This window comes from Dermacentor andersoni, chromosome 10 (genome assembly GCF_023375885.2).
Source record: "Dermacentor andersoni chromosome 10, qqDerAnde1_hic_scaffold, whole genome shotgun sequence".
Taxonomy (NCBI): domain Eukaryota; kingdom Metazoa; phylum Arthropoda; class Arachnida; order Ixodida; family Ixodidae; genus Dermacentor; species Dermacentor andersoni.
In genome coordinates, this window is record NC_092823.1 from 103183300 (window position 1) to 103471657 (window position 288358).

Consider the following 288358-nt stretch of genomic DNA (forward strand, 5'->3'; position numbering starts at 1 on the left):
GCTACAACGGTTGCAACCGCGCGCACACACACACACACACACACACACACCCGAACGCACGGAGGAAGGAAACTAAGGAGAGGCCCTGACGTCACTCTTTGTGAAGCAAAAGTGAAGCCGGAATTTGGCGTTGCTCATGGCGATGCTCCGCCTTTTGGGCCACCCTCCTCTCTTGTTTACATCTTTCGCGAAACCACGCCGCGCTGCGCGTGGTGTCGCGCGCGCTCGCGCAACATCTGGCAGAGCACGGTGCAGGTAACACAGCGCAACAAGACACAGTGACTAACGCAAACCCGCCCACTCAGCGCCTTTGCCACGGCCCGAAACCTACCAGAGCAACACGTGTGAGCGCTCAAAACCATAACAACGCCGCCATTGTGGCCCAAAAGGCGTGGCCATACATCAAAAAAGTAAATAAAAAAGCAGCAAAAAAATGAGAACCTACTACGTCATTTCCGCCACACTTTTCTCCTAGCGCGCGGAGGGGGTAGGGCCTCTCCTTAGTTTCCTTCCTCCGTGCCCGAACGCTACCTTGACGTTGGTAGCGCCACCTAGAAGAAAAATTACTACTAATTTTATTATCTTTACAAAAGTAATGCTACTAGAATAGTTTATTGCACCTTTGCAGATGACAAGGTGACAAGTAAGGTATGATAAGAGTCCGCTACCTGTATTTCTTTCATTTCCCTTTGGTGTTCTTCTATTTAACCGAACATACGGGACCTGTCCTGCGGACACCGTGTGCGGAGAACAGTTCGGCGAGGTTCAAATAATTCGCATGCTTCTTGCAAGGCGAGAGTCGGGAGCAGCCGCAGATACAGCGATTAGCTGCGATACTGTTGCGGCTGTTTCTGAATCAGAAGCTCTTTGAAGTCAATGGTTATAGCGGCTGCGCGCTGCGATCTCAAAGCGTGTTCGTTGTTTGATCTCTAGTACCACGGCCGTTGGATAAAAAAAGCTATATTTACTTTCCGGACGGAGGGTGCGTCGCAGGAAATTCGAAGATCTCTCACGTGTATGTTTGCAGCATGTGCGCCGCTTGGATCCTACGGTTCCCACAGCACGTCGGATGCTCAAAGGTACAAGCGTCGTCGCGTGTCGGCGCCTGTCTTATCGCCGGCCGCGCTGCCGCCGTGTCTACTTTTGGGGAACTCCACATGCGCGTAGTCGCCGTGTTTACGAGTGAACTTCGCATTCTTCTGCTCCCCGAAACGTGCTCATTTTGGATCGTACCAATTGCTATGTCATCTAGTGTATGTTAAAACGACGATGGCGTTTATGCACCGGCGAAGAAATAAATCGTTATGAACTTGGGCGGTCATGAAACTAGTCTAACGCTGCAGTTTTTACAGAGAGAAAACGGCTACGAAAGTGGGGCAGTCCCGGAGATAGGCGCTTGAAAGCGCCAGCGTTAGCGACAGCACGAGGAAGTGGCACGCTGCGCACGCGCCAAGCCTTTCAGAACTTACTGGCTTTCGAACGAGAGGAGCTTGCGCGCGTTCATGGCCTAATGGTTAGAGCACCGGGCTTGACGGCCGACGTTCAATGCCACCCCATCGGTCACACATTATTTTCTTTTTATGAAAACGAGGCGAAAGAAGAACCTACCTGCCGCAAAGTGACAGCAATGAGGTTGGAACGCTTCGCATTTTAATTTTTGGTATGTCTTCATATGCGAGTCCTAATTATTGATACTGGACTCAACTGTTGCACAACAAAAAAACAACTACAAAAATCAACACAAATTACCCAATAAATTGTTTATTGAGAACACTCAACGGTAATATTGTTGTGCAAGTGTTGAGCGAACTCAATTGCTTTTGAAAATTTGTTGAAGTCCGTTGTTTCAACAATTCCCCGATAATATATCAATGGTTAATCAACAGTCATTTTTGTACGGGCGTGTGCTTTCGCGGACAATTCCGAATACATTTATTTTTTATGGGACTAGTGCGTGTCAAATATGTGTTTACGCCTTATTGCGAGTCCCTGTGCTCTCTTACGTGGCTTCCGCTACTTCGTACGTGTTCCTGCTTTTTGACTGTATTCAAGGATCTTCGGCGATTTTAGGATTTCCTTTCATCCACCACGCAAAGCAGCCGGCGCCACCGAAACACGCCAAGATCTTCTATATTATTGTGACGTTATAGTGGCGGCGAACCACTATAGTGACACCATGCAAGTCCCGAAACTAACTGTTTATGATTATATTGCTCTTAGTGTTACACAGACAAACGATAGGGATAGCACGTGGACGTACGTCCGCGTGCTATCCCTATCGTTCGTCTGTGTAACACTAATCGCAATATAATCGTGAACATCCACCAACTACCCCCATTGATAGCCTTACTAACTGTTTATTGGATGAACATGTGCCCTGCTAAACAATTACTGCAGCTACAGCGGCGGGCACACCCGTGTGTCGTGGAAATGTCTTCCAGTCAAGCTGCAAGAACCTTTGGTTAAGTGGTTCCCGATAGGTCTGCCTTATATTGATGGGTGCTGCTACCATATTACCGAGACTTGTGCGCGCAGGAGCCGAACTTTGAAGACGGGGTGGTTGAGAACCAAAACACATCCCGATCCCAGAGGCACCGCAACTAATGTTGAAAAGCGCCCGTAAAAAAACGCGTCGACAACAGCAGGTGCTGCGACACGCCCTGCGGTACACTTTAGCGCATCGCGAGAGCAGACGATGCTACGACACAATGAGCCAAACAAGGGCGCCGTGCAGACAAGACTTGCACTTTTCTTATTAAGTTGCGAAATAAATGTGCAGCGCTAGTTGCAGGCACTGCACTTGAACTGTCTCAATGGACAGCGCACTGTGCTGCACTCGGACTGCACCGCAACGAAACTAGTGCTGAAAGTGCAGTCAAATGAAAGAGACCTCATCTTCAGACGTTCTTGGGCGCATGCTCAGAAAAAAAATCTCCTTAAGCTAGGAGTTAATTAATTATGGGGTTTTACGTGCCAAAACCACTTTCTGATTGTGAGGCACGCCGTAGTGGAGGACTCCGGAAATTTTGACCACCTGGGGTTCTTTAACGTGCACCTAAATCTAAGTACACGGGTGTTTTCGGATTTCGCCCCCATCGAAATGCGGCCGCCGCGGCCGGGATTCGATCCCGCGACCTCGTGCTCAGCAGCCTAACACCATAGCCACTGAGCAACCACGGCGGGTTTAAGCTAGGAGTAAGGCGATGAATTGAACTAGTTGCTGTTGTTTTATTCTAAACTTCATATGAACTTTTCATCGGCAATAAAAGAGTAGGTAGTTTGTGCTCGCTCATCCCGTGAAGTGCGTGTGTTAGTGCCATTTACCACTGTTGGTGTGACCCAGAACAGTATAAAGACGAATTTTCGAGCTATAGCTCTTCCTGCGATCACACACCAGCCAATTATAATATTTGACGTATCATTAGAGAACAGCGAACGGGACCGGCCAATGGCAAGCAAGATATTTTGGAAAAAGCTCTGAGAATTCGGCCCTGATTTACATAGAGAATTGCGCCCTGGAGATGTCCGGCACAAACGCAGTGTTCAGTCGTCCAGAGTACTGATATTACTGCAGCCAGTTGCGATGTTTGACATATCATTAGAGAATAGCGAACGGGACTGGCCAAGAGCAAGCGACACTTTCCGACAAGAAGCGTTGAGAATTCGGTGCGGAATTTGCATAGAGAATTCGGCCCCGGAGACCTCCGGCAGAAGCGCAGTTTTGAGACGTCCGGATTTTACTGCAAGGTCTGGGCTCGTATTCAAAAGCACCTTCGCTAAAGCTATTCTTTAGGTGGAACCTTACAGCCAGTTATAATGGTGCACGTGGGTGAAGGCGGTCGACTTCCGCTATTCAGCTGAAGTTGACGATTCAGCTGCTACCAATTGGCTAAAAGATCAGCCGCGACCACACCAGCTCATCTAACACTTTTAGAAAAGTTTTCAGCGGCGTCCCATCGAACGTAAGTTAAAGAATGTCGAAAGTTGCACCTACACGCAAAACGAGGACCATTTCGCCGATGTCCCACGTGCCTTCCGTAAACGCATCCTACGCAGATATGAGTGAGTAAGCGGTTCAACGCTCCTCTTTAGCTCAATATTGAACGGGCATTGGATCGTGTTTACACCGGCGTTATCTTCGTGTTCGAAGTGCGCACTTCACTGCATGAGTTGCGCCTTAATAATTCACTAGGCTGCAGAGGAAGCCGCAGTAAACACGTAAATGGGATTATTCACCTGTGGAAAGTCTTTTTTTCTTGCTCACGCGCAGCTGTCTCGCCACGAGGGTAAAAACGGTAAGTTAGAAATCTGCGCCTTTAATGCACTCCCGCTGTCACTTATAAAACGCTTATTTCGGGTATTTCTATTTCTGCTTCATGGGTCATTCCCCAATAATGACTTCCTGTGCGCCGATCGATGCGCCCGCACACAACCATAAGTCCTTTAGACGCACTGATTTTGGAACAGCCTCTTTCAACTTATGCTGGAGGCGTCTTTTGCAGTCACTTTTGGGTCAGGGTCCTTTTGTTATGACCCACTCGCGAACATTCATTAAACGACTCACAAACGAGATAATGGATGGATTGATGCAAAACTTTAGCGAAGGTCTTGAGGTACGCGACTCAGCGCTCTGCGGGCCACTCCCACGTTGGGACAGTCAGGCCATGCCCGACCGCCGCATCATGGGCCCTCTGGACCACCCGTGGTGCGCCCCGGCATCGGGGCTCTTGATAGCGGAGAGCCACTTGTCCTCATTGATTTGCTCGGTGCCTCGTAACGAGGAGCAATGCCAGAGCATATGGTATAGGCTAGCGAAGCCATTGCAGTGCCTGCAAGAACTAGTGGCATAAGTGTCGGGATAAAGCTTCTGGAATAAAGCCGGGCTGGGATACAAGCCTGTTTGCAATAATCTGAGGGTGAATGCCTGCGCTCTATTTAACTTCTTGTGAGGAAGGGGAAAGTCTCTTCTGCCGAGATAACAGCAAGTTATAAATTTAAAGTAGAAATCCCCGCCCAAGCACTCCGTACAGATGGTTAACTAGCGAAGCTGAAACGTGAGGGCCCGGTCTTTATCACCGTCTTAATCTCAATGGTCCATTTTAAACGACGGTTTGGTAGGCTGCGGGATCCAGTGCTTGTTCGGGGGCTGCTGCATCGGCACGGCGTAGACGAACTCGTTCCCGGTTGTGCTCTCGGCGTTGCCGATCGAAAGCTGCCTGCTCCTCAGGAGTACGAATGACACGTGGCCTATCCATTTCGGAGCTGGAGAGAAACTGCTGCGCGTGGGCTCGGCTGCGACAGGGAGCAACGATGTCACTACTGGCGCGGCCCAATCGCGTGTCTCCTCGAATATTTTTTTTTTTTCGCGCGTATGCATGGGGTTGCGCCGGAGGAGTATTTAGCGTACTAGAGACAGACGGACGGACGGGGAATCGGCTGTCCATACACAACTTTGCTGTAAAATTTATACGTGCAATGTCACGTGAAATATATATTTAGAATGAAACAAAGACAGAGATATAGGTAAAACTGAAGAAAATTCAAGGATGTTAGTAGCGGAAAATTTTGGAAAGTTGGTGTACATCCACACTTGCCAAAAATGAAAACACCAGATGGACCGGTGCGCAAGGGAAATTACGTGAGCCTTATTTATTGTAAATGAAGGCGTCAAATTTATCAGCAGGTCGTCTGTTGCTTTTAGCGGGAAAGATAGGCGGTCCTTAAAAGGGAGCATCTTCCATTAGATTCATTAGATTTTATGGCGCCTCAGGCAAATGTTACGGTATATTCATGTGACCTTTTTTGTTTGTGTTCCATTTTGATGCACGTGGTTTCTTTCTTGTTGTACTTACATGGTTCTGCTGCGCATGCTAAGCTTGGTATTTTTCTTGATAGTCGATCAGTGCTCATATGTTACCTTACCTTGCTATGTCGTCCATGCCCTTGCAACAGTTGGTTTCGTTATGTTATTTTTATTTTTTATATATTGAAGTTAACCAGAGGATACCTGGGTGTCGCTGTCCTTTGCTGATGAAGCAGAAAAGGGGTGCGAAAGGTAAGAAAGAAGAAATAATTAACAATATAAAACTGTCTGTGTGGGAGCAGTCGGCACATTCTGTGAAGGCGCCCAGAGTCATCATGCGCATTGCCGATGTCCCACTGAGTCATACGTTTCGCATAATGCCCTTCACAATTTGCCACGCGATCCAGTATCTACTAGACGACACATCAATGCTTTTATAGCGGCTCGCGCTGGGGCCCGTGTATGCCAGTGTACAATAACCTTGCTCTTTGTGAGAGCGCGCCTGTGTCGCAAGTCTAGCGTGGGTGAGAGCACTGGCCTCTTCTGTAAAAAAAAATTACTTTCCGGCTAGAACGAGAAACTCGTAAGGAAGTTGTGTGATTGCGCGGCTGGGCACCGCGAAAATGTCAGAAAGTGTAGTGTAGGCTCAAGATTCACTGTTTCTAGTCTGTATACTAATAATACCAAGGTAGTTCTTAGGTAAAGGTGATTGGTCCAGCTATTCCGGCTTGCGTAGCACCAGTCACTAAACATTGAACGTGCGGAAAACGGGGTGAGTCGGTGCTTGTTCGCGATTAGGGGCAGCTCCAAACCACAAGGACAAATGAGTGTAATTCAAAGCGCTCGTGTTGTCTGAATTTTTTCTTTCTGTCCGTTTGAATTGGTGCTGATTGAAACCACAAAAGCCTGTCTGTTGAATCTCGTAAATGAGTGTGCTGCTGAGCAGTGCAAACCCTGCTTCGCTGCTAAGTATCCGTCATTGCCATGGTTTCCATCCCAGGGAACATTTGGCAGACACCCACCCTGCTGAATTCGTGAAGGTTCTAAAACACTACCGGCGTCTCGAAGAAGTAAATGATGACGCGGATGGTCGTCATTAATGACCACGGTGTGCTATACAATCCCCATAAGCCAAAAAAAACGTGCCCTTCAGGGTGATGTTTTGTCCCATTTTCAGCACCCGTATACCATTGAAACTGTAATCATTGTTTTACGGTTAGCGATCGCTAGCGCAGTATACACATGCGATTAGAGAAGCGATAGTTCAAAACTGTGTAGTAATTCTGTCCACATGGCGCGCACCGAAATCTCGGAGACAAGATTTTGAAAGGCATAGCCATGAAAACTCACTTCATCTATATTTCTTTATGTCGTCTGTTTTCGCGTCTTCGTGCTTACTTGCCCCACGAAGTGCGGATAAAAAATTATTTGTTCTCACCAACGATTTCATCTTACCAAGTAAAAGTTACCCGTGTACAATGTTACCCGTGAGACAAAGCAGGGGTCCTATAACGTAAAACTATTCCAATATGTTTTTATTCCAATCTCCGGACGTCAAATTTGCGTGAGCGCCGACGCAAGCATAGGGCGGTGACCCGCAGGGTTGTTTAAAGAGGCCAATCAAATGCTTTCCTCGTTTATAGGAGGTCACTTTTGTTTTCTTTAAAAACGAATAACGTTGCCTACACTGAGCGGCTTGTCTTATCTAATTGGCTGATAAGAGGTGAGGAGCATGTCTCAAGTGGAGAGGGATTCGATGGGGCCGAGCCAGTGCACTGAAAATCGATAACCGGGTGAAGGGGGTGGTGTGGTGTCTGCGATTGTTCCGCTTTCCCTTACCTAGCTTGGGGTGGCTCGTCAAAAATCGCGGCGGCATGCAACGGAAGGCTAAGAGTGCCGCTGAAAAGGATCAACAGCTAACAAAAGTTGACTGAGCTAGGTAGTTAACGTGCCGAAGGTGCCCGAAAACGTTACACGGCCGCTCAAAAAGTTTTATTATACGCAAATAAACCCATGCTCTCCGGCAGGTGCGAGCAGCCAGTTCCTGAGCGATCGGCGGCAGCCATCTTTTATTCCTTTCGGAGCGGGACAGCCTGCAGCTATTCAGAGAAAAATTCAGTTTTGTTCGGCATATTATTGCATCTTTAACGCGTACACGTCACTTTGGCGCGGCGAGTTTTCGCGGTTTTGTGACGTCGCGTGACCGGCAGGTGAATTGGGTGCAGCCCGAAAACTTTTGACCAATGGCCGAGGTCTAATGCGAAAAGGCGTCGAATCGTAAATAACTATTTTTCTTTTGTTCATTGCAGTCATGCATATTCAGTGTGTTCACATCATATCAGATGGGGAGTTAGCGCTGTTTTCGGGACGTCGCGTGACGGACAGGCGAAGTGGGGGTGGGTAAAAGAAGCTGTTGGCCAATGGCTTAGGGATGATTGCAGAATTGGAATAGAAAAGTTTGCAATAGCTTTACGTTACAGCGCCCCAGCACCCTTAAAGGCATAGCAGTGCTCACTGTGCATTAAGCGGCCAGAATTCACCCCCCCCCCCTGACACGCGAGATGGTCTACAATCTTCCGCCACAGACAATGCCTGTCAGTCTAGGGGTCAGTGCGACGGCAGCGCTAAAGAAACGCGCTGTGGTCGGCGCCTTCCATTGACGAGCGAACGAGCTGGGCGTGGCCAGCGCCGACCTAATTTATGCAAATGCGGTTGTATGTATGCAGATAAGCTCGGAGCTTCTCGTTTCTTTGTCTCCGGAAATAATGGGCCCTGGCACGCGGCATGTTAATGGTACACGCGAATCGCGCCATTGCCTTTACCAAAAGTGCAGGAGAGTTTCACGCGAGGCCGAGCGCGCATTGATTGGGCTCCAATTTCGAACGATTCCTGTCACGCCATCAAGCGTTTATTTCGTCACGGTCGATTTTACATTGAGGCGCACGCTAGTAGGTGCTCTACAGTTGTCACAGCAAGGTTCCCGCTCTGAGTTTACAAAGAATCGATCGTTGCTCATTTCGATGGGGGACCCGCCTACCCTCTTAACATCACTCCCCATAACCTCCACTCAGTAGTCAGAACATTTTTGCCAGTACGTGTATGTTTCACTTAGTAGGAGCTATATATAGTGAGATTAAGAGTGCACACACAACTCTGATGGGAGCGAACAGATCATAGAACCCTTTTCGGTGCCGTTTTTCTGCTTGTAACGCCCAGGGCCACCCTCTCCGGGCGACGTTAAATAGGCTGCACTCAAGACTGTTTTCAGATACGAAGATACTTAGACAATGGCCTTGCGCCACCCTACCACATAAAGCATCGAGAGCCTTACTACAGTTCCGGAAGTCGACAGGTCGCTACGACTGTCTACATAACCGATGACCATTTTGAAGTCTACGCGCAACTAGTCTCTCTTTCGCCTTCTTTCGCTTTACTCGACACTTTATCTCCTACTTGCAGGGGAAGGTAACAAACCGAGCTTGAGACTGGTTGACTTTCCTGCCTGCTATTTCTTCGGAGGGGTGACGTCTACGAATTTTTACTGAATCATGATGAGAGTTGCCAACACTGCCGCGTGCATTTTTTTTTTTTTTTTGCAGCTGTGAGTAGGTAATAGAGCACCGTGTGTGACACTGCACCCCTTCGACGCTCGACGATGTGATCTGCCAAATAGATTCAGCCGCTTGTACTGCAGACCGGTGTTCAAAAAATGATTCTAGGACCAACAATGGCGGAAGCGCGATTTCATGCAGAAGACCCCCAAATGCCCTATTGCGCGTCGTATTTGAAGGCGACTGCGCTGTGTACTAACTATTGTGACTGTCAACGGACATTCTTCTGCGCGTGTATTCACATTGACTGTCGTTTTAATGTGTCCTTCTTTCCTTTTTCTTATCTTTCTCACTTTTTTTCTCTTCCCTAAATGTTGGGAATTGGAACGCTGTGTTCTTCTTGATGTGCTGTGCGAGCAGCGTTATCGGCAGAATCATTGCCACTGATGCCACAATGACCAGGTACCCATTGAAAAACGACCTCGTGACCTTTTTGTTGGACATCATGGTAAAGTTTCACGACTTCGTATGTCAATTGGTCATGACATCCGTGTCGGAGAACTGACTGCGTGCACTGTAATGCCGGTTTCGAATCCCAGAACACAGCCCATTTTCTAGGTCTTTCAGAATCAATGAATTCCAGTGCTCGACGCAGGGCCGTTAGTTCTGCCGCCGTTGAGGTCGTGACATGCGATGTCTTGCTTTCGAGGACTGACGCTGCAAGGCAGCTTAGACACCTGGCACGCAGTCTCACACTGACCGATTGGAACTCGCCAAACTTACGACTTACGCGACTGCATCGACTAAACCCCTCCCTGCAACTCCGACCTCCACTCGGACTTCCTCGACGTGAAGCTACGCTTCTCTGTCGCCTTTGGTTAGGAGTTGCCTTCACAAAGGCATACTCTACATTAATTGGAGTGACTGACAGTGGAGCATGCGAGGTCTGTGGCACGGAAGAAAACATCGACCACCTGCTGTGCCATTGTCCACGATACACCCCTGAGAGACAAGAACTTGCGAAAGCTTTTCAAAAACTGGACAATCGGCCGCTTTCTGTGCAGGTGCTGCTGGAACACCGCCCCCATCGCCCGTCGGCCCATAAAGCGGTGAAGGCGCTTTTGTGTTTCTTAAGGACGACGGGTTTGTGCGACCATCTGTGACTTTTAATGCATTTTTCTGTAAGACCACACGCGTCAGCGAACTCGCCGCAATTTCCTTCTTTCCTTCCCGCCTCTCTCTCCCTGTGATCTTTGTTTTCCCCTTTCCCATTCCCCCGGTGTAGGGTAGCCAACCGGACGTTATTCTGGTTAACCTCCCTGCCTTCTACTTTTCTCTTCCCTCCTCCTCCCCTAAATGTTGGGCAGCTATGTGCGTGCGTCTGCACAGTGTTCTTCCTTTTCTTCTTCGTCGGTTCTCTGTCTCTCGCCAAAATTCATGCAGTGGTTGTGACAGCAGATCATGGAGTATGCAGAAGCAGTATTGCGGCATTTTAATTATGACTGACAACGCTAAATTATTTTCAAATGTAACTGTGATGGTAGGTAGAGGTAAAATAAGCAAAACAGCATAAGAAGGGATATACAGAACACACGCGGTAGTAAGGTTTAAAATTTTAACAGATAAGTAAAGCTTATTTAGTTACAGAATGCGCCGGCGTAATTCCACTATAAAGCGAGCGCGACTGCTTATTTCGCGAACACTTCAGCGTAACGCGTTTCAGTGCACAGAAGCCTTGTAGTATAACCGAAGCGCTTTCTACCGTTGAAGCTTGGTATCTTTCGCAAGTTATCTGATGACGTATACTACTGACAATGCGCGTGAATCTTTCACTGCTCGATTTGGGCAACCGTTGCAAGCTGGTCAGAATATGTCGTCGGGAGTTGCGTATGCACTGCACTGAAACACGTGCTTCACAAATGAAATATAAAGATGGAATGGGAGACCCTATTGTTGGCCCTTTTCCTTCAGCCGTCTTCCTTGTGAAACTTGTGCCGGTGTTCTAGTACACAACGCGAGCTCTAATTAATTTGTGGCTTCCAGCTGCTCGATGATCAGTCACCTGGCTGTCACTGTGCTATTGTTGAACGATGGCCACAGAAGGGCTGTCTTTGGAGGCAACGTTTTAACAAAGGGAATTTTTTTTATTTCATTTTGATTTCCTTTACTTCATGAGACTACAAGTGCTGACACGTTTCCTCACATGCTGTTTTCCAGAGTTTGATTATCACGTGAGTACGCAGTAATGACATGGAGAAATGAGCAAATAAGAACATACGCACATACTAACAGACAGATGATGATTTAGGGTCAGCGATATTAAAGCGCTTGTTTTTGTGTTCATATATACGCAATTTCGAGTGCCTACAATTTGTATTTGCTCATCATTTCTGCTGTCATTGTGCAAGTGTCCTTACATTGGGACTCTTTCTTGCTTTGTATGTTCCGCTTTGTTCATCTCGTTCTTGTTTTCTGTGCCTGAACACTTATGTGCACATAGTGCCAAATGTATAGTCAGGCCCGCAAGTAACCATATGACATCCTGAAGACAACACTGTTGGACAATTCAGGGGTACAATAACGTAAAGCTATTCCAAACTTTTCTATTGCGATTTTGCAATCAGCCCTCCATGATTGGTCAACAAGTTTTCGAGCCATCCCCCCCCCCCCCACCCGTATCGCCTGTCTCTCTCGCGACGTCACGAAAACCGCGAAAACGCCCTGTCTGATAAGATGTGTGCACACTGATTATGTATGATTAGACAGAACGAAGGAAAAATAATTATTTCTCATTCCGTGCCTTTTTTCGGCATAATACCTTGCCATTGATAAAACGTTTTCGGACTCCGCCCACTTCGCCTATTTGTCACGCGACGTCACAAACCCGCGAAAACTCATATAGCGTCAAAGTGACGTGTACACTTTAAAGACGCATTAATATGCCGAATAAAACTGACTTTGTTTACTTAATAGCAGGAGGCTGTCCCGTTCCAAAAGGAATAGAAGATGGCGGTCCAGAATTGCTCTGGCACTAGCTACTTGGAGCGGCAGTGGAGCATTTATTTATTTGCGTATAATAAACATTTTTCCGTGGCACTATAACGTTATCGAGCCTTTTCGGCACGCATGCTACATCAGTTTGCGAACTATTCTTTGCAGAGGATCGGTTCTGGCGGTATTTTTAACGTTGCGTTGCACGCCACCGCGATTTTCGACCATCCACCTCAAGCTAATTAAGGGGAAGAGGATCAATCACACACGCCGGCACCGCCCTCTTCAGTTGGTTATCTACTTTCACTGTTCTGCCTCGGCCCCACAGAATCCCTGTCAACTTGAGCGTACTCTTCGCCTCTTGTCAGCCAGTTCGATAGAAAAATCTGCTCAATGTAGGGAATGCTATTCGCTTTGAAAGCAAAAAAAATAGTCGCATACTACAAACTAGGAGCGCGTTTCATAGGGCTTATCAAACAATGCTACGGGTTACCGCCCGATGCTTGCGTCGGTGGCTACGTAAGTTTGACGTCAGCAGATTGGAATAAAAACAGATTAGAATAGTTTTACGTTATAGGGCCCTAGGTCTCCATTTTGCCGTTTGTGCTTTCCTTGATTGGATCCTTCTAGTCACACAGGATGCATTGTTTCAGACTCCTTGTCAGAGGTTAAGAAGTCCGATGCGGCTGTAAGCAAAACCATAGAGCCCCTTGCCTTAAGGTATTCGACTTCGTGCGTCACATTTGCATTCAAAACTTAATACAATGTATAACGCATATTCTCAGTTCTGTCACGAATGAGCTTCGCTACTGGTAAACAACACAATGTGATGCAAGAAAGTAACAGTAAATTTTTATGCACAAAGAAAAATTTGCATATGAAAATTTGAGGCTGGTAACCTGCCGCTCGACGTCCTCGAAGAAACTAGATGAAATGTAAAATTATGGTGATCAGTTGGCATCAAAATTTTCTGCCTCCTTTTCTATATGTTTTTTTTCGGCCTAGTCGAGAAATCGAAAGTGGCTAAAACCTATTCTTTTTTTTTTTTTGTGGGCTGACGATGGCGAACTTTTTTACCGCACTGGGACCTTAGGCGCGAAATAACCAGGTTTTCAGTAATATGGCTAGAAAAGTGGTGCCAACCATTTTAGTCGGCATATCTTGTGCGAGTGTTTTCTTTTCTATTTTCTTGCAGCAATACCACAATATTGAAATAAGTAAGGCCGCTGTGGAATGAATGAGGGTACAAATTACTCATTTCCCTCAGCTTTATTTTTATTTCAGGCAACTGCCTTTCGAGAGACGCTATTAAAGCATATTTGGATTACTGACTTTCCGTCAACATTTTTCCCAAAGGCATTGATAAAATTTACTGTTCTTTAATACTATATTGCTGAAAGGTAACTGCCTTTGTTTGACCCTTTGTCAAAAGTCAACAGAAACCCGACATCCGTGTCTATAAATACAGCTGCTCCCGCATTCTGTGTCCGCAACTTACTTTTGTATCTCTTCTGATTTATGAACTCTTATCTAGTGCTTTTCGCCTAAAGCACTCTTCAAAAGTTCAAGTGCGCTAAAACACGCGAACCAAAGAACCTATAAGACAGCGTTGGTGCCATTTTCTTACACAGTTTTGCTCAGAAGATCGAATTTTTTCGATTACAGCCAACAGTTACTTAATCGTGGTGAGCACATGTCCTTCAAAAAACAAGCAGCTAAACATGCCCTCTTAACAGAGCACAATACAGCTCTAGCAAAAATGCTGTTTTAACTAACACGCTTTGTATCATAGCCCATTTCACATGCGCACTTTGTTGAGCCTTTTAGTAAATGTTTTAACTACGCTGTGTTAGCACAATATACTGCAAAACGCACGAGCATAAAACAGGGAAAACTTGGTGTGTTCTCTAGCATTTTGCGCCAATACGCTGTAGTTTGAATGGAAGACCAACTTGCTCGACAGTCACTTCTAAAGTGACGTCTAAAATGACTTCTGCAGTGACAATCGGCTATATTTAGCGCCGATTCGTGGATATGAAAAAAATTTTCAAGTTGGTGTTCGTGTTGCCCTGTTTATTTTCGGTCTGTATCTGTTAGGCGCAATCCGATACCTCAAGTGGGAGTTACAAACTAACTGGTACAAGTAGTAGACGTTAGGAGCAGTTGCAGTGGCACCGCTTATTAATGTTACAATCGCGGCAACGCACTTGCCCCAAGCCTTGAAAACACGCCTGTTCCCTTCATTTGAATATGAATTAGCCGATGGCGAAACTAGGCTCTTAATGTTGTTAAGCGTATATCCTACTAAGTAGATGGAACATTATCGGAAAATTATTTCCCGTAGTGGAACTGTGCGGAACGAATATTCTTGAGCATCCCCTCTCCTTTCGGTTGAGCTTCTTGCCACTGTTGCTGTCGTCATAATCATCGTTATCATCATCATCATCATTGTAATAAGGCTATGTATAGAAATGTCCACTGCAGGTCGAAGGCCTCTCCCAGCGATCTCCACTTAGCAGTGTCTTGCGCTAGGTGATTCCAACTGGCGCCTGCAAGCTTCCTCATTTTGTCACCTCACCTGATTTTCTGCCGTCCTCGACTGCGCTTCCCATCTCTTGGCACCAATTATGTAACTCTAATGGTTCCATGGCCAGAACTAGCCCTTGCGCCATTAAAATCCACTAATCAATTAATGGTCCACCGGTTATCTACCGTAATCATTACAAGACCCACCCATGTCCATTTTCTTATCTTCTAATCTTAGGTAGAATACTGGGTGTTCCTGTTTGCTCGTTAATCCGCGTCCCTGTCTTCCTGTCGATTAACGTTACTATTGCTTAAATGTTACTGTCCTTTCCCATAAGCCCCACTGTTAAAGTGGAATATCTTTATCTCGTTGCCCATAGGTTTAACTAAATGGACGATATTTGCAGAAATGATTGAGTTACAAAGTAGAACTTGTGGGTAATTAAAATAGGAGTGTAATCTGATCCTCTAATCATATGTAAGATATGAAAAAATCGTCATTCCCTGGTTTCTTCAATATCCAATCATGATGATCAGAACTTTCCTGTCGATAGGCAGTATCAAGACGCAAATTTTTATCTGAGAAAATTGTGGTTTTCCAAGAGATCATGAACATAAATTGATCCCACATTAGCCAGAACTTCCATCCTCCTAAGATTACATCAGCTTTTTCTGGACTCACTTATATTCATACTTAAAGTGAAGCTCAGAAATCACCGCCCTCCCAGTCCGTGAAGATAGACGAAAAGCGAAGTTGTGTTAGTTGCACCTCAATGTTCTCAGTGAAGATTGCTGCAATGAAGTCTGTTGCCCCGATCACGTGAGTACCCTGGTACCGATAATTACTTCGTGGATTTGTCTAAACTTGGCGCTTGCGGCTTTAAATGTACTAGTGAGGTTATTTAATAGCCATTACATTACTAAAACTCGAAGTCTGTAGAGCTTTTAAAGCACAGCAAGGCAACCTTGCCGTGTACTCGGTGTGCACGGCAATCATACAGAATTGTTGCATTTATACCGCAATATATTCTTAAAAAGATAAATAGTTTAAAAAGAAAACTACTTGCGCACTATGGTAGTCCCTATCAAGCGCCGGTCATTGTCACCCTTTGGAGACTCTCGGAGACTCTCAACCTTGTTGCATATAGGTCTCGCTCAGTTACTGCAACGTACGTGCAAACTTCCTAAGTGGAGCCCAAGTGAAACGAATATGCTTCAGCGTCTATTTTCTTTCTGTTGAACTTGTACTGTCTGTTGCATTGTTCTCTGTATTGTTCAACCTAACCTTCGTTGAGTAAGTGGAACGTATTTACTGACATGTTCGTCTGGTAGGGCCAAGTGAAGGGTCAGTTCTGGCAGCTTTCCACGACACGCTCGTAATATAACCTACCAGCACCCCACGTGGCTGACTGCCATGCTATTGAGTTCTTTTTGAAACCGTACTACGGCCACCTCTATTTTAGATGGCGTGATGAGTCTCCTCTTCAACATCCGAAACCGCGCTGTCGTTGGTGCGCAATTCGAACGGGCGATATAACAGTTTGTGTAAATAAATAGTTGCGACACTCTCGCAAAAATAAGGCTTCCTACCCCAATTAAGTGGTCTACAGTTGCCTAAAAACGCAAGCAAAAATAAATAATTGTAACGGGACACAAGAAAGCTTTATGTCAGTGTTCTTTAAAGCCCCCGCAATTGGCGTCGGACAATTTCGTAGCGAAGTTTCGTAGTTCGTAGTTTTTCGTAGTTCGTAGTTCAATAATTGAGCTCAGGCGTTCTGTCGGACCCAGGGAAAACTAACCCGATAAATGAAGCGGTCGCAGGTGGTCTCTTCCCGAACGATGTCAACTGAAGTGGGGATGTGTTCACCACGCAATCAATATCTGCGCCTCTGGAGCACCTAGTCGAGTGCGAGGCATGTGCGATGTGCGATGTGCGATGCCCTCTGCGCCAAATAAACTGCGGGAAGCTGAACGAGGGTTCATCTGCTTACTTAGGGTCGTTTGGAAACCGAACGTTTGCGGCTTCGAATGACCAACATTCATTTCGAAATTATACATGACAGTGGGATAATTCTGCCAAGCAGTTTACTTAGCCGCAGCGATTTAATGTGCTGCAGCTGAGAAGCGCGATCAAAATGCGCAAGGTTACGTTCACAGCATGTTTAGTGCCTCGTTTCTGGTTGTAATTGATTCTAACCATATTCAGTGGATGTTTCGTATCTTTAACCAAGGACTAAGCTACCGTATTCACTGCTCGTACTCTGAGTGCTATGCGACGTTTTGTTTTGGGCCTTCCACTTTCCCTCTCTTCTTCACCTCCTTCTTCACTCTTTCTTTTTCTACTTTTGCTTTTGAAGAGACGACTGATAATCGTCTTTTTTTCTTTGGGTGCTGTATTTACCTATTATTTTGCGTTATAAGTAATAACAATAACATGAAGCAAGTTCAAGCTATCAATGGCTAACACTGCGATGCAGGTTGTCTAATATTGTGCTTTAGTAGCAGGTAAATAGATTTTAAGTTCTTCAGTACTTGGTCATGAAAAACACGAGTGTGAGGCCAGTCTTTATGTCCATGTTGAGTCATGTGATGCTGCAAAAAGTCTGTCGCGACAGAACCGTAACAGGAAAGTATCGAGCGAGCACATTACACGGCTTTCAGGGAATCAGAAAACTTGAACATACCATTATTTACCAATAAATAAGCCCATATAAGGTCATCGCACTTGAATGAACCATGAACGTAACGATCAAACTCCCGCGTGCCCTGTCCAGAAGTGATGGGTCTGTCGTGTGCTACCAGCTTGAAATACGGGTTAGGGCACAGCGCCCAAAACTATGAACCTAATAGCTGCTACTTTTTTCGGAGCTTCTTGTCACAGGAATAACGTCATCGACATATCTGCCATGTAGAAGAGGACAAAAGTCATGAAACTGATACAAAATTCAGGCAGGCCTCGAGCTTCTCTTATTACGAATTTACGGTCGCGATCACGACATAAATTTTCAATTAAGTTGAAACGCCACAGTCTTGCACGAAAGGGCTAAGGTGGTTAGGGAGAGTGAACCTATCATTAGCGAATGCGGCCTGCAATGGCTAGCACTATTATAGCGACAGCAATTATATATAGACACTCCAGGAGCATTTCTTTCTGCTAGCGTCGCCGTCGCCATCGCCGTGATGTTCTGTATAATGTCCAAGGGGGGATCAAATCGTAGTCGCACGCTGTACGCTGTATGTGCGAGTGAAAGCGTACGAGGGTAAGCCGGCGAATGTGGATCACTGCCGTGGGTGCGGGCCAGGAACTCTGGCCTGAAGCGTGCCCTCTCCTATCGCGCGCGAGGCAGGGGGGTCAGGCGAGGGAGGGGGGGGGGACGTTCTTTTCCGGCGGCTTCTAGGGTGCCTCTAAGTCCTCCTGGCCCGCTACTCCGTGCAGAATAGGGACATCCGCAGCGTCAACAATGGCGTTGGGCACGCGAATGGCGGACACCGTTGTAGACGCCTTTCGTGGACGCCGTAGGGATGCGTTTCCGGTGATCATGTGCCATGAAAGCGATCTGCGAGGCGGCCAAAGTGCGCTCCCGCGCGGGCCTCATCTTCAAAGCGATCTGTGACGTTTTCACAGCGCGCGTAGTGTCGGTAGCCTCGTATGGCTGTGCTTTCGACATTTCGCTCACGTTGAAGCGTGAGATACACGAAGGTCGATTCGCCTTGCTGCTACCGCGATTCCTGAATCCAACATTTTGACAGCGAGTTTCCGCGCTCATCCAGCGAGATGTGTTTATGTTTACATGTACGAGCGTATCCTCATGCCTGTTAACTTAGTTAAGACACATTGGTGGGCTAGCTGGTTCGAATGCACGATAGAATGTAAAAGTGCGACGCAACAAGAACGTAGAAAGACGCAGACGCACAAAGACAGCGTTGTCTCTGTGTGTCTGTTTCTTTTTACGTCCTCGTTGAGTCGCGCTTGCACATTCCATCATTGTTAATTTAGTTAGTAAGCGAATGTTTACAAGTTTATGCCACCAATAAAACTGCTATCCTTACTTCGTACAGCTACCTACTAATTTGCTATCTCAATCGGTGCTTGGCCTTTCGAGCGGAACTGTGAATCTTTATCATAGTAATCACGACGTTATTTGGACCACTTGCCTTTCTATTTGACTAGGCTGCATATTTCAGGGCACAAAAATACCACACCTTTCAAAATATTTCAGACAGTTCACAGAACGTTTTAAACATTTACCTGTAAAGACAGTTCACTTTATATAAGCAATTCGTTGAACTAAATCCTGTAGACATTCTATAGACTTTTCGCAAAATTGTTTTGTAAATAATTGTTGAAAAATCTCTATTTCAAAGCTCTTTATAGATACTCTTTAGACTTACAGCTTGGCATTTTTAGAGGCCCTTTTTTATAACATTTCGCTCCACAAATATCTTCGGAATGTCTATAGGCTTATCACCTCAAAGTTTCTTTATATTGTGATCTAAAGACTCTCAATGGCATTTCTTATGATCTCTCCATGGACAGTCCTCAGAATGCTGATCTTGAACGTTTTGTTGAGATCACTTGCATCGATTAGCCTCTTTTAACCTGAATTACGTAAATGATGGAACTATTTAGCGGGCCTAATCCAATACACCGTCATGTTTGAAGTACAAAGAAGTCAATAAGCAAGCCAATCAACACCTTATGAGACACTTTATTTCCGTAAATTTACCCGGTCATCACGTTTTTGAAGTCAAAGAAATGTTTGATGACATTGTTCTCGTAAACAAAAATACACAAGCATGTATACTGCTACATACTACTACATACTCCTGCCCACACCACGCGATACCACAGAAATTTCTTTCAGCGTTCGAGCATGCTACTTAAACGGCGCAGGTTGCGTTTGATTATCCGTCGATTTCTTTAACGCGGCAAGAACACTACAGAGCACATGATGTTTTGACAAAAATACACAATTGCATCAAGTAGCACACCGTGAACAGATCCACGATCACACTGAAAATAGCCGGGGTTACCACGAATACAGGTAACTTGCAATGTTTTCATTCTGACAGTTGACGCCTGATTCGGAGTAACATTACAGCAAATTTTGCTAATAAGAGGTAAGGATATCTTTATTTATTTGTGAATGCACTCTCAATGCACAAGAAAACAGAAATTTTCAAATGTATGTGTTTGTCAACTATACATTTTCAGCCAAACCTAAATTCATGAACTAGTTAGAAACAATTGCGTTCGAGTACCAAAAGGAGGACCAATGCCTGGCTGGCGTTGATTGGCAATTTATCTTGTTGTAATGACCCCTCAGAAAAGCTATTGGCACAACGCAAATGTTGCACATTTGACCGCAGTATGAGTGGTGGCAACTATATTATGTTTGTAAGTAAACAAAATCTACGTTCACTTGTTTACGCTGTTTTGAGCGTGTAATGTTTTAGATGTCACGAACAATGACTATTAAAGTACACGCTAAAGAAGCACAATAATGGCATTTACTGAGGGAGAGTATACAAATATAAGGAAACAGCAATTACTGTCTCTATTATCACTGGGCAGCCCATGCCATTATTCAAACAAGGTCATGATCTATATCTAACCATCTCGTTTGATCTTCAAGGTTAACGATTCGTTTTTCTTAGTTCTACTTGAAATACATTGAGAATTTGGAATTATGGTAGCTACGTTCAGGGTGCTCTGGTCTAGCGGCAAAGCCAACGCAATGTAACACAGTCTATTTACAGACGACAGAGAACTGCAACCGGAATGAACAGCTATCTGCAAAGTACACATTTAGCAGTTACAGATGGCCAATCTCAACGCCACCGACAAAACGGCTTCCTCCAATTCCTTTTTTTTTTTTGCAACATGTACTGGAAATGTACTTCCGCAGGCGGTGACGTCATATCCGGAAGCATGGGGGAATGGGAACAGCAGACGAAACCAAAAACGACACCACACACAGAGTACACACACACACACGAACACCAAAGGGGTTGGCGTCGCCATTTTCGTGCGTTCGCATAGCGACGCCATTTTCGTCCCCTCCTGATTGGGCGAGAGTGATTGTCCGCGACAGTGGCGTAGTGAGGCGGCGAGGCCAGCAATACAGAGTAGGTTAGCAGCGTAGACCAAGAGGGCTAAACTACACTTGTTACTACTAGGAGTGCAATAATTAAGGGTGCGTCGCATGCCGCATCCTTGAAATCAAAGTGATAGCGTGGCTCTGACAAACTCTAACTGCTTTGTAGACGGCAAATAACAAGTCTTGGAGACCTAGTTGGTTTCTAAGGGTACAGCATAGAGGCGACTAAGTTAAAAAAAAGAACGCTTCTTTTCTTTGTCTATTACATTTCAGAAACAGATTTCACCTGAAGAGAGAATTTCGTAAACGAGCCGGATATACTAAGCCCTAGGTTGCCGGTGCTTTAAATGTGAAAAAAAGTAACTGTTCGTCATGTGAGCTTTAGTCTCTCTTTTTGTTGCCCCTGCATGCTTAAACCACTTATCATATGACATTCTCTTGTTTTATTCCACTCGGCACTTTCTCACTAGGTATTCCTGTCCTATATTTCAATGTATTCGTAACAAAAGCATCGATAAATATATTTGATATAAAACAGAATATGTGTCACAAACTGGCTCTGGCTCTTCGCTTTTCCAGCGCGAATATGCACTGTTCATCAAGTTAACCGGTCTCCATCATATGGCTCTGTACAAGACACGCTCTACAAACTGCTACGCAAATCTGACCCTAAACGTGCTATATGTCTTTACTACTGAGCTTTAGAAATTCAAAGTTAGCACATTTGCTTGAATGAAAGCGGTTGCCATGATAACGGCAACGAATATACTCTGAAAGAAAGTCTACATTGTTTCTATAGTGTAATAATTATACTCGAAAATAGCAGATTGACGTCGTGTTTTCGGTTTGCTAGTCGTTGCTCATTGAGCGCCAAGCGTTGTTACTTTTGCTCGCTCCCAGCGCAAGCAACACTGCTAACTCATTGCTAAATTCACTGACAATGCCCACTGCTAATTAAGAAAGCTACACCATGATTTGCCTCTGCATCGGTTTTTCTTACGCTGAATGTGAGATAGCAAGTTGTTCGAAAAGGGCGTATAAGCACACCGAACGTATTCATAATGTTCAATGCTCGAGTATTTTTTATCATAAAATAAACCAGATTTCTGAAAGACTACGCGGATCTTGAAAGTGTTGTTGGGTTGATTGTCCTTCTTTTCAGGAGAAATATCTGAAAGGGAATCTGGTGAGATGGCTACGTCTTGTAAGATCGCAGCGCAGGGATTCGGCAAACAAAAATACTGGGATACAATGTGAAAGCAATAATTTTGGCATTTTTGTAGTAATATGTCTTAGTTAACAATATGTGTTGAAATGGTAAAGAACGTAAATGTCCATGCCTCCGGATACAACGTCAGATACACTTAATGCACATTTTTGTGGCACAAAATGACTATATGTAATGACCAAACGAAGGAGCATATTGAAATAAGAACCTTTCTATACAAAGCAATCAGCAGAAACCAGTTCTAGAAGATATATTGTGGGTTGTTTCGCGAAACAATTACATTCAGAAATAGAGTAGGACTGAAGGGACATTCTTTCAAGCGCATACTAGCGGTAAATTTTACTCAAAGATTGGTTTACTCAACATCGCTTTGTAGATACGTATCTGTCCATTTACCGTCGCTATACCGTCATAAGCGCACTGGTGTTCAGCTAACAAGGAATATTTAGGAAAATATGCGTTGGAATACGTCCACACATCTTTCATTTATCACCCGATGCTTGACAAGCTTCTTAGTCCTCTAAACATTAACAAGTGCTGATAAATAACCTCTCTGATAGAACTGTACTTGCACCATACACAGTATCACATAGCAGCAGAATGCAACGTTTCGATGAATAACGTTTATAGGTGGATTTGTCATTTGCTGTACAAAAATATACAGACTTAGCGCCAGCTGAGAACCCTGAAGCACTTGATTAAGGTTATCGCAGCTGATCAGTAATTAGTAATTTATGTAGTGAATACGCTCTGTTTTCCCACGCAATTCCTTATGTTAACGTTGGAAAAATAATTGCATTTAACCTGTACGTTTATTGATTTGAGTTCTTGAGCACGTAATCTCACGTACGTAAAAACACATTAGCATTTTACTTCTGCAATCTGATAAATTTAGACGGCGTTGTATTTGATTGTGTAATACAGAAAGTAGAATAGCGTTCACCGGACATCGGAAGAGAAATGTGTAAAGATATGTCATGATTTCATGGATTAGGAAGGACAAATTTTGTTTTTTCAAACGTTTGAAAATTTATTGCAATAATCCAATGAGCCATTCCTGCTATTTTCTAAAGCACTGAATCGGCACTGTATAGCCTTATATATTTCTCTTCCACGACATATACAAATATACGTTCAAATGTGATTAGTTTGTATCCTATCGAAGTTCTTATTCCCTTATTGTTCCAGCGCGTAAGGTATTTCCCCTAGGGCTAAAATTTCATCTTTCGCAGTTTTTTTTTCAGTTGCTTTGTGGCGTACGATTTGTAGTTTTACTACAACTGTAGTGTATACTAATTGTAGTGTATGCTAAGTGGGGTTAGATTGCAGAAAAGCAACGATTTCTGGATGCACGTCTCGTAAACTTTATCCGACTGCTCTGAAAAAATTCGAGGGGTTAACAACAGTAGAAAATCACGATTCTGTATTTGGCGCATAGTGTTTCTTTCCAGTGGACACAAATATATGAATTACAAAACAAGTTACTGCCTTTCTAGCAAACGTTTTTACCTTCCTCTTAACCAAACATTCTGTAATAAAGACATGTCACCTCATCTTCTGAATATAGCAAAATATTCCTCGCTGCAGAATAAATGGCAATTGCCGGCAAAATTTTGATCGGCTTTGCACATTTTAAAAGATTTTAAAAATTTCTTAAGCGGCGTCTCTGGGATTTCTCGCAGGACTGTGTTAAACTTCCTGAAAAAATTGTTGTCTTTCTTATCAAAACGGAGACTGCAGGGTGTTCAAGTGTCCAACAATAGTGTACATTATGATCACAATCATTACAGCTTGAAACTATGGATGTAAGGCTAAAGCTGTGACCCTTATTTTCATAGCCTGAACATAATTTACCGATATCAACCAAATATTTTATTGTTTTTCTCAGGGTCTTCTATATACCGTTGTACTGACGGGTTCGCGCTGTTAAGTTATTATTTGAGCGACATGCTTCAAACTCAACAGTACCATTCGTCAAAGAAATGCAGATAATTGCAGTTAGGTGATGAGTTAGCATCCTATTAAGCCCTTATAAGAGACGGCCAAACTTAAAGCAACTAGCAACTGTTTCACTAAATAAAAGTAGCAACAGCACATATCCTGGCTCTATAATTTAGCTGAAATTGTGCCCAGATACATTTTTCTGCTTAACTGAGCTGACGAGGTCAGGATAAAAGTATCAGGCGACATGTTCTGTTAAGGACATAGTGATCACACCATCGCCTTTAAGCTAAGCATCTTGGCTTCAGGCCATAAGTTGGAATATGCAACGGAAAGCGTTATGCAACGACAGAAAGTTTTCTTTTCATTTCTTTGCGATAGATTTATGCCGGCACATCAAAAATTCTTGTCATCCTTTCAGAAATACCTGCAGTACGACATGACGTCCTCTATTCACGAAAAAGGGGCCTGTGATGAGTGGCCAAAATTTATGCCGTAAGCTTGGCAGTGCGTTAAGAGGACAGTGATTGTATACTGATGACTCAAGGCTATTTCCTCATGTCAAAACACCAAGGTTATAGGGACAACGAATTTTTGATCTTTTCCACCGTTTCCTGTTGTCTTTCACGACCCAAAAGCAACGTTTGAAGCAGCATGGAAGGCAGCCTCACATAGTCGCATTGCACCCAGTACTAGAAAATGACTGTGTCAGAATAAAGCATTACAATCACAATTGCTTTTGAAAATCAAGAGCTTTGAGAACAGTTCTTTTCTGCTTAGTCACACACGTTTCAGGTTTCTATCCGCATCGCCATTTCCCGTAAATGAATCGAAGAGGAGCAAGTATATGAAAGAGACCAGTATATGTATACGTAAGCAGTTTAGCATTTATTTTGTGCATGTAAAGCAGCTACTTCTTTTGTGTTACTAATAAGTGGTCACCTGTCCTCACGGGTCATGGTGTCGGCGAACCTTCAGCAACCTTTTCGCCCCCACTTTACAAGCTTCCTTTGGATGGCCAACAAATCAAAAACTTTTGAACAGCCTTGCACATTCTCTGGTTGTCCTTTAGTTCCTGCTTTAGGTGTCTCACTCCAAAAAATAACGAAAGAAAGCTAATGACAGTGTTGACAGATCGACGAGTTCCTGAGTGTCCATGATGTTAGGAACAGCTAGGAAAAAACTGAACACGAGAGAGTAAGTCTATGTAGCTAGCAGGCTGGGGTTTGGAAGGCGTCAACTCAACGTGTTCGCTTCTTCAACTTTTGCTGACAATATGATCACTGCACAGCGATTTCGGGTTGTCATACCGGACGCTATTCACCACTTGCCTTTATACCCAGCTACGCACATCACACAATTTTTCATCAGAAACACAGCCAACAATGCCATTTTGTTCACCCATTGGAATGGGGACGACCGAGCAAGAGAGAGAGAGAAGCATCGTGCGCAGACCTCTCTCTCTGGATGCACTGCCGCAGCAGCATGGCATCAGCATAACGTAACAGACCCGCAAACTTATAAACCGAAGCAATAGGAAGGATGGAAGGGTGAAGTGGAGGGTTCAGAGAAGGGGGCGGGGAGCTCGATTTGCCGCGCAGGATCAGACAGGTAATTTGGGCAGAATGGTAAGTTGCGTCAGAGGGTTGTCACTAATCCATGAATCCCGTGGCGACCAGCTTGTCGAGGAAAAACTTGACGTCTGCCAGCTCCGAGTCACGGATGCCGAGCGAACGCAACAGGCTGATGTCCCCGCTCTCGACGGCCATGAAGACGCTGCGAAGGTGCTCCAGGTCGGAGCGCATGAGGTGTAACGCCTTGCCGAAGTCTTCCAGCGTCTCGCCCTCTGCGCACGAGTTGAGAAGAAAAGTGGCAGTTTCGCCGTAAGCGGACAAGCTCTGACACAGTTTATGGCATGGTTTATCGTTATACGCCTGGAACTCCTTAGCTGGTGGTCTACTAGACGCAGTTGCGACCATACGAGGTTTGCTGCTAAGACCTTTTTTGTCCACGCTGTGGCAGCAGTGCATTCATGACCCCAGAAAACTTCCGGTCACGCATTTCTGACAGTCAAGTTAGCCAAGAACACGGAAGTATGTTGCGCATAGTTTACTGTAGGCACATATGCTTGATGTGTTCAGATATAAAGAAAGTGCGGCATGTGTCGATCTCATGTATGTGCTTTCTTTGTTGCACTGAGCCATAAAATACACTTGTGGAACATTCTAACTTCACAGCAAACCTGATGCCAGTTGGAGGGTCCTGTAAATAGATAGGCCATTGTAACTTGCGTTGTTCCAGAGGGCTTAACCGGAAGTCTTCTGGGAAGCCTGTTTGTAAGCATTAAAATGGTCTTACGCGGATGCGACATGCGAGGGTGGGCCGAAATCTGTGGCAGATTTAAAAGTTCTGTAGGGCCTGTAATGAAATTACACAGATGCCAAAGCGACGCCTGTGAAATATACCACTCAGACTGTGACCATTGTTATTTATTTGCACTTTTAAATAGTCTTAGAAGATTTCGGATAAAAGGCGTGCCCTCTGAACAAAATGTATCGCGGCTTTTGTTTGTGCACTATATTTCCTAAGATTTTGAAGAATCGTTCATTCAAGAACATATTTCCTGTTTGCGAAACATTGGCGGTTGAATACCATAGCATCTACTTTCCATATACGGCCGAGGTAAACATACATAAGAATACACCTGGCATATACACCTGGCATATTACATGTTATCGTACCGGTGGAATTGTGCCGTGATTGTGACTCGGTGTTCGTATCGTCTCTTGTCGAAATAAACTTTTTCTAAACACATACATATACACCTGGCAAGTGCATGTAATTCCTGTCGCACTAAAACGGAAAGGAACATCAAATATTGCCATATGGCGAAGAGTCGTATAGGCTTCGAAGAGCGTAGAAAAGGATTTAATGAAAGAGGTTGCATGAATACAAATCAATTTTGGTAAAGGCCCCACACAAAAACAGATGCTCAGCCAACTCACAGGTTGGAATCTATGTGAAGCAATGCATTCGCAAAGCGATTGACTAATTGGAAAGCAACAAAGTGGGATGCGTACATCTTCTTTAATGCCTTTATTTGCAGCCTCTCCAATGCGTAATATAACACAACGCGAGTGTTTACACACCACACAAGTTGGAATTTTTGTCTTATGTTTTATGTTGTGCCATGTTTATGCTTACGGACTGCAATATTCACAAGCTATACCGAAATGCATGCAGCAGTCCCTGTGGATGCGTTCATCTGTCGCCAACTGTGGGACACTGAAGCAGCATTGTCACGAGTGCGTCTGATGTCATGATGATTTCTGATTTCTGTAGACGGAAGAAGGCTGAGAAGAAGCCTGCTCAGGGAGAAGTGTGCCAGAGATGTAAATACATTTAAGGCTTCTTGTATACAACTAGTGTCACAGTGGCGCTTTAATCCTTATATTCCCTTGATGTCACAGTCATGCATGAGTCACAGACAAAAACAAAAAGAAAAAATAAGAGCATGCTATCAAGCTGAATAGATCGCAGGCGTAATGCAAAAACTGTAAAGACGCGTGTGTGTTAAAAGCGTGATATAAAATATGCGTAATCATTGGCACACGCATTTCTTCGAAGAAAGAGAACTGTGTTCTGCGCTGACAGCAATGGAAATGCTTATCGGGAAACTGCTTTCTTCGTTTGATGCACGAAGAAAGAAAGAAAAACATGATAATTTTACGTACGAGCTCAAATTTTGAAAACACAACCTGTGCCGGGTTCTGTGTCACTAAAACAGTTAAGCTTTCTGCAGGATTTCAAGTTCGTTGGCTAGTCAGGCGTCGAATGCGCGATGTCGTTCGTATGTGCGAAAATATTGTTGGTGAACAACTACTGGAGTGGCAGCTTCAACATTCGGTAATGCGATTCAACCCTATATGTACTTCCCAGACAATCAGACTTCAGCGCTGCTGATCTGTTTGCCTAATCAATGCAACATTTTTTTTTCTGTTTTCTTGAATGTTCATAACTAAACAGTGCCATTCATTACGTAGTCTGCATCAGCGTGTTAGAAATTGCATGAAAAAATATGAATACAGAAGACGTGCAACTGTCGGGCTGCTTAAGAAAACAATTTAATATGCGTAGTTCAATTTTGCGACCAGCAGCATAACATCTTAGTCCAGTTTAACACGCTAAAGTAATTGATGAGCTAGTGAACATCTCTCTCTTTCTTTTAAACTCTCTCTTACTTTCTAATAGATATTCCGTGGAAACTGAGCGTGATTTCACTATTCAATAATGTGGGACACCTTTTGAATTTCTGAACAAGGCTAGCTAATTCAGTGTTCCAGTATGTGTATTTTACCTGCAAGTTTTTGTTCATGCCTCAATGGCACCAGGTAAGTTCACTCCAAGCAGTTATTAAATATAACAGCAACAGAACAATATACTCGGCGTTTCTGAGGCGCTTAACGGCACAAATGATAAAAGCAACTTAACGATCATCCAATAAATATCTCATGGCAACAAAATGAGAAGGAAGGATAAAAACAGAGCTTCTTAGCTGCTCAAAATATGTTTCTGCGTCGTCTGTATAATGCGCACGTACGCTTCATCATACACGAAGTCTTGCGACTCCGCCAGCATTAAGATTAATGAGATTTCGGTAACGTCCACTTGGGAGAACGTCGTCGTGGCACATATCTTTTTTTTTTCGCTTCATTCCTCTCGCTTATGTGGGAACAGCCGTTGCGGTTTAGCCTGCTTCAAAACCTTCTGCGTGGACTTTCTTTCTCTCTCTTTACTTCTGCTTTATAAACAGTTTAACGGTTTCAGGGAACCAACCTGTATATATATATATATATATATATATATATATATATATATATATATATATATATATATATATGAAAATTAGTTCCGGTATATATTGTTCTATTGAGCAACACTGCGGACGAGTTACAACAAATGATTGAGGACCTTAACAGGGACAATGTAAGAGTGGGGCTGAAGATTAATATACAGAAGACAAAGATAATGATAAATACCCGGGCAAGGGGACAAGAGTTTTGTCCTTTGTTTTAATATGGTTAATAAGTTGTCGTGCTAGGAAACTGTGTTTTAAAGGAAATGCATGCAAAAGGCTTCTCTTTCACTGAACCCCCTGTAGGTTCACTTACTTTTGCGTAAACTGTAGGCCAAATGTTCTTTCCGACACGCTTTTTCTGAGATCTTTCTTTTTTAGCTTCGTTATGTTTTAGGCCACGAGGCCTAAATCAAAAACCGGTCTCAAGACGACAATCAGGCTATGCAAATCAACGCTCTAAATCCAATGCAACACCGTTAACCCGAATCAGTTCATCAGGGGGCAAAAGGGAACCATTCAGTCGTTCTCGTGAATCTTAATATGGAAGCCTAACGTTAGGCTCGAGGACATTTCCGATGCCGCCTTTTCAAACACATGTAAAACACATAAATTATTTTTAGTTGGCAAACCTCACGAGTGATGTCAATGAAATTTCCATGCATTTGAAAGGGAGGGTGACATTTTAGTGACTGCAAGTGCAGAACTTTGATTAAAGTTACGAATATCTTAATGAAAATTGAGAGAAATGGGTAAGCTATAAAAAATAAAAGCACGAAGTTTACAAATCCGTAGCTTTGCACTAGACGCAGATATTGCAGTTTTGTCAAATTGTATCCGTGCAAGTATCTAAAGCAGAAAATTTTTATTTATATTGGATTTATGCTTGATTTGTACATTTGATGAATATCTTACAGGAATACGTTACAATAGCTACGAGGGTTTTACAGAAGCCTACTCTTACATCCGTGGTGCAATTGAGAGCCATGTATTCCACATTAATTTTCATAACTTTAGGCTTTAGATGTATTATCAGGTACAATAAAAGAAATTAAAATAACATTTTTTTTTCGTTGCGGATTGATACAGCTGCAAACTTGATAGCGTCGTTCCGCGAAAATTTGCAATCTTCAACAACTGTTAGTTAAAATTGCTACAATTAAATCGAAATTCACTTTTGAGTGCCACTAGGTATTGCCTTTCTCTTCTATATACGAGAAACTTCATCCAATTTAGGGGAGTGCTTACTGAGAAAGCGATTTCTACGTTCCCGTATGTTTAGATAGAAGCACCCGAGCTTCCTCTTAAAAGGCCTCTCACCAGGTCCCAGAAAATTTCGGTTACACGCTGTAAATTGTTACGTGCCTCCTATGGAGCGTTCTCCCGCAATAATTTTTTTTCTAAGTGGTTCATTAATAGTCGAGACAGAGACATTATACTACTGCGAACCCACGATTTCAGGAGGCGTTGGCCACTGCCATGAGAGACACTCTCTCCACTTGTCCCGTCTAGCCTCCACAAGCGAAATTCCTTCCCTGCGTTCTCCCATACCCGAGTTCGGAGACCACGTGACGCATACGTCACGGGCCTCGCCTTCATTGTCTTTCGCGCGCTTTTTTGCTGCGCGGCGCACTTTCGCTGACGGCGTCCCACACGAGTTGTTGCCGCCTGTCTCGTTCCAATCACCGCACGATCTCGCGCACCGTGCACGAGAACACGTGACTCGCCGTACAAGTCTCTGCTGCGCGAATACTGAGGCAGACAGAAGCGGTTCATCGAGCACGATCGCGTGCTAGAACAAAGTAGAAAATGAACTTTCGTCGTCTGCGCGCGCCATGCACGTAGTGGGGAGGAGCAGACGAAACGGAAGCACATCTCTCTTGCTGCGGTGCGAAGTAGAACAAGAACATCCAGACTTTCATTTCGTGTTTGTTTTTATATTTCTCTAAACTTTATTTCGTGCACTGAACTAACAGGTTACACAAATAGCAGACGTTGCCTTGAATAACTATCGAAGCCACGTATCACTAGGAGCGACGTCACAGCAGAGCCATCTACGTAGACGAACCTGTGCGGTATAGATGGACTCTCCGGCTGGAAGCGAGGCGGCCGCGAGTAGAAGGGCGAATGGCGTTCACTTTGACATTTCAGCTCTTTCGGCGGCACGTAGCCACGTGATACTTAGCAGGCGCCTGGTGTGGTACTACTTTTCAGATTCGCTAATTATCGAGCAGTATATAAGTTGTACTAGTCGTTTATTCGCCATTTTGCCATCGCTAATGAAACATGACATGCGTTACGTGATGCCTCGCTCGTATATTGCATTATGTTTTATTTGCGGCGCTGCATGTGTTCTTCTAAAATAGACAGTTATTTTGCCGCCCTGTTATATTGAAGATGCCGTAATTTTTGGTGTTGCAATATGACACAGTACGGTGTACGATTCGTGGGGCCTTAGTCAGCCGCACCCTGTCTGACAAACAGTAAATGCCTAAAGGAACCGGAGAGTCGTTCAGAATCTACGTGAAGGTGGTAGTCAAAATCAAGCAATAGTTTGCCCGTGTATGGAGCTGCTCAGCTAAAGAATGGGTGTTGGGGACAGTTAACCGATGACTCTGTCGGTTACTGATATAATGCGTGGGGCGTATGCCACGAGGTTGTACTGTTGTTAGGATTGGTCATCGCTACAAACCGCATTCGAATCTTACCAACTAGCCCTCATCAAGATCTTAGTAACATAAGTTTCGTTCGTGTATCGACGCAGGTTTAATTACGCTTTCGTCGGGATTGGTCAACACTGACATCCACGCAAAGTAGAATGAAGTAGCCAAGCAACCGCTCACTCTAAAGAAGACCACTAACGAGAAACCATAAATACGTTTAGGCTGGCGCAGCATCCTTTCAAAAGTCTATTTTTGTTATTTCGGGATGATAGTTTTAACTATCGCAACAACAAAAAATATGCAAGTCACAGTTCCAGTCATTGAATTTCGCGCCAAGAACTGCAGCCTGTAAGTCCGTGTAACGCCATCAGTCTCAAGGTATTATTATTATTGTTTTTCTTTTTTCATATCTCTGCCGTTTTGGTTGCGTAGAATCTCTTTAAACATGCTATGTCCCTTATTTCGCTATTTTTGAATACATGTAATTCATATTTGCTTACAAGAAAATAACTGTCCAAGCAAACGCCGTCAATATACGTGACGTCATGGCCTGCTAGTGTGGGAACTTCACCGCTACCTCACCACCCGTCTTTCTTTTCTCCATGTCTTTTTTTTTTTCTTTTGCTTACGAAGCCTCATGTTACAGTGTTACACTGAAGGTAGATATTTTCGTATTGTAGTCAGTAAAGAGGTAATTTAGTGATGCAGCTCAATATGTTTTTTTTTTGTTTAGTGCCTTCTTAAAGAAAACAAATAAACAAAAACAACGCGGGCACTCACCGGACAGTGCGACGGCTACTTTCTGCACGCCGCCTAGAGGTGCGAGAGCGTCTCGAGCCTTGGGTCCGAAGAGCTTCTCCAAGTAGTTGGGCCCGTGGTTGCTCAGCAACGTGTGCAAGAAGTTAGCAGTCTCCTCTACTGGGGGTCGCTTCGCTGCAAGTCGAAATAACAATCGTTACCATCACCATCTCCGCCTTGTCCACTTCCTGCGCTACGCCTATTGTCTGTACTTATTGACGACACCACCGTTTCACCATTGTCCTTAACTTTTGCAATTATATCGCCAAGCGCTGCTGTGACGAGGTGGAGGTTCACCCTAAGTAACACTCGTACCAAGTGCAAGCTTCCTCGTTGTCAACTGCAATTCTTCTGAAGAAGCTTCTAAGGTTTAATGTGCTGCTGCAAAGATTCATTAACCGAACGAATGAGGGGGATAAATACAACGCTTTGTCTTTTACTTATTTTTGGGCTTAACAGGTAGAGTACTTGTGGCCAACTCCAGAATTATGTGTTTTAATTTCATTCACATTATTACTATTATTATTATTATTATTATTATTATTATTATTATTATTATTATTATTATTATTATTATTATTATTATTATTATTATTAAAAGAAAGCAAATTACTTGAATTGAATAGAAGGTACAGGATGCAATATTTTTACGAAAGACGTTCCAATTCCGGTTAATCAGAAGCCGCATGAATAGCCTAATTCTTCTAATAATTGCGGAATGTACTAATGCAACGCTGACTATAGTAAGTGTAATTGTACCGCTACATCAAGGGTATTCTTCAAAGCTTTAAGCCACTAATATTTACATCGATTGTAAATGCATCTGGTATAAGTGTCAGCTGGCATCTTTGAACGAAGAGCGTATGTTAATATTTCGTGTAAGCGAAAATATTCCGTAGTTCACCAAATAAGTATTTTCATAGTAAAGAAGGTGTAAGTTATGTCCTTACTAAAGTCACATTTTTTTCAATGCAGGGTAACATATTTTACGTAAACCACACAGTGTGTCGTTTTCGATACGATGTCTATTTCCTTTGCTCTGAAATGGACTACGCGTTATTTGTACCAATCTACGCGTAAATATTTACCAAAATGAACTAGTTATTTATCTTACGTGGTTTAATAAACGCACATGATTTGGAAGTTCAAGTCACGTGAAATGTTGGCTAGAATAATTACATTCATATTGCTTAGTTCAAGACGCCTGCGAGCTTTAGATAACTAACTTCAGCCGACAGATGTCTTCCGCCCTTATGAAACTAATCATAGCGTCGTATGTACCTCGTTCTTGTGTAACTAGAACGAACCAGTGGGCTTTCCCGATTACATATGAAGCAAAAGCCACATATTGACGTGCAATTTACAAAAATATGGAGTCATTTACGTAAGGTAGAAGAATCTTTTGCGTAGTTTTGTTCCGAGCAGAAACTTTCCAGACATCTCAAAATAGGCACCTTTACTTGTCAGACCCTATGACGCATGGCTGTGCATTTTTAAATACCAGAGAGTTAATATTGCTTCAATTAGCAACAAGCGCTCTTGCGCTATCATTCGTTCCAAGAATCCTTCAAATATATGTCTTCGCGTTCGAGCAACGTACGTTTTCTCATTTGCTACTTCACAGCGGTTATATTTTGCGGGCATGCGGATTTGTTTAATGCATTAACTCATCTTCTGTACAAAGTTAGTAAAACAAAAGAAATGTGACCAGTATTGACGTGTACTTCCCCTTCTTACAACGATTAAAAGAAAGAAAAAAACCTATTTGTCAAAGCGCACGGCATTACCTTGCGGCATGGAAGACAAATTAATAAGTCAGCCTTGGGCAATCACGAAGCAATCAGGCAATCTTCTTCATCGAAACATTATTAACGCTTTGCGCCGCAGTAACTGCTGGGTACGCACGGGTTCCCGAAACATTAATCTAAGGTGCGGTTGGATGATAATTTTTTGCTTCCGGGTTTGAACTTCCTTAAACAACCTCGTATGTCCTTCTTTTTTGCTTACTCATCTTTTTTGTCGTCACTAGAAACTAAGTACTGGCCTAAATAGAAGCAAAGAAATGAAAAATCAAAGCATATCCAGGTGCTCCAGATAAAGAACTGTTTCTGACGCTGGCCATTTCGTAAACTCGGAAAGAGCCCTAAGGCATTGAAAGGCCTGTGCACACGGCCTGTGCGTACAAGGCCTGTGCACACGCAAAATTATACAAGTGCAAGGCCACTTTTTTGACTGCCATTAAGACACGCAAAAGCTGCAGAGCAGCATTCTATGGTCAAAAAAGAAGGTCGTGGCGTGGAAAAACACTCTAAAATACTTCATGAGAACTAAACAATTACTATAACAGTGCTTTAAAATCAGAATAGATGTTGGTGCGAATGCGTATGATGCTTTCTGCGTGTGTATGCTAAGTCACAAAACAAAAAGATATTATTGCATCGCATTTTTTTTCCCTCCAGGACTTGTGTCTAACTTACAAACCAGTCTATCTTATTCATGAAGGTGTCGGTCATTTCGTTAGATGTCTTACGTGATGATAGTGATTATCTAGTACCGCAAAAAATTATACTGTGGTATTTCTTGCGCCAAAACAAAGATACGATCACGAGGCGGGTCGTTGTGGGGGACACCGGATTAATTCTGACCACCTGGAATTCTTTAACGTACACCAAATGTACGGTAGACGGGCGTTTTCGCCATTCGCCCCCATCTAAATGCGGACGCCGCGGCCGGCATTTGATAGCGCGACTTCTTCCTTAGCAGCGCTACGGGAAAGCCACTAAGCAATGATGGCGGCTTCTATTCGAAATCAATAACGAAATTTCAGCCCGTATCTTACTCTGCCTATGATGCTAACGGCTAGTTAAACGAAAACACTCGCCTTCCAGTAACCTGCGTATTCAGCCTTAAACACTTTAAAAAGATAGTTTTGGTTTACCCTTGCTTCCTTCCTGTTTGCAGAAAGATAAAACTTTTATGTTGGCAGTTTTATGCAAAATTGTTCACTGCAACGCTTGGCACTGTTTCTCTCCCGGTATGGTGAGCAAAATATGCTAATTTGCCTTTGGCTGGCCGACTATGTGTGCACGTCGAAGACTATATGAGACTGGCAATCACCATGGCATACTAGGCCAGGCAAGATGGATATCATCGAAAAAAAAAACGCAGGAAAAGAAGAAGCTTGTTGTGTGCACCTGCACGCACAAACACGCACGCATGTACGCTCGCACACACGGGAGAGCGAATTGCACTCAAACAAACTTTAATTACAGAGTGTGGTTGGAGGCCTGTATCCGGCAGTAAGGCTATGAGCGCTTAGTGGGGGCGTAGTTAAGATCGCAGGGTATTTCGACGACGAAGGCGCGCATGGTGACGGTTATTTAAAAGCGTTCCTCAAATGAGGTTGTAAAATGTCTACAAATACAACTTGTCTATATCCTCGTCAGTATCGCAGGTCGGACTCAATGGGATGTTGCAAGAATGAATATTAGGCGGAAGTTTTTTTTTTTTTTTTGAGAGAAGCACGCAGGTTACGGTTCTCAATGGAATACGTATTTACATTGTTGACGCCACCCCCAGAGGCGACGAACAAACGACATTGATCACTCCTCCCGCCTTACCCTGGGATTTCCCTTTTTAAATACATTGTGTAAGCAGCGTAATCCACGTAACAACAAAATTATGTGTGCGATAAAGTATTTTGAATTTACGAATTAACCCTCTCATAGAAATAGAGAGATGGAGAGAGAAAAAAACTTTTAATGATGTGCGGCAGATGTTATCCTGGCTGATCGCTTGACATGGTACTCCGGCTGCTCGGCCTTAATTATAATATACACAGTCATAAACATTTAAGCAGCACATACGGTCACACACGCACACACGTACAGACGACAGGGATATTAAGAAGCTCTGTTACAGCTTGTTGCCTTGTTTTAGGGCTGTTTGACTTAAGTAACGGAAAAGAAGATAATGTTTCACAGCTCCACACACGTGTGGTGAAGCAAGTGAACGCCCTGCTGTGCGCATGTTATGAGGTTGTTTTGAGTCATGAGTTTATAACATTCAAGCACTCTGCACGTGAAGACAGACGTTTTCGTGTGCACATCCAAAATGCTCGCGCGACGAGCAATAACCCTGACACACACGTTAGAGTAAATTTATACGTCCGTGAGCAATCTATCTGTGTACATGGCAATAGTTTGCCAAAACGCATTGTAATGGACTTGTTTGTGCTCGCCTAATTCTTTCATCGCACCAAGCGTGGATTCTCCTTAGCTTTCACGGTTATGTTTAGGTCGCTCTTGAGAGGGCAGTCTCACAAAAAACGTTACAGAGCTATATTCCAAGCAAAAATCACCGTTTTAAGTGTGCCCCTCAAAAGTTTTCAGAAAGAATACTTGAAAGCATTTATGCATGTATCTTTTTTCTTTCTTATTGCTGTTTTGGCGGGTGTAAGTTGTAACTTTCTCTTAAATCTTGCCGTACAAAATATGTATATTCATTCACCTTCCCAACAAATTGCCAACATACATAGGACATAATTAAGCAAACACCGGCAATGGTCATTACTACATTATTTACCCGTTGGCACTTTGCTATGAATACGGATGTATGCGAATTATTCCAAGTTTCAATTCTTTCAGTGATTTCGTTCGTCTACGCCTCCGTAGATTGTTTTAAGTAAATAATTTTCTTGCCAGTAGTGATATTTTCTCCATCGTAAAGCTTACTGTGATTCGCGTACAATGTTACATTATTAGGGCAATCTCGCAGCCACTTTTTCTATTTCTCGAGAGTTCACTTAATCTGCATCGTTGGAGTTACACTCCCCCTTCTGTGTTACTGCAAGCGCTTCGTTTATCACAGTTTAATAGTCATTGGGTGCACGAAATTAGCATTACTTACGTTAACCCAGCAGTAGACCGTTTTAACTAGTGGTAGTGGTTCTAAGATCTAGATTCCCAAGTTATCCTTGAGCAAAAGAATACGTCATTCGGAAGACGTATGCAACCACGATTTTTCCTTGCTTGTCTGTTTCATCGTAAGCGTTCCCACTTCCTGGATTAGTGTTAGGAATAGTTCACGATATTGGATGTTCTAAGCGTTTGCGTGGCTTTGGTAACGAGCTCCACGAATTGCGTCGTCAAGCAAGCTGCTCTTACGGACTCCTAAGAGTACCTCGCGTGAGAACGAACCCATCTGTTTGCCGTAACGAGAACTGCCTGATCCCTACCCTGTCCCATTTCGACTAGTTTGCGTAGGGTGGTCAGGCAAGCGTATTCGTTTGTATTCAGTAGTGCTGGGAACATACCAGACTTATTAGTACGCATTAGGTCTTGGAAGAAACGCGCTTAACTAATGAGCTTAAAGTGGAGGCAATGTCGCTTAGGCAAGGAATTTTGATCGCGGAAACTTACTCCGCAAAACAAGTGTTCTGCAAGGGCGGGTATCGGTGGTCCGAATGTTATCATCCGCGCAAATAAACATGTGAAGTTCTCTTGATGGCACTCTATGAATCTCATGCTGTGAGAAGTCATATTATCGAAGCAACTGCGTAGGCACCTTAACAGTAAACGAAATTTCTTTTGCCTAACTTTGTAAGGGCTCATCGTTCACTGAATATATTACATATGAAATCACGTATTTTTAGATTTAACTTCTACTTTCGAAGTTTTGCCTACTTATAAAGCTGTCATCGCTACGTTTTTGGACATGATGGCATGGTCAATGTATTTCTTCTACAGTAATGATATTTATCGGTTTTGTGAGGCCTTATTCCTCATTTTACGTTCACCACTTCTTGTTATTCTTTGCTAGGAGGTCTCAGCTGCAATAATAAAGGTATCCACGGGTGTAGAGAACAAAAATATCATAGTGAATGATATAGTGCCACGTTCAATTGGGACCTGAAGTATGCCAACGAGAATGTTGCCTGTCGCAGTTGGTTACTTTCACATTTAAAGATCTTGCGAATAGATAAAATAATATTTCTGGATAGACACCGCAAGAAGTTAACGCGAGCTATAAGGTCGTCATCATCATCACCATCATTGCCCTAAATCTATAATCTCGCAACCAACTATCCCGTCCAACAGCATTACTTATATAACTTGTAATTTCGTAGATGAGTTCATCTGCAAGCGGCCAGCCCAGAAAAATCTCTCCTATGCTCCCTCTAGCTTTCACGGATGTTATGCTCTCCTTCTTTCACGCCACTTTCTTGCTCTCGTAAAGGCTGAAGTGTTTATCAATCATCAACTGCAAAAAACGCCATTTTGGTCAGTGAAGAAAAGTGCCTTTTAATGAAGATTTGGAAAGCGATATATCGAGCACATACATGGACTTGGCTCAGTAGTGTTACTACACCACTACTTCAGAGCGTGAATGGTTCGCCATTTTGTTAAGCACCTCCCCTCTCAGCGTAAGTCGGGCAAATAATCACAGCTTTTGTTTAAGTAACGTGACAGTTAGGTGAATATGTATTTACGTAACAATATCCTTGCACGGAGATATGAGAGATTCGAACCTTCTACATTTCTGCTACAGGAACAAAAGTTGCTGGCAAGCCGATGCCTGTGCCGTATCAGAAACCAATAGAAGTAGAACGAACTAGCAACGCCAATACGAGAAATCACCAGTATAGACGTATATTGAACATAAAATAAATGTTATGTGAATCATATGTTGATGCATTGTAGTTACTTAAGGATATTTTTACTGCAATTATCTTGTGTGTCTATAATATGTTTATTTTACATTCTGGTTTGTTCTCTGATGCACCGCCTTATGTAGTAATCTATTCTCACTGTAGTGTACTTCTTTATTCTGTAACTGTAATGAAGTAGTTTGTGTGAATACCTTGTGTATATGTAAAAGATTAATTTTTTTAATTGCGGGTTATGCTGTGAAGTATTGCTTCAGTGAGTAATGAGCTCCAGTCTCGCGAAACAGCGATGAGAATGCCTACAGCGGTGCATCCATCTTCTCCAATATACGCAAGGCAATGTTGCAATGTTCATGTAGTTTTGTATTGATCAGTCCCGTTTTCGTTGCCGTCATAAACATTATGAACGTTCGGCTTCTGACCCACCCTTTAAGGCCACTAGACCAGAAGTACGAGTAAGTAAAGAAACGCAACCAAATAACAAATTGTCGTTTAGTTTAGGCAACCGACGCAACAAGGGACTTGCCAGAGGTGCCAAAATAGCTGTGAAGCACAAAGAAAAAAAAACAAGACCAGACATATCCATTAAACAAAATAAAGAAGAGCATCCTTGCAGCGCGATCACGATCTCGGTACCAAGACGCTAAAAGCAACACCTGCGCATCATCGATTAAACGTAGGTGGGGCGTCTGGAGACGACATCGGATTCCCTCCTATGCGTGCAACACTTTTTCGAAGGCAAAACAGCAGCCAAGCTACGCCTTCGCAAGGTGCTTTTAGAAAGTGCTGGAAACATCTCCCGCTTCTTTCTTTTCTTCTCATTCTTTCCCACTTGTCGAAAGGAGAGTATTATCCAAGCCAAGCTCGTTCTGTACTCAGCCAAGCCAAGCGGTGTTCAGTGGAGTGCGCAATATACCTATGCTTACCGCAATACCTACAGGACACACGCCCCTGACGCGAGTGCATCTTTAAGTAGGTGTGTGTATTTGGGCATGCTAGGAGGCTTTTGCAATGTAGGTGGCGCTTAATGCTGCTTAGACGCAAGCAAAGAAACGAGATAAAGAGAGAAAAAGAACATTGCGAGCGTAAGCTTCTGGGCATGTCATCGCGGCTGATAACGGGATTAGCACGTTCTCGACTCCCACTTGTTTGCCGCCCACGGCCTGCTCGACGGTGCGGGACCTGCATTGCGAAGAAGGCGGCCATGCTTGGCGTGCGCCGCAAATGAGTCCTAACCTGTTTTTCCCACTAACTTTGTCGTGCGGGATCGGTGGATCACGTGGGGAGGAGAAGTGACTCGTTCGGTTCCGCGTCCTTCCACACGTACTTCTTTGACATGTACTCCGAGTTGTGATAAACAGAATCATACGAAAGTTTGTCTTTGTCGCCGTCTTTGTCGGTGAGTTCGGACGCCTCGAGTCTTTTCAGACAGTCTTATGGTTTTTCTTTAAGGCGAAGGACTTAGATGTCTCATGGGTCGAACAGTGCGATGTCCGGCGTCATGGCACCAGAATTCAGAGGGAGAAGGACCCTCGACCTTTTGGCGCGAGTCGAACTGACGAAGTTTGGTGTTATTTAGGTGAATTAGGCCATAAAGTTAATTATGAGAAAGTGGGAAGCCGAGGCACACAATTAAGAAGCGTGTGCACGACCTGTTGTTTAATTACGGCGAGGTTAATTAGGGTAAAGTTAATTTCGACACAATTCATTAAGCAACTCGAACACGTACCAGCCGCGTTTGCTTAGTTGGGCTGCTAAGCACGAGGTCGTGAGATCGAATCCCGGTGACGGTGGCCGCATCTCGATGGGGAAGAAATGCGAAAACACCCGTGTACTTAGATTTAGGTGCACGTTAAAGAACTCCAGGTGGTCCAGATTTCCGGAGTCCCCCACTACGGCGCGCCTCATAATCATTAAAGTGTCTTTTGCACCTAAAACCCCATAATTTAACTTTTTTTACTCTAACACACGACTTTACGTGGTAAGGGAACCGGCGACCTTGGAGCGTTAATTAGGGCGAAGTTAATTGACGCACATTCAAGTAAGATATATTTACTTAAGGCAATAGAACCCACGACGTTAGGTGGGAGAAAAGTAATAGGAAGCAACAACGCATGCAAATGAAAATGTCAAGGGATGTAAGGAATGCCTGGTGGGCGTGCATGATTTCGCATTTATCCTTTTTAGCGTACGCTAACATAACTGCTAACTCTATTTTGACATCCGCATACATTGCTGGTGCAGAAAAGTGATTCCAGTTCTGTTTTTAGAGTGCACAGAGTAAAGGTTGTTGGACGAAGCGTATGTGCAGATGTTGCGTACATTGCAACTGCCCGTCGAAATTACCTGAAATACTACCGGCACTGGCACGAACAGTAGTAGTTTGTCTATTTTATTCTCGTGTCCTCTGTAAGACATGTGTTTAATGATAAAAAAGTACTCGTTATTATTATTTTTCCACAAAATATTGTCCTATGTGTATTAAGTTCGACGGCACTTCGAAATTATTTCAAGGTAACTTACAGTAACGCTTCCCCTGTCCTACGTTCTTTTTTTCAGCTCACACAGTGTGAGTGTTGCGAATCGTGAATACATTTATATGCCGCGAGATGTCCTACTTTCTCTAAATTGTAGATATTTGTTGAATAATCATATATAATTATTTTTTACTCCAAAATATTATGCATACATGCTGTTTACGGCCGTGCACATATTCGAAACTTTTCAATAACCTTTCGAATATTTCAATTCAATTGTCACTATTTGTAAATACTGATATTTCGATCGTTCCAGCACGCTTCAATATGATTTCAATAGGTATTCGTATATAGAAACCATTGGGCGCCTCTGAAAAGTCTTGGGCACACGAGCAGACAGCCGATTTGTTCCTACTACTTCCTTTTATCAAACAGCGCGTTTTAACTTACGGTGTAGCGACAAACTAGTTAATCTTACGAAAATACTAGGACCAGAACATAAACATTGTAAAGGCTTGTTCGGTATTCGGAAAAAAGTATGCGAAAAGTATTCGTCCTTTCTTTCGACTCGGTTCTAGCATTATTTTATTCGTACTGCATTTGGTCTAAAAACATTGGTGTGACTCTACAGACTGTAAAGGTTGCAGGGATCCCGTGAAACTGTCGACTGAGAAAGGTTTTTTTTTTTTTCCTCCGTTCCCTGCATTTCTGAAGTACGAAGTGCAGAGAATAATTGAAAATGAGACCGGAGCTCAACGTACCTGCCGTGCAGAGCCTGGGGTCCTCGTCGTAACCATCGGGGCAGTCGGGCGCGCCGTCGCACAGATACTGAATGGAGATGCACACGGTGGTGGAGGCTGGACACCGGAACGGCTGCGTAGGGTGGCACCGGTCGGTGTCCACTGCGCATGCGCAGAGAGGAGGCAATTCAGCACTGGCCACGCAAGACCCCCGAGTGCTTCATTTCATTTTCAGAGTTCCTTAACTTAGAGGCTACGCAGAGGCAGCATTGAGAAGCAGTTTGAAAACAAGAGTACAATACAGGAACTATATATATATATAAACGAGAAGAAAGGGGGTTAACCGAGGGGCCCAATTTTTATTAGTCATATCATAAGAAGCCAACAAACACTGACACCAAGGACAACATAGGGAAAATTACTTGTGCTTAATAAATGAAATGAAGAAACGATAAATTACTGCTATATATATATATATATTTATATATATATGTATATATATATATATATATAACAAAATAATAAACACGACATACGTGAAGACACGTTTTTTTTTTACTTTCAGACGTTTCGCCTGGTAGGCGCACCTTCGTCAGGTCGCTGACGTTTTTATTCTTTTGTGCTATTGCTATGGAGCCAGTGTACTTTTCTCGTCACGACAAATATATATATATATATATATATATATATATATATATATATATATATATACATACATACATATATATGTTGACACTGTGGTCCTGATTTCACAGCGTGTTTGGGAAAAGAAAAACACTTTCGACAAATGAAAGGATATAAATACATATCTGAGCTCATCACGACGATGATGATAATAAACCAGGAATATGAAAAGTTATTGACGATATTGATTAAGAAGCAGAATACAAAGAAGATTATGATGAAGCAACAGAAGCACAAGAATATAGGACGTTGATTAGTGGTGATGATGTTACCGACAACACTGAGTTCTATGATGATCAAAAAGAGGAAAAGTAACCGAGCCCGCTGTGTACCTTGTGGTGCGTGCGTTGTGCGTAGGAGCGTTATAACCATTCTTGTTTTTGCTAAATTTTAAGGTTTCGTGATTTCATATCCTATAGTGAAAGCAGGTGTACTCTATGTGGTGATTATATTTGTCATCATTTGATTTCTGTAAATAGGAGAACAAAAAGAAAATTATCACGATGATTTTTGAGGTCTATTACATTCAATGATAAATTAATACACGACACCTGCCGCTCATGTTAGCGGGTGTTGCCTTTGTAAATTATAACAACATGTAAACATATACCTATAAGCATAACGAGGCATGTCCATTATATCCAAGCAAGCGCTGCATATCGCGAAGTCTATGGCAAAGGCCGCCGCTTACGAGTAAAAATGAGAAAACGTGAAACTATTTTGAAATGTTACCAGGCTCAGAGGACACAGCGGTGATTTCTGGATTCCCATAGGTCTGGGCGAGAACCCGGGCTCTCGCCGCATAGAACACTGCAACGTCATCACGAAATGGACGTCGCCCACACGTGCGTCCTTTACGAGGCGTCCCGCCTTCTTTCTTATTAATTACTCTCCATTAAGTGTTTTCCCCGCACTCACAGAAGTTCCGCGGGGTTAATGATGTCACGCATCGGTTCACGACGGCTCTGGCCAGCTTTGGTTGACAAAACGGCCGGGCGTGCGCGCATGCGTAAGAGCCTGTTTTTTGATTGCGTAAGCGTCCAGGAGCAGGTTTACCATGTTATTAGGGAAATGTGCCCCTCCCCCTCGCAACATGTATGTTGCAAGAAAAAATCGAGTACTGAAGCAGGCGCGCACAATGTAAGATGAGCTTGCAGTGAACCAATCGCTGTATGTTAGCACATATAGTGTTGCTCTCCTCCGATCGAGGTTGCAGGTTCGACCCGTGGCAGCATTTCGATGGGAGCAAAACGCAAGATTGCTCGCGCAATTAGATTTAGGTGCCCGTCAAGGGAATGCCAAGTGGTCCAAGTTCGTTCGGATTCCACTCCGTCTACCCGTACTACGACGTGCCTTATATTCGGGTCGTGGTGTGACACGTAAAGCGATATGATTAGTTAATTGGATTAGCTTGGAGATTTTGTCAACCTACGTGGCTTGCGAGCTCGTGGATATCGTTCAAATAAACCGGTTTCTTTAGGTTCATCGGCGGTTCTGTCACATTCTGCAGCAGGGTACGTAGCATTTTTGTGCTGCTTTCCTTTTTTTAAAGCATATATTCTAGCTACCATACGGCACACTGACATGCAGCCCCTGCGACCAGCAGTCCTAAAGGGGTGCCATAACGTGAGTACTTATTTAAGATATTTTGCTAAATTGCGCTCCTAGCAGTAGAAATTCGCTCGTATTGATATATTTATGTGCAGGTTAACGCACACCAAGAGGTCAAACCTAAAGGTGATTTCTCTACTGCAGCGTATGTCAGCTCGTATGCGTTCACTTGAAACGTCAAATCCCACTTATGAGTAAAAACTATCGATTACGTGAAAAAAAAGAAGGTCGTTGGCGAAGAGATAATGGTGAAACGAGTCTGTTGGTCCACTATGAAGCATACGCACTGACATCGTCAAGGGCTCCATATAGTTTTCTACAGTTAGGCATGGGTGACAATTGCGGGTTATCTCGATTCTTTTATCTCCAATAGTTCCGTAGAAGCTTTCATTAGAAGGACAATATGGAGTCCGCGACGTCACGCCAAACCTTCTCATGACGTTACTGCTCGTCTTCTTCGAAGGGCCACGCATAGGCGGAAAACGAATAATCCGGGCACCTAACAACGTTGGCTGTAGGCAGAGCACGCGTTCTCATTACTCGCTGGACCTATGGCTCTCTGAAAGGCACCACGAGCATATCGCAGTCCCCCCATGGCGTTCTGTACCGCGAAAGAAAGAAGTATCCAAATTTGGCACACAAAAAAAGGAAACTGTATGACGACGCCTACATTTCTGAGCTTGTGTATGCGGGGTGAGCCTACGTCTGAATGTGTGATAATGTGCGCAAGGCCATCGGGGCTTTGCAATCCGTGTTTGCACGTTTTCGAGGCATAAGTACCCCCGTGTTAAGCTCGTGGCACGGAAAACAACGCGTACCACGTGAATCACTAAATAGCGGCCGCTGGCTTCACGCAAGATATACCCCGGAGTGGTGGTCAGAGGTCAGTGCGACTCGTACGGAGCGTGCTTACTGGGCTGGATGCACACGTGCATGGATCGGTTCGCATGAAAGCGCACCACGTGCAAGGCTTCTTCGAAGCATGCTGCAGTTGTCGGGGTAAACGAAAACGCGGGTGCTCTCTTTTCCTTCTTTCTTTCTTTCTTTTTTTCTTTCTTTCTTTTCTTTTTTTTTTTTTTTGCTCTCGACGCCTGTTTTAAATTTGAATGCATAGAAACAACTAAAGGGGACATTGATCGTGTTTCGCTGTTTGGTGTCGAAACAAAAAGCGGTGAATCGTGATGCAAGTGCGCTGCTGCTGCGAGGAAGTTTAGACCAGCAGCGAAGCAGAACATGCTTGGTTACTGCAATATTAGCTCTGTGTTTGTCTGGCTGGGCTTCGCACCACCAGGTGGCGTCACCACTCCGGCCGCTCACGTTCACGCCCCCCACTCATGTTCACGGCCCCGTTCACGCCCGCGCTCGCCGCAATGCAACAATGAAAAAAAAAAAAAAACGACGCGAGAGTGGTAGCTTTTACTTCAAGCTGGGCCACTTGCTTATTAGCATTTCGAGACATGATCGTAGCGATAAGGAAGACGGAGGCATGAACGCTATATGCACAATACCGGCGCCTGTCCTGTGAATATCCGCGTTTACAATCAAAGCTTTCATAAGCTAGGAATGCGCATCCTACCCGAGAGTACCTTTGTTATATCCACTATTCACCATAACAAGTATTTGGTGCATGCTTACATCTTACTGTTACATGCTTATAGCCTGTTGGCGACAAACATTTTAGACTTACGAAGTAATATCCGATAATTCGTTATTTCAATTTTCGTTACATCGAGGTTCGACCCCATGTGTTCTTTTTTCCTGAGCTCTGTAACCGTGGTTCATAACGTTGTAAAATTGGTTTTTCATAAACGGAGGTTTAATTGTACAAGGAATTAGGTGGATCAATATTTCACCTAATTGCGGCGAAGATTGTCCTTCTCGTTATCTGCAATCTTTACCACCGCCCAGAGCCTGAAGGACGCGTGAAAGTAGGGCAACCAATCCGTCTTCGACGGCAAGCAGAAAATGGCTACATTGGTGAATTAGGTGTCGAGGCCTTACAAGCGAGCCCACTTTCGCACAACGCGAAGTGCTCCTTAGCGGACGGCGTGATTACGAATCAATTATTCAGGCTCGGGTTGCCTCCCTTGTCGTTAAGCTTTCCTTTATGTACCTTCTCGAAGACATACGGTGCTTCAGGGGGCCACGAAATTGTCGACACCTCGCGGAAAGCATGCCCTTGTTTTTCAACTGGACGCCCTAATCTTCTTAATCTTCTTACGCGCAACCGTAATTTGACACCACACTTCGTTTCAGTTCTGCCGCTGCGGAGATCATCGGCCTTTTTCAATCGTCCATGGCTTTCAGAGGAAGGTTTTCACACCAGCTGCGGTAAGCGAGTGACTGAGGTGTTGCTGCTCTGGGCTCCGGGTCGAGCGTTCGATACTGGCCGCAGCGGCCGCATTTCAACGCGGGCGAAATGCAAAAGCCGTTGTTCGATTTAATGTATAGGCTCCCGTGTGGAGAGTCAGAGTTGCCCCACAAGTACGCCATCTTGGGTTGCACAGTTATGCGGGAAAGCCACTACACGTAGGCCTATACGCGTGGCAATTCAAGCATCGCTTTTTTTTCGCTTTCTTTTAATTCTTCATCATTTTGCGAGTGCAAGGCGATCCACTCACCTTATGGTTACGAGCCTGGTTTTACACTTGCGTGCCTCATTACCTAATGATTAGTGATAATGCATCGTGTCAGGAACACATACACCTTCACATGGTGGCAGCATCTGTGCGCCTTTCCAATTTATATGCAGTGTTTAAATTATGTAGTTTTACGTGCCAAAACCACCTTCTCATAATGAGGCACGCCGTAGTGGAGGACTTAGGAAATTTCAACCACCCAGGGTTCTTTAACGTGCACCTAAATCTAAGTACCACGGGTGTTTTTGCATTTCCCCCCATCAAAGCGCGGCCGCCGTGGCCGGGATTCGATCCCGCAACCTTGTGCTCAGCAGCCCAACACCATAGCCACAGAGTAACCACGGCGGGTTCTGTGTAAAGTGTCAAATATAATGGCAAGTTTTCATATATTGTCTGGAATTCTCATTAGGCATGCATGTGATCGCGGCTCGCGACAGCTGAAAAGCGTGAATGCACGCGTTCAAGAAACAGCGCTGCCACGTCCGACATTCCTTGTTTGTAAAAGTGTGAAAACTAAATACAATCTGGGTGAATGACACGAGGAATCGCATGCACTGATGCATAGTTCGCTCCCCCCCTCCACTCATCCACTCCATCCCTTGCACAACTATGCTGATTCTAACGACTGCAGTACAACCTTGGCGCGTTCTATGCGTCACGGACTTGCGAAAGTTCCGCTGCACCGCGCTCAGAAGAAAATTTTGCTCCCCCCCCCCTTTTTTTTTACCATCCCGTCGTATTGCGAAAGCTGTCAGTACATCGCATGACATTGATTCCTCAAATCAACCAAGAAAGAGAAAAATAAGACAACTACAAACACATATATTTCTGTCAGCAGCGTCGGGGCCAACTACATTTAGCCGGCGACGCTAACACTCCGCAGGAACGGGCGAAATGTTGACTTCTCCGCAACGCAGCGGAGCCCGTTTAGACCACGTGATGGCGCTCAGCGAATAGCGACGCTAGAATCGCTGGCAGTGTAGCGAGCGGCGCATGGAAATCGGTGGCGTAATCCTTGCTCCCCGAAGGAAGCTCAAGTAGTATAACTCTAGTGCTGGCGTACCTGATTTACGTGAGCGCTAAAGAAAAAAAACATCCCAGGTGGGCAAAAGTAATCCAGAGAACCCCACGACAGCGTGCGTCATGCTCATATCGTGTTTCCGGCACCTAAAAGCGCAGAAGTTATTTTTTTAATTGAGAAACCGTAATAATCGGTCTCTTCTATAGCCACTCATGTCCTGCAGATGAAGGTGTCCTTCAGACGCTCCTTGGTCCGAAATGGCAACACTGTAAGACACACACTATCCCTAGCTGAATAAAAATTTCTTAGCTTGTGAAGCACGCAAAGTATTGAATGAACACTATAGTGATATTGCTGGTTGCTCAGTATATCTGATAGCTGCCGCAGTGGCTCGGTGCCTATGTGGTGCTCTGCTACTAAGAACGAAGTCGCAGATTGCACTCATGGCAGAGGTGGTCGGATTTCAATGCGGCCGAAATGCCGGAAACGCTCGTGCGCTTAGATTTACCAGCGCGTTAAGGAACTGCGGTTGTTGAAAATCAATCTGTAGCCTTCCAGCAGGCGGCGTCTCTCCCGAGTGGGCCCAGTGTTGCGCCCAGAACGTTCAATATTACAAAGCAATCAATCTAGCAAGATATTTACAATTTGAAAAGCAATTTCCTGTTGGCACTTCAGATATTGATGGTTTTGTGTGGTAACCACCCGACTTATTCATGAGTTCGACGATCAGTGTAATAAGAGTAAAAGCGCTAAAGAAGGCACCGCGACATGAAATATGGACAAGAACTTGCTTTCAGCTGAGTTTAGTGCAGAAAAAAAAAACGATTATACAGGTGTTGCTAAACAGCAGTATCACAAGAAAAGGGAGATGAAACCGTGAGATGTACAAACAACACCTTAGCCAAATAAGGGACGTGAGAAAATTAACCCGGAAGCAGGAACTCAGGTAACCGATTAAAAAAATGGCCACGAACGCCTATCGCTCGAGCCAACGCCTTCAAGAAAATCAGTTACTTTCGAGATAGCGACCCAAGAACTTTACTGAGACATGCACCCTCCTTGTGCTTAAACTCTACCACGGCCTGTTTCAACACTGGGCTGACTGAAGAAATTACAAACGTAAAAGCGTGTCATGTGTTTGTGATCTTTCTATGTTTCATATGCTTATATTTGGAGCCAAGTACAACAATGTACCAGTCTACCTTAGACACCGCCTTCCGGACGGAAAAAGTTATGTGTGCCTTCGCGTGTGCGCGCGCTTACATCAGTGTCTGGTAGCACGCCGTATCAAGCTCAGAAATTATCAATTTCGCTTCTTAGCGAAAGCAGAATAAGAGCGCATTCGGCTTTAATGAACCGGAAACTAGATGAGCGTGCACTTTATCCTAGCGAACAAGCTTATTATGGCATAAACGTTCGCCTCTTACTGTGATATCACGCTTCGGTAATTACTTTCTTTTTTGCAGACGCCGAGTTTGAGATTAACAGCATTGCCCTAACTATTACTACAAACTAGCAACCTCGTTCCGCTTCTCTGCACTTGCTAGCCCCCTATATTCATCCCTGGACAACAGTGAGCAAAAAGAAGACAATTTAAATAACTGCTTTTCAGACATGTTTCCAATGTTCTCCCCTCTCTTTGATCAGGCGCTGTCTCTCGCATATAGCTATCGTGGTAATGACGAAACACCGAGATCCGCTCTATAAAACAGAAAACAAATTATAAACTAATAGCTACTACTGCAAACTTGTCTCGTTCCGCTTCTCTTACATTGCCAGAAGCTTTTATCTGAGCTATAAAAATGAAGGGAAACTAACTCAGGAAATTGCAGTGAATGTTCTCCCATACTTGTTTCTAAAACTCTGTATTCTCGTCGACCACGCGCTTCCGCTTGCCAAATAGCGTTTGTGGTAATGGCAGAAGACAGAACTCCAATGCAGGCAGCACACAAAAAAAAATTCCTCGCTATTTCAGAAAGTGGCCGTCTTCACTCAATGCGATACCGAGAACATTTACTTCTTTTTTTTCCGGCGTTTTCTCGACTTTCTTTCTTCATTGAGTGTTTCATTTCTTGTTTTAGTTCATGTTCAAATTTTAGTGAACTTGAGCTTCTTTAGCAAAGCCCAGACGTCAACAGCTCTGTGAGAAGACCATCAGAATTTCTAGTGGGGATTAAAATACCTACATCCGCTCCATCACTTCACGAGGAGCATATTTTACTTTCGGCTCGTATTTGGCTTCTTCTAGGCTGAATTTAACGTTTTCTTTCCCCACGTCAGTTCGGAAGTCATTACGCCCCTAGCGAAATGAACTCATTATTTTAATTAAAGACCAACATATGCCTACGCAAAGCAACTCAGCGCTTCGAGTGAGAGCATCGAGCGGTACTCCAATGCAGCGTAGGCAGCTAGGCGAATGAGCCTATCTCTGCGAGAGCATTTTTTTTTTTATGTGACGAACGTTCCGCACTAATCTTTCTAATCCCAAGACCTCCCAAGCGACGAACATTTCTTTTTTCGGTGTTTCAGTTCTCCTCTCTGGTTTGTTAGGTGTAGCGCGGCATAGCTGTGTATTTAATGCTAAACTTCTCACTTTGTTCAGGCCAATCAAGTTGCTCGACCCATTGAAAGCAGCCCATGAAGCATTACGCCGAAACCTATTAGCATGCAGAATGAGTTGCAGCCTAATACAATGGCTGCTGACGGTCCCAACATGCGGCGGCTGAAAAGTGCGTCACGCAATTTGGGAAGAGTGTAGGTGTGAGTATTGGGATGCCAATCTCGGAAAAGCTGAACGGAGGGCTTCTGAACAAAGTCAAAACACGTAAATTTTTTCCACAAAACGAATTTAGGTAACCAAGCACGACTGGCGCGTGGTGTCGAATAATGTTTTATTTTTGTTTTACTTTTCTTGAAGAACTCGTAGGGCTGCGCAGTGAGCAGGGATGGCGCACGTAATACAGCAACGTTTCATGAAACTTGTGAAGATTGAACATTGGGTAATTGAGCTTGATGTAAACTACATCGGCTAACTCCTTGAAGTCGCTGTCACAGAAGGGCCGATCTGATACAAATAGCTCAAATATGTCAATGAGAAGCAAAATCTCCTTCGGTTTCATTTTTCTCAAGTGCTTTAAGCCTGTTCTAAGCTTGCACAATTCTTTCCTAAATCAGGTCATGCACTGTATTGTGGAACGGGCGAATTGACGCTGTGGTCTCTTAAAGGCGATCGAAGCGCATGTCATGAATTTTGATTCTGGCATATATTATTTATGAACCTCAGCCTGGGCTTTTGGTGGTGACATATAAATTGCCACGAGAACGGATTGCTGACAATAAACAAAGACGCAATGTCAAAAATGCTAATTTAGTTTGTGTCAGGCTCAGTCGAAATCATCGTGCCGTGGCATGCTTCAGCATGGCACGTTCATAATACTAAAAAAAAACTAGCTTCTTCAAAGCAAAACATTATGCTCTACAGCGCGCTACAGTCAGTTTTCTCGGCCAAGCCTGCAAACACGGAAGTAGAGCACAGCGGAAGCATTTTTACAGCAGGGACATCCTGCACACCTACATGTCGGATTTCAATTGCAAAGTAGGTGCGGTGGGAATGCATAGCTCATATTTCAGCATAAAAAGAATAATATTTCCTTGCACGGCACTCCTTGCATATAAATGTTATATAAATGCGCGTCATTAGTATGCGACAACACTTCATCTTGCTCAGTAAAAAAAAAAAAAAAAAGAACGAGCCCGTGTTTTATACACGTCATGGGCTCGTAGCGGGACTTCTACCGTAAACATTACTCGTAGCATTAAAATGACACACTTCCCGATATTTCGATACCTTATTTGCCCCTCCACAAACAATAAATTAAAAAGGCAGTTAACCTATATTTAGAAACAAACTTCGATAAAGAGTAAACTGAAGCTGTATCCAGACATTTACAACTTCATCAAAACGGCAAGTTCGGCCTGTTGGTTGGGATTCATAGTGGTTCGTTACAGTGCAGTACAAGACAAGGACACAAGAAGGTATAAAAGTGGCCCCGTGTCGTTGTTTTTCTTCTTCTTGTGTCCTTGTCTTGTGTTGCGCTGTAACGAACCACTATGAATTTACAACTTCCTTTCACTATTACCGATGCAAAACCTGTATTTCAACTAAGCTTTGTCGTACGGTAAGGCAACTGAGGCACCCATTCGTATTAACTATCTGAACATTTGTCACCAAAGTTTTGATGCGCAAACAACATTAGCTGTCCTCCTAGTTGAGATAACTTTCACCCTGAAGTCTTGTAAGCCGTGACGCTTTATTCCAGTCGTACAACTTTATATTTAATTTGTTTGTGGACTGCCCCTTACAATATATGTAACACAGAAAAACTATATAGTTCGGGCACTGAAAAAGAACGAATGAACGTGCGAAAGCACTTATTTTTCTGAATTTTGCCCAGCTGGGTCCGGCCGTCGTGAGCCAATTCCGATCCCTAACGAAGGCCAGACCCAGGCCGTAACGTCGGGGGAAAAAACGTGTCCACGCGGTCGTTCGTTCCATTTGTGTGCCTTAAAACAAATGCATCCCAGGATAGATTAACCTAATATATATCACTATACAAGGTTGTTGTCCTACAACGCCTGCATCTTAGCCACAGGATTGTTATGAACTAATGCACTTGTATTAGGAAAAATTCAAGGCCATTCCGCGCTGCGAAGGTGCATGTCCAGTGGACCTGTAGGCATCACGGTCTACGCTCCTGGTAAAGGCTTTATCGCATCACTCATTGTCACATAGTAAGGACTGTTACAATGACTTTGTGGTTGCTATTATATACACTGATCGGCATACTCGCAACTGCAACACATTTTCTGATAATGTCAAATCGATGCACGTACGCCGCTGGGTGGTCAGTTAGGCCGGATCCGTGCGGCATCGCAAGCGATGTCTTCAACACGAAACGCATTCACAACTCCCTTCTCGGTCCCGGCACATCTACATAGAGCTCACCGACAACCAGCACAGCGGTAGTGTCAGCGCAACTAACTCATGTAAAGGGAGGAGTCATGCACCTAACGGGACTATGAGCAATGGCGTTTTTGTTTGCTTACGGGGGTATGAGCCATTGCTTGCGGGGGTATGAGCCATTGCTTACCGGGGTATGAGCCATTGATGATGACAGTTTTCGGCACGCTGTTCTGCATTTTGCGTACATGATTATAAAGAATCTAAGCATTGTTCGCTGAACTTTTCCAAGTGCTTCTGACCTCTGCCTTACGGGGCTATGAGCCATTGCATTTTTTGCTTTCTTACGGGGGTATGAGTAATTGATTATGATAGCGGTTTCAAACGGACACCAAAATTCCATGGTACCCCAGTCATATACAGCTCCGCTTTACACATAAATGATAAAGACAGGGACACAATTATTTTACACACACACACACACACACACACACACACACACACACACACGCACACACACACGCACACGCACACGCACACGCACACGCACACGCACACGCACACACACACACACACACACACACACACACACACCGAATATTGACGTTCTTGCATAATCTGTTGGCACTTGTTGAAGTCTGTGTAATTAGGACAAATACAACAAAATGTAAAAGCCTCTCCTACAACGAAAATGCACATTTTTACTTCATGACACCTGCGGAGGAACTTTGACATCTTGCTTATTTCATCATGTAATTTCTGTCCATTCAATTGACGAGGAAATTTCATGACATACCGGGAGAATATGCTTTCAAAACTCTGACTACAATTTTCAAATTGCGGTATGTGAACTAGCGTAATAGAAAAAAAGGTAAATAGCAACTTTTCCTAAATTTGTCAATTATGCATATCAATTCATTGTCTGTTCCAATAACCCTGATCAAGAACTACAGCTATGCCATCTAGCCAGAAGCAATACTTGAAGATTCTGTGTGTACTGAAAAACACATCTGGTGTGTGATGCAGGAAAGAAGAACACATCTGTGAAGCAATCAACAAGCTTCGCAGCGTCGCAAAAAAAAAAAAATTGCTGTCGAAACAAGTTCTCCAGTATAAGCAGCATGAAGTGTCCAAATGTCACACGCCGCTATCAGATCTTTGTTGTGGGAACCACACGGACCGCCTTTTCTTTTCTTTCTTTATTTGCGGAGTTGTCTTTCGAATATTAAAATCGAATTCTGGGCAGAGCGGTGGCGCGGCCGCTTCGTAAGCCGAGACCGAGGAACAAGCGTGATAACATCAGAAAACTGCGAAAGATCCACAAACGTTTCTTTCCCAAAACCTCTCCAGGACACCCTGTTATGCAAGTGCTATAATACGCTTTTCTAATTAAGTAGTTTATTTACTGAAAAAAAAAGCGGGCAGAACGTGCGGAAGGCACTCAACCTTCGTACGTCTCTGTCAAAAACGAGCAAAAGCTACCTCATCTGTTTTGCAACTTTTACGACACCCAGCAGTTTGCCTCATTCAGCTTCACAGCATGCTCAACAAGGTCTGTTTAACGTTGTCGTTTGCCCGCTAGGACTACTAATCGACCGGAACTGTTTATCCCCCCCTCACCCCGATGAATTGCACCACGAGCGCTTAAAAATTTACGGCGTGGACCGCTGTTCTCATTGCGTTCAGCCGATGCTTCTGGCTTGAAAAACTGAGTGCCGTGTCATGATGGCGACTGCATTCATCGCGTGCGATGGAAGTGGACCACTTAATGCTGCTTGGGAAACTAGATTTGAATTGACTTTCTTCTCTGATCGAGTAATGGGGTTTACCCTTGACGTTAAAGTTCTGCGCAAACGCGCAAGGTGGAGAGAAGTAATTAAGAGATAAAGAGACATCCACCCAATCGTAGCAACCGCTACAAAGAAAACCCATGCGGATTTCTCAAAAGGAAAGAGCGTCGAAGCTGAAGAAAAATTCGTCCTAGTTTACCCTTCCCACACTCTCAAACTTGTTCCACGTCAGCTCCAACAAGTAAGCGGGACATATTCTACAAAGTGGGCCACTTATTTGGTAAAACCCATGCGGAACAAATTTCCTTGATATTCGGCTTGTCAATCACTATAGCTTTTTGCAGCTTCTACTGTATGAACCCCTTAATTTAGTCCCCCACAACTTCCGCTGAGTCACCGCTAAGCCAGAGAAACATCTTAACCTCGTTGCACATAGATTCCACTCTTTAAGTGGGGCTTTCTTGCAAAAATGTCGCACTTATACTCAGTGGATCTCATGTGGGAAGAATATTAAGAGCTCACTGGCAATCTCACAAACGCCCTCGGTTGTCTGTGGTCAAGAGCACTGCGGAAAGGAATGGGCGAACCTCCAGAATAGAAGAGGCGATTCTAAGAGGAGTAGGGGTCAAATTCACAAAAGATTTTCTTTCGTATCTGCTCTTTCGCAATTGGCCGCTCGTCTTTGCAAATAACTTTGGTAGCGTCAGGATTGGCTGGAATTTTCTCTTGCGGACAATTTTACCACGAGAGCTTTTTGTGCGAATATGGGCCCAGATGTTGGAAACAATGTTGAAGTAATAGTGGTCTCCGGAGAAATCATTGGTCTCTCAGGTTTTCTCGCTATAGTTCTGATGTGGAAGCAAGTGGTACTCTTGAGAAAAAGTAGCGATATCACCAATAAAACAAAACAGAAATCAATAACAGTGCAAGAAATTGTGATGAATATAGCAACAGTAGTCGTATTTGCGTTGCAGTAATACCAATTTGCAGTGATTTGTTAAGCTAGTATTAGCATTAGCAGTCCAGTTAATATATATATATATACATATATATATATATATATATATATATATATATATATATATATATATATATATAGTTGTTGTTGCGGAAAACCCCGGTAGTAGCATGAAGAAAAACAGTAGAACGCACGTTGAATTAGCACGGTATACTTCCTTGACGTTTCGGCTGGACTTTGACATGGGCTGGTCCACCAGGCGAAACATCAGTTAAATATACTGTGCTAATTCAACGTACGTCACACACTTTTCGTTAATTATATATATATCCTTTTCACTGTTTTTCATCTACTTTCACAGTGCAAGCAGAAAACCTAGCCTAACCTAACTTGACAGCGCACTGCCCCAAATCGGACATCCCTACTTCGTCCATATACATAAATCATCTCTTTCGCTCCTTCCCGCAGCGTCTGCTGGCTCCTGTCTGCATACTCGCACAGGTCATCCCGGATTCCGAGGCGCCAACGCGCGAAAGCCAGCGATCTCAGGAAAGCCGGTGTGACGCAAGCCACCTGTTTCACTGCAGCAGAGCCCGCTTCACTCACGCAGAAAATAGCACGCTCCGACGGAACGAGTCGGCAGTCGCGGCACCGGTGTTGGCGGCCCAGAAGGTACACCGAGCGTCAGCCAGCGGGCCTCGTCTAGATAGAAGGCATCGATCGCTTCCACCGGAAACCATGGCAACAGCCACACATAAGTGCAACATTTACGGGCACGTTAGACAAAGCGTCCCATAGCGTTGATCACAGTGAGGCCTTGAGGGAGAAAAGAGTTGGATGAAGACACCTTGGCAAACAATAGGTGCCAGAGCGAGACAGCAGGAGTAACAGCCCGGTGATATTTACCGCACTGATTTCTTTGTTAGTGTTTAATTTTTCGTTGTTATTTTTTCTTGGGGCTATACATCAGGGACTGCGAATTCAAAATTGACAGCTTGCTGCAGCGCCGAACATAAGTTCAGGAACAGCAGTGATACCGGTTTAAGAGAAAGCTTTAGCTAGGGGCCAAATTCAATCTCCCTGTTCAGTTTTGTGAAAACAATTACTGTAATATAAATACAAAAGAAAAAAGATGTAGCACAGGTGGCTGGAGCGTGAGAGCGCGGCAGGTGACCAGGCTCATTACTACTGGCGTGTACATGCCTACATTCCAAAATTGTTTCGTCACTTTTACGAATTCGGGTTCGTTTTACAATTTTATGTACGTTGCGTCAAGCTCTACTAAAACATGTTTTCGAAAACTATTTCGCTCTTCAGTCTCCAAACTCCCTCTCGGAAGTAGTCCTCTGGTTAAAGGTTGCAAGAGAGGCGGTCGCTTCGAGCAAGTTCATGGGAACAAGTTTCTCAAGCAAGCAAAATCTGCAACAGAAAAGCCAAGGAGAGATTTATTGGGATATGACAAACGATGCATTGCTTGTTAGAGTCGGTTGTTGGAACTTCATTGCCGCTGCTGCTTGTGTTCTGAGCTGTGTCCAAAGTTAAGCCATCGTTATTAAATTGCGAATTCCACATATAGGCAAGCATTAAAAAACTGCGAGATGCCCTCCTTACTTCCCCCCCCCCCCCCCTCGGCCTCGTTTCTCGAGAATTTTAAGTAAATTTGATGTTCATAGGTCTGCAGGTATGCGGTCGCTTCTTTCCATCGAACCGTTAAAGTTTATTTTACTGTCATGATAACGACATGTTGACAATCATTTCCTGCTGCGCAGGGAGCCCGGCTGGATGCATTTGTGGTGGCTTATGGCACGATTTGCTATCGCTCGCTATCAGAACATGATTATGAAGAAGGAGGTAAATTGATACTCCTCCTTAATTCAGCGAAAGTCCTAAAGTATAGAAAGAAAGAACGTGAAAGAGTGGAGCACCAGATTTTTTTCGCTATCGAACAGAGAAAAAAAAAGAGGTAAAAGGATTTTTTGTTACTTTCGTAAGACTTGTCAAAGAAAAGAAAGGAGCCGTGAAAGGGAGAACCTGCAACAAGACTGAAGTTTCAAAGTAAAGAAAGTCCAATCGCGTGCCTGATTTGATTGAACCAGCCGCCTCCGAGGCTCCATTGTGCGACAGCAACGCAACTTGTGCTTCAAGATAAGTTGGATTACTTCTTGCGACTAGAGATCCCACCTTTGTGCACCGGATATTCCCAAGGGCAGCCGCTTTCCCGATTGGATCTGGGAAACTTCCAGCATGAAAAGGCGTCGCGACGAATCTCTTTTGGATGCTCTTCTGACGAGGCCAACACTGTCTGGCTTGTAAGGGGACATCTGTGGGGCCTTCAGTGGTTGTAAGCTTACATTCGAGAGTGAGGCCGGCTTTCTTCATTACACAAGCCGGAAACACCGAGAGCTCCTTGGACCTTGATGTCGTTATCGGATCGAAAACTTGCTCAGGAGGATTAGTCCGCCGGAACTCCAAACTGCCTTCGGATGTCATGTCGTCTTCTTCTTCTTCTTCTTCTTCTTCTTGTATGTTCAACTATCCTTTGGATAAAGTGTCTGAAGAAGTCAAGCCATCTCACCTGGTAACTTATCAAGGCTACGTGTTGTACCATGAGGTCTGAAAGGAAGACAGTCGTATGATTCTCCTGCTTTACGTTGTCACGCCTTCATCTCCACGCCATAGCAATGCAGGGAAAGATTGCGCTTCCGCAGGTAGTAACACATTCGTATGATGTTGAAGCATGTTCTGTGCATGTGCTGCTAATTCCGGATGTGTGGAATCGAATCCCGGCCGCGGCGGCCGCATTTCGTTGTGTGCAAATATTCACAAACGCCAGCGCCCCACGCATTGGGGGTACGTCGCAGAACTCCAAGTAGCCAAAATTAATCACCCGTCTCCCCTCCCCCTGAGGCGTGCATCGTGATCACGTTGTAATTTTTGGCACGTCAAGCCTAACAGTTTGACTTTTCATTAGAGAGTTTTAGAATAGGGGCCCCAAACATTTTGGGGCCCCAAAAAAATAGCGTCGAAGCCACTGCGCATGCGCAAGACGCAAACTGCGTTTGGGTTTTGCGTTGGGAACGCTATTTCACCGATTTAGCGGGAGCCCAAATAGCGGCCCCAAAAGCTTTGCGTCGGCAAACATGGCGGCACCCATCGAAGCGACGGCTCTAACCTAGCACAGAACTGGGTTCGATTCGCGGTAACGCGTGAAGTTCGGAAGCTAGGAGAAGTGACTGCGGTTATTGCTTTCTCTCAACTAGCGTGTGTTATGAAGATTGACTCATTAGACGCCGGTGATTTTGAATTCGATTGTGGATTTTATGGCTCGTAGGCCTAACACGGCTAAGCTTGGCTGGTGAAGGCTAGTAAAGTTGATTTGCTCAAAACTAAGCGCAACTAATTGTTTGCTGCTTACAGAATAACCTCTAAATTGTAATTAAACGCGAATACACGCAAGTCAAGATTATTATTCCTATAATAAAATTGTATATTTTATTTAATTATTTCTAATAGCTTTTCTTTGATGCCGTAGTGGCGCTGTCAGCGCAAGACGCTCTCCGCAAACGTAAAACCCTATTCTAAAGCTCTTCACTCCTACGTGCCCTAACGCTAACACCCGCAAAGCTCTTTGGGGCCCCAAACTATTGGGGCCCCTATTCTAAAACTCTCTATTCTCTAGCTGGAGTCGTCCTAGCACGTATGTGGAACATATGTGCAAAAAAAATGTTCCATGCACTCAGCGGAACTGATGTGGAACGCAGTTCGCGGTGTGGCTTCTGTAAACCAGTGGGTTACATGACGCGCAATTTATTTGAACCAGGTCAGTGGCGTACGCTAAGAACTCTTGCCAATTGTGATATTACTCATATTCTCCCTAGCAATTAACAGTATCCTTATAAAGGATCTTTTTTGGCACTTGTTATGTTCCTGCGGTTTATTCTCGTCCCGACTGCTTTTCTTCGCCCTTATTAGTGCGTGCTTTTCCGTTGATTTAAAAGGAATACTTTCATTTGGCCTTTTCTGCCGCTTTCGGGGTAGGTGCGATGGCGGTTAGTGGAGGATGGCCGAACTTGGGCGAGGGATGGTGAGGGAACTTCCCGAAGGAAAGGGTGCGTGCTTCCGGGCAATGCGTCGAGATAGAGGAGGAAAGAGGGAGGTACGGTTGCTCGCTCATTCATCCATTCCTTTGGGCTATTCTCCAACAGTCCCAACCACCATTGATGGTTTCTTTTAACTTTTTTTATCAAGCTCGGGCTTCAATTTCTTTGTTTCTTTTGCTGCACCGTCTACCACTGCGAAATCACACGAAGCAGTAGTCTACGTAATCACCGTTTCATTCGCAACGACACCTGCTTTGGTTGGAAGAGAACATCTGGCAGCAGTATATGCATAATAAGAAACAGGCTAAAACGGTTGTGATGTGCTGCTTCTTTCCACCTTAAGTCATTACCGGATGAGTAGGACAGTGCGATTAACCTAAATTTGAACTTTTACGTGAAGGCACTATAGGCTTGTCAGTTTTATTGCTCTGCAATTTTTTGCAGAACGCTGCTCGATATCTTGACTTCTGATTCATTGCGGACGGCAATTTATTCTTGCAGTTGATGCTTTTGTGGCGTTCAAAAAGTTCACACTGCTTAACGCTCGCCGTATTTTGCTTTTCAACTAACGCACTACGCAAGCGTGCGGTACTCAAGGAAGCTATTTATGTGTATCTTATATCATAGCACCGTGCCACATCGAAAACACGGAGAAGTCAAATACCCGACGTACGTGCGTAGGGAAATCGCGACAGCTACTCGTTCATTTCATCTTCAAGACGCAATGAACGGCACGGAAACACATCCGTGCACGAGTAGGTCGTCAAGTTCTACGCAATGGCGCCTGGGACAGTCGGGACTGTATCGCGCCACAACATGCCAACGCTTTCTCGCGAGGGCCATCACACACGCGCGCAGCTCATAAATTTTTCCCCTCGCTGCAATTCGGCCGGGAGGCAGGCGAAGCGCCGATTGATCCTACAGCTCTTATTCCTCCGCGGCAGGCACACCGAGACCCGACAAATGGGTTTTCCCCGAATGGCCGCCTAGACTAACCGAATTAACGAGACGCCCGTGTGGTTGCTCGGAGGTGCCCTTTAGGCAAAATGTACGAGCAGTTTCCTTTATTGGCATCGTGGTGATAGAAATAAGCATAGCTTCTTTTTATATTTTTTTTCTTGAAACGCTGATTCCCTCAATTCCAAGCCTTTCGATAAGATTGCAGGACGAAGCGATGTTTCGTACCTTACGCTAATCTGATTCGAAACCGATAAGGTACACTGCTAAGGTAAGTTGCGGGAAGGGCACAGTTTTATTCTCGTTCCGCTTAGGTTCCAAAGGGTAGAACACGTCTAAAGAATGCATCGTTTACTAATTGCAACATTTGTAAATCGAGCTTCAGTATGGCAATCTTAACCTCTTTCGCGTCACTGTTAAACCAGTGCGTTCCTGCCCTGCCACGTTTTTCTTGACATTCCTTCCGTCAGATAGGAATGTGAGGACCACACCAAGACAGCATTTGCTATTATCCGGGTCGTTTGTTTCATTTCTGCTGAACTATTAAAAGAAATCGGCTGTGCTATTCGTTTACAATATTCCAGAAAGAAAGATACTCGCGCTGGTGTTGTGCCAGCTCCGATAAAGCGCGACAATGAAAGGGTAAATACTGTTCCACACAAATTTCACTTAGTAGGCGGTACTTCTTCTTGTGGTCTCACATGTTCTTTTATGGGGTTTTACCTCCCAAAACCCCTTTCTGATTATGAGGCACGCCGTAGAGGAGGACCCCGGAAATTTCGACCACCTGGGGTTCTCTAATGTGCACCACAAGTACACGGGTGTTTTTCTCATTTCGCCTCCACCCAAATGCGGCCGCCCTGGCCGGGATTCGATCCTGCGACCTCGTGCTTCAGCAGCCCGACACCATAGCCACTGAGCAACCACGGCGGGTCCACATATGTTCCACTAAGTCGAACATAGTCGCAAAAATGTTCCGCCTACTTATGAATCTTAGTATGTGGAATCGAGATTGAGAGAGTGTGGGTGACGACTAACGCTGGGTTTATACGCCATTGTCGTCACCCCGTATCACGGTTGTCCAGCGCAGAAGCTCGTTTAGTTCCTGTGCTACGCGAAACTCCCAATATTTGGGAGTTTCGCGTGTTCGCCGAAAGCGTGTTGGAGTGTGTTCGCCGAAAAACGGCGAACACGCTCCAATTCAAGCGGTCTGTCTCTAAAACTTGCCGCGGGCTTTGCAAATAAAAGTTCTGTGTTTCGTGTAAGACAGAAATAGTGAAACGAACTGGCAAGTCTCGGCCACGCGAAAACTCAACATCAGTGTGCAGGAGCATGAGAAATAGAGAGATAAATAGAGCTGAAAGGATTGTTCTGGCAAAGTCAGCGCCTGTGGTCTTTATTTGAATGTCCTTGTCACTACTGCGCAGCAGACCAAAGAATGTAGATAAAATTATGGCAGGAAGATTCGCGACGAGGTTTTAGTAATTGGACATATTTATTATGCTAGGGCAAAAACGAAAGCACACAACAGGACGGGCAGTGAGCAGCACCCGTCCGGTTTCCTTCCTTTTGGGGTCTGGCAATGTGTTTACTTCCGCCGTAAATGCTATGGACTAGCGCACATCTTCCTATGCGCAGAAGTTTCTGGTAAAGGAGAGATATGCGCGTCAAAGTATGGTTATTTCTCAAACACAGTATATGTCTGCAAATCGCTAGTCGTGGTTACAGAAATCCGGCTACGGCAATAAGACTAAGACGCTTTTGCTTTATAGATTAGTCATTCCTACGAAAATGCGGTCCATGCTTTACTAGTTGGTCGTCCTCGTGGGAATCCGTGTTTTTCCTTGTGGGCTAATAGTGTGCTTTGGAACCCCTTTGTGTCGCGTGGTATATTTGTATGGTCAGCGCTGGAGTAGCCTTTGTGAGCAGAAACCACTTAACTATACGCGCAACCTAGAGGCTGCACAGGCATGACTATCATCATCATAATTGTCGTCGTCGTCGTCATCATCATCACTCTTACATTTGTATGCACACTGCAGGACGAAGGCCTCTCCCGTCGATCTCCTGTTGCCACTGTCTTGCGCTAGCTCATTCGTAGTTACGCCTGCGACTTTCCTTATTTATTCACCCCACCTCATTCTCTGCCGTTCTCGACTGCACTTACCTTCCCTTGACACGCGTTCTGTAGCTCGAAGGGACCACCACTTATCTTCCTTGCGCCTTACATCGCCCACGCATTGCACGACCTGCCCACGTTTATATACTGCCTAGGACAAAGCCGAAAATCAAGACCAATCTGAGCAGCATCTCGGTTTCGCCACCCCGGAAGTACGCGATGGCACACTGAATGTGCCTCATCCGATGCACTGTTTACCAAGACTGACCGCAATACCGCCGTGTCCTGTCTAACCTATGAAGAAAACAAACGTCAGGTGCTTGGCGAGCTGCTTAGCGAGGCGAACGACGCCGCTAAGAGCAGGAAATGCGAGGGTTTCATTGCAGCGAATGCCGTTGCGACATAATGGTTCAACCGGCGTATATCTGGCCAGGGATTGGGGAGATGACCGCTTGCATATCAACATGGGCTCCGAGGCAATAACCAAAAGCCTATTTGAAGAACGAAGACTCCGTGATCTTTCCGGTAGTGCAGAGACAAACGTTGCCCCGTGTAGTGCGACCAGACGGCCTAGATACGAAACCTTCACTCATGAAGACGCTGGTTTGCTAATCGACGCTGTCGTTTCCTTTTCGATCAATCTGTGTCTACTGCGAGCGTGCGTGGCAGTGTGTGTAGGAGCAATATACCCGGTGCTGCAAGAAAGGAATTGAAAACTTGATTGAAAATAGGAAAGGTGACATAATTAAACGATTTCCTCCGTAGTACTTTCGCAACAGTATCATACGTTTGAAAATGACTCTACGCAGTAAATAAAGATGTAAATATGCAAATTGGACGACTTACCTTGTCAACTATATATATATATATATATATATATATATATATATATATATATATATGTGTGTGTGTGTGTGTGTGTGTGTGTGTGTGTGTGTGTGTGTGTGTGTGTGTGTAAATTAGACTACTTACCTTGTCAACTATACATATATGTACATATGATTGGGCTCTCCACGAACTAAACGGCCGTTCCGCCCCGGGCCCCGATGGCATAACCAACAAGCTCCTGCGGAACTTAGACGAGCCCTCGGTCGTGTACCTCACGGGCGCCATCAATGAGGTGTGGAGGCGGGGCGAGTTACCTGATGCCTGGAAACTCGCCCAGATGATCCTCATTCCGAAACCGGGCAAGGCGCCTGGCCTCAATAACCTTCGCCCCATCTCGCTCACGTCGTGCGTGGGTAAGGTGGCCGAGCATGTCGTACTCAACAGAGTCGGCCGGTATCTCGAAGACCAGGACTGTTACACACACCACATGATCGGCTTCCGACCCGGGCTCTCTACTCAGGATACGATGCTTCTCCTGAAACACCAAATCATAGACGCCGGGGCTACTTGGGGCACCCGCGCCATACTCGGACTTGACCTGGAGAAGGCTTTCGATAACATCCAGCACTCGGCAATACTAAAGGCGATCACGACCTTAGGGCTCGGGCGCCGGTTCTACGAGTTCGTCCGCTCCTTCCTAACCCGTCGCAAGGCCGTGCTCCGTGCCGGAGACCTCACGTCGGAAGAAGTCGAGCTCGGACAGCGTGGCACCCCCCAGGGCTCCGTCCTTTCGCCGACGCTGTTCAACCTGGTCATGATTGGGCTCTCCGAACGCCTGTCGAAGATACAAGGCCTCAACCATACGGTATACGCGGACGATATCACCATCTGGTGCTCCGCGGGGTCGGACGGCTTCATCGAATCCGCTCTGCAGGAGGCAATCGAAACTGCCGAATCCTACCTCGACCACACGGGCCTCAAGTGCTCCTCCGCCAAATCGGAGCTGTTGTTGTACAGCCCAAAACGACAAGGCAAAAGGCCTAAGGGATGGAAACCACCGACCGAGCGCAACATCACTATCCGCACCAGAGACGGTCGCCCAATCCCCAGGGTCGATTCCATCCGAGTACTGGGAATGATTATCGAGGCGGGCGGATCAAACATCCAAACGGTCCACAAGCTGACGACCAAGACGGACAACGCAATACGACTTGTACGCAGGGTGGCCAACCGTCACCACGGCCTCAAAGAAGACAATCTGCTGCGTCTCGTACACGCGTTCGTCCTATGCCACTTCACCTACGTCGCAGCAATGCATAAGTGGAAACAATCGGAGCGTGACAAGCTCAATGTACTCATACGAAAGGCAGTTAAGCGGGCCCTTGGGCTCCCGATCACGACGCCGACGTTTCGACTCCTCGAGCTCGGTGTGCACAATACCCTCGAAGAGATCGCTGAGGCTCAGGAGAGAGCGCAGATGATACGTCTGACGATGACGAAGACTGGCCGTCACATCTTGCGCGAACTGGGGTACTTTCCACCGAACACCCAGGATCCCCCGGAGCTTACGCCGGTTCCCCGCGAGCTCCGCGACCTGATCACAATCGCACCCATTCCGCGAAACGTCCATCCGGAACACAATCGAGGCAGGCGCCTAGCCCGGGCCACCGCGTTCCTCAAACGAATAAACGAGAAAGCCGACGACGTCGCTTTCGTGGACGCCGCCGCCTACCGGTGCAACCGAGCCTACGCCGCGGTAGCCGTCTCGTCCTCGCAACGGACTTTAAACGCCGCAACGGTACGCACACGTGATCCCGAGGTGGCGGAGCAAGTGGCCATAGCCCTGGCAATGCTCGACGATAAGCGAACGACAATATTCAGCGACTCGAGACCGGCCATCAAAGCGTTCGAGAGAGGAGTCGTCTCCGTCAAGGCGTAACGCATTCTCCGCGGCGCTGATCCAAGCACCCTCAAACACCACACCATCGTCTGGTTTCCCGCCCACCTGGGTCGGATCCCGGGCGCCCCGCCCAACCTCAACGAGACAGCCCACGACGCTGCGCGCGCGCTTACCGACCGCGCCGTCACCCCCGGGCAACCACGTCTCGATGAGTTGGAGGCGAACAGGGACGCCCCAGTAACCTACAATGAAATAACCAAACACTTTTACTTGGGACGACGTCTCTTTCCGCCCCCGCACCCCAAACTAAACAGGCCACAGGCGCTTACGCTACGCTTATTACAGACAGATACCTATCCGAACCCCGCCACCTTACACATCATCTACCCAGACGTCTACCCAGACAATGCGTGCCCCTCGTGCGGGGTCACGGCGACACTCGCACACGTGCTCTGGGAGTGCAGAAACGCTCCGCCCGACTCTACCTCCGACAAGTGGGAGAGGACGATACGAAGTCCGCTCCTAGAAGATCAGCAATGGGCCGTCCAGCAGGCTCGCGCAGCGGCCGCCAGGTACTCCCTGTCGGTCCCTGCGTGGGAGACGCCCACTGCGCGCTGACGTGCGTCCTGCAGGACTTCTATTAAAGTTTTTCCAATCCAATCCAATCCAATTGAGCTCAATTGATGACTTGAACCGCTCATCCGTGGAGTTCGCAACCATTTCCGGAAAAGCATAAAGTTGACACTTCTCAATTTTACCACGTAATTGAGTGCCAGCAAATTTGACGCAGAAAAGTGAAGCTGGATGAACAGCCGAACAGCGCCAATATGAGGCCCTTTGTGAAGTAGATCTCAATGAGAGGAGTGACTGCTTCCGCCTTATCGTCGGCCGACAATGAAGCCACCCTGATCGCAGTTTGATGAGGACGCTCGCTTGATCCTCGCCCCGCTTGTGATGCACAATCAATTGCATCACTTATGATCGCATACTATGCGCACCACAGATGCATTGTTCGGCTGTTCAGCTTCGCTTGTATGTGTGACACTCGCCCGGATTCATTACGCTGCAAAAAAATTGACAACGCCAACTTCTCGCATTTCAGGAAGAGGTTATGATATTCCCGGACTCTCTTTGAGATCAATCGCGTGTCGAGTTTGGTTAAAAGGGTAATTAGACTAATTTGCATATTCACATGTCTAATTACTGCACAAAGTAATCTTCAAATGCATAACTTTCGTGAAAGCCAATTCTGTGGAACTCATTCATACCATCTTCCCTATCTTGAAGAAATTCAGGACGCATTTTGTGAAACACCCGATATGTGCCTGCGTTCATGAGTGAGCGAGTTAGTGAACAGAGGAAATCCATGCGAGCGTGCTTGCTTGCATGTGCACGTGTTTGTGTATATATAAGCGCATGTCCACGCATTCGTATAGGCCCTGTCCCAGTGTTGCTTATACAGTAGCGGTATGTACGTAACGAGCCTCTGCACTTACCCGCCATGGTTGCTTAGTGGCTTTGACGTTGCGCTGGTAGGCACGCCGTCACGTGATCGTATCACCACCGCGGCGGCCGCATATCCATGTGGGCGAAAAGCAAAATTATCCCTTGTATCGTGCATTGGCTGCACATTAAAGAACCGCAGGCGTTCTAAATTAATCCGGAGTCAGCTACGGCGTGCCTCATGATAAAATAGTGGTTTTGCAACGTAAAACCAGAAATGTTGAAAAAAAAAACCTTTTGCACTCAATTTAGGCGTACAATGACAGCTTTATATTGTTGCACTTGCCCCAACTCATACAGGTGCAACATTGGCCAATGTATAGTCAGATTCGCAAGACCAAGCAAAAAGTTTCTTGCTAGAAAAGAATGAAAGTATTCAGTAGTGAGCGAACAGCCAGAATAACTTTAGTTTGAGAGTTACTGTGCATTTTACGCTTGTTTGTTCAGTCTTCAGTTGAGCAAATGCTACAACCGGAAATAGTCAGTGCGCACAACTTCCCCGACCCAAAAAAACAAGAAAAAGAAACCAACCCTCTAAAAAAACTTTGCTTTAAACCAGCTTCGCACGCGTTTAGTTAAGGCAACCGTACTGCCCATGGGAAGTCCTTAAGTATAAGTGGGGAGAGACTTCGTTCTCCTATTAACTCACCCGGATACGTCCTCCCACTAGAGCGCCATCAAGTGCCATTAGGCAACAAGAGTATTAGGTTCAATTTCTTCACTTTTCTTTTTTTTTTGCCGCACCCAATGCTCGATGTTAATTCCCCACTGGGATTCAGAAGACGCACTAATGTTCACCAAGAACATCAGCCAAACTAACAATAATTGTGTGGACCCTTGGGATACAATCTTTCTTGAGGCCCAAATAAGAAACGTCCCGAAAAAAATGTGTCAAAACAGATTTCGCAAGAAAGGCCTGCTTTCCATTTCGCATTCACGAAGACTGACTACTAACTAAAGGTGTCGTGGGCGCAACGTTTACGTGGCAAGACCTTGACATTCGGGTATAGGAAAGAGGCACTCTATGCAAGTACAATTCGTTGGCTGACAGGCAAGTCGAATAAATAATTTCTGTAGCTTAACGTGAAAAGCGAGAGAGAGAGAAGTCAAAAGGGAAAGTCAGGGAGGTTAACCAGGCTGAGCCCGGTAGGCTAGCCTGGACTGGGCAAGGGTGAAAGGGGCTTAAAAGAGGAAAAAATAGAAAGAAGTGCACGTTTTGCACTCTTACACAGACACGTGCTTTCATGGATGAGTCAGTGACAGGTGGTCATACAGGCTGGCGCATTTCGCGGCGCTGCCGCCCGCCGCGAATCCGTACCGCGAATTGTTTTCACCGAAAGCGAGTGCACGTGCCCCACGCTCACCTTTCTGTGCGTCACGGGCACCTAAGCAAAATATTTGCCGGACGCGTATCAAAGTACATTAATTGACATGTGAGAAATATTCACACTTCACTCTGTGAAGTTTTTTTCAAGGTCACAGGCGTTTCATCTTGTGAAAAATCTTCAAGCACTCAGGCATGCGAAGAGCAGCACCACACTTTTCGCCCTCCCAGCGGCCTTCACTTTTTATTCCTTTACCCTTACACACCTGGCATTGCCTCGAGGCTGCTCGTCGCTGTCGCTATCAAAGAGGATATTCAACACCTCACGCTCGGAGAATGCACGCCGTCCACTAGACGCCCCAATTCCATCTGCCACCAGACACCATTACAAAAAAAGAAAACGACAAAAAGCCCATAAAAGTGCATTCAACTCACACAACTCAGTACTGCTATCTATCAGTTATATATACAAGCATCCTCAGATAAGGTTACAAGTGCTGGCGCCTATCAACAGCTTCAGGAAATTGTAAAATGGGCAGCCCGGCGATTCGCCGGCTTTGGCAACATTACCACTGCACGCATGCCCGTCGATTCGACGGCTTTGGCAGCGAATGGGTTAACTCCTCGAAAGGGTAGTTTCTGCCGAATTTGGCAAGCCATGTTTCTAATACAAGCTTTCAAGCAAAGTAGTGACACTATCCAGTGCTTGTAAAGCGCATCGAGCAGCCGAAGTTTGTCCATTTCAGAAATGTGTGTGAATCGCAGCCATTTGCGACTTGAGCAATATAGCCCTCTGCACATCCGGTTCAGGCAACTCGTGGGAAGCAACAGGTATGTTCGATGAAGGCTATCTACGCCGCCCAAGCTCATTTGGCAGCGCAGGCCAGGCAATCTGATAAGCACTTTCCTGGACTTCTTTGTCATTCATAACCTTGCGTCTGGTCTCGCGCAAGGAGTGATGTTCCTCAATTCGAGGAGATGTCACCGCTGAACTAGGGTGCCGCTGTGGGGGGCCCTTCGCGCTTTTTAGGGAAAGTCGGCGGGGGCGGCGGGAGCGTTGTTGTTTCACCGAATGGGCTGCTTCCTGGTGCGTAGACCCTTCCCTTAATTATACTCCGCATTTTTTTTATTCGGGGGCAATTTTGCGACGTGGCTTCATGCGATCCTTTGCAGTTTTTGCACTCGAATACAGTTGCTTGGCATGATTTATTAGTATGGGACTGAGAGCAGCGTGCACATACTGCCGCGTTATTAAAAACACCTCTTACAGGAGCCAACCCAAGGCACTTGTGAGAATGCATAGGTTTCGGAATGAACGGTCTTACGGGGTGACGAAAATGGCCCGCCTTGACATTAGATGGTAGGTTGTAGGCCTTGAATACTATCTTCGCACAGAGTGAATTGCTGAAACAACACACCGTAACGAGAAAAAGCAGCACCGAGGCTATTAGAGGCGCCATAGTGCGAGGGGCTCAGGATGAATTTTGACCACGAGAGACTCATTAACGTGCACCTAACTAGAAGTAGAGGACAGTTTTTTTTTTGCAACTCTTCGAAGCGCAGTCGCTGGGGCCCGGAGTCGAACCCGCCACGTCGTGGTTAGCAGAACAGCACCCAGACAGTCATGGAGCCACCGGTGCACCATCAACCACAGTCAGTGACTTCGTGCCAGCCACTAAGCAAAGTTTGCTGTGCCCTAATTTACGGACCGGCATACTGGAATGTCACCGTTTTCGAAATCAAAGCTTCCTCCGGACTTTCCCGGCGTGCAACATCACCGTGCCGCGGGAGGTTGGACGTCGCATTGACGAACGCCAATCCAATCAAGATCGAATTGGCGTGGAGTGCTGCATGCCTGTTTTTTTGCGGATGTGACGAAATTAGAGCACATTCTGTGTCAATCCCCATGCTTCGATTCTGAACGACACTCTGTGCGTACTAACGCCTCTCCTACTTAGACGGTAAACCATTGTCTAAAGCATGGAGCCCTGAAGCGTTGTCCAAAGATTTCTATTACGCAGAAGGTCACGAAAGCGCTAATGCACTTCTTGTAGGCGACTGGGCTGCACAAGTATTCATGACTAGACGTGAGTGAACATTCATCTGCAGATGCGCGCACACTGGCCCTCCTTCTTCCTTGTTATCTTCCATTACCCTGCCGCACGTGTAGACTAATGAACCCTGCGGGGCCATGCCAATCACCCGGCCTTTCCCTTTTGTATCCGCTTCTTTCTCTTCTCAATTTTGAAGGGAAACTTTGCCTCTTCCTTCGACTTTTGCACTACTGCTGCTCTCTGGCACAGCGCTTCAGGGGTTGGTTCAGAGGATGCATATACATAAAAGAAGCGCAGCAGAGAGGAAAGGCAAAGCGACAAACACTTCTGGACCTTCCCACCACGTCGCCACAATGCCCCATGGAGCTCTCTGGGTGCCGCTGCAATGCCTTCTACACAGCTTATGCGGATCCCACGCGCTATGGGAATGGATGTAAGCTAAGCTTTCGGTGCTGTTTGCGCCAAAGGGCCATGAGATTTGGTAGTGTCGTCCAGGCACTGCGGCGCTCTAATACGCTTCTGTGTCTACACCAGCTGTCTGCTTGAAAATTTGCACGGGGTTTATTTTACAGAAATAGTTGGAGTGTATCGTGCCTTAAACTCAAGTTTATTCAGTTTGTCCGCAACTGCTGCCGTATCTTGTCCATAGTAGCATTTGTTTGCTTTGTTACGTCGCCGTTCCCTTTCTTTGCTGCGCTCCGCACATGCGTGCGAGCAGCCAGGAGCGGAGAGTGGCAAGGCTGTTAGTCCCTCCTTTCGTGGGTGCGTTGGTTCTACCCATTCCCTGCCTTATCTCTCTATTCCTTTCTACAGTCCTATCTACCTTCCCTTTCCACTGCAGCGCGTCAGTACAAAGGTAAGCGCTGAGGATTGTGCAAGATTTTGGCAGAGAGGAGGGGAACTAACGGTGTTGTCGCTCCCTCGGTCTTCCTCTTGGCGAATGTATGGATTGGAGGGAGGGGGGTAGAGGGAAGCATTGATTCTATATACTTATATTCAATTTCATTTCCAAAATACTTCCTGTGTAGTAATAATTGCAAAAACAAAACACGATCAGCAGCCCGCGTAGACCTATAGCAACCCACTTCTTCAACGGGGGTCCATCTTTCAGATGTGGGACAGCGATACCCGTATAAATTTTCATGACCAGCGCTTATAGCAAGAATTCATTTCTGCGTCCTGTACTAATTTAGGAACATAGAACTGGCATGTTGCGAAAACGCTAAAACAGTCAAACGGCAAAAGAAAAAAAAATATCTGCCAGGTATCCCACGTAGGACTTGCAAAACATCAAGGTTTGTTGTCATAAGTGGCTGTATAGAGAAGATAATGCCCAACCTCGTCCAGACACGTGAAAACAAGAAGGCGTTTTCCAATCATTACAAAAGCAACGACAGCTGGGTCGATGCAGAGGAGCTCACATAATGGTTTCTAAAAAAAAGGCGATGCCTATTCTGATGCAAGAACGCAAAATAAACGAAAGTTCTCTATTGAAGTTTCACTTGTCGTAGTCTCTCAGAATAGGAACCGTTGCGTGCTCTAAGTCCCTATTGAACGCATGAACGTTGTACGAGGGGTCTGCTCTTTTGCTCTGGACACGCAGCTATAGCGTAGCATTGTGATGGCCAGGTGCTGCCTTATTTAGGGAAGATAAGAGTTTGTGCTGTGGCTATTTGTTTCCACGTGAGTTTCACTAAGAAATTGAAACAAACTTGCAGAACTTTTCCAGCTACTAAAATAGAACCTGCATGCAACGAATGCTCTTGACTGTCGGCTCCTCCTTCGGTCGAGTTTCTGAACTCTGTTGCAATGTGTTAATATCTTTCAACATAGGTTTCACTAAGTCAGTTCAGCATGTTAATGTGGTTTCACATAGACTCCACCAATTAGTCTAATCTATTCCAAAGAGGAAAAAGTGTTCTTTCACAAATAAAGTTTTGCTGCAAAGAGCTAGCGGGGAAAGTCCTGCTTTCAACATTTGCAAAAACATTTTTTCTGCGGCTAAAGTCTCCATGTGTATTTCTTGTATTTAATTTTAAAGTTTCAAATGTTGACTCAGACGCGTAGCCAGCATTGAAAGTTTAAAGTGAACAAAATCTGAGAAGATGTATGCCAAGACACGTTAGGACCTCAGCCAGTAAAACTATACACTGTTCTTCGAATACACTCTTACTCGTGCTAGTACTGCAAATACCATATAGTAGTAGTACTGATAACATCAGTAGTAGTAGACCTTCTATTAGTAGTAGTACTAGTACAGCCTGCACATTCGAATACCAGGCTACGTGCGCAAGTTACCGAAGTATTCAGCATTTTCTCAAGTCCCACTCTACGTAAACTGTGGAAGCGGACTGTAATGCTACATTCAGGAAGCATAATGTCAAGGCTCGTCTCCTAAAACAACACACGCAAATACTATTAGCCATTCCACTCTGTGAAGGCGGTGCACCAGTGAAGCTGTTTAGCGCGTGACACGGAGGTGACACAAAATGTTTAACAAAGGTACGAACTCATTTATTGTCTTTATGGGTGATGATCGTGACAAAAGATACGCACCCGCATTTATTGTATTCATCGGTGGTCATTATTTCTCTCGGAACTGCAATCATATTCTTTGATAATCTCAAATCGATGCACGTACTTCGCTGGGTGGTCGGTTGAGCCAGATCGGTGTCGCACCGCAAAGGATATGTCTGCAACACGGAACGCATAAACCACTGCCCTTTCGGTACCGACACATCCACATAAGGGAGTATGAGCCATTGATGACGACAACTTTCGACATTCTGTATGTTGTATGCGTGACTGGGAAGAATTTAAGCACTTTTCGCTTCACTTTGCTGAGTGCTTGTAGCCACGGCCTTACGAGACTATGAGCCATCACATTGTTTGCTTGCTTACGGCAGCATGAATGCTTACGGAGGTACGAGACATTGATGATGGTAGTTTTTGTTCACGGGGAACAAGAGTGCACGGCAACCTTACCATAGACAGCTTCGCTGTAAAAATCTATATTTCCACATTATTGCAACCATAAGAAAGAAGAAAAACAAACGAGAAACAAATAATAATTTCCACGTCTTACCTCTATTTTCCTAAGTCTACTCTATGTTTGCTTGCAGCGATGCATTTATAATTTATTCCTAAGGGTACAGAACGTTTCGTAACTCATAGGGGAACACATAAATAAGAGTAAAGAATAGGTTTCCAAGGATGTCAGCATGAGCCAGCTTTCCTGTGGCTAATATAAAAAAGTAGCTTGGATTACCAAACTTAAAGAGGCCTTCTCTCAGATTTTATGCTCTCATTCGACGCTAACTTGTCAGCGGTCTTATTCTGTGTGTAATGTACTCAAGCCAATCTATTAGACATAGAATTCAGCAGCCGTTACCGTTTATAGTTATACGAAAACCCAACAATGGAATTTGAATTTCGATTGAGTCTACACAATCAATGCGAGCAGCCGTAAATCTGCATTTGCTCGCATTCATCCGCGAATTGTCGGTTTCGTTGAATGCAGCCCCCCCCCCCCCCACCCCAATTTATCTGGAACCGCAGAATGACGTCATTGGTGCAAATGAGCTTCAAACACGACTCCCAGTTTTGAATCTTTGACGCGGTTCGCATGAATTTTCCAATGCGTCAGCCTCGTTTTTATAGGATGACGAAAGAGGAGCAATAACTCTTTTTCTGCGCGCATGCATAATACATAAGGGGTTCTTTTTCCACCCGCTTTCAGTCCAGTGAAAGCTGGGACAAAAGAATGGCATGTTGGTTTCTACACATAAAGTGCAAGGTCGAATAAACTCAGGGTCTTGACTACAATGGCGGTTTCCAGGATTGATGCAACATCTAGATGTGATGCAAGTCAGTAAGATTTATCCGCCGTGTGGGAGTTCTTCACGCAATGGTAACCGGAAAAAGAAAACAATTCCACTGAATCTATTTCCGTGACATATTATTGGCGCGAGGTCAAACTGAATGGCAAGCTTGAATAGACTCGAGCAGGATAATACCGCTGTAAGTTCTACCGCTGCGAAACGAAACCGTTAGCAGTATTCACATGGAGGCTTCCGAAACAATTCCAGAATTATGAAAGAACAAAAATATTCATCGAACAGGCTACGGAAAAAAGTTACTAAGAAAGGCATCCTGACTTCTCAGAAAGAAAGCTGAAGTTGAAGACAAATTCGTCAAGGCAGCGTACGCGCTTTTTTGTTCTTCCTTTCGTAGCATATACAGCAGAAGATTAGTGAATTTCGAATGTAGCGCAAACAGACATACGAGCTAATGAGTCTCTTGAACTCCACTTTCGCGGCGACAAAAGCGGATACAAAGAGCCCCATGGTGTTCCTATTCATCCGTGAGACATGCTGCTCGGCAGTTGTCAAGCTTTGCTGGAAACACTGAAATAGCAGAGAGGTGCTCGTTGGCAGACTTTATCAAATCTCAATGAGAGGCCTAATTAAACTCCTGCTCGAAGCAAAGGAGAATTGAGTGACCCTTCTTGCCCTTTTGCTCTTTTGCCCTTTTGTCCTTTTGCCCTTTTGCCCTTTTTTGTGGCGAGTCTTGCGTCATTAAAGGAACTTTGTGCGTTTGATGCGCTTCATTAAAGGTACGTTCTGAATTCTTATTCCAATTACCGGTTCAATTGCAGAACGCAGCATTCATTCAGACAACTTCGCACTAAGTGTGAGATGTAATTTAGGGATTTTGTCCCCGCAGAAGGCAGATAGGTTTTACACCAGACGTCTATAATCAATCAATATTACCATATTTATCCTGTATTTTACTTTCTAGTACTAGTGCTTTACGTTAAATTTTACTCCTGTTCTTTCCTTGAACTGTACCTTTGTGGCATTTCATTACTTCAGTTTCTCCTTTTTCATGTTTTGATCTTTGTAGTACTGTTGATGAGCCCGGCAGTGAGGCGTATCATTTGCACTAGACTTCAGAAGGCTGCTTACTCTGTTTTTTTTTTTTTTTGCATTGAGTTTGCAACCCCCTTACACGATCCGCCATAGGGCCTGCAAGGCACTTTAAATAAATAAATGAATAAATAAATAAATAAATAAATAAATAAATAAATAAATAAATAAATAAATAAATATGCATCTGCCACGAAGCATGTCATTGTTGATTTCTTCGCCAAAAGCTGCCTACAAAAACTTGGAGGGCGCTTATGCTTCGTCTTCAAGAGATACGCGATGACGTTATTGAAACCCGTTAACACGGACACCTACACGGGGTATTCTGCGACACGGCGCCCGATAAAAAACAATGGAAGGCCTATCCTGGCGGTAGTGCCGGTCTCAGCAATGGCTCATACCCCAGTAATGCAGGGGCTACAAGCAGCGACTCGTCAATGGTTCATGCCCGCGTAAGCAAGGAAATAAGGGTTTGCGTTTGAGTTTCCACGTAACAAAATAGTGTTTTCTTGTATATTCAAATTATTTTTTTCAAAAAGGGGTTTGCGTTTGAGTTTCCGCGTAACAAAATTGTGTTTTCTTCTATATTCTAACTATTTTTTTTATAATAAGTTTACGTAGCGGCATCATCATGGTTAGAGGTTGCATGTATGCCGGACTTTACGAATTTTCTGGCGCATTTTACTTTGGGAAAGTCAATTAGTTCATTAGCGCGTCTGCATCACGCGGAGAGCCTGCGTGGTAGTGGTTTGGAATTATTTTCTTCTGGCGTAAAACGGCGGGCGCCGACACCGGATATTATGCAGCATGGGACCCGTAACGCTGCCGCGTTAAAACGTGCCCTGCTTTATCTTCGAAATGCGCGGATCAGGAATAATTCTTTAAAACACGGCGTCATATTAGTAATCACCACCAGTGAATACCGATCGGGCATCAGAAGATTGCGGGCCACTTCAACGGAGAATAAAACAGAATGTTTCCTTAGCAGGGTATGCGGATTTCCAGCATGTACTAGCATATGCGAACATCCGAACGTTGTACTGTTTTATTGACCACGGTCTCAATCTGCCCGCAAATTGAACAATTTTCCAAATTCCTCGTCCATGAACGTTTGATACCGCCAGCGTATTGAGATTCGTTTGCTATCCGTGAAGAAGTATACGCACGTGAAAGCTGTCATTGATCCACTGTAGCGTCCTTGCTGGGGTGAGATGTTTTCCTGTCACCTTCTGGGGCTCCCACAGTTCCAGGCGCAAGCCGCCCTACTATTGGTTGTTTTAGATAGACTATCAACAATGGTTGCGTGCAGTGTTGGGCTCATCAAAGCAAACTTGGATCGATAAAAACTCATTCCCGCGCACTTTGCCACAAAGGAGCAAGGTGTTCCTTTGACAAAGGACACCGGACTCTGTGTACAACAGGGAAAAGTTTATGACATGCCATTCCTCATCAAACAATGCCGCCCGCCTTCCAGCAACCAGCATCATACGTTTCGACTTGTCCGTCTGCTTTGACAGGCCGGGAATGAACGGGCGCAACTGTCAAGAGCGTATCGTTGATTGAGTGTTATGCTTCACGACAACTGTCGCACGAAGTTCTACACTTGGTCTTTCATCGCTCATACCTGTTTTATCATTGTCAGAGAATGAACCTGCTGCATCAAAAGGCGCCTGTGTTGCCATCAATATTTCTTTTTATCTGTTGGTTGTTTTTAACGTGCTATAGTACCTCTAACAATGTTTCTCAAAATAAGTGTAGCGCGGAATACTGCACCATCTCGACAGACACCTTGAAAATGATTTGTTCGAGCTCTCAACGTTACGGGTGGTTGTATGTTAGATTCGCTGGCAATCGCTTGACATAAAACGCCAAATTTCTAGTTACGCTCGCTTCGCAATCTTTACGTCTTTGTGAAGTTCGAAAGACAATTGCTTACAAAGAATTGGCATATCTCAGAAAATAACTGCCACTATTATTGGAAGCAAAACGAGATATGTTTAGCTTGATTTAGAAACTTTTTTTCTGACGTGCCACATAACTTAGACTAATTGCATTCATTTGCTCGAAGCTGGCATACACATTTCGCGCCTTACATTTCCACTACTACTGCTATATGGACAGTTAGAGATCTGACACTTGCTAGCAATGTCGGGCTTGTCGACGGACGAGTGTTGTATTTCAAGAGAATCATGATACAAACCCCTAGTTATCAGCTTTATCTGTCAGTATATTATTTCTGTTTCACTAAAAATGTGAACCCGGTCCTTTAGCAAGTTTCGAAAGCTGATTTGCGATGATCTTTTGTGCGATCCCATAATGAAAATCGACTTTATCTCCGGCAACGTTTTCCCGACTTGTAATACAAACCGCAATAGCGTCCCCCTACGCTCACCGCTAATGAAAACGATACTTTCAACTTGAAAATGTTGCTGCGCAATGCAACAATCATAATTTTGAAAGCTGTATCATCAAACAGGCGTCCATAGCGACAAAAGGAAATTGTTGTAAAACAGCCACCCTGATCATGTTTTATTGCTATTACAACTACATGGGCACTCCAGGCGCAATGTTGCTGTAGTCGTCGTCGTCGACGTGATGTTCTGTATAAGCTGCAAGGACGAAAACGTCGTCGCGGCACGCCGTATGCTGTATGTGCGAGTGAACGCGTGCGTGGGTGAGCCGACGAGTGCGGCTCGTTCTTGCGAGGAGAAAAGCGGGAGCGTTATACTCCGGCGGTGGTTGCGCGGGCTCTATGTTGAAAGCGATCTGCGATGTGGACAAAGTGCGCCAAGTGCTGATAGCTTCGTGTGCTCTGTGGTCTCGCCACTTAGTTCGAGTTGAAGCGAGAGGCTGCACGAAGGTCAATTCGCTCGCTGCTGCTGCCTCACTTCCTCACTCCAGCGTTTTCACAGCGAGTGCGCGTGTTGATCGAGTGAGATGTATTCATGGTTGCTTGAGCGCGCGCGACACCATGCTTAATAATTTAATTAGTAAGTCAATGTTTACAAGAATATAAGGCCGATAAACCTACTACCTTTACTTTGTATGGCGTTCTCGTAATTCGAAATCGCAATCGATGATTCGACTTTCGGGCGAAAATGCGACTTCTTTATGAATTGGTTATGTCATATTCAGAAAATTACGCACACTCTGCTTGGTGAAGCAGAGCTACATAGAGGTCATTTGTTTGTTAACGGATACTTGGCACACCGTTCAGTTAGGAAGAAAAACAATAAAAAATAAATCTATACACAATTCCACATGGACGTGTTTGAATGAGTGATGAAACGTGCCTGTGCTGTACTCCTTCCCGTGTTCCTTTTTATTATTGCCTAGTCTGGCAAAAAGAAGTCTATAATACCATTGTTTCACACATACATAAAAAGAATTAGGACAAGTAACATTCTGAAACGGGAACGTACACTATGCGACGAGAAAAGCTTTTCTTTCTATATCATTCTGCTCGTTGGGCGCACACAAACTCAAGTGTTTTCTTTATTATCATGCAGAAGACTTGTCAAACCAGCCACATTAAGCGATCCTGCAGTTCTTGCACGTACGTTACGTGTATAGGTACAAAGCAATAGCTAGAACATTTTCAGCGGTAAATTCGATAATTATCATAAATGTGTTATTCAACATTATAATCCTAGCTTAGGGCACATGTTTCAATTGCGAAATTGAAGTAAGCAGTAGTGAACTAACGGCTCCTTAGCATCAATCCAAAGAAAGGCGCCACTTTCCATTTATGCCGCATTACAATGGACCGTAAACTGCGCTGGCGTTCCAGTTAGCAGTTTCTCAAAAGCCGTGCCGACAGTGGTTCGGCATAATCTCAGCAGGAACACCGAGGCATTTGTTAAAGGATTTTAAGCTCGCACATCTCGAAATCGATGCTAGTACTAAGTTTTCTGCCATACAGACATGACTGCACTTTACTTCATGACTTCAACTGGCACTTGCAACATACGCCCTAAGCACCAAGGGAACGGGCTGGCATCCGAGAGGAATATTTTAAAATGGCTGTGATACATGTCATCAATCAGGCAATCGAGAAATCTGCAGAGAACAATAAACCTCTCTAATGACTTTCTTAGACTACGAAAATGCATTTGATTCGGTAGAGGTACGAGCAGTCATAAAGACATTGCATAATCAAGGTGCACAGGAGGCATACGCGAATATCTTTGAAAATATTTACAAGGATTCCACAGCTACTCTAGTTTTCCACAAGAAAAGTAGAAAGTCACCTATCAAGAGGGAGGTCAGGCAAGGAGGCGCAATCTCTCCAATGCTATACACCACATCCTTAGAAGTATTCTAGCTATTGGAATGGAAAGGCTTATGAGTGAGGATCAATAGCGAATACCTCAGAAAGCTTCGGTTCGCAGATGACGTTGCCATGTCCAGCAACGCTGGGGACAAAATGCAACAAATGATTGAGCACCTTAATCTAGAAAGTGTAAGATTGAGGTTGAAGATTATGATGCAAAACACAAAGATAAAGTTTCAATAGCTTGACAAAGAACCAAGAATTCAAGATAACCAGTATGCCTGTAGAGTATGCAAAGAAGTACGTTTATCTGGGCCAGTTACTCACAGGGGACCCTGATTTTCAGAAGAAAGTTTACAGAAGAGTATAAATGGGTTGGAGTGCGTGCGTTAGGCTTCACCAAGTCCTGACAGGGAGCTTACCGTTGTCGTTGAAAAGAAAATACACAATCATTCCATTCTGCCAGTGCTAACATGCGGGGCAGAAACTTGGAGGTTAACAAAGAATCTCGAGAACAAGCTAAGGACCGCGCAAAAAGCTATGGAACGAAAAATAGTAGGCGTAACCGTAAGTGACAGGAAGACAGCGGAGCGGGAATAGTTGATATTCAAGTTGACATTAAGGGAAAGAAATCGAGTTGACCAGACGGTGTAATGCCGAGGGCATATTACCAGTGGACCATTATAGATAAAGAATTGATGCCAAAGGAAGGGAACCTACCAGAGAAAGATGGAAGAAAACTAGATGGCGTGATGAAGTTAGGAAATTTGAAGGCGCCAGTTGCACTGAGTAAGCACGATACAGTGGCATTTTGAGATCTCAGGTTGAGGCCTTAGTCTCGGCAGTGGACATTAAACAATAGGCTGCTGTTGATGGTAATGACTATAATGATTATGATGATGATGATGATGATGATGATGATGTAAGTCCTGTGGTTGGATAAGCGAAATATATTTAATAAGGGACACGTTTGAGTTCCAGAGGGCAAACAGTCTCGACGTATTGTTTTTGAAGTCAATGATGCCACAACTTAGATGTCGAAGGCTCTCTACGTTATTGAGACCGCCAAGAACGTTGTGATACGTGTTTGTGTTTCCGGGGTTTCACATGTGAAATTTAACCACCGTGACGTAAAGTCAAGAAAAAGCAGACGAAGATGACGAAGATTCACTGTAGTCAGCATCGCATGTGCGTATGCGTCGCTTTCTTTCCCTTTGTTTCTTGCTTCCTTTCCTTCCTTCTTTCTGTCTTTCTTTCTTTCGTTCTTTCTCTTTTTCCTCCAATTACGAAGCATCATTTTAGGCATGCGAGCATTGCGTTTAATAACGGAATTATTGCATCTTGTGGGACGTCGAGAAATGCATGTGTGTGTGCTCGCATGACGGGCTTCTCTCCAGAGGTTATCAAGCGACGAAACGGTAAATCAAGTCTCTGCGAACCTGGCTGTTTTAACAAACACGCTTTTTTCGCATTTTCGTTCCGTTGTTTCGGAGGTTGCGTATTCACGCAGCTCAAACTTTTGGTTGCATCACAGGAACCCACCGGGTGCAAGTTTTCCTAATATTCTTTTTTTTTTGTACAGGCTGGCAGCACGTATATCATCATGGTAAATGTGGCGAGAAAATGAGATCATAAGTTTGTGTTACGTCACAACGGAGAACCGTACTTGTTGGCTCTTTACTTTTTTCTTGTCTGCGTGGCTGATTAAATATTGCACACGCAAACCCGGCGTCCGTAAAGGCATAAGTGTAAAAGCCTAACCTCTAGCAGTGCCCCAAACAAAACAACCAAAAATTCTTAGCAGATTTATTGCTACCAGGTCGTATTTACCGATTCTGTATTCTTTTGTACTCCGCGCTCTTATATGCCACCTACGCAAATGACGTTGTAAAATATAAAGCGCTTACGTGGCATTTGCGAAGCCCAACCAATGCTCTCTCGTGTGCTCATCTCCTTTGTCATGAATTTTGGCATGATGCAACGTACTGACTTTTGTTACGTTACTCAAATCGAAATTTTAATTCTGTGTGCAAGTGAAAGGCCGAGACGCATATTAAAGTGCGCTAGACTAACACTGGAGCATTTAATTGGGCTTCACCATTGGTCCAGAACAATGCTCAATGAGAAATGTGCATTCAGATTCGAACATACGAATCAGTTCTCCGAAAATCCTGAACGTAGTGAAAAGTTTCACGAAGTGAAAAACTTGTCATCTACCCAACTTGTAGCACGAAACCACGACTTAAGCTGCTACAGGATTTATAAGAAACAAAATTATCGCAGGTAACGAAAAATAGAAATAATCCTAGCCCGGGATCGAACCTGCCTGTCTGACGCGGTCACTCTGCAATGTATGAGCTAACAAAAATTCTAGCACGTCGGAAGGTGAGGGCGAATCAATTTACAACAAAAATGATACGACAATTGAAGACAAACCGATTTTCCCCATGCGGCGTCTCTACACATTCGATTATCGATAATTTCGACACCATCGCGTAAAATGCTATCCTCTTTAGCCCGAGTGTTGGAGCGACCGTCTCCGATAGGCATTGATCGCGGATTTCATCGCAAGAGCAGGAGGACTTTGCCTTCAACCTTAGTTGCTTGATGCTACTGTGGGGTGGGCGACATTACCTTCCCTTTCGTCATCGTATACTTGAAATCGCAGAGTTTCCTCTTAAACTACATTTTAAAAAACTCTTCTGCTAACATCGCTCGGTGACTGCGGAAATGACTGGTGGTGACCAAGTGCATCCATTGTATTGCTGCTTGTGATCTCAGACGTTCTAGTGACCTTATTTATTGCGCTTCATCCGCATTGATCAGCCTAATGTTTTGAGTTAACATACATTTCTAAATGCATGAAGCGACTATGACTCTGGGTGCACGCGTAAACACCATGAATCGTTGCATTTATAAAGCAATATATATTTTTTTAATATCATCCATTTGCAAGGTCACAAAGGTGTTTGAAGCTAGGAGGACAATGTTTTGGCAAATCCAGGCTATTCTAATCATTCGCCGTGTTCCGATGCTCACTGCAGATGGCTAAATAGACAGCTAAGCAGACAGAAGTCATCTCAACTGTGATTAGAACTCAGACGAAGCCACAAAACAAAAGTATAGCTTCCAGAAGACAGCATCGAAGTCAAAAACAATGCAGGCTAGTTTTCCATTCGCAAAAAGACCACAGCTGAGCATAATGCTTCTCATCACGAAGGTGATGTCAATAGAAAAACGTAGTCAGGCTTTCTTACGCACTTTAAGTAAACGACGTTGAGTATTCCAGAAGGTCGGGCACGCAAAGTGGTAAAATAGAGCGAAATGCTGTTTGCTTAGTCTTGTCGCCTAGATGTGGTGTCAGCTCAAAGAGACGTCTCCTAGACGTTTCCAGGTGCATTTTTTTACTTGGGCTCGAAGCTGTCTTCGTAGCCGTCAACTTATACTGTATCCAATTCTGGCCAGAATTGTAACACGCCTGTATCCACGTATGGCTTAGCTGGCACACTTATAGTTCTTGAAGAGTTCACGAGATTTCTCTCCTGCGAGATTTTTCAGGACATATCTATCGCTGAAATTAGCGCTAGTGTACGAGAAAAAAGCGCGTGTTCCTGAAACAAAAGTTTTTTATTTCTGATTTGAATGACAATGCGTGGATTTATGCACGCACTTTGCAGTTGGTTGCGAGGTTCGACTTTGCGCGCCCTCTGTAAGCATCGTGTCACGAAGAGCAGATTTTGCCGAAGCATTAGCGCAAACGCATTTGTCGTGCAGTCTGAACTCCTGCCTACTATGTTACATGCTTTCATGCCGAACCTCCCTGTCCCCTATAGTCTAGGTCGATAAGCCCCCTGGGATATCTTTGAATTGCACTTCTGTTTATATCTGGAGAATGGATCTAAATGTTTGACGAGCAGTTCCCCCGGCACTCAGTGAGCTGGTAGCGCTGCCTTTCTTCTCAGAATGAGGGCCACCCACGGAACTTATTTCCTACAGAACCTTGCAGCTCCGTGACTTTTTATTCGCGACTCAACTCGGCAACTACACTGGAAAGGCTTCACCCCCCTCAATTGCCACGCGTGGTCTTTCTGGAAGGCCCATGCGGATAAGGAAGGGGCATCACTAATTTGTTACCATTCCCTTTCGTTTTAAACAACTCGTTAATTCAGCTGTATTCGTTTGATGTAAAGATGATCAAAGCAGTCTGATTCAGCACAATGGTTTCCTTTGAATGCACGCGCAGTTTTTGTTGCAATTTACGTTCCCGCTCTTCCTCTGTCATGCCATAGTGCATTCTTTATAGGTAATAAAGGTGGCACTGGGATGGCACGAATAAGCTGAAGCGCTGGAACGAAGCCTTACTGGACGTCCGGCAGGATGTGCCGTTACGTTGATATTTATAAGTTGGTTATTTTCAGCTGTGCCTTGCGGCCATCCTCGTCGGAATTAGCGAGAACGCCTTGAGCAGCTTCTGCCTAACTTCAACCAATCAGCTATGCAGAAGGCCGCAAGGTTGGCGAATGTTCATTAAAGCGGGACTTCAAAGAGCAGCAAACATAAAAAATGAAAGGTAGCTTCATGAAAGAAAAAAAAAGTAGCGCTCAAGTTATGAAACAAGTGAATGCATTTCAGAAAAGAGGTCCTTGGAGTATATATATCAGCGCCTACATGAACTCCAAGTGCAGCGCAGGTAATCAACACCAGTGGGCATCCGTCTCTCTGCAGTGGCTTATCTATCACAGAAAAAATAACTATAGGAGGCAGCTCTACGGGTTCCCCTCAAAACGATATCGTGTGTTTCTTCATTTCGCTTTTTCGCCCAGCTCTCCACTCCTGAAATACTAGCTGCTCTATATGCACATGTGGCGGAAGATAAAATGTCAAGATCCTGAGGAAAATGCATGCGTCGTATTCAAGAAACGCGGCCTGTCGAGTCACGTAGACAACGCGTCGGCGGCACCCAAGGGGATTTACCGAGGAGGAGAAAAATGCTGGCATGGTTCCGACTCGCGAAAGTCACCAACAACTCGTGAAAGGAGAATGAAGTGGAACGCCGGGTGTTTCATATGCAAAATAGAGTCAAATATAGTCTTCCTTGGTGGTATACAAAAGACCTGAATGGGAGTGTCGGCGCACGAACCCTCTTTTCTAGGCTTCGCGACGTGCCTATTCGATAGGTGCGCTCTCGTGGAGTATAGCATATTAAAAACAGAATGAACGAGCGTTGTCTGTTCCTGTCCTGTCTTACCGTATCTCCTATCCAAATCGCTGTTCTATGTTATGTCGCTTGTCGCGTGCTTTCATATCTGGTCATATGACCTGTTCAACGTCCTGGCGTATGCCCTGTTAAACGCGCAGTCCTACGTCCTGTCACTTGTCCTGTCCTATGCCCCATCCCATGTTCGATTCCATATGCCCTGCTCAAAGTCATGCTCCATGTTCTTCCCTATGCCGTTATTTCTCATATTATGTCCTTCTTGTTAAATTACCTACCCTATCTCCCTTCTTCTCCAATGCGCCGTTACGCCAATTAGCTTCGACACGTAATCCATCTAGCTCAAGTTAGCGATAATTTCCACTTGAGGAAGCCTGGTGGAATGGGTGCTTATAATGCGCCTACGGAAAAAAAACTATGTGGAGTCTCACGGCGATATTGAAAGCAGCATGGGCTGCCACCAGTTCTAAAATACACCCGCCATGGGGGCCGCTCAGCGGCATTGTCGTTTCGCGGCCACGTACGAGGCCGAGGGTTCAATTCCAGACCCAATATGACCGTATTTCCACGGGGGCGCAATGCAAACGACTCCAGTTCACCGCGCTTTGCCTGAGCATTGGAGAGTGCCCAATGACCCAAGTTAAGCCGGAGCTCCTCACTACGCTGGCCTCCCACATAGTCTACCGTGCCTGCTCCGTGGCCGCCGTTCACATCCCCAACTAAATTTTGATTTCAACGTAGCCTTCGCGGCATTAAAGTCTGCTCATGATCATCAATTTCATGTTTAGGAAATGGTGGACAGTTTCTTAACCACCGTGGTGGCTCAAACGACGATCACGTGGTGCTCGTGGGCCCAAGCGGCCGGTTCAATGCCGGGCCTCCGCAGCCTCGGTTTGGGCGGGAAAGATTTGGAACCCGCCGAGGTTGCTCTGTGGGTATGGTGTTGGGCTGCTGAGCACGAGGTCGCGGGATCGAATCCCAGCCACGGTGGCCGCATTTCGATGGGGGCGAAATGCGAAAACGCCCGTGTACTTAGATTTAGGTGCACGTTATAGAAGCCCAGGTGGTCGAAATTTCCGGAGTCCTCCACTACGGTGTGCCTCATGATCAGAAAGTGCTTTTTGCCCGTAAAGTCCCATAATTTAAAGAAAGATTTGTGCAAGCGCCGGTGTATCGCGATTTTCGCCAGTGTCAAAGAACCTCGTCGAGGCGGTGCAAGCAAATCCGAAGTCCTCAACTGACGATGCCTCTCTTTAACTAGCAGTCGACGTCGGTCTAAGAAGGAACGTCGATGGAATTGATGTTTGAACCACACGATTTGTCTCGCCCCTACATTGACCTTGTCGAAACAATAGCTCTAGCGGCATTCCTCTTTCGGCGACCGTTGAACGCTTCCGGTCTCCAGCTTACTTGAAAGTCTGTCTTGTCTGGCCCTCTCCTAAACCAGGCACTGCACCAGACGTTCAACCAGATCATCAACGAATATTATTAGTATCGTTTACAGCGCTCCTCTAATGCGTACGGAGCTAAACACCAGAGTTCGAGGTTGAGTTGCAATTGCTGCTGTTACGCTCCCCAACCTCTTACGTTTCTCTTGGCATAATCGTTCAGTACTGGGGAAAATTTATATCAGAGTATGCATACGATGAACCAAAAAAACAAAAAAAACATAGACGTCAGAAACGTCTTGAAAGCGACGGGAGTGTTATGTAAATGCATGCTCGATGTCGACGAAGCCGCGACAAACAGGATTTTCTCAAAGCCTGCACTCCTCTTACCCTCCCTTCGCCTTTCTTGAAAACGAGGTGAATACCCGAGTTTTTGAGAGCCCTCTGCGAAAATCTTCTTCCCCAACGCCCGCCGCCCCCCCCTCTTGCTCCCCCCATTCAGTAAGCGCGTCGGGGTGCTCCTATTCAAATGCGAACGCCAGTGCGAGTTTTCTAGGGGGTGAACTCGCTTTTAAAGATCCACAGTCTCGTCACCTCGTTGGTTTTCCGTATTGATTTCGTTGCTTTCTTTCTTTTTCTTTGTATTACTTTTTACAAGACCTGAACGACACGGAATAAATGGAGAGAATAAGCACGTAAATTAACAAGCTGTTTAAACGCACGGTTTAATGATTTTTGCAAACCCTGAACAAGAATAGCTTCCCTGAAGACGTGTCAGGACTGCAACATGCCTTGACATGCCGATGGCGAAGTCAAATTATCTTATGGTCCCGACATTCGTAAACACGGTGAGGTAAAATCATCGTGCTGTAAAAGCTTGAAGTTCCTTTAGTTTCTCCAGGTGAAGTGACGCTTCAGTTATTGCGGGAAAAAAAGTTAAGAATTACGACATATCATTTACTTTGGTATTCTGTCGTTGACCTCGCATGCTGCGTATTTTATTGTGATATGTGCCATGTATGGTTAATTTCACAAATAATGACATCCTAAATTTGTTTAAAGTTCTGTAATAGCGTTATTTCTTGTTTAATATTTTGTAAGAGCCTACCGAATGCATTTTTGCGCGTTTGCCAATGGCATGGGCCCTTCGACAAATATTTGAAAAGTACCAGAAGGAAAAGTATCCAATATGTGGGCGATGTGTGGTAACAAAAAGCTTATCCTAATTCTCAAAAAATTAAAACGTCACAAATGAAACTCTAAGCAGCATTTTGACGTCGTCTTTCTTATAGAGAAGATCGGCAAACCTGCTGTTGATATAATCAAATATTCCCAGAAGTCTGAAATGAACAATTCGAACATAATACTTCGACTCGATACGACCTCGTTAGATCTTTATTAAAAGCTTTAAAGTTTGGCACCCTTCAATTGCATCGGCAAAAACCTCTCAAAGAGAGATTTTAGCATTTGCTATTTACAGATTTTCTAAACGCTGCTAATGCGAGTCGTGCTCTAGCCACTAAAATTGTAAGTACGCTTTCTATATTTATTCTTATACGGGTGCAATTTCATCCAACTCAATAAGGCATTGCAGAACAGCGTATTTCCTGCCTAATTTATCAATGTTCCTTTCGTAACGTCCGAGAATGATTCTTTCATTACTCATCACAGTTCTTTTTTCCTGGAGTGCGTTTGTGTTGTGTACTTGTTTTGCTAAAATTTACTGAAATTGCACCCAATTTCCTACTTTCGTTTCAAATAATTCATTTGCTGATTTGCTTAAACTACTGCAGCTGTCCAACCCATTGAACTTTCTGCGCATGTGAGCAGGTGATAACATGTGTCTTCGCTATTTTCCTGATGCGCCAGAGTTATGAAAGTGATATAGTGTAGCTTGTCGAAATTGCTTAGTGTTGTGAAAGCTAGCAACGGCGGACGCGAAGACTCAGCACAAAGTTCACTAAGATTCCACAAATAGTTTGACAATCTACAAGCCATCTATAGGCGTCAGTATAGTTGCTTCACGTTTTGTTTTCTCAATTGTAATATTACAAAACATTATATGTTTACGGACGTCCCATCGTGTGTTAAAAAAATTAAATTATGGGGTTTTACGTGCCAAAACCACTTTCTGATTATGAGGCACGCCGTAGTGGAGTACTCCGGAAATTTCGACCACCTGGGGTTCTTTAACGTGCACCTAAACCTAAGTACACGGGTGTTTTCGCATTTCGCCCCCATCGAGATGCGGCCGCCGTGGCCGGGATTCGATCCCGCGACCTCGTGCTCAGCAGCCTAACACCATAGCCACTGAGCAACCACGGCGGGTCCCATCGTGTGTGACCGTACTCTACTTCCTGAGAGAAATATACAAACTTGAAATATGGAAGTGGTAATAACCCAGGTTTAATACTGGTAAACAAATTTTTAATATTGCAGAAGATAAGAATACCTCTAATACAATATACACTGTTACCAGAAAAGGACTACCTGAAGAAGCGGGTTTAATAAAAAAATTACTAGAACACATAAGTAATCTGTACAAAATCAAACAGGACAGCGCATGCTCTAATTGAAGAAAAAAAAAACAGGTTTGCTTAAAGGATTTCTTTTTCGTTATTGAATTACAATTTTACATAGTGGACGTCTGCTGGCGTTGTCCAAATTTCTGAAAATCCAGGTATTGGGGAGCACAATGCCGTCAAAGAACTATGCCTCCTGAATCGCCCATCCCAGCCCCAAGCCCTCTAGAACCTGCGTGCGGACGGTTCCAGCAAATTTGGAATTCGAATAATCATCTGCCCTTCCTAGCTTTCCTCTATCTTTCTATTGACAACGCAAAAACAGTTTAGAAGGCGCTAGCAGTGTGTCACGACTTGCGCTATAATTTTCAACGTTAACCTGCAGGAGATTTTATATTATTTCTGTTACTTCGAAGGAGAGGTTCACGCCTTTATCTCGCACCGGGCAGTTGGTACCCCTCTCGATAGGAAAAAAAGATCACAGGTGCGCCAGAAAATTACTGACTACAATTAAGGAACGCGAACAGATACAAATCCCTGCGCACAAGGCTTCGAAAGATAATACGAGAATATGCACAGGTATGCAAAAACATCCATAAACATTAACCATTCTTTAAAGAAGTGAAAGCATTGAAAGAGTACAGCACAGTTACAGGCGTTCCCATTTGTGCCATCAAGCGAACTAACGCAACTACGCATAGCTACCTAACATGACACAAGATAAAGCTTGGGCGAATAATTTCTGCGCTGTATATGCCACATAACTATTTAATGCACTGCTACCACGTAAGCACCGAATATTGTCACCATCATGGTAAGCGATTTCTTGTGTCCATAGCAGGACAAAGGCCACTACCTGCGATCTCCGATTGCCACTGTCTTGCGCTAGCGGCTTCCAACTTTCACCTTCAAGTTTTTCAATTTAATAACCCCTCCTAGTTTTCTACCGTCCTCGACTGCACTTCCCTTCCCTTGGCAGCCATTCTGTAACTGTAACGTTCCATTGGTTATCTGCCCTAGGCGTTACACGGCGTGCCCAGGTGTATTTTTTGCTCTTTTTGTCAACTAGAATATCAGCTATCCCCGTTTGGTCTCTGATCCACACCACTCTCTTCCTGCCTCTTAACCTTACGCCTAACATTTTTCGTTCCATCAGTCTTTACGTGACCCTTAACTTGTTCTTTTGCCTCTTTTATAACTTGCGAGTTTCCGCCCCATATCTTATGTTTCTGCCCCACCGGTTAATGCAATGATTGTACACTTTTCGTTTCAAGAGCAATGATTCGCTCCCAGTCAGGATTTGGTAATGCCTGCAGTATGAACACAAGCCCATTTTATTATGTACTTTGTCTTCTCATAAGACTAGAAGAGTGCGTCTTCTCATGATCAGGGGCCCCTGTGACTAACTAACGTAAATAAACGTACTCCTGTACATACTCTACAGGCTGACTGGCTATCCTGAGTTCTTGTTCTCTTGCCAAGCTATTGAGCATTGCCTGTGTCATCGGCATATTAATCTTCAAATCTACTCTTTCACTTTCTCAGTTAAGGTCCTCATTCATTTGTTTTAATTCATCCCCAAACTTATTCAACAGCACAATGTCATCTGCAAACCAAAGCTTACTGAGATACTCGGTGTTGATCCTCACTCCTAAGCCTTCCCAGTTTAATAGCTTGAATACTTCCAGGAATGCGGTGAATAGCATTGGGGAAATTGTGCCTCCTTGCCTGAGCTCTTTCTCGATAGGTAACTTTCCACTTTTGTTGTGGAGACCCAGGGTAGCTGTGGAATCCTTGTAGATATTTGCAACGATATTCACATATGCCTTCTGTGCTCCTTGAATACTCAATGCCTTTATTACTGATCGTACCTCTAGTGAACCAAATACCTTATCATAATCGTAATCTATAAAGGTCGTATAGGGAGGTTGATTACACATCGCAGATTCTTTATTGCATGAATAAGGACATGGATTTGACTCATTGTAGAATACCTCTTCTTGAAGTTAACCTGTTCTCTTGGTTGATCGAAGGCAAGTGTTGACCTGCTTCTATTGCAAATTGTCGAAATTATGTTGATGAATATTTCATACAATACTGAAAGCAAGCTAATGGGCATTTAACTGTCTATGATCTATTGGCTTGTAAAGCTAACTGGCATTTCGTTGTTCAAAGTTTGAGCATGCATGCAACGAATCATGAAGTTGCCAGGAGTTCGTGAGTTTATCAGAAAGTGTCCTACCACCTAGAAGAACGCACGTAGTCGCAGGGTCTTTACTCACAAGACGTACTCACACGCTGCAGCACCCCTCGGCAAAACTGTCACCATTGAGTGGGCTTTCCCAGCACGTCTCGATCCTGTCGCTCTTCCTGACAAGTTTCGTGCAACACAACATTCCAAACATGCAAAGAGCAAAACGATTATCTAACTTTCGTCATGTGACCCGGAATCTCTGGAAACGTTGCCAGGAAGAGAACAACGCAAAAGATTTAAAAAAGAACGTAGAAAACGAAAACGCAACATTAACAAACCGGTGACAGGCTTGCAGGTTTACTTCTTCTGTTTACCTGTCTGCCCGCGTCTGGCAGCGTGGCGCTGGATATGCGTCCGCATCGACCCCATGCGCTCGATGCGGAAGTGTGCCTTCACTCTATACGGCGGGCGTCGAGCGTGTTTTCCCATTAGTCTGATTAACAGGCCATTCTCCAAGAGCGACATGGGTACGCTGACACCCGTGGCTGTTCGCAGAAGAGCGTTGCAACTGCAGTGGCCGTCACAAACCCGAAAGAATGGCGATGCATAAAAAAAAAGAAGAGAATTGCATACTATTTTTGTTTTCACTGTCTCACACCCTCTTTTTGTCCTGTTCGTACACTCGCCAGCGGGAGACGCATTTGACGCAGCTGGTTTTGCATGCAACTTGTAACGGAAAATATGGGTGGTGCGAAGGGGACTATTCTCGTGTGATCTCTTTCTCGCCGTGACATTGTCCTGCTGGCACGTTTTGCAGCGAAGCTGTATACGGCTAAGGCTTCAAGCACTTTTGTTCTCCCTGACCAAAAACTATAGTCACCGATGGCTTATACCCCCGTAAGCATTGATGCACGCGTAAGCGAGCAAGAAATGCCATGGCTCATAGTCCCGTAAGGCTGAGGCTACAAGCACTCAGCAAAGTGAAGCGAACAGTGCTTGAATTTTTTCTAATCACACATACAGCATACAGAACAGCATGTTGAAAACTGTTCACCATAAATGGCTCATACACCCGTAAGCAAGCGAAAAAATGCAAGGACTCACAGTCTCGTAAAGTTCAGGGCTACTCACATTGCTTGAATCAGTTGCGATGACGCTACCCCTGTTGTCGTTGGCCCTTACTTTAATGTGGATGTGTCGGTACCGAAAAGAGAGCGCTTTATGCGTTTCGTGTTCTAGCCATTTCCCTTGCAATGCTACACCGATCCCGCACCACCGAACACCCAGCGGCGTACGTGCATCGATTTGACAGTAGCAAAGATTGTGATTGCAGTTGCGAGTGAGCGAGTGAAAGAATGACCATGGATCAAGACAATAATTGAGTGTGTGTAGCTTTCGTCCCGATGACCCCACATTAATACAACAAAGAGTTCGTACCTTTGTTCAACATTGTCACCTTCGTGTCGTGTGCTGAACAGCTTCTCCAGTCCTTAGTCATTACAGCCTAGTCATTACAGCCTTCACAGAAGCGTGCCCAGAATGCCCAGTGCCTTCACAGAGTGGAATGGCTCATGATTTCTTTGCATTAGTAACTTTTGCTCTAATATGTATACCGATTCGACTCGTCGATGAACTTGAAATTGAAAAATAAGGTTATTGATAGCTGTTGAGTCAGCTTTATTTACCCTCTTTCTCGCAGCTATCGTCATTGGGCTTATCTCCGCGTTATATAAACTTTTTTTTTTGCGGACACAACTGCTCAGATTTTCCCGAAACCTGTCGTGAAACGGTTCCTTAAATGCGATAAATTCGTCCGTTTTATTCTCGCGTCTTTGGCGTAACGGCAACTGACACGCGTGTGTTATAGCGCTTCCGTGCAACGCCACGTGACAACTCTCAAATTCCCTTTAATTTATTCTCTTCTTGTTTCAAATGTACCACACCCTCATTAGCCTACCCCCCCATTGTTGGTGTCATAGTATGTAAATCAGCATTGTGAACGCATAGCGATCATCTCGATGAGATAGTGGCACATTTACGATAGAAGCACACGTGCGACTCTGACATAATAGTTGGGAGAGTAGGCGTACAAACGTTACTATGTTTTGGTTTATTAAACATTTTTGTGCTCTCGAAGACGTGCATTTATTGCAACGTGGATATCTAGGTATCAAAATTTTTATCACTAAGTAATTCTAAACAAAGGCCATTAGCCTGGGTACGTTTGAATGTAATACATATGAAAGTGGTGTCATTCGTGCCAGCTATTCGGCAAGACCATTACAGCAGCGCCCAGCCAGCCGCCAGCCACGATGAGGGAAGTAGGGTACATTCCACGAAGAAAGTCTCACTCTAAGGGATTACGAGCATCTCGTAAAGCATGCCCGTTATCAAAGCGAGGGCTCCGACTCGTAGCAAAACCAGTTCTCAGGGAAAGCCCTAGGCACGGCTTACTGTTGTCGTTGATTATTTCTCAGGAACGCCAGCTTCACGCCAGCTACGCTCACTCCGTTTCCTAAATGAAAGCTCTGAAGCAGTGTTTGAGAAAACGCGCTCATATATGCGCACGTGGGCCGTGCTTCACTTATCCTGATTTATGGGTCACACAGAGAGGACAACGATTCCAGAACAACGAAACACTCATCTTTAAGCAGCAGACGAACCGAGCATGCCGTTCGGTACTGCATTCACTACCATTATTTTAATATATTAGAAAACGTTTATGAATTATGAGGAGGTTTTTGCATTCTGAGCTATCTGTGCCCATCGAAGTGAGTATCAAGAAGACTGCACTAAAATGCATTTAGTTTGATGGTAAACAAAACACGACCCTTCTTGCCGTCGTTTTCTGACAAAACGTGCTTTCGGCATTATTCTTTTGAAACTTCATGCGTCGAAGGTCCTTCAGGTTGCGCACATATTTGTTTTGCCAAAGGAGAGTACGACGAAATACAAAAGAAGGTAAAAATAGGGAGGGAATTGGAGCGCAAGCTTCTATTCGCCTTTTTTTAATTTCAAATTTTTCACCGTTTGAAAACAGCATCATGTTTCACCATTTACTGTTTGTTCTTGGACTGCAAACAGACAGTTCAAGTGGCGCCATGGTAGAAGGAAACAAAATGCAGGTTTAGCGACTGTAATGAATAATGGGTCAGGGTGCTTATTCGAGCGGTCGACTCAGTTTATAACTCGTATTCCTTTCTGAAATCTAATAACAAAATGGACTTTAATTGAATTTATCCGAATTTATTTGCAGTCTCAAATGAGGTAGACATACGCTGACGGTGCCGGATCGCGACAGCTCATGAAGTTCAAACACAAGGAAAAACGTGTAAAATTATTTGTGAACGCCCACCATTCTTTTTTTTTTGTTATTTAGCCATTCGAGGTGGTCAGGGAATGTTCGTAGATCCCGAAGGCATAAGAAACAAACTGAATAATGTGAGCTGCGCCAAGTTTCCTCGAGCGGTAATGTTGCCAAGCTGCCCGGGTCGGGATCTAACGCTAATATTGCTCCTTGGAATTTATGAGGGCTACATGCGGCGTCATTGCGCCATGCGAAAGGTGTGGTTTTATGCCCATTATTTTGGTCACGGTATCGTATCTGTGTTGCAGTAGAACAGCCAACGCCACCAGGTAGTGCCGAAGAATCTGCTTGTTATTGGCTTTCTTCAGTGTGCCTAATGGCGACGTATTCTGCCTTTCGTCGTGATCAGCCGCTCTTCAGACTGAAATAGTTATGATTACCCCAGACAGTAATATCAAAAGTCAATACTTCAAGGAATGTTAACTTTCTCGTGTGTCACTAGAGAAGTATTTGTTTACCTGTTTAATGTTTTCATATTCCTGCTCTTGTATATATATATATATATATATATATATATATATATATATATATATATATATATATATATATATATATATATATATATATATATATATTTCTTTTATCTTGCCACAAGTATGTACAACGAATACGTTGTCATGTTGCTACGTGTTGTTCACGGGGAGGCGGGACCAGTCAAGCTGCCGTTATGTTGCCTTTATCCGGCCATCCCCACCGCTTATGTACATCAGTGGACTTATGTGGTAAAATAAACTTCATTTCAATGCTACATGCGCGGATGTGATGATTCAAATATGCAATGCCAAATAGCGTTTTCATTTGAGCAACTAGAGCGCTGTGTGGCCTTAGCTGCTGTTCTGTCAATAAACTGCAACCACCAGGACGCTTCGATATAACTTGCGAACCAAGACTTTTGTTAGTTTTCTTTCTTTAATGAAGGCTGATGGATCAAGATTGATCGCAAGTCTTTTGAAAGAACGTAAGTAGTAAATAGCTCTGGTGGGCGGTCAAAGTGGGTCCTTCTCATTGCCAGACGTGCTTGGGCATGACATGATCACAGAAAAATATAACCGATATAAGAAACCTTCGAAGGCAACAGCTTCATTGAAATAACTCTTGATCATCAGTTATCGCGGTTGGATGGAGTCACTCAGATGATGTTCGAACCACTAAGGCGGAATTAAATAAATGACTTAGTTTAACTATACAAAAGAGGCGAAAACTTGTAAAAAAAATGTCTGGAACATAAATCTGATCCGCCACGCTGCGTGCTCGATCATCACTTCCCCTTGGCTCAAACAGGTGCCTCTTGCTGCTCCCAGTGGGCCTTCCTTTCATCGCCATATTTTTGCACCCGCTCCTTCGTTAGGCCGTTTAGAAACTCAAGCAGACGATAACTCGTAGATCCGGCAAGTTAATTCTGGGAAAAATTTTATACTACTTTTTTTCTTGAGCACTGAAACCAAGGGTACGCGTTTATTTTGCTCCATTTATTAGGGAGGCACTTGCAGGTTGGATGCATCCTGACTCAAAGAGGCTGAGCTCTGAGAGCCCGCAGCACACTTTAGGGATCAAAGTGTGCCTCACTCAACTCAAGCGCGTTTGCGTTTCCGCGAAAGTGAAAAAGCCAGATCAGGTTAGCATGGCAGGAATTTCTAAGCATCGACTCAAAGCTCGATTTTTGTCATGATGGCTTTGTTCTTCGTGAGGTTCGCTTGAAAGCGAAGCCGCTTTACGTTCGCCGAACAAAAGCGTTCGACATCGGCGGCGCGGTCTTTGTTTTGACGCCAGCCAGGAACATAAAGGGTAAAGAGCTATTCATTGCTTCGAAGGCTGTTCCTGTGCACAGAAGGTGGCAACATCCTCACATAATGCTAATTTGCATGAGCATGTGGAAATACTTGAAGCTCATCAATAATTAATTCGAACTTCGAAGTGAATGTAGGTGTTTCTATTTCTTTGATGCAGGGTTAGGAATGTGGGAAATGACGTCAATCACCGGAATCGAAGCGATTGTGCTGTGGCACAGCATGCTTTTTCCATGCGTTCAACCTGATGCACTTTGTTTCTGCTCGCGATTACGTTCCTTTGATCCAACACAATTCTTCTACATTTAGATGCGGCCTTTAAAACGCAGTACCAAGGCTGCATTATCGCTCGTTGTAAACGTCATCACCTTTATTTTGCCTTTCTCTTCAAGTCTGTACAACTAACTGCTCGGCAGTTACGCTGACTCGATGCTTGAAGACAGTCACGATGAATGTCCGCGACATCTTGTCGTCTATTGTTTATTTCGCTTGTTGATTGATCGGCTGGTATGCTGACTGACCGACCAAATGATTGATTGATTGATTGATTGATTGATTGATTGATTGATTGATTGATTGATTGATTGATTGATTGATTGATTGATTGATTGATTGATTGATTGGTTGGTTGGTTGGTTGGTTGGTTGGTTCGTTGGTTGATTGATTCATTCATTCATTCATTCATTGGCTCTCTGGCTGGTTGGCTGGCTGGCTGGCTGGAGCGCTTCGCTGACTGAATGGCTGGGCGACCAAGTGATTCATTCATTCATTGACTCCAAGTTGATTGATTGATTGATTGATTGATTGATTGATTGATTGACTTGTGCATTGCGTATCTTCACAAAGCAACAGTGGAAGAATGTGAGACGTCAGAATAGAGGGCTGCGAAATAACCTTGATACCATGAGGTCTTTTATTTGGCCCCTCAACCTAAGTACACGAGCGTTTTCTTGCATTCCGCCCCCATCAGAAAGCGGCTGATGTGGTCGGAAATCGAACACGCGACTTCGTGCTCTGCAGCGGGATCACGTGCTAGTTCTCTCTCGATTTAATCACGTTATGGTATGTGATAACACTGCCGGACCAGCTCATACGCAATTTCATTTTTCAGTGTGTGTGCGTATATACGAGGCCAAGTAAGCTCATACAAATCTTTCTACAACCTGCTTTTCCTAAACATTGCAGCAAAACTTCTGCTTATATATTTAACTCAATTCTACCACCTACTGCACTGTTGCGTACGACGTTTTCTTTTCTTTTCCTTTTATACAAAGTTTTCACGCATCCTCCTCTGCGAACACTTGGCCTTGTAATCTCGAGGATGTACTAAATTAATAAATACGGCACAATCTATGAAATTATAATTTAATTTTCGGTATCATAACGGGGGCATAGGAGGAGTATATAAATTATGAAGTCCCCTCGTGTACGTGAGTGTATATGCAACCTTCGTGTGGATTTTAACTACTCATTACTACCTTCTTCAATCCGTCAGTGCAACGATGTCATTTTTTCTTCATATCAACAACTTTTGAGCAGTGAGTGACATCCTTTTTACCCCAAAAGAAGTCAAATGGTCTTGTAAAAAATATGACACTACAATTTTTTGGTTCTGCCCATTATGTCTGTATCCCTGTTGAAGAGGCCTTAAACATTGTTTCTTCACATCTTGAACTGCAGAACGACAGTTGTTTTCTTGCAGCTGCTACCATGTCTACGAAGGCATCTACGGCGTCCATGTCGCCATGTAGTGCTCAGCGCGTCGTGCGTTGTATCGAAACGCAGAATCTCATTATCGGTTGTGCAGAGGGACGCTATAGGCCACTGTAAACATGATTATTGTGATTCATGGCATGGGCTTGCGAGAGAAATGTAGGCAGAGGGCGGCGACGCGGAGCCGATACGCAATACGTGACCAGATTTTGAATAATTCACTGTTTCGTCGCGCTTTCAGTTACAACTTTGCAGGAACAAAGCAGAGGACGTTACACGCAAGGTGGTGCTAAGGCGAGCGTCGGCGTCGAGCGTCGGCGTCGACCATCGGCGTGCTCGTAACCGAGCCAACGAGCACAGCCAAGAGTGAAAGAGCGAATGCGGAGTGCAGATGAAAGACGGCAACAGCGAAGAAAGCGCGAGGAGGAAAGCCGAGTAGGAGGGTGTAGCAGTACCACGAAGTGGAAAGCGAAGGCAGAGGGTATGGCGAAAGCGTCAGAAGAAATGCGTTGTGCCGCGCAAGACGGGCTTTGTGGCGACGATGGCTACAATATGGAAATGACGCTCTGCAATGGCGGACGTTCGTGTGCAGCGGCTCCTGTGAATCGCACCCACGTGTGACCAAAGGCTGCCTCACGCGACCTCCCGATTAGCGAGGCAGTAGCGCCACGCTTCGCTCCACTCGCGACAAGCCACACGAGACAGCTTGTCCGCGCCAGCCAATATATCGCGAAATGAAAGCACATATACAGCTGCGCTCAAATTTCACATTAGGGAGTATCGTAATCGTCGGTGAGTTTTTTTTTTCCTTGCGTCTTCCATCTGCAACACACTGCTTCATACACTGTGACATTGCTTCTGTTGGGCGGCGTCTTTGTGGTGTTGGCTCCAATGCTGTAGTTTGAAAAATACCTCGGTGTTTTATAACGTGACGAGGGGCAAACACACAAGGCGTGAAATTCTGGCACCAGAAACGCAACCGTTGAGCAGAACCGGTCCGCATCTTTATCATACCACTCAATGCTGTTGGCTAACCTCCTTGGCTTTCCTTTCTTTCTTCTTTCTCTCTCTCTTTCATGCTAGTCGTGGCTGCATTATTGAGGAGAACACAGAAAAGATATAAAGCAAGGAGAAACTTTGGTGTCGTCTGCATCTCTTTGATGACTTCGGAAAGTTGCCAACTCCCTACGGATCGCCTTTGCGAGTTAGTTCTCTTGGAACTTTCACGCCGCCTCTGCGTTCTTGCCTCACCCCGCCATAAATGCCTTACAAAGAGAGAAGGAATAACAGAAAGCGGCAAGGTCCCTGAGCAACCGCATTAGCAACTGCTTCGAGACAGCTACGAGAGCATAATGGCAGACGAATGTATCTTCTCAGTACTCGAGACCGCTGGACAACTTTCACGCACTGCCATCTGTTCACCTATCCGCCGATCAATGTACGTAAAGTTTTCTTGTCGGAAGTGGAGCATGGCGACTGAGTGACCTTTCGCACTGAACTAAGAGTTCGGGACCTCCGTGCAACTCCGAAACGAACATAGGACACGTCCTAGGTTTTGCAGTGTCCTTAATGCGAAACTCAGAGAAGCCCGGGTACAATGACACCTTTAGCGCAGTTACAGGGTCGGATCGATCGCAGGTAGCAGGAGATAGAAAACGTACGGCGTCGTCTCCGAAAAAGAAAAGACCGTGCACGCTACCCTAATGCGAATTGTTTCGAGGGAGGGGGAAGGGGGAGGGGGCGTTTCCATTCGACTGCCGAGCTCACGCTCTCGGTCAGCTGGTCGAATGGTCTCACGACGAGTAATCGATGGGAAATAAAGAGCGCGCAAAAGTCTCGGACACCGCTCGATGTGTCCTCCCTTGAGGGGCGGTTCGAATGCGCGACTCATTGGCATGATCTCAGGCTTGAGTACCTTTATCCGCTATGGCAATCGGGGTTCCGTTGTCGTAAAGAAACGTCTTCTTCTGGGCACTAAAAGTGCGTCCGGCCTTCTTCATTCTTTTTCTTCTTATTTTGCTCTTTACGCGGTGGAAGCGCATTTGTAGGACAATGCACACCTAGTCAGGTGGAAACAGGTAGACTGACTTCCGAGCAGCAATGAGAACTGATCGACTCCTTGATGGTGTTGACCGCTAGCCTAGCTCTTGTCTAACTAGAGTTTTTCGGCGTTTTACGTGCATTGGAATGGGAAACTTGTAGTTGGCACTGCGCTTAGCCGTGCTCCTAAGAATAGGTTACCTACAGCGGCCTTTCAAAGCGAAGCTTTCATTGCGAGCCCTCCCGGACTTTCCTGACCGTGGCCCTTTTGTGCTGCCGCCTTGCAAAATGGGTCCCACGTAGCACAGCACGATCAATTGTACTACCTTCACAGGCGTCCTTGCTGATGGCGTTATTTTCTACCGAATTGCTCAGTAATCAAACAAGTGATACGCAAATACTTTCATTGCGATAAACACGTGTCACGAGCACTATAATTTTATAAAGCGAACCTTTCCTTGCCTTCTTTCCTGAAGATGGGAGTTTGGCGCGTCTGCGTGGATTTTTCGCCGATTAGGGTGCAGTTTCTCCACAATAGGCCTGCTCTTGCTTGCGTGTCAACCCCTTTTTGCAGTTTCTTAGCAAAAGGAAGCCAATCCCGGAGACAGTATGCAAATCACGGTTGCGTTGGTCATGTGATGCGGTTCTCCGCGTCTTGCCATCTTCACTGGAAGGCAGGTTATCGCTATGGTGCGAAAACGCCGTAACTCAAGATTCCATCATGTGGGTTAGGTCTCCATAACCTTTTTAGTTTCACTAGAGAAGGGAAACGTTGAAATTGGAAATCACATTACCATAGTGGAGCAGCAAATTTCGGTGAAGGCCATTGGTGCATACCTTGCAACAACAGCGCCTCAAGTATGGCTTTAAATGGTATTGCTTATACAAAGTCGTTTCGCGTAATTTTCAAGCGAAGCTTTCTTTGCCTGTTCTTACGAATTCTTGGGTGCTGCTTCTGCTGCTGTGGTCTTGCTCGCACGCGCCCCTGGGTTCCTTGCAACACCACCAGATGGCGCTCGTATCCGCTCATCCTGGCCGGCACCGCCGCGGCAGCGTTTTACAGTTTGTACGTAAAACACGTGCTCTGTTGGCTTTTCGATTAAACAAAAATGCAGGTGCTTGGCTGTGAAGATCGAGTGTCTGGGCTATCGTGCAAGCATTACCATCGTCAGTAGCCCGATCTGGGGTCTCAAAAGCGTGCTGGCGACGCATGCAGAAGGAAGACGTAGACACGCGCCAGCAAAATGAATCCAAGGCGGGCACTCAGCGTCGAGGACACCCAGACTACGCAGACAGAGAGCAGTGGTGCACGCAAGGTAGCATTTAACATCGATTACGCACCTCCGTATTGGGCTAAACGGTGAAGAAATCACACATTCGCCGCCAACGTCACCAATAATTATGGTCAGTCAAAGCAAACAGCACACAAAGCTTCGCTTTCATCAATTCCCGCAGTGCGTGGAATCTGCATAACTTTCTACGATCACCCCACTGGGATAATGGCCGTGTACCTGCGTACTCTCGATCATTGAAAAGCTTTATTATGGACTTATTAAAACCAAGGCCATTACGTATAGTGCCTTTTGGGTTTTCCTTTTCCCATGCCTTTTAGGCAAAGAGCTGCTCAACTATTACGCCTGGCTTTGATTTAAGTTCTTCGCTTGGGCAAGCTCACTTGCGTCACGAAATTCATTGACGTCACCCAAACAATAACCGCGCTAAGCTATCCTGCGCACGCTCGCTTCTGATTTAATATTAGCTTGGTCGGCCCATCTCCTGGATTTGCCTTGTTTTAGGATGGCCCCGCAACGCATGGTTTGCAGAGCGTGGCAGCCTGCAAAGCAAGGTTCGACGAAGCAGCGCAATCTTCACGCCCTGTTCCGGGCACCGGTTGCTTGAAAAACGATGTCGCCGGTGGAGACATGCATCAGCCAAGCGTGCCGGCACGTGATCGTGGGAGGCCCACTACCTACACAGCCACTTTTGTTTCACGGGCTCAAAGCCAGGACGTCCTAAGTGTTCCTTATACCCCTGAGCTTCATAAGTAAGATTGTTAAACATATCTTTGTACTGCTGCAGTCGTTCATTGACCTTGATGATGAAATGTCGAGTACCACTGCCATTCATTGTTGTTCTTGATGTTGTGTTGTCATCGTCATCGTTCTCGTTGTTGGAATTCGAGCGACTCTCTTCAAGATAACGCGACCGGTGTAGACCAAATAAAAGTAAGCTTTTGACGCTGTCCAAGTTAATAGTGGCAGACGTCTTAATTAAGGCATAAGCGTTAAATTTTAGTCACACATTACCAATTGCACGCTCCTTATTTAACGCATACCATGCTATCATTAAACACATAGTCATGTCATAGTCCCCATTGTATAGTTCTCTCGGGGCACGCACAAACATTCCGGATAACTGCCGTGTAGTGCCTTCGAGCACCCAGCTAAGGTGATTTTAGCAAAGGCCGCAATTTGTCCTGACACAATGACCATCGTATGCCGAGCGCCGAAATGCCCTCCCCTTCCTCCCTTTCTCTCTCTCTCTCTCTCTCATTCCTACCTACTTTGATCACGATGGCAGTTATTGTATGCCCAGAACAACGCGATCAATTTCACGAAATTCGTAATAATGGTCGGAAGCGCTCTTGATGCTCTAGCACTCTTGAAACTTTGCCTGCACATCACTAATGAAATTCCTGTGCTCTCTCTCTCTTCATCCCCATACCCCTTTCCACCAGTGCAGGGTAGCAAACCGGACGTGCGTCTGGTTAGCCTTCCTGCCTTTCCTGTCTTCTATCTCTCTCTCTCTCTCTCTCTCTCCGCAATTACCACAGAATGTCGACAAGGTGGCGCGTTTGCTTCTTTTGTGACGTTGGAAAAAGCTTTTATACAGTTCGTAAAGTATACGTTTCTGACGCTCCCGGACACTTGGGCAAGTAATCTCTTTTACAAAAGCTGTAACTAAGCGAAGATGCCTAAACTTTGTGCATACGTTACCCACAACATGCCCCTAATTATCCACGTGAAAATTGCATCTCTGAACAATGTTTAGTTTTTCCAGAACTGTGGAGAATTAAAATGCGCTCTTGGCATAAAGCTATCCAAGATTAATAAAACGAACACTCAATTATTTTCGAAGTCTTAACTAACCTACACACTTCGAATATTCTGGGCACATTACCGGTAACATGGCGGTACTTATTTAAAGTGTAAGATTGCTGCTGCCTTCAGTTCAGCTGGAGCAGCTGTGAAACTTTGTAATGGCTTGAAATTACGCCTAAGAACAATCACAAAACGGGTATCCTGGCAATTTTCATTTCGACCATAATTAAACCGAGCAGTTAGAAACTTTGGCCACACATCACGCATAACAGGCCCTCTATTTCTTTGAAATATGAACTCGTTGAGTCGTCTACGGCTTTCTCGGGCCGCACGAAAACCCGCATGTGACGCTTCGCAACACTTCGGCATAGTTTCACTGGTAAAATTGCAGTGGAGCAACAGCAACACCATCGTGTGGCGTCTATGAAAGGCGATTTCATTTATGCACAACGATATCGCAGACTGACTTGAACGTGCGGCACGGATGGAATGATGAAAGACCATGTCCGTGGTCTACCTTGCGCTCGTGTCATGAGTGAGACAGATGCTCGCGTATTTTATACCTGTTGGCGACATCCACACGTGCTGAAAGGGTGCAGATATTGTTAAAAAAAGTTTCAAGAAAAAAACTCCTGCACTAGTATCTAAAGCAGTTGCAAGTGTGGTAGTTTATTCAACACGCGAATCCTGTTGCAGTACCTGGATATGCCTGCGCTTAAATTCATGCTCAACATCCGCAATGAGGACAGGAGGTGCAATGGCCTGATTCACGTCTTGTACGCATAGGGAAATAACCAAGATAGTGGACGGGACGACAGCCAATACGGCAGCTGAATTGGCTGAACGTCGCGCGTGAAGGATGTTTGTTCGTCCATGAATTTTCGACGAGAATTTCGCACATACATCAAAAGCACGCTGATCACAGCTTTCTGTACTCTTGTTTATAACGATGTGGTGGGTAACATAATCCCTTCGAACGCGATTCCAATTTTTATCTGCTTGCTGGAATTTTTCGTTGTCCATGAAACCTTTGAAGCAAACATTCTTCTCTCCACATTTGCGCCTGAACTTCAAGGGACCTGCCGAGGCGTGGCAATCAGTGGCTGCCCTTATTCTTTTTTTAAGGCTAAGGGCTGTTTTCCAAGAAGTCCACATCGCGACACGATATGATACGAATGGCGTATTGGTTGGAGGTCGAAATGAACCCACTTTCACGCCCGTCACGTTTAGGTCGTGACGTTCTTCACCGGTGTATTTTGCAAACAGTAATATTTCTTTTCCATATAGCAAGACCAATAAAAAGGAACGGCTTTACCCCTCGATGTCTCTGAGGAGACACTCGGGTCACCCTAATTCTGTCTGTAGCACATAATATTGTGACGTAAGCAAGCGCAACGCAATAAATGTTTCAAAACTTCACACGACTGACACTGCGTAGAAGTGCGTCGCACGTTTTCAGCGGCAAATCACGCAATCCGCCGCTCGTCAAATCTGCGATCCTATCTTGACGTGCCTCAATACTACCGCACCATTCGCTACGTTGAAAGACAATCGTTTGTTCTTTTTTTTTTACGAAAAAGTGGTTGAGGGAAGAATTTGATGTTCACGTCTTTGTTTTATTGAAAGAGAAGAAAAGAGCTGGAGAAGTGCTCCCGGCTTCGAAATGAGTTTTCGACACCGTCTAGAATGGTGACTGTCCTGCTCTTGACTCGAGCACGAAACGACAATACATGTTGCGTCGTTAGCCCTCCACTCGTCTATTCTCGTTATCCTAGGGACGTAAATCCACTATCTCTTTTATTTTTCTCCGCTTGCACAGGTCAGTCGCCTTAACTCTTTTCTTGAGACCTGTTTCTCAAACTTCCCTGAACACTGCTGGTATGTCCTTGCTTTCCACTTTGCCGTCCTGTTCGTTAGACATTCATTGTCTACATTCCTGCGTTAGGTGTTTGTTCGATGTTCGCACTGCGTCACAAATGCGTTCTTTTTTTTTTGCTTCTTACTTTAAAGAACGTGACATCATAAAGGGCCGGATTATATCAGCTACCTCCCGGTACTTGCTTCGCAGTCCATCTTCACTCGTGCCGGTAAGCCTTCTCATACGTCCCTTGAAACCTGCTTCTCAAACTCTTCCCAACAGTGCTGTTTCGTCCTTGCTTTCGATTTTGCCGCCCTGTTCCTCAGGCATTCACTGCTCACATTTCTGTTTTAGGTGTTTGCTCGAGGGCTGTCCTGCACATCCATTAAGCAGTTCTTTTTTTTTTACTTTCATAGACGTAACATCGTAAGGGCTGTCATTACATCGCGCGCTTCACGGTGCTTGCTTTCCAGAGCAAGGCTGGCCAGATTGTTTTTAGGAAAGCACTAATTATGAAATTTTCTAAAAATAAGTTAACCTTCGTGATAAGTCCATAATTTGCCTTCTCGTTTTTTTCTTTGCTTCTCTTTTTTGTTTTTTCATTATTTCTTGAGGAAAGAGTGGTTGTTGCTACAAGCACTGCAGGTACGGTCTCGAACTAAATTTGCTCTCTGTGCGCTGGGGAGAAGGTCTGTAACTAGTCATGCTTGTAACGTAAGCAGTGTTCTTTAACCATTAAATGGAATAGTATGTCAACCACACAGGTAAGAATGGAGGCGAATGAATGGTACATAGTCAATGTGAAACTTTCATGGCCTGAAACTTTGCATCTCGCAAAGAAGAGAGCACGTTGTGTTGAAAGTGGTCCTTTGTTAGATACACAGCCCTATACATTTAAAAAGGAAAGAAAGGATGAACATCACGAAGCTTGGGCGGTTGTATGCAAAAAAAAAAAAGGAAGTATATCGGACTTTCTTTTCTTTTCAGGAAGTTTAACAATCCTGTTTATTAGGGACTAAAAAAATAACTCAAAAGCGATTTAAAATTTACTTTCGCAACTTTCACAACCAACAACCCCCCCGCCGCCGAAAAGAAAGCGTCCTTTGTTCTTCTTCATGTTCTCATGCAAGTAGTAACAGTATCGGACCGTTTGCAAAAGGGGAAGCAGGTTTTATAACAAGGAATATTATCAAACTTTCAGAGATTTCGATATTAGCGTACATCTTTATGTAAGCAAGCATTGAAGATGTTGAGTTTCACATTATGGGAAAAGCACGCTCCAATTATATAGGTGCAGCCACAGTGCTTCCGCCCTTCGCAAATTTTGTTAGCGGTTTGAAAAGAAGTGAACTGTTGCAACAAACCTGTTATTTATATTTCTATGCTGTGCTAGTTTCTATTGTGTAGGGTAACTTTGCCTCTCGCATGCGTGCTATATACGTCTGTCTTATTTTACACATTATGTTTCATGATATCGTGTGTTGTATGGGAACATTATTAGGTCTTTTATACGCCTAATAAGCGTCTCATATTTTATGCACTACTCAATCGTGGAAGTATGCGTTCCATAGTGTGACTTTAGCTGTCATATACAAGCAATGTATGTCTTATATTTTATAGACCACTTTGCGGTAGAAGTTTGCATTATGTTAGGTAACTTTAACTTTCATATACGTCTAATATACGTCTCATATTTTATGCACTGCTCTGCTGTGCCATGGACCATGGTATTGTGTAGCACAGCTTGATGCCTTATATTCTTATTTTGAAGGAGGCGTAACTGAGTCAGCAGTCTATTACTTAAAGTAGCACTAACTGAAGAGGTTCGCCCTGTCGCTTTCGGTATTAATTTTTTTTTGCTTGCTCGACAGCAACCATTCATAGTTTTGTGAATCTTGGTGTCGAAGGGACCCAAACTATGCTGAAAATAAGCAAGAAATAAGTACTCTAAAGAAATTCTTGAGGGATCAGCAAGTAAAATGTTTTTTTTTTTCATTCTACGAAGAAGCACGAAACCGTCTCGTAGAGTTAGACGGGTCACCTAGGGACCATTTCAGGATGAACTTCTTATTATATGCAGTAATTTCCTTTCAGTTATTCATTTGGAATTTCTTGCTATGTCAAGCAATTATTTTTTTCGATAACCTTCTTCCATTTTTCAGAAGCGCACTGTGGTGTTTTAAAAACCGGAAGGTAAGAAAATCTGCTATACAACAGTTTTCATAACACGAGGGGTTCTTTCTTGTGCGAAACCTGCATTCTCAGGCGTCTTCTCTCCCCCTTTAATCCTCCGCCACCGCTGGTCGCGTTTTACTTATTGGGAACAAGTATGGTTCACGCTAATGCACGTTTCACGACAGGCGACCGCCTCGTCATTCCAAGCTAGACAACCACGAAATAAAAAAAAGCTGCAAAGGCCTCCCAGAGTGTCGAAAAATCACTGAACCGCAATCGACCTAACTCGCCAAAGGGCAAAAAAAAGAACAATGTCAACTTGTGCCAGTGAACGGGATGAGTCTCTTGTCTCCGGCAGAAAACCATCAATATTTATTAGTCAAGGCTATCCAGGGTTCCACGTGGGCTCTTTCGAAAGAGCCTGAAAGCACGGATATGGCGACCTAGTTACCCTCGGTGCGCATGCGTTGTCCAGGTTTCTTTTTGACGGGCGCCCTGACATGGTGGGGGAATATAGCCTTCGCAAAACATTAGGCCGCAAAGCCGTTGCGTCATCAAGGCACCGTGGGGAAATAAACGTGTATTAGTTCTTTTCTTTATTTTTTTTACAAGACTACTTGGCATTAACGTATCCGCCGCGGCAGCTCACTGGCTGCGGCGCTCTGTGGGTGAGCAGGAGGTCGTGGCTTCCATTCTTGACGGGTGCGGAGCAAATTGCAATTGCAGGAGCAAAGCAAAAATATTGTGTACTTAGAGTTAGGTGCTCGTTAACTTGACATTGAAGGAAAATATTAGGTCGAGCTATACTGAAAGAATAGGCTTGCGTAAAAAAAAAACGAATTCATCGTTCGTAGCGACAACAGAACGTTTGCAAGCAAAAAAGAAAAAAAGAAAGAAAGCGCAAAAATCGAAGTGGCGCCACCTGTTGTTGACTACGGTACCTCTCGTACGACGTCAGCGCAAAATGATTCGCCGATAGCGATAATGGAAGGAGGCCATGGTGAGACAATGTGAACTCGTTCTATTTGGCGTGGGCGGTTCAAATCTAGCAGCAACAACGGTACCTTCGGCGGCAATTTCCCCAAGCAACAAAGCGACGTATTGTCAGACCGAAAACGGCGGTAATCTGCTGAGGGAATAATCTACCGGTGAAGCTCGACTTAATGTTTTTATTTAGAGTCCCTTAAAGAAACCCAGGTGGCCATAAATGATCCCCGGAGCCCTCCTTTTCAGTGTCTCTCATAGCCCCAGAGCTTCTTTAGGACAACCATTGCCAAAAGTCAATCAATCAAGAAACTAATGCCTCTTTAAGTAATGGAGCTGTGCGTGGAGAAAGTCGCCATGTCTTTTATCATAGTTCGCTTGGTACATTACAGCAGCACGAAGTGAACGGCGACAAGGAGCATCATGGGCGGCTGATGCTATGCGGTGCGGCTGTGCGGACCGTGAACATACACACAGAGACAGCGCTGTCGCTGTGTGTCTGTATCTTTATACGTCCTCGTTCAGTCGCGCTTACACCTTCTATCATTGTTAATTTACTTAGTAAGCGAATCTTTACAAGTTTATACGGCCAGTAAAACTACTATCCCTACTTCTTATAGCTATCTACTAATTCGCTATCGCAATCGATGCTTCGCCATCCGAGGGAAATGGCAAGTTCTTTTTTTTTTTTGGTGGGGTGGGGACGAGTCACTAGACACCGCTTTAATATGGCGAAAATTCAAAGCGTCTGTATGACGCCCGATCTATAACCGAAACGGTGCGCCGCAACAACTCGATCAATTGCTCAATTACGTGACTTGTTCACCTATTGTGTATGCCACGGTTGTGGTTAGCTTACCTTACACGCGAAAGGCGCCGAGCTTAAACTGCGATCAAAGTATTTAGCCGCCCGTGCTACTCAGGTAAGAAACCCTCACCCCTGCACAGCAGGACCCGGTCCTTTCCTTCAGTCCTTCTCGCTTCTGTTCCAAGCTCGCGTATTCGGGGCCCACATCCTCATGGAATCGAATTATTCTCATCTTCGGTCTACAGTCCCTTTATTTATTTTTTATTTTCGTGTGGACGTGTTCATTTGCATCTCTTTGGTTGTGGTTTTCCGGAGACTGTAGTAGCCCAGTGTGAGCACAAGGTCCACAAGGTTGCCAAATCTTCCTCTCCCAACGTCTTGCAGTTCCTAAATTATTCCCAGTGTTTATACCCTCTACTTTCGGGGCACGTTAATCAGGAAAAACTACCTTTACGGCAAAACAAGGGCAAATTTATTTTCAAAATTTTCACATTACTTCAAGAGAAGTGGTGCAGCGTTGCCACGCTACTTGAGGCAGCTGGCCCGAGAATGAAGCTTCACTCGTTGTTCAAAAGCATATATTATGCATGTTCTCCGAAGGAAAATTATTTATTATTCGCAATGTGTCGTGGGAGGCCTAGGCCCAGCCGACAGAACTGCTGGTGTTCATTAAAGTTTGCTCTCTCTCTCTCGCAATGTGTCGGCGTACCACTGGCTGCAGCTTCGAGAACGGTAAAAAAAGTGTTTCCAACGAAATTTCACTTCTTGGGGTGTTTTTTTAAATCGGACGTTTTGCATAATTTACGCTGCGCAGAGGTTTTATTCCTCGCTCATTTATCCCGACAAGCGTCACGTCACCCATTTCAAGCTCGCTGAAGAGCACTCCTGATCATTTCTCGAGCAGTTCCTGCAAACACTCTGTTCGCTCTTGCATTCGCGGCGAAAGCATAGTCGCCCGCATGAAGTACGAGAGGCAGATTGACAAATCGGTGCTGCGGACGACCGCAGGGTGAAGGAAGAGTCACAAAATACTGGCATCCATCCAGAGCAACACGAATCTACAATAGAAACAAATTGTGCGACTAACTCTGTGGCATTTTTTATCTCTGCGCAACATATACATGGTTTAGGACTACGTTCCGCCTTGATTGCCTTGAACTGTGGGAGAGCACTCAGAGAAACAGTTCTACATTGTTGGTTGTTCCATCGCTTGCTCCCTTTTTCTCTTCTTTCTTTTTTTTTTTGTTTTCATACCGCGCACTGTTTCCTTGCCCTGTAAAGGGTAGCAAACCACAGAGATCCTCCGGTTAACCTCCGTGTCTCTGTTTCGGTCTTATATCCCTCTAGATAAAAAGGAAGCCCAATACGAGTTCCTCTAAAAGAAATTTTCGCAAGTAAATAGAAATTGGTCCTAATCCTGGGAGCAAACCAGGCTCCAATGCCTTCCTGGAGAAGTTCCTCTAAGCTCTCAACCGAGCTGGAGCATTGCAGATGTCCGAGCGAGGCCGCGTTAATCAACAGCACGAAATATACATTCCGTGCATGACGGCGAAATGTTAGTTGTAATTCCATCGGCAAGTTTGGTGGCGGTCTTGCACAACTTAGCAGCAGCCCTCAGTGACACACACTCCATGAAAGCGTATTTCTACCGAACGCAATAAGCTAAGTCCCTCTCCTGTCAATATTTTCGTAGCAGTACTGTGCTCTTCAAACTCGAAAGCTCGTCGTAGTTTTTTTCGCGTCGGAAAACTATTTCAAAGTGACGACATTTGCAGTTATTTTCAAAGCGCTGATCACTGCCGGGAGACCCGATGAATTCATAATTACTAAAAAGATTATATTTTACCTCGTTTACTTAACTGGGGTTGCAAAGCATTCCGGAACAACAGCGCTTGGATGCAACTGACATTATTCCTGCTTTCAAAAGGGCCACAATCTTATTTTCAGACTAAACAGAGGAGTGTTGAACAGAGGACTAAACAGACGAGTGTTCGAAATTAGCATCGCCGAAGTTTCAAGTCAACAAAGGATAGTATTGGTGGGCTACGCCTATGCAGAAATCAAAGTTCGGTTGGAAATTTCATGGCTTAGCGTTGCGATGACGTAAATCAGCTTATCTTTCAAAGCTTAGTTTCAAGTCGTAAGCATAGCAATGCAGCACAAAAAACTTGGGGGACGCCTAAGCTTTGCCTTTAAATGTGGAACGCGATAGCATTCAAAGATTGGTGACTGCTTCTCACGCTTCCCGGGCAACTTCAGCTTATGGAACCGTAATGTTTACCGGGAAACGCTGGCTTCGAGCGCTATGCACGAAGGCGAGCTTTCGGGTAGAAACGCGGCCTCTTGCGGACGCGGATCCCGGAGGTAGTGCACAGCCGCACCAATAAAATTACATCATTTTCAAGTTTCGCCTAATGTTTCGCACCTTTGATATTTAGGTCAGACAAGATTTAACATAAAAAGGCATGCGCTCTATGGGTTTTCTTTCCTGACATTTGTCTGTGGGCTATCCTTCTGAAAGTTCCGAGGAATAACATTGTCAAGAATGTAAGACAAGGTATGAACAACTTTAGTGATAGAATTGTGTGGCAAAATAACCTACATATACCGCATGTCATGTAGAAAGGTGTGGCATATACATATAGCTAAATATATACGGAAATTTTCCCTCACGGACAACGACGCCGACGCCGGCACCGACAACAGATATTCTGCGACACGGGGCCCTTTAACGCTATCGCATTAAACACCTTAAAATAGAGACAAAAAATGTTCGATTCACGAACCAAATTGCAGATCCAGAAACTTCCAAAGGCAAACTGCATTTGGAACGCCTCGAAACAAACGCCTTTGCGTGTTTTCAGAACATCACGCAGCCAGAATTTGGGAAAGTGCTGCCATTTAGCGAAGCGCAAGAACAGCGCTCAATTCGGCCATGTTTCGTTCCTACAACCATTGGCTTTTCTGATCACTGCTAATGTTTCTCGCCAAAAGTAGCGTCTTAGTTTCCGCCAAGAGTGCTGGTTTTACTACGCATTGTCGTGAACATTCTATGGAATGTTCTTGTATGTAGGTTTCTTTCTATAACTTTTAGCCATTTTTAAGCATTCGCGCCTAAAAACTCGTGATATTTCCTCCAATGATTAACTAACCGAAGAATCTAACCTTACCACGTGGAGCTGGCTCTGGGAAGATGTGCTTTTATTTTGCAAGACTCTCGAATTTTTTCTCATTTCGTTGCGATACCAAAGTACAAGTACACCCCAGGCAAATTTCTGCCGCCGGAGTCGCCACCGCCAAGACTCTCCGTCTATATTAGGCTAAAATTCTGCAGTATGTTTACGCCGTATATGCTAGATAGCTGATATGCTATTAAACCTCATGGTGTATCATGCCTGCTCTTACATCCTTACCTATTTATTCCTCACAATTTTTTTGAGAATTGAGAAGCAAAGCACCAAAACTTTGCATGTAAACTGCATGTGGCGTGGTGGCGCCAGTGCGACGCCAGTGTAGGCCTGAACGGCGTGTTAGGCCACATTCACACTGCCGTCAACGTTCTGACAAGTCACTCTCACGGCACCGTTTATCATCACGGGAAAGGGTTCGCGAGTCGTTTTCTCCTAAAAACGCCTCGCCGGCGCGGTAGGGCGCTACTCTACGTTTCCTACGCCAGTACGGTTACGGAGCCTCGCCCCTACAAAATAGACTAATCAGAAACTAACAAGGCGTCGCTAAGTACAGAAATTTTACAAAGCGGAAGCTGGCAACAGCAGCAGTTACTGCTTTCCCTACATCAGTATTCCACGTGTGGCACATGGAATACCGATCTGTGCGTTTCGGGGGTGTTGTAATTCGCGACATTGACAACGCCGAAGGACGTTTCAATGCCGATTATTTTTTTTTAAATTGCCTTAGTCAGACCTCATAGGCTCCTGTATGGCAACAGAGAAGTGTGCTGTTGTCGACGTTACCACCGCCAACGCCTGTGGGTACGCTTCTCCGTCGCGCCTGTTTTGCGTCTTTTTTTTTTTTTTTTCTGGCGTGACAGTGACGATATGAAACGTTTGACGGCTGCGTGAATGAGGACCTAAAGCTTTTGAAGGTACCAGAAGTTGGCGCACCCTCGTGTAAACGCGCGCCCGCGTAGTTAAAGCTCCATCTGGGGACATGAAATGCAAAAATACACCTTGTTATCGCTGTCCGTGCACCGCCTTGCGTGTGCAAGTGAATTTTTTTTTTCGTTGAGGATTGAAATATATGGATGCACAAGGCGCGCTCGCGTTCCATCGTCCCCATCCTGGGGACGCATTCTGCGACAATCACTACAGCGATACTATCACCTTCGCGTAACGTAGTGCTCAACCAGGCAAGCAGCTCATTCGATTTTCCACAACCAGCCAAGGAGCGCGCGCCAGACGGCAATTCTATCGCCGAAAGGGATCGTCGCAGAATACGTCCCCTGTCCTACGTGCGACGGCACGTGAGCGGCCTGGCACACCGTGTTTTGGTGGTCACGTGAGCTGGGCGGGCAGTAAAGCCGGGAATGCTGGCACTTTGATGCGCGCTGTCCTCCAGCGCGGCATGTGCATTGCAAGTCGCGCGGTCTGCCGCGTTTCGGCGGTTCGGCACAGCGAAGCGGTGAAAGGAAAAGGGAGCGGCATCGTGGAACGTCCGCGCTGGGGGATGCACGTACTCCCCGGCTACCGGCGCTCCTCATCACGCCACCGTTGAGACCGTGAGTGTTCGTGGTCGTTTAGCAAATTTATTTACGTCATTTAGTAAAGTAGGTCCGCTGCGTTCGCTTTGGGGGCATTTTTTGTCGAAGGGAATGTCTCTATTTGCATTAGCGAAGCTTCAATAAGCGTGCATGTGACTGAGTGCGGATTCGCGCTGCCCGTTCTTTGATACGCGGGAGCCTTGTGTCGCGGTGTCTTTCCTCGTGATGTGATGACGGGGTGGTGCGCATGCGCAGCAAGTAGTACAAATATTGATGTGAAATGTGAACAAACAGTTCCTAGTAGCGCTTCTCCCTGTCCACCTTGTTCCTTTGTGTCAGTGCAATCATTTGCGCTAAACACCCGTAATTATATAGGTAGACCAACTAGACCAGCAGTCGGTCTTGTCGTATGCATTTAAGGCATTTTTACGCATGTTAGGAAAGCGAATGTTTACTCCACTTTATGCGGCCGATCATGCTACGAGGCCTACTTCGTGCAGAATTTTAGTACATTATTGACGCAGTTACTGCTTCGCCCTTCGGGCACAATTTCGACACTTCCGCACCTTGTCTGTTATGATGTCGAAACTGTATCGAGAAGGTTATGAAATTTTGAAGAAACTGCGAATGGCAAGTTTATTTTAAAGCTCCAGATCTTTCCATGAGTTCATCTAGCGTTGTCGACGGTCGCTAAGCACCCGTTTTAGAGAAGTTACATAGATCTGTCGCAGGGTTACGAGGGTTAACGACGCAAGAACTTCATGGTCGACTTGCGATTCACCGGAATACCACGTTACGACACGAGGCTGATGAACCGCTCGTGCTGACACCGCGTTCTCGCCACAACAGCTGTGAAAAGGTTCAGCATTCCACTTGGCATCTCGATGCCTCCTACCCATTTCCAACCATTGCGCAAAACTTCATGGGCACTCGGGGGCGCGGTGTCGACGACACCGAGGACACGCCCATTGCTGTGTGACGTAACGGAGAGCATCAAATTCGTTCATGTCGACGAGGCCGGGTGAAGATACGGTGTCGTAGTCTAGACATGAAGCCGGGGCGACGTCCTGGGCGCATTTGAGGCGAGGTAATTGACTCAGAAGCGCTGGTTCCGCAGATCACGTGCCCTTGCATGCGCCGAAGGAGCTGCATGAAGGCAAGGGCTCGAGGGAGTAGATACTTCGATGACTAGATGATTGCATCGTTACGCGTCACGCAACCAATAGGGAAACTGTCTGAGATATCCTTTGCGTCTGCTGGTTATCATGGCCGTGGTTTAGTGTCAATAAAGAACTAAGGAAGAAAATGGGGGTTGAGAAGGTGAAAAATATCGGTGTACTTAGATTTGCGCACATTTCGAAGAATAAAGGGAAGTAAACTTTAATTCAGGTGATCCAATTATGCCATCTTGAATGTTCTCGATAATCCTCTTTGTATGTATGTATGTATGTATGTATGTATGTATGTATGTATGTATGTATGTATGTATGTATGTATGTATGTATGTATGTATGTATGTATGTATGTATGTATGTATGTATGTATGTATGTATGTATGTATGTATGTATGTATGTATGTATGTATGTATGTATGTATGTATGTATGTATGTATGTATGTATGTATGTATGTATGTATGTATGTATGTATGTATGTATGTATGTATGTATGTATGTATGTATGTATGTATGTATGTATGTATGTATGTATGTATGTATGTATGTATGTATGTATGTATGTATGTATGTATGTATGTATGTATGTATGTATGTATGTATGTATGTATGTATGTATGTATGTATGTATGTATGTATGTATGTATGTATGTATGTATGTATGTATGCGTTTTGCGTTCACTTTATATAATGAACATTTACATCTTCAACTAAATTACATAAAGAAGTTACGCTTTCCAGGGAAAGTGGAATGCACTCGCCAGAGGCGTGCTGCTACCGAATTCTCCAGCTGCGCCCCATTTAAGCTTGCCTATATATAAATAACCGTTGATTTAGAACGTCAAGGACCACCGAGTGCTCAATATATAACTCAATCGACCAACAGATCAGTCGGTAAGATCTCATGCGATAAAAGTGCCCGACATAAATCGCATTTACAAACTTGACTTCCAAAGTGATCAGAGCCCTTGGAAGTGACTTTCTGCAACTTTTCGTTTTGCTCAATATCAGATGACTATGGCAACTCTGTACGTAATCTTAGACGATATGCAGTCTGTCGCCCTTCTCGGAAATGATTGTTACTGCGAAGCCCGTGTTATTTATGATCACTGTGCATACGACAAAAGTATCCCCTTATCATATGTCACCACTCTTAAGCTGCAACATGCACCCGCTGTGCAAACGAGAATTCATCTTACATTTTTTTGTTGCTGCATCAAACTGCCTCCTGTTCACTACAACAGAAATCACTACATATGGCCAACGCTTAGATTACAAGAGAACTTTGCTTACCTCAAATATCGATTGCCTGCCCTATTACCGCAGTAACATGAAAGTTTCAAATTTAGATTGCTTGCCCGCCCAGCGCATTAAAAATTGCGCTCGATCAAAGCACTATACAGCTACAATTCATTTTTCTCTCGTTGCATCTAAACCAGCTCTCTGTTATATAGTTGCCCTTGTATATGAAACTCTATTTCGGTAACGCGTAAAAAGAATTTTGCGCGCGCAGCCAGTGACGGCGTCTTTCTAGCTGACTAGGAGTGTTCTGAAAAAAAAAAAAAAGGGCTGCCCATCCAAACATTTTCTCAGGCACATGAAACCACGTACCTTCAAGTGCCGGCACTTGAAGGTACAAAGGTACGTGGAGCATTATTTCTGTTCAATACAAGTGTCTGTAGCGCGCCGCTCGTCGAATCAACAGAGAATGCTTAGCAAAAATATTTTTTTTGTCTTCTAACGTTGAGCGAAAACAGTTCTTTCTGAAATCTATTCGAAACACACACAAAAAAAGAAAAGAACTTGGCATCTCAACGAGTAAACGTGCGTATACACAAAATACAGTTTCAATGCATGTCGTACCAGTCCACGCAACCTCTCATGATCCGATGCCATCGCCCGGGAGAGCCTCTCGTTTTAGAGAAAGTAACATGTTTGCGCTTTCGCGCAAAAGGGGGCAGCCCCACCCCTCTGTCTCTGACTCTTCTTTTTATACTGCTTTGCTGAGATCCTATGAAATGTCGAGCAGCTGCATCGGCGACGTTCGCTCGAGAAAGCAGAGTTCGCGAAAATCAGGCGAGAGTCGCAAGTAGGAACCACTGGGAGGCGAAATGTCCTAGACAATGACCGGATGGTGGCGTAGGGCCTTTGTAGAATTGCAAAGAAAGAAAGAATAAAAGAAAGAATAAAAGAAAGAAAGAAAGAAAGAAAGAAAGAAAGAAAGAAAGAAAGAAAGAAAGGAAGAAAGAGAGAAAGAAAGAAAGAAAGAAAGAAAGAAAGCGGTGTGAGTACAACGCATAGTGGGCGTGTTCCATCGCGTGTGGGCTTAAAAGGCAAGAAACACAATTTCGTGCTCCCGTTCCGTGCGGCTGCTATCTCTTCGCTGTTGCTTCGAAAGATGCATTTATTTCACTTTTGCATAGGCAGTGGTTCTATATATTGCTATCACTTTTTGTTATATTGTACACAGCTTTATTTCAGTTTCTCGTTGCCTCCTACTCTTTTTTCCTCGTTTTTTCCTCCTTCTATCTCCGCTGCTATTTTCTTTTACTTGATTTCATTCTTAATTCGAGTCTCTCACTTTGCTATGAGCATTCCTTCGTGCATCTATTCATTTGGCTTTTCTTTCACGGAAGCCTTAACCACTCCTTGCTTCTTTTTTCCTATCTCATTGTAATATTCACCAGCTCCATTACTTTATATTTTACCTTTGCTCTCCTCATTCACAATTTACTCTTCACTTAACATCGTTTTTATTTGTTTCATCTTCCCTCCTCATGAACTCGGTAGCTGATTTTATTTTTCACGATATATATTCGCTTGTTCTTCAATTGTACTTCGTGTACTTTGCTTCGCTTCTTTGTTTCTATCGCACACATTTTTCTTCGTTTCAAATTATCTTAATTACGGTTTCGATCATTTCAAAATTGTTATTGTGAAACCTCTTTCATTCCTTCATTGGTTTATTGCCTTGGTTTATTCATTGTTCCCGTCCTGCGGTTACCTTGAATTTCCCTCTTCTCTTCATTAGTGCCATGCTGTATTTATTTTCCTGTGTTCTTTCAGACGACGTTATTATGTCTTGTCGCTCACTCTTTTTATTACACTCGACCTTTTTAAGTGCCCAAATTTTATTTGCTCCCATGCTACGTCTAACACTTATTTTTGTAATACTGCCCTTTACAGCGTTTTTTTTTTTTTTTGCACGTACCGTAAATACTCGTGTAATGATCGCACTATTTTTTCGGGATCTCGACGAGCCACAGCGCTTCCACGAGGGCGGATCATTTCCAGCCCAATTTTGGTCGGCCGTGCGTATCGACCTTAATCCGATTCTCTTATAGCAAACGCTATTGTTTTCATAATGCGTTCATTTCTTCAAGCATGCACGCATTGCATCCAATGTTAATGTATATCTCGACACGGTCGCTTTCTCCACACCTCAGGCTTGGTTCAGCAGTATACTTGTACATACGGTAGCCACACGTGTAATGCATGGTACTAGATATCCCTGTCCCTTTAGAGTTTTTCACAATAATTACCGAATAAACCGCGTACTACGTGCTCAGAATCCACCAACAGACAAGATTCTTTTTCCTTTTTTTTCTCTCAAGTATCTCGTCTCAAAAATAAAGTTTATTCGCCCACTCACTCTTGGCGATTTCGGGTGGCCAAGTTGGAAGCGCGGCTCCAGCACGAGCGCAGCCCTTACTAGAGTATATACGGTAGCTATCGAAACGCCCACCCTCCACTCCTCTCCAGCATACAGCAATCCCGCTTCTCGACTCCAAAACAGCTTGGGCCACGGCTTCTTTCATTCGTTTCCGACGCAGCCACACCAACCCATGACGATCCACGAGAAATACGTTGCACCGTCACACAAGAAACACGATTCCGATGGCAAACAACGTCAACGTTCTCCAGCTCGGGGCCTATGCCAATCTTGCTACTGCACTCTCGTTTCTTCCAAGCCATGCCGTGTGGCCCACCGCCCCCCTTCTCCCGAATCCAGTGACGCTGTCACTACGCGGTTTCCTTTTTCCTTTTTTTTTCCTCGACCCGACATTGTTTGCTGAAGACGCGCACGCACTCTGCCGATCGCGTCTTGGAAATTATGGGAACGCGATCCCAGCAGAAGCGTCGGCGATCGGTGCCTGCCTACAAAGAATATGAAATGCGCCTTTGTCAAGACTGCGGCGACACCCGGGAACATTGGATTTGTAAAGCGTAAATGGGAATCGTTGTTTTCCGTTTGGATTCTTGGTTTAGGTGCTCTATACTGGGGTATAGCCGCTGAAAAATCGCAAACATTTCACGTCCCTTTCTTTTTCCTGAAAAAAAGAACAAATGTGAAAGAGCGGTGCATCTCCGAGCGTGTGTGTGTTGGCATGTGTGCGTGCTTTTGTTTTTTGTTTTTTTTTTCACTCGACTTCTTTCTTCTCTCACCATTCCCCCTGGATAGTGTGGCAAGCCTGTCGCTAGACCTATCCCTGCGGATACCATTTAACTATCGCTCCCTTTTTCGAATGTGGATGCGGTTTCATTGCTTTTCTTCTGAGATATGACTGAATGAATTTTATATCGAACATGCTGCGCAAAAAAAAAAACAATCAAAGAAAGCCGAGGTACTCCGCCTATTGCACCGTGACACGCCACCTCTCCGAAGAGTAACCTACAGGTATATCCGATTTCTCCACCGACATCGTCAGCGTTCATAGCATGTACCCTCGCGTGCTCTTAACATTATCCGCACTCTCACGCCATCTGTATGAAGTCATGGGACTTCCATTCCGCTTCTAATGCAACACACACCGTGACCCCAGTAAAACCAGCTCAAGCACCTTGTTGCGAGTATTGTGTTACTCCGTATTCTGCAGTCGACTGTGCGCCCGGACCAAGTTTGTATACGATTTCGTAAGGCCGACTGAAGAAACGCGTACTTAACACAGACATAAGAAGCCAAAGACCTACGCGGCAGATGCAGCGCAATGACAGGGCAAGCTTGAGGAGCGACTTCGTAGGAGACCGTCGGAAATCGCTTGACGACAGTAACTGCAACTACCAAGTATACGGAAATAAATGTTTTAATTTGCGCACGTTTATTGAAACGCTCAGGCGTGATTTACGATCCGAAGAGCAGGTCGCCAGGGGCATGCATTGGGGAATTGTGGGTACTTCATTGTTTATGAAAGCAAAGTTCAAACAAGACCCGCTGCCCGAAAAGCTGTACAGTGTATTCGTGGCGAAGTCTCTTGGAGCCGAATGAATTGAACTGTCCGCCCGGCGTTGACGGCGAACTGCGGCTTGTGCTGCTTTCTGCACAGTGGTCCGGTGAGCCTGGCGCTGCCTGGTTGCAGCGGCGCGCGTAGCTCTACAATTGGCTTCTTGAACAGTGGTTCGCACCTTGCGAGGAGGTGCCATAAAATGTACCGACGTGTGATATTGATACTAGGCGACGCACGTGTCGCATCCCTTGAGTACTATGCGAAGCAACTACTACGTGTCGGGCCACCAGGTGGAATACAACGCAACTTCAATGCAGAGTTTGCACATATCAACGCTACGTGGCGCGCACCTCTCATCGCGTGACAAGTGGCACGATACGATGCAAGTGCTACATGGCGTGCCAGATGGTGCAATAATAGTCAACTGTGATGCATACTTTGCGCATATCGACGCTACGCGGAGTTCATCTAGCACCGCGTGACCCTTCACGCGCTAGGACGCCTGTATGGGGGCATGTTTCCGCAGCAGCTGGCAAGCACTGGCATGGCGCAGTGGTGGAGTAGCTGACTCCCGCGCACGGGGCGCGGGTTCAATGCCTGCGGTAACTGGGTATATTTTTCGCATTCGTGGTGATAGCTGCGACGGACGTCAATGGCGGCGGCGGACAACATCGCCAGTCGAAACGGCTATTAGATTGAGCCCATAACAGCTTACGCTGTAAAAAGCACAGACACACACAGGTACTTGTATGCATGTACATGAGTTTGCCTTTTCATTTCTTTGCCCGGCTCGCGCTTTACAGCCGTCGTCATTATAGCACACCAACGTCTCGAATCTGCCACTCCATAGAATCCTGACTTGAATGTGTTACCAAGTATTTATTGCTTACTTATATTGATGCTTACCATTGCCCTGATGTAGTTCTGACTTCAAATCGGGCAAAATAGATTTGCACACACTGCCATGTGCAACGAAGAAAATGAGATAAACGGGCTTCGTCGCAAATAGATTGTTAATGCGGACAAGCCACAGTTGCAGGGTGAGTTCGCACACCATTGCCAGCAAAAGGCCGAAATCTTATTTTGGCTCTGCGGCAGGCAAAACCTCGTGGTCTAATCTGATAAAGCACTGATTTAATTCGGAAGCGGTGACAGTACTTGACTGGGTTCCATTAAATCATGCCCCAAAATACAGAGCATTCATACGGGGCCGCCTGATAAATGTTCTTTTTCAAGTCACGAGAACATTCCGTACGCTGTAGTGACCGATGAATGTCAACTGGCGCTGACTCAACAGGTAACGCGAGCGTAAGTTTTTCACGACGCCTCACAACTATTGTTGTCATATCATGGCTTAATTGGCTTGGACAATGTGGAGTCTCGATGAGCAGTGCAACTCTCAAACATGCCCATCTTTATGCGCGCTACTAAAGGCGGTAGTTGCAAAAGCCATACATCCACGACAAGTTCGTAGTGCAAATGCCTATCTATTTAAAAGATAGAAGATCGTGAAAGAAACTAAGCACCTATATTCAAAGGAGCGATAAAGTTAGTATACATAAGTGCCTTACGAACAAATAGCATTGTGTGAGCGGCCCCGCATTATTGGTAGCCTTGAGAACTATTATGACCTCACCTTCATTGAACAAAAAAAGAAGGGGAGGCGAAATAGAAGTAAAAAGACAGTAGTTTCTGTACAAAAATCTTAATGCCAAGGACCGATATTCTTAACGCATGAAAAAAAAAGAAAAACTAATCCACTTTGCGTTACGAGTATTCTGACACCCAATTCTGAGCTCATTTCGCATTCTTTTTTCGAATTCCGAGGCAGACCGGACCCGGAATACCTCAAACATGACGTGCTTGTGACGTTCAGTCTCAGTTCGAAGTCCCAGTGTCGAAGTGAGTTCAACGTTCAAACTTCTTGACCCCGTCTGGCCCAACTTTTACGTGGGCCCCTAAAAGAAGGAGCTCAACGCAACGACCTCTCAGGTAGTGACGTCACCATAAGGGTCGCTGTACTCGCGCGTGGCCGCACTGTACTTCTCTGCAGTGCGAACGCTCGTTGCATAAGCGCAGCATTGGCTTTCCTAACGGGGCCATTAGCACTCGGAGTCTCATTACCCTTGATCCGGTGGGCCACTTACCTCGCAGAAATTCTCATGAAAGCGCGGTTCCTTGACACGGGTGAACCTTCCGGAAACGAGAGCCTTCCTAAGCGCGTTCGATTCCTAGAGTCGATGATGCAGTTACGGGTCGTTCCCTCGAAACCTATGCTGCGAACAGCTGTCCTTGCTGCACTCGATCCCGATGTTGTGTCCTTTCCGTCCGTACCTCCAACACCCTCCCCCTCCTCCTTTCACTTCGCATCCTTTAGCGAAGGCGAAGAGGCGAAGCACAGCCCTTGCCCCTCGTCACGCATTGCTGCAGTACACCAGGCACTCGTATAGCATCTTTACAATGAAATAAGCTAAACAGTACTAGCAGCCTATAATGTTTATCGTGCCTATGATATCTATGATTACAATTATTATGGTGTCTATGACCTGTTTTGTGTCTATAGTGATTATGATTGATATAACGACTATGATATATGGACTGATTTAGTATCGACTTCACATTTGATCATAGACTTCTTTAGCAGTCTATGATGAATATGTCGACATATGTTCATATTGACGATGATGTCTATATATGTCTGTGATTTATATTATGTCTGCATTGTCTATAATTAGCCTGTGGCCTAGAAAAGGAGAATTTATCTGAACGAAGACAGAGAGGGCGGCTTGAGCTAGCACGTTCTCGCCTGCTACTTCTCACATAGAGACAGGGCGTAAAGCTATGATAAGGGAGGATGATGACATAGAGATGAGGCATTCAACGGTGATGGCAAGGTTAAGCATTCTGTTGGTTATCAATAAAGATCAATGATGTCCTTCATAAATGTCATCCGGTTGTCATCCGGTCATATCTTGGCTGGAGTAACTAAGTCAATTGAAATCTCGCAAAAGCGGGCAAAGAGGCGGCTGACGTGTGCTTTTGTGGCGTGAGCAGTGCAGGCGCCAGAAACCGGCTTTACCGTATGTCAAGAACTGCGATTTGCAGCTCTGGTACGGTAAACATGGTGCTTTTAGCGGCTGGAGTTATTATTATTATTATTTGTTTTGAACACATATACACATATACACAGGTATCAGGAAGGGAAAGCGAGGAGCAGGCTGGCAACTGCCACCGGAAGGGGCACAACACCTGCCTACTCATCTGAAGGGAGGTGACAGCAACACAGAAATGGAAGATAGGAAGGAGGGGAGGAAAAAGGAAAGAGGAAAGGAGAGCAAGAGGACAGATCTAAAGACCAAACTAGAACACTGCAACAGGTCAAATCTAATCATACCACTGAGAATGATGCACATTCATTCTAGAGGGTGCTTCAGCATTATTTCAATGCTTTCGTTCTCAATCGTTCCATCTCCTTGCTTTTTTTGTAATGCCTCCAGCTCTGTTGGCCGTATTGGCTCCTTGACGTGACTTCTCCTTGACGGCCCGGTGCAGTTCCCGATGTGTCTAGACGTAAGCAAAAGGCCATTCCTTGTCTGCTTTAGCCGCGCACGACGAATATTCACCTTGCGCTATCAACGACCTTGAAATCGCCGTAGGTGCGGTTACTGTCCTCGAAGCAAACATACGCAGAGGTAGTAGTAACTACGCCCTCCCCCCCCCCCCCCCCCCCCCCATGCATTTCTAAAGTGGTTCAGTTGTGTTTGTTTTGGGAGCGCCGCTTACTTCGCCGAACACATTGAGCAGCCTCTCTAAGGGAACATGTGTCTCTGGACAGTTTTCCACGATTGCGAACTTCCTGTTGCATCTTCCGGAAATCAGTTGTGCCTACGTCAACTACGGTGACTATAATGACAATAACCAGAGTGCTATACTTTATGAGTGCTTCTGGCAGCGTATGATGACTGTAGTGTCTATATATTGTCCTCTATCTCTATAATGCGTTCGATTAATATGATCTCTATGGCGACCATTGACTATAATGAGAGTTCTGTCTACGACAACCGCCACCACTGATGCCAGTAACTTTTGCTGTCTGTGATGCGCGACCACTGAATTATCTGCATGGGCAGTTTCTTGTGTTTTTATGTTTAGTTTCCTTTTATATCAAATTCTAAACGAGTGCTGGCTTTGTAACATTCGTGGGCAGATCATGGTCCGACTAAGCGTCCTTAATTGAGGAGCTGCACTACTTAGTGCCTTAACGCGTTTTTCCTTCTTGTTTCTTTAAATCACTCAGATGGGTTCTTAGAGCTTTTTAGCAAAACCTCAAACAGCGTCAGCAGTGAAGAGCGCGAGGTCGTCATCGACAAGAGAAATACGAAAAGCGTACCCACCACAAATTGCCTGGAAGAAATTATTTAAGAATTGGCGTCAGCTCTATTTGCACAATAATTTACCTGAAAAAATTAAAAATAAAGAAATAAAAATTAAAGAAGAGGAATACTACGGATATTCAAAGTATTTGTAGACGGCAAACTTATTTCACTCAAGTCACCATGAGCACTCAGCAACAAGATATCGAATGCGCTGAAATTCTGGTGGCATTGGAACAATTTGGTCTAATGAGTCGAAGCATTACCATCCTTTTCATTATTTATTTTTATAGCTTAGTTATAGTATTGCTGTTTTATCTGGCAGTTGCGACAGGACTTGATTTCGGTACATAATTTGGCGTCTAAGCGTAGCGTAGGATAAAAGACTATTTTCCTTAGAATGCTGAAATGATGCGACATTGCTGTACGACCTTCAACATGCCCGCTGAAAGCTCGCACCATAATTCTTGTCAAAGAATAGATTAGCTTTTTCTTTTCACTCGGTTACTTCATACCCTTCACGCTTCTCGCGCGCTTATCACACAGCTCCGTATAACTCTTCTTTTTTTTTAATCTGTACAAAACTATGTTACGCACAATAACCTTAAATTTAAAATGTGCTGGCTTAAAGAAAATGTATGATCCAATAATTTCCTTTAAAAATCCAGAATGTACGGAAATAATGTAGGTAGTATGCATAAAGACTTTGTTTAGGAACTAATGAAAAGAGCCGTAGTCGTGAGAAAGTCGAGTGAAAAAAAATATGATTGATACAAAAAAATAGTGCAGGTAATCTTCATTTCACTTTGGACAAGCCCTGGTAATATTGTCTAAGAATTCATCACGCCCTTCTACATAACTATTCAATACAATGCATTGAGCTATACAAGAAAAGTACTTTAGTCTCTTTTTTATTATTTCGAAATGAAAAATATAACGATTCCTAAATTGAAGCTACTGATGGGCAACTTTCGGCAAGTCAATGTTTATTACCTACCAAGTCTAGCATGAAAAAAGAGAATCACTAACCAGTGAAATCATTTTTTGTGCAAGATGAGCAGTCTTTGCCCAGTAGCATTCAGGCAACAAAACTTTAAAGCTGAATGTATGATCTAATATTGAGTGCCCTCATGGTAAATATTGTGGATAACCGAAGGGCTGATTGGCCCAACAGTTATAGATATATGTTTATATTTTACTTTTTGAAGCTTTAGAAAATTTGACAGGCCGGCGACATTAAAGCTGACTATCTCAAAATTCCAAACGCGCTATCCAGGTAATGATAAAGAGAGAGAAAAAAAGTAACAATCACAACGATGAGGAAAACAAAAGTAGAAATAAAGAGTGTCGCCTATTCATGCACTTTTTTTTGCTTGTAATGCGCATAATCGTCGCTAAATGGTGTTGACGTTCAACTGCTAAGAACAAGGTCGCCGGGTCGATACCCGGTCACAGCGGCCTCGTTACACAGCGCGTTATATTTGGTAATCTCCTAAAGTAAGCCTTATGGACTCGTTTGTAAAATGACCATGGGGTCAAAGTTACATCGAAGCTTTCCGCTCTATGGCTTCTTTCATTGCGGCTGCGTTGCTTTCGGGCGTTAAACAATAGATAAGTAAATAAATAAATAAATAAATAAATAAATCCATATTGGGTAAGTTGCTACGCATTCCAAGATAATCGGTGGAGCGTAGCTAATTGGGAATAAGGAAATACCGTCGAATTAATGTTCGGGCATCAACTCAGCGCTTCATCCGAAAATGAGCACGCACCCAGGAAACAATGATTCGTCTTTTTATATTTTTTATATTTATTTTGTTTCGCAAGAGCGCAAGAGAACACGATTACTTCTGGGGATATATTCGTCGAGGCATCAGATCCGTCGCATGAATATTTACGCGGCACGGATGCGAGCCGCGCTCTTGTTCCGCGAAAGTGCCTAGTAATCCGGCTACGCGTAACAAGCATTTCCCACTGGGTCGGCACGTTTCTGCCCCCCTGATAACGAGGGTACCCTCCTTGTGCCGTAATGACGGCGCAGCTAAATAAAAGAGGCAACAGCGAAAGCGCGCGACGGATACTTTTTCCTAATAGCACTGTTGGGGGTGTGTAGACCCATACAAATCTCTCTAGCACACGTTTTTTTTTTCTCTGTTTCCTTTTTTGTTTTTTAAGTAATATTATATTATGAATTATTTTTCCGATAACAAACTGTGAAAAAAGCTATTCTCTTGGCAACTCTGCCTCATTTAGTAAGTATCAGCTCCGTCTGTTGAGTTTTGCGTGCGTGCGTGCGTGCGTGTGTGTGTGTGTGTGCGTGCGTGTGTGTGTGTGTGTGTGTGTGTGTGTGTGTGTGTGTGTGTGTGTGTGTGTGTGTGTGTGTGTGTGTGTGTGTGTGTGTGTGTGTGTGTGTGTGGGTGCGTGCGTGTGTGCGGGTGTGCGCGTGTGCGGGTGTGCGCGTGTGCGTGCGTGCGTGCGTGCGTGTGCGAGCGCGTGGGTGTGCGTGGGTATGCGTGCGTGCGTGGGTGGGTGGGTGGGTGGGTGTGTGTGTGTGTGCGTGTTAGATTAAACCTATGAATTATCCACTCATTTTTCATCGTCTTGCCGTTGAGATAATGGTAACTTGCCAGCCTTCCTCAGACAGCCTATAATTTTTATTTTGCCGCCCACCACTAGAATCAGTCTTCATTATCTTCCTACCGGCGTATCGCTTGTCTTCTCTTTATAACACGGCAATATCGTCTTCGTTCTTTTCGGTGAAGCTCAGTTTATACACTGATGACTGTCACTGCTGCTCGGATCGACGGCGCGATGAGTTGGTGGCTAATCAATTTGAAACCGAGCTATTGTGAAAGGAAAAACGCAAATGGAGACTTCTGCGAAGACCGCAAACATTGTTCAAAGGTCACCTATGGCACGTACCACAATTCTAATCCTTGAGCTGGATTGCTCAAAGAGGCAGTTAATATTTGCGCGAGAAATCGAAATGAACAATCGAAAATTGCTAAAATTCACTTGATCATTTTTTGTGCTTTTTTATCTCATAGCACATACTGCAATTTACAAATTGTAGCCGGGGAATTCGTAAGGTGAATCCACTCGCAACCAATTCTCAGGACGACATCATTTTAGAGAGATTCCCGCACTTTGAGAAGAAATACATTGGTGGTCCAGACACTTTTGTGCTTCAATGCGTAAAATGGCGTTTCGACAGAAATGAACGTGGAGCGACAGTGCATTTTTACCTCAAGTTTCATGGCGCATACCACTAAACTGATGCCACCCACAGAATTATTTTCAATTGGATAAGCACCATGGCTAAACTTTGCAAGTTACAACGGGTGCCGGAAGGTAATTAATTAAAAAATCTTCATTGTTAAAATTTAATAGCTAGTCAATTATACATTTTAATCTCACGTGCAGATAATGTTCTTTTTGAGGAATCCAGCTCAAGGACTAGAATTGTGTGATCGACCACAGGTGATCTTTTAAAAAGCACTGCCATCTTTCCCAGAAACACCCACCGTGTATCCGAACTATCATTATTTCACACTTTATTGCTTCATAAAGTGGCTACAAGTTTTGGCGAAATTGAAATACAAAAGCAGGAGGTCTCATAGTCAATAGCTGTATTCGAACCTCCTGTCATGGTCAGTGGATGAGAGGAATTACTATGAGACAGCAAAATAAAATAAAATCATAGTCTTAACATTCCGTACCTATAGCAGCACGCATCAGTGAGAACAATTTGAGCGAAAGTAGACCAAAAATATTGAGTAATAAAGAAAAACAAAAATATGCAGGTATCCTACGTAAAGTAAGAGTGAAGTAATGCAGTGGGATGAAACTGTCCGTCGCTAGCGGCAACCTGAAGAAGCGTTCAGTATTTGTGCGTCGCCCATTTTTCTCAATTGCCTATCATTATTCATAATCATAATTATCAACTGCCTGTTTATAATTTTGACAGGAGTACTCTTGGCAGAAACGTCAACACTATCGAACACGTTCGAAACAAAGTTTTGTGAATTTGTCCCCTCGTAGTTAGTTTTAAAAACTTATCTCTAACTTCTTGCGTGCCTTCGCTTTCTGGAGCTTGCCGCCATATCCTGGCAAGCAGTTGCTGCTCGTTTCTGAAAGCCTTCGTTCCCCGAATCCCCTTATCACATTTACATAAGCAACCTATCATAACTACTGTTTCGCAGCTAAGCAATTCCGAGGCTTATTGGAAAGTGCTATGAATGTTGCCCTAGTTTTCCCCGAATTTATGCCATTGGCGAAGAACATTCAATATACGTCATTCAGCTATCCCACGCAAAACATTTGTTACTACACTTCTCAGTGAATTGCAGGAAACCGGCTTTTTTACTGAGGAAGCTTATGAGAAAATATGCCTCGATGCTTTCAGCGTGTGTCATAACTAATCAAGCTCAATTTTTATCTGATTGTAAGACATGGGCAAAGTTATGGTTCGAATATAAATGCTCCCTCTAACAATTGTACCTTTTTTTTTCAAGCAACTCCGATATATATGCGAAGCGCGCTGGGAAAGCTACTTGAATTACGCTGCCCATATATCCAGTGCATACGTAAAATGCATTCACCAAACAGAATTGTGTGTGCGACATAAAAACATTCAATAAGCTTCGCCGGTGCTTCGGCCGAGGCAACGACGGGTTTCTAAATTGCGTCAGGCTGGGCATCACGGTACTGTGCCACTTGCTGCAGCGAAATGACACAAAAAATGAGATCCAGTGACGGTCTGTGCGAAACGAAGAGGGCGATATGAGACTGACCTCTTGAACTTTAGTCGCGTATTCCCCACTCTTCTGATTTGAATTCAAAGAATTTGAGGAAGAGCAGCCGCGGGCTTAACGTAACTCGATCTCGGCGCCATTGCATGCAGGCAATATGGAAGCAACCGCCCGCCACGTCGATTGCACAATGCGATTTATACAACAGGGGTAAATTTCTGCCGTCGCTGTCGAGAGCAATGTCATTCGCGTGTGACGTTGGACTTTCCAATTTCCCTAATGGCGCCCATTTAGGGCCGTGTGCACAAGTGATTTAGGTGCCGCGTCCGAGGCTACAGCTTTCCAGGAGACGCGAGTGCGATGGCAGAGTTAAATTCTGTTTTGCTTGTGCGGTAGGAATAATTACAGTAAAAAGCATTATTTCAGCCTGCGGGTTCATCTTTACTTTTTTCGTCGTCAGTTTAACTTACTGGGCCTCCACACCTTACTTAAGTAGCCTAGATACGATGCGTTCGGTGCTTTGAAATAATCCATGCCACTGATTATCAGATACTTTTGCAGTCAGCACTTTTTCTGACATTTAGCAGGATCCTCTTATTATCGTGATACCATAACTCTACGTCGAGTTCGTTCGTTTGTCACGCTAAGATGGGGGCTCGGGTAAGTTAAGGATGATCTTCAACGCACAGCGCGCACTTAGTTCTTGCTTGGGTTTCTTGTTTGTTTGTTTTTTTTTTGTTTTTTTTTTTTTGCTGCGTAGCTATAACTATACAGGTTTTTATATCCCGTGTCTTGGCAGCAAATCTGCAGTTCCCTTTCGTCGCTGTGTGGACGGGCCAATTTTTTATTGTTCCGCGTCTTTTTCTGTGCGCTTGACGTAGACGCTCGTTTGTCTCAATCGTGAAGTGGCACAAGTAAAGCTGGACTGTTTGTGACGCAACAGATAAGTGTGATTCATTTATATCGATAGAGGCAATGAGAAAAAAAAAGAGATACTGTGAAACAATGAGCCTGGTAAAACAATATGTGTTATTTAAGGCTATGAGCCTATGTTGCGATGCGCAGTAATGGTAGTCCGGCATCAAATAGCGACGGCACGGAAACAGCAAAGCAGATAAGAGACTGAATGCAAATCGGCACGAAATACTCAGGTGGACTTTATTTTCGTGGCAGTTCCATCAGAATTTGACGCAATGATGTGGAAACCTTGATGATTTACGCATAATTCATTTACTGTTGACACTTTCTTACGTACCCAAATTTTTTTTTTGTGGCTCGGTATGTTATCCAACGCCTAAGTTCACACAGCATGCTTGCTTTAAATGAACCTACATATTAAATTTAGCCTTCCACCTTATCCCAAAGCGATTTCTACGCTCAAGCTTGCGATGGTTTTCGAGGAATAGTTTCAGACGGCACAGACAAATATAGGAACAAGCGCAATGCTTTGAGCCCAAAATGCTCAATATGGAAGCGCTGTGACCAAGTCGAGGCTCTGTTCTTTAAGCATTAGGCTATGGGTTCGATTCTGTGATATTATGGATTATATCATGGTTTTCTTGATAAGGAATGATAGGTGTTTGAGCCTTGGAAGGACAATGTTCAATGATATAATCCATCATTAAAGACTGTCCTTCCAAGGCTCAAACACCACTCATTCCATATCAAGAAAATCGTGATTTTTGGTCACAAAAACATCATGTTTTAGTAAGTTTAGTTTGTGTGGTTATTAATTACAATAATTGGTCTTCTGGACGATCCCCACGTGAGAAAACACTCCTTTGTATCAATAACGATATTGAAGACTTTGCGATCAGTCGCAAGATTGACTGATTGATTTAATTTATTGATTGACTGACATTGCAAATGTTCGGGACGTCTGCCGCCGATTTTTTCACGATGTACAAAAATGGCATGAACAAATGAACAAATAAGAACATACGCAAACAGACAGGCGCAACAATGAAATACGTTGGGCTTCGTGAGGTTAAAGAGGCGGTACTCAGGGCTGTTGTAACGTAGAAATATTCACTTCTGTTTCTATTCCAATTCTGCCACTAGCTCTCCGCGATCGGTCAAAACATTTTCGAGCCATCCGACTTCGCCTGTCTATGACGCGACGCCAGGGAAACCTCGAAAGCATCCCATTGGATATTTATTTATTTATTTATTTATTTATTTATTTGTTTATTTATTTATTTATTTATTTATTATACCTCAAGCACCCCAGTGCAAGAGTGTTTTGCACACACTGATTATGCAGGATCAGGCCCAACGAAGGAAAATATTATTTTCGATTCTACGGCTCTTTCACCATTAGCCATCGGATCTTGCTCCATGTTTTTCGGGCGGTGCCCACTTCGCCTGTCCGTCACGCCACGTCACAAACCCACGAGAACTCACCACGTTAACCTGATGTGCAAGCACAAAAGGTCGAATATTAAGTGGAACACAAGTATTTTTGTCTTTGGAAGCCACCCCGTTCCGAAAGCAATAAAGGAGAACATCCCGTCGACAGTCCTTAACATTGGGTTATTGTTGAGTTGAGAGCCTTGTGACTCAAGAAAGGACACCAATTAACAGCAATGATGAAGAGCAACACATTGGTCCTTTCTCCGCAATTGTTGGAGTACCAATCATTTTGCATTATTTGCAACACACTGCATTATTCTCTGTACTAAAGCGATTTATTTATTTATTTATTTATTTATTTATTTATTTATTTATTTATTTATTTATTCATTTATTCATTCATTCCTTCATTCATTCATTCATTCATTCATTCATTCATTCATTCATTCATTCATTCATTCATTCTACCCAGGGTTACGTTTACACTAAGCTCCATACTCAAGTTCTTCACCTTGCGGACGCTAGCCAATACATTCAGATGCAAGTTGCCAAAGAGGCCATGACATGCAGGCATAGTGTTATTCAAGGCTGCACGCTACAATCGTTAACGCCGGCATCGAATCTCCTCTTGTGAGGATGAACAAAGGTCTCGCTACGCGTTCATCGCTCGAACTTTCGAAAAGAAAGATCAAGGCTTGAACAACGGGACCCAGTGCTGCTTAGATTTAATCCATTCCACGTTCCTTAACGACGGCTGAGATCGTGGAACGTGGCTTACGAGAAACCGGCTTCGGCTATGCAAATGAGTGTCACGCTCCAACCCGAAGTCCCAGCCTTTATTTCTCCCCCACCCCCGGACTGTACAGATGAGAATGCATCGCGACAGGCTCACACTGTATGCTAAATAGCCCTGCATTAGTTCTCAGTCCAACACGCCCCTTTCGGCTATACGCAGTCTTCGAGCTTCGGGAGGTTGCACTACAAGTATCCTTGTATTGGATAACTCGCATACGTAGGTCGTTTGCGTAATTATTGTGAAAAGATGACGGGGTCCCCCGAGTCATCCTAAGGAAGCCAGTCAGTGAAAGCAGTGTATGGTATTGCTCCGTAAAGTTTTACTCTACACTTGTCACGGGCCATCGTCGTGGTCGTTATTAACATGTTTTGTTCTTTTGTAGAGAAGTAGCTGTAAAAGATTGGGGCAGAAAACGTCTCGGCTGTACTGCTTCCCTTCATTCAGCACTGAAACGCCATTAATATTTATGATTAGCAAAATAACACTACAGCAAATAAGAATAACCATAATAAACATGAAAGTGACACTTAGGACAGTTCAGTCCTTATCTAAACTTTTGTCCACGTCCCTACACGAATAACGAATACGCTTTGCAGTCTATATCAATTCTTGCCGAAGATATTTACGCACGAACATGGATGGTCGGCCCCCAGACACAACTCCGTTGAAATTCACTCTTCCAGTAAACAAAATGGAAATTCGCTAAATACGTAACTTCACAGCCGCACTCATCGCGAACACCTGCTTTAGACTAAACTGTATTTTAGGACGTCTCATACTCTTTTATTTTTCACTGCAAGTACAAACGTTTGTTCAATCACTTTTTTTTTTGCTTTTGACAGCTGTTTCCACCTCCTGCATGCAAATGACCCGATCTGAATACATCTAAACCACTGCCATTTTTGTCACGCTTTCCTTTCTCTGATTTTTTTCTTTTGCGTCAATCGCGTGTGAAGTTTTATTTCCGTGAAAATTTTCACTGCCGTTCTTACTTCTTTTTGTTCATTTCTAATGAATCTCACCGTCGCATAAATAGCTGTGTACCCTTGACATCGTTTTAGATAGGTACCACAAAGTGGAACATATTTGCAAAAATTTCGCACCTACAAAATAGAACTTATGCCTAACGAAATCGCTTTCAGATTTTTTCCCCTGTTACTTAATATGATTCTTGATATTATTGCACTTAAGTTTCTCGAAGTTGAACATTGTAATCCAGGGTCGAATAGTTTCATCTAAGCGGAGCATATTTGGAAAAAAAAGGTGTAGCACTGATTTAGTGGCACATAATTAAGGTGAGTTTAGGAGCGTATAACGGAGATGAGAGCCTGCAGCCTTCCCTTGCATCATATTTAAAGATTGGACCTATAGCACTTATTGTCGCGAACTGACTCACCTGAACTTAAATTTGCTCACTCCGTAGGCTGACGGTTCTGAATTTTTCTCTCAAGAAACCTGGGCAGGACCGCAACCACTGTCGGCAATAGGCTGTCATTACCGGAGCAGAATAGCTTCAAAATCTCCAATCTCTAGGGAACTTTTAGGGTACACAGAAGTCGGAGTCGTCTTGCATACGTGTCAACCTAAAGAGAAAGTACGTCTGCCAGACAATCCTATAGCAAGATCAACAGAACATATTCCTCACTGTACTTCCGCATAGTTCAGCGCATAGTCATTTCGTTTCTCTTTCTCCCTTATAGTGTTCGGCGTTTGCGTAGTAGAAATAAAGAACCAATACCAGCTCTCCTAACATACCGTTCTCCTAAACACGCGGCTATTATTCACTACTTCAACTATTCAGTAGATGAATTGATCCAGACCACGCTGCGAGCAGGACATTCTTTTTTACTTCTCCATCAAACTTCGCGTGCAAAAGCGTGCGTAATACATACGCCACCTCTATTATCTTATTATCACCCGTCATATTATGAGTAAGGAAAGTGTATAGAATAAAGGGGCACAAACGTAAAGTCAAACTTGATGTAGAAGGAAAAAAAACAGTATAACAGTGAAAATCCAATTCGCCGAATCGCCTATCGTCATCCTGCGTTTTTACTTAGAACCGGCAAAAAGGGAAACGCCTAACGATCTTCGTCGGCCGCAAGCGCGCTGAAGAGCAGAAGACCAAAGTGTAGTTCATTACGATAGTATGATGACTCTCAAGACGAACCGCTGCTTGAGCAATGGCGTTCTGTTTTTCGTAATAGCACATGCGCATACATGGACTCGCCCGTTTGTCCTTGAATTGTGTCGGGTGAACGAAGCACTTATTTCTTGCTCACACAATTGATATCTACCTCACTGGGTGGAGAAAATGTACGTGCCATGGTGCTTCGACGCATTTCGTGTTCCTTCTTTGACGCTTTCTTTTCTTTTTCTCTCCCGTCATTCTGCGCTGCGCTCTGTGAAAGGGTCGAGCCATTCTGGCTTCGTCTTTGGATTGTGCAGCGGCTTTTGTTCCTCAACGGTGCTCGTCGTCTGCCTTCTCATCTAATGACTTACTGAATATCGAATCGCCTTCTGTTGTTAGGGGGGGGGGGGGGTCAGTTCACATGGATTTCTCCCAGTCAAAATAGCACGCCCTCCTCCCACGTTATTACGGTGTAGCTTTCACATTTCAGCCATTTTAAGTAACTTCTGAGTGGGTTGGCGAAGTCAGCAAGTTTTTGTCTTATTTTTTGGGGGTACTGAACAATATACCGTTGTCTATAGAAGCAGACGACTATGAACTACATTATTTTTAGCACGTTTGCTCTCCAGGACACGTAATTTGCTGTAGAAGCCTTCGTTGCGGACTCCTGATTCGCTGAAGCTCTCTTCCAATGAGATCCGCGCGTACGGTTTGACTTCATAGCTGACCAAACAGCGCCTAAGGTTTGTCGTCACCAGTCTTAACGACCTCTATTTTCAAACGATATAATTTTTAGACGAGCGTTCTTCAAGACGTGAATGTAACATCTAGTTTTACGCAGGAACGTTCTTTATCGTGCCAGACGTAACCAAAAGAGAGCAGGATTGTTGCTGTTGTTGATATTTATTAGTATGATTCGGCGTGGGGAGGGGGGGGAACTTGTTTGATTGACAGAGGAGCTTGTGAATTCAGCTCAGCTCCACTACATCTTCCTCGATGTTGCCTATAATATGTTGCAGATTTCTGCACATTGATTCAACATTTGCCTCCGCTATTGTATCGCTTGTTCCTTTCGAACTTATGTTTAGATTTTGAAGCTGTTTCAGAACTCCAGATGACCAATATTTTGCCGGCATCTTTACTATGGTGTACCTTTACTATGGTGTACCTTCGTGGCCATCAGCCCAGAACCGTTGCGTAAGGTATAATCCCTTAGGGATGTCGCATACGAAAGGGCCAACGTGGCAATTTCAAGCGATGGCTTACAGACGGCGCATTTCTCACATCACTGCCTATAGTATCGGCATGTAACGGGCCTTCAATTTTTTTTTCCCGATGCAGTAGCGTGTGGCAAACCACACGAAAAAGCAGATGGGAGCTTTTATCAATTGATTGTTTCTTCTTTCTAAACCTTGTCAGTACAGCCCGTGAATATGCGGATGCTGAACCGGAAGCATCACAGCGTCAAATCCGGGAAATATGGAACGATCACTCATAGCGACCCGGGAACGATGCGCCTCATTTCAAGCGCTTGCCGCTAGAGCGAGCCATTATTCACGCACATTTCCCGAGGAAAGCCTGTTGGGCGTTGAATTTTCCGCCGCATTACCCAGCCTCGAATGCAGCGCATGGCCGCTGAGCAATTTTATTTATTACTTCGTTTGTGATCGTGTTTTCTTTATGTCATGGTCCATTTACAAATTGCACGCACGTCTGCGCGACGCAAATACGCCCGTCTGCTTGCATGTCTCTACTTCTGCTCAGAATCGCAGGTGAACTTACGATAGAGCTTCTATACAAGGATACGTTGTAGGAATATGTGCATGCGTGTGCGTGTGTGCTTAGGAGAGAGAGAGAGAGAGAGAAAACATTACCGTACTGTGCAGCCTAAATACAAACAGAACATGAAGGGCACACGACACGTGACTGCCACCTTGATGTCCTTTATGTCCGGGTAAGTATATTCTCATTTAAAGGGATACTGTAGAGCAACGATAACGTCTGTTCATACCGGGTAACGTAGCAAGCCAGAAGCTTCTCTTCTAGGTAACCTCCCTGTCTTTCCACGCTATTTTTCTATCTAGCTATCTATCGATTAACATTGGTAAACGTTCTTTTCAGATTTACCTTTTAAACATTGGGCGTGAAAAGAGAAGCAGCTTGGTTTATATCGCAAGACCGAAGGCCAAAGTCTGCCACCTCGAATTTCGCGTCCAACCGTAGCACTGGTACGTCAGTGGGACGCATGGAATTCCGAACTCTTCTCTTCGGTTTGACGAAATAGTTCTGCGGAAACCCGCAAGGTGGAGGGAGGTAATTCTCTTCGGTCTGGCTTGTTTTCTTTTTCTATTACTTTTTTTTTACTTGTCAGCAAGGGTGTTCCTTCTATTCAAAAGCTTTATTTAGGGATTCATCTGAAGTTAGCGTTCATCCAAGATTTATATGTCCCTTCTGAACGACCCGTCTTTATTATTGTTTTACTCGTATCACGTTTCCTTCTCTTTTTGAATGCGGTGTAAAAACGTCACAAGTTCTTCTGCTTGAGCCATCCTTCTTTTTTTTCCTGTTCGTTCGCGTACGTCTGTCATGAGTCAAAGAACAAAATGTGCAAGAGAAGACCACGTGAAACGGAGAAAGATGTAGAAATTCAATGCATGGGGCATAAAGTGGAGCGAAAGAAGGAAGGCCACGGAAAGTTGAGCGTGCCAACCAGGTGAGGATGCGCCGAAGAAGAGGTTATAAAAGAAACGACACATGGACACGTAGGTGATAGAGATACAAGGACACGTAGCAGAAGGTCTGAGCCCAACTACGACCGCGGACGGCGAGTCCAGTCGTCAGCCTGGAGTTTGTGCCAGCCCGGTGGTTCGTAGACGTCGTCGGTAACCCTTCGGTGGACGACGTGACTCAGCTACTACGGCTACGCTCCGTAGCCTGAGTGGCAAGAACCGAGACCACCCGGAGCAACTACCATGCAGGAGAGGTTCGTACGGCTCAGCAGCACCGGTCTGATGTCATCGCCATTTTCTGGCCAGGCCAGCCACCCTGACGTCGGGACCAGGGACGCCAGATTCCTCGCCACAACGCCGAGCCGTGCAATCCGACGTCAGAACCAGTGAAGCCAGCTCAACGCTACGGCTTCTCCGAACTCCCTTAAGGATGCGTCGTGGCCTTCTTATTTCAATTAAATTGCGGTTTGCAGAGTTTGGGTAGCGTGAAACTTGTGCTTATTTAGGAATTTATTTCTAGGATTTTCTGTTGCATTATGTTGAACATGCCTTGGGCCTCTGTCTTACATAAATGCTTCTCACTGTCGAAAATAGTTTCTGCGTCGTGTATTCCATCTAGACTGCCAGACAATGATATTCATATGTGCCTTGCTGTGCAATTTCTACATAAACCAGCGCCAAGATAAAAAAAAAACACAAACGAAGTTATTCATAATAGGTGAAACGCACGATAGGAAGTAGGACAAAAAGAATGTGTTGTCTTTGCGCTTCTTAGCTAGGGGGCAGCACATGCGCATCTGCGATTAGAGTGCTTAACCATTAACCTCAAAAATGTTCATTTAGGTCTCACTTTCCGGCTTTCTGGAAATGTGTGTAAGCGCAATTGTTGTAGTACATATTTTGTACCGTATTTCTATGTATCGTCTTTTATCTTTATACTTATTTCTTTTCTTCGGTGTACATGTGTACTCAAATTTCTATCTTGCATGTAAAATTTTCCTCTTCTGTAAAGAAAGGTTTTGTCTTTTTTCTAAGTATTAACAAGACATCTCACGTTCACAGTCATTGACTTTGAGAGCTGCTTGGGTATATGCGACATTCCTAAATGCACTTTTAATTTATGTAAAACAACCAAAACCGGAGTTTAATTGAGTGTTTACTCTGATTGATACACCATCAAACTGTGCAGATTGCAGTGCGCATATTATTTCGCCAACTATCGCATCACTGCTTTGCATAATGTACGAAACGGCAACTTCTTATTTACACCGTTAGCTCTTGCGGGCTCATTCCAATAGCCGTTTTGGTTGGTGATGGGAACGAACAACTGATCGACCCAGTTGTTCGTTCTGTTCGTGAACACTTCAACGAAAGTGTGGCACGTCTGAGAGAGGTGTATCGTGCACTCTCTGATCCACCAAAGTGGATTTCTGTACTTACTGATTTGGAAAGGCGGGGGGGGGGGGGCGGGGTGCTCGCTTAAAAAAAAATTAACTCTACCTTAGCCAAATTGCGGCTGATATGTTTAGTGAGCCACGCCAGCACTTGCAAGTATTGAGCAGAAAAATCCCCCCTAAACGCGTCCTAACTTGCGAAGAGACACGCAATGTGACATGCGCGACGCGTAGCCTCTACACGTGCACGTTTTGCATTACACGCCTGTTACTACAGCTGGTGGCACGCCATGTAGCAGTTGCATAGGTACCGGTACCAGGTAGATAGAGAAGTCATGAGGAAGAAAAAGAGCATTATGGAGATGTGTAAATATTAATGTGATGAAAAAGATGTATGACATACCTGCAGCATTCGAGCAGGCTAGGTCTGTCACCGTCCCATTTCAAAAGGAATGCCATTAAATCATCATCATCATCATAATTACCATCGTATCGCCGCATTTTACACGCGATGTGACATGCTCTCCATGTTGCGTGAATACGTAGAAACTTTGCATTGTAGTTCCGTTATATTCCACCAGGTGTCCCGACATGAAGCAGCTGCATATAGCACTTGCATGCTGCCTGTAGCTGGACCTGGTTAACTCAAGCGGGCTAAGTGACAATTTGTCACCACCCCGTTTCGAAAGGGATGCCAGTAAACCACCATTATTATCATCATCATCAACAGCAACGTATGGATGGGCCATGCGCGTCACGTAGTCTGGATACCTGTGTTTACTTTTCAGTACACGTTATGGAACCTCTTCGCAAGGTACGAACCGCTGCTGAAGAAGCGAATCGTAGAGATACGTGCGCGGTTGCATGGAAGCAACATCGGGCTCATCAGACCGCTCTGCAGAGAGCAGCCCAAGACGCAGCTCGTCGTCGACGCGGGGCGGACAGTTCAGATCGTTGCCGCGAAAACGAGGCGAAGAGTCTTCGCCGCGAAGACCCTGTAGTGCGTAGTGGCGAAAATGAAGCTCCTATGGAGCCGTTCCTCCAGCTTACGCTGTGACTGTGCTGCCTGTGCGCGCAGGCCTATGACTTTCTTTCCCTCTTTTATCTGATCAGCTGTTTTTGTTCGAAAGAAAACAGCTCTCCCTCGCCGGCTCAACTGGCTGCTCTTTTTTTTTTTCTACCAATGGCGAAGGCGCGACGAGCGCCTTCAAGTTCAGCAATTACTATGTGCCTGTTCTTTTTTCTGAAAACACATCTTCCCGCGTTTCAGGTCACGTGTCACAGCGCACAGCAACTGGTGTTCTTTTGCTCTGCACGTCCGTCATGTATGGAAGCAATGACTTCGTCGTGCTTCCATAAGACAAAAGCCATTGCGTATCCAGGCAACATCGATGTACGACTGTGAAACCAAGCGGGTTGTACACTCTCGGCATTGTTCCCCGTAGGTTAGAATAAATAAGGGGAACATTTAGTTTTACATACAAGTTCAGTTTAGCTGAGAGAACCTGTGTGGAACGAGATCAGACAGTTCAATCATGTAATGAAACTTACGTGGAACTAAATTAAGAGTGTATGTGCAAGATTACGCATGGCTGTGCACACAACACGAATGGTAGTGTCGTGCTGTGTTTCCAGCGCTGTACGGATGCATGAAAAAGTCATGAGGCCAGGGTAGGTGCCTCAATACTCGGGTAAAACTCTATACTTGAACACAAGAGCGCTTGCGTTCCCGCGCAACTGCGTCGTATGACTTCGAAAGGTCGCCCGAAACAAAAAACGGGTTATCGCTTTGGAAAGCTCTTTGTCGTCGCTGCTTCGCCGCCCAACTCGTCGGTCTCTGAGGAAATCGCACAGCGTAGCGGTGCCGCGCATGTTCGTCTCTTATTCAAGAGTCCGCGTCATAAATTATTCGCCATGCTGTCGTCGCCAACCGTGGTCGAGGATCCCGGTTCCCGCAAAGCGGCTTTCACGTAGGCCGGGGTGGTGTATGCCGGGGCATTTCCGAAGTCTGACTTCGCCTACTCTTTGTTTGGGAAAAGTTAAAAGCCAAACTTACGCGCATCAGCAATGTTGTCTACGCTTGAGATAAGGTTATACGTACACTTGTTGCTGGGATAGATGGTTCGTCCTTTTCGTGCTGCGAAAGACGCGAAACGATATGAAGAATTTGCAGGAAGGGGGGGGGGGGGGGGGGGAGTGTGCGCGAGCTTTCCATCAAGAATACCACGGATGGTGGGATTTAATTAATTAAATTCGGAGCTTTTACGGGTGAAAACCATGACAGGACTATAAGGCGCGCTGAAGTATAAGACTCCGGATTAAATTTAACCACCTGGGGCACATTAGCTTTTGCCTAAATTGACGTACACAACAGTTACTTCTCTTTCTTTTTACCGTCGTCGAAATGTGATCTCCGCGGCCCCGCCTTCGGACCTCGAACCCGCAACCTCGAATTCCGCAGCACAACGCCATAGCCAAAATGTTACCTCGGCAGATTGGTCCAGATTCGCCCATGAAATCTGACTCCTAAAGCACTGCCTATGCACGTGGAACTAAGGCAACTTCGCGTGCGGGCCGACATGTAATTAGCTGTAAGCAGGTTGCTGGATGAACTTGCGCATTGCAGATGTAGCTCGGTGGCGGCGATGGCAGCGGATGCAGTCGGTCATCGTCGAATCGGAATGACTGATGCTTCTGTTGCTAAAATGACACTAAAATTATTTAACGGCGCAATATTTTTCCCGTATCTTTTGTTTGAGAACTGCCGTATGTGTATGAACGTGCGTGTGTGTACACTGCATGTACGACGTTCTCGCCACCACCTAATTATTAATTTAAAAAAAATTAAGTTACGCGGAGCTCATTATTTGTCAGACAGCACGCCAACGCGAATTTGTGACGAGGAAGTTCCATGCAATATAATGTGAGTGCAAAAGATAAAACGCATCTACCGCAACAGCAAATTATTGCGGCACAAAAAAGGCTGCGTTCCATAGCGTTCAGAAAAGGGCAGTATTATTCACTAAGCGATCAGGAAATGTTAAACGAAAGCTCTTCATCGAAGTTCCCTGTGCTCGACGCCGACGCAGCAAAGCCAGCGACAAATATTGTTAAAAGTATATTCAAAATCGTATATTCTAGAAAAATAAAATGGAAGAAAGCAAAGTCGCGACATATACATGCATTACGCCATAATGAACAGTCTCTCTCTATTTCTCATCATTATGTCTCAAAGAGTGGGAACGTAAGCGTTTTTAGGTTCGGCTGTCTCAAATTCCCATGGAGTGCTCAGGGAAGAAAAAAACGGAGAAAAGAAGGAGCGTGGAGTAACAATAAACACAACAGGCATATTCCCCACAATTCACAAGACTCTCTCGATAATTTCAAGCTTCGTTCCTGCCGTGACCTTCTTTCTTCAAAACGTGTACAGGCAGTGTTGGCAGGGCCGCCAGCATCGGAAGCATGCTCTAGTAATTTCGTACCCACGACTACATCGCATCGGAAGAGTCCCAGAACTCTGATCTAACGTAAGCGACGTCCAAGCCGAATGATCAGAAATCGTAGCGTTAAATGTTGCACATAAATTTAATCAGGCGAATGTCTAACGCAACACTGCAACTCTTCAGCGGATCACTATTGTGCATGCGTGGAAAGCCACTGGCCCCAGCTTTCGCCTTGTCTCACAGAAGCGTAGCGAATGTAAGGGCCTGTACCGCCAAGGGCTACGTCCTGGAGGTCCCACTCAACAAACACGAGCGAAGACAAACAGGAGATTGACTTTCAAAGGAGGTCGTGCGCCGAAAACGCCGCTGAGCGGGCACCGGAAGAAGGATCGACGCAATATGCCAAGAACCAACGAATACAGCTGCCTACTTTTGTCTATAAATTTTATCTGGGACGCCTTAGCGGCTTCAGTAGTTGCCTTGAGTGGGTAGGGGCGTACGCGTAACGAGCGTGCTTTCATGTCAACGTGAGCCGCGCTCGGAAGCAGAAATGAAAAAGTGGGCTGGCTACTAAAGCATAGGATGACGAAAAAGAAAACATCGCTTGGAGTACGATGGCAGCGATAAACAAACGCCGCGATGCAAAATAAACCGTTATAATAAAGAATAAAGCAAGGACTTTTGTCTCCAACTGGAGCATACTTCATGGTATTGCGAAACGAACGTTTTATATATATATATATATATATATATATATATATATATATATATATATATATATATATATATATATATATATATATACAGCGTCGTGAAAACAGCCCTTTTCGTTACCTAGATTCAGAAAAAAAAAGCACTGTGATTTGCATGTCTCTGGAGCCTGTTCACCAGTGTAATGGTACTCGTCATAAGCATTGTAATATTTTTTTAATGAACGTTCGCGCAGGATACGTTGCCATCACGGGCAATTCCGGCTTCTCCTTGCCATAGGACAAAGAGTACATAGCAAAGACAGGCCGGCTCAAACAAACCAGCAAACAAAAAATAACAGAGCATAAAGATAAAACGCCAATGAAGCCGCAAAAGTGTGAAGGCATAATTCACACAAAGCTCCAATTAGCGCATTGTAAGTCAACAGCCACAGCGTTTATTGTTATTAACATCATAAAATAATAAAGATAACCTTATCTTGAACGCTGCCATGACCTAAGTCATGATTTTCACACGGAAAACAGCAGGCATTTCTTCTTTTTTTGTAGATTCTGTACCACTGTGTAAGGTGGGTGAGATCAATCATGATGGTGTACTTTCTTACACTTTTCAGCTCACACTAAATGCGTTGCAATGCGTGGTATGCGCTCCCTTGGCTCTGTTTGCAGACTATTCGAGAAAATTAAATTCTCCTATGCCATTCCGCAAGTTGCACACAACAATCATTCTTCCTCAGCTTGTACTGGCGTCGGTGATCTGGAACGGCATTTCTAGATCCAACAGTGGGATTATAGATGCAGTGCAGAAAACTTTTCTAAGCAAATGTCATCACCGCTTTGCTAAACGGACGCTGGACCTTTTTGTAGCACTATTGAATTATTGCCATTGCCCTTACTTCTCTGCCGACATAATTGCGCAAACCTGTTTCTCTTTATATTCACGGTATCCTGACCGGCCAGGAATTCCTATCTCGTATTTTGCGCAAGGTCACCACGGAAAATAGTTTCGCTTTTCTTACCGCGTGGGCAAAGCCACACAGTCTCAAGAGAGCAAAGTTACTGACCTTAGAATCATCTTTGATTCTAAACTCATAGAATCCTCATAGAAACCATATAAACCACATAGACACCGCATAGAAATCATAGAAACCACATAGAATGTATCACTAAGTGCAGCTTGCGCACCTTGGGCCCCGGAAGTAGAATCTAGAGAGAGTGCAGAAACGCAGATGCGTTTCTTAAGCTGTACACATTCCTCTGCCGACCTCTGCTGGAATATGCCGCTGTCGCTTTGAACAGTAATTGACGCCCAAACAAACATTCATTAGACAGAGTTCAGGGCACATTTATCTCTACACTTCTACATCGGTGCTCCAGACAGGTCGGCCGAGAACAGCACCCTCGCTCCGTCCTCACTCGGGCTAGAAGACCTGGTCTGAAGACGCACGAAACCTTAGCTAACCTTCTCATTCAATTTGTTGAATGGTGTCGTCGATTGTACAGAAGTATTGGATATGGTTGGCAAAGAAATTCCGCGAAGATTAACTAGGGTGCTTAGATCTTTTCATGTGTCTAATTCTGGCTTCTCGAAGAATCCCTTGGCCAGGACTCCGCACGACTGCAACGACCACTCACACAAGATTTGTATGTTTCACGGACATTTTGCTCACTTTCTGGGCCGCACTCCAGTCCATTTGATGACCCGTCTAGAATATGACGGTGTTTTTCTTTGTGTGTGTGTATTCTGTGGTAAACCATTGGTGTATGGCATGTGCACTTTCTGTTATTGTTTGTTGGTGTTTATGTGTCCGCATGTTCTATGTGGAGGGTACCGTGTGCTTGGCACCCAGACTTCATGAAATCTCAGCAAATATCCTTTCTTTTCTATGGTATATGTTATATTTTGTTGTGTAATGATACGTTGTGCTATGTTATATCGTGTTGTGATGTGTTGGGCAATATTATGTATGTTACATATCGTACACCCCATTTAAACTATATGTGCGCATTTAGTTTGTGTATGTTATTGTATATATATTTGTGCATGTATGGTATACAATTTCTCACGTGGGCCAATACCAGGACCACCAGTCTTTCCGAGGCGCGCTAATGAATTTGATTGAATTATTGATTATTCTCTTTATTACCAATATTCAAAATTATCATTGTTAATATTTTTATGTCACACAAGGGCCTTTTCTAGAAAACAATAGCGCACTTGCTAGCACATAAACGATCTGTTTTCTCCGCTACATTTGCCGGGAAATCACGATTTGGCCAAGAGGAAAGTTGGGCTCATTATTGAAGATCAACGATAAACAGCAGTGCTTTTCACAAAACTTCGTTCGCATGCGCTTTCATTCTTCTCCTTTCCAGAACTCGCTAACACAATGGATTTATATAATCTATTCGCATAAATATCAGGCAAGTCCAGCCCTTTGTAAACGAAATTTTAAAGAAAGAATGGTTCTAAATTGCTTCCGAGCAGGAATAATAATCAATTTTTGTTTATGTTTTAATGCTGCGAGTACACTATGCTCAGCAGCATATTTTTCCTTTTTTAACGCAAATTTAACTCGACGAACTGCAAATACGTTTTAGTCCCTACGGTTCAAAGTATGCGTTCCACCGTCTTACGTTCGGGGTGTGGGCTTCATCCTGTAGATTGTATTAAGTCTACCACCGGGGAACCATCATTGTCCACTTTGAAAAACAAAAAGAACACGTCTACCATATAATAAAAGAATGCACAAAGAATAACAGCAACGAACCGCAATATAATCGCGAGCTGCTCTGTTACGCGGTTTCCCACAACCGTCCGTGTCTCGCAGCGTGCACAAAGCTTCGCAATACGCGTATGAAAGCAACCAGAACAGTTTCATTACTTTGATGGCGCCGCGCTGTTCGGCACGAGGTTCCAGTTTAGATCCCGGCAGCGGTGGCTATGTTCTGATTGGGGCGAAATGCAAGCAAGCTCGCGTAGCATGCATTCGATCGACGTTAAAGAACCCCAGGCGGCAATATGATCAAGACTCCCCCACTATAGCGCGCCTCCTACTAAGATCGTGTTTTTGAAACGTAGCAGCCGACGTCTTTTTTTTTCTTTATTTAGTTTCATTAGACTGACGCAGACGCCTCCTGACGCGTCATGTACGTTTACATATTGTGTGCTGCTAAAATTACTAGAGGGAACTCAGGCGGTGCGATGCATACTGAAGATGGCGGGTAATGCAAAAATTCGTGTTATCTTCGTCACTTCGGGCCAGCGAGTGGTGTACCCAAGTATGCCGATCCCAGCGATAGCACGCTCTAAAGCTATGTGCCACTGGGTATGTGAGCCTCGGGTCATTCTTAGGCTTTTAGCTTGCTTTCCATTAAAGATGTTGTCCATGGTTATATTGCGCTCAGTTTTACAAACACGATATTAAGGAAGGACAGGACGTGGACGGACGTAGCGCAAACTACCAACTGTTTAATACTGTTAAAGAACGCGCTTATATACAAGGAGATATGGAGCGGGGGGGGGGGGGGGGGGGGGGAGGGGTTACATATAAGATATGACAAAGTGACGACGCGTGATCCCCTCCCCCCCCCCCCCCCCCGCTCCATATCTCCTTGTATATAAGCGCGTTCTTTAACAGTATTAAACAGTTGGTAGTTTGCGCTACGTCTGTCCACGTCCTGTCCTTCCTTAATATCGTGTTTGTAAAACTGAGCGCAATATAACCATGAACGTTCACCAACTAGCCCCCTTCATTGCTTTACTAAAAGAGATTTTGTCGTTAGAAACATTCTGTCTTAGTTATAAACACTACAGCAGGACATTTTCGCAGTGATCGTTTGCAGCACAACGTATTCACACATTTCTCTACACATCGTGAACGCTTCGCATTACGTAGCTCTCAACTCCAGCTGAGTTTACCTTTTTTTAATAATAGCAGATCCAGCGCAGTGCTTCTTGTCATCAACGTTAGGCGATGATGTAAATGCTTGTTAACATGTTCACTTAGACGCTCAACGAAGACAAACATTACATGTGCAATTTTAGTTCATTTCCAAGTACGGCGCAAGGAACCGTTCTGCTACCATTTTAGAAGTATTGTGTGATTTGGCTTGGCTTGTAACACGCGCGGAACATTTGCGTTCTGCACAGCGTTTTCCGGCCAATAGCGATTGTGCGCTTGCTCGGATGCGCGGCAAAAGTTGGAAGCGGCTTCATTACAGATTTCTTGCCGAGTTGCTTTATGGGAACCACACCCTTTACTGAGTTCGACTCATTCGCTTAAAAGTGTTGTGCGTTAATTCAGAGTGCCATTCGGCCCAGCTTAGCGCTTTTCGGAACAATGCTGAAACGTGCGCAGCCGTTCGCAATCACCGATGTTTCTCTGAATTCCTCAGGCGATACAGAGTATCTCAAAGTAGTCTGTTCGTCTCGACTTGTCAATATGAAAACAGAGGCCTCACACGGGATTCGATGGCGTAGAAAAGATGCGCTTCACTTTTACTGTGTGTGTGTGTGCGTGTGTTACTTGAACTACTTTTGCCAACAACCCTTCCTGCACTGATAGCACAACCACTAGCCCATTAAGTAAAAAGCGCACTAACACGCTCTGCGCCTAACTGTTTCAGAGCATTAATGGCATTGAAAATAGTTCGTGCGGACGTGGTTTGTAGCGCTAATTCGATACCGACGAGGGAGATCCACCACATCATCATCGGTTGCATCGCACGGAAATTGCGCTTCCGTCGCTTCCACCAATCGGCAACGGCGGCAACTCGTTATGATAACAGCGCTTTCGTGTTTACCTCCAAATTCTGGCGGTATCCCTCAGAAACATTACCGCTTATCGCTACTACGCAAGCGATTACCGCTGAGCGAACAACATTTTGGGGGCACAACTCCTCACTGAATGTTTTCCAGCCCTCGTAGCTGCAAAACGGCCTAGTAACACTTTCAGTGACGCCCACGTTGCAGCAACTAAGCGACGACCCTCATAAAGTCCTCGGAAAGTGGAGGCGTCCGACACCCGTTCCCCAACGTGGCATTCCTTTGAAAGTGAGCGAACTATCCAGCGCCATTAACCAATTAGCCCAGTTTTTGTCCGGTGCGTAACTGCGGTGGCCAGTGACTGTCGTCCTACAGCGTTTCGTGCGCCCTCTAGTGGCTGCCGCGGCAGCGTGGGAGGAAAACAGACGGGGCAAATTCGTGGTCGGGAAGCGGTTTGTGGGTGGAAAGGTGGGGGATGTTGTTGGTTTCCCAGGGGGGTGATCAGCCGTGGCCCCGCAAAGTCGTTAAAAGAGAGCGTGCCCCGCTGGCGGTCAGTCGGACTCGAAACGGTTTCCCAGACTCATCGCGAGCGCCCATGATGCTCCGCTTGTTTACTCCGTAAGGTGGCGAAGCAATAGGTAGGGCGGTGCGATGAGTATCGTCCTCAACAGTGCCGTGCAGTGTGTGTAGAACCTGCAGACGGCGCATGGTGTTTTTTTTTTCTTTTTCAGATGTCTGTTCCACGGTAGAAATGATCAAACGTGCATATGGAAGGTACACTCAGTATCGTGGCTCAGTAGGCATCAGTGGTGTGACCTATAAAGCCAAAAACCCTGTGGTTATAAATACTGAAAACTAGATTGCCAATGCTGCTGGCTACCGGTGCTCATTTTGCTTGCCACAGAGGTAACTGAATTTGATTTCACAAAGCTTTCCCTTCGTAATATATTTTTCTGACATAGGCTCGCCTACCTCGCTGATATTATTGCCAACATAAGTATTGTCTGGCACTTAATATTTTACCCCGATCGAGCGCAAGAACTTCTTTTGTGAATACGGGCCCCAAAGCCTGTGCGCTAAAGAATTACCTGTCTCAAAGTTATAGCTAAGAAAATGCAACTCAAGCTTCACATATCGTAATTTCGAATATACTGTTACGGAATGGAAGCAGCGTACGTCTATTAACAGATGGCTTTTAATGGCGGAGCCAACATGCGTAGAGCAGCGGAAAAAAAGCCTAAAGCCTTCTTCGTCGTTTCCAAGGCCATCATCAGCGTCCTCTTCTTCCCACGTTACATCCTGTGACGTCACGCCCGTCGGAAAAAGCACCTTACGGGTGCGGCTCGTTAGTCCCAGAAAGGTATGGCTTGAGGCGGCTGACGTGGATGACGTCAGAGAGAGGTGAAGGCACGGTGGCATCCAGTGGCGACACTTCATATGAAACAGGGGTCACCCGGCGGAGTATGCGGTGAGGGCCGTAGTATCGCGAGAGGACTTTCTCCGAAAGACTAACATGTCGAGTTGGACGCCAAACTAGCACAAGAGCACCTGGTTCGTATTCCACGTCGCGATGGCGATGGTCGTAATGGTGCTTCTGGCGTGTCTGTGAAGTAGAAAGACGAATGCGGGCAATCTGGCGTGCTTGGGTCCCTGTGGCTATGACATTCCGAGTGTACTCTGTCGGCGAGTCGAGTGTGGTCGAAAGTAGAGCCTCGAAAGGCAAAGTCGGCTCACGGCCGAAGAGGAGATAGAAGGAGGAGTAGCCAGCTGTGTCGTGGCGTGAGGAATTGCAAGCGAACGTGACAATGTGATCAAAGAAGGCAGCCAATCATGGCCAGTGGTAGCCACGTACTTAGAAGCCACGTCAATCAATGTACAGCGAAAGTTGCCAAAGCCAATAGACAATACTGTACCTATCGTACGCGGGTGAAATGCGCACATGCCACTTATTCTCGTTTCATATAGGTGCCACAAAGTAACAGGAATGTATTGGCAAAAATGTTCCACTTTGTAAAACGATGGCCTTCAACGTCGGCTCCCCTTTCCGTAGAGTTTCGTGCCACTTTTACTGTTTATTACATTCAATACCAATGCACGGGTTTCGCTAAGTGTAACATATTTTCAAATGTATTTCCCATAGAAACTAATGTAGAGCGAAATTGAGAGTGTATAAACTTCTCTGCTCAAAGAAACTCTAGAGAGATTAGGCCTTCGACATACTGCGCAGATTTAACGGTAGAGAGTGCGACAGCCGTTTGGAAGAGACTCTGGGGTTGAATGTCAAGGTTGCCGGATCACGCCACACACTCCCACGTATTCGGACGTGCTGTAGAGTTGTAAACGTTCCGTAACGATCGAATCCTACGTGACTTCCCGCGGCGTCGGCGTTTTCTTCTTTCGTGATTTGGGCGTCCTCGGCGTAAGCGAGCAACACGGTTCGCAGTTTGGCATTTCTTACTGCCTAGTTATCTTTTTTTTGGACAAGTAGGCTATAGAAATACTGATACGGCCAGGTGTGTACCGAGCAGGGGCTAAACGATAGCTCTATCGAAGCGGCATGTGTTCTTCGGATTTGTAATTCCCGTGGTCGTTAATTGCGTCACTACATTTCGAGATAGTCGCTGATTGATCAATGAAACTTGTACCAGGTGCTACGAGAGAAGCAGAAAAAGAAAACAGCACTCACTCAGAATGGCACCGTGGGCAAGATTATGCGCATATTCCAGCAGGAGGTTACAAAATACACCACAGATGAGGACGTCTATGATGAGTTGTTTTCTTCTGAGATATCTTTGAGCAGGTCATCAATTCACTGACGCTGCTCATGGTGCGTTGGCACGCAATATCGCCTTGCATGTACAGCGGATTACCAGAAAATAAAGAATTTCGTGATGTCACAGCGCAAATGACAAAATGAAGCAGTGCAGGTTGTGAGCCACTCCAGTTCACCTTATTTACGGCCAGGGTAACGTGACGATCCTACTCCAATGCTCCTGCTTTCTTTTCTGTTGTTTTTTCAGTGGTCCGCGTGGCACTTCGCTCATGTAATCACCAGAATATGAGCTCTTCGTGAGCGGCGGATGACAAGAACGTGATGAAATCGAGCAAAACGATCCCTTTCATTATAGCAGCATAGATTTTCGCTTTACGAAACACTTTCGTTACGGCGGCCCATAGCTCTTCGTGCGATGGGCACCACGGTAAGTAGCTGATGAGCGAATGTATAGTAAGGACTCCAATGGGGTCGACAGCCATAACGGTATAAACTAAACATCCGAAAGCTGTAGCGTGAATCACCATTTCAGCAAGACAACTATCCGAATGTATAGGGCCGGCTGTAGGATCACTGACGCATAATTTGAACGAGCTCCGAACGTCCTATAGTGAAACTGCGGGTTTCGATTCATATCATATTTCAGCGTCAAACACGAGACGGTGAGGTGCATAGAGAAATATGACAAGCAAATTCGTTCTAGGCTTCGCTTACTTGTGTGAAGGTTACCTGGTGGCGTTTAAACAAAAGACCAATTCTTTAGACAATGAATAGTTTTCGGTAACATTGAATGCGAGAAAGCAACGACGCGCTATCGCTTGTGCCAGGACAGAGCAATTTCAAATGATCTCAGGCAATGATCTCAAGTCTCTGTCGTTCACGACCACGTTTTGAAGGAGGGTTTCTGGATATTCCGGCAAGCAAGAGCTGAAAATTATCGGGGAACTAAAGGCTTCTTTTGCTAAACAAGCTTGTTGAACTTTTTTTTACTCGCTTTCACCAAAGCAAGGGCCCCTTTTCATTGGCCACTTGTATAACAAAGTGACTTCCGTAACAGGCCGTGGTATCCACCTAAACTAGCCGCGCAAAAGCAGCGCAGGAATGTGCGCCTTATCGTAGCTCGTTTAGTGAACGCGAACACCTGATTTCTTGGTATAGTTATTGCGTAACAAATCGATCTATTAGGCCGCATGTATGTTCTGTGGCGTCATCGTCTCGAATTCCGTGCCTCTATAACGGGCTTCAAAATGGCGTGGTCGAAAACACGGCACTGGAAAACACATTCAATGACCACTCCATCCGACACAACCCTGCATCCATGCTTCTGGGACGCGGTGTAAGCAAGTCAAGAGAACCGGAAGAGCTCCGGGCCGAACGCTTGATTTCCGGACGGCCTTTCCTCCATGCGGTGACCTACTCAGGTGACGTAAGCATTCGTCTCACGTACCCGTCGCCTGCTGAAGGGGCCGGGGGAGAGAAAATGGCGCTAGCGGGCCAACATAGTCAGCCACGTGACCTGCAAACTTGCACTTCATCCTCAGAGGCTTTGGGTAGGTCTCGACATAATCACTGCGGATGTTTCCGGTGACCGTCTCTGAAGGACTTAAGCGCACTCCGCTCGGTAGGACTGATTTAACGAGTGCTTTCGTGCTCCGGGGATATTCATTCCTCGACTCGGAGCTTCATCTGTAAATTAACCTCGAGAATAGGTTACGTAAGCAACCTACTTTCGTAAGCAGGGAGTGTGTCTGTATTGAAAGAGTCTATCTTCTAAATTGCGTGCGCTGGTCCAGGAGCCTGTGCGATTCGTGCTCTAACGACCGACGCCTATATTGACTGCACCAATAAAGTGTAGTGGAGACCGCTCCCACATCCTACCGCTTCGCCAGATCTCACAATGTCAATTCGGCATGCAACACTCCAGTACTCAAGAAATGGATTTTTTTTTCTTCCTTGGCTCTGGTAAACCTCAAAATTAACGCAGGCCCTTACGAAGACACGCACGCTATCGCATACTCAACAGTCGTGTTATCAGTTGCCTTACCAGCAGTTGTGTTACGGGTTGCTCAACCGAGCGCCACACGTCAGGCCGCAGCACTTTTGTCCCATCTTAAAACGCGATAGCATTACGTCTTCTTTCTTTCTTTTTTTCTTTTTGCGTCAGAACAAGGCGTGTATTCGAGCAGCTTTTAGCAGCAAGATGTATAGCGTGCCGACGCACCATCTGTGAGAGATTTCGCCGTGACCCGAAAGTTTGCCTGGAAAAGAACAAAACTGCAACAACAAAGCGTTCATCGCTCAATGCGGATGCCGGTCGATTTTCTCAACGGCGTGGCTTTCCACGCGCACCTGCCGCTGCGCCGCCTCCAAATTTGTGTTCGCATCGCTGGGCCGGTTCTGGATTTTCTTTTCTTTTTCTTTCCAAGCGCCTTGACTTCGTCTTGGTAGAGGCGACCACTCAAGCCCCATCTTTTTCTCTCAGAAAGCTCTCAGTAGGCTCCAGTGAACAACAACGTAAACAGCAGCACCGAGTGATCACTCTGAGTCGTTTCCTTTTTCTCACTCACGCTCTCCTAAAATCAGTAACCGCAACATTGTTTATTCACGATCGAAAGCTTGCTTCACGTGCGTGTCGCACTGTTTTCAATCTAAAATATTTATATCCAAGAGACGTTGTTTGCCTCCTCATTTTTTTTTCCTTTGATCTCGCAAGGAAATGAAGGAACTGCTCTCTCAGCAGGGCCACGAGATATAATCAATGGACTTGACCGTACACTCGGAGTCAGCAGTTTATAAGGCACGTGCACGACGAAAAGTGTCGATTTCTCCTGTCTCTGCATGCACCCCTCGTAATTTAGTACATCACTGTGTAGACCATCGCAAACTACACACCGCACAAAGCAATTACAGATTTAAGGCTATGTGACGTAGGTGTAAGCATGAACGCTGGTGGCGCCATCTTGTGATGCTGAGTTGAAGCATAGAACTCAAAAGGTGACTATTAATGTGACGACAGTCTACGTGTGACTTAGCTGTAAGTGAAAAAAAAAGGTAGTCATAGATGTGTTGAGGTGGCTCTTTTTTGTTCCCACAAATGCAGCAGGAAACGCAAGATGGTTTGAGACGCCTTTGTGATGAAACAAATAGCAATGCGGTGTCGACACCAGCGCCGTTGACACCTTCTGCGCCACCGATGTGTACCCCGAAATTGCCATACGTCTACAAACAGGATAAAGCTCTTTATGACGATGCAATACGTTCCTGCGTTCACTAAACCAGAAATAGACGCCTGACGTCAACTAATCGAAACTCACGCTTATAGGCTGCGTCTAGAAAGAGCAAAAAAAAAACAAAGAAAGCATGACACGCCCGGTTTCTCGCGAGAAAGACGCCCGTTTGCTGGGGCATAAAATATGAACATGCGGAGTTTGCGTTAGCTTTCAGGCTATGTCGGTAACGGTCACGCGTTACTATTGAGCGTTTTTTTGCGCATGTTCTTGCTTACACGTGCAAGAAATTATTGCAGGCGTCACATCGCGTGCTCTCTTGAAAAGCAATGTGAAAAAATAATTTTTTTTTTGCTTTTACTCACAATGCATCCACAATCGCTGGTCCGAAAAAGTTACCACTGCGGCTTCTATTACATCGGCACGGTGAATGTGAAATATTAACTGGTGGGAAAAGCAGCGTTTGTGTCCATGGGGTTCTCACAGCGGCCTTGTTGCCGTGGGCAACAGAAACAGCTCGGTGGCAGATTGAAGCGCAAGTAATTCGATCCTGACAAAGGCATTTCAATGCCTTTGTCAGGAAAGACGGTACGGCGTTTGCGTTTGTTTGTCGAAAAGGTATATTTTGTGAAAAATGGATACCGTTTGCTTAAAAAGTGACTTGAAAGCTTAGTCACTATCTATTTATATGTCATTATAATGTCTATTTATAATTCAGGTGTCTGATATGCGGTGAGTGGATGCGATAAATGCGACGTTTATCAGTGGTTGCACGATGATGGGCTCCACGGCTGGAGCCGCGTAATCCACCACGGCCGCCTATTGCGCTGCTGAGCTCAAGGTTGCAGGTTCGGTCCCATCCGCGGAGGCCGAATTTTCGTCGGGGTGAAATTTAAAAAAAAAAAGGAAGCTCGTGTACTTAGATTCAGACGTGCATTAGTACACGCAATGAATTACGTTCAACTACTCTCGAAGCGTGGTTGCTGTGACTGAGCACCCAGCCCATGCCGTCGTCGCGAGTAGTAAGGGGTTCCATTCGGATTAGGCCATTTGGCTTCTTTCGAAAGTGCTGCTATAGAGTCATAACCACAGTTCAGACATCAACGGTAAATGGAAACACCAAATCAATCTTAATTGTTTTACAGGTTTCCTTAAAACCTCTATATTGGTTAATTTGGGGGTAATGGGCTGATTGCTAGAAGAGAAAAATCCAAGTGAGAAGTTCAGATTTTTTTTTCTTTTTTGCGTGGCTTTCCGCCGAGACTAACGTGCTAGTACCAAAGCGTGACGTCACAGACTGCAAAGCATTTTCTGGTATTTTGCCCGTTGTGGCACAGCGAATGTTGCCTAAACTTGTGAAGTTCAGTTTGTCGCTCTTAGAGTACAATTTCGTCCATCAATACCGATAAATAATAAAACAGGCCCGAGCAAACGTCCCCAAATTGATGACGTCACGTCGTCAAACTTGTGAGGTCACGGCCCTCGTCTTTTGTTTTTGCGTATTTTCTTGGTTGCCAAGCCTCCTTCTTTGGTAAGAGCGCTTTTCTTGCCTTTTGTTATTAGTATTGCTGAAGTATATTTTAGTACTAAGACTAAACCTATTTATATCTATGTGTCCCTTTAATATGTCTCGCCATCGAATCAGAACTATATCACTACTCATACTTGCACCTCCGGCAGCTGCGTACATCAGTGTGGTATTCTGTAAGTGTCCACCTAGTGGACATGTCCACTTCGTGTGCTGCTGAAGTGCTGATTGGCTATGGGCACCTGTCTCCTTCTGACGCGTACACCGGCCCAACCAATCAGAAATTCAACAGCAAACGAAATCGACATGATCACTAGGTGACACTTACGGAACAACACCCCCCCGCCCCCTGCTGTCGTGTTTTCCCACTGATCCCTGAATCCCAAAGATTCGCGCCTGCAAACAGAACGCGACTCCAGTCTTAAACAACTATTCCGGGACATCATCCGACGCTTAGCTGCCTGAGGAGTAGCTCTTTGCGTCAGGCTTAACGCGACGTTAATCGTTGCCAAACCATGTGCGCGGCACGGTCCGCATCGCTGCGGGGCACAAAAGCATTACCTCCGAGATCTCGTGGCACGCGCCGCTGTATCTCAGAGGCCATGCAAGGATTGAGAGACTCGCGCCGGACGCTGATCCCCAGCCGTATTGTGCCGTCTCCTCCTTTACAAAACCATTTCGCAAGATGGATTTCCCCACGATGGAAACTGAGGCACGTGGTCCCGAGCAAGCTATGTGAGAGTAAAAGAAAAAATTTATCCCCCTCCGCTTCCGTACGACGTGCCTCTGGGGTAGTGAAGGAGGAACACGTTGTGACACGAACGAAGGAATAGGCAGCGGGAATAATGTAAGAAGGAAAAGGCGCTTTGGATATCGCCGATGAAGAACAGCGAAAATCTGTCAGCGCGGCATTTTGCTCTTCTATATTTTGGCCGTTCCGCCAGTCGTTTCGGCCTTTTGCCTCCGAAATGCCTTAAAATTTCAAGTTCCAACCGAGCACCGACGGTATGCATTGGCTGAGGCTTCAACCGAAAACCTTCTGCTTGGCACTGAGAAATGGGGTTTTCTTTTCGTTTTGTCAATTTTACTCTGATGGTAAGCTGCGGACAAGTTCCCAATGCTCTTCGTTTTTATTGTCGCGTGTGTCTTGTTTTCTTTTTCCATCTTTTGCGGGAGAACTGCACCGCCCTCTTCTCAAAGCACTTTCTCCCATCCTACCACTTTCGAGCTTTTTTTTTTTTTTTCGTATACGTGGTAGGCACATATTGGTCAATGCAATTGCCTCTACAGTGTCAACTAGTTCAGAGCACAGTGAAGAAAGAGTTTTCAGAGCTGCGCATATATGTTCAAAAAAGCAGGCTGGATTTCGGAAAGCGTAAACGTACGTTACAGTTCAAGTCAGCATAATCATGACAGAAGGGTGAACGTGAAATGGTAAGGCAAGCGACACTAGTTGTCCTGTCTAGAAGATAAGTTGCGAACGAGCGAAAAACGAAAAAGACAGATGTAAGCTACCACTCTGAGATTTTAAACATGTTTGCTCTTGCCATTGGTCCGTAACTTAACTCTAACTCGTGACAATCTAAGTACGGTTCTGGGCATTGGCCAGTCAGAGTATGTTTAGTTATTTTTCTTGAGGGAAGCCGTCAGAAAATTAGATTTCGCTTTGTTGCATTGACTCCATCCTCAAGCCTCGGCAGTATTGCTGAAATCAGCGCTTTCATACCCACCCTTGAATACATTCCCGTCTTTCTCTGTCCATCCACATGACATTACCAGATTGCCTCAGGCCATATCTGCAGAGATACGCCGAAGGACTTGTATGCTCGCTTCATCAGCTAGCGCAACCGCTTCTCTGGTGCCGATTTCGCGTATTTAAGCGGACGACAACCTTTTTCTAACCATTCTTTGTTTCGCCTTAATCTAATTGTCCCCGAGGAGCCGAGGTCATTGTACATTGCGTCACACAATCGTCAGGGAGCACGCGATGCGCTCACTTTCCACGCCTTTCCCCTACCTTTGCGTTAGCCTCATTGCCGAACTTCAGGCTACACTCTTTCCTAAGCTCACGTCAGATGAGTCGGGTCAACAGCAGCTCCGAAGTAGATGCCTTGGGGTTGTCCGACAGCCGCGACTGCGTGCTACGCCTATCCTGAAACTTGGCACGCTCGCAGGAGGCGTCACATTCGTAACGTGGTTAGGGACCACGGGGCGTGCAGTCTGGCCCCGTTGATTGATCGATTATTGGCTTATCATAATGCCTACGCGTCACCGGTCATGGGTAAAATGCCGGGAGCGTGGTAATCGCCTCAGGCGCAGAGAAACTACGATAATGCCTTGACTTGGCGCCTCAGCGTTGGGCTCGCTTATCAGGCGCGATTACATTGAATTAACGCAGCAAGCTGGGCGAGTTAGTTACTGAATATGTTCTTAGAATAATTAGACTCGATTACATTAACTTGCCTCTGGGATCGGATTGGTGGGGCCTAACTAAGCAGGCTTGACGACTTGATTCGATAAATAGGGACGCCCATGACACAATGGGAGCCTAGTTGATTTGAAAGGTGTGCACTACTTGTGACCAACTTGTGTGTGCCAACTACTTGTGTGTGCCAACTACTTGTAACAGTTGGGTGTATTCATGAGTATTCTTATCGTTCTGGACGAATTACTTTTGTTTAGATCAGACGCATGCGCCGCCGCTGCTTCAATTACTCAGCTACTGAGCTTCAGTTGCGACACCACCCGTCCATTACACTATGGAAAAAGTAGAGCACATGTAATAGGCTGTAGTTGCTTATGCGAAGCATCACTGATTTTGGGGGGCACTAATTCTACTTGCTGCCCGTTTTTCATGAGCGGTCCAATAAGTGTTAATTTTGAGCCCGTATTTTCATGCAATATAAACACTGTGCTTAGTTTAGTTCACCGAGGAAACAACCTACGAACTTTTTACGGCGCATAAATATAACAAACAAATTGAGGGTCCAGTAATTATATATAAAGCTTCTAATTAAGCGGGAAACCTTAAAGCTTCGCCATCTTTTACTCTTAACCAACCCCATAATTCCACTGAATTTCGACCTGGTGTCACGTACAGTCTTTTTTTAGGGCACTGGAAGGCATTGCGGGTAATGGAAGTATGACACTCTGGAACACTTTAATAAGTAATTTTCTACAAAAGAACTAATTAATCTACACATATAAACACATCTTAAATTGCGCACGACATGCTTCCTACGTCAACGAAATATAAACAACATACCTCGTACAGTTTGCCATGAAGATCGGGTACACCATCTACACGCTTTATATATGACGCAAGAAAAATTTTGAGCGAACGAGTATTCAGCGATTCTTTTCAAACACACTTAGATATTTCGGCGCAACTCACAGATTGAACGTCCCCAATGTCCTCTAAATGTGAAATCGATGCAGTGTTTGTTTATAACACGACCACGGGAAAACTTTTTATGGGTTTCATATTACGTCCCTAAACAGGCCGCAAACGAGGGTTTAGCGATTTCCATGTAGGCCGTGGCACTTCCCACAGTTCTTGAAAGATGTTAACTACGCGAATGATTCAGTGTTTTTCATACAGTGAAAACAGGCATATAACGTTTTCGAGCGCTCATTGTCACACTAGCAACGTCGCTGTAAGGTTCACGTGCATGCGAGAGCAGGCACGCAAGCATAAGAATAACGGTTGCATGCGTACAGCATGAATTCAACAAACGAAATTAAAGAACTACACTCGGCAACAACCTAAGAACTGAGTACAGCCTCCACCCACAATGCCTCTTCTCCTCTTCTTCAGAGGAGAAGTAGAAGCAAGAGCTGGGTTCACTTCTCTTGGGCACTATGTTTCGGAGACTGAGGGTAGGTGCACTACGCGGAGGGTAGGTGGGTAAGTGGGCTGCCACTTACCCACCTACCCTCCGGGTAGTGCACCTACCCTCGCTCTCCGAAACACACTGCCCGCGAGAAGCGAACCCAGCTCTTGCTTCCACTTCTCCTCTGAAGGAGAGCCGCGTCAGCCTGAGTCCGCTCGTAGTTTAAGTGCTGTTGCTCTGCTGCTATCCGTGCTAGGCTCACGGGAAAGTAACGGCTCGTTGTTGCTAGCTAGAATATTCCCTACGGCTGTGCACTGACATCATGATATCTCGTAAAACTTGCCAAGACGTCAGAGGGTTCACCCCAAGAGCAGTGACCCAGACATTGATCTTTAGGGTGAAATTATCCGCCTTAAACGCGCACGAGAATTCTAGACGTGACGAAATTTTCTCAAACTAAGATGGTCTCTTTTGACAGTGCTGCAAATGTGCTATCCAACTGAAGCTGCTTTCAGGCTTTGGCGTTCATTGACGATTTCGTGCGAATGTTAACGCGACAGCGTTAGGAACCCCGCGTCCCAGATAATCCGGCAGCGCCCTCCCGCGTCCGTCGTCCACCGTCTTTTCGCGAAAATGTTTTGGCAACCACACATACCCAACTTACACGCAACCTACAGAAATGATAGCGTCAGACGTTAATTTGAATGTGCGAGAAAACACAATTTTGTCACGCGGAAACCCAAACTCGAACCCCTGTTCCAGTGTTTCTACTACGTATACAACGGCGCGCACGGTTTCATGCAACGCCTCCAGATGGCACTCGCCTCCGCCCATCGCGGCCGACGAAAGAGGCTGCGTTTCTACCAGAAAGCTCTCCTTCGTGCATGGCGTTCGCTGCCTGCGTTTTCCGGTAAACATTACGGTTACACAAACTGCAGTTGCCGGAAAGCGTGAGAAGCAGTTAGGGATCTTTGAATGCTATCGCGTTCCACTCTTGAAGGCGGAGCTTAAGTGTCCTCGAAATTTTTAAGAGGAAGCTTTAGCTCGGGTGCTCCTATATAAACGCATGGGAAAGGAGAAATAGCTTTTTCTCGGCATCTGCTGCACCTAATTTGCAGAGGCTTGTTGTATATAAATGAAAAAGTTAGAATCTACTGACTGCTGGAAGGCATTATTGATTTAGGCCATCGATGTTTTTATAAATTGTCAAAAATTGCTACTTTTCCGAAAACGAAGCGCACAAATGAAGCGTCATCAAATTTACAACTCTGTAACTCGGCAATAAAATGTGATATCGGAATTTTGTTTGATTTAAAGTTTGTCTAAAGCGGTCAAAATTGCTATAGTGTACAGCGCTCTGCCACTTATGAGTATGACACATAACATTAAACATTGTAAGAAATTCACGTAAGCTGTAAATCTATACGCCAAATTTTTGCGCTTTATATGCTCTAAGGGATGCAGTTTGCAGAACTGCTATATCTGTTTTTTTATGCAAGGGACAAATTTATTAACTTCGAGAATCCAATTTTTGTATACATACAATATCTTAAAAAAATTTATAGCAGATTAGATTTAAACTTTTGCTTTTAAATGTCACTAGAATCTAATTTTCTCTCTAAAATGCAACAAATTTGATTAAAATTGGGCCATGGGTTGTCTCAGAAAAAAAAAACATTTCTGTGTTTCACATGTATTTCAGTAAGCCGCATCGCAGTTGGGTCCGAGCTAAAGCTCTCTCGACTGTTTTCGCAGTAGGTCTCGGTGGTGCAACTGTGGTGGCTGAGGGGGGGAAGCCAAGGAAACACATTGACGGAAAGGACGCGTGCTCTTGGACAAATGGGCTGTGGAGAGGGGAGGTGGGCGGAATGGAGGGAAGGGCCGTCACGTGATGAGCCCTCGCGTGACCGTGTGGCGGCGAGGGGCGGAATGGAGAGTGGGACGTGCACCTGAATCTCTATACACGAGCGGGTTTCCTTTTTTTTGCATTTCGTTCTCATCAAAATGTGGCTGCCGCAGCTCGGATTAAACTCGAGCACTCACGCTCAGCGGCGCAGCTTCGCAGCCACTAAGGTACCGCGGCGGGTGAAGAGGTCAGCCTTACGGACTCGCCAAGTAGTACTTCACTAGCGAGTAGAAAGCGTGGATTTAGATGCACTGTAAAGAACCCCTGGGGGTCAAAATTAGTCCGAAGTCCCTCGCTATGGCATGCTTCAGAATGAGGTCATGATTTTGGCAAGAAAGACCTCCGATTTCTTGTTGTGCTTTTTTTTATATATATAGAAAGCAAACATCAATTTTGTCTTTAAGAGCACGCCAACAGTCCGCTGAATGGCATCTTCAAGAGCATTGAGTGAAAGGCGATGAACTCGAATAACAGGAACGTCAGCTTTACGACATGGCGGCGCGGCACTTTCATGTGAAGGAATAAATTCCACGAGAGTCACAAATACTGGGGCGCAGGTCACAGGCCGCGTAGGAAAAATGCGAGATGTCGCAACATGTGAGCAGTGAATTCAGCATCCTTTAAAATTTACCACTATGCGATCAAAGAGCATTCAACTCGTCGTATGAACCAGCGAGAAACCACTTGGATGCTTTCCTCAAAAGCAGTTTCGCAAAACATTTGCCACAGCTACTTCTCAGAGAGCGTGTCAAAGCCCCGGGGATCAAGAATCGATTATTTACTGAAAAGTGAAGTAAGTCATTGGTCTCTCAGAAACGCCTCTTGACTGAAGCCTTAAAGCAGGATTGAAACGCCATTCGATAGCACTGGCGAAGTCATCGCGATAAGGCTTTGCTGAAATGGCAGCATCCGTGCATGAAATTCGTGTCCGGCATCACTAATGCTGCAAACTTTTGATTGCATGACCGTCATAAGACATATAAAATATTACGCGCACGCGTAGATGCACTTCACCAATGGCGCTTTAGGTCGGTCGTTTCAGAACGCTCTCAGATCGTAACGAAAGTGGCAAAGGCCAGCTTTGAAATCATATTAAGAGGAGAATTCGGTGCATAGCGATAGTTTCACTTCATTATCACCATTCGAGTCCGTTTATGCTCCAAGTAAAGCTTAGTTTTTCTTTTACGAAACATTTCTTAGCTGTCCATAAACACTTTTAACTTAACAACCATTCTAATGTTCCATGAGCAACCCCACTGAGCAGCAGACAAAGAAAGAATCGCCAGGGTTTGACAAAAACAGGCGAGACAGACATGAGTGTAAATGTGCAACTAAACTTCTAACCGGATGTACGTCAAGCTTCTAACCGGACGTACGTCATAATATATATCTGTATGTAAACTTCCCCAAGCCCGCCGATAAAATTCAGTTGAAAGCTTTCACGAGTCTCTTCCCGTGTCTTCATCCCCTAGTCTGCATGTACAAACCCGCCGTCGTGGACTACGGATACCAACTTCCCCAAACCAGTACTCCACTCAGGGAATCACGGGATAAAGCCTGAAACATCGGCTACTTTGCCTGCTTCTTTCGCATACGGCGGAAAGACCCGCCGTGCTCCAACAGTGCTTAATTAACGAAGAAAAAGCTGCTCCGTTCGCGGCATTCACCATGGTCGCATTTGAAACCTAGCGCTGAAGAAGCTCTCGCCTCCGACGACGAGCAACGGGTGACAAAGTCTCACTTTTACGATGTTTCTGCCTCTGGTCGCCCTTATTAAGCGCGTTTTCGCGAGCACCGCTTGGCTCACTAATCTTCATTGTCTGCGGGACTCGTTTACGACCGAGAAGGGCGCGCGTTGGGTGACTCGAAGCGCCTCCTTCTCTCCCGTCTTCTCCCCGCTCCTCCCTTCCCTACTCACGGCAACAGACTCCGGGCGCTCTTAACCCGTTCGCTTGTTTGCCTAACGCCGCCGGCCGTAGGGTCGCGACGGGCTCGCAGGGCCTACAAATTACGCCTGTCGCGCGTACCGCGCGAAGCCGCGAGACCATTGCCGGTAGGGACACGTGCAGTGTGCGCTATACACGCTTTTGCCCGTTTCCCCTCCGCCGGGAGGCAAAGGTAATTCTAGAGGCGCGCTTCCTCGTTTTCCCGAACGCGGCGAGACGGCCGCCGCTGGGTACGACTGTGAGTACGCTCCCCCCCTCTCCACCGACTACCTAACCCTTTCCCGTCTCCGCGATCGGTCTTTGTTCGCGATTTGATTAGCACTGCCGCGTCGTTCGGGCCCAAGTAGAGATTGCGAGGAATCATCGGCACTGCCGTTTTCTGTCTGCGGGCGAAAATCGCCGCTGGCCTGATGCGGAAATTCGTGAACAGCAGTTTAGCAGCGCACGTGTACAACGGCAGCTTTTACTGTAACCTATAATTGCAACGATCGAAAAGAATAAGGAAGGCTGAGGGCGAGGCTTGTACGCATACGTACAAATAACCGTGACAATGGGTGACAATATGCAGCTGCGGTGACTGAAGTTGGCTAATGACCGCACGCGTGATATGGACGACGTGGGTTCTGATCCCACCCGTGGCAAGTTATGTTTTCATCGGCTTTCATTTGTATTTTACTCATCTTGTGTAAGTTTAAATTATTCGTGAAAATTACCTTGCGCTTTCTTCTTTCTCGCTTGATTGTCTATTTCTTCGTATAGTTACTATTTCAAGCCGCCTACAAAGTAAAGACTACAGGTCATTTTGAAGCTTTACTCTTTTTTTCTGAAATGAACGCAAAGGAAACAGATTGAGTGACTAGTGACCTTTAATTGTCATGGCTACTCCTTTCAACGTAATAGCAATACTAAAGGAATATTGTAAGGTAAGAAGGGCGCCTCCGGTTGGAAGATAGTTAGCGGAAGAGTGAAAACTAGGCCCGCATACAGCCCTATACACATTGTAACATACAGAAATAAAAAGTCACAGGTCTGCGTGGCGCAAGCAGCACAGTCACAGCATAAGCTCAAGCAGCGCCTACCCTCTGTCCCCAGCGTAGGGTAGCAAACCGCATCTTCCCGCCTGGTTAACCTCCCTGCCTTTCCCCTTTCTTCCGTCTCTCTCTCCATAGAAGCTCTGTTTTCGGCTCCAGGCACTACAGGGTCTTCGCGGCCAGCTCTGTTCGCGCCATTTTCACGAGAACGATCTCAACTGTACGCTCGGCGACGGCGGCGAGCTGCGGCTTGTCCTGCTCTCTGCAGAGCGGTCTGACGAGCCCGATGTTGCCTGGTTGCAACCGCGCACGTCGCTCTACGATTCGCTTCTTCAGTAGCGGTTCGTACATTGCGAAGAGGTGTCATAACGTTTACCGGAGAGTAAACACAGGTATCCAGACTACGTGGAGCACATGTCACATACCTTGACCCGTGGCATGGTGCGTTGCTTTTGATGATGGTGATGATGATGATGATGATGATGGTAATGATGATGATGACGATGAAGATAATGCTGGTTTATTGGCATCCCCTTCGAAACGGGGTGGTGACAAATTGTCCCCTAGCCTGCTTGTGTTAACCACGTCCAGCTACATGCAGCGTGCGACTGCTATATTCAACTGCTACATGGCGGGACACCCCGTGGAATGCAGCGGAAATGCAATGCAAACTTTGCACGTATCGACGCTGCGCGACGCCCGTGTCACATCGCGTGTCAAATGGCACGATACGACGCTATGCTAATGATGATGGCGATAATTTATTTTTATTCCCGTTGAAATGGGACCGTGACAAACTTTAATTTAGCCTGCTTGAATTCGTGTTACATGCACGTTTTTCATTACCTCAATATTTATACATCTCCGTAATTTTCTTTTTCTTCCTCGAGACTTCTCTACCTTCTACCTCTACCTATGCAACTCCTACATGGCGTTCCACCTTGTGTAATAATATGCACCTGCAATGCAAGGGCACATAAATAGACGGTACCTGGCGTGCTCCTCACGTACGATGCGAAGGATGATGATGTATTCGCATCACCTTTGAAACCCGGCGGCGACCTAGTCGCCTAGCCAGTTCGATTTAATCAGGTAAACAATAAGTTTTTTTCTAGCATTCTTGTATACATCTCCGTAAACTTCTTTTTCTTCCCCGAGCCATCTTTACCTGCCTTTCAGCGCTACCTGTGCAACTGCTACATGACGTTCTATCTACTATAAAAATACTCAACTGCAATGCAAAATATGCACGTATCGACGTTACGCCACCCGCATGGCACATCGCGTGTGACATGCAGGCTAAGTGCCTCGGTGACACTTTCAAGCAGGCTAGACTATTTGTCACCGCCCCATTTCAAGGGGGATGCCATTAAATAATCATCGTCGTGTCTCTTCGCATGCTAGGAGGCTTTTATGTGGCATTTTTACGCTACACTCTAGCAAGCGCTGACGGAGCTGAGTGACGGGGAAATTGACTCCCACAAAGCAGGCCTGGGCTCGATAGCGGTGGGAACAGGTTTTCTTATTTTTTTCATTTCCACCCGAGTGCGGAGCAATGGGAGAGTCGGCTCACCAGCAGCGAGCTCACGGCCCAAAGGGCCCTAGTGCAGCACGCGAGGGATGCCGCACGACTCAGTGGAGCCTTGGAATAGGGGCCCACCCTTGCTGAAGAGAAGTCTCAAGTCACCAGCGCCAAAAAGATGAAGACGACGGAGACCTCGTAACCGCGAAACTCTTGAAAGACTCAAAAGTTTTCACTCACTCACTCACTCACTCACTCCACCGATAGTTCCTACGGACACCGGACGATGGCGGTGGTGGCGGTGGACACCATCGCCAACCGAAACGGCTAATGAAATAAGCCCGTCACATCTTACGGTATAAAAGGTGAGGCCAAATTACAAAAGGCACTGTAGTGAGTCCTCCCCCCCCCCCCCCTTGTACGCGTACACTGAGCCCGGAATAGGTATGCAGGCCGGGATGGGATGCGAGTTGAAGAGGCGCACAGGTGATGATAATACGCGCATGACTTGGTACACGCACACAGACGCAACAGTCCAAAGCTGGCTGCGTCACACGAGACGCATGAAGATGAACGTGACATGCATAATAAGCAAGCACACGTAACCAGGAATGGTGTAACCGGGTCGCACTTACACAAAATGCGTTTACTATGCTCCTGTCTTTACAAAAAGGTTAGGTTCAGGGTTTTCTACTATGACCTAGTTGTCCCTGTCACGGCGGAAGGTGCTAATGGGCAAAAAACATACGTATATTTAACCATCACCACTGCTCCCGACGCATTCTGATCTCTAGATGGTAACCTAGAGCGTTGTAATCTGTAATCTGTATGACAGACGTAAATATTGCTTGTTAGCTGTATGTTGTGACCGTTCGGATTTGGGCACATATTGGAATGAAGATTCTTAGTGCGTACGAAAGAATTTTGCGTGCACTTAAACTTATAAGTGATGGTAGCCACCTTGGTTCGATTACTGACAGCGTTCTGTTCTTTCAAATATTAAGATTCAGAACTACTAAAGCTGAATGCAGCTAACAACATTTAATGGTTCATTTAGAATACTGAATCAATGCGAGGCCACCAGTACAAAGAATAACACTAGCGATAGCGAAAAGAATGACAGTCACAATGCTGTCCACCTATATTTGTTACTTGAACCGTGCAAAGATATTTAGCTTGAAGACAGAAGAGAGAACAGAGCGCTCTGCGGTCCTTGCGCTGTTATTCAAACTTACCAACAACGCCTTGAATAGATGCAAAGGTAAAAGCAATGACCTCGCAAAGAAACAAAATCAAAAGGAATTACTGCATTTTCTCTCCTATACCTTCAGCTGCACATCTTCATTTATTTTCCCTTGCTTGATTGTTTTTATATCTTTTCACTTATCGACGTATACATGTACAGTCGACGTCAAAGGTTTATGGACCAAATACCTGAGAAACATATTCCATAGGACACCTTATGGGCTAGTTAGTGCATTTCTGTGTTAGCATGAATCACTGAGCGAACGCAAGCCATTCAAGGAAACATAAACAGTACAAGCACAATCGTCCTGTAGATGTTATTCTGTGTGATTTGTGTTTATGCGAGCAGTAAATCAGTGCTAACGGAGATGATGAACGGTCAATTTCCAACCAGCATGTTAACCTCTAGCTAGGGAAGCCGCACAAAGCTGTGTTTTCTTTTTTTGCGTGCATTAGTATATAATGCGTGGATAATAAAATACCGGGTTACGTCCACAGGTTGCGGAAACATTCAACTCTTCACAGCGCCCGTGGTCCGTAATCATTTCAGGATGACTGTATGTATGTGCGCATGATTCAAATAACGATTAGCCATGAAAGAGCGCTGCTTCAGCATCTGGTTTCGGCGTGACTTGTGTTATATTTGCGCTGGTTTGCCTTGCGTGGTGTCTATCAACGACATTTGTTGGACTGTTCCAATATTGGGTGCTTCTGTGGCCTGACCTATTGTTATTGTAACGTTGTTATTCTATTGTTAATGTAACGCCACCGCGCCAACTCCGCGGCACTGGCGTCGGGCTTCCGAGCATAAGGTCGCAGGTTCGAATCTGGTCTCAGCGGCCGCATTTCGATGGCGGCGGAGCGCAAGAAATCTCGCTCGTGTACCGTGCATTTTGCGCGCGCTGAAGAACACCAGGTGATTAAAATTAATCCGGAGTCCCCAACTCTAGCATGCCCCAATATAAAATGCTAGAATTGGCATGCAAAATCTTAAAATTTATTCTTTTGACATGATTTGCAACGGGCGCCTGTGAATATGAAAGGCATGATGACCAGACACATCAATAACTCAAAGTTTAGTCATCTTCAAATATCTTTTCTAGCGCTAGAAGATTTTCTAGCACAAATAACGTCGAAAGTCAGTGTTCTCCGTGTGAGTTTTTTAGCCATACGTCTCGTTTCTTGTGTTGTAAAATGTCTTCGAAGATGAATCAAGACCTACTACTCTGACTTTCAGTATCTTTTTCTCAAAGTTTAGTTTTTGATCGCGCAGAATGCATTGTGGTTGACAAGTAATCAACTGAAGATGTGCATCATACTTGCCGTTTAGCATTTAATCTGCGCGATCAAAAATTAAACATTCATTTGTTTGTGCCTCTTGTGATCGCCCTGATGTGTAGAAGCTTATGCTTTGTGGGTTCCCCGGCGCCGTATGTAAGTGGGTCACTTCTGCTGTTATATCATTTATGACGTTTGTTTCACTGGATTTAGTCTGCATGGGTGCTTTTCTGGCCTAACGTATTGTTTGTGCTCCTGGCTTTCCCACCCCCGTCAAATGTTTATCAAAACAAATAGTAATAATAATAATAATAATAATAATAATAACAATAATAATAACAGTTGTCGGCGGAACATCTGTGCTCACCGCGGTTAAACTCCTTTCATGAATCAATGCGGTGATTGGGTCTAGTTAGTTGCGCTGTCCCAGGATGGCGTTCGCGCCTTTTCTTCATCGAGGTTTCCAGCGTCGTCGAATTGTTTAATGAACATTTAACTCATGGATTGAACCTTACCTTTTCATAAATCTTATTACTGGCATTTTTTTTTCTTATCGTCATTCCATACCTTGTTCTTCGATGGCACGTTTGGTGACTTCTGCTTAAAGAGTGGTTTAAGGCTATACTTGCATGGCCTTCAACTGCTACATTTTCTACATCCCTGGAACCCTCATGCCGACGCCGACAACGTTAGTTTTGTGCTTAATTTCACCAGTCATTATTTTTTTATTTGGTTCAGGTTTGCTTTAAGCGTAAAGCGAATTTGGTCCATTGATTTGTTTTCTCCGTATACCGGTGTGTCACTATGTATTTTTTGTACTTTTTTTCCTGATATCCTTGGAGCATGAACGCGACAGTTAGTTCCTGCCAGTGATATGCGCGAACGAAAGCATCGACAATCGAAAACATCGAAAACATCGAACAAAAGCATCGACACTCATAGTGCAAGTTAAGAAATCAAGATGACTGCCCCACAACCACGTTTACCGATTTAGCTTCAGAGCCCGGAATAACAAGAGCTATCTTCAGATAATCTCGTTATTCTCGCGATCGCTATCGTGGTGATTAGGGCACAGGGAAAGGAGAAATCATTCTTCCGTACAGAAGTTTTGCGAGCAGCGGCTCTGACTATGACATTTCCGTATGCATGATATTTACGATATGTAGGCCAGTTTATACGGCGCCGGTTCCTTTTCACATAAACTAAATATGTGGTAAAAATGAAATGATGTTCGTAGGAAATATATCAGTCACTTCTGTTTTCGACTAATCTTTCTTTTAATTGGTCGTAGTATAGAGCCCAGGGCCCGTTTTCATAAAATAGTCTTTACGAACTGTTCATCAGAACTGTTCGTTAAACTGTTCGAACTGTTCGAACTGTTCGAACGTTAAACGTTCGAACTGTTCGTTAGGGATAGAACTGTTCATGAAAGCATATGGCAGCGTATACTGATGCTGGACATGATATTAACAAAGACGGCTGGCAAATCAGGAGGAGCACTTCGGAATAAAAAGCTTCGTGAATTCCACAGCCAGTTCTACTCCCTAATATAGATTGCCTGAACAAGACGTCGTTATTGTATTGTACGTCCGAATGACCAATTAGTAAACGAAGTTTCACTGAGTAATACCGTTGTCACACGGTGCACTTTTGATCGCGATCAAGCCCAATACAAATCGAATTTCTCGGTCGTGATTGGCTCCTTTGCTCAAGCCGCGGAAGGGAGCCAATCACAGTAGAGAGCTTCGATCCGGATCGGGCTTGATCGCGATCAAAAGGGCGCCGTGTGACAAGGGTCTTACTGTATAACTGTGACTTCAAGGAACAAGTTGATATTCCGAAATAGAAACCTGCCTCCGTCAAAGCCATCTCCAATGAATGAAATTCACAAGACTAGCACTAGTTTCTAGAAAATGGTCTTGATGAAAGAGGTTACAATATAAATTCGTGCTCGATTTATAACTTTCCCAAAATACCCTTGCGGGCATGACGGAATAGAACTTTCTTCGAAAAAAAAACCTCTATGCATGAAAACTGGCATAATATTACGCCGAAACTTGTTAACGTCACATATATCAGAGTAGAATTATTTTAGTTATATCGCAGTAAGGTAAGGTGATCACTTTTAGACCCTCTACCTATCTTCTAGAGTTAGTCCTAGCTGTTGTGTGTCACTAAATTATCAAGGTAATGAATCACCATTGCTAGAGACGCCATCATATTCCGATAAAGATGTCTGAATAAAAAATATTGCACCACACGCAACATTCTGCATACTTCTAAACGTTTATGCGGGTTTTATCTTATGCCTATTAGAGCACGGGCAATTTTATTTGAGAGACAAGGCACCTAGTTGTTCCAAGCTCATCAGCAATCAGCCATGTCCAGACTACTCGCAGCATTTGTACTTTGCATCACAATTTTCCTTGCTATTTCATCCAGCCAAATAATGTAGTAAGAAATGGTCATCTTCAAGCGCCAATGCTTATTCCTTCTCCTGAACACTATAGGTGAGCACACAACATCGCCTTTTATGTCGTGGATCTCCCTAGAAGTTTCTAGTCGCGATTTGATAGGCTTAGGCTTAGCCGTGGCACAGAGTATTGTTCATTCAGCAGTCGTGGTAAAAGCGCGAAGCTTTTCGCCTGTTCGGAAAATGTTGAAAGCTACGGTACCGCTATTAATAATCTTCCTCACTCGCCTCGTTTCCTAATAGCGAAGCATTCTATTACTGACGTCAGCTTTGATCATACTTAGACTCGGGCAACATGGTCTCGTGGGTTGGCCGACAGAGGGTAAACGCACTGAATGTGGCATCGAATGTGTTTTTCTTCTATCGAGTCATCTTGAAAAACCCGAAGTCTTTGCACGAAGTGTTCTGGGAACAATTTAGATTGAGCTTCAGATCGCTTACACTCCAGAATTGTCGTCGCCAATAAATCGCCGGATATCGCAGAATAACGCTTGCAATGACTGTAGCTGCGCTTTCAATCATGACCTATAGAAGCACTGACGCTATAGAAGCACGCTAGAAACAATGCAAATGTTGTGAATGTACTCACTATATTCACGAGAAGTTGCGTCATAAATTTCGCACATGCGAGTACAGCCAAGAAGAAAATTATAATTGAGTCAAAGGACATATCATCAATAAAGCTACCAACGTTTTCTCCGAAGAACGCCATGGCACGATCAAGGTATTCCAGACACTGTTCCAATAAGTTACTATCGGAATGAATGAGAATATTCTAGAGCAGGGTATCAATAGCTCTGAGTTTACGTGCGCATTACCTATAAACCGCGTCATTTTTCTTGCCTCAGAACATAGGTACTCAGAAGATTGTTCCGATTAGTTCAGCAGTCAAGGTCTACATATTCACAGGCATCCTGCGGACTACAACTGCTTTCGCTTTGGCAAGTAAGATTCAAAGTCAGGATCTACGGTTCAACTTCCGCGAATCTGTCTCCGGAAATGATCTAAATGTATCTCAACTGCAAAAAAAAAAAAGAAAAATCGGCAATGACGATGCTTTCCAGTACCGTTTTCACCAGCGTGAAGTGTGCATACAACAGATATAAGAAAAAAATATAACACGTGTAGATTACGTTGGTATGGTTCGAAAACTCACCTTCTCGCTTAACGTTCCCCAGGTTCCTGTTGAGCACGTGTGAAAAGTTGATCAAGTAGGCTCCCTGCGCCAGTCCGACGAGAACCACACCCCACAAGATGAAGTGCTGTGTCGCCCTCATCAGCATCGTCACTCGGAAATACCCGACCGATACAATAACTTCGCCGACGACACCGGACAAGGAGTCGGTGACCTTCTCTCCCGAAAACTTTTTTTTTCCTCTCTACGAGCCCGCAGTTGACGAGGACAAAAACTGAAGCCAGAAACTCTGAAGCGAGTCACTTCAGGTCGGAGGAGATGGAGGTAGGTCTGGTCCCCCGGTCGACACCGCACAGAGACGACCTTTCGCAGCGGATATTCTGTTTCTGAATGGCCTAGGGACAGGTGATACGACGGCCCTTTTTATTGTTCGTTACCGGGTCTCCCCCAACAACGCGCTTTTCTTTCGCTTCTGCAGTCGCTTGCGTCTGTTGCTCTGATCTTTTCGTAACGCCTGCTTGCAAACGCTTCGAAGAGAGACGACCGGCTGGAGCGGAGGAGACCTTCGCGGAGAAAGTGCCGACTGGGACGGCGCGCGCTGTTGCCTCACTCGCCCCTCTTCGATCAAACTCCGGAGAGTGGAGAAGGCTCGTCTTTCCCTGCGGCGCGGCGGCGTTCTGCGGCAGAGTCCGACTCCCAGGAACGGGGCGCTTGGTGCAGCGCGAGACGGCGGCGGCGGCCGGCTTTTTGGGGGCGAGGAAAAACGCCCGCGCCGCGGCGCTGGGCGCATGCGCGGCGGCAGCCGCGGGCCAATGGGCGTCGAGCGCGCGCGCTGCATGGCGCGAAAGCGGTGAAACATGGCAGCCGGTTCGCAGAGATGAGCTGCTTGGAGGGGGTCCGGAACGACAGAAAGAAAAAAAAAGTGGTCCGAAAGTCTGCTCGATAGCGGGCTCATTCGAAGCTGGCTGCAACCACCTCTTGCTTCCTTTATTCTTTCCGCAGAGCCCGCTCTCCCCCCCTACGTCGCAAGCAGCGGTTCAAACCTGTTGTCCTTCACGGACTCTCTTTCTCATAGGCAGCCGCGTCAAGCCGCATAGCTTACTGCGGTCTCAGTCAGTGAAACCCTCTCTCCAACGAAGAGTTTATTTGGCTCCATAAAAGAGGGTAAGGTAAGGGGCCCCAACTATGCGAACGGACGGGTGCGTGGGCGAACTGTTGTGACGCGATGTGACGTAGGCGGTGCGGTGACGTCACGATAGCGGAGGCGATGAAAAAGACTAAGAAGGGCGAAAAAGGAGAGCAGCATTTGGTATGCCCGACGTGGCCAAGTATGGAAGCAGCGTGCGTTCGTCAGGTCTCTCTAGAGAGAAGACCTTTCCTTTTTGGGTGAGTTAGGCTTAGAGAACCGTGGCGTGAGCTCAGCTGGAAATGAAGACTGATTGCTCTCAGCGAGAAAATCTGACGCTGCTGTCGGGACCGTGTTCCTTCATGTTCCGTTACTGTTTCGGGTAGCGCCCCCTTCGACGCGCCTCTCAGCATCACAATACGTGGTGAAGAGGGTTACATCTTCTACGTTGTCTCCCATCCATCGGAGGCACTCCTTTAAGGAAAGTTGGATGGACGAAAAGGCGATGCCAGGCTTTTAGGCGGAGGTGTTATGCGTTTTTCGTGTAGTAGTGACAGGACTGTTGAGTGGAGTACTTATTTATTTCGTTGGTATTTTCTTTTCTCGGCAGCCGAGATTTTTCGACGGCTACCAAACACCGTGTGTCTGTGTACGTTAGACATAACGCTGTATTCGTGATCCGCTTCTTGAAGTAAGCATGAGAAACGCACAAGTCGCCTCGTTGGCTGCCGCTTTTTTTTTTTTTGTTGTTGTTAAGAAGTACGTAAGGCTTCCGTGGAATGAGCCATTTTTCATAACTTGAAATGCAAGTGTGTAGTGCGATAGAAAATTGTGTAGAAATTTTACTAACACCAAAAAGAAGCTTTGTAAAACTGTTTGTGTAACCTTCACTATCATGCTTCCGAGTAAGAAAGCATTAAGAAAAGTTACGTTCTGGTGAGGGTGGAGATCTAGAAGAGTGCCCAAAGTTGGAATTATGAACCCAACTTTTACCGTTTGAACATGGGCCTAGAACGACAACTGACACCGAAATAACAGCAATAGCGGTTTAACACAGTCGTTGGTCGTACAAATAAAGATTCACCGGTCATAAGCATGCCCGATATGTTTTCATGTGTCACCGTACTACGACAAGTAATCACTGCCACTGATGCTCGGGTGAATCTACCAGTAAAAGCATGCCGAGCCGGGACTTCACGATAACATTGATATTTCTCCCTGCTTGTGTATGTTCATGAAATCAACAACTGCAGTTCAAACTTCGAAATGCTAACATTGCAGTGCCCCGTAAATTTCACATTGTATGTCTTAGTTTTCAAAGCACATTGAGCTTTTTCTACGAGCGAGGCGATACCTTTGCTTGCAGCTGTACATTCGAGAATCAATATTGTTCTGATCGCACACGCAACATGATTACGGAAGCGTCTTTAACCACAGAATTGGCACCATCATTCAAGAAATTTCGAATGCAGTGCGCGAGTCTTCGCAGAGCGATAACGTGATAACAGAAATGATGCGGTAAAAAATACGGTCGCAGGCAAGAAGTAACACATAGCACGCATGAGAATATTGGCATCCGTATAGTTAGGTTACTGCACGACGACAGCAGAATGCAGCGTGATCTGATTTAAGGCAAAGTTTTCTTTTGCCTACTCTTCTAGATAGGAAAAGAAACAGCACTACTGTTTGGTAGGTCGGAATCTCATCGGACCTTTAGACCCACGACAGTCGTGTGTTATGCAAATAAGATACGACGCAAAAGAGAGCAATATTTCTAGTGCCGCATAGCCTGAGGTAAGGAACAAAGCAAACAGTCTCCATTTAAACAAGAAAAGAAAGCAGCATCGCAAACTTGCAGGTAACAGCGGAGCGGAAACGGCGGTTGGCCGATGAAAAGCATGTAAAATTGCACCACCATCTTAAAGTAATAAGATTCCTAAAAGCAAAAAGAAGATGAAAGCAAGGATATGAGTTTGACTCCAATATGATGCAAGTGAAATGTTTTAGCCAGTTGAACAAACACCCATAGGTTTTCCATGTGAATACTTCTTTCAAGTGGAACGGCCATCCCCAACTTTTGCGCCCTTATCGGACCGATCCCGAAGGCATAAAGTTGCTACAAAAAATACTAGAATAAACTCGGGTGCTAGTTTCTAAAGGAGTTGCAAGCATGGTGGTTCAACCAGCATGGTAACGATGGTCAGTGCAGGAATTTGCCAAAATTTTGTCCATCTGGCTCGCAATGGCCAGCGACTTCACAAATTAATAATTTCCCCCAAAATGGTGCACTAAAAAGGTAACAGTTCCCAGTGATCATGCATGCACGAAACCTTGTCGTTCTGCTACATTTAGACAAGCAGCATTCTTTCAAAATGTGGGCCAACATAGACGGATACACCGTACTACATGAAGCCACAAGAACATCTCAACTCGCCAGTACGAAGATTAGACAAATCCATGCACGAAGCATTATTCACATGCTGTAACTAAACAATCGTAGCATCAAAGTTCCCTCTAGTAAATTTTGCAGGAAACTGCTTCCCTACCGGCCCTGTCTACACAAGTGTACACGCCATACTTCGTCGGCATTACACAGTCGTCGTCACGCCTCTATGCTCATGGGCGGCCTTGGCAAGCGAGTGCCATAGCAATGTGAGATGATATCGCAGTATGGGCCACATTGTCGATGCAATAAAGTATCTACACGTGTTCAGTGCATTACCACATTGACCACTACTTTATCACATTACCATATACCTGTTCAATAAGCGTGATCTCAACAACGTGGTATATGGCTACATTGTTCGATTTCTATTCGCACTACCCTCGACAGGCATCGTGAGATGAGTTCTGCCGTAGTTAAATTTAGTTAAGGGAGACCTTCAATTCTAAACACTGAAGCTCCAAATAACTGCGACATCGACGAGCTATGGTGTTCTACTGTTCATCACAAGGCCACGGGTTCGAGTCCCGGTCGAGACGGTAGGAACGTAATCGCAAGGCTGCAAAGCGCATTGCATACGATGAACAGTTTTACAGGTTTTCATTAACTGCTTCACAAATGTGCCACCTCGTACAGATTTGAAAATGCGTGTTTTGTATATGCATATATTTTCAATGGGCCGTGCCAACTCTTCGCTGTGTTCCTCGCGCAACGAGACGGGAGCCATCAAACAACTTCTTTGGTTATGCCAAAGAAACCACGATCAAAGAGGCGCCTTTGCGAATCTACAGAAAAAAAGAATGTTTCGCGTAAGCTTGTTTTCCACACGTTCTATTTTCAGGAGGGTCAGTTATTGTCTTGAAGGAAGCTTCACGTCTTGTTTATTGCACTTCCAAGACGGGCTATATTTCTTTAGGAGGATGGTAAAATGTCCCAGTTACATTGCGAGTGAGTCACTTTGGAGAAGCAATTTTTGGCCTCAGTTGCCAGGCTCCGTCCGCCAGTAGCTGCGCCTTTACCCCCAGAACCTCTGCAGAGATGCAAGAAACTGCCGAGTCGCGTCTTTGAGGTTAGGATCGGTTACGAAAGGTATTTTCAACCTGAATGTGCGTCTCTGTAAAAACTTCTCTAGTTGCCAGATGTTGGTATTTTCTGTAGAAGCAACACCACGTCGTAGTGTTGTGTGCTGGAAGCCCGAAATAGGCATTTTTTTATCCGTTTCTTTGCTAGATAACACTTCAAACGGATCCCCCTAACCCGCGGCCCAGAGTGGCGCCAAAGACGCTAGAAGCCGTTGTGTTCCCTGGGACATCCGACTTTGATAGGCATGGGGCGTCGTTATTGGATTCCTTTGGTACACTTGGCACGTTGACATCAAACGGAATGGTCGCTCGGAGCGAAAAGAGCTTTAAGTGGAGCATTTTTCTTCGCCAGCTTCTTATCAATGGAATTGATGAAAGCCTTTCATCACTTAGAGCCGGTGCATCAAATTATGTGTTTGCGTTAGCTTTCTGATTTGTGCTTTTATGTATTTGACTTCTTGCAATATATAAAAGCAAACGCAGGGTCTACAGCCGCAAGTTTGTAACCGACACATCATGCTTGAGTGGGTTATCACACATATATTCAAGACAGAAGTATGTCTATTTGGGGCAGAAGTGAAGCGGATTGGAGAAACATGCTTCTCTTGTCATCAAAATACATGGTACATGGTCATGCTTCGCTTAACAGAAGCATGCTTTGACGACATTACGAAATTTGTTTTGTGACAAGAAACCGATTCATTTAATTTGTAGATCATGTTGTAAACAATATACACACGCTTTTTTGTGCAAGATTAATTAAACAGTACATACTTTGCATGTGTGCGTGTAACACTGTTTATTACCTAGTGGTGTGAACCTTTATTAACCCGCTTGCTCATAGGCCGCCTCTCTGGTTAGTTTTATTTTTATTTGGCTTGCATTCTTTTTGTGTGTAGGGTTAGTACGCATGTGCTGATGTCGTATGTGTGTGCATGTTACGTGACGAAATGGTTAGCGTCAGTTTCATAACGCTTCCCTTCAGATAACTGACTGTGATTTTGCCTGCCTTCCCGTTTATTTATCTACAGTTAACAAATAATGCCAATTGCAGGAGCGTTGTTTGTTGCTGTTTCCTGATGATGTCTCCAGGGGCTGCCTGGTATTACAATAGTTATCAACTTAATGCTCCTCTCTGTATTTTCTTGAATAGTTATGATCATGTTATTTAGATGTAACTGGAGGCATGTGTTTAAGTGTAATGGAAGCATTTGGAACGACAGCATACAATATTTCCAACACAGATCGCTCCTATCACTCTGTCCCTTGAATACAACGAAAATACTACAGCTTTTTTTCAGATGATGAGTCTTTCTGCCCCCATTTTAAATTCATTGCCTTGCCCTAACTTTGAATAGGGACGACTTACTTCAGGCCATTCTACTTACTTCAGATGATCACTACCCACACTTGAACTACACGGTGTCGAAGAGTGGTACGTTTCCAAGCATATTTGAACTGACCAGACGTGACTTGTGTTTCTACAACGTGGAACAAAATATAGTTATCCTCAATGAGCTAGTAACGGCAGATGACCATATGTCGGCAAACTCACTCAGACTCTCTCAGGCTCTGACAGACCCGTCAGTATGAGTTTCTGTGAACCCGGCTGAGTAGAAATTAGATCCGTCTATGTCTGGAGCCTGATTGAGTTCCGTTCATTTTGCTGACCTTTGAAGATAAAGTATCTTTTATTAAAAAAGAGTGTATGGACTCGCAGAATAAGGCCATCGAAATAGAGTGCCGCAGGTTCGAAGTTCAGCGGAGCAATACGTGGACGGCATTGAAACTCATTGTTTCCTCTAGCAACAAACACGTCAGACGGCGTCTGTACGTTTTGGAAACGATGGCGACATTACAAGTTTTCGATGCAGGAGTGGACTTCTCGCAGTTTACTGCACCTGAAGTTCAGTTCTCGAAACTGGGTCTCTATCTGGTCTGTCCGTCCGTCTTTTTTTACGCTCTCAACGACTTTTGTCGACACCGAATTCGCACAATGATGATCACGTTTTGTCATCCGGCCACTCCATCATGCCCAACATCACCATTGCCACAGTGGTAAGAAAAATATAAAACTACTCCGCAATCGTCACCACTGGGATCTGCATCCATACCAACGAAGGAATGACCACCTAGAAGTCGATTGCACCAGCCACTGAGCCATCGCGCCATAACAACGCTGAGCAATAAGTACAAAGTCATGCGCTGTGCGCAGACTTTGAGACTAGTGGCATTTTAGCGTGTATTTTGGATGCCATAACAAGCGAGACTGTATTGATGAGGATTAGATTATAGGGGACATCGTATAGACATCGTCCTTGACAAGATGGCGGGGTGTTTGCGGGCGATTTTTGGTTCTCGTGCCCGTGGAGAAACAGCACCCGTGACATAATTGCACGCACATGACCTTCATGAACATAAGCATCAAACATGGCACACACCGATTTTAGAGGTTTAGAATGACAGAAAGCTGGGCCAGTTGGTAAGGATTCATTATGCAAAAAAGAGGTGAGGCGTGCAGACAGGACACAATCTATATTTGTTCGATCTATATATGTATATAGATCTGTATATGTATGCGATCTATAATAGTGGAAGTGCTTGCGTGAGTCAGCCTTCGATTACTTTACATAAGAAGGAGATTAAGTGCCTTTACAGTTATCTCTCACGTAGACCGGCATATGTACCCGACTGACACGTGGTGATACCATTCCTGAGCTGGCGCAGATGAGTTTTGTGTCTTCTTTCGTTTTTCACTTCAGTGCTCCCTTCAGTTGATAGTCGGCGTTCGTGTTATCCACTTCTCTACTGTTGCGTCCTGTCTGCACGCCTCACCTCTTTTTTGCATAATGTACCCATTTTAGAGGATGCGCCGAGAATGTCATTGTTGGGAGAAATCAACTTCAAAAGCATACGCACGTCAATACCAACCGCTACTTCTCAGCGACAACGCCGCATAATTTACAGAGTAACTCGCAGTATTTAGAGACTCCAAGTACCCTATATAGATGTACTGCAAATATGCAGAGAAAATAAAACCATTCAAATCGCATAGGTGGCACTGCGTGATTTAGCTCCTGGCATTAGTTGTAGTACAAATTCTGACCACGGAGTTCGCTTGAAGGTTCCAAGTCGAGCTTACAAAACAAGTAATAGAGCCTTGAAACTATGAATACTATGAAGCCTTTACCGCAGCAACTACCTCCTCACTTGTGCCTTAATATTGGTTTACACAACATCTAAATTTAGAGAATGATGGAAGGAGACTAAAAATTTGAAGGTCGTCTCAAATGACACGCTTGAATTCCGTCGGGCGTGTAGGTGCTTAAACGTTGTCCTACTGAAGTATGGAAACCAATAAATTGTTGTTTTACACAACACAAAAGAACAAAAATAATAAGAGCTTACACGGTGCACCAAGACTATTTCAACCAAATATGTTAAAACAGTTAAGATTATGCGGTTTTGACGTATCGATACCACGATCTGATTATGAGGCACGCCGTAGTGGGGGACACCGGAATGATTTGGACCACCTGGGGTTCTTTACCGTGCGCCTAAATCTAAGTGCACGGGTGTTTTCGCATTTCGCCCCAATCGAAATGCGGCTGCCGTGGCCGAGATGAGATCACGTGACCTCGTGCTTAGTAGGCCAACACCCTAGCCAATATTTAAATAGTGAATCTCGGAACCGTCGCGAACAAAAGAAAAATACTTTGGCATAAGCCTTTGGCCAAGCAACTGGAAATGAATGGTTTCAGAAATTTTTCTTCTTACTAAATAAATCTAACCTACTAAGGCAGGGGGAGTCAGAGAGGGTTAAACCCTGTCACTGTACATTTTTCCGATTCTACAAGCATTACGTGTAATACAGAAAGGAAGTTGCGTACATCATAAGAAAATGAAAAGACAAGAATTATTCATGATCAGGGTCCTCTGAGAGTGTTTGGCGCAGATAAACGTATTCTTGTACACATTCTGAAGGCTTACTGCAAATCACGAATTCTTGGTCTCTTGTCAGGCTGTCTGACATTCAAACTCCTTTTTTTTTGGAACATGTTTGGAATGGTATCCAGTGCTAAATGTTGCAGTCAACAGCATGACAGGGACCCAGGAATCGGATGCAACAGAGAAATTTACTTCATGCCCACATGTTTCCCGACCTTAATGGCCATGCCAAAGCTCGAGCGGGTACATATAGGTAAATAATAGGGCATTCAAAATAAAAATTACGGATCATCAGAAATGAAAATAGTGTAATACCGTCACACGAAATACTAAGAAGAAGTGATAACACAAAGAAGAGAGCAGACGTGTTACCTTTAGTTCTTGTTTTTCTTCCCTTTAACAATTGTTAGATAGACCGACATTCATTGCCTTATCTATTTTTGTGTTTTTGCGTTTCATCTTTCTTCTTCTGGAGGCGTGCTTCATTATTGGCGGTTATCTTAAGGCGGAGAACACAAAAATAACAATAATAGTGCCATAAAACGTGTGGGGGAGGGCATAGCGACACAAGAATCAAGAGAATCGAAGAACCAGATGTGTCCTTCAATTATCAGATTCTGGGAAGCAACAGTAATTCGGAGAATAAAATAAAAAATATATATATGCGGGCATGGGCCGTAGTCTCCGATCCGAGAACAGAGGATGCAAAAAAAAGTACATTGAAACAGGAATGGGCAACTCATCTGCCTGTGTTCACTGAAGCCTCCTTTCGTGGTGCTTGCTTATTTATATATATATATATATATATATATATATATATATATATATATATATATATATATATGAAGTCGTGGTCTGAGAAAATAATCCGGTTTTGCGCTCCACTTCCCAAAGACAAATTGGCTGTGGGCTTTGTGCACAGGCAGCGTCTTGGAGAGGGAAACAAGATAATGAAACGCTATCGCTCGTTATGGCTCGTTAGTACACATTGTTCTGGCGATTCGTTCGCGCGGCAAACTTTTGAGACAGAGAAAGTTTTTGTTGCGAACCCGCAGCTCCGAATTGATTTAAACGCGGATAAACAAAAAAAATTAAGTTATCCTGATTTCGAATGCAGCAACATTATCAATGTTCGTTAAAGCGTAGTGGACACGGAAAGCGCGAGCCACGTGTTGTTGCTCACCCGGTAAACAATTACGCCGCTTCTGAATCTCAGCGGCAAACTGAATATCTCAATGAGAATAAGTTTTGCAACCTTGGAACATTTTGTTTTGTTATTCCCACTAAAATTTTCACGCCTGAGCCACTCAGCTTAGGAGTTTTGAGCGTCCGAGCATTTTGTAGCGGCGTCTCCGCATCCAAGCTGTCACCAACATTCGTTGCAAAACGCGCGATTTCGATGGAATATGCGTATTAATTAGGAAAGTTTTGTGAATCTGTCCGTGCTATGCCGTTGGAGGGAAATTAATTTCCGCCTTCGTGGAAGCGTGCTCGTTTTGTCACAGGACTTCGTTTCTTTCTTATTTTGTTTATGTATGCACATATGTAAACGTATTACATCTAAGCTGTATCGGCAGCCGGCGCCGAGACTCCTCGCGTCAACAGCAGCGCCACAGTACATAGCGTAGCTAGTGGAGCAAAGAGTTTTCAATAGTACGCATTGCAACTTCGCGTCAGCAAATTGATGAGTCATCGCGAGGTGCCTGCGTCCAGCTACCGAATGGCTGGGCACTAGCGCGCCGAAGCGCAGGAGCGCATGCGCGCCTGGCAGCGCGAATGGGCGTGGACACGACTGCTTGGTGCATTGCGAAATAAAGCGAACGCTGACAGAGGTGCGCGCTTCTCGTATCGTTTAGAATGCTGTTATACAGTCTGGCATATATATATTTTTGAAGTGCAGAGTATTCTGCCGGTGTTATATAGACGCCCACATTAAACTTTGTGCAGGGAAGGAGGTCGGTAAGGGAAACAGGCCTCAGGCGCAAGGCAGAAAATGGAAAGAATAAAGGGCATCTGTATGACAATGGAACGTAAATCTGGGGCAGAAGCGATGTTGCTGATGTAGAAAGGTACTAGAACATGTCAGTTAAGCTGATGTATTGAATACTATGGAAAGAAAATGTAAAGCTTTACGCTGGTTTGAAGGGTAGATGCCGTGGTTCCTGAGAAGCTGAGTTAATTTCTACACAAGCAAGCCCTCTAGCTTCTCAAACCTATATATTGCCAACAAAATGTGTGCAATGGTATTATAACGCACCGCAGTTATCGCAAGAAGTGTTGGCGGTTTGTCCCAGGTGGCATGGACATAGCTTTGGTGAATACGACGGTCAGGCGTCGTCGATGTGAGATTTCTTGACGCTTTCGTGGATTGCCTACCGGAAGGTGTCAACATACTTTAGTTGAACATTCAAGCATGTGATCGCCTCAGAAGGCAGTGAAGGCACTTTTGTGCTTTCTCAGAACATCTGGTCTGCGCGAGTGGCTTTAACTCAAGTACTGTCCATGTACGTCTCTTATACTTTCTCTCTTCCTTCTCTCTCTTCCCCTTCTCCCTTCTCCCAGCCTAGGGTAGCCAACCAAACTCATGACTGGTTAACATGCCTGCCTTCCTATATCCCTCTCTCACCCTCTCTCAAGCTGGCGTATCACGCTCTTTGCGAGCGTCGGTTGCCCGTGGAAAATTCCTATGAAGATTTTCCGAGCTCCGTCTGCAACAACGTAAGGTGATCCCTCCCGATGGTGCACCTGCTCGGCCATGATCGTGGCCTGGGCAGCGAGGGGAATAATGTTCACCATTAGAACACTACCGCGCACCAGCACAGCAATCTCGGAGGCCAGGCAAAGGGAGGCGGACTCCGCGCGTGTGCCACTAGATGGCACAACTTGTTCAGATGGAACCACTAGGGGAGGACCCTGGCTGTAGTAGGCCACAAGAGGAGTTACGCGCTTAAAGATACTGACTGCTGCATGAGGAATATCGTTTTCACGGTATGTGGAGCTTCATGGAAACAAAAGTCGGTGGTATCATCTGCGTGGTGCTGAACAGTATGCCGGTATGCGTGCGGTAAGCGCGTTGAACTGGCCTATGTAGGCCACAAGAGGTGTTACGCGTTTAAAGATACTTACTGCTGCCTGAGGAATATCGTTCTCACGGTAAGTGAAGCTTCATGGAAACAAAAGTCGGTGGTATCATCTGCGTGGTGCTGAACAGTATGCCGGTATGCGTGCGGTAAGCGCGTTGAACTGGCCTACGTAGGCCACAAGAGGAGTTACGCGTTTAAAGATACTTACTGCTGCCTGAGGAATATCGTTCTCACGGTAAGTGAAGCTTCATGGAAACAAAAGTCGGTGGTATCATCTGCGCGGTGCTGAACAGTATGCCGGTATGCGTGCGGTAAGCGCGTTGAACTGGCCTACGTAGGCTACAAGAGGAGTTACGCGTTTAAAGATACTTACTGCTGCCTGAGGAATATCGTTCTCACGGTAAGTGAAGCTTCATGGAAACAAAAGTCGGTGGTATCATCTGCGTGGTGCTGAACAGTATGCCGGTATGCGTGCGGTAAGCGCGTTGAACTGGCCTACGTAGGCCACAAGAGGAGTTACGCGTTTAAAGATACTTACTGCTGCCTGAGGAATATCGTTCTCACGGTAAGTGAAGCTTCATGGAAACAAAAGTCGGTGGTATCATCTGCGTGGTGCCGAACACTATGCCGGTATGCGTGCGGTAAGCGCGTTGAACTGGCCTACGTGCGACCGTCAGCCGTTTTACGGGCGCATTAGGCGTACGTTCTGTCGAGCCGTTTTCACTCTTGCACCGCATCCGCCTACTTCACTTTGCTGCGCCCCTGGAGCACACAGATAAGATTTGTGCGATAACCAAGGCTCGTCCCATAATTATTCACAGCAGCCACTTCTTTCCCGTCATTCCACATTGCTCTTTTACGTGCCACAAATGCATCGTCTGCTGTCAAAGGCTGGGACACTGCTCAACTGTCACTAACCTGCAAGGCTTAGTAACAATTGACAGTGATTATGCACATATTCTGAAGCACAGCAGTTTCAGTCTGAGATGACACGTTAGCATGAATCCACAGAAGACGACAAATATATTCCCAGATCGTCCATGGCCTGGCACGTGCTGTACGGCGTTGCATGTGCGCTCGCTTTACGCTTTTTGCTTCTTCCAATTATACTGGCCACGACAACAGCAGGGAAGGAACGGTCTAGATAACACACCGGAACAAAACACGGATACTAACGCAATGCTGCACACAAGACGCATCCGTCATGGTACAAGACCTACGAGGCAACACACGCATGAAACACCTTAACAAAATCACCATTGTGCCCGGACAACATGGACGCCACAGCGAAAAATACCACGTGACTTCCTCCACCCTATTGCCCCATTCCCGCGCAGCGGGTAGGGCCTATCCTGAATTTCTTTCTTTTTTTCCTTCTTCCATGTCTCTCGTGCTCTTTTCTGGACACGTCGCGCCGTCTAGTGGTGCGGCCGAGAACTCCGCGCGTGGCATCCGAGACGGTAAGCAAGGCGCGCAGGTACCTGCTAACTCTGAGAATTGTTCCCTAGCTGGCTGCACACCTAGTGGCACATACTCGTACACTCATGGCGCTGTTCAAGTTCGTTCAAGTGTTGGCGGGAAAGGCGTTCATTGAAAAGTGCCACATACTCCATGAATTTTCGCGCAGCCTAGCGAAGCGTCGGGCAGCTGTCCTTGAGGAGCCCTTGTGCCCTGAGTCCCATTTTCCCAAGGACCCTTATCGATATAGAGGAGGCACAGATGCAGTGTAGCTCGTGGCCAAATCCAGGAACGTTTGTCCGATGTAATGGGCAGAATCGAAGAACTAAGCTCGCATGTCATAAACTGTCTGACAATAATCGGATATAGAGAGAGATAGTTAATAACGATTTCATATTTTTTTTCCGAAATTTATAATTTTTGTAGTTGTACTGATTCAGCTGCAGTTCTTTCCACTGTAACTTTTATGTTAACCATGAACAGGAAGTCACAATACAGTATTTACTATGGGACGTCCTTCTGTATCCCTCTATCTTAAAGCATATTGAGAACTAATAAACATTGATTAACTGAAAATTGATTGATTCCAATTTCCTCCCAAAACGGAATTATGCAGACCCAGCGCTCTTTTTACGACCAGTGTGAAGCGAAATTTTTGTGAAGTGTCTACGTAAATGCTACAATACTTCTGCTGCATGTTCTGCACCATAGCGATTACTTGTCTGGCCGGCAGATAAGCAACATCCGGAAACCCTCCCACTACGCCACTCACATGATCCACGCGACCACGAATAGCACAGACTCCGGGACCGGTGCCCGATTTTCATTATTCCATCTCCGGGATTAGCTCATTGCACATATGCGCCATCTCCTGGGTCGGCCAACTTCACTAGACAGAGAGCCCCTCGAGCAGACGGGCCAAACATCGGGAAAGAAAGCACAGGTGCTTCGCTTTAATGAAGACGTCTGTTCGAAAGCGTAAGTTTGTTTCACTGACAATATTTAGCTAGCGTTTGTCGTTTCACTGCGTAATTTCGTGAGGAATAGGACCAGCAATCGCAATATATTAAGAGATAGTACAGACGGGGGGACATATAAGCCGACTAATCATACATGTCCAGGAGTTTTAGACATTGTCCCTTTGGCTTTCTGTCGAACTTCAGCGCAGTGGACCAGCGTAACTCCATTGCAGCATATTCGAGAAATGTTTCGAAACGTAGTCCGAGTTCCAACAACCTTCAGTTAGCATCGTCGAGAGGGTACGCCCTTTTATTAAAAGGGAAATTCACCGCGCTTAGTCGAAACAACCTTGCGGCGGTACATTATAGCAGAGTTACGATAAGAAACACTGCTTTAACGTAGAAAGTAAGTTCCCAATGAGTGCCGTAAATAGGCACTTTATTATAAGGATGTGCCTTGTCGACATTGCCAAATGAAGGGTGTTGAAACTGAATGGTCCTTTGAGATATTTCTTTTAAATGCTTCCCACGGAGCTACGCCGGTGCACTGCGCTGAAGCTCAACAGATGGCCGCAGGGGCAATGTCCGATATTCCTGGCCGTGTCAGCGCTGTGCTGAGCATATTAGCTATTCGGGAAGTCCAACAGCGGCAGCAACAGCCATTGTCCGCAAAGTCGGGGAGGGTTCACCTTGGAAACGTCGCTTTAAAATGAAATTGATACTCAACGTAGGCAATACTAAAATTCAGAGGACGACTACGGCGTCTCTTATACTGTAGCCCACGTGTTGACTTGGGTAGTAAGAGGAGGTGTCCTAAGTTCATTCTTTCGTATGGAAGCCAAGTTTCTCCTTTTATTTTCTTAGATAGTACGATTATAGAGTTGAAATGTATAGAAAATGAAAAGTCGCAGGTAGTGCTTAGTTAGCTTGCAGAGAAAAGCTATTTGCTTATTGTCGAAAAATCACTCGACAAATTCCTGACACAGGAGCACCCTAGCAAGCTACATGGATGGTATTTGCAACCTCATTGTTACAAATTATTTACGTTTAAGACGTTGATGTAATATGCACTTGAGCGGCGCGGTTCCTGTGAGGATCACAATGACTGAGATGGAGGGAAATAAGGGCGAGCAAACAACTAAATGAAATGGCAATAACATACACATTGAAGAAGAGCAGAAGAGTGAAATCGATTTTGATGATGACGATGATAATGATCTGTGTTTTGCTTGTCTTTCGTATGATCGGGCCCCTGTCAGCCATCAGCTACCTCCGCGACAAAGGCGCAATACCAAGTAGTTTGATGAGACTGATTTGCTTAACCTGCAACGCTTATGAAATATCTCGATCGTCGTCAAGGAAGTTCTGTAAAAAAAACGGTTAGTGGTGCTGTCAAACGATCTAGTTTCCAAAACGATAGGCTTAGAGAACTCTGCTCTCGTGTAGAAACAACAGCAGGCCCAGTACATCTCGCTGATCACTGTCGGCAATGTCAGTGCAGCGCGCTTTTGGATGACACGCTTATCTTACTTAGGTTTAAATCAAAATCAAGTACATAGGTATTTGAGGTACTTTGCATGCAAAAAAAAAAAAATAAGGCGTTAACTACGTTAGCACTACTTCTTTTGGTACCGCACAGAAATAAATGAAATATCGTGGTAGGAGGATGAGTGACGCTCATGCGCATTGCAAAGGTACAATGTACCTGTACCGCACCTGTTGTCGCTTGAGTGTAGCGTTTTGCGAAGTAAATTTTAGTCGCAGTACAGCGTTTGTCGTACCTGCGTCCCTTCTCTACATCCAGTCTCTATCGCGCTGGTAAAGTTATTCGGGAACATTCGGGCTCTTATCCCACGGCATACTATCGATAGGGCCGGCGGGCGTTTTGTAATGCAAAAAAGAGGTGAGGCGTGCTGATAGGACACAAGAGTAGAGAAGTGGACAACACGAACTCAGTTCATGTTGTCCACTTCTCTACTCTTGTGTCCTGTCTGCACGCCTCACCTCTTTTTTTTTTTTGCATTATGAATCCTCACCAACTAGCTCAGCTTTCTGTCGTTCTGGGCCTTTTGTATTTCCTGGTGCCAGTTGTGAGCTAGTTCTCTTTTTTGTCTCCTCTCTGTGATTAGTTCTCTGATCAATAATAATAATAATAATAATAATAATAATAATAATAATAACGCCTAAATTGGGCTTCATTCGGAATCCGCACACCACAATACAATACGAACGTTTCACAGCTAAGGTGGAGTGTTCTGTCTCAGGGCATTTGCCCAGACAGCCATTGAAATTGTATAACGTGCTCATATGCAAATTATCTGGTATAACTTCTCGTCAACATTGCAGGTAGGACACAACTGTTGTATAAATAACTTGCGTGCACTTCTCGAGCATGCGTGTATTAGTGTGTATGTGCGTAAGTGCGTGCGCTCGCGAGTGTGTGTGTGCGTGCGTGCGTGTGTGTGCGTCTGTGCGTGCGCGGGGGAGGGGGGAGTGTAAGTTCCGCGGTAGAAAGAGGCGCGGAAACGCGAAAGCCCGTACATCCGGTATCGTCTATACTAACTCGATAAAGGAATCTTTTCGCCGGTCAACGTAGGGAAAAAAAAAAGAAGTGATGTCAGCATTGTACCGAAGCTAATTTATGACGCAAGATGACTTCAGCGGCCGCAGGAATGTGCGGAATAATCCCGTCGGTAATCTTTCACAGGCGGGGGACGCGAGTAATCCACTTCAATATTCGACGCAACAGATCGTTATTTTTTTCATCGTTTTTTTTTCACCGGATAGTGGGGGCGTTCGCGCTATACTTGTGTTCGCCATAGTGGACAGGAACTTTTCATCGTCGACGGGTTACTTAATCCCATCCAGAAACAAAAAATACAAAAATATGATGAACGAGAACTGATTCTTTTGAAAAATTGCCTTCTTCTTGCTCATCTTCTTTCGTTCATTCTTCCGTTTCTTCTTTTTTTTTTTTTTCTTAAGAACAGGAGCTTTAAAGATAGGATATTCCGGCCTCGACTATGCTGGAGTGTTTTTAAACGGCTGATTACTTTCTTTATTTTATTTTTAAATCTGGGAAGAGGAGGAAGAAATAAGTACAAATACTGAAATATGAGAATTCAAAATCAGAGAAGTTACAACTTGAACTATCGCCCGGAGGTTCGTCGGTAAGTTATGGCAAATCCTCGACTTTCCTTCAATTTCTTGATATTTTTAGTGCCTGACAACCTCTCACCTCTTCAGGCATTTCCTTGTCTGGTTGAAGCAGGTTTACTTGGCTTGTCTTCTCCCACGCTGTTTTCGTTTTTTTTTTTCATTTTTCCCCTCCCGCGTAGTTAGGCCTTCCCATTTTCGTTCGTTTATTTTTTTTTCATTTATTTCTCTTCTCCCCTCTTGCAGATGTATCTTGTCCATTATTCATCTTGAAATGCGCTGACTAAAACTTTTGAGTGAAACTATAGTAACACGCAGGACACGCCAGACCAGGACTAGAAAGCACAACTATTAAAACATTGGCTTGTTTTCGCTTCGTCGTCCAACATGTCCTGCGTCCTTTCACGGTATGCGATTTACTTAAAAATTTTGCTGAACGTATTACACGAGAAACAAATGGCAACTTGCCCTATTTCTCGCTTCACTCAACGTCCTGCGTGATTTGACTGGTTTTATTGCAGAATGGTAAATTCAGGAAAAAGAGAGAAAGCTCAACTTCGTTTTAGAAAGGACATTTTGACCTAGGCGCTGTCACTGGAAATACCGCCGCAATGCATTCCTCTTGCTGCACATTCAGGGCACCCGCGGAAACTCCAAACCCGCAAGTACCATGTGACAACTCACGAGGATCTGAAACGCAACTCTAAACGTGATAGCGTTGAAAAAGAATGAAACAAAATAGCGCTCGTGAAAGCGTATAAGGTAGCTCTGCATTTCTAGCCCGTGTCTGCTCTCCGGTCCCGTTTCCTTCATTATGTTCAGTGCTCCCGCAAAGCCCATCCCCCTTTAGCTTACACCACTCTGCAATTCATACGATGGCATTCTGGTTCTGAACGGAGCAAAGCATTTGCGTGAGTGCGAAAAATGCCAAGAGTAACCTTTATCCGAAACAATTTTCGTAAGCGGTGAGCCAACGTAAGCCGAGGAAGCGACGCTCATCCCTGCAGAAACCACATTTCAGCGATTTACTTGGAGCGGTGCTTGCTGGCCTCTTAGAATGTTTGGTTCAGGTTGCAGGAAACTAAAGTTTCTCGAAGGTTCCGGCCGACGCGCCTCGTATAGGTTTGTGGGGATTTTTTTGCGGACGTTCGCAAATCGTGAGCTGAATCAGCCTGTTCGACGACTCTCAGCTTACTCGCCGAGTGGGACATTTAACGCCGCGTGTCCGGTATCCTAACTAAACAAGAAGTCTAAAAATTGCCATTTTTATTGTACTTGAAGCTTACGACAACTCCTCGCGGAAATTTCGGGCACAAATATGCAGCCTCACTGGTCCTATGAGTAGGGGCGATCGCCATGGCGCATTTAGCAGTCTACTTCGCTCTTCAAGTAGGTTAAATTCACATATTTCACGTCTCACGTAGCCTTCTTTTTTTTTCTTGATGCGCACTTTCTTTTTAACTTTAACCAAACCGCTGTGAAAATTTTGACGAGGCATCATCTTGGCGATCCAGCAGTATTTCAGCTACAGCTCGCTTACGAACATAAAGATGTGTTAGCATGACAAACACTATCACTGCAGTCCCCTAAAGAAAAAGTGTATCACCACTGCAGGATTATAACGGACCCTACAGAAGAAGCTGAGAACTCCTCGACAAAAGCTGGAATGGAAAATGGCAGTTGCAGCGTCTAGAGGCCGGAAAACGGAAGTGTCGTCAAAAGCGCGCGTAAGCATACAATATTCAACTTGAGATTAACAAGACAAGGTAGAGTTTGGCACTGCGAAAGACAGATGAACGGATTTCGGTTAGGGCTACAGAATGGGTTTGCTAAGCGAAGCGGCAACACACACTCAAAGGCTTCAAATGAATTTCGTGGCGCTTCGAGATTTGGAAACCTGCACGCATAGGACACAATCGGCGGACGCAGGCTAAGAGTAATATAAGGTTGAAGGTGTGTGTGTGTGTGTGTGTGTGTGTTAAAATTAAATTATGGGATTTTACGTGCCAAAACCACTTTCTGATTATGAGGCACGCCGTAGTGGAGGGCTCCAGAAATTTCGACCACCTGGGGTTCTTTAACGTGCACCGAAATCTAAGCACACGGGTGTTTTCGCATTTCGCCCCCATCGAAATGCGGCCGCCGTGGCCGGGATTCGATCCCGCGACCTCGTGCTCAGCAGCCCAACACCATAGCCACTGAGCAACCACGGCGGGTTGTCTGTGTGTTCGCCCCAGCCGTGATAATTATTATGGTAACAATTACGATGCGCTGCAAGTGTACTGAAGCAACATACGTTCACACCGCAACATTTATTTAAACTTATTTGAACGAAGTTTGAGCTTACGTGTACTGAGAAATTGTCCTTGCGCATTCTCTTACTGTTACTTTATTTTTATGGAAACAAATTAACTAACATTCCAACTATCACGATGAAAATCTGTTCACCATTAAGTTAGAAAAACTATCGGTGACACGCCCTGGGCAGCCAATCGGATAGTTCGCACTACTGACGTCATCAGAGCAATTTACGTCAAATGAGTAGGGGCGGCTGAAAATTCAGGCGAGCGATGTGCTGCGATCGGCAGCGATGTACGTTTTCAAAACCTTATAATAAATTACACGCTTTACGTTCAGCACTTAGACGCGGCAATTAGTGATCAGAAGGACCTACTCCAACGACTCAGTACGTTTGTACAAGATCGTCAAAACTTTTTCAGGGGCCCTTTAAAGTATTCGATGTTATTTAAAAGCACCCTGTATATGAAAAGCCATTATGTTCCTTACAAATCTCATCATTTCAGACTTCCTGTTAAATTTTCTGCCCATTTAAATAGTTAACTGTGTGCCTATTCCTTACGAGCAGTACGGTAAAACGATCATATTAATAATGCGTGCTCCTCAGCCCGTAAGCATCAGGATGGCGCGCTCTCGCGTAATCGGGGGAACTTTTTTCACGTATGCCTTTAGGTAGTTGAGGCAACTCTATTTTTTTTTTTTATAGCAAGGCAATATTCACTCCAGGTGACAGCGCCCGTAAATTCACGAGCCTTACTTCGCGCAAGAGTCATACTTTGCTATCTCCGTCAACCCTCCAGCTTCAAATGAAACTACTACTTTTTTCTACTTTTTTTACACAGTGGCTCAACTGAACTTGCGTCGCGAGTCACGATGCATTTCATGAGCGAGAGAGCCAGTTAACTGCTGGCATGAAGTTTTCACCCTCAACCGCTTGTTTGTACGCTGTTATGGCTTTATTCTAAGGTGAATGAGTATTTTCCATTGATCACAGTTGGGCGCAGGAAAGTGACTGGCGCCTATAAAAAACTCGAGCACCAATTTTCATACATTTATTGAGACGAACCCGCAATTTGGAAGAAAAAAGCATAGAAGACATCAGTTATCCTTTTCTTGCTTCTGTCTGTAATTTTCCGCAAAGGAAATCTTTCCCAGGCGTTGCTTTGTGGCGTTGAAGGTGTGGTTTCAAAACACTGTTAGAAAGAAATTAACTAGCGCTCAATTATCGAATGTTAGTTTGTAGTGTGATCGCTAGGTCCCGTCTATGAAACCTGGACCGTCATGTGTTTTTTTTTTCATTCCTGCGCTCATTAATTGCTTCGCTTGTAAATGCATCAACGAACAACGATGTAAACGAAGAAAGGCAGTAACAGCAAGACCCAATTAAAAAAATAAAGCTGTAATAAAGCTGAACTTTTATTATTATTGTTGCCGCAAAGCTTGCGCATAAGAGCACACCCACTAAAGCGCACTCGTACCAACCATTCGTCTTTCGAAAGGTCGTTAGGATACGAAATGAAATCAAGCAAAAAGAAAAAATGAAAAAGTATATATGCGGGTGATAATTGCTTTGATGGTCGTCTCGCGAATGTGGTTCGCTTTAGTCGAAGCGTTCTGTGTTATTATTGCTTCCAAATTCAGAGCGATCCAATAATGGGCCGCCTCTGCCTCGCCTTTTTACGGCTTCTGGAGAACGTCCTGATCTGCTAGCGAAATATGGCAGTAGAGAAAATAAGAGCACGCTAATGCCAAGGCCGAACCCAAGCGTCCTCTGCAGGGGCAAACAGCGCCAAGGCGCCAAGGTCGCACAAGAAGCACGGCCTGTCTCGGCAAAACCAAGATGGTAGTAAAAGCGCCGCGGTCTTAAGGTTACCAGAGGCCTCGAGCCGTATGAGCTTGAGTGAGCGTCCGCACGGAGTCGCTCGTGTTGTACATAAGCAACTGCAGCCGTGCGGGCAGACGCATACGAGCCAACGCAGAAGTGCTACGTTTCGTCTGCTTCGGTCAGGGCGCCATGGTAGCGCCATCGCGGAGGTCATGAATTATGCAGGCGAGAGAGGCGCGAGTTGTTGGGGGCGATATTCATCCCCGATCCTGAGAGAATATGCACGTCGAGCTCGCTGACTTCTTCGAGGGCGTCAGAAAGGTAGCGAAAAGTACGAGTACCTACCGTTTTTTTTTGTTTTCCTCTTCTTTGTTACAAATATTTATTTCTGCCCTACGTTAAGCCTACCTACTCCGTGAGAGGCATCTGGCAAAAAAAGAGAAAGTATCTTTGCGGAGTGCACTTATATGCCCCCTTCCCCTAGAAAAAAAGAAAGGGAGGGGTCTTCACGATTGCTTTGTGCATATTTACATAAATCCCTGCGTGAATGATACCAGCCATTTTTAAATACGTAAGGCTTTCTATGCCTACCCAACGAGAAACCTGTCCATCCCGGCCACGGCGGCCGCATTTCGATGGAGGCGAAATGCGAAAACACCCGTGTACTCAGATTTAGGTGCACGTTAGAGAACCCCAGGTGGTCGAAATTACTGGAGTCCTCCACTGTGGCGTGCCTCATAATCAGAAAGCGGTTTTGGCACGTAAAACCCCATAATGATGTTGATGATAAAGCTGTCCATCGTGCAAGACCAATGCAATGGCTCATACTCCTGTAAGCAGGCAAATTCATTCACGTCAACCATGCAACACACAGAACAGCGCATGCGTTTGAATAAACAACGAGCTCTAAACAAGCATCGGGACCATCAATGAAGCATTGCGTAATGTAGAAGGGTCGGATCATGTTCGATAGGACTGATAGTGACAGCGGGCTGCATGGACGTGAGCGAGTGTCGCACCGCAGCACTTCGAGTCACCGCGGCGCTGTCGCATTTATCGTTATGGCGCCAAGAATGCCACAGTCGCTTAATGAAAAAGAACGCAAAAGCAGGAATGCAGAGTAATGTGCACAAAATGAAGGAAGGTGCCTGTGACTTCTGTGTGTGCGTGATCTCATACACCTGGTCATATTTATATATTCCCATCTCATAGCAACACTTCCAAATTATGTAAAATGTCTCTGTCGCATCATCATTGTACATAACCATTTTGTACACTGTATATATCAACATCATTTTATATAAAGTGACAATTAGTTTCCGTGTAACTGTGTGTTTCGTGGGTCTATGTGGTTATGTGTTAGTGAGTGAGGACCCGGACACTTCTTTGAAAACGTGCCGTGTATACAGTGCTTCGTACTTTGTAAATGTGATCGTCCTGGTGGAATTGGATCGTGATTGGGACTCAGTGTTCGTATCGTATCTTGTTGAATAAACTTTTTCTAAACACAGAACGGAAAAGCAGAAATGATGAGTATCAGCGTCAATACAGGTTACCCCAGAAACTACTCAACGACTCTGCGCAGAGCAGGGAGCTACAGTAAGAGACTTACGAGCACAACCAACAATAAGAGAGATGCCATGCCACTGCCGCTCGACAACGACGTTGCAGGGAAGACCGGAACGCAGGACAAGCGCTGGGAATACAAGCGCGCTATACCCAGTGTCACCGGCAACAAAGTGCCGACACCCGATGCCACAAAGAACAGCGCTGCATAGCTCCCTCAGCAAATGTAGTGGTGGTTTGGCCACAGCTTCGCCAAATTAACCCTAATTCACCTTAATTAACATCAAATATCGTGAGTTTGACGCCCACCAAAGGTCGGGGGCTCTAGTGCCTTAATGAGCTCTATTTTAATTACCTATGGCTTATTAACTTCATCTTAGTTAACGCCATCAGCCGTAGCTTTGAGTACCGCAATGAGCCCTATCTTATTCAGACCCGCCTTATCATGCTCGCTAACTAACATGATAAGCGAACGACCGATGACGATTCATAAGTGCATACACTGGCCGGGTCAAGTTCCATAAGATTGATTATGACACCGGCCTGTGTGGAGATGAGCAAATTTGCGCAATGCTTACGCATACTTATACATATACCAGAGGAGTTTTTGTGTGAATCTTCTTGTTATTAGAGTTTCTTGCGCTCCTCTGAACTTGTTCTCCTGGTCGTATAACCAAAAAAAAGCACGTCAAGAATTGCACAACGGATTGCTTTAATACGGCGCAGACTAGTGAACCTCTAACCTGGCTTCGCTGGGAGTGTAGTGTTCTTAATACTTCAAAAGAGTTGCAAGCAGTTTTTCTTTTCTTTTTCTTTTCTATTGAATAAATCAACGTTCTTTGATCTGGAGAACACTTCTAGTGCCTTTTCATCCCCTCCGACGACTATTCAAGCGTTGAGAGTGTTCACTTACGACAAATGGAGTAACAAATCAGGACAAGTAGCTCATATTCTCAGTAGCTCGCTATTTTGTAGCAGAAGGCAATCGACGGTATCACCATTATGCAAGGTGTGCGATGACCTCACTCCCATTTTATGCGCATGCTCGCGCTCTTTGGTCTTACGACCTATGCTGAAGTCCGCCTTAAATTTACATAGCGGCTTGCGTGAGCTGCGCCGTGAATTAGACCTTAGAGCGCCAGACTCCCAATCTCCTTTCATATAAATTACGATAACTAAGTGGAACATCATTGCAAGTGTGTTCCATTGAATTGGCAGAACCCTTGTGGAACGAGTTACGATATTCCACTTAGTGAAACGTTTGTGGAACTATATTAAGGGTTATACACATTTATGTCTGTGCAAATGTTCGAAACATTTGAATAACGAATCAAATATTGTCCTGCTCGATTCGGTCGTCCAATCGAATAGTCGTTATTCGATTATGTATTCCAATCGAATATGCCCTATTTTAAGATAAAACATCTTTTCGAATACTTTTTCAAAGATTTTTCTAAGGTTTCATGATGGGATGGTTGGTTCTCGTTCAAAGTGAACGAGTAGCAGCGCGAACAGACAAGACGAGAAGGCAAGAGACGCACGCACTGACATTCAAGTAAAGATTCAGTACCTTAGTGTATAAATTAGATATCATACACATTGCACGGGAAATCGAATAAACAGATAGAACAATCCCATGCCCGTGTTGGCCGTTTAAGCAGAACCGCTTATTCAACCAAACATGCACATCAAGAAATATTTTCTGTTTCTTTTCAAGTCAGGGACAACATGCTTACACATGCGTCATCCAATTTATCCTTCATTGCTGCTTCTACTGTTTATCTATTCATCTTGTGAGATGAGGCACTGGTCAACACGTACTGGCCAACACGTAGCAGGCATCCACAATCTTGGCAATGTATTCCCAAATGTCTGAAGATAGTTGGGTTCACACAACGCATGCGTGTTTCACCCTCTTGTCCACGCCAGTCGGCGCTGTTATTCGTTCGCTAGGAATAGTTTACTTTGTCGACTGCACACGATAAAAAGTGAAATTGAAGCGTAGTTTCTTTTATCTCATTAACAGAACACATTACGTAATAGAGTACACTGCATCGCTAACTAAGACAGACTTTCCGGCTAAGCGCGATTATTATTCTGAGAGAGAGAGAGAGAGAGCAAAGAGTAAAAAGGCAGGGAGGTCAGCCAGACGAGCGTCTGGTTTGCTAGGGGGCATAGAAAGGAGAGGAGCGATCAAAAAATTCCTGTAAGCTATAGAACGTTAAGGGATAAGAAAAGAGCAGATTGGGTGAGGGAAAAAACGCGAGGTAACGACATCTTAGTTGAAATCAAGAAAAAGAAATGGGTATTGGCAGGACATGTAATGAGGAGGGAAGATAACCGATGGTCATTAAGGGTTACGGACTAGATTCCAAGGGAAGGAAAGCGTAGCAGGGGGCGGCAGAAAGTTAGGTGGGCGGATGAGATTAAGAAGTTTGCAGGGACAACATGGTCACAATTATTGCATGATTGGGGTAGTTGGACAAGTATGGGAGACGCTTTTGCCCTGCAGTGGGCGTAACCAGGCTGATGATGATGATAGACCGTTTCATGGGGCGAGGAGGAAAGGGTGCGCGTCGAGCCTTTCCACCTCTCTGGCTTCGGCGATCTGGCGCGGCGCTGCTTGAAAGTATTGCTGTCGCTTGCTGCGGAAGGATTTCGATATGATTTAGATCGTACTTTGTGAAATTTATGCCATGTCCGTTCATATAAGGTCGTCAGGGAAGCCTTTCGGTGCATCGGTAACTACAGTAGGCGGAAATATGTCCTGGGGACGCAAGAATGTGACGCGCTTTATCAGCCGCGGTGTACGCACATCATCAGTCACGGTGTGTGTATGTGTTGGGACCTATTCCGCTTATATCGGTTTGGATTCAACAAAGAAAACCTGTGTCTCTGTATTACCAGCATTAAATGATAAATCAGCTCACTGTCTGATCGCTTGGCGTAGGGAATAAAACATATGAGCGCATGCTCGTGCACGGCCAACCTAAGGCAACCAGGAAACATCTAAGCGGCAGGCACTATCAAATATTTGTGATGCATCGGCATCGTTCTCGTGCATTTCAAGTCTAGTAGGCTTGAAATTACTATGTCTACGCTAGCCTTCCTGCATGAGGCCGATACGTATGTAAGTTGCGTACATACGTATGTAAGTTGCGTGCTTCGGCATTGCCTTTTTGGCATGTACACAACCATAATATATGAGAGGGATCGCATAAAAAGAATGCGATGGCTATTTTTGAGGACAAAATTTCCGTAATACGTGTGAGTGCGTCGTAGAGAACGGAACGAACATAAGCGAAAAAAAAAATCGGTTATCATCCTCTTTCTCAAAAAAGCAAGAGAAAACGGGCTAACGCCGCAATACGACCTCGCATAGTCACGGCGCACAACGTTTATAGATATATAACCGCTGATGCCGTATGCTTGAACCATGCGGTATATAGAACAAAGTTAGTTGTAATCCAGCACCTACCACTGCTTAGGACGCTCGCGCAGTTCGTAAACAGTCCCTTTGCTGAAGAAGCTTAATTCAGACTGTAAGGTATGCTGCTATTACTTGCCAAAACTATTTTATTCAGGGGCGGAAACCTCATCAATCGAACCTAGTAGTCGCGCAATGTAACCTGCAGCGAACAGTTTGAACGCTTGTCAAAGTATAACAGCGCAGCTCCTATCATAGCACAACGGTACCCACGCTGCTACGATCGTCGCGTATGTTTCATGGCTCCTAAACCGCAGCTTAGAAATAGAGGCTAATACTGCAATAACGTCACATTAGTGAATGGAACATTCAAAAATACACAATTGATCTCCGGGGCTGATTGTTGGCTTAAATATGCGTGCACACCATCGCGCTGCGTGTTCCGTCCACCTCAGCGCCAGCAGAAATTCCGGCCATGACGCCTTAAACCACTCAAGCACGTCTCACAGAACTGTTTACGACGTAGAAGACGCACGTCATACTAAACAGACCACACGACCACGAAAAGAAAACGCCAGAACCTACCGCCGAGCGTATACCTGCCATGCAAAACACCGCTTTCGCCCAAGCCAGTATGGCGCTGCTCATAGGCGGCGCCACTGCGTTCACAATATGGCGGCGCCCACAAAAAAACGGTGTATATCGGGGACGCAGCCGCAGTGCGATACGTGAAACTTCTTGTGCGTGCGGCCGAGGTTGTATGAGCACTATAGGGTACATAAGTGACGCAGGCAAATACACAAGCGAGATTTATTCACACATTACAAAGCTTACATGCCTAAATTATGACGCAGCTATAGTGGGGGGTCCTTTGGTCTAATTTCGACATTGTCCTCGCTCGCTATTTGTTGTAGGTCCCCCATAGTCAAAGGTGGTGGACGCGAATTGGCGTCCCTCTGACTTTTGACGCTATTTCTTGACCCTACGTGTAAAACGCGGAGGCTCAATAGCCGAGAAACCATCAAATTTCTGCAAGGAATTGCACACTTGTAAGCCTTATCACTTCTGATGAGCGCAGATTTACGTTCGTTGGATTATATCGACTATGGATATTTTACTGTGGATTGAGAGACTTCCGTCAATCGCGACTTCCCCTACTTGGATTGATAAACATGTTGCCGAGCTATGCTTCTCTGAACGCTGAGCGAGAGGCTGAATTTAGGTGCGATTGCATAATTTGTGGCGCTACAACAACGGCCATCTGTGCGTGTGACCCATGCATGATCAAGTAATAGCTTCTTTCCGCTAGACGATATTACCAGAGATAAGATGTGGGGGTAGAACGCTTGCAAAGTTAAAAGCGATAATAGTATGTTTTCGTTACATGCGCTTTTAGCAAGCGACTCATTATGCTGACCGTACCGAATAGACTTTCAAGTTGAAAACCTCAAGTACATCAATAAAAATGTTACCTTTATTTCTCTTAAGTCATAAAACTGTTCTTTCAAATCTGGTGTAGTAGTGTCTTTCTTTTTTTTTTTTTTTGACGGTTTCCATCTCTGACACCATCTTCTTTCGCTATCAATTTGTAGCCAAAAAAAAATTCAATGACATGCGTACTTTCACGCATGTTTTCCTCAATTTCGGAGATGTTATATTAAAGAAAAGGAGGGTATATTAAGGAGTATTATTAGTAAAACGTTATGTCAAAGTTACCCACAATGCTGAAGAGATATGTATGAAAAATAAGTTCACTAGCCAGACCAAGGACGAAGGCTGGTCACGATGGCACACGTTAATGAGCTATTATCATTTGGCTCCATTCCAGGCGCAGGAGTGCAACTATTGTAGGCAATACACATTAGCGCTTGTCCTGTCTGGTCTTTGTCGATCGTCCTTCCCGCGCTATGCTTCTAGTGCAAATACACATTGCCTCGGAATATGCAGCCCCGCCCGGGCTTTTATTCCCTGCCCCTTTTATTCCCTTTACCCCTTTCCCTAGCACAGGGTAGCCAGCCGGTACTTACACTGGCTAACCTCCCTGTCTTTCCTCCCCTTTGTCTCCTTCCTTCCTGCTCGGGTGTGCTTCGAAGCTGAGGCACGCGCCCATATTCAACCGAGTTTACACTCCAAGGGTAATCTGGAAGCCACGAACGCAAATATGCGCAGAAAAATCAGCGAACAACTTGAACTTACATGCCCGCACTACAATTATGCCATCCCTAGCTTGCACCCTGCGTTCTCAGTGTCCCTGCAGGCGTTGCGAGGCGAAAGCATCTCCAATTGAGCTGCGCAGCGCCGAAGCTTGAATGTCCCACTATTTATTTGCAGACTTTCCGGAGGATGTTTGCCAGGCCGTTTCAGGGTGTGCCAAGGAGGCTCAATACGTGTTCTGGAGTAGGAGGTTCTCGGACGTTGCTGCCCTCTGCCGGAGGTGAGCGTGGAATATTGTTCTATGATTTGAGATTCATCATCATCATCATCAGCAGCAGCAGCAGCAGCAGCCTATTTATGTCCAGTGCAGGACGAAGGCCTCTCCCAGCGATCTCCAATTACCCCTGTCCTGCTCCAACCGATTCCGACTAGCACCCGCGAATTTCCTAATTTCGTCGCACCACATAGTCTTCAGCCGTCCTCTACGGCGTTTCCCTTCTCTTGGTACCCATTCTGCCACCCTAATAGTCCAACGGTTATCTAATCTGCGCATTACATGACCGGCCTAGCCCCATTTTCTTTTCTTAATGTCTGTTAGAATATCGTCAATACCCGTTTGCTCTCTGATCCAAACCACTCTAAACAACATTTGCTTTGGCGTAAGTAATCAACGAAGAGACATGCATGTACCTTGATACGCCAAGTGTTTGCTTCTAATTTAACTATTAATTAAGTAATGGGTCATACTTTTAGATCAAGGATATAGTTCCTCAACAGAGTGACTGGTTATTCACTTTATTCGAGATTCCGGCTACGCATTTTGCAAGGTGCGAGTGCACTAAACAAATCGAAGTTTCGCCTGAAAGGCGAAGTCACTGATAGCAATAGCAAGTTAATACACAACTACAGGAAGTGAGGTTCGTGGTCAACTAATCACGGAACTAGTAAACATTGGCGAACTAGTAAACATTCGCTGAAGGTCATTCCGCGCTACACGCACCAGCCGAAAAAAATCAAACCTCTCCAGTTTGTTTTATAAAATTGTGGCCATTATTAGGTCTAAAAAAATGCAGTGCCAAAATATTCCTTGCAAAAAAAAATATGTTTTGTCTACCTCAGCGTCATATGAATCGTAGCCTTAAAAGTAAAACATGGTTGAGAAGAAAAACATTGCAAAGAATAGATCCTAATTAAGTGAAAGCGAAACTTCCATCGGGAAAAATTGTACTTGGGCGTCTGAAAAGATTGTGTTTTACTATGCGCTTTCGTTTGCAGGCCAAGGCTTTATTTTAATGTATTTGTATTACAGGCAAAATATCATAGACCAATTTCGGGTATATTTCAGATTTGTTACAAAAACCTTAGCCCCCAGATGTTTTGTTTACTATTACTGGCACTCTTGTGTAAAAATAATTAGCTAAGTTATTTCGGCTTGTAATATCCATGAAATATTAGAGTTTAGGCACAGCGCAAAACGGTTGCGTAAGCGGGCTACGGAACGCTTACGGATCGGAGCGCTAACGCTAACGCTTACTCAAACAAGTACCCCGCAATCTGTACGTAAAGACACTAAGTACCGGCAAGCCAAATCCATAATAAATGTTAAGCTAATCCAGTGCCGAATCCGCAAGTTTCATCCTAAGTAAAGCGAATCAGCGAGGGAGGGAGGGAAAGAGATAAGCAGAAGGTGGGGAGGTTAACCAAAATAACGTCCGGTCGGCTGCCCTACACCGGGGAAATGAGAAAGGGGATAACAACGATGACAGGGAGAGGGAGGAGGGAAGGAAATGAGCGGTGAGTTCGCTGACGTGTGTGGTCTAATAGAAATTGCATTGATAGTCACAGACGTTCGCACAAGCCCGTCGTCCTCAAGAAGCACAAAAGCGCCTTCACCGCATTATGGGCCGACGAGCGGTAGGGGCGGTGTTCCAGCAACACCTGCACAGAAAGCGGCTGATTGTTCAGTTTTTGGAGAGCGTTAGCAAGTTCCTGTCTTTCTGGGGCATATCGTGGACAGTGGGCACAACAGGTGGTCGATATCTTCTTCGGTGCCGCAGACCTCGCATTCTGCACTGTCGGTCACTTCAATTAATGTAGAGTATGCCATTGTGAAGGCAACTCCTAACCAAAGGCGACAGAGAAGCGTAGCTTCACGTCGAGGAAGTCCGAGTGGAGGTCGGAGTTGCAGTGAGTGGTTTAATCGACGTTGTCTTGTATGTCCTAAGTTTGGCGAGCTCCACTCGGTCAGTGAGAGACTGCGTGCCAGGTGTCGAAGCTGCCTTGGGGCGTCTGTCCTCGAAAGTGGAATTGGAACGCTTAATATAGAGTTACGGTATATGGCTCCCACAGTAACTCTGGCGAATCGTAGTGTCCCTGTATATGCTCTCGCAGGGAGCAGAGTGGCGCTTAGATCCGCTTTCCTGCTCCACCTCTGCAGTGAAGCCACTCCTCACGCGCGCAGGAGGCAAATGCCGCGCGGTGTTTCATTTGTTTTTTTTTTTTTTTTTTTTGTCTTCTGGTCGCCAACTACATGCGGCAATTGTTCGCCAGCGCTGCGCAAGATGACACGTTTTAATGCAGGCTACGCTCGAACCATTGGGGTAGCCGGAGGGTAGGGTGCCAACTCCCCGAAATGTTTAGTTTGTGTGTATATATATACGCACATATACAAACACACGAACGAACGTAAGTAGAAATACGGTGTACGGCCCACCTCGATCCCCCAAAATAATATCCTGACTACGCCCGCGGCTTGAGCAGCTCAAAAGTTCGCGCGTAAACGTGCATTGCCTTACAACAAAAAGCGGTGCAATGTTTTTTTAGCATGCATATGAAGTTTTCTCGCCGAGGCCGGAAGGCAAGAAACGTTTTAAAGGGTCTTCAAAAAAAACTTCACACACGTATGGTGGGCATTTATGTGTGCGCATTCTGGCTGCCGGAACCAGATGAATAATGATCGTCGCCAAGAGAACTATCGTGCCTGCAGTTATGCCTGTGACCGTTAACCGTTACCGTCATTTATCACTAACCGTCGTTCACAGTAGCGGCACGTTTTCGATAAATGCAGTGCAGACACGTAGATTTAAACCTATTTCAAATGTTCACATGTACACATTCGATGCAAAGCTTACTTTTACGATTCACTCATGCCGCAAACTAAACAGATGCTTCGTATCAGCAGATTTGCAAGTGGAAAAAGGTTCAACATGTACGAGCTTCTGGATCAAAGTTATTTCGTAAAAGAGAATGGCTGACCAATGGCTGGTGGCAGCAGGGGAAGAGTGCTTGTTCTTGAAGCCCCGGGGGCAGAATTCAAAGCCACTGGAAAGGTAACAAGCTCTTAAGAGTAACAACAGGTTATTTTTAATGCGCTAATGACATAAGATGGTAAAGTTGCAAAGTAATTATTCAGACATTGCCGACTGCAATATGACAACACACTTTTCTTTATCTCTTAATACTACTCAGTTTATTTTACTATAACACAGTGCTTATTAGGCCGACAAAAACAATTTGCATTACTCACATCTACTAAGGCCGATCGAACAAGCAAGATATTGCGGGCATTAAATGATGAAGCTCTCACAGCTGTCTCACAAGAGGGAGCACGCGATGGTATCGCTTGCTACAAAACAATGAACACTAGCACACCAATCGACGCTACATGAAAAATCAGAACACCGATAAAAAATTAAAAAAAAAAACAGAATAGAGAAAAGCCAGGCTTCAGTGGGCAAATTGTATCAGCTAGTACTTACTCTCTTTTCAACACGCTGTTCTAGACTAGCATAGTCAGGACAATCGTGCAACCAACACAGCGAATTGGTCGAGTTGATAGGCTAACATTCTTGGCGTATATGTGCAGCGCGACACAGAAGTGTCGTTCATTCTTTGTCCCGCGTCTGTGTCGCACCGCACATGTACACCAAAAATCGTACATGGGAACAACGTCTCATGCCAGACGTACGCATTTCATGTCAGGCGTACGCAAATTGCGTGTACAGGAGGAGTGTTACTCGAGATAAAGGCTGCTTTAGTGTAAACAAGCCGAACTCACTTCTGTAAACAAGACGAACGCACTTCGGTTATCCTGGTCCCTTTCGGAGCCAGCCGGTGTGGGCCCATACGCAGTATCATACCGCAGTATCATACCGGTCTCCGGCGCACGTCTTTCCGTCCGCATGGCATCGCGTAAAAAGCTTTGCCACCTTCCATGCGGTTTGTGCAGTTTGATGCGCTGCACCCCATCATGCTGGATACAAGTGTCAATATGGCATGTTTTGTATCGCTTCACCAAAGTCCTTAACTTAATATCGTCGAATACAGTACCTGCAACCCGGAGCCAATTAATGCAACGCACGCTCGTCGGTCTGCTGATTGCAATGTCTATGGCACTGACGGAAACGATTCAACGTCATTCCCGTAAAGTTGGCTTCGGAGCGGTGGAGTTGAACACTTGACGTCATTTTGCCGTACGTTATAGCGCTCGGCGAATAGCGGTGCGAGCGGCGCCGGAAACGTTATGCGCAACTCTGCTCCCTGCGGGAGCATATACAGGAAAGCTAGCGAAATGAAGGCCTTGGCGCCATCTCGACGCGGCTGCAGCAAACATGAGCAAACTCTCTCGTTAAGCCTACTGCGCTTTTAATTGAGAACGTTGCTCGAAAAGAGCGCCCATTTGTTACCAGTACGCCGCTGTCGAAGCATCGTCACACAAATCTAAAACAAATACGAGCATTAGTGGGTAACGAATGACCCGAACAGCGCAGGCACATACATCCGAAGCGGAAAGCTCTCGCTTCGACTGGCGCCGCCATGTTGTCGTACGTAAGGCTCCCCTTGCGTAAGTTAGCGTTGGACGCTACATCTCGAAAATAGCGTACGTACGTAAGAGATCCAGCACCGTTTATGTACAACACATGCGCAATGTAGATGGAGCGCGGAAGGCTAACGCTCACTCCTTGCGCTTGCTCCTCTGTGCTGTAGTGAAACTGGCTATCATTGCCAGAAAATGATCCCGTAGTTGCAAAAATTGCACTTGTGCCCCGTTTCCAGCTCTAATTAACGCATTGAGGTGGCCCGTTTGAAGATAATAAAAAGTTGCTTATCTTACAGACCAATACCTAACTATATGTTTGAGAGTTTAATCGGATAGATTGTTGCTTTAGGCTAGAAAAAAAAACCAAGTTCATGCGGCGTCGTATACGAGTCGTATACCTTCACTGCAATATATGCCTCGAGGTAGCTTGAGCTTAGTATACGGACCACTCTTTCTTTTTATTGCGACAGCAATTATACGGAGGCTGCAGGCATATTTCTGTCGTCGGTGTCGCCGTTGCCGTGATGTTCCATATAGAATCCGAAGGCGCTAACACTGTCGCCATGCGCCCTACGCTGTATGTGCGAGTGAAAATGTGCCAAAGGAGCCGGCAATCGCGGCTCGATCTCGCCCGTGCGAAAGGAGGCAAGGCGGGGAGGAAGCCCGCCCTCTTCTGTCGCGCGGCACCGGGAGGAGGGGAGGGAGGGGGCTGGCGCTCTACTCCGGCTGCAACTACGTATGTGGCGGCTGCGCGACCGCGCGCAGCCGTATCTATAGTCCAGGTCTGTCCAGGTATGTCGATGGCTCTATAGTCCAGGTCTACCGATCTATACATCTATAGACCGGGACCTATAGATCTGGACCTCTAGATCTATAGTCCAGGTGTGTCGATGGCTCGTAGACGTGTACGTGCTGTGTGTTCTCAACGCGCACTTTGCGTTTGGAGCGATAGACAGCCCGAAGGTCACTTCACTCGCCGCTGCTGCCGCTCTTCCTAACCCCAGAGTTTTGACAGCGAGCATCCGCGCTCATTCAGTGTGATGTCTTCATGTTTGCTCTGCGCACTTATACCTTGCTTGTTAATTTGGTTAGGAAACTAATGTTTACAAGCTGATGCGGCCGATAAAAGTACTATCCTTACTTCTATGACTGTCTGCTAATTTGCTATCGCACTCGATGCTTCGCCTTTCAGGCTCCGACTTTATTTTGTTATATTCACAAAGGCGTCGTAGAGGTGTTCGAGGACGTTAGTCGCTAGTACAGTGCAACTGTTAGTCCGTACTCCATAAACGTCACTAGTTCATGCCTTACTGAGGCCAATGATATCCCAGACAACGCCTGATAATTCCTTAAAGAGCCTTGCTAAGCTCGCCGCACACGATGACAACTATAACGAAATTGCCTGTGCATCGAAGAAATTTTCGTGTCCGTGGCGGCTGACTTGTTGTTCTACAACGAATGCTAGCATCGACACCATCATTACCCTCCGCATTGTCGGTGGCAACGCAGCCCACATGCTGACCTCCTTCCCATCCCTGAAGCACAATGAAAATGGGCCGTATGGCTGAACACTTTGTAGAGGAATACCTGTGCCAGTGTGATGGCATAATGCAACAGTATATTAGTTGTAACTTTTGCTAGCAGGAAACAAAAAAATAACAGCACTACAGTCCCGAAAACCATAATACTCCCACTCGGTGGTGGTGTCAAATAAACCGAGCTCTAAATAACTCCAGTATGTAATTAGACCGGGCCATTTCGCCGGTGTCGATTTCTACGGGCTAATAACTGTCCGGGCAAACCAACACCGGTGACTTTGCGGACAAGTGCGACCGCGTCGAGGAAACAACTGCTCCTGCAGAGGCGCCTTTGAACCGGTCCCGATTGGTAGTTGATGAAATGAGGCAGACTTACATTGAGCACTTCCCGTCTCGGTCGGCTGCAGACGCACAAAACTTTGCTCGTAATGCGCAGAATATTGTTTGTGGCTCCTTTCGCTAACCACTTCTTGAATTCATGTTAAATAACCATTTTTATTTTGCCGGATGGGTTTCGCCGGTGCTACTGCGGGCTGTACAGTGTCCGATCTTTAAAACCAAGTCACCTGTATAACGAAGGATGTTGAAGGTCCCAAGAGTTTCGCTAACAGGGCCTTCAATTGCACTTGGTAAACAAAAATGGTCGTGGAAGCGACAGAGAACTTGTGAACGAATACCACTGTGGTATACCCATATACTATAATACTCATATAGTGTCGCTCCCATACGTGTATATTGTGTAATCTTTTATTGGTTAGCAATGATAGTCAGGACACTACGTTTATCTCATTTGAATACGTTACGTAATCGCTCTCTGATTAATTTTCACAAAACAAAAATGAAAGCAATGACATTATATTCTAATAACAGTCGCATGAACATATAGTATATTCTACATGTGCACTGCAAAATATCGCTCGGTTATTATGACAACAGTAGAAAGGAAGCATTGGGAGACCCAGTACCCAAAAATGAACATACAAAAAAGTTCAAGTGCCTATACTACCGCTTTAATCCGCTCCTGGTTTCCGAATGCAATCACTGATCCAAGCTAATCATGTTGCGGTTTTATTTGTATGTTTCCAGCATTCTTCACATCCCAAGCTATATTCAAGTAAACTTCGCATTGTCAGGCAGTGCATTGCTTCTTTTTTTGCTTTCTTCTTTAGTGTATGTTGTTTGCTCTCAGCTCCTACAAACGTACATGTTCTAACTCGACCGCTTCTCCGTTCTTGCTTGGTAACTTGCTCTAAGTCTTTCCGATAATCAAGGCCAATGATGCTTGTACACTTCAGATACCATACTCAACCACGGACCTTCAACATATTCCAAACGCTCCTGCATATCGTCTGCTTGTAGCGTATGTTCGGTTTATTTACCGGCCTTGAAACTTTCGAAGATCGTTTTAAAAGAGGAGCCTTTTCTACATTAGCGTTCAATCATAACCTCTCCTGGCAGTTTGAAGCTACTGCCCTTTTTGTTACCAAAAAGAAAGAGAAAAACAGGCTACAACAGCTGCAACAGAAGCAACATAGCGGTGGCAGATTTCACAACACGGCGACCATGACTGATCGATTCTAGAAGCTCAATTCTGCCTAATGCATACGGCAGAAAGAGACCAACTACGAGCTAGAGTAATGAGAATAAATGTTCATTTTGTATCTTCGGCTTTGTATTTGAACTGCAGTGTTCTCTAAGAGTGTCGTTACTCCTAAAAAGTTTCATTTTCAGTTTGTTTTTATATGTAAGAGCATTCTTTTTTTGCCTCCCGCTCCTCCGTCTCACATTGATGAATGCGAGTCCCTGGCCTGAACACGATGCCAAGGCCTTATAGATGATGCGCAAAGTGCTGTCTGATGCGCACACACACAATGTGTCGGAGCAGTGACATTGCATGATGTCCATGATGATGATTGCCATGATGATGTCGGTGAGGCCCGTAATCACGATGATACTATGACATCTGTGACGATGACGATGGTCGTGATGAGCAGGAACCTTCATTTAGATGCTGTCACATTGACACTGATAGTCATCGGCGCATAGATTCTGCCATAATTTTTGGAAATAGGAAGGTGTTTCACATATCTGTGTTTCTTATCTGGAACATTGTTCCACACGCTTGTAACTATAGACCCATGATTAAGAGTGCGAACGTCATACATACACCTTAAAGTGGTTCCAGATACAGGCGTGTGGGCGAATATTCCAGATGATGCAGAAAACTGCTACAGGTAACAGTGGCTGTTTCAGTGGAACGTATTTCTACATAATAATTATGCGAATCCAAGAAGTGAGAAGTTAAAACATATGGGGAAGCCATTCGATATTTAGCTTTTGTAATCTGACGAGGAACGCCGTTTCCTTAGAGAGGCCGGAAAATATTCACAAAAAAATGTCCGCTTGTTGCTGGAACCTAAGCGGCACAATATTAGGAAGCAAGACATAATCGAACGCTTATCTATTACTGGCAATACGTACATCGTACGCGCAGCAGCATCCTGTCTATACCTAGGTTGTCTCAAGCGTGGCGGAGTGCTCCATTGTGACACTGGATCATTTTTATAGAAAAGCATTTAGGGTGGAACATAGGCTCTTCCTCTGGAGATCGACAAAGACACTTTTCATAAGCGCTGTGAAAATGTCTTGCTGAAGAATTAACTTTCTATTGTGGCATTCACATCATGCCGTTCATGAAATGTGGCTCTAACCTATTCCTAACGTCTAAATGTAGCCTTTAGTTGTTGGTTTATTTTCTTTCTTATGATTAGTTTACAGGCCCTAAAAGAGCCTTCGAATAGACAGTGATGCGTTACAATTCAGTATACAATGACAAGTTCAATAGAAAACATCAAAGAGTAGAGAACAATAATCAAGTGTTAAACAATAATAGCCAAATAAACCACGTATGAAGAAGAGAAAAATGTTGTATGAAGAAAGAAATAATATCAGAAATAAATAACATTAAAAAAGTACATAATCAAAATGCCGCGTTTTTTGTTTGAAGAACTAGGTCTAGTAGACATGGAAATAACAAAAGGGTTTTTCTCGACCCAGGCACGTTGTACCATAGCGGTATGATAGCAAAATAAAAAGGGGCAATTGGAAAAAATTAAGGTCACCCGCTACCGGCATTACAAATTTGGGACCCTAAACTTGTGTTTAGTTTTACGTGTACGTGTTTATGCTAATCTAACCTAAATGGGGAACATTCGAAAGTATGCCCTTATATGTCTGTTCCTAGCTGCTGTCTGTGACAAACAATTCAAAACTGTCGTTTTAGGCCATCTAAATCATTTGTTTAGTATGCGTATTTGACCTCCTTAATGACGTTGAACAAGGACCGAAGTAGATTTGTATTGATGAATTTATGCTCCAAATAACTGAACTTCTAGCACGTGTATGTCGCTCTAATCCTTAATCACACTTTCCTGTCAAGGAAAGTAAAAACTTGTTAACCTTTATTTCAGTTCGTACAGCACACACTTGAACAAAAAGAATGAAGCAATATTGAGGTATATCATAATTAGTACACAAATTATTTATTTAATACTGATTGATTTTCTAAGCTATTAACAACTGAAGCTTCACTCCATTGCAACAAAAAATTGCAGGCTCTTCCGTACTCGAGAGTAGATGTAAGCATGAAATGGCAACCGCCAAAGCAGATTGGTTGAGGATGATACTAGCCACAATATTAAAATCGGTGCAGTGCATGTTCGCAACGGCACACTCCATCATACCACACGGAACCCCACTGCGCAACGCCATACTGTGCACTGGTCCATATGGACGCTGCCCAGCTAGAAGACGAAAAACGACGAACGCGGCACGACAGACAGCGAAAGATGGCAGGGAAACAGAGCCCACTGCCCAGCTAGACGAAAAACGCCTGAAGGAGACGCCCCGCAGCGTGGTGCCATCTCTCGAGGCGACACGAAACCCACGCCGCGGAACCCACGGACCGCTGTCGTTCAAAAGCGTGCAGGCGTTCCTTTCTCAGCACCAAAATATGGCAATGCAGTGTACGATGCTACGCATGTGCCTTTTGAACGCCGCCTATTTTAAATGACAAATAAAACTTCAGCCTACTAGACATTACGGCTTGAGTGATAGGACGAACATTAGGAAGAACATTATTGTAACTTATTTGGGCAGTAACTAGCGTATGTAATGCGGTCCTGTACAAAAGGTTGGGGGCCAGAAATCGCATTTTCTAAGGTTTTGATTGGTTGCCCGGGCGATCTCGTTTATTTCTCACAGCTTGCCCGGATGTTCTCGTTTGAGTGTCCGGATAACGGCGCTGGTTTTAGGCTCAAGGGCACATGGAGGTTGCCGGCAACAGGAGCGAAAACCATTTATGTTTAAAACCCTACTGTATGGTCTGCCTGGGTAAGGTCATTAGTGTTTATGTAAGACTTTCGAAGTATCAAAAGAGCAATGAATATATGGTACAAATTAGGCATTGCAGGGATATGTCTTCGAACATTGTCTCGCAGGCAACCCTTTTTACGACTAGAGTTCCTCGAGAAAAGCTTCATCAAATTACAGCATCGGTGACCTTTTCCCGGTCTTTCTAGTTGTACCTAAAGTTCCGCGCTAGTGATGCTTCCTTTCTGTCCCTCGCCACAAAGATATAAACTTAAAAGTGGTGTAGGCGTCGCATAGTCGGTAGCAAAGCATCATTGTGCGCAAGAAGATATCTGTAACTCAAAAGGTAAGGGTGTCGCCTTGTATCTTTTACAGCCTACTCTTCAGGTTCTCCTTTCATTACAGCGTATGTCATTATTCTTACTAACGAACAGCGCCTACTTACAAATAAAGTTGTCCGAGAACAGTACAAAACAGAACAGCCAGAGACACAGCCAAACCTTGTTTCCTCTCACAATGCAGTCTGGAACGACTAAAAGGGTAAGTTTCATATAATGAACATCATTTGGAGAAGAAGGTGCACTAACGAACCGGAACTGGGCACAAAGGAGTGCACACTAACGATGCCAGAAAAGAAGTATTCTTTCTTATTTCGTCCATCTTTAGCTCAATCTGCTCAACATAAAATACAAGAACTGTTCACGAATATCAAGACTGCAGCCAACTTTAGTACGGCGATTCTACTTCATTCAAGAGCTTGCTCGTGGAATATTGTCTCCCCTTAGGCGCGAACTATCTATTTTCTTTAGGAGTCTCTTTTCTTAGACATAGTGTAACGTTGGCCCACAGGATAATAGTAAAGGCAGGGACGTAAACATGATCCCTGAAGAGAATACGAGCATGTGCGGGTTTCGAAACAGCTGCAATGACGTCTTTACACAGTTGGCAGCTTCTCTAATGAGTGATGTGGTCGCGCATTTGGACCTGCGGTAGAGCAAGAGCTTTTTCTGCATAAGGCAATAGCGCAAAAAAAAAAGAACGCTCGTTGTAGATGTCTACACTGCTCAAGCATTTCAGGAGCCAGTGGACACTTGATACTCTCCAGAGTTTAGTTGGTAACTGCTCGTGGGCATTTAAAAAGAGATAGCGCGAACTTCTTTTTCTCTGATTTTTCATTTTACCACTTCTGAAGGCTTCCAGGTTTAAAGCCCAAACTTCGAAAGATGACATGCCCAATATATTAACTGTTTGCTTGACAATATTCATCGCCGTTCTGCATCATTAGATTCCAAAAAGAAAGGACATCGCCGGTAACGCAAGAATTGGAGTAATTCTTGCGTCTGTAATTTTATTTCTGAGACGTTTAGTTAGCTTTAATGGGTACGGAACTCTGTGTAAACTCGGAGTATCCACGTTCCACAGAGAACTATTGAAATTCGATATAACGAATGTAAATATGCGACTGCCAGGTCCTCTTGTGCGAAGCCGTTTCTAGCCCTCTAGCGCATTTAACAGCTTCAGGCACCCACTATTTGCATTTGTTCAAAATTTTGTTGCTGCACGTATCTTTCATATGGAAGATCATGAAAAGCGTACAGTCTGCGGAATGCATTAGTCATTTGTAATTTTTTTAACCGGCAGGAGAGACTAAAAACCAGGTATAGCGGATAACAGGGGTGTGAGAGCAAGGAAGGTAAGAATATACATTTGTACAACAGAACAACTATGTCAGACTTATCCACAGCTCGCTTGTGGAGTCACTTTCTCGAGAGAGTGTGTCACCGGGCCCCACTCACCGGCACTGTTAGGTGAAGTACAGCAGGTGGGCCGTGAGATCCGACTATTCGAGGAAGCCACAAACTGTTTTGGGAACTGTCTACCGCGCACGAGGGGTACCACGTGGCTATAATAGCGCCTCGGCGCTGTCGGCGGGCATGCCTATGTGCGCGGTAGCATCTAAAGACTTCTTCCCACAGTGCCTTCAAAACACTGCACCGCAAAGCGCAAGCGTTCGAGAGTCACCACTTGACGAAACTTGTTCCAGTCTTCCGCAGCGGCGGAACAGAGGCGTTGTCTGGGCGCTTGCGTCCAGATGCACCCGACTCGCAACCGTAAACCAACGGCGAACTTTGCGGCCGCTAAATACAGCGTCCTGGTGTTAACAGCGCAAAACGTAGACGGGACACGAGTTGAGAATGGTTAACACCAGGATGGAAAACCAACAAGCCCAAGCTGCTACTCTGGAGTAAATACAGCGTGTGGCGTTCGCGTGTATAGCCCGTCCCCGCGCGTGATGCGGGGGTCTGGGTGCTGTTGTCTGAGGTTGCGTAGCACGGCGAGACGCGAGGGAACGGCAACGGGAGTGTAACGCGATCTCGCCAGCGCAGTCGTCGTCGAGAATATCTCATTTTGCTATAGCGCAAGCTTGTCACGGACAACAGAAGGCACATCTGACACACACAGCGCTGTGCCTTCTGTTGTCCGCGCCAAGCTTGCGCTATAACAAAATAAGATATGCCGTACCAACAAGCCCCTATTGCTATCCTCGCTGTCGAACACGAGCACTGGTTTGGGACCCCACTGCATGTGCACCCTGACACACACCTGCGCAAGCACGGTGACGTTCACTGCGCATCTCGATCTCCTAAGGGGAACCGCGACCTTTCCCCTGGTGGGGCATTCTGTAAGAATGAATGAATGAAACCACGTTTATTCCACATTAAAATGCGCCGAAGACGCTGCGGTGGAAAGAGGAGGGGTGTTAATGCAAAAGGGGAAGAGTAAGGCTGCCTCCGTTTTATTAATGAACGTCCTGGAGGCAGCTAAGTGGGGACCGGATGACGCTTGTGGCTGTCGCGGAGCCGATCGCCGACGGGTGGTGCCGCAGGGTCCTGAAGGAACAGCAGCAGTGCTCGCCAGAGCTCGCCAGAGCACGGAAAGACACGGATAGTAAATGACCGCAGGCCGACCTTTTAGGGTAGGCTGTTACCTTCAAATGTGCCATGGCAGTACCTTTGTCACCAAGTGGGCGTGCTTGCAGGATTTTACACTTGCGGCAATGCAAGGAGTTCATTAGTTCCTCAGAAGTCATGTCTCCAGCATTTCTAATAATGCCTTTGATTTGATTAGGACCAATGGCTTCGTGTGCTTGAAAGGGCACATCCTGTCCACGGATTGGCAGGGACGCTATTGCGAGAAGTGCGTTGCGCACCTCGGGTGCGGACGCGTCGACAGCGAGCTGATTGCTCTGACTTAAGTAGCGAACCGAGAACTCCGGTATTTGGTCTTCCTTAGAGAGACCGAGATGAGCCAAAATGTGGCGCGTTATGACTTTGTCTAACCGTATGAACTGCTCATCCATAATGCGGTACGGCTGCTTAGGCCGAAGGATGGTGTGTTGATGTTTACGCGGGGCACCTGAGCTCAGCTTCGCCACGTCCGTCGTACGGTTCTGCTTTGTCCGTCGAAAACGAACAAGTACCCAATTGTCCTCTTCGTCCTGGCGACTAACGGGAGCAGGAGGCATGCGACGTGCGCCTCTCGCACAGGGGTAATCCCTGGGTATACTCGTGTACTGTCGTTCGGGCGTCAGCATAAGCGAGCCTCGTGCACGTTTTTCTCCATTCGGTGCGGTGGAAATGACGCGAGCTTGGTATAAAGTATTCACAGACTTGCCTTCAATGCCATGCTGTTCCTCTAGGTCCATGAGTGGGGCGAAGGGGTTGGTGTCCGGCAGCAGCAGCACCCTTGAAGGTATAACAGCGGCGGCCGAGTTCTTCGTTAAAATCAGTGGCGCAAACCAGGCAGCCTGGTTGTCCGGAGCCTGTGGGTCCATGTCATCGGGCAATGGTACATCGTTAGGGAGCACGGGCTGCTCCGGCGAGGCCATCAAAGCACGAAACTAGACGAGCAGCGATGGCCGCCGGCAGCAGGCCGGGCGGCGGTATCGCTGGCGGGTTCAGATAAGAGCGAGCCAGACAGCTGTTACTGCGAGCGGGTGGTGTCGCCGTGATCCTGTGGTTGTGAAGCGTCGATTGATGTAATCCAGCCAAGCGTGCATTCTGATTAAGGGGTCAAAACCGATGTTGAAAGCGGGAGCCGATCTTACTACACGTTCTTCGGTGCTTCTTCTTCCTTTGACATTATTGTGTAAGAGTCCACCTAGTGGACTGTCCATTTCGGGCGGTGCTGATTGGACGCAGCTGTACGATCGAGGAGGAGACGAGCGACATTAGCCAATCAGGAACGGCCGAAATGGACAGTCCACTAGGTGGCCTCTTAAAGAATACCTCCCCTGGACGCGGTTGAGCGGCAGCGCATAAGCCGCACCGGATCACGCCTTCCGGTGGCGATGGCGTACCCTGCGAGAAAATGCCGAATTCCATGCTGAGGCCGCAGATCTCGGCTGCCGTCGACGATCCCTGGTGAGTGGTAGCACCGAAGCGTTCGATTAACCGCCACCGCACTGAATGAGCGGTCGTCTTGCAGCACTGAGCCGTCGGTGTACACAGGCAGGTGGTCGCAAAGTTTCTTTGTGCGCGAACGCTCGTTCGAGCTGCGCTCGCGTTCATTGTGGCACACCGGAACGTCAGACGTGAGAAAATCAATGATTTCTCGTATCGTATATTTACAAAGCACCTATACAGCCACTTGAAAAGTGTGCCTTTTGTAGAACATTGTGCGAAACAGGGAAGAAGCGAGCCCGCGACGTGACGACATGCTAAAAGAGAGAGAGAGAATCCTTTCTTCTTCCTTCCAAATTATAAAAATAAAACACCTGACACGTATTGTTCAAGTTTGCTGCGCTTCGAATCAGAATGTTTCAAGATACATGCGACACGTTTTGAATATCATTGTTCTTGCAATTTTTTTTAATGAGCTCGCTTGGCGGGTGCAATTGCTTACACAGCGCTTGAAGTGGATAAAGTGTAGCAAAAAAAAATTTGAAGCCGGGGTTGCAGTGCATCTCCCAGATGTTACGGGGTGATGAACCGTGGAAAAGAAAGGAAACATTGGAAAAGTCATCCGCGAGTGTTCGGCTAAGCACAGTCTCTTTCACGAGAAGCTGTCTTACAAATATTTATTTAGCTCCTCAAGTTGTTTCCTTCGCCCGCAGCTGCTCAGCGTCTTTTACGTCCAGCACCCCACGCCCATCCCCCCCCCCCTCTCCCCAACACTGCGCCCTTTCATTCGGGGCTACACATCGGCAGGCAGTTCAAGGTTCGTCCCTGACCCGCACAATGGCCGCGCTTCGCTTCGCCTCCCTTTTGTTTCGTGCGACAAACAACCGTGTTCGTGTCAGGCTCTCCAAAACACCGCAGAAAGGGTCTCCTCCGCGAGATCGAGTTTTCCGCCCGCAGCAGCCGCATATGTCACATCGCACGTCACCACATCGCGTGTAACGCAGCGGAAGAAAAACAAAGCCTTTCCCCGGGGCTTTTGTATCCCGTATACGCGACGTACACGTTACCGCGTACATATATATCGACAGCTTGCGTCGTCGGTTCTCTATAACCAAGACAAAAAATACGGGGTGCGAGGTTCTCGCACGCTTGCTTGGCCACGCATGTCGGGCCGCCATTGGGCAAAATCAATCAAAGCCCACACGGACGGCACTGGCGAAAGCGGTGGCAAACAAAGAACGGCCTGAGCCTACACCCTGCCCAGAGAGAAAGTCAAGCGCTGCTGGTTCTCGCGTGGCATCATTTGTGCCGTGCAGTGGGGCAGAAGCTGGAGCTAGGGCCAAACAATCGGGTTTCAAGTTAGTTAGTTGTTCAGTTGAGTGGTTGTAGGTTACTGGTGGGATTAGCCTTGCAGTTGCTGCCGGCAATTGCTCCACCGTAGCGGCACTTAACATAAATAAATCACGTAAATCAGTCACAGACCTCACAATTACAAATAGTCACTCCTAAGGTCACCATGTGGAGGCCAAATCCGTGTCCTGCAGGTAATATAAAAGAAGGCGAGAAACCTCCTTCCTACACAACTGGTTTCCGCGTGGGAAAACAATGTCCTGAAGAGAAATGTGAGGAACTCCTGTCTTCTTGAGGGACCGGAATAACACACTCCTTTCCGCGTTATACAGAGCACAGCACATAAGGTAATGTTCTATGTCACCGCACACACCACACGTTGAACACGATGGAGACAACGCCACGCCAGTCTTATCCATCCACGCAGGGGTACGAGCAGAGCCCGTGCGAATGCGGAGCAGTAAAGTAACTTTGTTTCTTTTGAGGCCCTTGGTCGCACATGGCTTGTGAGGTGAGCTCCACAAAGAACTGAAATGGCACAACACCGCTTCTGAAGAGTCAAGTTACTCCTTGCGCTCTAAGCCCGTGAGCTGTGAGCTCCCTGCACTGTGAACGAGGAGAATGCATGGCTATCACCTTCTGCTAGTAAACCCGTAAACTTTCCAAATAAATTATATACACTGAATTGCTTTGCTTGATTCCGTGCTTCCCGGTTGCGGCTTTTTTTTTTTTACCCTTGCATCGCTTCCCGACGTCATACAAAAATAGTTCGGCACAGTGTTATGAATGTAACAATACGATTACTTTCGTTGCTCCGTTGCGAATGTATATAGGTCTGCGAGGGCCATGACTCGACCCATAAGCACAGTTTACAAAGTCTACAAAATGCGATCTTTGCGTATTCAAAGATAATCATCTGTGCATGGAGCATGCTTGAACTTGAATTAGTCTGTGTAATCTGATCCATGCATAATTCGTGTGCATATAGGCACAGAATTCTCAGCCCAGCATTGCAACCCACTGAAGTGTCCTACACAGCATCGTAGCTATCTTCTCTCCATGAACCTTCAATTGGCGCAGTCACGACAATTTCAACAACGTGGACATATTCATGAATTATCTTTTTGTGTTACTCCCAGCCCTTATGTTATGCCCCAAGTATCGGGCCCTTAGGGAAAGTCAAGGAAAAGTCTGGTGAACTTTGATTTTGCGATGACCACCTGTTGCAGCGCGAGCTGCTGAGACCAAGCACCGGATGGGCGACAAAGAATTAAGAAAATAATTTCATGATAAGATCTTTCATGGGCTCGGCTGCGTCTTGCGGTTAAAATAAAACCCAGGCAAGAACGCCCAATCCCAATGACACATCACAGCAGGAGCGAATCACAAAGTAAACAGCATAACACCAGCGGCACCACGTTAAAAACTTCAGAAGTACTTCCTTGCGTAACAGAATAAATAAGGGGCAAAATCGGAGGACACCTAAGCATTCCTTATGCGTCGTGAATGCGGAAGCATTAATATCAGGTGGAAGGCCGCTGAGCGGTCCTTCGAGTTACGAACTCCTCGCGGGAGAGCAAGCACGTTGAGATGCCCTCTCCCCTCACGCAACACCTGGCGCGCTAACGTGGCAGCAAGTGCTCCCTTTCGCCCTCTATCCTCCGTCGAGGCGCGCTCGTGCCGTGGCAGCCAATGGGAACTCTGTTGAGGAGAGCACGTGACGTGGTGTCGCAGCCAATGGGAACTCCGTTGAGGCGAGCTCGTGCCGTGGCGTCACAGCCAATCGGAACTCCTTTGAGGCGAGCTCGTGACGTGGCGTCGCAGCCAATGGAAACTCCGTTGAGGCGAGCTCGTGCCGTGGCGTCACAGCCAATTGGAACTCCTTTGAGGCGAGCTCGTGACGTGGCGTCGTAACCAATGGGAACTCCGTTGAGGCGAGCTCGTGACGTTGCGTCGCAGCCAATGGGAACTCCGTTGAGGCGAGCTCGTGCCGTGGTGTCACAGCCAATCGGAACTCCGTTGAGGTGAGCTCGTGCCGTGGCGTCACAGCCAATCGGAACTCCGTTGAGGCGAGCTCGTGACGTGGCGTCGCAGCCAATGGAAACTCCGTTGAGGCGAGCTCGTGACGTGGCGTCGCAGCCAATGGAAACTCCGTTGAGGCGAGCTCGTGACGTGGCGTCGCATCCAATGGGAACTCCGTTGAGGCGAGCTCGTGCCGTGGCGTCACAGCCAATCGGAACTCCTTTGAGGCGAGCTCGTGACGTGGCGTCGCAGTCAATGGAAACTCCGTTGAGCCGAGCTCGTGCCGTGGCGTCACAGCCAATTGGAACTCCTTTGAGGCGAGCTCGTGACGTGGCGCCGCAGCCAATGGAAACTCCGTTGAGGCGAGCTCGTGCCGTGGCGTCACAGCCAATCGGAACTCCGTTGAGGCGAGCTCGTGACGTGGCGTCGCAGCCAATGTGAACTCCGTTGAGGCGAGTTCGTGCCGTGGCGTCACAGCCAATCGGAACTCCTTTGAGGCGAGCTCGTGACGTGGCGTCGCAGCCAATGGAAACTCCGTTGAGGCGAGCTCGTGCCGTGGCGTCACAGCCAATTGGAACTCCTTTGAGGCGAGCTCGTGACGTGGCGTCGCAACCAATGGGAACTCCGTTGAGGCGAGCTCGTGACGTGGCGTCGCAGCCAATGGGAACTCCGTTGAGGCGAGCTTGTGCCGTGGCGTCACAGCCAATCGGAACTCCGTTGAGGCGAGCTCGTGCCGTGGCGTCACAGCCAATCGGAACTCCGTTGAGGCGAGCTCGTGACGTGGCGTCGCAAACAATGGGAACTCCGTTGAGGCGAGCTCGTACCGTGGCGTCACAGCCAATGGGAACTCCGTTGAGGCGAGCTCGTGACGTGGCATCGCAGCCAATGGGAACTCCGCTGAGGCGAGCTCGTGCCGTGGCGTCACAGCCAATCGGAACTCCGTTGAGGCGAGCTCGTGACGTGGCGTTGCAGCCAATGGGAACTCCGTTGAGGTGCGCTCGTGACGTGGCGTCGCAGACAATGGGAATGAAGGTGCCGTTTTACTGCTACAGAGCCGGACACCGGCGTTATTCGCTCAATGAGCTATTGGACGCTTTTGCATGAAACTGTCGTCACTTATTCTGTTTTTGACATGCGCTCAAAATGTCTACAATCTTTTTTTTGCGATATGCTGTTTCTAGTCCAGGAGCACATCGTAGTGTTGCTTATGCTATCGCCAAACCGACTACTTTAGATTTAAACGAGATTTCTCTACTGATAGGTGCCACCATGCCTATCAGGAAAACTATAGGAATAACATTGAGGGACGGAAATATTTAGGCAGCGCTTTAATTTGCGTTAACAGGGAAAAGTTAATCCCGGCAGGTCGCATGATGCACTCAGCAGCTAATTGGCGGTCTATATAGAGCAACATCCCAGGGGGAAGAGGAACGCAACCGACAGAAGCGAAGAATAGGAGCGATGAAGTCGGGACATTTTCGGACCTAAATAGTACGTTTGGTTTGCGCAAGACAACGTCAATTATTGACCTATGGTAGATGTTTCGTAACATATCTCCGGAAGAGATCGTGTTGTAGACCGGAAATAGGCTTACGATAGTGATCCCGACGACAATGGCGTCTGTGGTTCCAGCGAGCTATGCCAATTTATGTTCTTGTCTGCATCTTAGTGAAATATTTCACGATACTCATTTCACGCTCAAATAGTTTTGCGAATTCTACCACATGATTGGCAAACGCCCGTTCCACAGCTTCCAGACGGCTGCACAGTATTAGACAGCAAACGGAGTGCTGCGGTTTACCCGACCATATTAGCTCGAGAACGGTTCTCTGCCGCACATAGCGGTCGTCATCGGAAGGGCTACATCCACAGAACCCACACCAGGAGACGCAAGCGCTCGCCAAACAAGTAGGCTCTCCTATCCGGTCAGCCGTGTCAACAGTGCACAAAGGCTGCGAATGTGCGGTTTCCTTCCTTACACAACCCTTGCGGCGGCTCTGTGCTTTGAACTACCGGGCACGAGATTACGAGTTTTATTTGCACTCGTTGTAACCACGTTTTGAAGGGAGCGGAATGCAAAAGTGTTTGTGTACCGCGCGTTTGTAGCACGTTGGAATATACCAGCTAGTATAGCTCCCTATTATGGCTTCCCTCATAGCTTACTGGGCAACATAGGAACGCTAAATGCCCACATTTTGAATGCGTTAGCACGCTTTGGGTGCTCCAGGCACTTTCCTGGGGCTGTGTTCGTATTGTGTATTCGGGCCTGCTGTACCTGAGTCGTGGGGTATACTTTGTGGTCGAATGGGTAGCGCATCGGGCCGCTCTGCTGAGGGAACAGAGTTTGAAACCAACAGTCGGACCAAGTTGGGACGCTGAGTACTGCGGCAACGCGTACGTACGCGCCCCTCTTCAACTAACCTCTTTCACGTCGACATGAGTCGCTGTAGATGCGGGACTAGGTAGGTAACGCTGCTCGAAGAAACTCTTTAAGGCCGACTTGGATCACTTGGTACGTGTTATTCGCTCCGTGTTGGTCTGTGCTGGGAAAAAATGCACTCGAGTTGCAAAGTTATTGAGAAGATCATTAATGTAAATTAGAAAGAGTAGCCCGGAATTGACATAGGAGAGTGACGAAGGAAGATAGTTAACGGCTGTAAAGTGTCGGCGATTAGAAAGAAAGTTCCGGAGCCAAATTATAATCAATGTATGTTATGTTAGTGCGGTTAACTTTTAAATGAGGTGGCAGTGGGCTACACGCTCAAACGCTGCGGAAAACTCGAGGAAGATGCTATCAATCTGTACATTACGGTCCATGTCAAAATGCAAGTCAGTCGCGAATTATAAAAGCTCTGTCTCACATGGTATATCTTTTCTGAGCCCGTGCTAATTGGCGGAAGAAAACTTGTTTGATTCCAGATGGTTGTATATGTGAGAGGCGGTTATATGGTCTAGCATTTTACAAGAAAGATATGTTAGTGAAATTGGCCGGTAGTTATCTGGCGAAATATGTGTCGTTGTTTTTGAACATGGGAACTACTTTCTCAGTCTTCCAAACTGACGGGAGCTTTCTGAAGTTATTCATTGTCTGAGGAAGTGATACAATATTTTGCTAGAATTATGGCGTTTTACGTGCCAACACCACGATCCTATTATGAGGCACGCCGTAGTGGAGTACTCCGGAATAATTTAGACCACCTGGATTTCTCTACCGTGCACCTCAATCTAAGTACGCTGGTGTTTTCGCATTTCTTTCCCATAGAAATGCGGCCACCGTGGCCGGGATTCGATCCCGCGACCTCGTGCTTAGCATCCCAACACCATAGCCACTAAGCAGCCACGGCGGGTATGTACCTTGTTGTGTTCGTTTTACGTTTCGCACTGCATAAGAAGTGTTGCTGTTGTTTGTCTTTAAAGAATGCTTACGTTGCTATGAGAGGCCGGTGGTTGACTGCATTGTATTTGCCCAGTCATGTGCACGTTCAAACTGATGGCTTAATTTCCAGCTTTCTCCACTAAAGCTCACTATTTTCAGCTCCGATGCTGTCGAATCTCCCGCTGAGTCACCTTGAATCCCAAAGAAAAGCTAGTTCGTTTGAGCTGGTTCTCCGTATCGTCCCACCTAGAGGTGATTGTTGCGAGCTGGGGCGCGATCGGAGACCGTTGTTCGAAACGTGTGTTCAGTTTGCGGCAAGTTCCGCCTCACGTGACTGGCCTAGGCCGCGCCAACCGCGTCAGCCGCGACAGCCGGTGGGGCCTAGGCGAATCGCGTGAGGCGACACTGAACGCAAATTGAACGCGCGTTTGGAACAACGATCTCCTTTCGCACCCCATGGCCATCATGTGGCAGCCGGGATTCTTTCTCGCGCTTCTTTCTGGACACGCTGTGCCATCTAGTGGAACTGTTGAGAAGCCTGTGCGTGGCCTTCCCTCCTTATACATCTTCATGGTATGCTTGAGCGACTGTAAATTAATAGCCATATCAGGAATGGCCCAATCATGTCTTTAAGAGAGAGAGAGAAAGAGAGACAGTGAAGGGAAGATGGAAAGGCAGGGAGGTTAATCAGACTGAGTTCAGTTTGCTATTCTACACGTGGGGAGGGGAATGGGGAGTGAAAGAAGGAGAGAGAAGACATGAGCCTATACCGCACTTTCACATGCACTAAGTTAGGTGTAGGATGTCTATAGTCCGGCACTCAAGCTTGTGGCCTTCAGGTAGTGAAGAAGCGCTCAAACTGCTTTCTGGGCTAATGAACAGTGAGGCCAGGCTCCCAAGGTCTTTGCTTCTGTAAATGGCCTGTCATCCAGTCTATTCAAGGCACGCTGGAGAGTCTTAGGTTGGTTATCAAAGCGAGAACAGTGGCACAGAAGACGACTGATGCTCTCCTTACGCTTGCACTTAGCGCACATTGGTCAGTCTGCCATTCCAATACGATATCTGTAGGAGTTGGTGAATGCTACTCCTACCCACAGCCGACACAGTAGTGTTGCGTCACGTCGTGAAAGCTTTCCTAGTAATTTAAGTTTTAGTGATGGTTTGAGGTTGTATAAACGGCACTTAGAGTTCTGTGGTGAATGCCAGTAACTCAATGTGATAGTACGAGCGAGATGGCGAAGCTGTCTTGCAGCGTCTACTCTCTATAAAGGTATCAGGAATGTCGGTGCGCCGTCCTGGGTACGTCGGGCAGTGTCATCGGCGAGGTGATTGCCAACGACGCCACAATGTCCCGGCAACCAGTGAAAGATGATATCATGTCCTCGTTCAGAAGCACAATGGCAAGTTTCGTTGATTTTAGAAACCATCTGTTCATAAATACCACGTCGTAAACCTCACAAACTCTGGAGGGCTGCTTTCAAATCCCAAAATATTGCCCATTTGTTGGGCGGTTCTTTTTCAATGTATTCCACAGCAGCGCGAAGAGCAGCCAGTTTGGAATTTGTAGATATCGTTACGTGGGAAGTCTTAAACTTGATGACGACCGATTGAGATGGTATAACAATGGCGCCCGTCGCATTTTCCGAGACGGAACCATCCGTGTAAACATGGATTCGGTTAGCGTACGAGTAATGCAAAAGTTCCAATGTGGTCTCCTTGAGAGCCGCGGTGGTCAAGCTAGCTTTCTTCACTATTCCTGAAACAGCAAGGTACACAGGAGGCTTTTTGAAGCACCACAGAGGGAATGGCGTGATACACAGCCATCATTATTGACCAGCTTCCTTTATCATTAGCGACGAAATTAAAAACTGATGAACATCCACTAGAATACCGTCGTATTGAGATAGATTCCTGGTAATACAAAGCGTGCGTGAATACCTTCTAGAGTCACGGCAGCTCAGCTACAGATTGGCGTTGGGAATGCAAGGAAGTAAGCATTTGATTCAACGTGGTGATTCTAATCAACGATTGGGTATAACGGTCGCAAATTAACATCTATGGTACGAGAGATGGCATAGTGAATGATCCTGGAATGATTTCGACCATTTCGTATTATTTAAAGCACACACAAAACACGGACATACGAACGGTTTTGCATTCCATATTTACTGGAATGCGGCAGACCATGCCAGAAATTGAACTCGAGTGACCTGGCGCCGAGTATTTCCTCAAATCCTTCTTCACACTACACATTGTGTGACATTACCTTTGAATATACCACAGGTAATATTGTTATTACTATTCATCAGCGTAAGTAGACAGTCAGGTGGACAGTGCTCGGTGACAAACTTACGGCTCCGCACCAGCCGCCATCCGTCGTCTGCTACTGCCGTCGCCACAGCGCCAGACGATGCACTACGCTTCGAGTTTCAACGAAGTTCGTTCTCTTTCTCACCCGGAGCATGGCTTTGAAAATGGCGTCCCAGGGGAAGTGGCCGGAGCTAGCAGAGAAGGTGCACAATACCGGAAGAGGAAGACTGCAAGAGAAAGCCCTGCTTAGAATTCATAAATTCCGACGGGCAACCGGGAGGATTTCGGCAAGCCTCATCGTCTCAACGCCGGTCTCTTCTCAATCCTGTCCTGTCTCCACGGAAATCCCCGCTCGCGGCAGCGACTTCGGTCTCGACGCTGTCTAGTAACGAGAGTACGCTTGTGGTCGTCTGAGAAAGAGGAAAGGGTGTGAGGTGGGTTTCTAAGCTCCCTTTCTCTCTGCATTGTGACTCGAATGCAGGAGCACCAAGAAGCGGTGGAAAAGGCATTTCCATCATTTGTAGAAATGACAGACGAGATATCATCGGAGCTATCTAGTAACATCTTATGTTCTTTCTTTTTTACTTTTGTCTCACCTCTATACTTCACACTGGGGAGAAAGAACTTGCGGAAGGAGACCCATCGTACATGCTGCACACGCATGGCGTCGTCAAGGAACTGGCTTTTGTGACTGTGTTACGCTTAGTCGTGCGTGTGACATCAAACAGCAACCGAAACAGGCAAAAAAGTATAAATGTGCTGTGTCTCGCGAACTCCAACACTTCAGAAAAGGCTGCGGGTCGCTTCAGTCAATCAGAAATGAGAACGAGAATAATCTCTCCTCTATTATCCGCTTCTAAGCGCCTCTCACGCAACACTGACTGAATGGAAGCTTCGCGGTAAGGATTAGCAGCGCACAATGAGCGAGCCGTACCTCCTTTCTCCGGACGATGTCGCCAATTCTGAATATTCATTGGCTAACGCCAACTCTAATTTACGTATCCCCGCACGAAGTTGGTGAGGTGGATATGGCACATATCAAACGCGACTGAGAACTGACCATACATCTGAGGGATGAAGTTCGTGCAGTCTTGAAAGCATGTACAGCAAAAGTCTACAATGAGCTGGGCCTGAACTCCCACAAACGCGAAAATAGGCACCGAATACAACGAGAAGACGCTTTCATCATGGCAAGCATTATTCAGGTGCTTCTGAACACGCTTTTATAATGCGGGGAGCATTATTCGCCTTATACTTTAGCCGGTTTGAATATACATATGTATACACGCACTCTTTTGCGCCGATCCAGCGACCCAAGTTGTGTACTAGCTTGGGCCTCTAGGAACACGCTCGTGGTCTTGATAACGCCATGGGCCTTCGATCATCGTCATTCCTGCTTCGTTATCCGACTCACTTCATATCATGGTCGTCATGCCCTCGTCATTATACAGTCGTTGTCGTGCCATCGTCACCACGTTGTCGTCATACCATAGCCAGAATTTCTGAATCGACATCGTAGTCAGACCTCCTTCGTCATGCCATCGTCGTTGTTCCTTCATCATTCCATCGTAATCATGCTGTCGTCATTCGATCGTGATTATGCCAGCGTGGTCATGACACAGTCGTCATTGCGCCGTCGTCAGACGACCGTCGTCATGCGTTTGACGTCATAGTGTCGTCGTCGTGCTGTCGCGGTCGTTCCATTGCCGTCATTATTGCGTCGTCAGTCGATTGCCATAATATATTGGTCGCCACGCCGTCATGATTACACACTCATCGCCACACCGTCACCCTCGCATACTCGGCCTCCGCACAAATTTCTCATGCCGCCATCCTCAGGCTGTCATCGTTAAATCATAATCTCATTGTGTTGCTACCATTGTCGTTATTCGATCATATTCGCAGCGTCATCGCCATGTCGTCATGGTTATGGGCAACCCTGGTGAGCAAGAGAGAGGGAGAGTCAACAGGAGGCAAGCAGAAGAGAACGAAATGATACTGCAAAGGGATGGCCGTCATGATATTGCTCAGCGTATCATTAATAGAGTGAGAAGATATCCTACCCAGCGAAAACCGTAAGGGCCGTCCATATTTCAGAAGCTCTGGAGCTCAAGGTGGATGGGAGCGTTATCTGGTGAGCAGTAATGATAAGAAAGAGAATATTAATGTATTAGTGTAAAACAGGTCCGGAAGAAAAGTACGCAGTTGCCACAGGCATAGGTATCATCAGGAGGTAAAGTAGGGATATGCAGCATCCTATCGATTGCGGTATGGTAAAACATGCCAGTAACTCACATAGGCTAAGGTGACTGCTTGGAGCCACCCCGAATCGCAGGACATGCGTTACAGATACATCTGTTGCATCAACAAGCTTTGATTCATTGGTTCATGATGCTATTTGTCTTTCCCTTCACCTATTTATCCTGTCAAGTACTTTCGATACATGCTCACTCACCCTTTTGTAAATTCTACTCTTTATGTTAATTTTTGCATCCATGCCTGCTATTGCTCCGTCGCATTGTTTACGCTAACTATGATGGGGTCCACCACGTGTGACTGGCCTTGACATCTCCATGACTTACGCTAGCTCCATCTCTCTCCCTTTTACCTCATCCATAACTATTCCGTCATTCTCGATTTCTCGTGCGTATTTCCTGCTGAACATCCCTGCCTTCTCTCTGGTACTCTTCGTTTGCATTCGCGGCACTATCGTTCTGCTTGAATTTCTACTGTCGACGGGACGCCCCACGTCATGTCCGATGCGGGCACGCCCATCTTGCCAACACTAGCATGCCTTCTACGACGCACGAGACCTGGTAAAGCAAGGAGCGGGATGTCTCATCATTTTTCTCAACGGCACCGGACCCTCTGTATGCTTCGGAACCACTTTCATCAAATCTCGTACGATGCGGACCGTTCATCGGACAACTACCAGGCCATCTATCCATCCACTTTCCGACACACATTAAGCCTGCCACTCCCTGGACCTTATTACGCATTGTACAGGGTATTGTTTAACTGCATAAATACACGGGTATAGTTTAGCAGCATAAAAGCTTTAAAAGTTGCAGGTGGCGGCTAGCACAACTGTAGCCTTTGATCTAAATTAATCGATGAGGTGGTCATTACTTCTACAAGAAAAAAATGCCTAATTGAGTAAATACTATAATTAGGTAAATTTACTTATTCATATAATTACTTTACTGCGCATATTTCAACATACCACTCGTAGGCAGTCGAGTTCTCAAGACATATTTACACGCAAGTATCTTCATCTTTCTTAGCCACTGCTTTTTGCCGGCTAACAAATGTTCAACGTTAACACTCTGCGCATAACACACCTGCATGTATCAGAAGTTGCTCGAACGTTATCGTTATTTCTATTCGTTGGCAGTTGTCACCAAAGCTTTTGTGATCTGATTGTATACCCGACGTGAACTGTCTAGTACTTTCTCGAAGCAACACAGGCACCCGTGGTTACACGGGAACGATTGACGAGTCATGTATAAAAGCCGGTGCTCTTGAACCGTTGATCAGATTTTCGACGATCGCCGACTGTGATCGGCGCTATCGTTGTGCTTTGGAGGTCGCTTGCTTTAAGGCCCAAGTAGTTTGCCCAATAAAGAGTCAATTTCGTCATTGACTGTTTTGCTACTGTGTTCTTGGCCGTCACTAGAGAAGACAATATCCACTTGGAACGAATTCTGAGAGCTACACCCGTTTCGTGATATTACATTTCAAGTTGTCCGACGAAATACATTCGTATTCCAGTTGCTATTGAGCTTCAGTACCTCAAACAGCGTTTTCTAAAAAGTAAATGCAACAGTGCATTTTTGGCCTCAACTTTGACGGTGCATATCTCGGAACCGGTGCCATCCTCAGAATTCGTTCAAAGTCTATATGCCTTCCAAAATCTCTAGCTGCAATTCATACATTGAAATATGTGCCGTAAAGTAATTATTTAACAGCATAGTTAGTGGGGCTAATTTAATTATTAAATTCAGTACTTTAATATCGAATAGAAGTATGGGCCGCCCCATGAGCTCGAAAAACTGGATAATTGCTCCTTGACAGGACAAAAAGTTCTTGGACACTGGTCTCGACGGGCTTCAGCGCTCAAGGCCCTAAATGTTCTGCTCAAGTCCTTAAGGGCTTTTGAATTGTAAGGCCGATTTGGGAAGTTGTAGCGCATAGCATCGCGTGATTTTGTGAATGATTATCTCTTTATGCTTTTATTTGTTTTTTTATCACCTTTTCTTCCTTTCAGCCATTTCCCCAGGACAGAGTAGACATCCGGCACTTACACAGGATCACCTCCCTGTCTTTCCTTCCATTCTTTCTCGCTCTCGTCCACTAATTTATATCAAGGGTTGAAATCCTGTTTGCACACAGGCATGTTTTATTTATTTTTTTTATTTTATCACTGTACGGGAACCCTCCTAAAAAAAAAAAGAAAGATATATATCTGCAAATATGTATGGCCTCACACTCACATGTGCAGGTCATAAATACCAGGTTCTCTAGCCGAGTGCCATCCATGCGGTATAACCGAGCTCAGATTGGTCCACCTTGACTGACCAAGTAGGGCACCACTGTAGGTTAAATGAGGCGTACAGCTCCTGCGGGACCCGCCGTGGTTGCTCAGTGGTTATGGTGTTAGATTGCTGAGCACGAGGTCGCGGGATCGGACCCCGACCACGGCGGGCGCATTTCGATGGGGGCGAAATGCGAAAACACCCGTGTACTTAGAATTAGGTGCACGTTAAAGAACCCCAGGTGGTCGAAATTTTCGGAGTCCTCCACTACGGCGTGCATAATCAGAAAGTGGTTTTGTCACGTAAAACCCCATAAATTAATTTTTAATTTAACTCCTACGGGGACGGTAGAGTATCCGTCTCCAGTGCAAGAGGACCGTGATTCAAATCCCGGTGCCACGCTATTCTCCACCGGAAAATACAAAAAAAAAACCGTGTGTTGAGAAAATTGCACAATCAGGCCTGGAGTGCGGCCTGATCCCGGTGACCAGAACCGGTAACGCACTCTCTCACCAGAGCAGGATTGGCCACCCTGGTGCAGTACTTGGCCACAACCTCCTATATGAATACAACAATCGAACCCCGGCCCTCAGTCCCCAGCAGCCGCGAAGCAACTGACCACGGCGGCGGTCAGATCTGTGACGCTGCAGAGGGTGCTAAGAATACCTGGCTCCGGACAGGCCGCCATTGGAATCTGAACCTGGCAACGTTTAACGTTAGAACGCTATCTAGTGAGGCGAGTCTAGCAGTGTTATTGGAGGAATTAGAGGGTAGTAAATGGGATATAATAGGGCTCAGTGAGGTTAGGAGGACAAAAGAAGCATATACAGTGCTAAAAAGCGGGCATGTACTGTGTTACCGGGGCTTAGCGGAGAGACGAGAACTAGGAGTCGGATTCCTGATTAATAAGGAAATAGCTGGTAACATACAGGAATTCTATAGCATTAACGAGAGGGTGGCAGGTCTTGTTGTGAAACTTAATAAGAGGTACAAAATGAAGGTTGTACAGGTCTACGCTCCTACATCTAGTCATGATGACCAGGAAGTCGAAAGCTTTTATGAAGACGTAGAATCGGCGATGGGTAAAGTCAAAACAAAATACACTATACTGATGGGCGACTTCAATGCCAGGGTAGGCAAGAAGCAGGCTGGAGACAAGTCAGTGGGGGAATATGGCATAGGCTCTAGGAATAGCAGAGGAGAATTATTAGTAGAGTTTGCAGAACAGAATAATATGCGTATAATGAATACCTTTTTCCGCAAGCGGGTTAGCCGAAAGTGGACGTGGAGGAGCCCGAATGGTGAGACTAGAAATGAAATCGACTTCATACTCTGCGCGAACCCTGGCATCATTCAAGATGTAGACGTGCTCGGCAAGGTACGCTGCAGTGACCACAGGATGGTAAGAACTCGAATTAGCCTAGACTTGAGGAGGGAACGAAAGAAACTGGTACACAAGAAGCCAATCAATGAGTTAGCGGTAAGAGGTAAACTAGAGGAATTCCGGATCAAACTACAGAACAGGTATTCGGCTTTAACTCAGGAAGAGGACCTTAGTGTTGAAGCAATGAACGACAATCTCATGGGCATCATTAAGAAGTGCGCGATAGAAGTCGGTGGTAACGCCGTTATACAGGAAACGAGTAAGCTATCGCAGGAGACGAAAGATCTGATCAAGAAACGCCAATGCATGAAAGCCTCTAATCCTACAACTAGAATAGAACTGGCAGAACTTTCTAAGTTAATCAACAAGCGTAAGACAGCGGACATCAGGAACTATAATATGGATAGAATTGAACAGGCTCTCAGGAACGGAGGAAGCCTAAAAACAGTGAAGAAGAAACTAGGAATAGGCAAGAATCAGATGTGTGCGTTAAGAGACAAAGCCGGCAATATCGTTACTAATATGGACGAGATAGTTCAAGTGGCTGAGGAGTTCTATAGAGATTTATACAGTACCAGTGGCACCCACGACGATAGTGGAAGAGAGAATAGCCTAGAGGAATTCGAAATCCCACAGGTAACGCCAGAAGAAGTAAAGAAAGCCTTAGGAGCTATGCAAAGGGGGAAGGCAGCTGGGGAGGATCAGGTAACAGCAGATTTGTTGAAGGATGGTGGTCAGATTGTTCTAGAGAAACTGGCCACCCTGTATACGCAATGCCTCATAACCTCGAGCGTACCGGAATCTTGGAAGAACGCTAACATAATCCTAATCCATAAGAAAGGGGACGCCAAAGACTTGAAAAATTATAGACCGATCAGCTTACTGTCCGTTGCCTACAAAGTATTTACTAAGGTAATCGCAAATAGAATCAGGAACACCTTAGACTTCTGTCAACCAAAGGACCAGGCAGGATTCCGTAAAGGCTACTCAACAATAGACCATATTCACACTATCAATCAAGTGATAGAGAAATGTGCAGAATATAACCAACCCTTATATATAGCTTTCATTGATTACAAGAAAGCGTTTGATTCAGTCGAAACCTCAGCAGTCATGGAGGCATTACGGAATCAGGGTGTAGATGAGCCATATGTAAAAATACTGGAAGATATCTATAGCGGCTGCACAGCCACCGTAGTCCTCCACAAAGAAAGCAACAAAATCCCTATAAAGAAAGGCGTCAGACAGGGAGATACGATATCTCCAATGCTATTCACAGCATGTTTACAGGAGGTATTCAGAGGCCTGGAGTGGGAAGAATTGGGGATAAAAGTTGATGGAGAATACCTTAGCAACTTGCGATTCGCTGATGATATTGCCTTGCTTAGTAACTCAGGAGACCAATTGCAATGCATGCTCACTGACCTGGAGAGGCAAAGCAGAAGGGTGGGTCTGAAAATTAATCTGCAGAAAACTAAAGTACTGTTTAACAGTCTCGGAAGAGAACAGCAGTTTACGATAGGTAGCGAAACACTGGAAGTGGTAAGGGAATACATCTACTTAGGGCAGGTAGTGACCACGGATTCGGATCATGAGACTGAAATAACCAGAAGAATAAGAATGGGTTGGGGTGCGTTTGGCAGGCATTCTCAAATCATGAACAGTAGGTTGCCACTATCCCTCAAAAGGAAAGTGTACAACAGCTGTGTGTTACCAGTACTCACATATGGGGCAGAAACCTGGAGGCTTACGAAAAGGGTTCTGCTGAAATTGAGAACGACGCAACGAGCTATGGAAAGAAGAATGATGGGTGTAACGTTAAGGGATAAGAAAAGAGCAGATTGGGTGAGGCAACAAACGCGGGTAAACGACATCTTAGTTGAAATCAAGAAAAAGAAATGGGCATGGGCCGGACATGTAATGAGGAGGGAAGATAACCGATGGTCACTAAGAGCTACGGACTGGATTCCAAGAGAAGGGAAGCGTAGCAGGGGGCGGCAGAAAGTTAGGTGGGCAGATGACATTAAGACGTTTGCAGGGACAACATGGCCACAATTAGTACATGACCGGGGTAGTTGGAGAAGTATGGGAGAGGCCTTTGCCCTGCAGTGGGCGTAACTAGGCTGATGATGATGATGATGAAGAAGCACACAATATATTTTAGGAGGCAGTCATGTGCCACCTAAAGCACAAAGACTCGAATTCTCACTCCGACAACAGGACAGAATTACCGCTGTTTGCCATTATGTTCCTCATTGCACTTGACCTCTCAATGCGCGCTTATTCCCCATTCATTTGGCTTTGCACTCTGAACATTGTATGGATTTCTTCCGTTAAGAACCCCCGTTTCACTTCGTTTGCAATTGACTTAGGACCGGTATACCCACCGGAGGTCAGGGCCCTCCATTCCTGTTATTCTGTTGTTATTTTTGCTCCCGAGGGGATCAACCTTGCCATGAACGATCATCGTAATCACCGACTGAAACACCATTGCATTTGCAGAGACTGAGCTCGTGCGGTTGATGCTAAGGTACAAAAATATTCCCTTGTTCCACGCATCAGCCTCACGATACATCACAAGACAGTGCGCATGAAGAGGTCACTTTCTGCTTTAATAGGTACAGAAAGATGTGAAGAATGCGTGTATACTCAATTTATTTTCGTAATACGCAAGAAAATTATACACTTCTTCTACTCATTTCGAAGCTTACTTACACCACGGTTATTTACGTCTAAAATACTTCATGAAAGGAGATATGCTCTTGCCCACTTATATAGGGTGTTGCAGCTAAACTTAGCTAGACTGTTAAAAGCAATAAAAAACACGATCCCCGCCAGCCCGTGAAGATGGTCGAACAGCGAAGCTGTTTTTGTTACGCCGAGTGTTACACCATGCTCTTCAAACTTCGCAAGCAGTCTATATTGTAAATCGTTTGTTTCGCCATTGTTTTACCTCCTGGCGCTACAGATCTGCTTCCGCGTCTCGGGCGCGAACTTCGATATCCGCCCTCCGGCGCTGCCGTTTAAACTCGGCATCTCTGGCGCGCAGCTCGGTGTCGCCCCTGCGACGACGAGCTCATTCACGAGCCAACTCTCGCTGACGTTCGCGGTAGGCAGCTTCTTCCTCAGGAGCACGCACTACTCATGGTGTTCCCATAGTTGTAGCTAGGATGGAATGCGCGGAACCACTAATCGGAAGCTCCGTATATTGGGCGCTAGGCCCACAACTGGAGATGCCAGTGCTGCAATCGTTTTGACGATTAGTTGGATTGGTTGGACGGGGTTGGATTGGCTGGGCACTGTTCATTGAGCGCAAACCGCCTGCATAACATTTCTTTCTTTCAGGGCAGGGTCGAATCAATCGTCGTTAAATTGGATGCCATCTGGCTCGATCGCGGAAAATGCACCGTGTGACAACCGTATGCGATTCGCGTATATAATAGCATTCTCACAGAGGGAAAGGAATCATTCCAACCCTTTTCCTTCTGTTGAGCTCTTTTTTTGCTCTCCCGCTAAGTCACGTGGTCCCTCTTTAGCGAATTCCGAAAACGATGGCAGGAGGCCCGCATAAGCCGCTTCGTTGTAAAATTTGAAGATGGTGCAAGATACAACAAAACGCCGCAGCTAGGGTCACAATAGTATAATGCGCCATGTTCTTTTTCTTTCTTCTTTTTTTCAATTGCCGGCTTGGCTAATGTTGGCTACGGTGCATCGTATAATATCCTAAGTCTGCGAACTGAGAGAAACAAGTGGCTCAAACAACTTCACGGTGTTGAACACAATGCAGCATTTAAGCACGTTCGAATGCAAGATACATGAACATCTCAATATCTCTTTACCCAGGACTCGAAAGCTTCCAGACAGTCGGTTTATGAATCCTCGAATTTGTCCTGACCCAAAAGAGGCACAACTCACATGAATGTTCAAGCTTTTCTTTTAACTGACACTGGCTATAAAAACACGATTTGTTTGCAGTTTATATGAAACAGTGCAGCCGTCAATTCTGCGAAGTTCCTATCTAACTTTTTTTCTTCAGCTGATCACTAGACGTCTACAAACAACCCAAAGATGTACGTCTCTTGCTTTTCTTACTTAATGTGTTTTCCCGAACGATAATCCTGTTTCCCAAGAGTGCCATCCCACTTTTATTGCGATGTATTCAGTACAACTGGAACAACTCAATAAAGTACCGACTTGCCTCAGTATTCTCCTTACCACACACCAGTCACCAGTTTTCTTTTATCAACTATTATTTATACGTGTCACGTATAGCGGTTCCGGCTAGTGAAGATGAATTTATATTCTCCTCAAAGCTGTAAACTTTAGTACGCTTTACGATCGCCACCAGAGCTGGCTTTTGAGATTCGCACAAACGCTCGAGCCATGGATGGAAAGAAACTGTAAGTTATTTACACCCTCGCCACGATGTGCACGGCTTCTTAAGGATTCAGTAAACACATAGCGCGAGTACATTTCACAGCAGGCTAGAACTTCTCTTTGATGAGCCATGCTACGCCAGATGCGTGTATATAAAAAAACCAGTACCCTTCTTGTAGTCCGTCAATAACATCATTCGACTTTCATATCTTCGACACTAAAGTTGGAAGTAAGTTACAGCCCAGTCGCAATAACTGAAGGTAAAATAACTTGAAGGTTTGGTTATTCCGATTTAATCTAATTCCTTTGGCATTCTACCCCAGTTTATCTTTATTTTAGCAGAATGGTTGAATAGCGCCTGTAGCAGATAAAGCCATTCTACTCGCTGAGCGGGATTCGGTACTGGTGCACCACTTGTACCACAAATCGAAATTCGTATTTGCCTGACAACATTTCGCAAATTATCCTTAAATTTGTACCTTGGGACAACTCACAGTGTTTGACGCTATGGTGCTACTTTACCCGCGTCATTGCGGGCGGCTTGTACGGTCCTCTGCTGTTTGATGACTCGTGCACTATCGGCTTTTTTTAAATCATTCATTTTTTAAGGTGGTGCCGCTTACCTATATACTAGAGATACTAGAGAGAACAAATCAGTCGCTTATTTGATTTCAATCTATTTCTATTATCGTATTTGGGCTTTTCTGGGGCTATAGTAAAAGTTCCTGAAGCTTCCAAAGTTCAATCATTGAGTCTTTTAGAATAAAGTGCGTGCAGTCTGCACCAGCAGAAAGTCAACTAAGCTAGCAGACGCCTTCAACAAAATATGCGGCGTCACGGCGGAATGGGACGGAAATTTCAACACGGCGTCATCACTACTCATTTGGTTTTCCTTTTTTTTTTCTGGTTTGCCAAGCTAATCTCAAGGCAGTAGTGGGTTTTACGGTATTTTTACAAAAACTTCTCTTTAACAAAATCAAGGAGAGGCTGGCGAAAAGAATAGCTTTAAATATAGGGCTAACGTTCAACTCGCTGGTTCACGCGCTTCTGGCCATGCAATTGAGCGTGTTCAGTTTTCCACTTCTGGGTGCCCGCGGACTTCCAGGAGCGTGCAGCCGGATGTTAGTTTTTTTCTTGGTGGTGACCCTTCCGGCGACCCGCGGAGGCTGCCAAAAACTGCCTAGGTAATTTTGAGCCTGGCAGCTCCTTGGAAAGCGTCGGGCTAGCAGACGACAAGAAGAGGCGATAAGCATTCGCCATCATCTCTGTGGGGGCCTCGACGGCAGAAAACGCGGGCGCTTGGTCTCCCTTAGGGATAATTCACACTGGCGCTTGGCCAGTGTGGAAACACACCGGTGGGCGACCAAGGGTCTACTGACGGTGACTGATGTGCACACCTTCGATAGTGACCTGCCCATTGCCACACCGACATGCGCCACTGACGCCGCTCACGTCGTTAACGTCTCCTCGTACCACAGTACGTAACGTAACATGAACACCAGCGTACACGTACGTCAGTACCTCTGCCTCCTGTTGGTTCAGAAGCTTTGCGGCTGCAGTAACGTGAGTGAGAAATTAAGAAACGAGTGACTGACCTGAAGCAGCCGCTTTTCAACAAAAGCGGCCGTTTATATGCGACCATTTCGACCAGTAGCTTTGCGACCAACTGGGTCGCGCGACCTCTGCGAGTCGCCGGTGTGAATGTGTCCACAGAAATTTTATATTACTTTTACGACTGACATTTGACACCTCCTGTCTTGATAATTTCTGGCGTCATCGTTGGTCTTGCGAGATGATGCGATACGAGAAGCGGTGAATACTTGAAGTTTCTAGCGCTCCTGCCGATTTTTTTTTTTTTTTCCATCGGTTAAGCTTCTTACCGTGAACAGCACTCGACGCACTCATGTGTGTCATCTTTGTCGTGGCACACAAGTTACAGGCGTTCGTTATTACACGCTATTGTGCCTTTGGGTTTAATTTTCTCTTCTCGTATCTCTCGTGTTGGTGCGGTAGAACCTCCTTTTTCTGCTTTACAAACGTGGTCATGGTTGTCGCTAGCCAGAAATAGCTCCACATCGTGTGGTTGGGCTCCTTAACGACTTTGAAAAGACTCTGTCACTTAAGCCGTCCGTAACTGTGGGATGCTGTGACTGAGCAGGGACTACCCCGTGTATATATTTACCCGCACGTACGTTGTAGCATCGCACTAACGATAGACGCGCGAGTGCATCTGCATGCACCAGCTGAAGCCTCAGGTAGTTCAGCACAGAGGCCAGAAATAACAGTGGCACCGTCAGCCAATAAAACTTTCTGAAATCGAAGTCCAAGCTAGGTCAGCACAGTATGCAGGGTAGCCTGTGCCAGCCCTGCTATCCAATTTTGTCAGATGATGACTGCCCGTCAATGCACCAATGCCGGTGTGCGACGTGATTACCGAGAGCGGGTGTCCGCGAGAGATGGCTTTCGTGAGATTGAGCGTCTTGGAATCGAAAGCGTCGGAAAGGGTTTGTAGGGCTGTGGTCTGGCCACGCTGGAACGTTATCAGTACCCTCGTTTCGTCACTCCCGTGTCTGTACAAGGGTAGTGAGCATGGCACAGCGCGTGACCTGTCCAGAGTCGCGTAACTAGCGAAAGTGATGGTGTCATCAAATGTGATCGTTCGAGAATACCGCCTCAGCTCTTCGGCGAACGTAGGCGCTCGGTGTCTAGACGTCGTTTTGATCGGCTGTACCGCACTGGCACCACAGCGGAGAACGTAAGTTCACGCCATTACATGGCTCTAGATGGCTACGCTAACTAGTTTTGAAGAAAGACTCGGCGGCACGGATGAAAATAAATGGCGGCTACAGTGCACAAGTATCGGTACCTGAAAATGTGGGCACAAAATGGAGGAAGAGGTCGATAAAGTTGGCAACCAAGTAAAGGATAACTCATAGTGTAAGTAGACAACCCGGAGTCATCAGAAACAAAGCAAGAGAAATGGAGAAAGAGAGATGTACCTTGATGCAAAGAATGGAAACAAAAAGATCGAGGAGATTTACAAGAGTGGATGGATGGAAAAACTGTATTGATTTCTTTATTCACAAGAACTGGAAGGAAGAATTTGCAGAGAACATCTGTACGGTAGCACAAAGGACAGTGCCTTGCTATTCGATGCTCGAGCTGGTTGCCTAACTATAGAAACGTGCCGGAGTAAATATTCACAAGATGAAGCTGTGTCGGCTGCAGCAGAAATCCGGAAAACACGCAGCACCTCCTCGTGGAATGCAAAAGTATTCAACCAGTGCAACCCGTAGGTAACGTACACCTGCCAGAAGCGTTTGTATTTGAAGTGGATGGAAGCAACAACCGGTCAGCAGCCTAAATAAGCAGGAAACGTTTAGGGTATTGGTCGAAAAAAGCAGGAAAGAGATGAATACGGATGCATTTCTTACAGGCTTAGTTAGCGCTACGAGGTCTATATAGAATATTCAAGAAAGAAAAAAATCAATAAGGAGGTGAATACAAAACTGCTAGAATAAAAAGCATGTATTGCTTACCTGATTAACTCATGCGGACTAGGTCACTATTCGTCACCGCCACTTTTTAAAGGGGGATGCCGATGAATCATGATCATATCATGATCAGCCAGAGCGAGTGAGGCGGGAAACTACAGTACAGCTCTTCGCTCGTGGAACATAACGGCACCAAATTTCGGCGGGTGCTATGATTACGACGGCACGAAAAGTGCACGAAAAACGCATTTACCACGTAAATGCGTTCACTGAGCGAGTAAATATGGCTTTGCACAGGGCGAGTAAATCTCTCTTAGCATTGCTTGCATTATCCTGCTCGAAGAGCCCATTTTTCTTGCTCCAAAACGCATTTTCAGCTGCATATTGAATCGCGCGGGGGTACCCGCGTTTCTTGCGGCTGCAAGGCGAGGGCTTTTAGCGTTATCGATTGGATCAGTATATCGAAGAATGTTCTACAGCGAGGGCGGCCTGCGACATTCTTTCGCGAAAATAAGTAACTGTTCGTGCATTTGACGCGGCGTTCGAGAAGAAAATCAGTAAATTCTCGCTTTTCATGGGCTCTGAAAACTGCGTGAGACGGGCGGCGGTTTGAGATAATCTTCATATAGGAATAATATCCATTTCGAATTATTGATATATCGAACTATTTTGCTCGTGCCTTCGAGTTCTATATGCCATGGATCGACTATATAGGCGCCAAAATGAGAGCGAGTCCTTCTTATTGAATGACTTCCAACCACCGAGCCCTGTGCCCGGTGTGTAGGCCCTGAGTTCGCTCAGCAACTGGTGCCTCGGCGCTGTAAGTCCAGCTATCCTGCGGCAGAATCGTTCGGAACCGTCGGTTCTTCGATCACTCTCTGTGCCTCGCGAATACAATAAACATCCCCCTCTCTTGTTCTCGACACAAACGAGTATTCGACAATTTCAAATGGTGAAATTTCAGATCTAATACAAATCAACTAGCAGAGACACTTCGATTCATTTACTTTCACACACCACTAAAAAGCACGCACCCACGCGTGGTGCAGAAATTGCAATAGTGTCTGTATGAACAGCTGTTCTCCGTCACGCAATGTTTGTAGTTGTGCGGTACTTCCGGCGCCAATGCGGCTTTTTGAAGCGTCTTTACCCTGATGGTCTACGCTGATGACCTCCTTTGCCATCTTTGCTCATTTAGACCATAGAACCTGCCTTGTAACGCAGTATTTATTCTTGCGTCCTTATAACATTAAAAGTCAATGAATTTTAATTATAACATTAAAGATGAAAATGACATTGCTGGGCAAAGAGCTATAGAAACAGTACCATGGAACTGTTGGCTGGAAGTGGCGATCTGCGATGATAATGATAATGCGGATTCTGGTTTATCGGCATCCCCTTTGAAACGGGGCAGTAACAGTCACCTAGCCTGGCTGAAGCAAGCTAGTCATTTATGCGTGCTTATCAGTCTAGTATTTTGCCTACATCTGCCGAATATTTTGCATCTTCCTTAAAAGCTCCAGATCTACTTTTCTACATTTACCTAAGCCTGCAACGAATCCGGTCCTTTCAATCTCTTCGCTTCTTTATTGCCATCAGTACTCCCAATGCCTCTTGCTGACCTCGACTGCTACGATGATGATAATTATAATGATGATGATGATTTATTGGCATCCCCTTTGAAACGGGCTGGTAACCAAATATCACCTAGCGTGCTTAAGCTAATTAGACATGCTATGCGTGCTTTTCATTCTACATTTTTGCATACATCTCTTTATCATTTTTTTCTTCCTCAAAACTTATGCACCTTGTATCGCTACCTACGACAGTAACAGATCCGCTTGTATCACTATCTTCCCTGTTTCTATAATAATTTTTCTAATATGCATATCTTTAATGCGGAATTGGCACGTATTTCGTATGTCGCAAGTCGGCAACACTGGACATTAAGAAGTCAAAAACATCCAATGCGACAGTCGTTAATAGTATCTTTAATTGCTGCAGACGCATTCCCACATTTCTCAGGATGACTTCACATAATGGGGCCGTTGTAACTTCATAATAGTCTAGAGGCGTGGTTATTTTGCGTCTGCCTGTTAGGTCTAGGTGCTGCAGACGAACGCTTTTTTTGCTGCATAATCAGCATTTTTCATGCTGCCTCTCTAACTGGCATGAAACGATGTTGTCAGGATTGGGGGCTCAATCCCATCGCTCGAGATCCGTTGCCAAGATTGGAGTCCGGCATGAATTCGAAGGTAGCTGGCCCATGCCGTCGTCCAACTTAAACACGCTGAGGACGTTGATGAAGGGAAGAACTGCTTCTCATCGAGAACGAGGAAAATAGGTTTATTTACAGAAATTAAATCAGTCTAACATGACTGCTTAAGAAAAAGAGTGTCAGTCCAACATGACTGCTCAAGAGAAAGTGTGTCAGTCCAACCTGACTGCACGAGAGAAGTGTGTCGAGCCTCCGCCCAACAGCCGTTTTTAAACACTCGGTCCTCCGGCGATACAAGGCAGCGAATGTTCGTTTCGTCATCGCAAAACTAGCCGCATCCCGCGACAAGGTGACGCGAGCGTTCGTTTACTCATTGTAAATTCGGCGCCGCCCCGCAGACCGGTTTATGCACACACACACGCAAACACACAGGTGCGAAGGACTGGAGCCGACGACAGAGGGGAGTCGTTCCGCAGTATCGTTTACGCCCACACACACGCAAACACACAGGTGCGAAGGACTGGAGCCGACGACAGAGGGGAGTCGTTCCGGGAAGCTCGGAGACATTCTGGGTAGCTCGTTGTCCCGCCGCGGCTTGCTCATGCGTAGCAAAATCAGGTTCGCGCTGGGGACCTCGGGCACAATAGTTCGTCCGTCGAACCCGTTTCGTCACAACGGAGATGGGGCTCGTGGATGGAGGCGGTTTTCAGCCCAAAGTCCGCTTCTTCGAACGCAGTCGAGCTGCAGCGACGGAGAGTGGGGGATGCGCGCCTTGTCCCCCAGTCGTAATTGGGTGGCAATTTTTCCTTGCAGCTCGCCATTCTTAACAATGTTCTATGCGCCAAGTAAAAAGTAAGTTGGTGTTTTAGTTTGTTAATTATGTTCTTAAATAGGTTCGCAATCGCCCCTCATCAAACTTCCCATAACACGTTACACAATACACCCCCCATACAAAGTAAATCTGTACGAGTTTCCGTTGCATGGGGGGTGTCTGCTACATTTGATACGATGCTGGAATTGCTGCAACTAGTACAATTGCTACAATGGTACAATTGCTACAAAGGAAACCCGTACGGGTTTCCTTTGTAGCAAATTCTACGCTAGGGTGGATGTCTCATTTTCCCTTAATTAATTACTTCTGTCTAACTTTTGCGTTTTCGCAGAACTATTACGTCAAACACCTCATTTCAGGTGGCCGGACACAGGCCTGAATTACGATATGGAATGTCTTCCCCCAAAGTTCAAAGTGCGTGAAACTTTGTATGAACGTTTTCAATTTCGAGGTGGAGTTGTGTGCGCCACCGACGATGTCCCTGCAAAATATAGCATTCACATTGTTCCCCGTCCAACGAACTGAAAAATGTGTTCACTTTAGGTTTGAATGAGCACATTGAGCGATTCTCGGCTCTACCAACAAGCACAAGCATCCTCTCAGCGTTTGGAGGGAAATTTCTTTAAAGTCGTTCACACTCCAAGTTTGTTATAACGAAGCTTAAAAGGGAGCCACAAATACTTATCCATTACTTCGTTATATAAAATATTGCCCTTTTGGGAGTGTATACCAAATAGTGTGTGCTTTCAACGCGCAAAAATGACGAGAGCGATGCGTGCAGGCTTGTTACGTGGCCACGTATGCGAGTAATCTTTACACAACAGCAAAAGAATCTTCGCCGTGTGCAACCCGCTACTTAACATCTGACACGAAAGCCTTTACGATAACTTCCCTCCGTTTCGATGCGATGGTCATTCGCTCACGCTGTCCACTTGTGTCGTTCATACTGTAGTGAAACCGGCGAAATGGCGACGCGGTCGAAGGTAACAGCTAGCACGCTGCGATGCGAACGAGGTCCTTCGCGTTCGAGCAGCACGTGAATCTAAGTACGAGAGCGTTTTCGTGTTTGGCCCCATGAAAATGCGGCCGCGGCAGTCGTGAACAGACCTTGTGACCTCGCGATCAGCAACTTAACACCACAGCCACTGAGTCACCATGGCGAATTTCATTGGGGTCAACGTCAGGGTTCGAATGGGACTCAAGAAGACGGCTGTCTAGAGAAGACACAAAATAGTTGTGTCTACGCCGAGATTTAGAGCTCGTTCCTTGGGAAAAGAAATAGTAAGCGTGATTTCGCAAGGGTCCTCCGTCCCCAGGCATAGATTCAGAGAACGTGCTTCAGCTTATTACATCCGTCGCGTAATGCTGTAGCCTGCTACAGTTGAGTAGTCCTGACGTTTCGCTGAGACAGACGTACAGGCATTCTAGTGACGAGGTTGCAAAATACGGCCGGCGGTATGCTTCATTTCTTTTTTTTTCTCTCGTTCAGCGTGCTTCGGGCGAGACTTCAATTCCCCTTATAGCAGTGGCGCACAGTTCGCGCTCTTTTCGGCATCTTTTGTTTCATCATACCAAAGTTATAACGGCGCGACAGGTTTGGCGTCTACGTCTGCCCTAAAATCTTCCCAACGACGAGAAAATCCAGACAGCCACCTCCGTAGCCACACCCACGCTTCTCCGCCTTCCAATTTGTTCCGTTGCAGAATATATATTTAGGTTTCGCAGAGCCCCACTGACTTCTGGCGTAGCCTGCTCATAGAGGTCACGTTAAAAATCTATAGAGATTCACGAGTGTAATGTTTCTACTTCCGAATGGAATAGGTTTTTTATTGATACAACTTCCCAGCGCAAGCTTTCATAAATAATTTCAAAGTACGATTCTACATTTCAAGGTACATTGAAAAGCTTTATACCAAAAAACATGTAAAGGTTGGACTGATCGACTTGCCTTTAGCCTGCTACTCCATGCTGGTAAATAGGTTTGGAGGAATGACAGCGGTGGTGAATTTACAGTGAGCTGGGTTAGCCTGTCATCGTTTCGCCGGCCATTGCACACCTGAGCATCTCGTACATTGCCAGTAAGGGTGCGTCACGCCAAATGTTGATCGACAATTTCGCGTCTCGGAGAAAGGAAGGCGAAAGTCGCAGAACTGCCTTTCAGATTACTGTGGGTCCTTCAAGGGAGCGTTATACGTCTTCAGAGTTCGAGTGTGACACCCTTTCTTCTGCAGGCTGTGACCCAAAGCGTTTTCTTTCGACGTTGAATAACCAGATGAGCTGACTCACGTCATTCACAGCGTACTACGTAAAGGGTTGTATACATGGAGATTATGATGATAGCTGCATAGTGCATTAGTTTGCATGCATGCACTAGCGCACGTGTATGCTTCACCGCACATCCACCCTTGGCCAGCATTAATTGAGGCAAGGGTCATCGAGAGCTTACGCAATTGGTAAAGAGAGAAAGAAGCCGCTAGAGGAACTCAATTCTTTGGCACAGCATGGCCTTTATGACAGATAAGGTTGGGGAGGCGTGTCAACGGCACTATAGTTGTTCCTGTTAATATTTGGAGCTCCGTGCCACCCGCGCTAAGCGTGGTCTTGCTTTCGGGTCCATGCTAGTGCTGTTTAAGCATTGTCTGAAGATTATCACCCGATGGGGTTTCCTTGGAGTCCAGCTGGACCGAGACACTCGGCACCAGGGGCTCTCATATGGATGTCGAGTTTGTTTAGGACGCAAAGTGACCGCTTATACAGATGATATACTGAAGCTGCCACCTCGTTTAGTGTCCACATTGCGCCTGCTCATTTGTTTCAGTACTGTGACCTTTTTTTGACAAACACCACCACGAGGATGCGGGGCTTCAGGGTAAAGCCTACAATGAGCTTGATGGGTCCGCAGTTTCTGCATGAACAAAAGGAAACAGGGCACGAAGTTTTCTTTTTCATTTCAGTCTGTACTTTGGATATATGCGATGCATTACAAGATTGGCATCATACTATAAATCGTCGTTATACTATCCTCACTATTCAATAACAGCAATCCCATTATCGCCATGCCGTTGTCGTCATACTGCCTTCCGCTGCACCCACGCATGCCCAAGAAAGCCGGCGGGCACTCAAGCATCGGAGGATATCGTAGTGGTTTAAACGAGAACGCAATAAAACATCGTCTACATTGAAATGTCATGGAAGACGCGGAGCCTTCAGACTCTCCAAGCGGTTCGGTGAGCGCTATATACTGGGAGCGAGAACGCCAAACCCACGCAACGAACGCTTGAGCATTGAAGTTGCGCACTCGTAGACGTCCTGCGAGTTCCTTTAATCTTCTCATTGCTTTCTTGGTTGTTGTTTTTTCTGTTTGATATACATTCCTGTCTCACCTTAGGAAGTCCTTCTTCGTTACTATTTTCGTTCGCTTTCAAAATGGGAGTCAACGTTTGGCTTGGTGCCACTGCTACTCGCGGAAAGCACTGCGTGTAGTAGTGCTTTCTGTAGAGGTTGGCCAAAAAGCACACGTACTAACAGCGCATACCAAGTATAAACGAAACTGAGTCAAAGGACCCGCAAAATATAAACCACTTTTAAGCAAAGTTATTCGGGCTTATCCTTCTTTTTTTTTTTACCAGTGCTTTCTGCGAGTACTAGTGGCACCAAGTAAAACCTCGACTCCCACTTTGAAAGCGAACGAAAATAGTAACGAAGGACTTCCTAATGTGAAACGCGAAAGGAAATTCGGTACGACAAGTGCTGAGCAAACAACGTAGCTCACCATCTATCCCTTTCTAAAATCGGGATCGAGGAGAGTGGTCAGATGTGACTGAAAATGCGAAACACGTCTGTACGGGTGGTCGACACTTGTGCACGTATCTTGGTCGGGAACATAAACATTTGTGTATATCTTTACCATTTCTCCACAGCCATTTCGTCCGAAGCCCTTAATACGCCGGTAAGGACGTCCGAGCACTATAGAGAGCACAAAGACTAGCGATGGTTCATGTTTTTTCGGTGCCCTCCATTCGATGCAAGAAAAGCATGAGCCAGTCGTCAATGTAGCTTTGAAAAAGCTAAGTAACCTTTCGTTAAAAAACAAAGAAAGGCATGCGCGAGTTTTATGTTATGACGCGATTTCTAAGTAGTGTGTTACAGACTGATGTCTCTGGTGTACGCTTCTAAGTTTTCCTATATTTTTAATCTTGCGAAGAAAGTTCACTGCCTGCCTCCCTGCATAGCCTCGTGGTTTGCTTGCTTTTCATAGTGTCTTCTTGGCATGGGATAATCTGGCCTACCTGTTTTCTGTTCGCATTCAAAATAAACATTTTCTGTGGGCAAAATGTAATTGACACGCACACACACGAACACACACAAACGATATCAGGGGTAGTGTACCTATAAAGGCGAAAGAAATGTTTAGCATTTACGCAAGAGTGTACACGGGACACTAACAAAGGCGACAAGGACAAGCGCAGACGAAATGAGCACGGTTTTAAGCCTATTTAAACTTCATGGCAATATCCTGCCTTTTACCCACGAGATTCCGGTTGAAGACGTGCTGCAGTTTCTTTAGATTTAAATACGACGTTTTTAAAACAACGCGTTTGTTGGTGCTGCTCACCACGCGCCAAAAAAGTGGCAGTTACCATACCAATCCGCCCAATTGAAGATTGTAAAACGGGGGATTGAAACAACCTGCCTGGTGTCTGAGCTTTAAAAATTACGTGATCGAAGGATCAAGACGAGTTTTTACAATCAGGTTGAGCGGCTTTTAAAAGCCGACTGCCCTCGCACGGCGTTAACATCAGTGGGGGAAACTTTGCTCCAGAAGCTGAAAGGCAACAAAAACCTTAAGGTGGGCGATGAAGTCGAGCGTAACGTGCGAAAAAAGGCACAAGTGGTCCCGTACTTTCACGGGGTTAGCCACACAACCATAGGAAGGTTGCGAATGGGTTTGAAGTACCTGTGGCCTTCTCCGCCCCAAGCAAGCGGTTCGTCTCTGCCCCCGGTTCAAGGATGGCGCTACGAACGGGTGTACAGTACAGCACGTTAAGCATTACGTGCATTGCTCCACTGGGGTGTTTTATCTGATTCCTCTCAACTGTGGCAAGTGCTACATTAGTAAATCTTGGCGCTGCGTCAACGACCGAATAAGAGAGAACGCAAACATTTTAAAGACGGACACGACTGCACACTTGTCTGCGCACTGAAGGTCTTGTCCCGACTGTGAACCACTCTTTTTAATGTCAGGATCCTAGGCGGAAGCAAGAACAAAACCGCACTTGAACTGTTAGAGGCCTATCATATCCAAATTTGTCTAACCTGCGTGAGTCAAACAGCTGTTACGCTTTATTATTCGGAATTATGATTACTAAACATTTAAAAATAAGTGATAACAACGCCTGACTGGCATTCTTTACGTGTCTATGCGTTTGCACATGTGTATGTTTGTGCATATATAGAATGCTCTGTTTTCAGAATAAACACTTCTAGTGAAGCGCTCATCTTTCCTTTCCTGCTGACTCTCTCTGTTGCTTTTGTTTTTTTTAGTTTCTGCACTAAAAAGCATCATGTTAAGTAAACACCAACTCGCCCAAGAAGAAGTCATCCTCAAGTATTGTTTTTTCTACTTGTTATTGTTGTTCCGCGGTAGCCACAGGTCTGTGGGGCCTTGGGTGGCCCAATTGTGGAAGCACGCGAATGTATTGTTCGCATTAGTGTTTGTTGTTGTTGCCTTTGTTGTAGACGTTCTTGTTAAAAAAATCAAGTCTCACTTCCTGTGGTTGTGTGTATCTACGTTTTCTAATCTTCAAATAAACTTCTCTTTATTAGGTTGCTTCGTGAGACTGGTGCCGTAGCGGCACAGGGCCCTTTCTGGCGATCGAGCCAGCACCACCTAGATAGCACAAGGCCTGTTCACTGCGATCCATGACGTCATGCTACTGGCCCGAAATTTCCATTTGCCCCGGCTGGCGTGAAAAAAGCGGTGACGTCAAAATCACAGTGGATTGCTCGGAAGCATACTCATTAGATTCTGTGGCAGTCGTGCCAATGGCATGACGCCATGGATGGGAGTGAACAGGCATTGTGCTATCTAGGTGATGTTGATCGGGCCCGATCGGTACCAAATTTATCCATCGCGATTGCCTCCTTTTTGCGCATAGGAGCCAACCACCAACACAGTCGACCGGAATGGGGTTCAATCACAATCGAAAGCGCCTGTGCGACACCGGTATTAGGGATATAAACCCTCGGGCCAGCTTTCTTGTTTCTCGATAACAACGCAGGAGAAACTTTCTGAACAATTTTGCCTTCGTGTTTTGACCAGTGGGTTTTACAAGCGGCAACACATGAGCGCGTGTTTTTTTATGGACTAAAGCGATTGTAAGGTTGTATTGTGAGAAGCGCCACGACCAGCATGCACCGCAATTGAAAGGCACAGAAGGTCATGAACTTGTCGATGAACATCTGCGTCTATGTTAATTAGTATTCTACGTTTTCTACCGGCGCGTATCTCCTGCTGAGCGTCGAATCGAAGTGTTCGCTGCATTTCGTTCAGATTAAATAAGCTCCGGAGTTTAGGTGGCGTTAACATAATATTCTAAAACACAGGGTTGGCTACTTGGTAATGAAGACGCACTGTATGCAGTGCAGACGACTAAAAAAAGGAAAACAACGCAATCGTGGCCTCTGTTTAGTTTCTCGCCAGCGCGTCGTCTGCCCTCCAGGAAACGGGTTTGACAGGTTTCAACAATGATATTGCGTATCGTGAAAGGACACAAGACACCGTATTTTTTCATGGTTTCATCTTTTTCAGCTCCAAGAGAGGTAGAGCATTTCCTAGTATGCCACCTTGTTGACTGACTCTTTCATTGAGCTATTCTTCTCACATATCCATGGAGGTCACTCACCAGGACGCCACGTTGTCTTCGTTGTGTACGGAAACGCCAACACGACGACAGAAGAAGCTTAATTGCTCGCTCTACTACATTCTCCGAAATATTTGCTAATACATGGGTTGTACTATTGCTGTTCCATAAAGCTACACCAACTGAGACCTTGGAAGCCATCAGGCCGAATGCCTTTTTCCTGGTCTCCTTTCTCTCAGATTATCCTTGAAATAGTGCTGCATTCAAAAACAATGCAAGACTGATAAGTAGTGCGTGTATCCTACGTGTATCCAAATAACGCGTTTATCCAAAGGAGCTAAATGCAGAGGAGAGCAAATGTTGACCCCTTTTATTCCACAACGACTAAAATGCGAATACATACTTTAAAATTCGTGACGTTACGCTGACGTATGTTGTCTTCTGAACATCAAAGCCTCGCCTGCCTGTACCCCGAAGCTAACGGATGTAGAATTTTCAAGAAATATTTTTTTATCAGTCTCAGCTGATGCAGTAGTGTTCATTTACCGTTTCGTCATTCTGCCTCACGGCACGACGTCACAAACAACAGACCCCATCCATCAAGTGGTTCGTGGCGCTCTTTTCAGGCGTTTCTACCACCTCAGTCACTGCGAAGACCTGCTGAGACAGTGTCTATACACTTCAGCGACGCAAACACAAACAGTGAAGACATCCCCCCGCTGCGTAGGGCCATTCGCAAATTGATCTTGACAGCTACACAATACCGCATCTCTGTTTTCGCCCGTGGCTGACTGTCGACAGGCCACTACGCTGAGGTCATAACTCTGCTGCCGCTTTGTGTAAGCACGCGGCGCGACATTTGCGGATCGAATTGGCGACCGTCTTCGTCCTGGCCAGACAGACGCCAGCAGGCGCGACGTTGGCCTGTGCGGTCGGCGACGGAAGGCCGTCAGTATCGAACGGGATATCGCCTTCAGCACGCGCCGCTTCTCGTAATGGATGACGAACTAGAAAGAGAAACAATTCGCGCCGAACCCATCGAAGGCGACTGTCGGAGTAAGCGAAGTCTGTATTATTTTGTACCATAACTGCACTTGTACCCGCCGCGGTAGCTTTGTGCATATACGACGTCGCGGTGGAGAGCTCAAGGTCGCAGCTTCGATCCTGGAATCGGCGACCGCATTTCTGAGTAACGCTCCTGTGAACGTGTTAGATGCACGTTCAGAGGATAGAAATTACTCCCGAGTCCCCCACTACGCGGCGTGCCTCATAACTGTACTGTGGTTTCTTTTTCTTTATTTCTAGACAATCGGCAAATGCATCAATACACACTTCCCCGCTTCACTTCACTTTCCCCACCCCTGCGCTTTGAGCTTGCGTACTGTGGTTTCGGTACGTAAAGTACCGCAATTTCATTAATTGCGCTTGTATCATTGAGCTTGAATCCTTGCTTCTCTTCTTTCTTTTTTTTTTTGTCTAAAGTTGAAGGGTCGTTGTCTCTTGTGGCTATTGCAGGGCTCTAGCACTCAGTCCACCATACACGCATGACAGCAATACGTGCAGTCGCGCATGAACTTCGTCGCAAACGAATGTCTCCCTCTTTAGAACAGAGGTTAAACAGCGCGAATAAACCAAGGACACAAGAAACAAATACCACAGACAGCGCTTGTCTGTCGTATTTGTTTCCTTGTGTCCTAGTTTTATTCGCGCGGTTTAACCTTACTTCTAAATATGAACCAACCAGCCCTCATCAAGATCTTACTAATGTAAGTCTCTCTCCTGTCGTTTTATACAAGTTGTATGCCTCAAACACCACTTAAAGTCGGGCGCTTCCTTTCTGCCGCCGACATGAGCCGATCATAAAATCCGGCTCGTATACTACGCGTATCCGGATGGTGGTACAATGTACATCACGCCTCAAAATGGCGCTAGCTACCAACAGGCAAGGATGGTAGAAAGTGTAGAGCTCTCAGTTTCATAGTACAAAGCAAGTTGTCGCTATGCGACACCAAGCATGTGGCAAGTGTTTGAAAGCGCTAAACTTGCGCGGGATAATAATATGCAAGGTTTGTTCGTTCGGCGAGCCGGAATTCCGGCCATTCCGGTCATTTCGTAGTGCAGGTTCTCGACGGTATATAGTGTGAGTCACAGCAACTCGGGTCTGTGCAATAAAACAATAAATTACGACGTAAAGCATGTGCATGCCATGTGTGTGTGTCTCCAAGGCACACCGACCACTTAACGCAATCGCGCATAATATAGAGTTCCTTTACTGATTTGAGATATTCGGGCTGCGCCACTCTTGCACGTGCCACCGGATGCTTTGTTTGTAGAGCCAGCAATTTTTGCCGACCATGTAGTGTCAGTGAGCGCATCTCGTTTCAGCGTAATCACGCATTGGATAACGACATAAAACCGCCATTCGACGTCCGTTATTAGGTATCGTTAAAGCACGCGGACCTCTTTATAACGTAGCACGTGATCTTCAACAGCTTCTTCGATTTTGCTAAATTTCTTCTATCTTGGCACCCCCTTTTCGGGCAACCAGGTACGTGCCACTGGATGTGTGTCTATTATTGGTTAATACATCAGAATATGTTTATGCCACTTGGACTCACTTGGCATGAAAAGTAAAAATAAATTTGCATATTTGTCGTACTGTCTTGTCTGCACGAACTTATCATCACCGCTCTTCCGTCTACAAACACCAAACATCACTTTCGACCTTGTGGCACAGAGAGCTGAGAAATAAGATGAGGTAGCCATGCGAGTGTCATCTGCTGCCTGCGGCTGCCTCTCTAAATAAAGCAAGCTTCGCGTCATTCAGATTCCAACATTACTGTTATTCTGCGTACTTTTTTGTTTTACCGTCGTGCGTGGATTACTCGGTACGCGCGCTTTCCCAACGGGAACTAGGAGTACTAGTGCATAATACTTCCTCGCCACGAAAGAAGCAGAAGCTGGTGCCACGTGGCATAGCGCCAACATGTGCATCACACCATGCCAGTTAGAAAGACGCTTAGACGGTACAGAGTACGCGTTTCAACGCGTGATACTGATCAACGTTTCCCCCTGCTAAAGTAACATTTCTTTCGAGAACAGACTTTTGTCATTCTGACGCTTCCCTGCAAGTGGGCGGATGTTACGATGAGGCGACACAAAGAGATGCGACAGCAGACGGCTTTCGGTCGTCTATCCTGTGGGTGGGAGTGTTCCCTATAGGGCAAAACTTTGTAGCACGAAGCTGCTCTTTTCAGCTGTCAAGTTCGGGTGAATCAAACGAGTAGGTAAAAGGTAAACCGTTTCGAGCGGTATGCACTTCGTTTCAGCATTTCTCGCTGGAAGGTTGCAGCGGAAAGTGACAGCACAACCTTACTTCATGTCGAAAAGCCGGAAAACAAAGTTAAATTAACATTTCGAGCTTCTGTTTTAGACGACCGGAAAGACAACACTTGCCCAGGATGTCCCGACTCCTAAGGAAACTGTCATGTTTCGTGGGAGTCTTCGGCAAGGAAGCGTTGAAAGAACAGGGGGATCGGGGCCGACGTTTTCTCAGCCAAAAAGGTTTTTTCAAAGCACGATACAGCACCACTGAGTCTTCTTGTCTGGAGGACACAGTGACAATACTGGCCCGCGTAATATAGTCCAATTAGTTACACCAAAGATGAAGCCCCAAAAGACGAAGTTTCTCCTGCGACATTTCATTCTTTCGTTGTTTTCCTTTGCTTGTGCCTGATAGGATAGATAGGATAGATAAACTTTATTAAAGCAATAGTCAGAATAATCGATAATGGTCGGCGCCCCTAGTCGACGGCACCGCTGGCTCGCCATCTTTTCATCTCTGTGGATCAGCTTGAGCTGGTCGTCGAGGGCCCAGCTGGACAGAAGTGCCTCCCTCTGCTCCCTCGTGGTCTTCGTGTCGTGGTGTTCTATGTTGTGTAGCGTGTACTCTCACGTAATGTGGTATAGGGTTATGTGGCCCCACACCACAGGCATTCGTCCCTGTAGGCTGTGCGGTGTATCCGATGTAATATGTGTACATTCGTGTAACTGCCTGTCTGCAGCCTACGCCAGGCAGTGGCATCCTCTGTCTTTAGATTTCGCCTGTCTGTGTGCCCGTCTTGGTGTGATTTGCGCCTCTGTCTTGGTATCTTTAGGTAGGCACGCGAGTGGGCGACGGAGTCTGTGGGTGCGGTAATCTGTGCACTCCCATCTGTGCTTAAGTGTAGGTATATCTATGTGAACCTCTGGGTGGCCACATGGGTTTGCGTATAGATTCTTCTGTAGGTGCGTGTGTGTATGTGTATGTGTGTATTTGTGTGTGTCTGTGTGTGCGCATGTTTGTGTGTGTGTGTGTTTTAACTAGAAGGGGTGACATTCCCAAACTGCACAGTTGTTTATAAGGGATGCCATGTGGAGGTCTGCGGGTAAATTTCGACAAGCTGGGCTTCTTCAACGTGGCACCTAAAAGTATGGCACAAAAACGAATGTCGCATTCCGCTCCCATCTAAACGGGGCCGCCGCGGCCGCACCTCGAGCCCCGTGGCATGGTGCACAAACAACAACGCCACGGCCACCTCGCCACCGTGGCGGGTGTGAGTGCTTATATGCATGTACACGAACTGCTTGTATATGCGCAAACACCTGCGCGTGTTCACATTCACGTGTGCTTGCGTGCGCGCGGGCGCGTTTACTATACCGCAGAGCCACGACTGCCAGAATCCAACAGCGACACCCTCCAGGCCGCTTACACCAGAAGAAAGCTAACTGGGTGGGGTACCATCGATGGAGGGGCGTAGTTACAACACGTGAGGCATAGCGCGTGTCAACACAAAAACAAGGTTTTGCTTTCGTGCCTAGCACTTTCGATAAGGTCGCGCCGCTTCTCCCTTCATCACATTTATGCGTTGTCCTAGCACCGAACTCCGAGCCCCAAATGAATGGACTTTGGAATATTCCTCCACCATTGTAGGGTAGAAAACAAGGTGCCCGTCCGGCTGACCTCCCTGCCTTTCCTATCCTTGCTCTCTCTCTCCTCCTCCGTTCTCTAGGGTGCGGCAAGAAAAGGGATGAAATATTGCTTGGCTCACTATTCCCGCCGATGCCGATATCCCGCGGAGATGTATTTGTTGTTGTTGTTGTTGTTCGTACCGAAGCTACTCCATTACTGAAGCCTACGAGGTTCTTGGTTAGCGACTGGCAGACCTGTATGTCAGCGCCTAACCTCTTTCCGGCCGACTTGAATCGCCGAGCATTTCACAGTCAAATACGTAGAGTCCCGGGTTAATGTGATGGGCGAACCCAGTTCAAAACTATCGCCATCTCGGCTCACTGGATACGTAGCACTGAATATGTGGTGCTCTTTAATGAACCTTGTTGAAGCCGTCTTGGGCACCAGGGTTTTTATCACTGCTTATGTGCAATTCTTCAAGAAACCTTTTTCGTTCGAACTATAGGGTCGCTAGGTGCGCTTGACTGGGTATCTGTTGCCTTTCATAATAACCATTATATAAAACATATCAACAATAAGCTACAAACCACAAGGTATTTTGCTAATACCATTAATGTCATCAATCATATTAAAAGTGTAGATTCACCGCCAAATGCACTACATTATGCTGCGTCAGTATACGGTCAGTGCGCCCGGAAATAGAACCCTCGGCTATACCTCAGCTGTGGAGTGTTGTATAACTGCTGAGTCAACAGGCCAGTTGCAGCGACAATCGCGCCAAAGCTGGGTAATACGTGACAGCGCAGCTGTTTTCCATAAAAAACAACAAAATGAAAAACAAATAGTACGAAATCATACAATATTGTTACGCAGTACTATATAATATACCAACGTTCTTGAACCAAGGAGAAACAATTTTAAAGGTGACGAAGCCTGACACGCAGAAAGCAGTAGGCGCTTGTTTGACATTGACATCAAACCTTCACACCCACGCGCCGGCAGCTGAAGGTCAGACGCGCGCCGAGATTGACCTTGGGAGTTGTAGCTCGATGAGTACATAGTTTTCGCACTGAAACACGCGTCTTCACTAATGTCTCTGTCGCAGTACCGATGCAGGCCAGTCCCGCGGCCGAAACGTCGGTAAGGTTATTCGTTTTTTTTCCTACGTCTTTCTAGCCCTTTTTGCCTGCAGATAGGTCGGCTGTTTCTGGAATAAACCTTTTGTTCTGTTTTTGGCTTTTGCGTTGTCTATTTCTTTTGTAGGCGCCGTGTTTCCCACGGCTATCTTGTTCTTAACATGGATGGATACCAACTCGTCCAGCTTGAAGTCTTGCTGCAGTTACTGCGCCTGCGTAGTTAAACGGCGCAATATGACGACGTTCCACAAGTATCTTGAGAACAATGGCTGCGAACAACAAGACGTGCTTAGCTAATAAAAAGAGAGCTGTTTCGTAAGAACACGACCTTTTCATAAAGAATTCGAGAAGATATATTGAAACTGTGAAGCCTTCAAGTAGTGTGATGTGAAACCTTGGCCGTCATTTGAATTCTGCAAGCCATTCCCAAATCAACATACCTTGCCATGGAGAGATCCTGTAAATGCTGAGTAGACAATAAATTTGCCTTCATGAATCTTCTAAAGGTCAGATGTCCATCGCAAATATGAGCTTGTTAATTAACGACGTCGGCAATTAGTAACGTGCACTTCTGCGCCAAAGGCATAGCAAAAAGCTTGCGAAACAACCATCGATTAAACAAAAATTCGTCTATGGACCAAAAAACATCATAGATGCGTTCCGAGAGTCGTTAAAGTACGTATTTAGTAGGTTTTGAGAATCTTCTTTATGTGTTTGACTATGGAGCTTTCAAAGGACTGTAAGGCGGGGTCTGAAATTAACCTTTCACAAAGGCCTCTTTCTGTAGTTTTCGTTATTTCATTCTTTCTGCATCACGATAGAATCTACAAAGCATCCCTAATTATATTCTTACATATTTGCTCTCGGCAAGTCATATTTCGCGTATAACTCTGTTGATTTTTTCAAGTGAGAAGAATGTCATTTTTTGATCATTTATTTCTGAATGATGCCTTCGCACGTTACTCATGCCCTCGTGTATTGTTTTATTCGTGAGCTTATTAACATGCCTTTTTCAACATGTTTCCTTGTTGTTTTTGCTAGTTGAGTTGTGGTAAATGTATGCTTCAGTGGAGCAGTTATAATCTATTAAAGATAGCTTTGAAACTACTTCACCTATGACGTGCCGGCAAAGCGTACCGACAGACCAAGCAACGGACCAATCAATCAATTGATTGATTGATTGATTGATTGATTGATTGATTGATTGATTGATTGATTGATTGATTGATTGATTGCATCGCTCAAGATCGGCGTCATATCCGTATTGAGCGACGGACGAGAACACATATAAGTATGGGTTGCTGGACTGTCCCTGCGTGCCCTGCAAAGTGACAACTATATACACAAAGGGAGGGCGCTGAGTTGAGGTCAACTGTCACTCCGTACAATCTTTTTTTTACCATGGTCAGTTAGTTTCCTTGAAGGAACAGCCTTCGCTGCATTGAAATACTTCTTTATTTGTATAAACTTGCACTGAAAATATTTTATTCGCTGCTACTGGTATTGTTGTTGTCGTGCTTGTGGTTCTTTCACATTTCTCTATTTTTTATCTTTTATGTGTCCATACTTGCGTGTTCTAAAGACTTATTACCTTTGTCATTTTAATTTATTGATTAACTTATACAAATTTAAATGTTTGCTTATAAGTGAAACGCAATAGCTGGAAGTGCAGTACTTCGAACTTTTCTAGTTCAGCTCTATTTATTCCTAATGGAACATTTACCAAATCAATAAAACATCAATCGGTATTGAATTGAATATCAATTGAATATTACATGACTGTGTTTAACTTGTTTTGCTTTGCTCTAGACAAAAACGTTGTGCAATGAACCCACGAAGGACGGTAAAGTATGTGCAGTTTACGATAACTTCAGAACCATGAGCCAACGACTTTCAAGAGGCAGAGCCCTGTGTCGACTTTACTGCGCTGCAAACACCGGCAGAAGCGAGTCAAGCTCTCAGACAGGCGATTGGCTAAGAACCGAAAACGAAGGAAAGGGAGAAAGAAAGGATCTACCGGGGTTATAAAAATCGGGGCGCCAAAACGCCGCATAAAAGCGCGGAACGATCGCGGAGACGATGTTGAGATAACTGCGGTGACTGCGCCGCTTCCCTGCATGTTCATTGTACCCACTGGCGCGTAGCTGGGTTTCGTTTATAGACGTGTACGGAACATCGATTTACCCGGAGACTGAAAATGTATATATATATATTTTGCCCTTCGGGCTTTGCGTCAGCTCTTCAAGGAGTCGTTCACTTATGACCTTGCGCTTCGGCGCCTCAGTCTGAGAGAGCCGCTTCGATGGAGCCATCTCGAATGGTCTTAAGAGAAGGAGCAACCATTACCCGAATATCCTTCCGCGAGAGATGAATGCGCCGAGGCCGCTGGTTACTGTGGGAATTTTCCGTCGTGATTCATTTGTTTTACTACGCTGAACAGAGACGGCCTTGCTCGCAGATCTCTGTCGATCGAAATTAAACCGCACAACACTCTGCCCAAAGAACCAACGAACTCGGGTGTTACTTCAATAATGATTCATACTAAAAGCCGTTGAACTTTGGCATCAAAATTGTCAAGAGCAGTTTTATGCGCAGCTGAAGGCGCGTAACGTATGACAGCCTTGCACTTAACAAACTCCTGCAGTTTACTGCAAGCATGAAAATGAATAAATATGGGGAGTATGTCGGGGATTTCTTAGTGTGTAGGTTTATTGAAAAAAAAATGCAGCTGCTTGCGAGGAACACAACGAAACTTAAAAGGCAGCAGGCGACTTTATATTGAAAACTGCAGTCCTTCAATCTAATAATCTTAAATAACGCTTAGCTAGGTATTTGCCAAAATGACAGTCCAAAAGGTAAATACTTATAATAGATAACTCCGTAAAATGTTTTTTATTTAAGGACAACCAGGAATTGTGCGAGACTCCAGTGACTCGTCAGTCTAATCATTGAAGAACAAAAAAAAGTACGGGCAAATATGCAAAGTCGAACCCTGAGATTTAAGATTAAAATGGTTGTCAATCACTGAGTGCACGCAAGATAGCGCGTTAACAGTACACCACAGCAAGTGCAGTACTTTCACCAACCGCGTCAGTGTCTGCACTTAGCTAACGCAATTTAGTTGACTTACAGAAAGGCGGCGATTTTTAGCACAATGCACGTAAAATATTTTACAGAAGTACAGGACTGCAAGGCTGTTCAAGGAAAAACGCTGTGGTGTGACACATGTTTCCATGTGCTGCTTAATCAAAAGAACTCTCGTAGTCACCATCCAGCGACGCGGATTGTTAAAAAACAACAGAACAGTACAGCACAAAACAGAGCAGAAGAGAACAGAGCAGAGCAGGACAAAACAGAGCAAACACAACAGAGCAGAACAGCACAGAACAGAAACGAACAGAGCAGGACAGAACAAAACAGAGCAGAGCAACACAGAACAGAACAGAGTAGTGCTGAATAAAGCGTAGCAGAGTACAAAAGAACTGAGGAGAGTAGAACAGAGCAGAGCAGCGCAGAACACAGCATAGCAAAGGAGAACAGAGCAGAGCAGACCCAGATCAGAACAGATCAAAACAGAGCAGAGCAGAGCAAAACATATCAGAGCAGAACAGAGCAGGGAATAGCAAAACAGAGCAGTACAGAACACAAGAGAACAAATCAGAACAGAGATGGGCATAGTAAAACGGAGTAGAACAAAGCAGAACAGTACAGAGCAGAGTAGAACGCCGCAAAACAGATGAGAACTGAGCAGGATATAGCATAACAGAGGAGGGCAGAACATAACACAGCAAAACATAACAGAGCAGAACAGAGTAAAACAGAGCAGAGAACTCCGCAGAGAACTCTACTCAAAGCCGTACATAGAAGAGCGGAACAAAGCAGAGTAGAGCAGACCAGAACCGAGCAAAGAAAGCAGAGAACTCCGCAAAGAACTCTCCAAAGAACAGAACAGTGCAGTGCAGAACAGAGCAGAGCACAACATAGCAGAGCAGAACAAAACAAACAGTACGGAGTAGAACAGAGCAGAATAAAACCGAGCAGAGCTGAACAGAACAGCGCAGAAGAGAGCAGAACATGCCAGAATATAGCAGAACATAGCAGAACAGGGCAGAACAGAGCAGAATAGAGCAGAATAGAGCAGAGCAGATGAGAGCAGAAGGGTACAGAGCAGAGCAGAACACAACAAAGCAGACAACTCCGCAGAGAACTCTGCTCAGAGAACAGCAGGGCAGAGCAGGACAGGGCAGTACAGAACCGAGCAGAGCAGACCAGACCAGATATAAAAAAAGCAGAGCAAAACAGAGTAGAGCAGATTAGAGCAGAGCAGAACAGAGCAGCGCATAAAAAACAGAGCAGAACAGAGCATAACTGAAAAAACAGAGCAATGCAGAACTAACAGAGCAGAGTAGAACAGAACAGAGCAGAAGAAAATTGGGCATAGCATAAAAAAGCAGAGAGGAAAAGAGCGGAACAGAGCAGAAAATAACAGAGCAGAGCGGAAGAAAATAGAGCAGAGACCTCCGGAAGAGAACTGTGCAGAATAGAGCAGAATAGAACATAACCAAGCAGAACAGAGCAGAGCATAATAGAGCCGAGCACAACAGAGCAAACCAGAGCAGAGCTGAACAGAGCAGAACAGAAAAGAAAAGAGAAGAGTAGAACTGAACATAGCCTAGCAGGACAAAAAAGAGAAGAGCAAGACACACCAGACCATAACATGCAGAAGAGAGCAGAACACAGCAGAGCAAAGTGGAACAGAGTAAGGCATAGCAAATCGAGCAGTACAGAGCAGAGCAAAAACCCAACAGAGCAGAACAGAGCAGAAGAAAGCAGAGCTGCGCAAAGCAGAGCAGGATAGAAAAGAGCAAACAGAGCACAGTAGAGGATAACAGAGCAGAACTCCACAGATAAGAAATGAGCAGAACAAAACACAGCAGAACAGTCCAGTTCAAAGCAGATCATAGCAGAGGAGAGCAGAACAGGGCAGAGCAGAAGAGAATAGAGCAGAACAGAACATAGCAGAACTGATCAGGAGCCGTACAGAACAGAGCAGAACAGTGCAGGGCATAGCTGAACAAGGAAGAGCAGCCCAGAGCAGAACAGAGCCGAGCTGAGCAGAACAGAGAACTGGCCAGAGCAGAACACAACAGAGAAGAAAACAGAGCAAAACAAAGCAGAACAGAACAGAGAACTCTGCAGACCACTCTGCTCTGAGCAGACCAGAGCAGAACAGAGAACTACGCAAAAAACTCTGCTCAGAGCAGAGCAGACCCGAGCACAGCAGACCCGAACAGGAAAGAGCGGAGCAAGGGAAAGCAGAACAGAACAAAGCAGAGCAGAATAGACCAGAACAGAGCAGAACAGATCAGTGCAGAACAGATCAGAGCAGACCAGAACAGAACATAGCAGAGCAGAAAAGAGCAGAGCAGAAAAGAGCAGAGCAGAACAGAGCACAACAGAACAAAAAGGAACAGACCAGAGCAGGACAGAGCAGAGGAGACCATGAAAGCGCAAAGCAGAACATAACAGTGCAGAGCAGAACAAGCAGAAGAGAACAGAGCAGAGCAAAACAGAACACAGCAGAGCAGGACAGAGCAAACACAGCAGAGCAGAACAGAGCATTGCAGAGCAAAGCAGAAGAGGGCAAAACAAAGCAGAGCATTACAGATCAGAACAGTACAGAGCAGAACAGTACAAGACCTAGCAGAACAGAGACAAGCAGACCATAGCAGAACAGAGGAGAACAAAAGTGAGCAGAGCAGAACAGAACACAGTAGAAGAGAGCAGAGAAAAAGAGAGCAGAGCAGAGTCAAACAGAGCAGAATAGAGCAGAGCAGATCAGATCAGAGAAGAACAGAATAGAGCAGGTCAGAGCAGAACAGAACAAAACACTACAGAAAACTCCGCAGAGAACTCTGCTCAGAGCAGAACAGAGCAGAGAATTCCACAGAGAACTCTGCTCAGAGTAGAACAGAGCAAAGCACAATAGAGCGGAACAGAGCAGAACAGATCACAGCTGAGCAGAGCAGAACCGAGCAAAGCAGCGCAGAGCAGGACAGAGCAGAACAGAAAAGAGCAGAAGCAGAACAAAACAGAGCACAGCATAACGGAGTAGAGCACAACAGGGCAGAGCAGTGCACAGCAGAAAACATCACAAGCCCGCCGTGCTTGCTTAGTGGCTATTTTGTTCGGCTGCTACGCTCGGCGTCGCGGTATCAAAGCCCGGCCGCGACAGCCGCATTTCGATTGTAGCGAAACGCGAAAACAACCGTGTGTTTAGATTTAGGCGCATGTTCAAGAAGCCCAAGTGGTCGAAAGTTATTGAGTCCTCACTGAGGTATGCTTATAATCAGACCGTGGTTTTGGCGCGTAAAAGCCCATCATTTCTTTAAAAAGTACAGAATAGAACCGAACAGAAGAAATTTTCCAGATCGCTTAGGAGCACAACGGGAACTGAAGCATACAGCCGAACAAGATATATGGTGAAAGAGCGCAGTGGCCCGTAGAATTTCGACAAAGACTGCACGTAAGCGGCGCCGTGTGCAAGGAAGGCCTTGACATACCTTGACGCAGCAACCACGTGCACATCCGTACCGATGGATCGACTACGTCGTGCAGTTCTGGTGTCGCGGTGGTTATACCAACGCGAGGAATAACACTGCGGTTCAAGACATCACATCTCACGACCCCAACGGTGGCAGAGCTAACGGCTCTGCGTCGTGCACTGGAATGCATTGATTCTGAAAGACCTAGAAAATGGGCTGTGTTCTGTGATTCAAAACCGGCATTACAGTGCACGCAGTCAGTTCTGCGACGTGGATGTCATGACCAGTTGACATACAAAGTCGTGAAACTTCACCACCACGTCCAACAAAAAGGTCACGAGGTTGTTTTTCAATGGCTACCTGGTCACTGTGGAATCAGTGGCAATGATTCCGCCGATAACGGTGCTCGCTCAGCACATCAAGAAGAGCACCGCGTTCCAATTCCGCTTTCGAGGACAGACGCCCCAATTCAGCTTCGACACCTGGCACACAGTCTCTCACTGACCGAGTGGAACTCGCCAAACTTACGACTTACGCGACTGCATCCATTAAGCCCCTCACTGCAACTCCGACCTCCACTCGGACTTCCTCGACGTGAAGCTATGCTTCTCTGTCACCTTTGGTTACGTGTTGCCTTCACAAAGGCATACTCTACAATAATTGGAGTGACCGACAGTGCAGCATTCCAGGTCTGTGGCACTGAAGAAAATATCTACCGCCTGCTGTTCCACTGTCCACGATATGCCCCAGAGAGACAAGAACTTCCCAACGCTGTTTAAAAACAGGACAATCGGCCGCTTTCCCAGCAGGTGCTGCTGGAACACCGACGAGCGATGGCGGCCATCGCTCGTCGGCCCATAAAGTGGTGAAGGCGCTTTTGTGCTTCTTCAGGACGACGGGCTTGTGCGAACGTCTGTGACTATTATTGCAATTTCTATTATACCACATGCGTCAGCGAACTCACCGCTAATTTCCTTCTTTCCTTCCCTCCTCTCTCTCCCTGTCACCTTTGTTTCCCCTTTCCCATTCCACCGGTGTAGGGTAGCCAACCGGACGCTATTCTGGTTAACCTCCCTGCCTTCTGCTTCTCTCTTTGTCCTCCTCTTTCGAACCCGAGACCTCGGGCTCAACAAGGTAGCGCCTTAGCCGCTGAGCTATACCACTACAAGTATTATCGCTGGCATTGGCTCGTTAATTTGTTCGTTTCTAAATATCATGAAGGTACATAAAGGCGAGGGATGTAAAACTAAACGCCACTTTTGTGTCAGAATGACCGCAATTTCAGTGTCGCCTGGTACATGCAGAAGAACTATTAATGACATCAGCTGCTTGGCTTTTAATATGCTCAAGCACAGTTTCGTGCAACCATCACTAGTGCAAACTGGCCATGGCGGCCGCATTTCGATGGGGGCGAAATGCGAAAACACCCGTGTACATAGATTTAGGTGCACGTTAAAGAACCCCAGGTGGTCTAAATTTCCGGAGTCCTCCACTACGGCGTGCCTCATAATCAGAAAGTGGTTTTGGCACGTAAAACCCCATAATTAATTACTAGTGCAAACTCTGCCAATAGTGCTTACGGGAGCTGCGAACGTAGCGACTACGCCAACACGGGAAAGATGACTTGCTCATGGATTTGCCTAAACGTTGTCTTCCTGGCTCGAAAGCACTTTACGACATTGCCAAATGGTAAATTCCCAGAGGTTATAAACGCAAAAATTCTGAATTATTATAATATTCATGTGTGCACAAAACTATTGCCTTCACGCTCTCTCTTAAAGTGCGAGTGCATGGAAATCCAGTCCAATCCAATCAACTGACGCCATGAGAACATACCAAGCAACAAGCGCCAAGATCAGACAAGTTCATGCACGTATTATCGTTAACATAGTATCTGAACTATCACAGCGACAAAATTTCCACTCCTAATTTTTCTCGAAACCCTATATGTTAAACTCTTCAATCTTTTGCCTAAACCGCACAACCCGCAAAGAGATCGAATCCGTTGCCCTTGTGCTGTAAACTATGGCTTTCATTTTGCCGGATGATCAAAATGTGAACATAAATAATAGCATTAGTTCAATGGGTATGAAGCAATTCGTTGATATAAACAAACAGACCAACAAAAAGAAAGGACGGGATAAAATCACTGGTGATGGAACGCCAACTGTGTTGCGTAGTCTGCTGGAACCTGAATGACGGTCAGCAGTAAGAGGATGCGAGTATGGTGAATTCAAAAGACAGCGAGGGAGAATACCAGAGAGGATACTCTACGACCACCAGATGCTGGACGCCCGCAACGTTATTCGTTAACCACGCGCTAATGTCGCCACGTGCACGCTTAAAAAACAGCCGTCACCTGATCTGCATATCTCTCAACGACGCGGTGCATGGGACAGCTCGCTTCAACTCCTCGCAGAGCTTTCCGCGTGCGCATGCGTATTTCAAAACGAGCGCTTGATGAGGATTCTTCTGGAAAGGCAACGCTCACAGCGAGCCTTTAGCCAAATCCAAACTGTGCACACGAAAGGACAAAGCGAGGCAGACGACACATGGTAGCCTCATGCAAACAGTGCAGACAACAGGATGATGCGAGGCAGTCGACAAAGGCTTTGATCAACGTCTGTCGCCTGCCTCTCTACTGTCTTCTGCACTGCTGATGAACGTCTGCGCCGTCTGTCCCACTTTGTCTGAACTCCTGTTTTGTTTCTGCATCAGTGAACCAGAACAAGCTAGCCTACTTTTTGTACACTTGCACAACCTGTACCCCTTCTCCTGGCAGCGCCGTCGCAATGGGAACGGGAACCCGGTGTTAAAGAGCATCCCGCGTGAACTGCAGCAAGAACCTAGCGCTAATTCTCTGTGCAGCCGTCACGTTCACAATGGCCAAGGACCGATAGGTGCTCTTAAATCCTGCGAAAGATATTTGCATACTGCGCTTGCGCACGGTGTCCGCAGCGAAGGTATCACGTGCTCAAGCGTAGCGTGCATTGTCAGGCTAAACCTATTGCAAAAAACTTAATCAACATGCGCGTAAAATTATCGACGAATTTCATAGGAAATAGGTTTGCATAAAATTTCACTGGTTCAGGAGGCATTTAAAGATAACGGCTGTTGGCGCTCCACCCACTTCAAGGCGTGACTACCGCTGCGAGGAATCAAAGCTGCGACTTGCGCTGATAGGTCATCCTGGAACACTGAATTGTGGTGTCGTTATCGTTGCTACTTAATTTATCGAAAAATTCCTTACTTGCCTCGCATGTAGCCTACCATTACGGGGGGGGGGGGGGGGGGGCGTAACAGTGTCAAAATTAAATCAGAACGCAGCATTTATCGCATAAGCAACATGTCTTAAAGAAGTGATGATACGCATTAGATATAGTTTACATTGAGTTATTTACTTCATGATTAAATTAATTCATTTATTTGTTTAATGCTGTACAACAAGAAGAGAAGGGATTCCCCGTAGCACCCTCGGTCTCAGTCTATCCTCAACAAAAGACGTATTACTTGAGAGAACAGGACGATTTGCTTGGAATCGTTTACTGCCTCGACAATATAGTTTGGAAAATGAACAGACGTATGAAAAATTTTGAAATAGCTGCTCCAGTCGAATTAAGTCGAAATAAGACGAATTGGAATGAGAAATGTACTAGGCCTAAGGAGGAAGAGGATAACGTTAACCAGAACTATATAATTGCCAAATTTTTACGCGAGCTTTATTTATTTCGCCAAACTAAATTGGGCATGTGTATAGCATTCATTTCTTCCGAAATGTGGCCTCATAAACGATAATGTATACTTGCCAATTTTCTTGTTTTCGTTTCTAAACCAACTATTCTCGATTAATTTTATTTCACATGTTACATACTATATAAAAATATAACTCGCCTATTGAACTCCTGACCCATTCTCCAGGGCGTTCGTGTGCTACTGGTACACCCATACACCTCCACATCTGCGTCAATTATTCCTGCTGTCTCAACACGTGCAACTTAAACAATCAATTGAATTTAGGCACTACCATCAAAAGAGAGACAGATAGACTCTACTGATGCTTACATGCGCTTTGGCAAACACGTCATTTCAATTCCGAAAAGTTTACGACCAAAGCTCGTAGGCGTATGGCGCCTCTTGGCGGCGTTATTCAGTGTACGATGTCGCAACGCTCACTATACAACTGCGCCGCCACGTTTCTTCATGCTTCACGATGCTTTCTGCTCGGCGCCCCGTGTTTGTGTAGCCATGATTTCCCCACCGACTGAAGTTAAGCCACTCTTCAAGCCAGCGCCAGTTTTCTTTTTCGCCGGCTTTTTAAAGTAGTCTTCAAGGACGCCGTGGGACAAAGGAAGATGGAAAAAAGCCGAGACGTCATTAATTCAGGCGTGCGTTAACTGTCGAGCGTATACGACCTACAGAATTGCGAAAGGATTTCTGCGTCCAGAATAATGATTTCGCCTTCCAGTTTACGAGAGCATAACCGAAGGCACGCACAACATACTTTGAAGACTGAGTGATCTACAGCGCTTTCTTTTTTCTTGTGATAACGCAGCTCCTAGGCGCCCGTTTCTGCGCCGAGCATCGGCGTTCCCGGCGCAACCGAACAAACGAGCGCAGCGAATGAAAGCGTGAACGGCAAGCGCAACGGTGATTGAAAAAAGCTGCGAGAGCGAAGAGAGCGTGAGGAGGAAAGCGGAGCAGGAGGGTGCAGCGGAAGCTCGAGCCGGAAAGCTGAGGAGGAGGGTATGGCGAAAGCGTGAGAAGAAAAGCGTAGTGCCGCTCAAACCATGGAGAGATAGCACCAAGGCAGTGCCCTGTCGTCTGTTCACGGACGATTTCATCTTTTCTTCGGTCACTGCTTTTCACTGGTTAACAAATGTTGAATGCCATCCCTCGACGTACGACGAGCCTGGATGTACCAGAAGTATCTCGATTGTTTTATCGTGACTGTATTTTTAATTAATCTACTTGTATGCACCACGCGAATTGTGTAGTACTTTATGAAAGCCAAGCGGGAGCCAGCAATTTCACTGGTACCTTCGAAGAGCCATTCATAAAAACCGACGCGCTTGACCCGCAGATGAAATTTAATACGACCGCCGACTCTGCCACGTGTCTCTCTCAAATCGCCTCAACATATCTCGAAACGAAAAGGCGTATAGAGCTCCGTTCATAATTTTACATAGAGGCTATCTAATAGCTTTTTTTTTTCTTTAGGCGCTTACTTTGGGAAACAACCGGAAAGGGGGGGGGGGGGGTATATTTCATCGCAAGCGTTTCTTCAGACAACGACAATCCCCCAAGAATATTTACATTCTCCTGGTGAAATTATATTGCTAATTCCATCTATTTGCGTGTCAATATCATAGATAACTTTCCTCTTTGGTCGCGTATTTTTATTCTACACTCAGAATGACAGTTTCAAAAAAAGGACAGTTCGCGTTATTCCAGTATTGTGTCTAACCGGTTTCGTGGGCCGGTCTCGAATACTGTAGTCTAATCAAGCGGTAAAATCACCACCGTGGCACGTTGGTAAGGAAACCGTTCTCGCATTCTTCTTTCATGTCAGCTGTCCTTTTGAGAAGTTGTCGTTGAGACGCTGTGCCTCTCGTCGAAGAAGCAGACACTGTTCTTCAAGACGTTGCGTCTGTGTTAGATCAGAGGCGGTTGCAGGCACTGCACGGGGTTCCTAAGTGGTAGTATAAGAAGGGGCGCCCCACCTACCGGTTGGTGCCCGCGCACGGGTGAGGCATGGTGCATGGTAAAAGAAGCTCCACCCGTAACACATACTGCAACCTCGGGCCGCGATTAGCGATCTCCCAGAGCAAGCTAAACACATTCTTGAATCGCATTCAGGGTTGGTTTGTCCTAATTGGTTTACAGCAAAATTGCCTTTTGTATTCGCAACGTACAATAACTATTACTTCTTAGACTATAGTACAAAATTTTTTATTCTGCTACTTACAATATATATGCGAGGGGTGCGTGAATATATGAAATATCGAATGCAATTCGCATGGCCTTTGCTATTTAAACCGTATTCGATTCGAGAATTCGTTGTTGCAAGGTGTCGAATATTCGGTCGGTTTGAATATTATTAAAATCAAATTCTGGGGTACTTTGTGCTAAGACTACGGTCTAATCCTGAGTCACGTCGTAGTGAACGACTCCAGATTGATTTCGACCCCCAGGGGTTCCCTAACGCGTGCCCAGTACACCATACGCGAGCGCTTATGCATTTCGTCCCCATCGAAATGTGACCGCCGCGCTCGGGAATCGAACCCCCGACCTCACGCTTAGCAGCCCAATGCCACAGCCACTAAGCTACCGTGGCGGCCACCAATCTTATAAGAGAGAACAATAACAGTCGCAGGATACATGGAGAAAGACCGATGTAAGTCGGGATTCCTGCGAATGCTTTGGCTGCTGGAAAAGCTGCAGTTTTTGCCCAAATTTTGGTCAGGATTAAAACACGACTGTCACTAAACAGCGAAGTTACGTCTAAGTGCGGTAAATAGGCACGTCCATAGAAAGGCCCAGAGGGTGCCTCTGGGCCGTGCTAATCTAAATTTGTAGAAATTAGGCTGATCGTTTCAAACATTGGTTTGTTTGCTTTTTATCTGCTGCACAGTGGAGTAACGCTGGTGCACTGCAGGGAAGTTTGCAGATGACCGAAGGGGAAACGTCCAATACTCCTGGGTATGCGGGAACAATGTTTAGTTCATCGAAAACTTTTTCTTCAGACAACGACGGACAATCCCCCAAGAATATTTGCATTCTGTTGGTGAAATTATATTGCTACTTCCATCTATTTCCGCGTCAATATCATAAATAAATTTCCTCTTTGGTCGCGTATTTTTATTGTACGCTCAGAATGACAGTTTCAAGACAAGGACAGTTCGCGTTATTCCAGTATTCTACTTTTAATTCTTCACCATAATTACACAACTTTAAATTCATTCCACCGAAAGATTTATGAAACCACCCGACTGATTTCTATTCCCCTCTAAATGTCACCATCATCACCCTCATCATATGGCACCGCCTGCTGTGGCAGCCTGCTGCTGTCGTCGTAAAGTTTTCACGACTAGGGAAGAGTTGCTGAAGTCTGCTGATCGTATTAATAATGTTTTTTTTTTCATTCCCACATACTCAAAGAAAATCATTCCTCTGGCACGCCTTCTAAATGCAAAAAGCAAGAAAGAAAGTATGAAATGTGAATGGAAGAGTTGTTTCTCTTCTAAGCTGCAGCTGAGGCAAACTTCTCAAATAAGGCAAGCAGCATTCAGAGGCGTGTTGAAATGAAGTAAACTCCAGCGTGCCACCCACACTTTTCGTTTTCCAATGTCTGAGCTGACGCGAAGGCAAAACAATGTGCATTAAGCGCTCCTGTGAAGGGGAAGTATGCAAATAAGCCTCTTCTCAAGAACTGGTTGAATGATCTGTTTAGTGCGCAGCAACCGCATACATGCCCGCATCCGTGCTTATGCGCGTGTGTCTGCTGCATTTAGCCACTTTTGCTCTGTTCCTTTTTCTGTTCGTGCATTTCTGGAGGACACAATTGCCATTAGAAAGACGCCTTTCTCCAACCCTCTGTATGAGTGTGTTTTCGTGTGTACATGCGTGTGCATCTTGGGGTGGTGTGTGTGTGTGTTTGTGTGCACGCGCGTGTCCGTGTGTGTGTGCATGTGTGCATGTGTGTATGTGTGTGTGTGTGTGTGCGTGTGCGTGTACGTGCGTGCGTGCGTGCGTACGCGCCTCCCTCATGACTCCTGCCTGACGCGGTCAGACCAGCGAAGGGTGCCCGCCAACCAATCAGAACTTCAGCAGCAGACGAAATGGGCATGTCCGCTATGTGGACACCTACGCCTCCCTAGATAAGAGAGAATGCCGGGTAGAATTCTTAATCCATAAGGACATAGCGGGCAACATCGATGAATTCTACGGCATTATTGAGAGGGTAGCAGTCGTCGCAATAATGCTGAATAGAAATTATAGAATAAAGGTAGTACATGCCTACGCTCCAACCTGCAGTCGCAAAGAAGAAATACAGGACTTTAATCAAGATTTTGAATTAGCGATGAGAAAGGTGCAAGCTCGGTATACTGTAGTCATGGTTGACTTCAATGGAAAGGTGAGGAAAACGCAGGCTGGGGAACAAGCAATTCACAACTGCGGCATCCATTCTATAGACACTAGAGGTGAGACATTGGTAGAATTCCCGGAAAGGAAGAGGCTCCGTATAATGAATACCTTTTTCAGGAAGCGCAGTAACGGGAAGTAGACCCGGAAAAGCCCTAACGAAGAAACAAGAAATGAAATAGTTTTTACGATCTCTGCCGATCCCAGAATAGGGCAGGATGTAGAGGTGTTAGGTAGAGTAAAGTACAGTGACCATTTGTCAGTGAGGTCTAGGATTTCCTTCAGTTTGAAGAGAAAGAGTAAAGATAGTAAAGAAAGAACACGCCAGTCTTGACGGAGTAAGGTAAAAGCCAACGAGTTCAGGCTGGGGCTCGGAAAAAATACGCAGCTTTATAACAGGAACGTAAAGATAAGGTAGAGCTAATGAATCAAATTGAAACTAGACTGATTTCAGAAGCAGCAACTGAAGTGTGAGGAAGTGCACCAAGGCAAGCAGTAATTAAGCTCTCCCATATAACAAAGGACCCATTAAAGAAACGATAAAGCATAAAAGTGTCATCAAGCTCAAGAGATCAGATAGAAAGCGCTGAACAGTCAACAAGAAGAAAGTAAGGGATATTCGAAATTATAACGCGGGAAAATTTGAGAAAGCAGTAAGAAATGTACGTACCATGTGGGGGGAGGGGGTATTGTGTTCGTATGCGTGTCTGTGCGTGCGCCCGTGAGTGCGTGTGTGAGTGAGTGTATTTGTGCCTGTGCGTATACGTATGTGCGTCTTTCTATGCGGGCGCGTTCGTGCGGGCGTGTGCATGTGTGTGCGCGCACGTGCATGATTGTGTCGGAGTTTGTGTGCATACGTGTGTGTACGCATAAACTAATGTGCCTATATGCGGCATTGTGTTTGTGTATGTGCGTGCGCGCAACCTCGACGGTGTGTATGGGAGTATTCATGTTTGTGCGTATACGATTGTTGGTCTCTTTGTGGGTGCGTGCGTGCGCACAAAGATAAGGCTATGATAAGTCCCCTTTAATTGTGAGCCCCGCATAAATCCAGTACCCGGTGTGCGTGCGTGCGTGCGTGTGTGTGTGTGGGGGGGGGGGGGGGGGTATGATAAACCTATCCTTGAATGGCTGTAGCACGGGCAAGTAAATGTTGCCACGAAAGAGACGAGGGCAGTTTTATGATAAGCCCCCTTTAAGTGTGAGCCCCGGGTAAATCCAGTACGCGGTGTTCGGATGAAAGATGGCGCCAAGGATCTCGCATCGGTGTTGCGTACAATGGCGACCCTTGCAGTCAAGGGCCATCTTACCTGGCGCTCTAACCGTGCCATACACCGCCCCGTTCTTGATTTTGCTTTTCGTTTTCTTGTTCTCTATCAAGATGTTGTAATGAAACGCAGAAGTTGTGTAAGCGAATTACCACCAAAAATTGTTGCTTAATTTACCAGTTAGCTCATGGCCCCCTTGCGTAGCCGAAATTCCACTCTCACGACGTCGTAAAACACTGTGACCGAGAACTGGTCTGAAACAGGGAGGAGCGTGCCGTTGGGCATAAAGTGGGGCAACTCGAGCACATCGCGATTCTTCCAGTAGGCGCTCACATTCAAAAGGGTTAAACCCTGAAACGCACCTCCCTAATGTCGCAGGGGTTATCCGTATTGCGGGCGAAGCTCGCCCACCGTTTGCGGATCTTTTTTCAGGTACTGAAAAGAGATAGTGTTGTGCGTTCGTTGCAATGAAAGAAGGAAAAAGAAAAGCTGTACGTCTACTTGCCTATATGTGCTTCCAAGAGATTTCCCTCTCTTGACGTCATCACTGCGAAAGCACTGGATGGCTCCGGAGCGGGTTGGCGTGTGGCTGACAACGCCGCCGGCGCAGCTCCTTCGAGCACTTGAGTGATAGATCATTTTCCCGCGCCATGGTAGCAGCGAATGGAGGATCATGCATTCCATAAAGGTACAGCAGATACTGAAAGAGATACCCTAATGTAAGGGACAAAACATTCCGCCAGGTTAAAGCGAGAATATGTCGCAATGTCACTTAGAAGACGTCTTGCAAAATGATTTTTGCTCCCTTCTCCCGTCTTACATTTAGACTGCATGGAATCTCTCTCACTGTGAGTGCGTGTGCGTGTGCGTACATACGTGCGTGTGTGTGTTTGTGTGTGGGCGTGTATCTCTACACACGTGGTTCTGTTCGTCTAGTTAGTCATGCCTTTTTTTTTTTGCGTGCATACGGTCGTGCACGTACTACTACGAGACCTGAGCTCCACGTCGGAGAAGAAAAAGAAGCCCGCTCAAGGCGCCCACGAACGTGCCGTTCGTGTCGTAAAGGTGGCCGTGGCCTCCAGAAGACCCGCGGGCTCGACCCAGGGTCATGCCTCCCTCGCATCACTTTGGTTCACCATGAGCTATACTGGGCTGCTAAAGGAAGGGGCGCGTCACGTAACACGCGTCCACCTTATTTTGTTCTCGCAATACAGGATCGACTTCTCGCGCAGCAGACTTGCTGGATTGGTCTATCATCAAATCGCTCTGTTTCGACGTCCTATGATTCGAAAAGTATAGACAATGAGAAGCTTACGAAGAAGTAGAGGACCGCGCAATGAGTGACGGAACGAAAAACGATAGCCTAACGTCAGGGTGTAAGAAGACAGCGATGCGGATAAGAGAGCAGACGGGGTTGGTCGCTAGCCTGGTTATTAGGAGGAAGAAGTGGAGTTGGGGAGTACGTTTAATGCGTAGGGACAGATAACTGGTGGTCCGGTAGTGTTACAGAACGGGCGCTAAAAGTATCGTAGTCGTGGACGGCAGAGAGAAGAGTGGTGTGATGAAATGAGAAAACTTGCAGCATAAGATTGCGTCAGCTGGCACAAGACAGTTGTAATTGAATATCGCCGGGAGAGGCCTTCGCAAGGTGCGAGACCGACCTAGTTGGCATTCCATGCTGAAGTGACTAGCGCCAGTTGGAAATTAGCGGTTGTCCTGATCGCATTTTTAGTGTCCCGTGTCCACTCTGGCGCTAGTCCCTTTAAGCAGAGAGGCCCTCGTCCTGCCAGTGGACAGAAAGATAGTGACTATTAAGATGACGAAGTTGATTATCACGATAACAGAGGGCGAGGGTTGCGTACTAAAAGCTAAAAAATAATTTTGGCAAGGCCAACGATCCCTTTAACGTTAACTTGGTGCAGTTGGACAGGGACATAAGCGCAGAGCGATAATATGGTTTACGTTTAAGAAGCAATGAAGAAAAAAGGAACCACTTCCTACTTGCGAGCGTTGGACAGTATGATTGAACTGGGCGCTCTGCTGCGTGGACCTTGTGTAGGCAATTATGTTAAGTAACAAGATTTGATCAAGGCATTATACTGAGCTGCATTAACAGCGAGTGCAGTACTGCTACAGATATAATTGCCTATCAGGAGAAAATGTTCATAATGGCTAGAGTTTATTCTTTAGGTTGGGACACCTAGGTTGATCATGTGAACATGATATTGGAGGTAGCTTACTGTGGAAAAGACAACTTGAGCGCCTCCTCGAAATGCTGTACTTTATTTTGTGTAATAGTACTATTTATCAAATTATGGCTATAATGGCGCATCTGTTTTAAGTGCGCTTATCTCATTACATACATGCATACATACATACATACATACATACATACATACATACATACATACATACATACATACAAAAACAGTTGTACAGTAAATAAGCTGGGTTCTTACGTAGATTTCAAACGACTGTATGAGTCAACTACTTAGCACAGTTTTCTCATATCTTTTCTTCAGAAACAAGACTATACGGTGTGTGAGTGAGTGAGTGAGTGAGTGAGTGAGTGAGTGAGTGAGTGAGTGAGTGAGTGAGTGAGTGAGTGAGTGAGTGAGTGAGTGAGTGAGTGAGTGAGTGAGTGAGTGAGTGAGTGAGTGAGTGAGTGAGTGAGTGAGTGAGTGAGTGAGTGAGTGAGTGAGTGAGTGAGTGAGTGAGTGAGTGAGCGAGCGAGCGAGTGAGTTTTTTGTTTAATTGCGGTCGCGTTGCCTTCGCGGTTCCTATTCCTGCCTTTGTTGTCATTAATGACGTCATCGTTATCCTCTCCAAGACTCCTTTCGCCTCTTCTCAAGTCTTGGACTCGTTTTCTTGCCGCAAACTCTTGTGCAATCAGCCGGAAACGGCTTCCCTAAAACATTTTCCTCCAGCCTCTTCCCCCCCCCCCCCCCCCCCAAATAGCCTCATCATAATACACACTGCCACCCAAAACAGAGGCGCAGGCCTTTCGAGTGCGCGTTACTTATACACCTCCGAACAGACACGCGAGCGTCGTACGACAATTCGCGCCCAGGCATCAAGCCGCAGCATTGCCCCGTACTCTTCCTGACGCGAACCCACCGTGGCTGCGGAGCACGAAGTCGCGGGATCGAATCCCGGCCACGGCGGCCGCATTTCGATGGGGGCGAAATGCGAAAACACCCGCGTACTTCGATTTAGGTGCACGTTAAAGAACCCCTGGTGGTCGAAATTTCCGGAGTCCCCCACTACGGCGTGCCTCATAATCAGAAAGTGGTGTTGGCACGTAAAACCCCACAATTTTTTTTTTCTTCCTGACGCGAGCGGGCCCGACCACGTGAGAAACACCCTCGGGATCCATAACACCGACGCTCGGTGCGCCTCCTATTGGCCGAGAAGGCGCTGGAGGCCTTGCATCGCAGAGGCGACTGCCGTCCCGCTCTGGGAGCAGTCAAGTAGGATTTAGATTACTGCTTAGGAGAACAGAAGCTTTACGGTTCTCAGAAGAGAACGCTAAAGGCTCAGAAAAGTAAGGGGGCTGGTCTCGGGCCACTTTTACGCGATACGCGTGGGCCTTGTTTTAGCCACTTTTCTTCTGTTCTTCCAGTGGCTTTGTGATTTTTTTTTTATTGTCTTCTGTTTTTGCTCGGATAAGCTTGAAGTTCGGTGGCGCACTTTGTGGCTGCTCCTGGAACTTCGAAAGCGCTGAGGGCCGGGAAAGGGAGCTAGCTGCATGGGGATAATGCAGAAGTAACCATAAAGTACGCTTATTTTTGAAAGCAGGCTGCTCCTTCACATTGACTTATGTCGCCTGGGAGTATTCAGCGCAAGAAAAATGGGTTAGAGAGGCACATCTTTCGGCGACTCCTTGTACGCTATATTGCACATTGATGTCAATCCTTTAAAAATTATGCAGGTGCCGCGCACATATTGCAATCTGCGTGAGAAGCTTTGTGGAAGTGGTTGATTAACTGCTGTAAGGCTCGCAGGGATGCGCACAATCGTGTTTACTTTCATCCGACGCGACGTCTAATCTTGCGCCATGTTTATGTTTATGCACCGCACAAGTCGCAACTTTAATATCGTGCAATCTTTGTTTTTATGCACTACAACGCTCACATGCTATGCCGAAATGCAAGCAGTAAAAAAATTAAATTATGGGGTTTTACGTGCCAAAACCACTTTCTGATTATGAGGCACGCCGTAGTGGAGGACTCCGGAAATTTGGACCACCTGGGGTTCTTTAACGTGCACCTAAATCTAAGTACACGGGTGTTTTCGCATTTCGCCCCCATCGAAATGTGGCCGCCGTGGCCGGGATTCGATCCCGCGACCTCGTGCTCAGCAGCCTAACACCATAGCCACTGAGCAACCACGGCGGGTGAAATGCAAGCAGTAGTTCACGCGAATCCACACCACGACACGTCGACGCGGGGATGATACGAGGCGCAAGGCGTTGTTTGACGCTTCTGGAGCGAAGAACGGGAATGAGAGGTGCATATATACAGTGAAGCATACAGCGCGAGAGACAATGGCAATGTTGACAATTATTTGCCGCTTACATTTCTTTGCCTATGGCCTCACCTAAACTGGTTAAGGTGCACGTGCTCTCGAACGTGCTACGTCACATGACGTCTAAACTGGTGCACGTATACGCGCGCTCTCGAACGTGCTACTTGACGTGACGTCTACACTGGTGCACGTACGCGTTGTCTCGGGCGTGTTACGTCACATGACTTCTAAACTGGTGCACGTATGCGCGTGCTCTCGAACGTGCTAGGTGACGTGACGTCTAAACTGGTGCACGTACGCGTGTCCTCGAGCGTAGTGACGTGATGTCTAAACTGGTACACGTACACGTGCTCTCGAGCATGTTACGTGACATGATGTTTAAACTGGTGCACATGCTCTAAAATATCTTACGTGACGTGGCGTCTAAGCTGGTGCACGTGCACGTACACGTGCTCTCGAGCGTGTTACGTGACATGACGTCTAAAGTGGTGCAGGTATGCGTGCTCCACGAGCGTGTTACGTGAAGTGATCTCTAAACTGGTGCGCCATTGCGTGCTCTCGAACGTGCTACATGACGTGGCCTCTAAACTGGTGCACGTACGCCTGCTCTCGACCGTGTCACGTGACATGACGTCTAAACTGGTGCATGTACGCGTGCTTTCGAGCGTGTAACGTTACGTGACGCCTATACTGCTGCACGTACACGTGCTCTCGAACGTGCTGCATGGCGTGATGCCTAAAATTTCGCACCTTTACGTGCTCTCGAACGTGCTAGGCTACGTGAGGGCTAAACTGGTGCACGTGCGCGTGCTCTCAAACGTGCTACGTGACGTGACGTCTGATCTGCTGCGCATGCACGTGCTCTCCAACGTGCTACATGACGTGACGTGAAAAACACGCCAGCACTGTTTAGGAGTGGAGCATGCATGCGATAGAGGCCTAGTGGTTAGAGCGTCGCGCTAGGTTGAAAAAAAACTAAGATTCAATCTGACTAAAGTACTCGTCATTCAATTTTCTTTATGAGCTATTCAGCAACATGGGAACAACAGCCGCAGTCGACAACGAATGGCAGGGATCCCGAGGAAAGCTTCGCTTTAATAAACACGATAAGGATTGGGTAAAAAATTCATCCCACTTCTGAAGTCGTGGTGCGTGTGAAAATGCATGGAGGTGGTATCACCGTTTTCTTTATTTCAGGTTTCGTGAAAATTTTGAGCAATTTGACTTATACTGTGCGAACTCACAACCGATGAAAAGCACTGGTGGGGTGTTTTCGAACAGCGTGACACCATATGAAAATATAGTATGCAGCATCAACGTCACAAACCACCACACAATGCTACATGTTCATCTTTGTGTTTAGGCAAAGAAAGACGGTATTTATCATAGAAATTATGAGAAAATTATTATTGTGTCCCTATACAAGAAGGTATTGCTTTCAGGATCGAACTCTGGCATTCAAACGAAAGAAATGGGTTTTAATGCGATTCCTATCTTTAAGGTACATCACACACTTCCTGGTATCTCTGACCGGATATAATTATTATCCTTTCATGTCAACTTTGGTTACTCGATATGTGCCAGTGGGTATGTGTCGCTGTTCGTAATATTCATCCTAACATATAAAACATATAATAACTAATTCTTGACCCATCACAAGATAAATTGCTAGTCACATGATCGCTGCCAATTATCTCCAAAGGATGGATGCGCCGTCCATTTTGGCACCATTTTCTTTCCTGTGCTATTTGACGCACTTAGGCACCCGTCGGAATCAACGACTTCAGCTAGTGGTCATAGATAAGTGCAAGGAGTGTAGACCCGCGGGTGTGGCCCTCTACAGAAAAAAAATCGGCCCGCTGCTTTCCCATCGGGCCTCTCACTTTGCGACTGACTTTTGACGCCGAAAAATCACGGAGAGCAAAATCGGCGACATGTGTGTGGCCCACACGAAGTAGGTCGGCCCGGACTTGGGCCTCATGCAAAACTAATAAATGTTATTTCTCTCTCTCTCTCTCTTTTGCGAATTACAGACACCGCACACAGCCATGGCGACGCTCAGTTCAAACGAGTTCTCGTAACAAGGAGCTACTCCTCTTTTGGCATCGGCGATGAGATGCGCAAAGATGAAGTGTCCCTGGCAACGGTGTACATGAGGACGTATTCTCTAAAAGTCCACCCAGTGGACTGTCCATTTGGGCCGCTGCTGATTGGCTGGGGCCGCTCGGCTCCTCCTCGCTCGTACAGCTGCATCCAATCAGCGGCGGCCGAAATGGACAGTCCACTAGGTGGACACTTACAGAATAGCCCCCCAGACATGCAAGTTCCTCATTTGACATCTCATCGCCTTTTCATACATCAAGGCCCAAGTCCGGGCCTCCTGGCCCAGAACATTCTTGGCGTGAGCGCCCGCTGCGCCAGAAGAGGCCAAGGACATTTCCAAACTAGAAAACGCGTGGATCCACGACTGTGCGAAAGAAGTGTTGGTATTGGAAGGCGCTTCCATAGAAACACTCACTGAACGTGCGGGCGGCGTCTTGGATAACGTGTACATACACGACATGCGCAGCTGTAAACGCGCTGCCATGAGTTTTCAGGATGACACTAGTTTCAAGGTATTCATTGCCAAAGTATGCGACAAAATACATCTAGTAGCTTTTGTGCATCAATGCATAAAGGAGCGTTTTTGTTTAGAAAGTAAGTGGCGCAACACTGTATTCTTACGGCAACTTTGATAGCGCATATCTATACACCCGTGCCGTCCTCATAATGTGCTCCCAGTTAATATGTCACCGGCAACAACTCGCACAGGAAACACCTCAAGAACCTGAGTGAAGGTTTCGGCGAGTGCGAGAACGTGATTGCTGGCTACAGGTGAAGAACGTGTCTACAAGTTACAATAAAGTGTGAGTGTGTGAATGCTGTCGCATTACCTTCGAAAGTCGTGAGGTGAGTTCTGCCGGAAGTTTTCGTGCAATCTTTGTGTTCTCGGCTCATTACGGCATAGCGGTCGTTGTTACGTTGAACCGCCTCCTACGACGACCGCTTGGATTGACGTTCACCTCCCTACCCCCGACTCTCCTTACTATAATTTAGCTGGTTTCTAAAGAATCAAAAGTAGCTACTATGTTTCAAAAAGCACGAGGGTTACACTTGGCTTTAGTTCGCTCAGCGGCATATGAAAATACACACACAGGTGGTTTCTGTTATACATTTATGGTGAATGCATTACACCTGACAGTATACTTTACCTTCCGAGCCTCTAGAAAAGTAGAGGTATTCAGTAAATCAACTCCATTGCTGCTTTCACATGCACTAAATTTTTCGCTCTGGTTACCAGATGTAACAATAGAAAGTACCCTTAAACGGCAGCTCATTTGTTACTTCACATATATCCATTGCTGCAGTTTGGAGCGTCCATAGTCCAACGCACTGGCTTAGTAAATAAAGTGCAGAGCCGCGACGACTTGTGCATCACCAGAAAAAAACAGAAAAATAAAATAAAATAATCGTCTCTCTCTTCGCTCGCTACCGACAACTCTGCCTTCGCGGCATCGTTTGTTTTACCCTGAGTCAACAAACAACCGCGCGCGAAAGAAGTTCCCGTAAACACTGTGCAAAAGCACATCCAGGCAAAATGAGTGCAGCTAAACGGAACGCTGAAGACAGAAAAACTAAAGTGGTGCTTTGATGTCAGTTTCGAATACGTTAAGCACAGCATAGTATACCGGAAGCACCTGAGCGATGGCCCCGTACCCATTATTTATCGAAGCTGGCAAGGCAACCAACAGTGTCGTAATAAGAACAAAACCAGACGAAACGTTGGGCTGAAAAAGACAGCGCAGCTATCGTTTGGCTTCTCGGTGTTTCGAATACGGTGGCGCCGGATCAAAGTTGAGTTACTAAGACATTAAAATTGGTAAGGAAACAAACCAGTCAAAGTTGTTTACATTCTAAACCTATATTAGAAATATATATTTTTTTTATTCTGGCGGTGTGTTCTTTTTTTCGTGTTTCCGCAGGTCGCCGTAAACACGGGCAGACGAAGAAATTATCAGCGGAAGTTTCGATTTCAAAGCATACATTTCTTAGGTGTGTTTTCTCTTGGCGACAAACAAAAATGACCCCGGTAACAGTCTGAAATGTGCAAACAGAGACGTACAGAGGCACGCGCACACAAACGGGCACTCAAGTCACACGCTCCAACGTATACACAGGCGCGCAAACACATACACGGAAACACACAGGCATGGATGCATGCACACAAGCGCATGTAAACGGGTACGTGAAAATGCACATCAACACACAAAAACATAAACACGCTGGCTCAAAGGAACGCACGCCCGAAACACGCGTAGACACACTGAAACAAACAAACAGAAAGACAAAGACGCACGGATACAAACACAAGGGCGCTCATAAACGCACTCACACAATCGGCTAGGTCGCCCAGGTTCTTGTATTTGCTGAAACATTACGCTGAACGTATACCTTAATCTTACCTCCAGGTCGATTGATTCGACTTCTATCTTCTACCTGTTACTTCTGCAAGCAGACATCTGTTTGCTTTCTCCGATCTATATACTCGTTTGGCCGCTCAAATTCTCTTGAGCCCTTGTTTCTAATTAAGTATTGATCGCTCGACCACAGCGAGAAGGGAATTAAGGGGACGAATGTCTCACCTTGGTCTTTCACAAGCTTAGAACTCTGGCCCTGTTTCGTTGCCGCGAAAGTGTGTCGGAGGTGTTCACCACTATTCACCACTATTCACCAAATTCACCAAATTCACCAAATTCACCACTACTGACACAACCTCTCTGAGGAGTTGAATCAGCGAAAAAAAAGCAACCTCAAATTGAGAGAAATGGTGCCTTCTAGACCCACTGAATCCAGCGATGAATCAATAAGTAGTCGTTTATTCGATCAGTGACCTTCTTTTTTTACACGTCTAATCATAACACGCGAGAGAACTAGATTGGGTCAAGTATGGCTTCGCGCGGAGAGGCGTTTCCTTACGAGTGCTTTCAGTTCAAAAAAAACAGCCCCCAATGATTTCTTTATAACAAAGAGAGAAATTCCACGAATGATGCCTGAATGAAAGCTTCACACGAAGACTGCTTTGACCATTTCTCTTGACCCCAGCTCTCCTCTAGGTGCCAGTGCTTTCAACGTCCACTAGCACGACTTGAAGCCTTCCAGTTCTAACTGTGTTGGCTTTGAGCAGTCTCATAACAAAGCTGGCCTTTCAAAATTATTTTTTCTGGTAGGTTTATTGATCTGTTTACATTTCCGGCAGTTTGTCCGCACATTTTAATGCGGTTATACTTCCTAGCCTACTTCAGGCATCTTGAGTCTATCTATCTATCTATCTATCTATCTATCTATCTATCTATCTATCTATCTGTCTGTCTGTCTGTCTGTCTGTCTGTCTGTCTGTCTGTCTGTCTGTCGGTCCGTCGGTCCGTCGGTCCGTCGGTCCGTCGGTCCGTCCGTCCGTCCGTCCGTCCGTCCGTCGGTCCGTCGGTCGGTCCGTCGGTCGGTCCGTCGGTCGGTCCGTCGGTCCGTCGGTCGGTCCGTCGGTCGGTCCGTCGGTCCGTCGGTTGGTCCGTCGGTTGGTCCGTCGGTCGGTCCGTCGGTCCGTCCGTCCGTCCGTCCGTCCATGCGTCCATCTGTAAAAAAACTGTAGCGTTATACGGGCCAGAAGCATGACCTTATATGAGGTTTGTTTGCTTCTTTGCTTATGTTTATATTTTGTTCAGCTTCAGCCGCCGCAGTGTTGCTCAATCATGTCCTTGCCAGGCATCAATCTTCGGACCTCCTGCCGAGAGATGCAGCAGAAATGTTGTACTTCGTCTCACCAATTAGGCTCACTGCAGCCAAGGTTAGAGTTGGCGTCAGTCATTCAGTAACGACAGCCGGCAGCGTGCTCCAGAGAAGAGATGGAGGAGTGCTTGTCCTTTGAACGCTATATGCTAATCCTTCCGTTCAGCTTACATTTAATTAGTAAGGTTCCCACGGAGAGCGATCAGAAGGGGCAATGGGGGAACCATTCTTCTGGTTCTCTCTTCTGGTTGGCTCACGTGACCGGTAGCTTTCCTGCACTGCACGCAATTGGTGGGAAGGGGTCGAGGGTGTGCTGTCCAGTGCGTTTGCAGTGTAACTATGTTGCGTTCCTTTATTCCTGCTTCGTATGGTGGCTAAGCCGCGGCCTCATCAATTCGGTACATCGTAGTTTAGTTTACAAGGCTCGATCGTTTGCTTCAGAGATGACGTTCGAGTCGGTTCTCGAAGTGCTATAACATTTATGACGAGTAGAGACTTGGGCATGTTGATAGCTCATGTTTAAAATAAGAACACGGCGAAAGACAGGCACACATGAAAAAAGACACATACAGCGCTGTGTGCGTTTCTTCGTTCGTCCCTGTCTCTTGCGCTGTTCTCATATTAAACTAAAACATTTGTTACGCTTCGTTCCTGCCTCGTCATTTACTATGAAACGAGACCACATTAAATCTGCGCCCGAACACTGAACAGAAAATTTAGTAATTCCTTTTGAATCCTGATGCGCGTTCTGCGTTTAGTACTAATTTTGTTTTCCAGGAACATATTTTAAATCGGAAATGCCACAAAGAATTTTAGCTTCACGGTTACAACTCAAGCTTCGCAACATACCAGCTATCCGAATTCCCTAGTGTCCATTATTTAGGACATCTAAAGCAATAAAAGTATTCAATATTTAATCATTCTTTTCTAACTATATACGACCCAGTTCTGTACAATAATTGCACAAGATACGTGTAATTGTAATAGTTGCTTTACGTAAAGTATAACCAAATGTTTTAGGTTTGTCTCATTTACACCCTGTTGCAAATGCACGTTAACAGTTTTGGTATGATCTTATGCCGCGGAGTTGCGGTGTTTAACGAAAAATTGGGGATCACACACACACACACACGCGCGCACGCACGCACGCACGCACGCACACTTCATTGTGCTGAAACTGCCGGCCAAGAAATCTTCGTGCTACACATATTGTATTGAAAGGTAGCCTGTTAACAGGAAGCAACTCTCACGAAGAAAACCTTCCTAAATGCTATAAAGTGCCGGTATTTTTTACAACGCGAGATAAAATTTTTGAAGAAAAAGCCTAAAGGAAGCAGTCCGTGACGAAGCACTTTATTTGCGAGACTTCTGGCAGAAATATTGTTTTAGTGCAGACTGTGCGACTTCCACTCGCTCTGCAAGATCCACGATGCTCGCTGCGGGGCGTGTTCTTCCCCAAAATTTGCAGCACCTTCCTCGTCGCAATGCGCCATTTTGCCTCTGTTGCTCTTGAAAACATTGTCATCCCGGTGCCCGCAATAAGAGGGATCTGCGTATTTTTTTTTTTGTATATGGCGCCAAGCTCGAAGGTTTCCCGGGTGATGTCGGTAGACTCAACAAAGTAGGTTCTCTATATTAGTTTATAATTAGGGGCAGGTTAGGTTATAACATATCGGCGAAGTTCGAAGCGTGCTGGCTAATTACGGCCTTAGAAGTAAATTACGCACGAAAGCACTGCATGAAAGGTGAAGCGTGTTTCACGAACAAAGCGGAGTTTTATCCCGCTGCCGTGGGAGAACTAAGAACGCAAGCAAAATTAAATTTAGCACAAAAGAAAGAGAAGGCGGGCGAGCCAATATGGCTAATGGCTAATGTTCTGGTGATTATGGCTGACGTTTTGGAGAGGTAATATATTTTCTCATGAATTCCGACTTTCGCAAATATATATTTAACGAGCGTTCGGAAGAAATATGTGTGGGAAAGGTTTTCAAACAGGACATGTCGTATACGGACAAAATGACAAAGTACGTGACGTATATAACAGGGAACTAAAATTCTTATTGCCACTTAAACTCTTAATGCAACTGTGCGAAACAGTCTGAAAACAGTCCTCGCTGGAATTTAAGTCACGGTTCAGCAGGGTCGCACGGGTCTACTTTCTTTTGACGTGAAACGTCTTTCAGCTCGGTTGGCATAGGAGATCGCTTGCTATAAAACCGCATGCGACCAAAATACGTTATCATATTATCGCTTATATCTCTGCAATCGTAACATCCGCGCGCGTTACTTTGACGTCATTCTGTAAAGGAAATAAGCAAATACTTCATCATGCCTGCGTCGCATGCACAGATGGCGCCATTGTCGCATCACGCACGACACAATCGGAGCTAAATCTAGCCTCTCGCTCGGCGTTCAGAGAGGCATAGCTCGGCAGTAAGCTTGTGGGTCCGAGCGGATAAGTGATCGCCTTTGAGGAAAATCACTCAGTCATACTATGTAACATTAATCAAACTGAAATCTGTGCTACCAGTGGTTATAAGGCTCACAGGTGCGCAATTTTTTGTAGACGCTAGACGGTTCCTCGGATGTGACACACGGGTGGGCTATAGCCGAGCAACCATCAAATTTCTGCACGTAGGGTCCAGAAATTGTGAAAGCGGAGTCAGGCATTAAGATTCATAGAGGGATGCGAATCCACGCCAACCACCTTTGACCAAATCGGGCCCGGTTTCAAGATTAGGCCATGGAGCGATTTCAAAATTAGACCATAGGACTTCCACTAGCTGTATGACAAGGTGAACATGTAGGCTATGTAATGCGTATCTAACAGGCTAACGCAGTCTAACTCAGAGTCACACAAGAAGACTATATGTGCGATCGTGGCCTAGTGGTAAGGATAAACACCTGGCCAATATGGAATGCCATCGTGGACGAAATTTGAATTCTTCGTATATATATCTTTCAGTTGGCCGATCATCTTAATTATATGACTTGCTGAAAAAATTTTAGGTTCAGCATTTCGATCCAACCTTCGTGTTTTTCACAGGCTGTGCATTCCAATGGGTAGAATTATGTCAACGGGTACATCTCCACAACTATCTGGCGCCAGATGTGGTACGAAATGAGGATTTAAATCAGTCTTTTTGAAAAGTTCGCAGATGCACAACCCAAAATGAAAAGGTATCTTTGCAGCCTATAAAAAAGGAAGGATCGATTGTTTCAGGTTCATCGCACAAACTAAAATACTTAGGCGCCGCGAAAATGTATTGTGTGTCTTGTGAAACACAAGAGCGTTTTGTGAAAAAATTAAGTGGAGCAAACGTGCATTTTTACGGCAAGATTAATGACGCATATATCTTCAAGCTCGCGTCATTCTGGAAATTCATTCCAAGTGGATACACCCTGCAAATTTCCCGGCTACAATCCTTAAGTTGCAATATGTGCCGTAAAGCAATAACTTCAAAAGATAATGAATGAATTTTCATTAATTAGTTGAATGGGCGTGTAGATTTCTCGTGTAAATAATGTCCGTCTTTCTAAATAATCTAGCTCAAACAGCAGAATTACGTTATCTGCAACAGGCTACTTTTGAAAATTGCAGAAAACTTCAAAACAATCATATATATATATATATATATATATATATATATATATATATAGGGTGAATTCTCGCGCTAACCTATCCACTCTGATTACCAGATGCCAAATAATAAAACAAGGAGCTTTACATTGGAGCACACTGTTAATTTCCAAAGAGCCGTTTACTGACGTTGGATGCATCTAGGGAAACGCACCGATTCTGTAAATAAACTAAGGTACCACGGGGACTTTCGTTAACGTATGTGTTTTGTTACCAAAACGGAGAAGCTACCTACTCCATCTAGAAAGAAGCCAGAAAAAAACAGAAAAAATGACAAACGATCTTCTATTTGCTCACTACCCACAACTCGACCTTCGCTGCATCGTTTATTCTCCTTGAGTCAACAAACAACCACGCACTAGCATTGCGCTACAACACACAAAAGTTAAACTGAATGCAACTAAACGAAACTCTGAAGGCCGAAAAAAAAAACCTAACCATTCGATGTCACTTTCGAATACGTTAAGCACAGCGTAGCTGCCTGCCGGAAGCGCCTGGAAGATAGCCTTGTGCGCAGTATTTATCGAAGCTGTCAAAGCAGCGATGAATGTTGCAATCAGAACCAAGCCCGACGAAACGCCAGGCTGAAAAATACAGCGCAGCTTTGGTTTGGCTTCTCGGTGTTTCTCATATTGCGCTGTTGAATCAAAGATGAGTCAGCAACTCGTCGAAATGGGTAAGAAAACAGAAGAGTTGATATATAAGTACATTATAGACGTCGTTTTCTTTCTGGTAGTTCGGTATGTTCTAGGGGAGCAGGATGAGAGGGCGGTATGCTGAGCGAGTCGTACGTAAACACGGGCAGACGAACAAAATTTCAGCCAGACGGCCAGACTGCCAAACACATACGCACAAACAGATGCTAAACATACGTGCACGCGTTTTCTCGTATGCACCCGAGCATACACAGAGTCGTACACGCACATTACCACGCTGTTAACACATGTAGCGAAGGCACGTACATGTACGCGCACACACATACACGCAAAACAGACGCCCACAAGTACCCAGACAAATAAGCGTACACGCACGAAAACATATAAGCACGCACGTAGGTGCACGCGCAAGTATTATACACGCCTGCATCAATATGCACATGAACTAGACACAAACCACACAAAGCATATAAGCAGAAATGCGCAGGCACAAACAAACACACACGAAATACAGAGACACACACAAACAAACAAGCAGGTTGGAGCACACAAGAATACACGAATGAACACGCGCATAAACACACACAGAGAGACAAAATTTATTGAAAACACATAAAGCACTACAAACACACACACAAATATGCAGACGCACACGACCACATATAAACACACACGGCGATACGCGCAGAAACGGGCCTGCATGAATATGCACGTAAACACACGCACAAATCAGATGAACACAAATAAGTAGGCACGAACAAACACACACACATACAAGACGATGACACTCCCAATTATGCATGAAAACGCGTAGACAAACAAATACTAACGCACAGGGACGTGCGTAATATCACATGAACAGATGCGCATGAACATATACAATCAGGCCGACACACATACACAAGCAAGCAGGCAGGTAAAGGTAAACGAATACGCAAGGAAACAAACCCACACACATGAGCTAGGCCCACAAGTCCGAGTACTGACTGCGAAATTAGCGTGACCGAAGAGCTCATCCTCAGATTGGTTCGGCTACTTTTCTTCGCCCTGTTTCATCAACAACCCGACATCTTTTTGCTTTTTTGTAACGCAACTGTTTCCTGGGACATTGTCTTCAGCCCTCGTTTGGTTAAAAGGCGTTAATATTCTGCGAGGTCCCATTTCAGTTTCTAACTACGGGACCTCCTTACGTATATACTTATCATGTAATTATCTCCATTTTTGTCATGAATAAACTGATTCTGATTCTGATTCTGTTCGTTCGAGCAGGAAGAGCAGCATATTAAGGAAACGAATGCCTCAATTTGATCTTTTGCGGGTGTTGGGCTTCTGCACTGTTTTGTTATGGCGCAGTTGCGTTGAAACCACTTTCATACGACTTTCTACAAAAGGCGCAACCTCTTTCACAGGTTCAATGTGCAAAAACAAAAAGAAAGGAAGGGCAACGACAAATTGAGAAAAATTATGCTTTTCTAATTCTGCTGAAGCAATAAAAGGGTCCTTAAGCCGTCCTTTATTCGATCAGTGACCCCCCATTTTTTTTTATTTTTCCAAACTTTATCGGCGCCAGAACTAGAGTGGGTCAAATATGGCTTCACGTGTAGTGGGTTTTCTTTACAAGGATATTCAGTGAAAAGCAGTGCCCGGTGACCTCATTGCGACTAACAGTGAAATTCATTTCCGCGAACGCGGTTTCAATGAAAGCTTTACACGAAGACTGCTTTGAAGATTTCTCTTCATCGGCATTTTTACCGCTATCGTCCAGAGGAAATGGTGCTTACCTCTGGCTGCCAGTGGTTTGAACCAGTAGGTCGTGACCTGGATGTAGCGCGACTTGAAGCCCTTTACTTCCTAACTCTTCTGAGGATTGGCTATCAGCGGTCTTGTAACAAAGCCGGACTCTCGAAATTGGTTTTGCTTTTCGATTTATTGTGCTGTTTAACATTACCCCAGTTTGTCTGGAGTAATGTTCCTTCAGCTTTTACTCCATTACTCCAGTTTTGCGTTTGATTTCGTTCTTTTTTATTCCTTTAAGGTTTTGCTGCCTGTCCGTCCGTCCGTCCGTCCGTCCGTCCGTCCGTCCGTCCGCGCGTCTGTCTGTCTGTCTGTCTGTCTGTCTGTCTGTCTGTCTGTCTGTCTGTCTGTCTGTCTGTCTGTCTGTCTGTCTGTCTGTTTTGTTTGTTAGCTCGTCTGCTTGTTCGTTTGTTTGTTTTTCTTTACTGATGCGCATACCTAGTGTGGAGACAATATTTGAATCAATCTATACAGCCTATATTTCTGACAAGGAAACAATTAAAACATTCGAGTTGAAATACACGAATGGAAAACAGCATAATACGCACTCATTATGTAGCTACAAAAGCACTGTTGAAGCAACTATAAATTACCCATTGACTGTGCAGCGGCAGAACAGAGTGCTCCCAGAGGGAGAATGCGAAAAACAAAAATCTAAGTTGTCAGAACAACAGAGTAGTTTTCACGCTTCCTTCTTCTTTTTTTTCTGACTACTCGGTTTTCAGCAAAGATATGGATATTTCCGCAAATTCAAACCAGATTGTCCACCCGCGAGTTCTGCATAAAGACAATGATCCCGAAAACTAAATTCGAGCGCTTCGAGACATTCCTAGAACTGCGCTACCGTTGGTACACGGCCAGTCGGTTGGTAGTTCCCGCGTGTGCGTGGGATTTCAAAGTTCGCATGCCATAGATTCGCATCTTTCTCCGTGAAATTACAACTGAGACACCGTAGAGAAACAAAACAGATGGCTTTCTGGGCCACCTTTTTCCCTTTTCGTTTTGTCGTTTGTTTCAAACCAACGTTAACTTTCTTTTTGTCCTGGTGGGAAAGGGATCACTTGAAGTAAAGTAAATAACGTAAAATTATTACATTTTGATTTCTTTCCAATCTCCTCACATCAACTTACGTACACTGACGCAAGCATTGGGCGATGAGGTGCAGCGTTGTTTAAAGAACCCAATCAAACGTTCTCCTAGTTTGCAGGAGGTCACTTTCGTTTCCTTTGAAAGCAAGTAGCCTTGCCTGCCCTCGCAGGTTTTCTCATCTAATTGGTCAACAAGAGGCGAGGAGCACGCAGGAGTAGAGAGGGTTTCGGTGGGGCCCAGATAGCGCAGTGAAAGTGAATAACCGGATGAGAATGGTAATGTCAGCAACCACTTCGCCTTGCCTAACTCGCTGCGGTGGGCTAGGCGGAGCTAGAAATGCCGCTAAAACTCATCCTCAGCGAAGAAGAATTGGCAGAGCGATGTCTCATACGTGTTGAAAAGGATCAACGGTGTTATACTGCCACGGAAAGACATTTATTTTGCGCAAAGAAATCGGCTCTGACAAGCAGCTCCGCGTAACCAGTGCCGAAGCAATCGGCGGGCAGCCATCTATATCCTTGTCGGAATACGACAGTCTGCGGCTATTCTGAATATATTTCTGTTTTGTTCGTAGCCTTAATGCATCTTTAGTGAGTACGTGTATCTTTCAAGCGGTCTGTTCTCGGGGTTTTTTGGTGTCGCGTGACAGGCAGGCGAAGTGGGCGCAGCGCAATAAAGACTGACCGATAGCGGAGGGCTAACGGGGAAAGAAGGTGGAGAATTAGAAAGCTTTTTTTCCCTTCTTTTGTTCGGCGTAGGTCTGCA

At 45.5% G+C, this 288358-nt stretch overlaps 2 protein-coding genes across 2 annotated transcripts; one reads left to right on the forward strand and one right to left on the reverse strand.

Annotated features, from left to right (window-relative positions):
* Positions 1-19560: 19560 nt before the first annotated feature.
* On the reverse strand, positions 19561-172335 carry LOC126544556 (IDLSRF-like peptide). The gene is made up of 4 exons (XM_050191906.3): positions 171627-172335; positions 42363-42503; positions 32440-32592; positions 19561-25987 (listed from the first exon to the last, which is right to left on the reverse strand). Exons 1-4 carry the CDS (start codon positions 171751-171753, stop codon positions 25794-25796), a joined length of 615 nt encoding a protein of 204 aa, XP_050047863.1. The 5' UTR covers positions 171754-172335; the 3' UTR covers positions 19561-25793.
* Positions 172336-256949: 84614 nt separating this feature from the next.
* On the forward strand, positions 256950-259635 carry LOC140213477 (uncharacterized). Its single transcript, XM_072284726.1, has 3 exons — positions 256950-256964; positions 258417-258490; positions 259524-259635. Exons 1-3 carry the CDS (start codon positions 256950-256952, stop codon positions 259633-259635), a joined length of 201 nt encoding a protein of 66 aa, XP_072140827.1.
* Positions 259636-288358: the final 28723 nt, after the last annotated feature.

What these genes read in the sequence shown, in the direction of transcription:
- LOC126544556 (XM_050191906.3), bottom strand. Translation starts at nt 171,753, where the DNA reads ATGCTGATGAGGGCGACACAGCACTTCATCTTGTGGGGTGTGGTTCTC. An exon ending in GGGGAACGTTAAGCGAGAAG is followed by an intron (nt 42,504 to 171,626) that starts GTGAGTTTTCGA and finishes GCGCATGCGCAG; the next exon opens with TGGACACCGACCGGTGCCAC. An exon ending in CCCCAGGCTCTGCACGGCAG is followed by an intron (nt 32,593 to 42,362) that starts GTACGTTGAGCT and finishes TTCGACTTGCAG; the next exon opens with CGAAGCGACCCCCAGTAGAG.
- LOC140213477 (XM_072284726.1), top strand. An exon ending in AGCATAACTGAAAAAACAGA is followed by an intron (nt 258,491 to 259,523) that starts GCAATGCAGAAC and finishes ATAGCAGAGCAG; the next exon opens with AAAAGAGCAGAGCAGAAAAG.